A 219,175-nucleotide genomic window follows, 5' to 3' on the forward strand; every position below is an offset into this window, starting at 1 on the left:
TTTTTCAAACACAATATATACTTACAAAATTCTAAGTTTTGTAGTACTGTTAGTATTTCTAACAAGTAAATACAAACAAAACGAGTATACGACAGTCAGTCATATCCATAATAAATTCCAATATTTTTTAAGCACGATACCGTAAATACTTTAACGATTTAACTTAAAATTACATAATAGAGCATTAATTTTTGGGATATTTCAACACAATTACAAATAATCGTTAATTACTGCCAATTATCGCGTTAATTACATTTAAAATTAGATAAATTACCTAAAAGCAAACTCGTTAAAATCTTGGCAACTTTCACAGCTGATTTGGCGTTCCAAGCGTTGCTAGGTTACGCTCCATGCTCGAGTGATTTACCGCAACTTATTTACATTTACTGGGGAGTGTCAACTGAATATTTCTCCAAAGGCATTATTCAGAAATAAATTAAAATAAATTATATACCTACTTGAATGTTCAAGTTCTCATAAGTTTTTTAAATGGCTTAAAACCAAATAAATGCTTTTTCATGGAAACTTCTGCAATGCGCGTAGCCAATTGTAACCAAATGATGCCAGCTCATTAAGCAACACCACTCTGAGCAATACTGCTACCCAGAGAGTCGTATATGTTTATATACGGACTCTGCTGCTACCATTGTCGGCACAACCTTAACAACCCAAAGCCAATGGTCCAGCCATACAGATAAATTTGATGAAACCTGTCACTCTTCCTTTACCATCCCGCAAGCAACCCTACCATATGTATGCGCCACAGCTGCATACATCAATGTCATAAACTTTTGCAAATTGAAACGATTTGTATGTATTAGCAAGTACAAGGTGTATCAAACCAAATACCTGTAATCAAATACGAGGTTTTTCAAAGTAAACTTGGGTTGTAACCACTACGGTTGCCCCGCCACACTTGGATAAATGTCCTTTATTTCTTAACATTGAATACAGAGTAAGTAACAATAAGATTTTTATACAGAAGTATCAGTATAATCACTCTGTGGAACAAGTGTAGTACCCTGGTATTGGAACGCTTGTATCCATTTCTGAGGATAAATTACAAAGGTATTCAATATTTGTATTTTATATGGATGAGGTTCTACATCTATACCCATCTCATACTTGGGAATCAGGTCGGAGTTATTACCCCAACACCCAGAGTGCAGACCGTACTGAGGCAGTTTATAGAAACTTAATAATATAGATTCTATTCTATAGGGGTGAAGTCTTCAGTGAGGCACACCTGAGACCTGGGGTGTAGGTATATTACCCCAACACCCAGGGTGCTACCATCTAGACCCCCTTGAGGCAGTTTATAGAAACTTAATAATAAAGATTCTATTCTATAAGGGTGAGGTCTTTAGTGAGGCACACCTGAGACCTGGGATGTAGTTATATTACCCCAACACCCATGGTGCTACCATCTAGACCCCACTGAGGCAGTTTATAGAAACTTAATAAAAGAGATTCTATTCTATAAGGGTGAGGTCTTTAGTACGGCACACCTGAGACCTGGGATGTAGGTATATTACCCCAACACCCAGGGTGCTACCATCTAGACCCCCTTGAGGCAGTTTATAGAAACTTAATAATAAAGATTCTATTCTATAAGGGTGAGGTCTTTAGTGAGGCACACCTGAGACCTGGGATGTAGTTATATTACCCCAACACCCAGGGTGCTACCATCTAGAGCCAACTGAGGCAGATTACAGACACTCAATAATAGAGATTATATTCTATAAGGGTGATGGCTTTAGCGAGCTATGGAAATTAGGAATGATGCCAAAGTTGTCCAATCACCAAACTTAAATAAATGTTTGAATCGAGACAACAAATCCAACTCACCTGTTTTAAATTTCCCTCTTGTTTCCATAGAAACACGAACGCACCAATAGGAATGCATAGCATCGATGATGCGGCTAACAACCAGCCAATTGCATTCGCCCATGTAGGGTAAATGTATTCGCCCACTGATAATGGCTGCCATTGTGAACAATAGAAACAAAATATCGCCTGGAGGGAAATTGTTGTTTAATATTAGTTTCCCCAACCCAGTGGTCACTGATAGAGTGACTGAATTGTCAGCAGTACAGAAAAATAATCACCTACAAAGTTACATACATGATAACTTGTAAGTTGGCACGAGGTGTATAAAGCAAGAACACCCGTGTAATAAAGGCTGTCATTTTTCGGGCCATGCAAGGATTACCAGGTGTTTTGTTTCAGACACCTCTCAGCAGCATTTAACCTTGGGAATGTCTTCCAGGTCTTGTTTAAACTAGTTTACCGTGATAACAGTTGGGATGATGAAACGAAACGAAATCTCGAACAACTTCGGCAAACTGCGTCCAGTCATTGTTTTGACGTCACACGAGAATTTATTGGCGTTCCAAAACCAGCCGAGTGCGATGGATTCAAACAACGCCAGCCATAGTAATGTGATTGTGGATGCTCCGTAGTAATATACAAGCTCAAATATGCGAGGTCCGTACTGTGGAATATAATAATAGAGTCACGCTGGTTGTATGAACCACAATGAACTGGCCCTGGGTCAAGTATGGCCCAAATTCTAATCTCTTAACAAGAATTTTACACCTATTGATGCACTGGGTTCGAATCCAGGGTTGGAGAACCAGGGATCCTTGGTTCGAATCCAGGCCAGGGTTGGAGAACCAGGGATCCTGGATTCAAATCCAGGCCAAGATATAGTTTACCACACAAACCACTTACCGGTGTTAATAGAACCATAGTGATGCAACAAAACATAATCCCAACGATTATTGTCGTCAACGCACGGTATTTAGTTGATGATGTCATAATAGGGCATGCATCGCTAATACCGACGATGATCCCTTCAAATTCCGCAAACTGCATTGTGGGTAAAATAATCAATTTCATGCTTTAATATATGGATGAATGGGATTTGTCTATGCTGACAATTTTGTTATTATATGGCTGACAGTTAAGACAACTTTTAGCGACCACTTGGTTGGAGCAATTGCCGTTAAGTGTCTTGCCCAAGGACACATACATCTACAATGGTAGCATCCAGCTTAAGCTCACAACACATTGCAGATATAACGGATACCTCGTTATAAAATAAATATCAATATATACCATACACCTCATGCTCGCTGCCAACTTACAGCAGAATCCACAGCCACCAATATAAACATGAGGAAAAATAAAACCGACCAGAATTGTGGAAGAGGCATCAAAGATAATCCAACTGGATATATTTGGAACACCAACCCTGGACCTGCCATGAAAAACATTTGTTTATGTTAAAGTATAATAAGCCATCTCTGGCCTTAATGAGAATAAATGTAGCTTTATCCTTGCGTAGCCAGAAAACGACAGCCGTTATAACACCTGTGTTCTGTTTCATACACCTCGTGCCCGCTTACAAGTTACCACGTATGTAACTTACTTATCCTCACATGGCGGGGCAACGTCAGTCGTTATAACACGGGTGTTCTGTTTCATACACCTCGTGCCCGCTTACATGTAACTTTATGGGTGATTATTTAATGCATGCCCAACACAGTTAGTTTTGTCCTTATAAATACATTGTATTCTCACAACTATTCACTCACCGGATTGAATCAAATCTTCTACCTTGACACCCTGTGTGTGTGACAAGTGACCAAGTAACGAAAATGTTACAACCCCCATTAACAACGATGTTGCTGCCCCCAGTGGTACGACATAAATCGATTGTCTAAACACACAATTAATGGAATGGTCAGGCTATAATAACTGGAATAAAAAAGTTTTAAAAAAATCTGGGAAACTTAAGTTTTATCTTGAAAAAATCGTTAAAAAACAAACAAAGTTTTACTTTAACATTTATTTACACAGAATACATCATATTCTATGTGGGACTTGGCACCAGTATACACAACAATACCACATACGCACACTAAATATTCTTTTAATGGCTCATCTGGTATAAAAACGAAGTGTATTTCCAACTTTTCCTCCGGCGAGACCTTCAGGGAATGGATGGCCAACGAAAAGTTGGAAATACACCATGTGTTTCATACCAGATGTGCCGTTGAAATAATATTTACATTCTGCCTGCTACCATCATACACAACCACAATACTCACTTATAAAAATCATTACGAAACTTATTGTAAGATCCGAACGCGGTAAGGCCCGGGTAAGTGATGCCAAGGGTTAAGATGACTTGTGCGCTTGCTTCAACCCATACCTGGATAGAAAGTTATACTGTGTTTACCACTGAACCACAGAATTAGAATAATTAATATAAACACATGTCTTGCAATGAGATCAGGTTATGATTACAACCCATTACTGACCACTAGATTGGAGAAAAGTCTGCTATGTGACTCACCAAACATATGCAGCTCAAAATTTAAACATAAGATACATGCCCTTAAACAAAACTCTCATCTGTACTCAAAATTGATTATATTATCACTAACAAACCTGTGGGTTCAAAAGGTCGCCAAACTTTGGTACAAGAAACAATCGAACCCCCTCTCCAGCCCCATCGAGTGTTAAAGCACGTATGAGCAATGTTAGGAGCATGAGGTACGGAAACGTGGCGGTGACATAGACTACCTGTGGTGGGGGTGTTATGTGTGAGGTTTTAAGTGAGGTTACCCAACACCCAGGGTGCTACCATCCACTAAGGCAGATTATAGACACTCAATAATAGAGATTTCATTCTATAAGGGTGAAGTCTTCATTGAGACACACCTTAGACCTGGGATGTAGGTCTATTACCCCAACACCCAGGGTGCTACCATCTAGACCCCACTGAGGCAATTTATGGACACTCAATAATAGAGGTTTCATTCTATAAGGGTGATTGCTTCAGTGAGGCACACCTGGGATGTAGGTCTATTACCCCAACACTCAGGGTGCTATCATTTAGATCCCACTGAGTTGACTTATAGACACCAAGTAATAGATGGATTAGCATTACTGGTTAGGCCATTTATATTGCTTTATAAGATTTTCATGCGTTGAAGTAATGAGTTAACTCTGGCCCAAAGGTTGAACTTAAAATGCCATGGCATGCCTCACTGTCACTCACACAGAAAAAAATGATTGAGTTTGAATTACACTTTGAATATAATGATATAAAACACACACTGCCACCCCACAGACATTATTTCACCCACCTTTCCACTTGATCTGATCCCTTTAATAATGACGACAAACACAATAAAGTGAGCGACAACCACGCATACCAACATCGGCCAACTGAACGTGTATTCAAGGTCACCATTTTGGAAAACATAGTTTCTGTAAAGATGGCTTGTTTGTACTAGGTGTGTGGGTAAGCAGATATGAGTCTAATTTTAAACAATCATGACGGCTAAATATGTTATAATTTAAAGATTTATTAGGTAAATATTGGGACCCAAATTAGGGACCCTTGGTTTAAACTGATATGATTGGAAAATAAATGTTATGTAAAACAAAAATAATTGAGACCCAAAATTGGGACCCATAGCCATATAAAATAAACATTGAGTAAAACTAACCTCCAAAATTGAACCTGAGATAAGGAGCTTTGGGAATATGAAAAGTTGGTGCTTTGGTTGATTGACAGGTTGGTTTGTGGGTTGATTGACAGGTTGGTTTGCGGGTTGATTGACAAGTTGGTTTGTGGGTTGATTGACAGGTTGGTTTGTGGGTTGATTGACAGGTTGGTTTGCGGGTTGATTGACAAGTTGGTTTGTGGGTTGATTGACAAGTTGGTTTGCGGGTTGATTGACAGGTTAGTTTGTGGGTTGATTGACAGGTTGGTTGAACTAGATTGCGCAATACTGATACACGAGTTCGAATTCCAATGATGACCTATGTGTGGTGTAAGACGTAAATGCATGAAAGTAACTTATTTATCCTCGCATGGCACAGCAAGGACAGTCGTTATAACACAGGTGTTTTGTTTCAGGCACCTCGTGCCCACTTACGAGTTACTATGTATGTAACTTTGTGGGTGATTGTTATTCTGTATGGCTGAAAATTTGAACAACTCATTAGTGACCACTAGGTTGCAGCAATTTTCCGTTACGTGACCGTTTAAGGACAAATACGCCCACAATGGTATCAGCATAAAATAAAACCCGAGAAAATGTATTTGTTGAACAAACGTACCACAAGTTGCCCAAGGAAGATCGGAATTAAACGAATGTCCAAGGTAAAATAACGACCATGACATGACCATCATATAGGGCGGCATTGAAAAAAAACACATTATGATGGAGCCGAACCCAATGCCCTGTAATGCAAAATATTTACAATAGAAATTGATCAATTAGATAAAAATGTTTGGGTCATTTTGTAAACCTTCCCATAAAGTTGAAAAAACGATACGTCACTTGAAGAAAATGTAACAGGTAAGATGGGGTGTAACCTAAATTATATAAACACGTGTGAAAAGTGTTGCAACCAGTTCAAGGTTATTGTTTTGTTGACACTTTGTAAAACTGGCTGTCAAAAATACTGAAGTGTCGGTCAAATACAACGTAACTTATATAAACACCTGTGAAAAGTTTGCAACCAATTAAAGGTAAAAAAAATTAAAACAAAGTGTCAACAATTTTTTATAAAACCGCCTGTCTAAATACTGAAGTGTCAATCAAACAAAATTCACAGCAAATATTAATCTTGCTTTACCTTCATGATCGGGATTCTGTTCCAAGCGTTAATTTTCCCCGACCTTGTATATTGACCCATCCCTATCTCACCAACATACATTGGCAAACCAATGATCAACATTGAACCCAAGTAAGGAACCAGGAAGGCACCTGTGTATAACTTGCATATTTATATATACATGTATCTACATACTCATATATCTACACTATAAAGAAATCTATATGAAAAGGAGACTGACGATGTCATTTAGGCGAAATATATATTTTTTATACTTTTGGTTGGACTTTATTTCGTCTGTTACTTATTTTGTAACACATAATATTCATACAACAGAACAACAACACTTTAAATATTTAAACACCAAGTCACCACCCACCTCCTCCATTCCTGTAACAAACATAGGGAAACCTCCATAAGTTACCAAGTCCAATGACATAGCCAAGTAATGAGAGGAAAAACTCGACCTGGTTGCTCCATGTGGTTCTGTGGATTATTTACCTTGGTTTATGTGCATTATATTCTAATGGAGTTTGGGAGACTATAAATAGCTGAATGTAACTTATATGTGTGGTCGGGCAACGATAGTCGATATAATACGGGTGTGTTTCATACACCTCATGCCCGCTTACAAGTTACCATGTATCTAGGTTTGTGGGTGATTGTTTTTATGTATGGCTGACCCATAGTGACCACTGGGTAGGAATTATTAACTTTAAGTGTCTTGGCCATATAAACGCATACGCCTACAATGGTAGCAGCAACGAGCCTTAAACCAGCATACTCTGATCTAGAGACGACCACTCTAACCGTTAAAATACCAAGAGATGAACAATAACTTAAATAACAAACTAACTTTTCCGATCCTTTTACTTCCTTGTCCATTGTACAACAAGTGGAAAATATAATTACGAACGTTTGCTTGTTCTGCTCTAAATAATCTGTATTCATGGAAACATATTCAATGTCACGCAAAGACGTCGTAGCTATTTTTTAACTACGACGCACGTGAAGGCTAAATTACGACGCGCGTGAAGGCTAAACTACGACGCACGTGAAGGCTAAACTACGACGCACGTGAAGGCTAAACTACGACGCACGTGAAGGCTAAACTACGACGCACGTGAAGGCTAAACTACGACGCACGTGAAGGCTACACTACGACGCACGTGAAGGCTAAACTACGACGCACGTGAAGGCTAAACTACGACGCATGTGAAGGCTAAACTACGACGCACGTGAAGGCTAAACTACGACGCATGTGAAGGCTAAACTACGACGCACGTGAAGGCTAAACTACGACGCACGTGAAGCCTAAACTACGACGCACGTGAAGGCTAAACTACGACGCACGTGAAGGCTAAACTACGACGCATGTGAAGGCTAAACTACGACGCACGTGAAGGCTAAACTACGACGCATGTGAAGGCTAAACTACGACCCACGTGAAGGTTAAACTACGACGCACGTGAAGGCTAAACTACGACGCATGTGAAGGCTAAACTACGACGCACGTGAAGGCTAAACTACGACGCACGTGAAGGCTAAACTACGACGCATGTGAAGGCTAAACTAGATGATAGATTGACAGCTCGTATGTTGGCCAGTGAAGGGCTATTCCCTACCACAGGGACCTCATTGCTCATTTGTGGTCAGACGAGGTAATTATAAGATCGTATTCAAATCCAACTTCATAAACATAGCATTGTCATCTTACTTATGCCACAGTCAATCATATATTCAACTCGCCTGCGCGTCTCGGTAGTTAAGCATGTTAATTGGCAACACTGGCTCGATTGTGAAACACTATGTTAAAGTTAAATTACGCGACGAGTTGCTACACCCGTGGTATTGCGCTCTGCTGCGCGGCGTTGCTACGTAAAAGCAAAAAGATACATTCGTTTATTTACCAACAAAGTTATATAGTAGGGTGGGGGAAGATGAGACACCTTTTCATAATATTTTTTTCGTCCCATCTAGTAATAAACAAAGCACATTTACAGAATTATAAAACTGTATCCTCACGACTCCCATAAACCGTTGATAACGATTAGGATATTTAGATATTCTGTGCTAAAGGTGTCCCGTCTTACCCCACCCTACTACATAAGTTTCCACAAACACTTAACCAACCAGCCAATCCAAGCTATACTCGACATACAATCCGCTAACATTAATTATGATGTGGCCGCAGTTAACTGTCCGATGGGCGGAAACATGAAGATAGGAAATGAAACAAACCAGAAAACCAAAACAATATCAATCAAAAAATACGTTGGTGTCGTGTGCAAATCGTGATAATGAATAATGTGATGACGTCACAAAAGACAAAAAATAATGGCGGAAAACATAATTGCTAAGATGGTTCATGTTCTTATAATATTCTTTTTCATAAATTTATTAGAAAAAAAATGTTCACAGAATTATAATGAGTCGCTACTCCAAACGAGCGTTGTTAATTGTTGAAAACACGATTGGGAAATATGGGACATTATGGGTAATCATCTTACCCCACAGTATTATATATAAGTTCTGCGACGTGTACATAACGAAAGGACTGTCTTGAGGCAAATTTACCAACCTAAGAAAAGTCGTACACCCATTGCTATCTGTAATTTATGTCAGCGCATGCATTTAGGAGAGGTATAAGGAACAAACAAAGAAAAATATCAAACAACGACACCTAGCGTTAATAGTTAAGCGTTGTTCAGCGTAGATATTTCTTCGTTTTAAACGACGTTTACATTTTAGCTTAACTCGCCTCGGTGTAAAAAGAACAAACAAAGAAATATCTACGCTGACCTGCGCTTAACCATTAACGCTAGGTGTAGATATTAATTTATTTGTTGTTTCTTCTTCTTTTATTTTATAAAAATGAAAAGTGTTTAGATTTGTTTGAAGCGACACAGGTCGACCAAAGCCATTTAGCGCAGGAGAAAACTCTTTAGCTGGATGACAAATTCCACTCGTTTAGGGGTAAATATGCGAAAAAATCGTTTCATCATAAATTTTGTTTAAAACACGATCAGGATATTTGGTTATTATGTGCTAAAGTGTCCCGTCTTCCCCCACTTTACTAAACCACGGAATTAACAAAATAGAACGCGCATATCCAATGTCGGCAGGAAAGAGCTGATACACTCTGTTTCAATGCGAGGCGTTCCCGTTTACTGTTGAAGTTAATGGAATCCAGGGCGTTTATGTAGTTTTTAGACCTAATTAAATTTATAAGGAAAAACGATTTCTAAATATATATATATATTTCTAACAAACCGTTTGTTTGAACGTTTTTAATTAAATTTATTAAATAATTCAACTTTCTAAACAAGCGCTAAACTGTAAGCGTTTACTTATCAAATAACTAAACTGGCCTAATAAACTTAAATAAAGGTGGTGACGTTTTTAAAATAAACAGCTAAAACCTCCTAAAACTACTATGCGCCTATCTTTTACAATAGAGAGCAAGCGAAATGGGGACGGAGTTGGCGGTCACGTGAATAGAAAAAAAGAATATATCACGGTTTTGGGCAATTGCGCGTTCTGCTCTTTTTATTTCTGTGTTATATACATGTATGCAAATACTCTTCGTTTACTACCAAATGGAGCGATAAAGGTGAATGAAACCATAGTTCCTGGATTCTGAAAGAAGGTTGTTAATTGTTTAAAACCCGAAATATAAATCTAGGATTAAAGGGCTTACGGAACGCATTTACCTCACAGTATAATATTAATGCAGATAAGGCTTCACACGCTGACACACGTTACAAACCCACTTTTCCTAGAAATCCACATTTTGTACACGGAATACATCTATGTGAATTTCATCTTACATAATTCGCCGCTTTCGCGTAGCAGGACAACGTCAGTCGCGATAACGAGGGTGTAGCAACGCGTATTTAAACTTTGAAATAAGGACTTCAACATAGCGTTTCACAATCAAGCCAATATTGGCAATTTGCTGATGTTTATCTGCGAGGTGCGTTGAGTTCTCAATGCAACGTTTATGCAACAAGAGAAACAACATTGATCATATGGCCGGAAAGTGCGGTTTCCTGGCGCATCAAGCAATTACAATTTATCTCAAAAGCAGAATGAGAATGCTTACAGTTAGCAATGAATAGGACCATAGTAGGGTCAGGAAGATGGGACACCTTTTCATTGTATTTTCTCGGCCCATTTGGTAGTCAATAAAGAGCGTTTAAAGAATTATAAAACCGTATTCTCTCATAAACCGTTGGTAATTATTTAAAACACGATCAGGATATTTGGATATTAGGAGCTAAAGGTGTCCCATCTTCCCCACATTATTATCTATAATTACCTCGTATACAAATCTAACCACAAACGAGCAATGGGGTTTATGTGGTAGAGGAGTAGTTACATCCGTGCTGTCAATCATATTTCAACCGCAATCATATAAGGATAAGAGAAGGCGATCGGAGAAGTTTGGTTTTAAACGTCAGTCAAAGCTACAGCGTAATTACAGATCAAACAGTATTTGGTTTATAGTTTGTGTATACTGTGGTGGTACAGTGGCTAACGCGGCTGTATCAAGTTTCATGTGTCTAACACGGGTGTTCTGTTTCAGACACCTCGTTCCCGCTTACAAGTTACCGCGTATGTAACTTTATGGGTGATTGTTTTTCTGTACGGCTGACAATTTGGGAGATCCATAAATGATCACCAAGCTGGAGCAATTGCTTTTAAGTTTTATACATGGTAGCAGCAACGAGCCTCGTACCTAGTGTATATGTAAACCTCATGGTGCAAGCCATATACACATTACCAACTTAACATACAGACATAGGAACAATTATCATGAAACATTTGTTCCATGGCATTGGACGGTATGAGAAAAGGTTGATATTGTTGATTGCCTTATCAGCGGTTTGCAACCCGTTTGCAGTGTTGCAATCACTTGTTATACAATATATACCACCTTATCGATGTGACTTAGGAGGAACAGACTATCAAGTAAGAGGTTTACCAAATATGAAGCCAACATGTATGGTGTGCAACACCCGTGTATTAAACCCCTTGGTTTCCAATCCGAGGATAAACATGAAAGGATCCTGACTCGATAATAAGCATGAGGTGTATGAATACACCATGTGTGTCTGGTGTATAAGAAGACACCCATGTTATAACTCAACAGTTAGCATGAGGTGTATGAATACACCATGTGTGTCTGGTGTATAAGAAGACATCCATGTTATAACTGGACAGTGAGCATGAGGTGTATGAATACACCATGTGTGTCTGGTGTATAAGAAGACACCCATGTTATAACTAGACAGTGAGCATGAGGTGTATGAATACACCATGTGTGTCTGGTGTTTAAGAAGACATCCATGTTATAACCCGACAGTGAGCATGAGGTGCATGAATACACCATGTGTGTCTGGTGTATAAGAAGACACCCATGTTATAACTTGACAGTGAGCATGAGGTGTATGAATACACCATGTGTGTCTGGTGTATAAGAAGACACCCATGTTATAACTCAACAGTGAGCATGAGGTGTATGAATACACCATGTGTGTCTGGTGTATAAGAAGACACCCATGTTATAACTCGGCAGTGAGCATGAGGTGTATGAATACACCATGTGTGTCTGGTGTATAAGAAGACACCCATGTTACAACTCAACAGTGAGCATGAGGTGTATGAATACACCATGTGTGTCTGGTGTATAAGAAGACACCCATGTTATAACTCAACAGTGAACATGAGGTGTATGAATACACCATGTGTGTCTGGTGTATAAGAAGACACCCATGTTATAACTCAACAGTGAACATGAGGTGTATGAATACACCATGTGTGTCTGGTGTATAAGAAGACACCCATGTTATAACTCAACAGTGAGCATGAGGTGTATGAATACACCATGTGTGTCAGGTGTATAAGAAGACATCCATGTTATAACCCGACAGTGAGCATGAGGTGTATGAATACACCATGTGTGTCTGGTGTATAGAAAGACACCCATGTTATAACTTAACAGTGAGCATGAGGTGTATGAATACACCATGTGTGTCTGGTGTATAAGAAGACACCCATGTTATAACACGACAGTGAGCATGAGGTGTATGAATACACCATATGTGTCTGGTGTATAAGAAGACATCCATGTTATAACCCGACAGTGAGCATGAGTTGAATGAATACACCATGTGTGTCTGGTGTATAAGAAGACACTCATGTTATAACTCGACAGTGAGCATGAGGTGTATGAATACACCATGTGTGTCTGGTGTATAAGAAGACACTCATGTTATAACCCGACAGTGAGCATGAGGTGTATGAATACACCATATGTGTCTGGTGTATAAGAAGACATCCATGTTATAACCCGACAGTGAGCATGAGTTGAATGAATACACCATGTGTGTCTGGTGTATAAGAAGACACCCATGTTATAACTCGACAGTGAGCATGAGGTGTATGAATACACCATGTGTGTCTGGGTATAAGAAGACATCCATGTTATAACCCGACAGTGAGCATGAGTTGAATGAATACACCATGTGTGTCTGGTGTATAAGAAGACACTCATGTTATAACTCGACAGTGAGCATGAGGTGTATGAATACACCATGTGTGTCTGGTGTATAAGAAGACACTCATGTTATAACCCGACAGTGAGCATGAGGTGTATGAATACACCATATGTGTCTGGTGTATAAGAAGACACCCATGTTATAACTCAACAGTGAGCATGAGGTGCATAAATACACCATATGTGTCGGGTGTATAAGAAGACACCCATGTTATAACACGACAGTGAGCATGAGGTGTATGAATACACCATGTGTGTCTGGTGTATAAGAAGACACCCATGTTATAACACGACAGTGAGCATGAGGTGTATGAATACACCATATGTGTCTGGTGTATAAGAAGACATCCATGTTATAACCCGACAGTGAGCATGAGTTGAATGAATACACCAGGTGTGTCTGGTGTATAAGAAGACACTCATGTTATAACTCGACAGTGAGCATGAGGTGTATGAATACACCATGTGTGTCTGGTGTATAAGAAGACACTCATGTTATAACTCGACAGTGAGCATGAGGTGTATGAATACACCATGTGTGTCTGGTGTATAAGAAGACATCCATGTTATAACCCGACAGTGAGCATGAGTTGAATGAATACACCATGTGTGTCTGGTGTATAAGAAGACATCCATGTTATAACCCGACAGTGAGCATGAGGTGTATGAATACACCATATGTGTCTGGTGTATAAGAAGACACCCATGTTATAACTCAACAGTGAGCATGAGGTGCATAAATACACCATATGTGTCGGGTGTATAAGAAGACACCCATGTTATAACACGACAGTGAGCATGAGGTGTATGAATACACCATGTGTGTCTGGTGTATAAGAAGACACCCATGTTATAACACGACAGTGAGCATGAGGTGTATGAATACACCATATGTGTCTGGTGTATAAGAAGACATCCATGTTATAACCCGACAGTGAGCATGAGTTGAATGAATACACCATGTGTGTCTGGTGTATAAGAAGACACTCATGTTATAACTCGACAGTGAGCATGAGGTGTATGAATACACCATGTGTGTCTGGTGTATAAGAAGACACTCATGTTATAACTCGACAGTGAGCATGAGGTGTATGAATACACCATGTGTGTCTGGTGTATAAGAAGACATCCATGTTATAACCCGACAGTGAGCATGAGTTGAATGAATACACCATGTGTGTCTGGTGTATAAGAAGACATCCATGTTATAACCCGACAGTGAGCATGAGTTGAATGAATACACCATGTGTGTCTGGTGTATAAGAAGACACCCATGTTATAACTCGACAGTGAGCATGAGGTGTATGAATACACCATGTGTGTCTGGGTATAAGAAGACATCCATGTTATAACCCGACAGTGAGCATGAGTTGAATGAATACACCATGTGTGTCTGGTGTATAAGAAGACACTCATGTTATAACTCGACAGTGAGCATGAGGTGTATGAATACACCATGTGTGTCTGGTGTATAAGAAGACACCCATGTTATAACCCGACAGTGAGCATGAGGTGTATGAATACACCATATGTGTCGGGTGTATAAGAAGACACCCATGTTATAACTTGACAGTTAGCATGAGGTGTATGAATACACCATGTGTGTCTGGTGTATAAGAAGACACCCATGTTATAACTCAACAGTGAGCATGAGGTGTATGAATACACCACATGTGTCTGGTGTATAAGAAGACACCCATGTTATAACTCGACAGTGAGCATGAGGTGTATGAATACACCGTGTGTGTCTGGTGTATAAGAAGAAACCCATGTTATAACCCGACGGTGAGCATGAGGTGTAAAAACACAACATAATACAGTTAAACACACATATAACTTTTTACCTTAACTTGTTTTAAAGGCAAACTCTACAAAGATCTGGAGCAACTTTACAAGCAACATAAATGCCAGTGATGACCAATTGAAAAGTTCATGTACTTACCAAAATATATCTGGGAACACTGGTAAGTTGTGTTGAAATATTATTGCATTGTGTTTGAATAATGGTGATTGTTTGTCCACAGTGTCGTGTACGAAGTTTATATTTGAAGGTCCAGAGGTGTCTGCAGTGAGTGAGGTACGGGTTATATGGTGTGTGGGGACAATGTTACTTATTTATCCTCGCATGGTTGGGAGACGACAGTCGTTATAACACGAATGTTCTGTTTCATGCACCTCAGGCTCGCTTACAAGTTACCATGAATGTAATTTTGTGTGGGATTTTTTTATGTATGGCTGATTATTTGGACAACCTATCAGTGACCACTGGGTTGAAACAATTGCCATTGAATGTCTTCCCCAAGGACACATAAGCCCACTATGGTATCAGCAATGGGCCTCGAACCAGATACCTTATGGTTACAAAACTTACATTCCTACCATCGAGCCATGGCACCAGTTCATTGCTGATTTATATTCTATTCTATATGGATGTTACCCTACGGCAAGGCACTAAAGGATCTGGGACCCATCACCCAGGGTGCTACTTATAATAAGTTGGTTATCTACTAAGGAACCTACATTACAGTTCGGCTTGGTTTGTAGCAAGGCATGGATGAGACCAACTCTTGTCTCTGTTTATTTCATTGGGAAGATGGTGGGAGGTTTCTTTGGTGGGGTGTTGTCTGATAGGTAAAGTATATTACTTGTATATAATACTGGCGTGTTTTGGTTTATAAAATGGTCAAGTCTGGTGATGTGGCTGAGTGGTTAGGATTGCATCATAACTAAAGACCACCGGGTTTAAAGCTGTATTTATCCTTGGGTGAGACATTTAACAGACATTGCTCCAACCCAGTTGTCACTAATGGTTTGTGCTTGCAGTGATCTGAGTGTTGGGGCAATGAACCAACTTCCCCATAAATTTATAAACCCCAACAAGGACCCAACCCACATACTATAGAACTAAACAACAATACAACCTTAAATGGACTTAAACCAAGATTTAAATAAATGAAACCCTTCAGGTTTGGAAGAAAGAAAGTTTTTCTTATATTCACTGCTATACAATTCATTGCTGCAATGAGCATGAGCTTTTCTAACAGTGTCATAACGTACGCTGTGATGTTATTCATATCTGGATCCGGGAGCTTGGTGAACTTTATGGCAGCTGTGTTACTTGGTGAGTATGTGGTGTTATAATGCTTGCTCCAACCCAGTGGTCACTTATGGGTCCCACATAGCATAATGGTTGCAGCGCTTGCCAAGTAACTAACGGATACCTAGGTTTTATGTTGCTAACATTGTGGGCGTCTATGGGAGTCGTGAGGATACGGTTTTATAATTCTTTGAATGTTTTTTATTTACTGCCAAATGGGACAAGAAAATAGAATGAAAAGGTGTCCCATCTTCCCCCACCCTACTATATATAACTACAGATATTGTAGCAATTATTGTTAAGGAGATGAACAAATACTAATGAATACAAACCTCATCAGGTGTTGAAATGGTTCCTCCTCGATGTCGTTCTCTCATAGTTTTCCTCATGAACATTGGTTACTCATGCGGATACATGCTCACTGCATTGGTAGCTTTCCTGTTTAGAGATTGGAGATGGTACCTAAGGTTCACTGGACTCATTGGGGTTGTGTACCTTCCGTATTATTGGTAAGGTAGTTTATATTATTGTTGTAACCTGATGCAGTGGCTGAAAATTTCTCTAAACAGACAAAATGTTAGTATAATAAAGTAAACGTATTCACTAAAAGAACAATGTTTGTGTGGTTGTATTGCGGTAATGAGCCTTTTGGTTTGCCAAATATTCTGACATGCAGTAAGAGCTCCCCCCTATATAATGGGGTACATGGGTACGGTTTTAAATGGATAAGAAATTGTTTAGAACAAAACAAATTCATGTTGCTACTTCAAATGTAAATTGCTTCACTTTTGGAGCAAATGAGCAATGTCCGTTAAGTGCCCAAGGACACTAAGCCACTACGGCAGTCTAAAACATAGTCATCGTTTAAAAAAGTGCATTGTCATCCAGGCTACTTGATGAGTCGCCGTCATGGCTAAAGAGCAACGGGAAACATGATGATGCGGCAAAAATACTTCTGAAAATTTTGAAGATGAATAAAACGGCCACGAAGGATGAGGAAGAAGTTTTCCAAGCTAAGAGAGAGGATGAAACAAAAGGATGTCTGAAAACTTTTGGGGAACTGATTAAGAAACCGATTCTTATTGGGAGATACTTGATCATTATATGGGCATGGTAGGTGGGGTACTATGTATGGTAGTATAGTTATTCTAGTGTACATAGCAGAGATCCTACATTGAGGCATGCCATGAGACTTGTGATTTAGGCCACAGTTGGCCCTTGTAATTAAGTATCTTGCCCAAGAAATCATACGTGGATCAGTAACAAACCAAGCATTGAACGCAGTATCCTACAGTTATCCGAAGGACCATTGGCAGGTGTCCTTGGTCAACGCACTTCATAAATTGTTCCGAAACTTGTCCTGGGTGGGGCCCGACAAATGTTTTTTTATTTCTTTTAAATTTTCAATAAATTTGTTTTTTTCACAGGATTGTAGTGACGGTTGGTTACTATACGATCGCATTAAACACCAACAGCTTAAGCGGGGACCGCTTTCTAAACATGATGTTTGCTGGATTGATGGAATTATTGGCGTGTTGTATGTTTTATGTCGCTGTGGAGGCTTGGGGAAGACGGAACACGTACTCGGGCGTGATGGGGGTCACTGCTGCGTTGGTTGCTGCGAATCCACTGTGGATATCATGTAAGTTGTGTATGTTGGCTGGGGTGTTCATACACACTTGGGATGTTGGAATATTGGCACATTCACATAGGCAACAAATCTGGGGTGGCAGGGTAGCCAGGCTAACTGTGGATATTTGTGAGTCATGCTTTAGTTATGGATGAGGTCTAATAATATGAAAGAGACATAATAATAAAATAAAGGCAATATATTAGTGTGTTCTATATGGGTGGAATTTTTAGTGGAATATAGAGACCTGGGATGTCCTGCTTATGACTTATCCCACACTGGATTAATCAGTAAACATTACAACCAATAAGTTAGATTTGTTTCATTCATATGTTTGTTCACTGCGGGTCACAATTTAAAATAGGCAAGATCTTATAATTATAGTACACCTGGCAGCAACAACAGAAATATAAGATGATTAAACTGATTCCTGAGGTTATTCTAAACTTTATTTATATCCTAGGGAGTACAACAGTGGTGACCATCGCTACAATGTTGAGTAAACTTGGTTTGTCCCTTGCGTTCGGGGTGGTATATACTTACACAGGGGAGTTGTTTCCAACAGGCACTCGACACACAGTACTTGCTACAGCCTCATCTTTTGGTCGGGCTGGGACCGTTGTTGCACCGTTTATTATATTCGTGGGTGGGTTACTTAACATTAAACATACTTTGGTTGGTTTAGACTTTCATTAATTTTAAGAATTTGCAATAAGAGTCTTCCGCAATTGTTCTGTATTACAAAAGTATTCTATATGGGTGAGGTCCTACAATAATGCACAATATGGGACCTGGGATTTAAGGCAGAGTTGACCCATTATCTCAACATTGTATATGCACATTCTGTTTCTGTTCTATATGGAGGAGGCCACACAGTGTGGAACGCCATGAAGCCGCTATGCCAGAGTTGGCTTAGTCCATTTAAACAATTAGTCTTTATAAAATACATACAAACCCAGTGTTTCCAAATTAAATATACCCAACATACCCACCTTCCAAATCCAGGTGAATCCGGCAACACTGCCACAGCATCATACATAACAGCAGGGTTGATCGCGCTTTCCTCGGCCACTGTCATGTTGCTACCGGAAACCAAGACGAGGAAACTTCCACAAAATGTGGACGAAGCTGTTGAGATGAAAAGGTTTAGTTAATAATAACATCAAAGTAACAGTCGGTAATAGGATTAACTATCACACATGCAACTTTGTGGGTGGCGGGGCAACAACAGTCGTTACAACACAGGTGTTTTGTTTTATGCACCTCGTGCCCGCATACGAGTTACCATGTATGTAACTTTGTGGGCGATTGTCTAAATTTATGATGATAATTTAGACAACGCATTAGTGACCACTGGGTTGAAGCACATATACCTACAATGGTACCAACATTAGGCCTTTGTAATATACTGGACTTAGGAAATAATGTAACAATTCTTGATAATAACCTGATATACAATATTAATGCCTATAACGACAAACAATAAATTATAGTCCTTGAAATTGTTCTTGCTTTATAATTTTAATCTCTTTTGCAAAAATTAATATTTAAAAACTTTACAAAAGGTTTACCTGTTGCTGATTATATGTGTGGGGTATTTCAACCAATCACAGCTCTTGTATGATTCAAACCAACCAATCACAACTCTTGTATGATTCAAACCAACCAATCACAGCTCTTGTATGATTCAAACCAACCAATCACAGCTCTTGTATGATTCAAACCAACCAATCACACCCCTTCATTCTTTCCAACCAAGTGTTATGTTTATTCAAGATATTTATATTGTCCGTAATATTACTGTTTTTTTTTTATTTAAAAATATGATAAAGGGTATAGTGGTATAAACATTATAATGCACAACTTTACACCCATTTAATTGATGCAACTCTGGTGTAAAATCGAGGTTACATGACGTGCCTCGCTGTAGGACCTCACCCATATAGAATAGTGCATAGAGGCACAATTCATTTAAACCCGATGGCCCTCACTATAGAAAGGTAGCCATTGCATTATTACCAAATATAACAAGGGCTTGATTTGGAACTTGAAATTTTTTAAATATTTTTACCCAAGATTTATATTTTCCCCTTTTTATTATTCCATTATAATGCAGCATATGCTTGAATAGATTGCCACAATTGCTTTTGTGCGAGTTCCTAAAGTAACAATGCACCATTGTTGCATCACAGAAAGCCATTCCTTCCTTTTATTGTCCATAATATGCGGGATAAAAGCTTGTGTGATGTCATAAAGGTGCATTGTACTTTAGTTTCGAAGCTTTAATATATCCATGAACTTTTTACTTTTACTTGAGTGTACATTTAACTGGATTATGCGGTAAAAATACAACTTTATAAACAACTGCGTTAAAATTCAAGGTTATTGTTTTGCTACCTGACAAAAATATTAAAGTGTCGTTGGTGAAATACAACTTAACTTATATAAACACCTGTGAAAAGTGGTGCAAACAATTCAAAGTTATTGTTTTGTTGACACTTTGTAAAACTAGCTGTCAAAAATACTGAAGTGTCGGTCAAATACAACTTAACTTACTAATTCACTTTACTTTGATAAATAAATAGAACTTTATTTGGTGCTCAATGATCCCAAATAAATTCTGTTCTTAATCTTTACTGAACTAAAATATACTTTGGTTGTCCCTTGAGCCATTAAAACAAGTTTGATTTTACCCCAAAGTTTATTCTAATTCTGAGTAGAGAAACCAATAAACAAAGTTGATTAAAATGCAACTGGAATTGGCAGCGACTTTGGATATTCAAAAATGATTAGAAATTCACTTTGCAGCATATTCACTCATATTCATGCTGCATGTGTTATAAATCCTGATCCAATAACATGAAACAATGTGTATATAAAGGATGGCATATACTATAAGGCACTACTAACTACACAACACCAAAGCAAACATGATATAAACCAATATTGCACTAAAGTAAGCACTTTATGGTTGGTGATCAAACCTTACTATACAACATCATATTGAGACTTGATCGTCCTCATCAACATACATGAGAATATGAAGCCAATGATCTGTAAAATAAATAAGTTTGTTAGATTTACATTTAAAAGGTGTGTGTATTTTGACAAAACACTGAATGCAAACTACTCCAACCCAGTGGTTGCCATGCATTCAAATCCTAAAAAGCAATCACCCACAAAGTAACATGTGTGTTAACTTGTAACAGTCCTGAGCAGGCACGAGGTGTATGAAACAGAACACCTGTGTTATAACGACTGTCGTTGCCTCGCCATGCGAGGATAAATAAGTTACATACGGGGTAGCTTGTAAGCTGGCATGTGGTGTATGAAACGGAACACCCGTGTTATAACGACCATTTTACTCGCGAGGTTAAGCGGGTTATAACCAAACATGAAAAGCAAACACACGCCCACAAAGTGGCTTCCTTGTGAGAAGGAAACGAACGACCCACGTGTTTAAAGTTTCAATAATAGAGGAATAATTAACATAGGAGTTGTTGGAACCTTTCAACTTATTATATCATACAGCATGCAAAAATGAACCGAGTAATATTCGATTATTCGTACTAAAATAGTCTGCAATAATTCCGTTATAAGCATTAGGGAATCAACTAACTTAGTGGGATATTTAAATAGAAATATAATTATAAAATACTTTGGAATACAATTGGATATCTGAGTTAATTTGGTACAACCCGCCAATATTGCATTAAGGCTCATTATAATAGCTCCACGTAAAACTTGTTTAATAAACAAAATCAAAATAACGAATAACTAGAGTCAAGGAAATGGACGTTTTACGCGCCAACTTTACAAAACAGGATTGCAACATGGTTGCGCAATACACCACGTGGCATTGAATGATAATGGTGTCTGTGATGTAATAGTGACAATTATGTTGTTAAATGACAACAGTCACGGCAATACTAGCAAAACGAAACAGGTCTTTGTACAATATTCGTGATTCGCCCTCCAAGTCTTTTGAGTGGCTTGAATAATAGTGTTGTCGGGTGGAGAACAATATTATCTCAACGAAACATAATTATTGATAATATTTTAAAATCATCTAATGTAATAACCACCCCACCCCACCAATACAATAACCACCGCACCCCACCAATACAATAACCACCGCACCCCACCAATACATTAACCACCCCACCCCACCAATACAATAACCACCCCACCCCACCAATACATTAACCACCCCACCCCACCAATACAATAACCACCGCACCCCACCAATACATTAACCACCCCACCCCACTAATACAATAACCACCCCACCCCACCAATACATTAACCACCCCACCCCACCAATACAATAACCACCGCACCCCACCAATACAATAACCACCCCACCCCACCAATACAATAACCACCCCATCCCACCAATACATTAACCACCCCACCCCACCAATACAATAACCACCGCACCCCACCAATACAATAACCACCGCACCCCACCAATACATTAACCACCCAACAAACCTGTATAAATATAACAGCCAATCCTATCCCACCAACTGTGACGATATTCTTCTTGAAAGAAGCTTCAATGGTTGCCACACATCCCTGGTTGAATGTATTGAGATATTATGATGTAAAAATATACACCAACAAAATTTTGGAAAACTTATTTTCAAAAAAAAACAATTTTTAAATTTGGAACAAAATATGTCAAAGTATTTACTTTAATGAAAAAGGCGTTAAAATATAGACATGAAAAATGTTACATTATAATTTGCAATTAGGATAAAATATAACCTTCCAAGATGTATTAGTCGCTATATAACATGTATAACTACCTTGTTATTGAGAACTCTGTTACTTTTAATTCCACACTGAGGTATCATCTGTTTGCAACAACTGTCAGGGACGTAGTAGCTGGCTGTGGGATAAAAAAGATCTCTTACAGACACATATATATATATATGTATTGTTGTTGGCAGGAATACTGCGACTGTTTCAGACTTCTCTTTATAGAAGTGTAAAAATGGATCTATCGACATTTATTATTTGTGATCATAAACGACCGACATTTGACCGCTTTGGTTGTCGTTACCAGGGTTTGTTCTCACATATATCTTTATAAATTGAATGTTGAGTTTAATTACAAAGTTGTTTGGTGTGAAAAGCCATGCAAGTTGGTAGTTTGAATGTTTATGACATCATGGCAGGTCCAATGACTTCATCAGCCAAATAACACAACACACAACATAAGCAAACCGGATTTATTGAGGGGAATATTATGTTTGATTCTCGTTTGGTTTGCTTCTTGTTGAAACACAACGCTTCTACTCCAGTCCGATTCATTGGTTGATCCGCAACAATGGAACTAAGTGAAGGGGGGATTACTTATGTTAGGGCCTAGGGGTTAATATCGGGGGGTAATGGCTGTTGTATAAATAAAGGTATAATTATAATGTTTCAACTGCCGACTATATGCACAAAAGGTTATTGCTACCAAGTGAACTTTTATTTTATGGAGTAATGAAAAACAGATTACTGGAAAGAGAATAAGGTGTAGACATTTCTAGATTTGGTATAAAGCCAAACTAGCCTAGGGTCGCTGAGAAATTTCACACGACTGCAAAGCTAGACTGAATAATCAATGCAACATGCAAACCAATGAAACATAACTTGCTTGTGGCATTGATAAGTTACATACGTGGTAACTTGTAAGCGGGCACGTGGTGTATGAAACAGAACATCCGTGTTATAACGACTGTCGTTGCCCCGCCATGTGAGCATAAACAAGTTACATACGTGGTAACTTGTAAGCAGGCACGAAGTGTATGAAACAGAACACCCGTGTTATAACGACTGTTGTTGCTCCACCATGCAATAATAAACAAATTACAAAATCTTACAGTTTTCTGCACAAAGTTGAACGCCCCTTTAGTGCTGGTCTTGTATTCTTCAATTGATTTTGTGAACGATTTTTCCAAATACATCTTGATCTAAAATATAAGTTTCAATAAGTTTTCAGTTAACTTGTAAACAGAAAACAATTTTTCTTCTCCATTTAAAAACATATGTAGTCTTGCTTAGACGAAAGTAAACTGGCTACTTATATAAAATGTCTTATCCATAAACCATGAACACCCTCTCCATGGTATTTGCATTCATTGTGGTAAAATAAGCTATTAGGAGCTGCTTGCTTTTCACTTAAATATTGGGGGCCATATTTAAACAACAGTGGTTATCCATTGCATGGTATCTGCATTTAAATCTCACCTTCCCCCGAAGAACATAAGCGGAGATAGTGGCTCCAACCTCAAGGATGAAGATGAGGGCCATCAGGATCGCAAACTGAATATTAAGGCTTAATATTAAAAAGCATTCTCTATATATGTAGGTCTATCAGTATCAACCAACCACCCAAGCTTTAGATTGACACAACCTAGGTTTAGTAACCCACTTTCAAAACTGGTTTTACCCTGTTAGTTTTCAACTAAAATTTAGGTGTTATTTAAAGTCACCTAAAACTTAAATTGAAATTAAACTGATAATATTTAATGCGGTAATCAAAGTAAATGTTCCATCCTATGTGTGTGGTCCTGTCTTTTTAATAGGCAAGATTTGGATGTAATGAACAAAAGAAATTTAAAAAGATTTATGTTGGCCAATTCCCCCAAGGCAGACCAAAGGGCAAACTTGAAGAATATTTTGCAACAAATAAAGTTGACTTACAGTGGATACCATGCAGTAATTCTCCTTGTAGGCTCCACAGCAACCAAAGAATGCTGAGGAAATAAACACACACATAAATTATTGCTGAGTAATGAGTAATGTAATGTCATAATGAGAATTATGATTTCATAATCATAACAAACCAAAGGTTATATAGCAGTGGTTCCCAAAGTTTTTTTAGCGCGACCCAAATCAGAGTTTTATAAACATCTCACGACCCATAGGTAATCCTTTAGCTGGTGGCCACCTAAAATTTTGGGTTCAAAATGTTCAAATTAACTTTGAAAATGCGCGATAAACATGCTGCGGCAACGTAATTCGCTTGACTTGCGTATAAGGTTAACGATTTATTACGTCACAATAGTATTATGTTCTGTCACAATAGTGATGTATTACGTAAGTTAAGGGACGTTATAGACTTGTTTTCGTACTGTTTTATGGCAGTAAAAACCTTAAACCCCTAATTCCCAGCCAATAAACCCTAACGAATTATGTAATCTGTAACGTAGATCAAACGTAACAATACGCATTCTATGACGTAATAATCTAACCTCTGTTTAATTCATAACGGCTCGTGTGGAAAATACGGTTACGCAGCACGATTTCGCACATTTTCAAAGTTATTTATCGACACAAACGCCCGAGTTTTTTAAACCTTCAACTGTTTGTGTGGATCTTTCAATGTATTATTGAAAAAAAGGCTAAAATACGATGCATGTGCCTCTTTAACATTCAAGCCTGCTTTAAACCTCCTACATGCCCAATGATTACGTGTCAATCCCTATTATGACCAAATATTCGACGTGTGAATTGCTATTATGTCGTAATTAATTGCCAGGTTAAACAATCGCTATTATGATGCAATGAATCCACGTGTGAATGCCTACTATTTCGTAACAAACAGCCCACCTGGCTAAGAAAAACATGGTAAATATAAGGCTGAACTACAGCGCAAACCTAACCCGAACGCTTAAAAAGAAAAAAAATCGTTTTAATAAATTTGAATCATCACCTTGGCGCGACCCATTCTACAACCCTGTGCGACCCATGTTTGGGTCGCGACCCATACTTTGGGAACCGCTGTTATATAGGCTATTATATATATTATACATTTTTCAACTCACCATATATATAAAATAATTATTTTGGTAACATTTAATTCGAATGGTAATCAAAGGGGCATACCAATTAAAAACCTAAATTTGTATACCAATAAAGTGACGAAAAAAAGTAAACAGCTTCTGAAAGAAATCGAAATTTACCTGCTGGAGTAAATAAAATTCGATATGTGAAAATGCATGGGGTTTATCATAAAAAGTTTACTACTAAACAAAATTGTTTTCGAATTTGTTAGAAAACTTTGTGGGAAGTTTTAACAAAGGAAACTTCCATCAAGGAAGGAAAGAACAATCAAGATACTGTTAACAATGGGGTCTATTAAATACCGCGTTTCAAAAACAGATGCTGCAGAATTCATTCTACAGTTTGATTTACAATTGTAAATAATAAATACAATTTGGAGCAAAACTAGAGCCTTGCATAAAACATGCAGCCATTTCCAAAAGCATGTAAATCTTAAGTTTATATGATTTTAGAAATAGATATAGGTTGGTGGTAAGAGTGGGTCTTATTACTTGAATGCATTACCTTAACATTTAGTTTGTGTCTGAGGAACTAAAATGTACCACATTATTGCATGCAGCAAAATACAGAAATTTGAGCTTAACTCTGGTAATGGACACATTAAACAGAGGTGGCAAACCCTGGACACTCAAATATAAAAAGAATAAAATGCCATGATAAAACAAACCGCAAACTTACAAACAAAGAATATGAAGACCCCAATGCATATAAGTAGGATTGGAGCAGCAGATATTGCGCTTCCAGTAACTGTGACAAGACTTCTGTATTTGATTTCCACGGCTGCACCAACTCCAATCAAAGCCATCGCAAATATCTACAAGGTAGAATTAGAATAAATGAATTTTTATTCTCACGTGGCGGGCCACAACAGTCATTATAACACAAACGCTTTGTTTCATACATCTCGTGCCTGCTTACGAGTTACCACGTATGTAACTTATTTATCTTCGTATGGCGTGGCAACGACAGTCGTTATAACTAGGGATGCACATTACAGAATAATTAGGTATTCTAGGATATCCTAGAATACTTTAATTCGAATCTAGAATTTCGAATCTTTTTATATTTATAGGAAAAAAAATTTTACCCACAAAAGTCAGTTTATTGACCCTTTCATAACAGCCTTGTTGGATCTTGAGTTGTAAAATGATTAAAAATTGTACTATTGGGTAGTGTTTGCGTCATGAAACGTATAGCAGGCTATGAAAAGACGTTACGAAACGTTTACTCTCGAAAGTCCCACAAACACAAAAATATTTTTTTCAAAATTAATAACTTTCAAAAATTGTTAATATAGTATATGAGATGACGTGTAATGACGTCATTAAACAGAATACCGAATCCCGTAATTAGATTCGAATACAAAAGGATTCGAATCTCATGGATTCGAAATTCTGTAATGTGCATCCCTAGTTATAACACAGGTGTTCTGTTTCATACACCCCATGCCAAGTTACCATGTATGTAACATAGCCCAAATACTACACGATAAAAGGCCTTGTGGCAAATTTCATTTACTACTCAGATTGTCTTTATTTCCATTTTATATGGGTGAGGTTCTACAGTGAAGCATGTCAGGAGTCAGGATATCTGGGATTTAGGGCAGAGTTGGCCCATTACTTAAAGGCTGGAGCAATATTTTAATTAGTTTGTTGAAAAATAATTAGTTACTTACAAAGAAGACAAGATTGAAGGCAAACAAAGAATATTTCACAAACTTCATTCCACAATTCATATTGATCGTGGTTTGGTACTTGGGTTAAAAATTAAAAAATTAATAAAATAATTTTCAAAAGCTGTAAGAATTATAACTTAATTAAAGGTTAATTACTTGTGTGTAGATTTTAGAATTATTGTTGTAGTTGAATTAATTACTAATTAGCCAAGTTTTAATTAGAAATAATTAGAATTGATTACAACCACACAACATTATTAATACACAGATAGTATTAAAAACATTATAAATATGATTTGAGTGTGTTAAGAATTAAAAGTTTGCAAATGAATCTAAGAAATTAAAACAAATTATTCAAAAACGTTTTGATTTAAAATACAAAACCATTTAAATACAAAATACACATGAATTGCATGAATTACAAATTAGAGCAAAATACTACGAATTTTAACGCAATTACAGAAATAATTCAACAAATTATTCGTAAAGTTGAAAAATTACGATTCAAACCACGCAAAACTAAACAAACTTTTTTAAGAATTCCATTTTCGTGATATTTTCGGCTAAACAGGATTTCGTACAAATGACATTTATATACATATTGTTCTGTTTGCTTAAAACAAACCACTTTATTTGCTATCTTCGTATTTATTTAACTTTATTTGCTGTCGTATTTGCTATCTTCGTATTTATTTAACTTTATTTAATTTCCTTTATTTGCCATCGTATTTATTTTAACACAGCGCTTTAAAGTCGTATTTTCCTGACACTAAACTTACGTTAAAATCGCTAGTTTAGCAACAAAATCCGAGCTTAAATTCCTAAACGTTCTCATGGCATATTCAGGAAACAAATTTAATCTATCAAAAGCGAACAGGCCGGTATGATGACTCTGCTATCCTGTTATGACGTTTAAACGATCATGAGATCCATTATGACGTCATAAAACGTGATCCTAAAAGCGCGCTAACATAACAATGAAATAGACAACTTATAAAATTTATAACCTGGCACAAAAAGATATAAAATACCGGCAAAATCATACACAACGCATGGTCGCTGTCTTAGAAAACTATTACTGACAGTTACTTGGATTGTTCAACCGGATACAAAGTCTTAAACTTGCTCCATAGCGTCGTCTAGCGGATGTAAATTTCAGGAAAACAAGAAGCTGTACGGTGAGACAAGTTAAAGCGATTACAGACACTTAAGCAACAAAAAAAGAGGAGAATCCGGATATAATAATCTTGCCAATAGCAAGGACATTTCTCCACACGTTGGCATGTCTGTAAGGCCAGGCTTACACCCGCAATTAAAACTCAAATTACAAGTTCTTTGTAACGACTTAAATCCTTGCATGGCGGGGCAATGACAGTCGTTATACCACGGATGTTCTGTTTTATACACCTCGTGGCTGCTTACAAGTTACAACGTATGTAACTTTGTGGGTGATTGTTTTCTGTATGCCTGATAACTCGGACAACCCATTGGGTTAAAGCAATTGTTGATAACTGTCTTGCCCAAGAACGCATGCACCCACAATGATAGCCACATAAAGCCTCGAACTCGGTAACCTTTGGCTGAGACCACTGTAACCATTACGCTACCACAACTGTGGGCATAGGAGTGGCAACCATGGATAAGTCATTTAAGTTCCCACCCACGAGGATATAAATGACCAAACCAACCAAAAGTCATGTCTGCTTATCCACACACTGCAATAGCTTCAGCAACCCGACTGTGGGCATGGGAGTGGCAACCATGGATAAGTCACTCAAGTTCCTACCCACGAGGATATAAATGACCAAACCAACCAAAAGTCATGCCTGCTTATCCACACACTGCAATAGCTTCAGCAACCCGACTGTGGGCATGGGAGTGGCAACCATGGTTAAGTCACTCAAGTTCCCACCCCGAGGATATAAATGACCAAACCAACCAAAAGTCATGTCTGCTTATCCACACTGCAATAGCTTCAGCAGCTCGACTGTGGGCATGGGAGTGGCAACCATGGATAAGTCTCCCAAGTTCCCACCCACATGGAGTTAAATATCCACAGAAAACTCGTTCTCACGCATAACAATTTCATCACCATGACGTCGTTAAGTGTTGTTCAAATAAAACCACTGAACCGTGGAGAAGTGGACAATGAGATTCTTCGTTGTGCATGAATAAGTTTTACTTCAACTAAATTTACCGCATTAAGTTTTGACAAATTTACATTAAAACAGAGATAAATTAAATCTTAAAATAAATTTGCCCGGACCCCCCCTGTATTAACCGCCCCAGGTTTATGTGATTCTCGATAAAATATTCTGTTGTTGTTTACGCTTTTTCTTATCAAGTTATCAGTTTTAACGACTTCGTTATCACACGAAATAAATTAATAAAAACATGACCCTAAAAAATTAACAGATGTAAGATTGAACCTGTAAGAAGGAATTTTATATCTAAAGGAACCTTTTAATCGGAAATTTCATTAATTTCAAGATTCGTGCAACGTAATGTTCGACCACCCTGTTTGATTGACAGCCGAACATTTAAGCCACAGGTTTAGCGTAATCCCACCGCTATGCTCGTTAGAACTTCGGCTCTTACAAGTCTGTTTACCAAAAACAACATTCACGCACACGCAGGGTCATATTAGTAAATAACACGCAAAACAAAACGACCAAAACCGCAATTTTAAACTAAAAATTTAAATCAATTTTACGATTTTATCGCTCCGGTGAAAAAACCTGGGAATTTCCTTTTACCACAAAGGCGGTTGTTAGCAAACATGAGATAATGTGACGTCATAGTCGAGGCCATTATCTAAGCAAACATGCGGTTGCCAATGATTAGTGACCGGGTGGACACGCATGAATGAGTTGTGTTCTTAGCCGACACACAGGTGTCAACTTCCTTGCTTTTAAACGTTCATGCTTGTACGGTTGCCGTAAGTTGCAGGCATGCCTTGGTTCAGTGTTGCAGGGTTAGACTCAGGCAATGAGATGTATTAGAATAGTTCGCCTCGGTGTAAAAAGAACAAACAAAGAAATATCTACACCCGTTTGCATTACAGCGTATAGTTCGCCTCGGCGTTAATAAAATATTAAATGAATAAAAGGGTTCTAGATAATAGCTGTACATAAACTACCTCAGTGGGGTTTAGATGGTAGCACCCTGGGCGTTGGGGTAATAGACATACCAGGTAGCATGTACTATCAAAAAAAAATAAAAATTTAAACGAACGAAATACCTTCATGTCCATTAACACCATATCATGGTTATTATTATTGTTGTTTCGGTCGGTACTTGATCGATTCCCACTTCATCCACTAGAGAGGATCCTCTTGAAATAAAATGTTGAAATATGAACTTAACTAACAGTAGGAAGGTACTTCGTATATAAACGCATCGATCAAATGGACGTTAATACTGTTGTAGTGAATATGTTATACAAAGTATCTCTTTATATTTATTCGCGTACCGACGATTCGACCTCGTATATACAGATCGCCTTCATCAGGTTAAATGAAACTCGTATGCATGACAACGTTATGTATATGCCTAACTTTATAAATGCAAGGATAGGCAAGGAAAGCGCTGCAAACGAAGTTTACGCAAATCAACGCCAGGTTGTTTGTTTTAGAAAACAAGTGTAATATTCCTGGCACAGTAGTAACAGTTTTTTATATGTAGTGAATATGAGTCTGGTTTGATATTGAATTTGTGAATGAATGTAATTTATTTATCCTCGCATGCTGGGGTGGCAATAACAGTCTTTAGAACACGAGTGTTCTGTTTCACACACGTGCCCGTTTTACCACGTATGTAACTTTGTAGTTAGTTAGGTGTCAGTAAAGATTGTGGACGTAAATAATATTATAGCGAAAGATGTTTCAACAGCATTTGCATATACTTGTATTGACAAAAGTTCAGTGAAATTTTAAGCAGTGCTCTGATTGTAGAACCACCTTACCCCAACCTACTATACGCTGCAGATTAAAAGCCACGATTGCAGAGTGTTACAGCTAATTATGTTTGGGTTATATATGGCAAACAAACCGTACACAGTTGCGTTCGTAATGTACAGTTATAGCAGGTATATGCGGTTTAATGCAAAGCTTTTTAAACAACACAATACATTTAAGGTAATAGCAAACAAATAGTTCGTATGTATATTATACGCAGCTACAATGATTTAACGACTGTCGTCTGCCGTTTCCTGCCGCTGTTGTTATAAATGATGCGGTATCTGTTACAAAACGTAAAGGATTTTCGAGACGTGTGTTGTAAGAATTTATAATTAATGAAAGTAGCTTCACGTGTTGCGTAAAATTGTAAAAACATCAGTTGTTGTTAAAGGTGTTTAATGCTTTAAAATAGTATAGTAGAGTGGAGGAAGATGGGACACTGTTAGCACATATAGTAATATCGTGATCGTGTTCAAAACAATTAACAATGGAAGTCGTAAAGACACGGTTTTACTATTATATTTCTTTGTTTACTACTAAATGGGACGAAAAAATTAAATAAAAAGTGTCCCATCTTGCCCCATCCTACTACATAACAACCGTCTCTGAAACTGCTGTGGGCTTATGAAAAACTTTAACTAAGGAACTTATGAAAAATTCGGCGTGCGTAGAATTGTAAAATAATAAGTTTTATAAATCCACTGTGTTCAAGCGGATTTGAAAATGTGCCGTGAATTTAACAGTTTTAAAACTATACCCCGTTATATTAGACACTTATATACGCATTGTTACTTGAAAGTAATATATAGTAGGGTGGGGGAAGAGGGGACACCTTTTCATTCTATTTTCTCGTACATTTTGTTAGTAAACAAAGAACATTGAAAGAATTATAAAACGTGGTCGTCGCCACTTTCATAGACCGTTGTTAATTGTTTAAAACACAATCAGGATATTTATATATTTTGTGTTAAAGGTGTCCCATCTTCCCCAACCCCACTATATACAAATACGTAAATTACATTATATTGTTTTCATATTTGCAGAAAATAGGTTTAATAAACTTTTAAAATTTGATTTTACTCAAACGACTAAAAAGTCGGGAATTTCTCTTTTATCTTTGATTGTTACGTAATAGAGGTATCGCGATCAAAGACATCGCTGTGGGCAATTGTCTTTGAAATATGACAATTCCCGATCGAATTTCTCGCAAAACGAGGTAATTTTGTTATTTACCAATTGCAACATAAACACACTATTATCGTGTCTTGTTGTTTTTATGAGTGGAGGTTATTACGTGTGTGCGACAAAGAGGAAATTTAAATATTGTTTCTATATTTTAATGCAACACTTTTTAGGATACGATAATAAACGATTTTAATAGCACATTCGTTTAATTTGCAAATTATGTTTTGGGTGTTTGTTTTAGTTTATTGTTTTTATCCCACAGACGAAGACGACATGTCATCACTCCGTTGCCTAGCGACAGAGGATCCGAACAGGTGATTGGTTGATTATTTCGCGCGCAAAATAACTTTAAGATGATGAAAGCGGGGTCACGTGGGCCAAAGATTATACAATAATCCAGAAAACGTGATATTAATATCATTTTCCTCGTATTCAGAGTAGCTGTGATAATTATATTTTTTAGATATATAGTAGGGTATGAGAAGACGGAACACCTTTTTATTCTATTTTCTCGTCCCGTTTGGTAGAAAATAAAAAACATTTAAAGAATTAAAAAAACGTATCCTCACGACTTCCATATACCGTTGTTAATTGTTTAAAACACGATCAGAGTAGTTGGATATTATGTGACAAAAGTGTTCCATCTTCCCCCTCTTACTATATAATTGGCCCAAAAATGAAAAAGACGAAACAGTATAATACTTTGTTTGTTTGTACTACAGTAGACTGAATGTTGTAATATTTCAGAAAATAAGCGGGCACGAGGTATGTGAATCAAGACACCCGTGTCATGAATAGGGAAATATATTACTTATGGTAAACCATTTGTTAGATTTTGTTTGTTGCGTATTTCATGATTCATTCTCGTATTTATGTTTTCCATGACCAATGACACTGATAAACCTGTATGACGTGTTTTTACGTAACCGTTCTTCTACATATCCAAACGAATAGACTTGTACTTATAAAGTTAATCTTTATTATTAGACTTAAGTTTTAAGAACACAATAGATTTTTATTTTAAACCGGTTGCTGTTTACAGATCCACAGAAACGAGACAAGCAGACCGACTAGTGGTAAGTGTTTAACTTTATTTAAACCGCTAGAGTTCGCTAACATACAAAAAGACAAAAATTAATCACCCACAAATTTACATACGTGGTAACTCGTAAGCGGGCAAAAGATGTATGAAATAAAACACCTGTGTTATAACGACTGTTGTTACCCCGCCATGGGAGGATAAACAAGTTGCATTATATACACAGTTTTTAAGTTAAAAAACTGTAACCGCCAGACGGTGTAAGTGAGCATGTTTTACGTTACAGATGTAACAGACGTAGAGGAAAACGAAGCGACGAAAACTTGTATTTGTTTAAAGTAAGTCATGTATGAATCGTTTGGTTATTGTATATATGTACGTACTTGGTTAATATAGGGACTATGGGCCTGTAGTTGTTCATCGTACTGCGGCTATACTCGTAAAGTGGCTGCTAGGTGTGGTATGTGTCATTGGGCAAGACACTTAACAGCAACTACTCCAACCCATTGGTCACTGATGGGTTGTTTAAATTGTCAACCATACAGAAATACAATCACCAACAAAGTTGCATGCGTGGTAAGCGGTCACATGATATATGAAACAGACACCAATCTATAACCTGACAGTGAGCATGAGATGTAGTATGCGTGTTACACTCCAGAATTTCCTCTACGCGCGTTGATAAACAACGATTAATAACCTTTAAGTTCATATTGTATTAAGTTAAATATTGACCTCTGAAAGTGGTTGTTGCAAATTACCGTAAAGCAGCGTAAAGTCCCAACTTTATACCTATTTAATCGGGGAAGTTCCAAACAATTGTAAATATGTTACACTGATAACGTTAAGAGGAGAACAAACACGATGCGTGACAATTCAATTTATCAGTTTACAATGTGGTTGTGATGAGACAGCATGACAGCAAATTTATCGTCGGAGGGTGGCGCTAGATTCAACACAAAGAATAACCTAGTGACTTCACGTTGCGAATCACATAGTTGTTGCCGCATTGCAGTGTTTGTAGATATTTGAAACGAGCCCGTTATAATGTATTATGCATGGGTTTCACCCCAACATTGCATACATCTTTCCCACAGTCAAGTTGCTATATATATTCTTTTATAAGCGAGGTCCTGCCGTTAGACACACCTTAGGACTTGTTAGACCAGAGTTTCCCCGCCACCCATGATTGGCAGTCAAACTGTTTGTCTTTCAACAATCGAGAGTTATTCGATAAAGTAGGGGATAATGTGCAAATGTATACCAACAATCACCGTCAAGTAAACAACATAATTCAAATTATCATAATTTATGATATTTAAACTATAATTGTCGCTGTGCACGTGCACGCTATTGGTTTGCAAGATAATAATGTTTACTAAATGCAAATAGCAGACCCCTACAGTATAGCGTAAATAACCCTAGGGTCCAGGGTTCGAGTCCAGGGCAGGGTCAATATACGCATGGAAAATTATAGAAACTATTATAGCAATGTTACGTCACAAATGCATTGTTAAAACGGGGTTTTCCAAGTTCGCTTAAATAAGCCTTAGTGTTTGTTCATTATTTAAGCAATTATTATAAAATACCCTTTATTACGTCATTGTTTGTTAATAATCGAATTCGAATCAACAGCGAAAGTCGCGTGTGTTAACTTCTTTATTATTACGTCACAGATGATATACATTCAACAATTTTATTTCACTGTGACGTCACAATACTTTCTAGCGAACGCATATGACGTCACAATAGTACCATGAACTAGAATGGCGATGTCGATTATTTGATTGAGTACAGGTGTGCATTGTTACGTCACAATCGTTTAGATTCGACGATCCGTAAAGCGGAAAGTTACCAGTAGACTGCCCACGTCATCATACTATGACGTAACAGACGAAAACAAAGGACGTGCGACTCTTAGTTCCGCATTCCAAACGCGATCGACGCGATCTTGAAAGACGCGGAAAAATACAGAACTCGAGTAAAAATTACAAAAGTGACGTCATTACAACAACGAAAAAATTTCTAAATTAACAAAAAATGTTAGCTCCGACGTAATTACCCTTAAGTTTGGCGTCTAGAACTCTAGAACGTAACTTATGGATTGTTTGTAAGATCGGATTATTTGCGCAATGCTGCAAAAGCTATTATGCTGCACGTAATGTAAGGGGGTTCGCATTTACCTTGCATGCATTGAATGTATAGTACTGTGGGGTAAGATGGATGCCGTTAGCACATAATATCCCATACAGAACTGCGGGGAAGATGAATACCGTTAGCACATAATATCTGTTATATAGTACTGTGGGGTAAGATGGACACCGTTAGCACATAATATCCCATATTTCCTATAATTGTGTTTTTAACAACCAACCACGGTGTTTACAGTTTTAGAATACAGATATATAATTATGTAATTATTCTTTGATTACTACCAAAAAGGGGGGCGATAAAAAAAGAATGAATACATGTCCCATCTTCCCCCAGCCTAGAATACATGCGGGCAATACCCCAACTGAAAATTTCTGCAATATTTCTAATATCGGAGCGCCCTTATACGCACGCCATGGGGATTTTAGTTTGCGAAGTGGTGTGTTATGAAAGGATTTTAAAAACAATTTCTTAAAAACGAAAACCTGGTGATTTAACGCTTATTTTGGGATAGGGTACTTGAGGCATATCGTTGCAACAGGTACATAACAACATGATTATCCTGCAAACATTATTGGGGCTTTCCGCTCCGAAAATTGAGCTTTTAGCGATTTATGCGAAGTTGCTAGACGGTCTACTGAAGCGGAAACAATTTTAAAAAAATATTGAAGAAAAAATATTGCCAAAAAATATTCTATAAATTTATGGGTGTGTTTCGTCACAATACAAAACAGCGTTAGATAAAACAAACAAAGGCAGCTAAGATGATTCGGGAAGAGGAAAACATTTTAAACAAAAATCTAAAAATAACATTTTGAACAAAAATTTCACCAATTCATAATATTGACTTGCCAACAGACCACGTGTTTACATATCATTGTTACGTCATAAGGAGCATTTATGCCCTCCCATTGTTGCAGCGCGTGACGCTACAAGTGGAAAATTTTCCGAGGATTTTAAAACCTCGCGTTCGCATCGATAGACGGGGAATCCCCCACTTTGAAATATTTAGTTCAAGGCAGAATATTATAGAGGTGGTTCCCCGTGTATTTGTCACTAAACTTAGAACATCAGATTTTGAATATCTATTAATCTTCATGTGGTATGGGTTGGGGTAATATGGGACATGTTTTATTCTTCCATTTGGTAGTAAACAAAGAATAACCAAAAATTATAAAATCGTATCCTCACAAATCTAAAAAAGCGTTGTTAATTGTTTAAAACACGATTAGGAAATATGGAATATTTTGTGCCAAGCTAACAGTATTGCCTCACTTCTTCCGCCAGCAACTGGCATCATTAGTCTCTTGGTCAAACCGTATTTGGTCGGATTCCAACGGAGCGCTTCGATTGGTCACTTTTGACTTTAATAAAGGGGCGTGAAAGAGGCGTGTCGTTTTAAAGTTTGCCAGCAGCGGATATGTGTTTACCGTTGTTGAGAAAATAATAAGTGTAAACAAACGCTACTGTGACGTCACATGGCGCCTAAGGTGTTGTTGCACGTGGTATATTTTGAAATACCTGATTTGCATACAAAGGCGAGCATGGGCTCGTTTTAACTGTGTACTTGTGGTTACTTCTGGAATGTAGAATATACTGAAGTACAAATAATGTCAGTTGTTTCATGAAATCGTAAAGCATAAATGGAGTTAACGTGATTTGGGCCCAGGATCCATGGTTATTCAACCCTGGCCTGGATTCGAATGCAGGATCCCTGGTTCTCCAACCCTGGTCTGGATTTAAACCCAGGATCTCTGGTTCTCCAACCCTGGCCTGGATTCGAACCCATGATCTCTGGTTCTCCAACCCTGACCTGGATTCGAACCCATGATTCCTGGTTCTCCAACCCTGGCCTGGATTCGAACCCATGATCCCTGGTTCTCCAACCCTGGTCTGGATTTAAACCCATGATCCCTGGTTCTCCAACCCTGGCCTGGATTCGAACCCATGATCCCTGGTTCTCCAACCCTGGTCTGGATTTAAACCCATGATTTCTGGTTCTCCAACCCTGACCTGGATTCGAACGCAGGATCCCTGGTTTTCCAACCCTGGCCTATGTTTTGCTGCAATGACAAAGGAACAAATATACGATTGTTGCGCAAATCACGTGCTATTACGTCACAGAGGGGAATTGTAAACGTGACAATAAAAATTATCTTACATCTCGTAAAGATGTCGAAATACTTGAATCAGGACTAAAAAAAATATTAAAAAATGAAGACGGGGAAACATGATAAGGGAAATCCCCTTTTATTTTCTCTAAGTGACGTCACAAACCGAGCTGCTAAATCACAGCTAAATAATAAAGTCTCTTTTAACAGCGAAAGCTTATTAAATGTCTAATTTATTGCAATCTGGTGTGCTGAGCCGTTAAATAAAAGCGATTAAATTCCCCTTCCCACAATCACGTGCATAATGTTGTTTATGACGATACAAACAGAAATCGTGGCGTATAAGGTCAATTATTTGCAAACAAACGATAAAACAAGGGAAATTCCATGTTATGTGACTATAGGTATTGTTACGTACACAAATGTTCAAACCACGTGACTACAGTGTTGCAAAATGCAAGAAACATTTGAATACTTTTATATATTCGTAACTTTAATACTTTTTCAACAATTTAGTTTTCCTACAATGATGTTACCATTTGATTTGGTTGGGTCGCCTTACTACAGTGGTTCACCAATATTTTAACTGTTGTTAGAAAAGTAAATTATTGTATTGCATTTCTCTAAAAAGTTGTAAAATATAGCATTGAAAATAAGGACGGCAGAGCTTTGCTATTAATTCTTATATACTGCTTCTGCTTTGCTGCAAAACAGATTAATAAGCACTTTACAGATACTGGAAGAACAGTTTGTAAAGGCGTGTACGAGACTACCTCATTTACATTACGACATGTATACGACATATTGTGTTTCATGCAAGAAAAATAATATTTAAATGTTTTTCGTGTATTTGCCCCAACGTGAGTATATGGCCAATAAAACACGGGGTATATCCCTTCTTGCGGCTTGATTTAACATTGCCGCAATAGAGGAACCGAAACTACAGCGTCCCTTAACGTATGGTGTAATCTGTGTTGTTTTGCACGAGTTTAAATTCAGGTCGTTTGGTTGTTGTCGAAATATTGCCAAAAATAAGATATTGACATGTTTGAAACAGGAACTTAAAAATATAGGCGGGAAATCATGAAAGGGGATTCCCGGTTAATTTTCTCTATATGTTTAGCTTTACTTCCTTTAATGTGACGTCACAAAGCGAATTGTAAAATCACAGCTGGTTTAAATAGATAATGTTTGGCTTGCTATATACTAGGGTGGGGAAGATGGGACACCTTTTTAATCTATTTTCTTCTCCCATTTAGTAATAAACAAAGAACATTCAAAGAATTATAAAACCGTATCCTTACGAATCCCATATAGACCGTTGTTAATTGTTTAAAACACGATTAGGGTATTTAGATATTATGTGCTAAAGGTGTCCCGTCTTCCCCCACTCTACTATATATAGTAGGTTGGGGGAAGATGGTCATTGTTTTCTCTCTTTTATCTTTCATAGCATCACGGCCTACTAGAGATACGGCCTGATAATTCACATTTTACGTTTGAAATTAGAAGGCCTATTATACGTCACAAACACCAATATTTTCAATTGTTACGTCATGTATTTTGCTTAAAAAAGTAGCAGTAATGGGAAAAACGCATTAAAAAACATACGAATTTAGCAATGAGGTCAATTATTTACGGAAGTATAGCTACACGCAGCGTTAGAAGCGACCGAACAGCAAAATAACATTATAAATAAAGACCTGTAAACATAATAAAGGCGTAAACACAGTTTACAGCACCAAGACGGGATTAAACAAGAAAGAAATAAAACTTTCATTGAGAAACTCCTCCAATGCTGCTTGTGAGGGAAGGGTTATCCTCAAAGCATTGGATGTTTGATTTGGCAAACCATATAAGTGTCCAACCAACCAACAAAGAACGTTAAATCATTCACCTAATCATCATTTATATAAAAATGGCTGAATCACTTGGTTTTGAAGGGAATCTTGTTTTAGGATTGACCACTGTCCACCAAAGCATGTGTTAATAAGTTAAACTAAAGTTGGGGTAACTATAGAAGAGATGGTTGTAAGCAAATTGGCTTTAACGGAATAGTTGGAACTAGATTCAGGGTTTTTCGCTTTTCATGCTTTACCAAGTGAGCTTCATAATTATTCTCGTAAATTCCACCGTGTGGACCAAGCTGCCAGTCTGCCGTATATAAGCCACTTGGCCGTCAAGTCCGTTCGTCCAGGAGCCAAAAGAACGAAGGTTTCTTCAGACAGGACTGATAACAAGACCAATTTAAATATGCAGCGCACTTGTATACCATGGTGAACTGTAGTTGAATGTATATAATATAATTTGAATGAACTGTATCAGTAAGTAAGTTCAGACGCGAAAGTGTGTCACGTTGAAAATAAAACATCTATACATTGACAAATAATCATTGAACCTGCAAACCAAACGACGATTACTAAAACAATCTTGTTTACTAACGCAATGTGCGCTAGTTTAGTTTAGACACAATCACTGGTTTGAACACAAAAGTTGTTTCAGTAGCAAAATGGATATACAGAGCTATACTGGATATACTGTCTCGTAATTTTCTTCCACTGAGTGCGAATCCCAGTAATACGGGACTATGTAATATGTTCTAACCTAAAAGACTACCTGTAGATTATCTTACAGTTAATTTTAAACACTTTATTAATACAAAACAACCGTAATACTCTCTTTGCGACTAGTATACACCTTCTTTTTTAAATGAATATTCAAATTATACTGTATACTATGCTGATATGTTTACACCCAAACAATGGATAACAATGGGATAATAATGATGGCTGTGACGTATAATAGGCCTTCTAATTTCAAACGTAAAATGTTAATTATCAGGCCGTATCTCTAGTTGGCCGTGATAGCATAGATTTCGTTAATAGTTTTTTATATCAATAACTGGCATTATCAGTGTCTTATTCAAATATATATATATATATGTTATTACACGGTATGTATACACAGCTATTATAAACGTGAAAAACGTGCAACGCCACCAAGTGCTATGACCTTACAAATACCTATTTATGACGTAGTAAGTTAATTATTTCCAACTAATACAAAACAAGCGACATTCCAGATTACCAGACAATAGTTATTGTTAAGAACACATGTTTAAAATCAAACCACGTGACTGCAGTGCTGCCAAATGCATTTTTACTTCGGAAACATTTTGAACGGTTATTTTATTTGTATTTAAAACAATAATAGTTTTACTTTATGACTACAATCAACGAAAGGCATGTTTTATATATACAGTGTTTAGAATATTTGTTTTCGGAGCTTGGAGGGCTTGGACAATTTAGACCAGCAGTATTTATATAAAATCCCTTTGCCGAGGCACGAACAAATGCATAAGATTCGGCCGGTTCGCCCACTACAGTGGTCCACTAAGCATTATGCTGACTGTTATTGTAAAATTTAAACCGTTTTTAGTATGCCTATAAAAGTTGTGTGAAAAGTTTGCTATTAAGTTATTCTATGTTTTCGTTGCAAAATTGGTCAAAGTAGTTTGTTGTAGCGTGAACACATTGGCGTTTATAAGACCACAACATTTATCAATTGACTTTTATAAGACACTAGAGTTATATTAAAAGTTTCCAGGCAGGAAAATAATATTCAAATGTGTTTTATGTAACTTAAATTAACACGGGCGAGGCCAATAAAATACGCTTGTAAAAAGTCAATGAGCATTTTATAAGACATTTACTTTGATGACGGAAGTAAATGAAATGCGGGGACAAAGGAACCGAAACTATAACGTTTATTTACCTATTGGTGTCATGTATGTTTTGTGCACAAAAATACCATCTTAAGTTACTGTCGTTTTGTTATTTATATCCTCGTGGGTGGGAACTTGAGTGACTTCTCCATGGTTGTCACTCCCATGCCCACAGTCGAGCTGCTGAAGCTATTACAGTGTGTGGATAAGCGGACATGACAATAACACATCCCTTTGACTTGAACCCACAACCCTTCCCATGTAAAATTATGTTTGAAACCTTAGAACTGACACCTGGCACATGCAGACACTACGACTGGCATTTAAAAGACATGTCTGGTCTGGTTCTCGCGTATCTCGTGATTAGATCGATTATTCGAGATACCGGCTATTATGACGACATAACACCTACGCTTTGACGTCACAAGCGGAATTAATTACGTGTTAAAAAAACGTAAAATCATCAAAAGATCGCGATGTCTGTGTAAAAGATACAATTGTGATGCTACTATCAACATTGTTACGTCATAGTAGACTGGTTATGACGCACAATCAATGGAATCCGCGTTATCAAGGTAAATATTAAAACAGTTACCTCATAATGGTATGTGTAAAATAATTGTCGTTAAAATTTCAAATCGTTGTCGCGGTTATGGTGCAATACTCAAGAACCTGCCTTGTTACGTCACAATACTAATAGTCGCCGTAGCCTAGAGCGCGAAAAAACGACGTCGTTTGATTACCTAGTGGGGAATCCCCGCGGCTAAGAAAAGAAAAAAAAGGAAAGTTGTTAAAACGAGAATGCTTCTGTTGTGAGCGAACAATCGCGTTAATCGCGACCAGGAACAGCTGTTGTAGAACAATCAGCTTTCTAGAATCGAATTATCGAAGTTAGGCGTCTTTGTTATCGTATTGTGACGTAATGGTGGTTTATTGTTTAATAAACAATCGAGGTTGAAATTGTTATCGCGAGTTGTTGTATCTTGGTCGCAAGTGTTATTTAACAATGATACTTAGAATCGCTATTATGACGTCACAATAGTGCATGCGCGAAGGCTCGTCGCTACAGATTCTAAAATTCTCAAATTCTAAACCTGTTTATTTGCTTTTACTTTAAATTAAACTTTTTTATGAATTTTCAAGTCACGAATTTATATATTGGTTTACCCCACCCCACCAAAACAAGCGTAACCCCATGGGTTCAACCCATAAGTGGCGCCGGGGGTTATGAGAAAATCCCCTTTTTAACCCCAGGTTTGGTCTAGGGGTGAAAGCCAGGGTGGGCCGGCGACGATTTTTGTCCATTTTTAAAAATCCAAAACCTCGTGCCGCCTTGAGAGCATCGACAAATGTTTCAAGTATTTTAAGGTGCAGTGTTGCCAGATAAAAACTACAAAACAAATGATTTTACACAAATTATAAAATAAAAAATATTTAAAAAGACTTAAAACATTATTTTCTGATTATAAAACTTTTTTTTATTTGGCAACACTGCCCTGCTAATGGACTTGGGTTGGCCAGTTTCGGCTTGACAGGAAGTTTCGTCACAGTTCAGCATTGTTGTCGAATAGGGACCGAAAAGTCCACGAATTTGTGAAAACGTTTTCGCTCGAGATATAGCGATGTATATGGACCCCGTCATCTATGTTCGATTGATGGGGTTATAAACAACCAATCTCACCAAACACCCGCGATGGGGCGCGATGTTCGCGTCTTTCGCTTAAATTCAAGCTGTGTACGCAGAACCCTTGTAGAAAATTAGTTTGTTTTATTTTTGCGCCGTTGAAATCTAAGTTTGTGTTGATTTGCTTCGAACAAATACGATATTCGGTTACAATGGGTATTGTTACGCAGTAACTGTTTGTTACGTAGATTTGAATGACAATGGTCTCTGTGGAGCTATATGACATGTATAGCAATGACCTACGCGTGCCGTTACTACGCAACAATAGTAGTTATTGGAATAAGACAGTTGAACGTAGACAGCTGGCCACTCAGACAGGCACAACATCGGTCCCTATGCGGCGGCCGCTTTAAGCCACATATTGAATGGGATAACTAAGTAAAGCTCGAGTTTAAGCAGGCTGAACAGTTGTTGTATTTAATAATATAAATGTTATACAGAAGGGTGGGGGAAGATGGGACACCTTTACCTCTATTTTCTCGCCCCGTTTAGTAGTAAACAAAAAACATTCAAATAATTATAAAACTATATGCCCATGACTCCTATTGACCGTTGTTAAGTGTTTAAAACACGATCAGGTTATTTAGATATTATGTGCTAAAGGTGTCCCATCTTCCCCCACCCTACTATATTTCCGTACGCTTTAAAATTTCATAAAATATTATTTTAGTTTTAGTTATTGTAAAAAGCGTAGCGGTAATTAAAGTTGTGGTTTATGTTTATAGGGGAACTGAATGTAAACTAGGCCAGGCCTACAATAGTTGAAAAAATAGATTTTAGTTGGCAGATATCTAAATACGGCATATATTCGGGATCCTCGCGTTTTTGACGGTAGGATAATATTACAAATTTAAACAAAGGGTTTTAAATTAAACGTTAATTTAGAGTAAATTTGGTTAAAAAAAACTGTTTTTTTTAGTAATTGAAAGAAAAACGAATTGATTTCCGATGCGGGTGTGACGTCAGAATCGATATTTTACTAATTTCATTGTATGAGGAATAAATATTATTGTGACGTCACTGTATATATCAATTTTCAAACAAGCCGCTTTTGGTCGCGAGAATTCGAACCAAGAAATTCGATTCCTGATGCAAACATGAGAATATTGGTAATTCAATTCGTTTCCGCAATTTAAAAGAGAGAGAAAGGGAGAAGGAAAGAGAGAGAAAAGAGAAAAAGGGCGCATTAGGCATTACCTTTTAGCATTGCGTTGAATATTGCATGTAACCAGGTAAAGCTAAGGCTAATTATATGCGAGCAATTACTTCCATAGCAGCATGGTTGTGGGAATACGACGGCTACGTCATGGTTATGAATTATTTAGTGCGTGCCGCTTACTTTTCGAGTTAGCGGGCAATTTTAAGCGGAGTTTTAAGGTTATTGTTCAAGCATTGTTACGAACAAACAACATTGTGATGACAAAAGTCGGTTATTCTTACGACATATTCGTGTGTGTCGTCACAATGGATTCATGTGATTATAGCATTGTTGAAAAATATGTGGCATTGTGTGCGAATAAACGAGTGAATTATTATACGTAACAATAAAACTGTAATGGATGCATTAAACTTGGAGATAAACGCGATCCGCATTCAGGAATCAACACACCAAACAATAGAGAACAATAACAACAGGTGTATGGCATTGTTACGTTACAAACCATTGAGTATATCGAATAACAGAAAGCAACGCGAAACGTCTTTAACGCCTTATGTAGCGGGAGGGATCCGAGGTTCGCAATTTGTTGATTGGAATCGATATTTTAGCTTGTAGTGCAGCAGATGCATGTTTAACGCAAGCATATGTATTGTACATTAGGCATATGTCGTACAACTTAGGTGATGTACATTGTATAGAAAGTAACTTTACGTATATAAGAACAATAGAAGGTTGTGTATAAGTGTGTTTGATATTATTTGTAAGGTTATAACATTAAAAGATTGAAATTATGTTTTTATCGGTGAATTTTGTTATTAGGATTGATTGTAAAGCGATTTTACACATTGCATTATATGGAAGATATATTTACGCTACGTCATAGGGCTGTAAAAAGTGAAAATAACTTTTCGGGATTGTAACTCCTGGAAAATAGGGGGGTACTGCTGTATTTATAGTTAAGTTTGTGGAATATTTTACGAGTTTCGATTAGTTGAATGATATGCTGGTATGTTGTAGAGTAGGCAGTATTTGTGTTGCTTGCTATGGCTGAAAACCTAGGTTTCAACGCCAATTTTTAGTGTTTGCCCCTTATAAGACTAACTCGCATTTGGGTTTTTGTCGTAAGTTTTGTTTAATATGTAAAGTTATATAAAGTCAAACAGTGGTTTAAACGTGACTTTTAGTCACAGTAAAGATTTGTAGAAAGATGGTTGACTTGTGTTATTAGACAAAGATATGTAACTTTCTATATATCAACAGTTATGCGTTGTTTTCAAGTATATATAGTCAACCCATATGATTTAGGCCAATTGTAAAGTTTCCACAAAAAAGTTTGACTTGTTATATATCCACAGTTAAATATTGTAGTTGTTTTAATATTCTGTAGTCGGCAAAGTCGAAATAACAGAAATGTCTCGCGGAAGAATCGAAAGCGAATCTCACAAAGGTAGAATGAGGGGTCACCCTTCCAGGTCGCCTCCCCCGCCCTACGAGATATTGTACCCGGACCCATCCACAGACCAAGGAAACCAACGGTTGGCAGATTTCTGTCAAGTTTCCATTACAAGACGAAGAGCTTCGAGCCCTGGAGACTTAGGGCGAAGACGTCGCGATAGCGGCGACCGAAGGCGGCGGTTGCAAACCGATAGTGACGTCATAGTGGTGGACCAACGTAACATCCGGCGGATTCGAAAGAATGAGGAAAATATCGGGAAGTTTGGGAGAGTAGAGTTCTCTAACCTTGATGTTTTATGTGAGGGAAGATTGGCTGGGGAGGTCAAACCGGTGCCGAGTCAACATAAGGAACGGGGTAGAAGGAGCCAACCTCTTGAATATGCTTTGTGAGTATGGGGGGATATTAAACCTAATGCAGGTCTATGAGGTTGCATACGAGACGTTAGGAAGAGTTTGCACTTTAATTATCGAGGTTAAGTTTGGATTGTTTAGTTTTGTGAGTTTAAACACCACATAGCTGGCTAAATTCCGAAGTTGTTGCCCATTGGCCTAAACTTATTTTTGGGATATTCAGTTTCTCGAGTTGTAACATATTTTAACGGTTATATGAGGAGTAAATATGAAATTGTCGTCCTGGATTTACGAGTTTAATTCTGTTCCATAAACCTCGTACATTTATTTCTGTTCCATAAACCTCGGCTTCCAATATTCATATAACAACAATAAATGGTTGAACGAAAGCAACAAAATATTGATATTCTACCATCACATGCACTGTGTATGGAGAAACATATAAATTATTTACGCTTTTACGGGGAACGTGTACTAACCAACGTGTATGTCTGTTCTATATGGGTGGGAGTGTATAGCGAAACTTTGGATTTAGGCCAGAGTTGTCTCATTACCCCAACATTGTATATGCACATTCTATTCTATATGGGTGAGGTCCTACAGTGAGGCACGCCATGGGACCTGGGATTTAAACCAGAGTTGGTCCATTACCCCAACATTGTATATGCACATTCTATTCTATATGGGTGAGGTCCTACAGTGAGACATGCCATGGGACCTGGGATTTAAACCAGAGTTGGCTCATTACCCCAACATTGTATATGCACATTCTATTCTATATGGGTGAGGTCCTACAGTGAGGCAAGCCATGGGACCTGGGATTTAAACCAGAGTTGGCCTATTACCCCGCGTATGTTACAGTAACATAACATATGCTTTATCATATCAATACAAATTGATAAACTTATCTTTCTAAGTCAAATACATCAATTACCATTAAGTCACTATTAGATAAAGATAAAAGCCACTACATTAGCCGTGCATGATAAGTGCTTTATCTTCATGGGTTAAGTGCGGACGCCTCGTTTAAAACCACTGGCGACGCCTGAGAACTTACGTAGGCACCAAGGTTATCAAAAACGCTGCGCCAAGTCTATTCGATGTTCCATGGGGATTATAATATAATACACACGATGGATGTTTTAACAATTTTTATCAAAATTTTATCATTTATCAATAAAGTGACCACTAATAAAGTTACATAGCGAAACAACATATACCGTGGCACCCATGTTATCGTAAGCGCTATGCGCGGGTTCGGTGTTTTAACAATGTATTTTTACCAAACTTCTATCAATATTTTAAAATTAAGTTGCCACCATTGTTTTTACAATCATGGTCGCAGAGGTATTGTGATGTCACGGTTAATCCATTGTAGATTTGGATGAGAATTATTTCGTCACAATAAAACACGCGTCACAATGCCCAGGTACGATTTAAAGGACGCTAAACCAACACTGTACGATTGTGATGTAACAATGGAATTTAAATGACATCACAATAGGAATTGTGATGAACAGAAACAAAAATGTTTTAAATCAAATCCTTTATTCTTTAAATATAAAACAAACAAGGATGAAAACCAGACAAATATCTCCCGAAATTTATCGTCTTTGGTTTAAACCCTTGCAATTGTATTCGAAAAGATAAAAAAAATCACCCAAAAAATCTTTGGCATTTAAAAAAACATATAATGCTGGAAACTTGGGTTTAGCGGCCACGCTTGTATTTAAAACTTTTCTTTAAATGGTTTTTACCCGTAGTGTCTTTTTTACCACTCTATAATATTTGAATTAATTTAATCTTTGCAATCGTATTCGAAAAGATAAATAAGTTTACGCTGAGTTAGTAAGGGTCAATTTAAATTAAAAGCGATAAAAAACATTGTCTGTTTGTATTTTTATAAAACAAGTACAATGTACAACGTAACCCTGGCTTTTCACAATCGGATCGAAAATCGATTTATCAATTGTGACGTCACACCATATGTTGTTCTGTCGCGACCATGTGACGTCATCCTTCCGTTACAATATCGATTATTACGTGAACAATGGATAATGTTAATATAGAAGGGGTCGCTTTAATCTTTGATTAAGGAAACAATAATCCCGACAATGGGTTTAACAAACACCTTATGACGTCACAATCGTCTTTAATCGCTCGGCCGCTCCTGACTGTGACGTAATGAGTCCATAATGTGTCAATAGAGGTCGTTGCTACGTCACAATGCGGGTATAATACCTGATTAGTACATTGACAAGAAACAGCTGTCGATTAAGCGAACATAACTTTAACATTCGTTAAAATGCTAAGTGTTGTTGAACATAACGTAACGTAACGTAGCGTTGCACAACATAGCGTTATATCAAAGGTTTTCAAAATGTATATGAGGAGTAAATATGAAAATATGAAACACGCTTGAATACTCTGGTTACGTTCGCACGACGCAACAACTATTGAAATTTAACGCATGTAATTTTGTGGGTGATTGTTTTTCTGTATTGCCGACAATTTGGACAACCCATTAGTGACCAGTGGGTTGCAGCAATTGTGGTATCTTGCCAAAGGGGTAAAGAACACATGCGCCTACAATGGTGGCATCCGGATGGCTTGTAATAAGATATCCGTGTTATAAACTGGATTGTCGCCGCGAAATTTAAGTTCAGACGACGACAATTTATGGTCAATGTCAGGCCGGTTTGCAGTTGTGGAAATCCATCGCTGTCAAACACGATTCTCGTCAAAGTTTCCTGTTCTTTGTTAACGCATTGTTTCCCACGCGTTATGTCACTCCCATAAAAGTTTGACAAGGTCGTTTGTGACGTCATAGGAGTAAAGTTAAAATTGAATAAACCACAATTGGAAATTCGAGAAAGTATGGAATTGTTATTTATAATGGCATTGTGGACGTAACAATGGTGTTTTGGAAAAAGGCGCTAGGGAATTTGGTCTGGCCTCAAATTAAGGCCAGGGTTGGAGAACCAGGGATCTTGGATTCGAATCCAGGCCAGGGTTGGAGAACCGGGGATTTTGGGTTCGAATCCAGGTCAGGGTTGGAGAACCAGGGATCCTGGGTTCAAAAAAACTAACATACAACTAACGAAATCTCCTTTTTCAGCTTACCAAAACTTTCAAAAGAGCAAGCGCAAAGCGAATTACTGGAACACATCGAAGCACAATGCTGCTATAACAAGAAAGTCGCAAAACAATTGGATATTTGTGACGTCATAATGACAAGCGCGTGGCAGGTTAGTGTGACGTCATTATTTACTATTGCTCCGTGGCACCACAAGCGGCATGGGCAGTTAAACAAACTAATTCCATAATAGCTGTATTGTCTAGATACAAATAACTATACACATGGTATAAATACATTATATAACCGTATCCTCACGACTCTAAGAGCATTGTTAGTTGTTAAAACAGAAAAACACGCAAGGAAATGTAGGATATTGTGAGCTATAACCTAAAAGTATATCAAACAACTTATATAACTGTATGTGAACTCACTCACTTAAATTTAAAAACACATGAAAACTTTGTTTTTCATCCCAAGTTAAATGAGTGAATGGATGTAACTTATTTATCCTCGCATGACGGGGCAACAACTGTCGTTATAACACGGATGTTCTGTTTCATACACCTCATGCCCGCTTACAAGTTACCCTGTATGTAATTTATCCTCGCATGGCGGGGCAACGACAGTCGTTATAACACGGGTGTTTTGTATCATATGATTTATATCAACTTATTCCCACAGTATCGTTTGGAGACAGTTCGCGAAAGTCGTGTGGTTGTTGACGAGGAGGAACCGTATAACGGTAAGGGTTCGAATCCTACCCATGGTAGTCGGTGTTTAATGTCACGTATGGGTCTGGTTGCTACATTATATCTTGTATGGGTGAGGTCCTATAGTAGGCACGCAATGGGACCTGAGACTAAGGACAGAGTTTGCCCATTACCCCATAATACCCAGGGTATTGGTATTGCATGAAACATATTTCGTTTTTGTATAAATCAATGATCTAAAAGGTCGCTATCTCACTTGTTCTCGAAGAAATGGTTGGGTGATATTTTTTTGCAATTTGATTGGTATAGTGCTTATACTCGCGTCCTACAGAAATTGTTAGCGAGGCGTAACCGAGTGATTTGATTGGTTTAAAACGGGATGGCTGCGTACCAGTTTGTATTTTCAGATGCGTTGCCCATTTGTTTAGAACAATATTGTTTTAGCTTACATATAACATTATATATGAAAACAACTTTATATATATAGTAGGATGGGGTAAGATGGGACACCTTCGGCGCTCAATATCCGAATATTCTGATCGTGTTTTAAACAGTTAACAACGGTCTATGGGAGTCTTGAGCATATAGTTTTATTATTATTTGAAAGTTCCTTGTTTACTACCACATTGGACGAGAAAATTGAGTTCAAATGTGTCCCAACTTCCCCCACCCTACATTAATTGTATAACAATAACTTGGTCATACCCCATTACCCCTAAACTATATGCGACCATATATAGCAATCGACAGCGTGCATGAGGCAACTAACCTTGCTCTACCCTAGGTGAGAAAGTAGACGGCCCACGTAGAGGTCAAGCTCCGTTAAATAAATGGGATATTGACGTCACCGTGACGTCATCAAACACAGCGAAAAAGAGAATCCCACATACGTCAGAACGAAGAAGCTGCGTAAGGTAATAGTTGTTTATAATAACAGATTTAAAACTTTGAAAGTGATATACAATATATTTTGAAACTAAATAAAGGGACATCATGACTGAAACATGGGATGTAGGTATATTATCCCATCACAGCGAAACGTATACATAAGTTACCAATATAATGATATTAACATATATTACAGCTGCCAAGGCAATGGTACAACCACATGCGGGTATTGTACGGGCAACGGTAAACTACCATGTTATAACTGCCATGGAAGTGGCCACACTTCGGTTCACGAGACTTATTATGAGGTAAGTACAAGCTTCGTTTTGACATTTTTCCTCGAGTAATTTTTTCCATAGCGTGTTTTAACGACTGTTGTTTTGTTGCTAATTCCCTTCTCTTCTTAGTTTTGTGATATTTCTATATATACGGCTAGACTAAATACGGTTACTGTTGATAACAGTGTAGATATATGTAAATACCTCATGCCCGCAGTCGATGTATAGCATATGTGATATTTAATACACGGCAGATGGGTATACGGTATATATGGCAATACCAATATGGTGCGTTTTACAAGAAGAGCCATTTTCAAACAGATTAGAGACCTTTATCTAATTAATTGTGTTTATCATTACATTAGGCCTATACTATAACAACACATAAATATAACCCATATAACCTCACAGCACTCGGATAGTTTAAACCAACAACCACGCAGAGTTTCAAGGAGCGAGACTTGCCATGAATGCGGGGGTTCCGGTAATAAAATGTAAGTTGGATGACGTCATAAGGCTGTGACGTCATTTTCGTGACGTTACAGCCCGGTTACGTCAAGTTTTAACGTCTTGTAACTAGTTTTACGTCAAAGATATAGGTGACGTGTTCGTTTCCTTAGAACTCGGTTACAATATGTTCGTGACGTCATGGCTTGGTTACGTCATACTGATGACGTCATGAATCGATTAGGTCACGATTTTTGTTTTAAAGCGTTGTTTAATTGTTATAAGTGTGAACCTGCTGATTGTCGATATTTTGTTTTTAAGTGGTCTCACCGTCTCATGCGCCCCCTGGTTTGAGTAGTTGCGACCCTCGATTATTTTACTATTATTATTATTTTTAATGATGATCATCCACAGATGTTGCAACTGCCATGGACGAGGTCGGGGTAACTGTGGGAGGTGCGAGGGACGCGGGGAAGTCGTCGCGTATAAGGCTGTATACGTTAAACAGTGAGTATTTAATATTTGTTCATGTATATTTATACTTAGTATTTGAATTGTATAAGAAGCATCAGGCATGTCGGTTACATACTAAGCGTTCGGTACATTACATTGGGTTTATTACAATGTATTTTATCCGCGTGTACCTTTACCCATTCCATACCTATAGTTAGTGAAGCATAAGCAAGAGGTTGTTGCGATTCCATTTTAGGTAAAACTTAACGTATAACAGCAACGCTCCAATACCTGGCATAATTAGCTTAGCGAAATATCTCTTTAAGTATACACTATTAGTTGGACTGGACTTTTGTTTTCTGTATATGGTAGCTATTAACAGAGTTGTAACATTACCGTGCCACCCACAGCACTACACTGCGTGGCAACAAGACAACCAACACCAACAACCTCCCTTTGCAATTATTCCAACGTTGTGGAGGCGCCATTGTACACGAGGAAGCGGGAACCACACTTACCCCGCTATCCAGTGACACATGCCTTAATATTGAGATGCAAATCGCTTCCGAGGAATTATTGGCGAAACACACACCGGATGTTAGGCACAGGGAATCGACGGGACGAAACGACGAAAGAATTATCCTACAAGTGAGTCTCATGGACCATGTTTTTGAAAACGAAGACCGTTAATTGGTATATGTGCTGTTCGTATTGAAACTGAACAAAAAATATTTTTTGTTCCTAAGCTCACGTATAATTTACATAAAGTTCGATATGTGTTGTTACAAAATATAGTAGGATCGGGGAAGATGGGACACCTTTTTATTCTATTTTCTCTTCCAATTTGGTAGTAAACAAAGAACATACAAAGAATTATAAAACCGTATCCTCACGACTCCCATAGACTTTTGTTAATTGTTTAAAACACGATCAAGTTATTTAGATATTACAAATCAAAGATATTTGAATCTTACGAATTAAAGGTGTCCCATCTTCCCCACCCAACTATATTACAAAACGGTGCATGCCGCAAACAGATCCGGATGATTCAAGTCCGCTGTGAGCCATATACAGTGCCAGAACCCATATAGCATATAAATTCTCACTATTATAACCCTCCTACTTATTATTCCAGACCCACATTGTACGATTGCTCCCAATATATACTATACACTACACACACCGTGGTGATAAAGGAGCTTACTGGATCGTTGGAATGGACAAGAAGATGATCGTACACGCACCCGGATATCCCTCCAATACATGCGGGTGTAATATCATGTAACTCCTTCTACGGTAGCCTACCCCTCCATGCATATATGCAATGTGACGTCACATCTATGCTATATGACGTCACACCTATGCTACATGACGTCACATCTATGCTATACGACGTCACATCCATGCTATATAACGTCACAGAACCGTTATATGTTCACGTTTCGTGATTTATCACTGCGTGAAAACGCGACGCTCACAAAGTGAAAAAGACGTGTTATATAATGACGTCACAATATGAATACTACGTCATAGTGACGTGACAATGTGATCAAGATTCACAGCGAGAGATGACATCATAACAATGATCGTGACGTAACAATGCAATTCCGCTATCAGCGCGAATACGCAACAAACTATACAAAGATACGATGAAAGTGGACTGAACGTTTCCGTAGCAATCAACTGCATACGGTATATATATATGCTGCACTAGAGGTTTAAGGCTTTGGATATTTTGGGGCAAGTTCGGTGCTGTAAAACAAGCAATTATTCTTCCTGTTTTGCCGCAATAACTTTTCGCCTACGCTGTACTTATAAAGATATAGCACTTACACGACACAAGCGTTTTATTTCGTCACAGTCTTATTGTTTTTATCGCTTTATTTTCACAATTTGTTCCAAATCCTGCGCTTCAAATAAATACGAAACAAAACCTACTATGACATATGTTTTACTTCAAATAATGTTCATTATTTCGAACACAAGCACCTCAGTGACGTCATACACCATATGAAACCAATAGAAATGCAAAGTAAAATATGAATGGTGTATGATATGTAGTTATTATGTTAGTGTTAACTTATTATTATAACCATGGACGAACCAATGACGCCCCAAATATTCGATAGGCTGACGTCATGCGATCCTGGGTTGGCATGGGAACTGTGCAGGTAAAGTCAAAAGTTATATATATTACATATATGTAACAGTGTGGCTACATTATAGAACCTATTCGCTATTATGTTATCTAAATCTGCAGGTTTTAGGCCATTATCCCAAACTGCAAAGATTTGCAAATGTTGATGATTGACAGCTATAAATCCGGCTTAAATTTAACTTCGAAATATCTTGCAAAGTAACTTTCTTATATACACGCATATGTATTAACTTATACCAAAACTTTTTTTCTGGGGCGGACACGTTCTATGATATATATGACACACCTTGTGACAAAAACGTTTTTAAATAAATAAACTAAATAAGGGCTAGTTCTCATTTTGCGCCAATATAAACTTGCTTGCCTAACTTGGCTTTAATAAACCCCTTAAAACAATGTTATTTTACAATACATAAAAGGCGCATAAACTTGCTCCATAGCGACGTCTACCGGTCAGTAAAACTATTCTATTTTCATAGGAACTATGTAGGTTACCAGTTATTGGGCCACGAAGCGGTTACCGTTCCATTCCTAGACGAAGCTTATCACTTTGTACCGTTCGGTGTGGTTGTTAAGAAAAGTAAAAAATCGGTAAGTTTCATTACGTCACTACAAGTAACGTCACTATATGTATTTAATTAAAACTAAGTATAATAAGGACAATCAATAGGGGTATATTATACTGCATTCTGGGTTTAGAGGCCACGATTTTATTTGACATTTTTGCTCAAGCAGTTTTATCCGTAGTTTGTTTTAAAGTTCTTGGAAAATATCGGCCATTTTACATCCCGTTTAAAAAATACGTTATTTTTTATTCCCCCATTAACAATGGTCTTATATTACGTCACAGTCACACATGGGAGGCTCAGGAAAATCTTCTTACGCGATAATCGGTTCCTTGGCTAATGTTACAGCGCCACAAGTGGACAAAGCTCCTTTTAATCAAAGACCGGAAAAAGTCAACGATTACAACTTTAACCCAAAGTATTATGACGTAATGAAACGCTCTTGTTACGTAACAAGACTGCTACAACTACGTCATACCATGACGTCACCAAAATTGTAAAACATATTTAAATTTAATCAGTAGGTAAAACCTAAAACCCAGTTAGTTTTATTAATGACATCACGGAATTCATGACGTCATACGTACGTAGGTTCGTATATCGGATATCAGGAATGAAGGACGGAGTGAAAAAGGCGATTAAGATCAAAATAAGCGGCAGTGAATGTTATGACGTGTCACTAAGTATGGAGTTGGGAAGGTTGGTTTTGGACAAAAGATTACCGTCGCTAGATGGCGTGAAAAAGCTTTTCGTGATTTTTGAAGTTTTCTACGCGCAGTCAGTCAGCGTTAGTGTTACTATAGGTGAGAATGGCCAGTAAGCTTATGCAAAGGTAGATGTTTAATTATAACAGACAAAGCAAACCGAAGATAACAGAATTAATATCTCACGCTGAGAATATAAAGGTAGAAATATATTAAATAGCATTGATGTGTAGTAATAGCGGGGCGAGGAAATATGGTCTATGTTTTGTTTATAAAATAACGAAGGTCATTTAACCACAACTTCGCAAAGCAAACCAACAGAAAAAAGTCCATAAAAGGGAATATTTGTTTAGCTTTAACATATATGGAAAACTGACTGCAAACCAAACTGACTACTTTAAACTCGTTAAAACCGATGACAGGAGAGCACATACCAGGGCACAAGTATATGGATACAAACAACAGAAAGTTCACACACGACAGACGAATGCCCATCGGATTTAACGCACAGAAGTTTCCATTGATGTCAAACGGTTGTGTGGGGTTTGTGGAAAAGTCGTCGTTAGAGGGCCTCAGAGATGGCAGGTGGAAACGGTGAGCGTGTTCAACACAGACTGGGACGCAGCTATTCCGTATTTTAATCAATTCAATCGCTTTGTTACGTTGACAACGTATGAACGCATGATAGCACTATACAATCAAGTTGCATTTTCCCGAACCGAAACACGGGGTATTTTAGATGTTGGCAAACGGCAAGAGACAAATTAATAAGCGAATGCGACACAGCGGCGTACATTGGTGTTTCGTGTTTATAATAGAGCCAAGTTTTCTGTGGCAGACAACTTATAACCCATAGGTAACCACTGGGTTGAAGCAATTATTGTTAAGCGTCTTGCCCAGAGACACATACAAATATTGGTAGCAGCGACGAGCCTGGTATACCTTCTGGTTCAGGGGCGATCGCAGTAACCAAATACAAACTTACCTTATGTAAATCACCCTTCGAGCAAAATATTCCCACCGTTTAAACTGTTTGCCTTTTGGCTTTGCCAAATAAATAATTTGAACGAATCCCTGAAAAAAACTCCTGAAACGTAATAACCCATTGAGTCAAATATACATGGAGCGCCAAACCTATAAACCTTGCAGCGTACGACAAAATCTTCCATGTATTACCAGCACCTTACTACCAACCACACACAGTGCACAGATTTAAAGGAAGTTTACCCTAACATCTAGAACTTATTGACCAACTATAACAGTTCCTCATGTAAATGTTAAAATAAATCTAAAGTTCTCCTTTCTAAGTTACGTCATACTTGGATAAAACTTCCCAACTCGTTGATATTTAAATTCTGTATTTGCTTAATAAGTAAACAACGGTTGATTCGGGTTAAATGACCAGGATTTGTTATTGCGGGATTACGTCATACTTTGGCCTATAGCTTTCCCAGTTACTTCTGCTTCATATAGTAGGGTGGGGAAGATGGGACACCTTTGATACATAACATCCAAATATCCTGATCGATGTTTGACACAACTAACAACGGTATATGAAAGTCGTGAGGATACGATTTACAAGAAATCGTTGAATGTTTGTTTGCTACCAAATTGGAAGAGAAAATAGATTGAAATATTGTCTCACCTTTCCCCACCCTATACTATATTAAGTATATAGATAAACAAATCCAAAATTTCTACTCCTACTTATCAGAGCTAATTAACTTCTGCTTAATAAGCAAACAACGTCTAGTAGGTTGAGTAAGATACTCCATGTTTTCGTTCTCTTATATCGTACCATTTCCTCTTTCGGATTACGTCATAGTTCTGTCTAAAATGTCCCCGGGGTTATCAGCGCCAAATTACTTCTGTTTAACGAGTAAACAAACTATAAACTACAAGTCCGATAAAGACGCACATAGCACTGTATTTAACAGCAAACATTACAACCAATAAGTTAGATTTGATTTCCACGATTGTGGGGCTAACTATCCTTGCCTCTCTCCTAAACATATCATATTACCCAATCTACAACATAACACCCCTACATTTCAGTTCACCCCGCTTACGTAGCGACCCACTCCCTCGCGCCCCCTCTAACGCCGGCCCCTCACAATGGGGGTTGGGAAATCCCCTAGCTGCAAGAAGAAACCCACAAGATGTTTTACCCGGCGTACCAGGTAACTACGTCATCATTACGTCACTTTATAACCTTTTTCTGATTTACGACGCACTGACGTCACTATTACCTCATTGCGTAATGTTTACGTCATCGTTTTTTGATGTAATATTACCGATTCACAAAATCGGATAACCTATTCTGACATCACACTAACATTATGACGTCATTAACAGGCTCGCGACGTAACGACCCGTTGCCGCAACCACCGGATGATACATCATCGTCGTCAGGATGACGTCACCGAACAATGACGTCACAGAAATAATTCACTTAGTCGTAATATGTATTTGAAAACTTGCTCATGGCAAGAAATGAAATCTTTTCATATGACGCGTGATCTCGTGATAATATCACAAACACGTCATATTCACGAAAAATGTTCATGAAATGTTAAATGTGTCAAGCTTAGGTGTCAAGCAAACACAACTCCTTGCAGGAAATATTACAACCCCGTCCACATCCACTCTAAACAACATCACAATGTCTTAAACTCTAATTAGCAATTAATTTATCAATTAGATAACTGAAAAAAGTATCAGACACAGTTCAGTGCTCCTGCCTCTAGCCGTCGAGGATATGGGTTCGAGGCTCAACGCTGCTACCATTGTGGGCGAATGTGGCGTTTAGTAAGACATTAAACGGAATATATTCTTATGGTTTGTCCAAATAGTGAACCACACATTATAAAAAGAGAAAAATTTCCAAAAATGTGTTATAACAACTGCCGTTGCCCACCATACGTAAATAGTTATGTCGCATTAACTAATAATGAAATATTTACCATCAAAACATGTCGTCCAATCCTTCTTCTATGAACTGCTTATACATGGCCATAAACTTTGCCACAAAAGCTTCAATGTGGTAAATATGTTTCTGCCCAAGATGGCTCCGATGCTCACATTCAGCAGCCAGCTGACTTAACTCTGGTTTGAGACTTCCGTCACAGTTATGGATCAATTCCTTGTATAAACCCTGGTGGAATTTGACTTCTGTTGCATGTTATAAATAACTTTTATTTATCTCTTGGATTAGAGTAGCAAAGAAAAAGTAGTTAGAACGGAAAGGATAAAGTGGCAAAACAACTGTCATTAAGACGCGTCTACAGGTCAAGGCATTCTTAAACCTTGGTTGAAAGAAGCGTGGTTGCCCTACCTATGTTCCCTATCACTGGTTTATCCTTGTATGGATTAGTAGTACCATTCTCTATAGTTGGCACCCCCACAGTGAGACATACAATGGGACTTACGGTCCAAGCCAGAGTTGGCCCGTTATCTATAAATCCAACACTCACCCTCATAATAGCATCGGGTGGAATACACTTTGTCAATAATTCATAAACTCGGTTCCGTATTTCTAACAACCGACGAGGGCTTTGCTCCGATACAATCATGTTGGCTGTTTCTTTCAGATAAAGCTGTAAAAGTAAATTAAACAATATAATTGGAATGAATGTAAATCATATATCTTCAGGTGACGTGGCAATGACAGTCATTAACTTGGGTGTTCTGTTCCATACACCTCCTTGCTGCTTACGAGTTACCACTTATGAAACTTATTTCTCCTCTTGTGATTGGAAAACGACAGTCGTTAACACTGCCGTATACCACGTAAGCTACCAAAAACTTATTGTTAGCACATAATATCTACCTCAATCTAATAATACAAAGTATTATGTGACATATTTTAGGTTTGGGTGGATGTTCCAAATATATAACACATGATAAGATAATAGGCGATAAATCCATTTCACCTCCCAGTCAGGTTCCATAATAGTTTGATCGTCAGTCAAAGGAACATGTTGCACCCTGCATGTCTCACTCATCAATAGCGCTCGTCGTAAGTTTCGTTTCGAAGCAACCGCGATTCTGTGTGGGTGTAAAAGTTTTGAGGAATGTACTTTGGAACTGTGATATGTTATGTGAATTTGGCCCTGATATAGCACTCATATTGTTGGACGATTCTCGTTGCATTATAACAGAATACACCAAGTGCTACTAAATGTACAGCAAACAAAATCAAGTCCAACTAAATATGCACCAAAGATATATTTTACCAATAATTGGCATCATCGGTCTCCTAATCAAAAAGCATCTAAATAGAAAAGATTTTTCATAGTACTTGTGATTTGAAAATATAAAACAACTCTTGTGAGTATATTTCACAACAGAATACACAAATGCTACCGAGCCCACATCACACAAAATTGTTGGGGGCCAGGAGTGTTTAAAAAGCTAAAAGTATAAATTATACCCGACCAACCTCCTAGCAAGCTCCTGTGGTATCGGATGACCTTCCTTCTTCCCAACACTTGTCAATATTTTGATGACATCATCAATACTTGGTGCCGCGACACGAACGGCTAAACAACGACTTTGGATGGCTGGGATAACCTGGGTGGTTCCAATACAATTATAACCATTGTATATTAAATGTCTTATACGATACAGCGTTAACTTTTAATGCAATGTCAACTCCCACATATAAGTTATAACACACGAGGCATGTAATAGGTTTTAATGCATTTTTAATATAATGTCATTACCAAACCTTATATGCTTTAACACAGTATTGATATTAATGTCTGAAACAACTAACAACACAGTGACAGTGGTGTAGTCCTGTACACATGATAATTTAGTAGGTTTGTTGTCACATGTGGTGTATGAGATAATCCTGAACTTTTAATACAAAACTTTGTGGTGGGAAATGTAACCAGTCAATGAAGCTTCCCATAATTTATGCTTAGTAAACATGATAGACTGGACAAATCAATAAATTGAAATATTGTTTTTAGCAAATAAAGAACATATATACATATATTCTTACATTTAAAACACCCCCTTTACCTTGCTGGTTGAATTACAATACAATATAAGTCTGCACGTTGACATATACTTCTCCATGGTTCTTCTCAATGCATGCTGAGCATCTCTGGTTAGTCGATCAACCTCAGTGAGGACAATCACCTGGTGGTGGGAGCAAAAATGGTGGATTCAATATTGGAACAATATCTTGGATTGGAGAAGTACAACATATACCAGTTACTATGATACGCGTATTGTGGAGAATCAAGAAAGTTTTCCATAAAACAATCGCTAGGTTTGTGCCAAAAATGAGTTCTTGGAAACATTGTTAAAAAATAAATAAATGAAGAAGGGAGACAGAAACAAATGCAGCCACAGCATAATTAATTGACAGGATATTTGACAATTTATATTTATATTTATGCTCATAAAAAACAAGTATAAATACAAAAGTTAAAAACCTTGAATCGTTTTTGCGCTTTACTTTCAAGCTGGTGGGATTGGGCGACAGTTTTAATCAATTCTTGAACGACAACTCTGGAATATTAACAACATTATTTGGGGCATTATGAATAGGAGATTTTAAACTACATATGTTTCTAAATTTCTATCCCACTAAATAGAATACCCTGATTATGTCTAAATATTTTCGTACCATGTTGTAACGATCTCCCGCTAGTGGGGAATAATAAGTTACATTCATTCAAATAAGTCACTTAGATCCTAACAACTTTTTGTGTGCTGCAAAAATAAAGTGCATCACACAAAGCAGCCTCCTCCTACCTGTCATGCATTCCCGCGTCACTCGGTGTGACCTCAATATGATAATTACTCGACAAGGCAGCAATCTCAAGTTTCTTCTTAGAAGGAGTGACGAAGTTATGTTTCTCAATCCTCAGTTTTTCAACCCCGGATCCGTAAACCTCGCGCAACAAACACATGATGCGGGTCTTCTTGCCTGGGGTTGATATGTTGGATTAGTGGGAAATAAATGTGCGGTTGTCCAAATTAAAGGAAAAAATCATACAGAATGTAGAAAAGTGTGGTAACTCAGAAGCACAAGAAAAAAGTGTTGTGAAAAGTACGTGTCTGACCGCGCCACCAATCACATGAAAGACATAAAATGGGCGTTCCGGGTGTTGGGGTAAAGAGCCAAATCTGTCCTATATCCCAGGTCCTTGGCACGGATCTTACCCATAAAGAATAAAATGTCAATCAGCACTATTTATGTGTGTGAAATATCTATGGTTGCCAGCCAATAGGAGTTTGCATGGCAATTGCAGTGTGTGGATAACAGCGGGCATAATTTTTTATGTTACCAAGCCCATTTATTCACAAATTTTATTCTAAAAATATATTGCAGCACTACAACACTGAACAGCGTTACCACAGTATAACCAACCCAACGTACCAGCGCCAGGCGGTCCGTAAAATAAAAGATGCGGAAAATCTCCATTTTCCACCAATTTCTTTAAATTTTCGGCTTGTTCGAGATGGTAATCAAGCTTATTTAACGATTTTGGACGATATTTGTCAACCCACAAGCTCATTTTGTTAAGTTACAGCAAAAACAACAAACAAAAATGTTTCCGTTTTACAGTTTTTCCAAAAGTGAAAATCAGAAAAAAAAACATTTCGCGCCAGATCACAAATAGAAATCTGATTTATTTCTTGTTTATTGGGGACTTGTCTGATCAAAATTTAATTTAGTTACGATTTCTAGTACTGTTTGAAAAAAAAAGAAATTAAAATTTAAACAAATTGGTATAAAATATGTTAAAAAAATTCATTTTGTATTTTTCCGCTTATTTGTGCGTATACGCTTTAACGTAAACCACGTGTAGTTTTGTTGACAATTGTAGTTAAGTAAAAGAACGCTAAAGTTTTACGATTACGGAAAATTAAAAAAGGGAAAAGGTTTCTAGATTTAGATAATATATAAAGTTACCAGATAAACAGCTTTTGTAGACTAGTCCATGCCCTGTACCATTACAGCCTAAACCTTCTACTTTTCTGTTTAATCAAAGTATAAGTAACAATTTCGCCGTATATAAATTGTTAAATAGATATAGACCACACTTACATAACGTGCTCTTTTAATACACCTTAAACGTATCAATTAATCAATGTATAATGGTGCCATCAGTGGGTAACTTGTTTAAACCTATATAGCTATAACATATTAACAGTAAACTTATACCCTATAACGTTTGTTCTTTCTAAAAGGGGTTTGGGACATATTTGTATAATTTCTATAAAATGGGGATTAAAAACACGGAGATTGAAGTTGAGGAAAGCGACTCCCAAAGTGAGGACGAAGAAGTTCACAAGAAGTTGTTGCTAAGTATTGGAGTGGATTTGGACTCAGCGAAGACTGATCATGGGAAGCAAGAAAGAACAGAGGCAACCAAAGATATTTCCGTGTTTTCGATTTCTTCACAAACTGTCGAAAACTCGAGTTCTAAGATTCGTTTGAATGATTTAATGAAAGGGTTGAAAGAAACGGTGAATATAAATAATTTGAAAAAGAAAATAACTCGAGTTCAACACCCAGATAGGAGCCTGGATGCGCCGTTGTCAAAACCTGCGGCGGAGAGACTCCATCGTAAAGTTGAGTACGAGAAAAATAAGAAAGAGCTAAAAAAATGGGACGCTGTTGTACAGAAGAACAGGAAAGCGGAGCAACTTACATTCCCGTTGAATCAACAGCCATTAAGAATTGCTCAGGTCGATGAACATGTTGCGAGCACTAAAGCAAGTAATTTGACTCCATTGGAACAAGAGATTTATTCACTTTTGCATGGAAACAAGTTTGCTGAGAGACCGGATCATGATTTATCTGTTGCAGAGGAGGCAGCAATGGCTGCTATGAGCTTGGAGGATGCGAGAGAGAGAAGAGCAGAGCTGCAAAAGCATAGAGCGTTGATGTCGTATCACGAATCAAAGAATAAAAGGATCCACAAAATTAAGAGTAAGCAATATCACAGAATGTTGAAAAAGAAGAAGAAGAAAGAGATGACGGAGTTGGAAGTGGATGGTGGGGATGTAGAGAAGGGGGAAAGAATGAGAGCAGAGGAGAGAGCTTCATTAAGACATCGCACGGGAAGCAAATGGGCGCGGAACAGAGCGCTGATGGCAAAACATGATTCGAACACCAAGCACGAACTGCAGGAACAATTGAACAAACATCGAGAGTTGACGCAAAAAGTTCCCGAAGTTTTGGAGGATTTAGAAGAAAATGATGAGAAAGATGAAAGCTCAGATGATGAAGGATTTGAGGGGAGAACTTTTACTGTGAGTGAGGATAACCCTTGGTTGAGATCTGTTCCTGAGGAAGAGGGATCTAAGGATCAAACGGAGGATACTGGAGATGTTGGCAAGAATGTTCCCTTGGATGAAAAGAATGGCGGCGAAAATAAGTCCTTAGAAGATGAAACGGAAGGAGAAAAGGAGGTTGTTGAACATGTGTTGTTGAAAGAAGAGATTATTCCGCCCACCCTGTCAGAAGAAGAGGTTTTGAAACCCAGTCGTCGGATGTTGAGATCGTGGTTGATTGAGAAGAATACGTCGCCTGAGGCTTTCGAGATCCAGTTCCCTGTTAAAGATACGTTTAGTAAGTTCCAAAAAGCGTGCGTGCAACTTAAGGAAGAAGTCCTGGCTGCTGAAGAAGAGATATGCGAGAAAAAGGTGGAAGAGAGAGAGGAGGAAGACGAAGAAGGGAATGATGAAGGTTTGATTGAAACTATTGATGGTGTTGATGATAATGTGGAAGAAGTTGTAGCAAAAGTGAGGAAACTGGTTGAAAAATCTGAGGACAATGTGGGAAATGTGAAACGTGTTGAAGTTAGCGCGGAAAAGTCATTTAATGTTGCTGAAACTGATTTGTCCAAAACTGAAGCAACGTTTGTGGAAAACGCAGAAGATTTTGATGATCAAAAAATGACGATTCAGCAAGCTTTTGCTGATGATGATGTCATAGCTGATTTCACGGCAACCAAGCGAAAATTAATCGATGACGAGGCACCGAAAAAAGTTGATTTGTCACTGCCAGGATGGGGGGCCTGGGGGGGTGCAGGGGTTCAGCCAACCAGGAAAAGAAAAAGGAGGTTTAAACCGTTGCCTCCACGTAAGCCACGTAAAGATGGTGGTCTCGGGAGTGTAATAATCAACGAAAAACGTGACGTTCATATTTCAAAACATCAAGTCAACCAAGTTCCTCATCCGTTTACAAGCATGGAGCAATTTGAACGCACGATTACGAGGCCTATTGGTGGGACATGGAATACACCGCATACAGTGAAAGAAATGACCAAACCAAAAGTTGTGACACAGATCGGGGCCATAATTGATCCTATGAATAAATCAGAGGCATTTGAGGAATGCACAGACTCAAAATCAAAACTGAAATTTGTAAACGGGAAAAAAGATTCCCGAAAAAATAAGCGAAAACTGCAACGGAATGAAAATTTAATGAAACTAAAAAGTTAAATAAGTCAGCGTATAATTGTGAATAAAAACATTTTTTTCTATCAAATGGTTTGTTTAGTTTGTGAACTAAAATGCTTATTTACTTTTGGTGTCATGAGGGTGTTTTTTACAATAATAATTAAGATTTATTTCCTAAAACAAAATGTTGGCATATAAGTTTGAGATTGTTAAAACTCATTATTTGCATTTTGACTTCACACAAGACTTGCCAAAACTTTGTTTATTAGTGAAAGTTTCATGGGCTTATCTGAGATATAGACTATACAGATTGAGAAAAACTGGTGTACATTTGTATTGCTTTGCCAATTTACCATTTAAAGTCATGTGATAAATATGAAATATTACTGGTTATGATTCTTAGTTATTAATTTAAAAAAGCTTGAAATTGTGGGTTGGATTTTGGGTTCCGTTATTTTAGGAGCCAAACTTATTGGTTGTATTTACTTTTACACACATTCTTGTAAAACAAATCTTTTTTTGGTTGTAATGTTTACTGATTAATGCAGTGTAAAAAACCCAGAGTTGGCCTGTCCACCCTGCCACCCCAGGTTTAGAAACTAATAAACTATCACTCTGTTAATAACCGACCACTGCTGTTTTGTGTGAATATAACACCTGTGTTTTGATCCAAGTAGGTTTAATACATAGGCTGTGCAATTAAACCTTTATATTGTGATGAATGCCTCATGTCTGGATGCTTTGCTCGAATTGTAAGAAATTATAAAATCCTGAACCAATTCCAAAGTTGCGTCTTGTGTTCTACGAATAGGACGACCGAGCCAATCTTGTGTTGGAAACAAATTTTGGATTTAAAACGGTAAGTCTGTTGTAACGAACAATTATTTATGAATGAAACTTGTTCGCCCTTGCGTGGAAAGCAACGACAGCCGTTATAACACGGGTGTCCTGTTTTATACACCTTTTACCCGCTTACAAGTTACCACGTATGTAACTTATTTATCCTTGCATGGTGGGGCAACGACAGTGGTTATAACACGTGTGTTCTGTTTTATACGCCTCGTGCCCGCTTATGAGTTACCATGTATGTAACTTTGTGGGTGTTTCAACCCAGTGGTTGCTTGGTTTATAGGTTGTTTAAATTGTCAGCCACACAGAAAATTCCGTCAATCCATATTCAATGTACTACCAAACACAATAACAAGCATTTATTTTGTAGAGAACACTTTTTATCCCAAACTTTTGAAAGAATGAAAGTTCTCCGTGTTTCCCAATCTCCTGGCACCGATGTTGTCACTTTGTCTCTGGAGATCAATGGCAAGAATAGAAAAGTGAGTTTTATATCTTATCACCATTTATATCTTATCACAGACAAAAACTCTAGCGTAAAACCGCACCCATATAGATTCATGTACAATGTTGGAGTAATGGGCCAAGTCTGGCATAAATCCCAGGTGTCGTGGCAGGTAGTGCTGCATTAAGACTTGAGCATTTTCAAACCGAATTTCCATTACTGAGTATTTGCCTCAGTTTTTAAGAGCTTACTCATAATTAAACATGCTATGACCTGGAGTCACTATTGGGCCAACTCGCACACGGGGTCCCAGGTTTGCCCCACTGAAGACCTCACCGATATACAATACAATCTCTATTATTGAGTGTCTATAAACTGCCTCAGTGGGGTCTAGATGGTAGCACCCTGGGTGTTGGGGTAACTGGCCCACTCTGACTTACATCTCAGGTAGCATGTCTTGCATTAAGATCCCTACCCACATATAGAATAAAAACCTCAAACTTTCACACTAACCCCTCCAGCTCCACCGTCCCGCTGACGAAACGTTGGAGAAAACTTTCTGTCGCATTAGGGCGACGTTGCAAAGCTCCGATAAAAACAACAAGAAACGTAAACACGATGAGACGGGGGGATCCCCCATTGAGAAACTTGAGGTTAACGTTAAACTTTTGAACCTGGATGGTGACAAGGTAGGTGGTTAAGTATGGCAGTGTTTCCAAGTTTATTTCTCCAGTGTTTTCAAGTTTACTTCCCCAGTGTTTCCAAGTTTATTTTCCCAGTGTTTCCAAGTTTATTTCTCCATTGTTTCCAAGTTTATTTCCCCAGTGTTTCCAAGTTTATTTCCCCAGTGTTTCCAAGTTTATTTCCCCAGTGTTTCCAAGTTTATTTTCCCAGTGTTTCCAATTATATTTCCCCAGTGTTTCCAAGTTTATTTCCCCAGTGTTTCCAAGTTTATTTTCCCAGTGTTTCCAATTATATTTTCCCAGTGTTCTTTGGATGAGAAATGTAATGAAGTTTGGCAGAGGGCATCACTGCTGGAGATCCAGGAAGAGAAATATCGTGTGGTATACAACCCACCCACCGCAACCATGGTAAAGTTACCACCCTCGCCACTAGCCGGGATGACATTGTATCCATCTTTGCAGTTTGACTTCGCAAGCCACCAGTTTTCAAAGTAAGGATACATGATCAGTGCATGCAGTGGCGCAGCCAGAAAAAAATAAAGGGGGGGGGGGCTCAATCAAAAAATGTTATTTTTTAAAAATTTTTTTGGTTTAAAAGGGGGGGGGGGTCACGACTCCCGAACCCCCCCCCCCCCTGGCTGCGCCACTGAGTGTATGGTGCCATGGTGGTTGTTGATAATGACTAGGCAATAGGCAATTGAGGGTGAGTGTTAATTTAAAGCCATTTGCAGCCATTTTATTGTAACTGTCGTTGTCCAGTATGCGAGGATAAATAAATTACAAACTTACATTCATTCAAACGGAACATTAGTGTTATAGTGGGTGTTGTTGCACTGGCACATGCAAATAAATAAGTTGCATTCATTTATATAAGTGAATGCTATTGAGGGATTCCGTGCCCCACAGACATAGGTTGTGGCACCCTGGATGCCGGTGTAATGGGCCAACTCCTCTGATCTAAAAGATCCCGTTGCATGCCAGGCAGTAGAGTCTAGAACCTTACTCATATATAATGTAAATGAAACAATATGAGCATGTGTGCATTATGGTATAACACCTTACATACATTATGGTCCGAAGATTCACTTGGCTTAGAAGCTCATTGAATAAAAACAACATGAATGGGAAGAAAGGTTCGCCAACCAAGGATAATTGGGTCGTTGTTAGCAATGATAAAGTAAGTAACTGCATGGAGCATTGAACTCGATAGCCTTTGTCTATATTACCAATGTTATACCACTGAGCCACAGCGTCGGACTATGAGACAAAAAACAATCAGCCACAAACATACTTGGTAACTCGTAGGTGGGTGTATATAACAGAACACATAACAACTGAGGCTGCCCAACCACACATAAATAAACAAGTTGCAATCATGCAGTAATCTTTTACACAGCATCCAATTTGGGTTTTAATTAAAGATAGGCTTGACTAACTATTTGCAGAAAAACAAAAACAAAAACTTGGGTCAGGATTGGTCTAATACCCAAAACAATACACAATGTTGGAATTGGCTTTTTTAAATCACTCTGCAAGGATAAATAAACTTTATTACCCCCCCCCCCAGTTACACACCCCAAGTTTTGATGACGTTGGGCATAAGTTCAAGTTACAAGTTACCCCTGGTAGTGAGACCCACCCTGCCAACAATGATGATGTCATCAGTGATGATGTCATAATAGCAGAGGATGTATCAGGCCCTGTGTTACCAGCTAGAAGTAGCTACCTGTTCGATTGCCGCCATGTTCATACAACGAAAAAATGCAGCGGTGACACGTAAGTGGATTATGAACCTGAACTTTCCGTTTTAAATGAAATACAGATCCAACGACCCAACGAGAATACAGATTATCAAGTCAAATTATTAACCTAAAAAGGTCAAGAAAAAGTTCATTTTTTCGACCGAACACAAATGTTCTTCTTGTGACAAAGTTCCTGTAGTGAGGTATGACTTGAACCAAAGTTGGTTCATCAATCCTCAAGCATGTTACGTTTATGGTTGCATTAGTATATTGTTGTAACATCACAATTCGCTATGCTTGTTTATTTAAAGGTTCCGTATGGTTTGTTTCAACATACTTGCCGATTGTTACGCAACACAAGACTTTGCTCGTAAAGAATTGTTTCCTTATTGTCCTGATGACATCATAAAGATGGATTATCGAATACAACTCATTCAGAAAGAACTAGAAGGTAAATAATTATGTATTGTGATGTGCTTGCCTCATAACCTAAAGATACCAGGTTCGAGGCTTGACACTGCTACCATTGTGGGTGTATGTGTCTTTGGGCAAGACACTTAACGGCAATTGCTCCAAATCAGTGGTCACTAATGGATTGTCTAAATTGTCAGCCATACAGAAAAACGATCATACACAAAGGTACATAACATACGTGGTAACTTATTAGTAAGCACGAGGTGTTTGAAACAAAACACTTGTGTTATAACAACTGTCGTTGCCCCGCCATGCTAGGATAAACAATTCCCATTTATCTATGACATCGCAGGTTATCATGGAGATCTTATATGTTTACAAGAAGTGGACAGATTTGTGTTCGAGAACCACCTAGTGTCCTCGATGTCGCTACAAAACTTTGCGGGAGCGCTCGCAACCAAGAAACAGTGCAAGGAAGGGGTGGCCGTGTTTTATAACAGGGACAGATTCAAGTAAGTACTTTTAATGGAGTAGTTGGGCAACTCTGGCATAAATAGGACTTTATCTATGCAAAATAGAACGTGCATATACAGTGTTGGGGAAATTGGCATATGTCCCAAGTCCCACGGTGTGCCTCACTGTAGGACCTCACCAATATATAGTAGAATGTGCATATACGATGTTGGGGTAATGGGCCAACTCTGGTCTAAACCCCAGGTTCCATGGCGTGCCTTACTGTAGGACCTCACCCATATAGAATAGAATGTGCATATACAATGTTGTGGTAATGAGCCAACTCTGGTCTAAAGTCTAGGTAGCATGACGTGCCTCACTGTAGGACCTCACCTATATATAGTAGAATGTGCATATACAATGTTGGGGTAATGTACCAACTCTGGCTTAAATCTTTAGTCCTATGGCGTACCTCACTGTAACCTCACCCATATAGAATAGAACTGAAACCCACTTAGAATGTATGGCTGACAAAGATTAAAGTTCAATCTTGGTCACCAATCTAATTTATTACAGGTTAATATCTGTTGAAAACAAGATTCTACAAGAGTCTCTCACCACCGACGAAGTAAACAAGGATTTGTTGGAAAAAGTTTCAAGAAATCAAAGTTTGAAGTCTTCTGTCTTACAAAGAGGGTCGTGCGTTCTGGTAAGTTGGGTCTATCAGTTGTTCGTAGCACAGTGGTTTGAGGCTTGTCCATATCCGAGAGGTTATAGATTAAAGACTCCATGCTGCTACCATTACGGGCGTATGTGTCCTTTCTTAGACCATACACTTAAATTCAATGTGGTAACTATGGGTTGTCTAAATTGTTATTCGTACAGAAAGACAATCACCCACAAAAGGTGTATGTAATAGAATATCCATGCTTTATAATGACTGTTGTTGCGCCCCCTTAGGTAAAAAGTGGTTGAATTATAGCATCTGATATTTCTTTCCAACTTTAACTTCATATGCTCACCGAGTATTTATTTACATCTAAGATCTTTTCATTTACACATGACCATTATGACTAAATAATCAACTTTTTCCATCAACTACTGTTTAGCTTGCTGTCTTACAAAGTGTTGATGCTCCTCATCGCCACCTTGTGTTAGCTAATACTCATTTATTCTGGCACCCGAGGGCGCTAAACATCCGTCTTATTCAAGTAAGTGAAGATTACATATAAGATCTTCATAAAGTGGTTGTGGGCGCATGATAAGTCACCCAAACTTATAAAACAGGAGTGACATCATATGTTTAACTTTTACTGTTAAGTTTGTTGCATGCAAGAATTTCGCATCTCTCAATCGGGAACACAAGCTTCTATAATAATAATTTTGATCTACGTCACATTTGCTGTGAGGTAGTGACTTACCGCAAATAACAACAAAAGCAAAACACAATTTGTGACAGAGTCTAACAAGCGAAGCCAAAGTAAACAAGCGAAGCCAAAGTATGTTACCATAGATTTTACTAAACAGTCGAATATGTGACGTCGACAGAATAGACAACTATAACCAATTTCTTTTCAATAGCTCTAGCAGCGAAGGCATGAGATTGCAACTAACATGATGTTATATGATGTATAGTATTTATATATATGTATATGTGTGTATATGTGTGTGTGTGTTATTGGCTTGTTGTTGCCAGTTGTAATATGAATGTAAAAGACCTGGCAATTTTTTGTTTTTAGATTTTAACTGTTCTTCCCACCCAGATGGGAATTATTCTAAACCTGGTCAAGGAAAAGATGAAAACCACATCGGCATCGTTACCTGAAGGTGGCGTGGTGACTCCTATAATATGTGGAGATTTGAACAGCAAGCCTGCTAGTGGGTTATGTGATCTAATGCAAGACGGGAACATACCAACCAACCATGCAGATTGGTATTCAGGTAATGGAAAAATAGGTTAATTATTGTTGCATTGAAGTCATAGGCGCCACACCTGGGGTGGCAGGGTAGGCAGCCCAACCCTAGAATTTTTACACTGACTTAATCAGTAAACATTTTAAGTAAAGTAAGTAAGACTCCTTTTACAAAATTGTGTGTCTACTTATCACTATAATACTTGGTGTCTAAGACCTTGGCTCATATCTCCGCCTCTAGCGTGGCTCACCATAAGTTCAAAGTGCTTTTTAACATTTTTGTAAATTGTGTCCCGTTTTTAACAATTATTTTTGACTTAGGTTTCGGAATAACGACTGTGGTTGCCCCCCCCCCCCCCCCTCCGCCCCTCGTGGATAAATTAACTACATACGTGGATGTAACTTGTAAGCTGGCACGATGTGTATAAAACAGAACACCCGTGTTATAACGACTATCGTTGCCCCGCCATGCAAAATAAATACATTCATAGAAATCATGGTTTACAGGGGGTATCACGAACTATCACGGTGGTGATTGGTCATTGTCTCATGACATGAAGTTTGTGAGTGCTTGCGGGAAACCAACGTACACGAATTACGTCACAGGATTTTCGGATTGTCTCGATTATATTTATATTGATCCTCGGATGCTTGGTATTAAACAGGTAAGCTCGACTGTGGGCATGGGAGTGGCAACCATGGATAAGTCACTCAAGTTCCCACCCACGAGGATATAAATGACCAAACCAACCAAAAGTCATGTCTGCTTATCCACACACTGCAATAGCTTCAGCAACTTTACTGTGAGCATGGGAGTGGCAACCATGGATAAGTCACTCAAGTTCCCACCCACGAGGATATAAATGACCAAACCAACCAAAAGTCATGTCTGCTTATCCACACACTGTAATAGCCTCGGCAACTCGACTGTGGGCATGGGAGTGGTATATCAATAATACCAACTAAACACCTGAATAGAGATATTACAAAAACAACCTTACCTTAAATTTCCTCCACCCAGGTGGTTCCCCATCCACCCCATCACCTCGTCACAATGCACACTGCAATACCCTGTGTGACGTCACCATCGGACCACATTGCGCAGGTTGTTGACCTTGGTTGGACTTGACCTGGAGTAACCCTGGAAATAAAAAAATAATTAAATTGCATTGCAAACGACCAGTGTCTCATTGGGTGTTTCCCCTTTAAGGAATTATGTGTTTAATACCCTTTTAATTTCTACTTAGGCAAAATAAAACATTGCTTCATAAGTTTTGTGTTTGAATGAGAACAGGATAAGGCATACGGTGAATAAATGACAGCTTATTTATCCTCGCATAGCAGGGTAGCAGGACACAAGGTGTGTTAAACACCAATGTTGCAATGCATGTATCACAACGTTAATATTATTTATCTCTTAAAAAACAATAGCAAAGATCAAATTAGTTAAAACGACAGTTGTTAAAAATACGTTTGTGATATTTTGGGGTCATTTGGGATAAGCGTCAGAAAGTGCGGCCGCTAAACCGTGAGCATTAGTTGGAAAGTAGACTTGGTATCATATTAACAACTATGGCTGATAATTTGGACGACTCATTAGTAACCATTGGGTTGGAGCAATTGTCGTTGAGTGTCTTGCGCAAGGACACATACGCCCACAATGGTAGCAGCGTCAAGCTTCGAGCTCGGTATGTTTAGGTCTGTATGCGAGCGCTCCAACCCCAACGCCGGAAACACTAAAGAAGGATTAAACCTAAACAAACCAACACAGCTGTTTTTCAAGGTCGTATACGTGGTCGCGGTAAAGATACAATATTTAAAACACCCGTGTGCGTATGATCACGAATTAGAGAGAGTAAATTCTACAACGGCCTTGAGATTCGAATAATCAATGTTTATGACGTCACAGGGCCTTGGAAAGGCGCGACACGTGGATGGACAAGTCGATTGTTTGAACACAATCATGATTTGTCAACAAATCTTGGCGGGCGCGTAATTTCAAATTCACTCGTAAACCAAACGACTTGTAGACTAGTCATTAACGTTTAAAATAAACAACTGAAAATGAAATATTATCAAAAATATTAAGCCGATAAATCGTGGTCAGAATTGTAATAAAAGTGAATGAAAACGGGCACCATCTTACCCCAACCCGTAATATATATATGCAACACAGTGAATAGTACAGGTTTGCCGCTAAACTTGAGCACCGCGTCAAAGACCCCTTATAAATGTGCTTCTGCAGAATATATGCACGCGTAAGTTAAAATGAAACAGCCATGCAGGCAGTTCAAATTCCAACTCTTGATTCGTGATTTTAAAAAGTTGTTTTACAATATGATCACAATGTCGTATATAACTTAGTGGACGGTTGGTTACATATCTCGCCCTGACAAACCGTTAGTAAACAATGGGTTTAATTAGGTTGAAAAAACACACTAGTAAACGATACATCACGTTGAAAACCGCTGTTATAGAACGTTATCGTATCCGAAGACAACTATTGTCGGTTGGTCGAAGCTGTTTTACCGATCGGTACTTTCCCGTATTGACAATATAATGACGTCGTTTATGACATAATAATCGATTATGATCGTCAATAGAAAGTGTGCGAATCACTTTAACTATGCCGCTCGTAAATTCTAATGGCTGATAGCGTACGTCGCTTTACATATGACGTAATAGTGATAAGATAATCGATGGTTTATTACATCATAAACACCCCGATACATCGCTAAAGTAATGACTCTCCAGGAAGTAAAAAATGAAAATAGAAAATGAATAATTGTTACGTACGTGTTATGACGTAATTAGTGTGACGTGATCTTTAGAATATGTTTAAATTTATACATCCGCGGGCGTATCATATGTGGGGGGGTTTACAACATCCGTTATTTTGTTTGAACACATACCGTTAATAATGGGGAAAGCTAAAAACGGGGTTTTGCAATTGCCCCATGTGACGTCACAGGGCACATACGTCATATACTTTACAATTGATAATGTTTAAACTAAAACGATCTTTAGTGATGTCAGACAATTGTGTATTGTTATAAATGAATGAATGTAGCTTGCTTTATTCTCGCGTGGCCGGAAAACGAAAGTCGTTATAAAAACGTGTTCATAGACCTCGTGCCAGCTTACAAGTTACGACGCATGTTACTTTATGGGTGATTGTTTTTATGTATGGCTGATAATTTGGACAACCCATCAGTGACCACTGGGTTGGAGCAATTTCGGTTAGGTGTCTTGCCCAAGGACACATACGCCAACAACAGTAGCGGCATCAAGCCTCGAGCCTGGGACCAAAATAAAATAGAACCATTAATTGATGTATGAAATATGGGGTTGTATTTTTATGCAAATTAGGCTCGTTTCGGTGGCTACTATGCTCACGTGTTTTGGTTCCTTTTGACGTCACAAGAATTTATTATGATCAAATAATCACAGAACATGTGACCTTGAGTCAAATTTACGTAAATAGCAAACCGGGTGTGTAAATAGAAATCTTATAACACAAACACTGTATGACGTACCTTGTATCTATTTTAAGCAATTATTTATTTGCTTAATAATTTTTTTTACATGAGAAGTCGCGACACAAATACTAACGAAGCCACTTCTCTGGATATAAAACTGCTTTTAAGATTGCAACGCGAGATAATTTAAATGTAAATAAAAACAACGTTTTATTTATAACTATCTATAACATTTCCTATATATTTTGAAACCAATAAAAATAATCTCATTTGTGTAAAATAAGACGTTCGTGTTTGCAACTCGAGAGCAAGCATAAAGTGCTAGGTGTTCATATAATCAAACTTGTTCCACAATACGAAAGATCGAACCGCTTTAGTTGCAAGTTAGGGTATTTACCGTAGTGGAAAACCTTAGCATTTAACAGTTGGCAGCAAAGGCAAATAAATACAAATACAATCACACAAAAGCCCTCACATATAAACACAAAGATGCCTTATTTATATTGTAACTGTAGCTAATGCAAATAACAAGGATTATAAAACTCTTTCTTTTATTTCCATATTTAATAAATAATGAGAGATATAAAAGCAAAGAAAGATAAAAGACACGTCACACATGGTGATTGTTACGTTTTAGGTGTCAGTTACGTCACAAACAAAATCAAGCAAACTTGTGAAATAACGCTGCATTATTACGTCACAGTTAATTTATGACTGAATAAATACGGAACAATGTGCAAAATTTGAAAATAAATAAATACGTTTAGGCGGGAAGTTAGCTACACGTGTTTGTGGTGTGTATGAAAGTATTATATTTGTTGTAAAAATCGTCAAGGTAATTGGATAACTGCATTAGGAATTTATAATTGCGAACAATTTCTAATGAATGGCTGGGTAGAGTAGGGTTTGTACATACAGCGCAAGGCTCGAGTTCGCTCAAATCTTTAACGTCAATACTTAAACAGTAAGCGTTTTGCATCTGGAAAAAAAACACATAGAAAATCTGATTAGATATTTTGCATTTACGCTGTATTTGTATTACGTAAATTCTCTGCATTTGGTTAAATGAATAAAATTACATGTAAGTAAACCAAACTCTTTTGCATTTAACATTATAGGAATGGGAATTTTAAATGGTCTGTTTATACCGAGCTGAAATGCGATCCTAATTTAACCGTGTTGTCTGTATTTCGGTTACATTTGTGAATATAGACAATAGGGTTTATCGGCGTAACGGAACGGTTGGGGTGTTTGGCCATTACCAGGTATTAAACTCTGTACCATAATATACGTGGTAACTTGTAAACGGGCACGAGGTGTACGGAACAGAACACCTGTGTTATAACTTATAAAGTTTACCCGCAACGTAAGGAAATAAGTTGAATTTAACTAAAATTTATTGAAAGCTGATTGGATGATTCAAATTCAGTACAACTCGGTTGCCATAGTAACACTTACGTCAAGTTTAAAATCCTTCATAAACGTCGACAATAGACTGGTGACGTCAGTCAAGTCGTTGCCAATAGCCGGGAATTTCCCCGCACCGTAACCCTCAGGTCCAAACGCTTTTTGTAAATAGAAGTTAAAATCTTGCAAGCCGTTCATATTATCTGTGAACACGGTCGCCCATTCGCTGTTATCCTGCGTTAAATACTTGTTTAGTGGCCTATATATGATAGATGGTAGCACCCTGGGTGTTGGGGTAATAGACCTACATCCCAGGCCTCAGGTGTGCCTCACTGAAGACTTCAACCCTTATATAATATTATCTCTATTTATAAGTTTCTGCCTCTGCTGATGGTTATACTCTGCGGAATTCTTGTCTTATGAGCCAAACCAGTAGGTATTACACTTTAAAACAAATAACGGGTATTAATCTCAATTAGAACCTACCGTGTTTATAAGCGCAGTTGGTAGTTTAGCAAGTTCAAGACTCGTAGATTCCACCAGACAATCATCGATGTCTGTGCAATCCATATACGAACTGATCTATAAAGAACATACACTGATATAATCACATGTTGCAACATGCTGTGTTTCAATGGCAAGCCATTTGCTGAATATACATTGATTCAAATGTTGATAAAATAATACAAGACTTACAAAGGTAACAAGAGCCTGGTTAGTTGTAGATTTAATACTGCCAAGAATTTGTACAAGATCTTCTGCGCCTCGTGTGCTTCTTGTGACACCAGTCGGGCTACACGACGTCATAGTACTGTACGCAAACGTAATAATCAACGTAATGAAAAGATTCATCTCGGATTATATTGTTGTATTTTGCTTCTTGCTTGGTTGTACTGCTTCAGCTTGTGATATGGATGTCTTACCCCAACTCCAGGGGTATATATACCACAAATCTAAGCCATGTACTCGTTTGTATACACACCTACCCTTTTTTTGCTTGACCTGAAAAACAAAGGCGGCGACGCAACCATTACGCACTAAATCAAACATTGTTAAATACGTTCCGGTCACTAATGAAAAATCCCGTATAAAATAAACAAATACCTTTTCCATATTCGGTTCGTAGAATTTTGCAAAAATGTTTCTAGATAGATTTCTATTACAAATTGTAACTTGATTATGATGTATTGTTGCGTCAGAATTGTCTTCTTAGAGACAATTAATACCGGCGCTTTGTTACGTCACATATATAGTTGTGTTTAAACAAGTAGCAACCAGTTCAATCACGTGGTTTTGTGATAATCTTTAGAACAATGCGATCCCACTCACGTTAAACATGACGTAATAATAGCAAAGTGCGTCGACAAGTTTGCAGCGAAACTTGTATCTAAATAATATAAAGTACATAAAGTTCGCCAATGTATTATATCCCGGGTTATTTTAATGCTATATGTTTCGACATATTTAAATATGACGGGTATTTTGATCCGGGTACATACAGGAAGTGGTGAACCTATACTACCGATAATACGAGCCCAGTATTTAAATATAAACCTTCAAATACACAATCAATTTATATTCGGAGTCGCGATGGTTAATTTATCTTTCCGTTAAATTAAACTACGACAAAAAAGAAAGCGGAATATATTGTAATAAACATAAAATGACTCGGTCAGTTTAGTTTTTATTTATAACCGGATAAATTACGGACACTGAACGTTAGAATATCAATTGATATTTTCTCCATTTTTGTCCCAAATTTCCTCTTTACGCGGAAGCCAAGTTCTTTCATTCTCACATTCCGGATGTTTTATTCATTACGTAACAATACCGAGTATTACGTTTACTACACAACAATCGCAAGTTGAGTGTTTGTACTATTGGTACACTGCAGTTTGTTTTGTGACGTAATACATTCCCGGGGTTTTTAGGAAAGCGTGGGGAAATTAACGAAATGATTCGTAAGCATTTACAGGCAATGTTTAACCGATAAGTTTAAGACCTAGATTTGTACATACATAGTGTTTGTCATAATAGTGTCTGGAAATAGAATGGCATGCACCTCATGCTTGCTGGCGAGTTATAACACACGTGTCTTTTTAAACACCAGACACACACGGGGTTTGCAAGACAGTTACACAGCGCAGGTCATATCAAAATATTACCAACAACCCAATTTTGCAAAAAGTAATTAGATCTGTAAAGCCGGTTTATTGTTTGACCATCAGCTGAGTGTACTTTGGGCTAGGAGAAATGCCATACACAAAATAATCTGACATATGTGTGTAACTTTAAAATAACCCTGACTCGTGGTATGGCCACTATGTTTGCTTTAATGCGTCGATGTTACTTGTTTAAGGTCGCGTAGCCCAACGCGAGATTTAAGTTGTCCAGGATTAGAATTATTGGAAATGAAACTTTCTTCCTTCAGGGGTTTTGCAGTGACGCATTTTACGCAGAATATTACTTCGAGGAAAGTGCGATGACGTCATTGATAATCGTACCCTAATTTTGTCAGGTTCAATACACGGTTTAATTAATAACCTCGGCGTTGTGGATTTACATTCCATAGTAATGATTGGGTTTGATTGAACACGCATGGGCTTGTATCGTAACCTAAGGGTGCCGGGTTCGACACACGATGCCGCTACCATGGTTGGCGGGTGTGTTATTGGGTCAGACAATTAACGTCAGTTGCTTCAACCCAGTGGTCACTTATGGGTTGTCTAAAATATCACCTATTCTTAAAAAGCATTCACCTGCAAAATAGAACACCCGTTTTATAACGACTATTGTAGCCCCGCTATTATTTCTGATACGAACGTATAGCGCGACCATCAATAAACAGAACAATGATAAAAGTCTCGAAACTAAAAATAGGAAGTTAAGATTTTTTGTTATATTGGAAACGGTAGTCGTAATAAAGTAAATAACATCTTTATATATTCAGTGGCAGGGCAAGGGCAGTCGTTATAATACGGTATAGTTCTGTTTTTTTACACCTCGTGCCTGCTACCACGTATGTAACTTTGTGGGCAACTATATTATGTATAACCACTGGGTTGAAGCAACTGACGTTAATTGTCTGACCCAATAACACATCCGCCAACCATGGTAGCGGCATCGTGTGTCGAACCCGGCACCCTTAGGTTACGATACAAGCCCATGCGTGTTCAATCAACACACAGTCATCGGTTAAACATTGCCTGTAAATGCTTACGAATCAACTTGCAATTGTTGTGTAGTAAACGTAATACTCGGTATTGTTACGTAGTGAATAAAACATCCGGAATGTTGAAATGAAAGAACTTGGCTTCCGCGTAAAGAGGAAATTTGGGACAAAAATGGAGAAAATATCAATTGATATTCTAACGTTCAGTGTCCGTAATTTATCCGGTTATAAATAAAAACTAAACTGACCGAGTCATTTTATGTTTATTACAATATATTCCGCTTTCTTTTTTGTCGTAGTTTAATTTAACGGAAAGATAAATTAACCATCGCGACTCCGAATATAAATTGATTGTGTATTTGAAGGTTTATATTTAAATACTGGGCTCGTATTATCGGTAGTATAGGTTCACCACTTCCTGTATGTACCCGGATCAAAATACCCGTCATATTTAAATATGTCGAAACATATAGCATTAAAATAACCCGGGATATAATACATTGGCGAACTTTATGTACTTTATATTATTTAGATACAAGTTTCGCTGCAAACTTGTCGACGCACTTTGCTATTATTACGTCATGTTTAACGTGAGTGGGATCGCATTGTTCTAAAGATTATCACAAAACCACGTGACTAAACTCGCTGCTACTTGTTTAAACACAACTGTATATGTGACGTAACAAAGCGCTGGTATTAATTGTCTCTAAGAAGACAATTCTGACGCAACAATGCATCATAATCAAGTTACAATTTGTAATAGAAATATATATAAAAATTCTACGAACCGAATATGGAAAAGGTATTTGTTTATTTTATACGGGATTTTTCATTAGTGACCGGAACTTATTTAACAATGTTTGATTTAGTGCGTAATGGTTGCGTCTCCAGGTCAAGCAAAAAAGGGTAGGTGTGTATACAAACGAGTACATGGCTTAGATTTGTGGTATATATACCCCTGGAGTTGGGGTAAGACATCCATATCACAAGCTGAAGCAGTACAACCAAGCAAGAAGCAAAATACAACAATATAATCCGAGATGAATCTTTTCATTACGTTGATTATTACGTTTGCATACAGTACTATGACGTCGTGTAGCCCGACTGGTGTCACAAGAAGCACACGAGGCGCAGAAGATCTTGTACAAATTCTTGGCAGTATTAAATCTACAACTAACCAGGCTCTTGTTACCTTTGTAAGTCTTGTATTATTTTATCAACATTTGAATCAATGTATATTCAGCAAATGGCTTGCCATTGAAACACAGCATGTTGCAACATGTGATTATATCAGTGTATGTTCTTTATAGATCAGTTCGTATATGGATTGCACAAACATCGATGATTGTCTGGTGGAATCTACGAGTCTTGAACTTGCTAAACTACCAACTGCGCTTATAAACACGGTAGGTTCTAATTGAGATTAATACCCGTTATTTGTTTTAAAGTGTAATACCTACTGGTTTGGCTCATAAGACAAGAATTCCGCAGAGTATAACCATCAACAGAGGCAGAAACTTATAAATAGAGATAATATTATATAAGGGTTGAAGTCTTCAGTGAGGCACACCTGAGGCCTGGGATGTAGGTATATTACCCCAACACCCAGGGTGCTACCATCTATCATATATAGGCCACTAAACAAGTATTTAACGCAGGATAACAGCGAATGGGCGACCGTGTTCACAGATAATATGAACGGCTTGCAAGATTTTAACTTCTATTTACAAAAAGCGTTTGGACCTGAGGGTTACGGTGCGGGGAAATTCCCGGCTATTGGCAACGATTTGACTGACGTCACCAGTCTATTGTCGACGTTTATGGAGGATTTTAAACTTGACGTAAGTGTTACTATGGCAACCGAGTTGTACTGAATTTGAATCATCCAATCAGCTTTTAATAAATTATAGCTAAATTCAACTTATTTCCTTACGTTGCGGGTAAACTTTATAAGTTATAACACAGGTGTTCTGTCCCGTACACCTCGTGCCCGTTTACAAGTTACCACGTACATTATGGTACAGAGTTTAATACCTGGTAATGGCCAAACACCCCAACCGTTCCGTTACGCCGATAAACCCTATTGTCTATATTCACAAATGTAACCGAAATACAGACAACACGGTTAAATTAGGATCGCATTTCAGCTCGGTATAAACACTAAACAGACCAGTTGAAATTCCCATTCGTATAATGTTAAATGCAAAAGAGTTTGGTTTACTCACATGTAATTTTATTCATTTAACCAAATGCAGAGAATTTATGTAATACAAATACAGCGTAAATGCAAAATTTCTAATCAGATTTTCTATGTGTTTTTTTTCCAGATGCAAAACGCTTACTGTTTAAGTATTGACGTTAAAGATTTGAGCGAACTCGAGCCTTGCGCTGTATGTACAAACCCTACTCTACCCAGCCATTCATTAGAAATTGTTCGCAATTATAAATTCCTAATGCAGTTATCCAATTACCTTGACGATTTTTACAACAAATATAATACTTTCATACACACCACAAACACGTGTAGCTAACTTCCCGCCTAAACTTATTTATTTATTTTCAAATTTTGCACATTGTTCCGTATTTATTCAGTCATAAATTAACTGTGACGTAATAATGCAGCGTTATTTCACAAGTTTGCTTAATTTTGTTTGTGACGTAACTGACACCTAAAACGTAACAATCACCATGTGTGACGTGTCTTTTATCTTTCTTTGCTTTTATCTCTCATTATTTATTAAATATTGAAATAAAAGAAAGTGTTTTATAATCCTTGTTATTTGCATTAGCTACAGTTACAATATAAATAAGGCATCTTTGTGTTTATATGTGAGGGCTTTTGTGTGATTGTATTTGTATTTATTTGCCTTTGCTACCAACCGTTAAATGCTAAGGTTTTCCATCACGGGGAATACCCTAACTTGCAACCAAAGCGGTTCGCTCTTTCGTATTGTGGAACGAATTTGGCTCCTGTTATCTGTTCTAACTCAACTTTAAACATGAGATGTTTTAATACATCAATTGAGCATGGTGTATAATAAGACACCTATGTTATATATAACTCGACAATGAGCATGAGGTGTATGAATACGCCATGTGTGTCTGGTGTATAAGAAGACACCCATGTTATAACTCGACAGTGAGCATGAGGTGTATGGATACACCATGTGTGTCTGGTGTATAAGAAGACACCCATGTTATAACTCGACAGTGAGCATGAGGTGTATGAATACACCATGTGTGTCTGGTGTATAAGAAGACACCCATGTCATAACTCGACAGTGAGCATGAGGTGTATGAATACGCCATGTGTGTCTGGTGTATAAGAAGACACCCATGTTATAACTTAACAGTGAGCATGAGGTGTATGAATACACCATGTGTGTCTGGTGTATAAGAAGACACCCATGTTATACCTCGACAGTGAGCATGAGGTGTATGAATACACCATGTGTGCCTGGTTTATAATGACACTCATGTTATAAACTAACGTATCTACTGCTTGTTACAAAGGCGACAAACTAAATATTTCAACGCTGTCATGTAAGTCCTGATTGATTAATCGTTTATTGATTTCCGTTTGGTGGCACCAGCAGTTATTGATTGGACACATAATCAGTTAGAAGCAAATCTGATGGGGAATAAATATTTTCTTGTCGGAAATTAATTACGTTCACATAACAGCGCATTAGATTCATCTGAATTGCTCTGCCAAGACAGCAGTAATGTCAGAGGCCTTGGACAATTCCTTCAAAACAACAGTAGCGGATTATAACCGTGTAATCTATAATCTGTATGCATTATTAAAGCCATGGTTACCTGCAGCATTGTATGCAGTCTTTACAAGCCCACTTGGCTGCGGGTTGTCGGCTTAACATAGACTTACGAATGGTCATAATACTGAACGAGTGGTTTATCAGTTATTGCATCTTCAACGTAAATGGAAAACAGCGTTCTAACAGGTTCACATTACAGCATGCAGAAACGTTATGTGGTGTATGAGATAGAGTTATTAACCAGACGATCATAAGATTAATACGGGAGGGTCCGTGAACATAAATTAGGTAAAGAAAAATAAGTTTTACCTCATGCTTGGAAAAAGCTCTCCTAGTAAAACGTTTATTTACTGAACAATGTTTTGTTTGAACATAACTTTAACGATATCTTGTCGAAAGGCAGACGAAACGTTGCTACAACAAAGTTTTTATTTTTACTAGAAGAAAAGCGATCATCAAGTAATAAGTTACGTCTGGTAGCAATCATAGCAGTGTGAATAATATAATATAGAGAAATAATAAAGGACCAACAACGTAAGTCATAAAAACATAATATTTCGTAGATAATCTTAAGAACATGAAAATAAAGGGATTTTAGTGATCCAGGTTTAGTTCCACTTTTTTACGCCGTTTTTAGTAGTTGATACCGGTAGCGTGTTTTGACAAAGTCGTAAAGTTGTTAATTTCTTTCCCTTCGTTGTTTAAATTAATCCGATCCTAGCTATCGTATATTCGTAGAGATTGAGGTTTGTTGTTTTATATTTATTACGCGGTATGTACACTTGCCTTGATTATCCTTGACTTTACAAATTATTTTTTTAACAGGTTATAGGTTGTATTATTGTTCGTGTACAAAATGTCTGTGCTATCAAGCTCCTATAATTGGAGAATAAAAGCGTGGCTTCGGGCGTACGAAGGTGTTCTAATTGCACAGGACTCGGGTAAGGATTTGTAAACTTGAGTTCAGTTGTTAATTCATTATCTTTCCGGTGCTGTGATGGGTCGCATCGTAACCAAATTTACCGGGTTTACCATCAAATATTGTCGCGTGGCGGAGCAACGACAGTCGTTGTACCACGGGTGTTCTGTTTTATCACCGCACGCCCTTTTAAAAGCAACTACGTATGTAACTCTGAGGGTGATTTTTAGTATAACTAACAATTTGAACAACCCGTTGCATGAAGTACCACCGGGTTGGAGCAAATACTGTTATTTGTCTTTTTACATTTTCAGATAATGATAAAGAAAGAAAAGAAGAAATTGTTCTGAAAGCTGAAGACTTAAATGATAATGTAGGAGATTGTTTCACCTTAATATTTGTGTTACTAATAAATAATCGCATACCACATAAGTATTCTGTATCAAGCACTACAGCCGTAGTCATAATTTTGAAACAATGATTAAACATTTTGAGACCCGTCTAGTGTAATGAGACCCAATGACATTACACAGTAAGATGGTCCCTGTTCTCATTATTTTTTACATGTTTTTTTTAACTTATGTTTACCTAATATATGTTTTTATTTTAGGCCAAAAACCAACTTAAAAAAGAAAGAAGTTTTTTAATTTTTCCACCCAGGCAGCTTGTTCTTGGTCAGGTAATACTAACTTAATGTTGTAGGTTGGAGAAGTATGAGCATGCTCCTGGTGTATTGAAAAACAGCTATGTTATTACTCAACAGTGAGCACGAGGTGTATGAATACACCATGTGTGTCTGGTGTATAAGAAGACACCCATGTTATTACTCAACAGTGAGCACGAGGTGTATGAATACACCATGTGTGTCTGGTGTATAAGAAGACACCCATGTTATAACTCGACAGTGAGCATAAGGTGTATGAATACACCATGTGTGTCTGGTGTATAAAAGACACTTATGTTATAACTCGACAGTGAGCATAAGGTGTATGAATACACTATGTGTATCTGGTGTATAAGAAGACACCCATGTTATAACTCGACAGTGAGCATAAGGTGTATGAATACACCATGTGTGTCTGGTGTATAAAAGACACTTATGTTATAACTCGACAGTGAGCATAAGGTGTATGAATACACTATGTGTATCTGGTGTATAAGAAGACACGCATGTTATAAATCGACAGTGAGCATAAGGTGTATGAATACACTATGTGTATCTGGTGTATAAGAAGACACGCATGTTATAAATCGACAGTGAGCATGAGGTGTATGAATACACCATGTGTGTCTGGTGTATAAGAAGACACCCATGTTATAAATCGACAGTGAGCATAAGGTGTATGAATACACCATGTGCGTCTGGTGTATAAGAAAACACCCATGTTATAAATCGACAGTGAGATTAAGGTGTATGAATACACCATGTGTGTCTGGTGTATAAGAAGACACGCATGTTGTAAATCGACAGTGAGCATAAGGTGTATGAATACCCCATGTGTGTCTGGTGTATAAGAAGACACGCATGTTGTAAATCGACAGTGAGCATAAGGTGTATGAATACACCATGTGTGTCCAGTGTATAAGAAGACACGCATGTTATAAATCGACAGTGAGATTAAGGTGTATGAATACACCATGTGTGTCTGGTGTATAAGAAGACACGCATGTTGTAAATCGACAGTGAGCATAAGGTGTATGAATACCCCATGTGTGTCTGGTGTATAAGAAGACACCCATGTGTGTCTGGTGTATAAGAAGACACCCATGTTATAAATCGACAGTGAGCATAAGGTGTATGAATACACCATGTGTGTCTGTTGTATAAAATACACTTATGTTATAACCGAACAGTAAGCATTAGCATGCTATAATGTAGACTACAGCACTGTGCAAGCATTTTGTTCAAGAAGCCATATTGTATTGAATAATCCCACTCGAGATTACATGCGTGCTTTAATCTTAAGATTAAAACATTTCCAGGTATCTGCTTTGATCATGGCAATGCAAAACGAGATATTTCATATCAAACCAAGAAAACCAAAGAAAACAACCATTAATTCAAGACAAAGCTTTCGAATCAAGTCAAGCAATGAATGTGAAAACTTCACAGCTGACATGTTAATACAATGGCTTGAAGAGAATTTGGATATTAGCTCATTTGAAGGCAAGAATATGCTAAGTCCAAAATTTAAATTGTTACAACAGTGGGCGTTTGAAAACATAAGGCATATGAACACAGCATGTGTGTCTGGTGTATAAGAAGACACCCATGTTATAACTTGACAGTGAGCACGAGGTGTATGAATACATCATGTGTGTCTGGTGTATAAGAAGACACCTGTGTTATAACTCAACAGTGAGCATGAGGTGTATGAATACACCATGGGTGTCTGGTGTATAAGAAGACACTCATGTTACAACTCGACAGTGAGCATGAGGTGTATGAATACACAATGTGTGTCTGGTGTATAAGAAGACACCCATGTTACAACTCGACAGTGAGCATGAGGTGTATGAATACACCATGTGTGTCTGGTGTATAAGAAGACACCCATGTTATAACTTGACAGTGAGCATGAGTTGTATGAATACACCATGTGTGTCTGGTGTATAAGAAGACACCCATGTTATAACTTGACAGTGAGCATGAGTTGTATGAATACACCATGTGTGTCTGGTGTATAAGAAGACACCCATGTTATAACTTGACAGTGAGCATGAGGTGTATGAATACACCACGTGTGTCTGGTGTATAAGAAGACACCCAAGTTATAACTCGACAGTGAGCATGAGGTGTATGAATACACAATGTGTGTCTGGTGTATAAGAAGACACCCATGTTATAACTCGACAGTGAGCATGAGGTGTATGAATACACCATGTGTGTCTGGTGTATAAGAAGACACCTGTGTTATAACTCAACAGTGAGCATGAGGTGTATGAATACACCATGGGTGTCTGGTGTATAAGAAGACACTCATGTTACAACTCGACAGTGAGCATGAGGTGTATGAATACACAATGTGTGTCTGGTGTATAAGAAGACACCCATGTTATAACTCGACAGTGAGCATGAGGTGTATGAATACATCATGTGTGTCTGGTGTATAAGAAGACACCCATGTTATAACTCGACAATGAGCATGAGGTGTATGAATACACCATGTGTGTCTGGTGTATAAGAAGACACCCATGTTATAACTCGACAGTGAGCATGAGGTGTATGAATACACCATGTGTGTCTGGTGTTTAAGAAGACACCTGTGTTATAACTCGACAATGAGCATGAAGTGTAATAGTACATGATGGTCATAACACAACATCTTGTTAGTTTTACAAATGTATTGAATATTAATTGGAAGTAACCACAGAAGCTTCTCATCTTGCAACGCTCCTGTGCCGAATGGGGTTCGTGTATCCTTGTAAATATGATTGGAACGTAACAATAACATTGCCAACTGAAGACCCTAATCTACAATTTAGATTTCAGGTAACAATGTTTCATGTTGTACCTTACATAAGTTATTGCAGCCATTATATAAACAGAGATGTATTAAATATATAGTAACTGTGGCTCAGTGGTAGAAAGTGCTCATACAGTAATTAAAGGGTACGGGGTTCAGGGCAAGGTGTTGTGTGAACATATGTGGTCTGAGGCTTTTACAACAGTTTCCCAAATTGTCATTCATACAGAAAGAAATTGAAAACCAGCAAGTTAACTAAATCTCACAGAATTAAAACAGAAAGTATTTTATGTAAAATCATTCCCTATATACAGAATCCTTACTACTGGCCAACTGAGACACTGAGTGCATCGGATACTGATTATGGTAAGTTCAAGAAAAATGTTTTATTTTTAACGAATAAATATACTATTTTCATTTTTTCAGAAAATGAATCAGCTTTAAGCAACAATATTTTACAGAAATTTTTTTTTAACTATTATTTATTTTAAATATTTTATATTTTTATAGCCAGTCATCTTTTATCTCGTGAATCCGGTTGTCATGATGCACCACTTGATGAATATGAGATGGTTAGTATGAGCCGTACAGTGTATTTGTGTAAGAGAGTAATCGTTTAAACTCTAAGTTCTATTGATCCTAAACTAAATTTTGTGTGGCAATAAATTAAACCCAAATATTGAACCTACAGTCTCTTTCTTAGTAAGGTTCAACATTTTGACTCCTGATTACTTTGGTACCAAACTATTGCTGTGGGTAAACTTTTGCACCTTGACCAAAGGGAACTAGGTTCGAAGCTCGGTGCTGTTACAATTCTGTCACTTTAACCAATTCTGGTGTTTAAATTTATTTGTGTAGTAATATATTAGTTAAAAATATTCTATACAGAAATACTTGCAAGAACTGCGTCGTTTAATGTTGGGGAATTGGAATGTTATTCAATCTAAAGTACAGATTGCTGATAAGTAATTAAGTGTTTGTTTATGATATTAAGTCTATTCTATATGGGTGAGGTCCTACAGTGAGGCACGCCATGCTACCTGGGATTTAGACCAGGGTTGGCTCATTACCCCAACATTGTATATGCACATTCTATTCTATATGAGTGAGGTCCTACAGTGAGGCACGCCATGAGACCTGGGATTTAGACCAGGGTTGGCTCATTACCACAACATTGTATATGCACATTCTATTCTATATGGGTGAGGTCCTACAGTGAGGCACGCCATGCTACCTGGGATTTAGACCAGGGTTGGCTCATTACCCCAACATTGTATATGCACATTCTATTCTATATGAGTGAGGTCCTACAGTGAGGCTTGCCATGAGACCTGGGATTTAGACCAGGGTTGGCGCATTACCACAACATTGTATATGCACATTCTATTCTATATGGGTGAGGTCCTACAGTGAGCCACGCCATGGGACCTAGGATTTAGACCAGGGTTGGCGCATTACCACAACATTGTATATGCACATTCTATTCTATATGGGTGAGGTCCTACAGTGAGGCACGCCATGGGACCTGGGATTTAGGCCAGAGTTGGCCCATTACCCCAAGCTGGTTCTACTGTTACAACATATTAGTGACCACTGGGTTGGAGCAAGGTTTGTTAAGTGTCTTGCCCAAGGACACATTTGTATTTCCATCAGTTTTGTTTGATAATATTTATATAATTACAAACAATAAATATCTAAAACCAAAAATATTCTCTCTCCTAATCATTAGTTCCATTTCAGGCTATTAAGCCAGTGTAACCCAGGTGACAGGGAAATAAAGCGAAGGCAAGAATACGCATTCTGGAGGGTTAACAGACCTCTTACTAACCATAACTCAGATTCAAGGGTTCGACCAAAAGATTGGAATGTTATGGCAAGGGGGCTAAACAGATACTTCAGCTCATATGTTCAAGTTGCAGTTACAGGTAATATGTATTACGTAGTGGTTGGGGTACCAGGTTCAAAGCTTAACGCTGCTACTATTGTGGTCGTATGCATCTTTGGACAAGACATTTAACGACAATTGCTCCAACCCAGCGGTCACTAATGGGTTGTCTAAATTGTCAGTCTTCGCTGCCTTTTCAACAAACAATCACCCACAAAGTTACATCTGTGGTAACTCTTAGCGGGCACGAGGTATATAATGGCTGCCATTGCCCCGTCATGGGGCGATAATTATTAATCAGAACTTATACCAAGGTAGCCAAACAATAATTCCATTAATATAATACACTTTATTAAAACAGATGAGACCAAGTCAGCTAACCCAAGATCAATAACAGCGAGTTGTACCAGGTGGGTCCACGTCCTATCCACAATAAGATATTGTGTGTATTATGTAAGAGCTGCTTAGCAAATTTCAATGCAATAAATTACATCTGAAAGTTGAAAAGGAAAGAGAATGTGATCAAGCGCTTGTTGTAATGGATCATTAAGTCCTATACCCCTTACCCTGCTGTAGGACCTTATCCATATAGAATGTGTATACACAATGTAGGTGTAATAAACCCACTCTACCTAAATTCTCAGGCCCCTAAATAAATTACATTTATCCATTTACCTGCAAGTTTACATACATGTCATAAAATAAGTTACATTTTATCATTCTCGATACTCAACAGAATTATAAAGACTTGCACAGAATGGATGAACTTTGACCCACTGTGGCAAGAAGAAGAAGAGTATAAGAACCCGTGGCATTCGGATGCTGCAAAGAGAATGTGGCCGGAACCTTCAAACATGTCAGTATTTTATTCCATAATACTTAATTTGTCCAGTGTCACGCAAAGTGGTGGTGCTTAATTTGTCCAGTGTCACGCAAAGTGGTTAACGCGCCTGCCTGTAACCCAGAGGTAATGGGTTCAAGGCTCGTCACTGCTACCATTGTGGGCATATGTGTCCTTGAGCAAGACACTTAATGGCAATTGTTCCAACCCAGTGGCCACTAATAGGTTGTCCAAATTATTGCTATACATAAAAAATCTGAAAGTCCAAAAAATAATCACAAGTAACATACACAGTAACTCGTAAGCTGGCACGAGATGTATTAACACCTGTGTTACATCGACTGTGGATTTCTGGCCACGCGAGGATAAAGTATGTTACATTCATTCAATTCATTCGAAAATATTACAATTCTAATTTAATCACCTTTAGGCCGCTGTGTATTGGGGTAATGGGTCAACTTATACATGGTAACGCTTAAGGGGGCACAGGGTGTAAAAATACAAAACATCTGTATTCCGCCAAGCAAGGATAAATAAGTTACGAACATGGTAGTTTGGAAGCAAGCAGTAGATGTAATAAACGAAACAAACATGTTATAACGATTGTTGTTGCCTTGCCTGAATAAGTTACATTCAATGATCCAAATGTAACTTAACATTACAGCGCTGGAGAGCCATACAAACAAGAGGTTGTGAGTTGGGGTTTAAGCTTTGAAAAACTTATTGAGAGTAAGATTGGACGGGTTTATTTTCAAGAGCATTTAAAGAAAGAGTTCAGTGAAGAAAATCTTCTGTTTTACTTGCGATGTGCTTATTTGCATAGCGCACCATTAAGTGAGGTTGATGGATTGATCAAAGAGATATTCGAGTAAGTATCTCTGAGTTTCAAGCAGGGCTTCCCAAACTTAACTGCTATCTCCCCCTTTTAATCTATTAACATTTTCTGCAAACCTACACGATTAAGAGTATAATATTAAGATATGCAGTATTTTGTGTAAAATTAGTAAACTCTCTGCGATTATTACGCAGCCTCCAGTTTGGAAAGACTTAGTTTGTCTCTCAACAACTTAAATGCTGTTCCACTGAACTTACAATGTCCATGAGGTTAAATAAGTTACATTCATTCAATTAACTTTTAGGGTAAAGATATTGTTTTTATTGCTTTGCCAATCTTTTCTATATTATACAAATTGAACAAATGATAACATTTGGTTTCATTGCAGACAATACATTTCCCCAAACAGCGACACACCCATTAACATTGACACTCAGACTGCATTAAAAGTTTCCAAGCTAATAAAAACCAAACGCACAAGACACACATTTGACCCAGCATTGGATCATATATACAGTCTGATGAAAAAAGACTCTTACAAAAGATTCCTGGTTTCCTCAGTGTACAAAGCAGCGGTCAAGAATGCCAAACACCCAGTTAGTATAAAGTAAGTTTAATAAAATAAGTTCAAATTTTAAGAGAGTAAAAACACACTTGAATGCAATATAGGATGTGTAACAGTTAAGGTTTCTTCCTATTATAGAAGAGTTGTCATGTGACTGTTTATTTTAAATGCCCTTTTTCTAATTTCTGTTTTTATTTAGGAAAGAGAAGCCTGGTTTTGCAAGGTAAGTTGTGTTGCATGCTCACTGTCAAATTATAACAGTTGGTCTTATACACCAGACACACATGGTGTATTCGTACACCTCGTGCTCACTGTTGAGTTATCACATGGGTGTCTTCTTATACACCAGACACATGGTGTATTCATACACCTCATGCTCACTGTTGAACTACAACATGGTTGTCTTCTTATACACCAGACACACATGGTGTATTCATACACCTCATGCTCACTGTCAGATTATAACATGGGTGTCTTCTTATACACCAGACACACATGGTGTATTCATACACCTCATGCTCACTGTCAAGTTATAACATGGGTGTCTTCTTATACACCAGACACACATGGTGTATTCATACACCTCATGCTCACTGTCAAGTTATAACATGGGTGTCTTCTTATACACCAGACACACACGGTGTATTCATACACCTCATGCTCACTGTCGAGTTATAACATGGGTGTCTTCTTATACACCAGACACACATGGTGTATTCATACAACTCATGCTAACTGTCGAGTTATAACATGGGTGTCTTCTTATACACCAGACACACATGGTGTATTCATACACCTCATGCTCACTGTCAAGTTATAACATGGGTGTCTTCTTATACACCAGACACACATGGTGTATTCATACACCTCATGCTCACTGTTGAGTTATAACATGGGTGTCTTCTTATACACCAGACACATGGCGTATTCATACACCTCATGCTCACTGTCAAGTTGTAGTGTTCTTAACTAATATTTATAACATATGCGACTTTTATACCCAGAATTATCGTCAGAATGTGGAGAACTTCTCAATTCAACGCAGAAAAACAGAATTAACTCTTTCAGTGGTGGGGGATTACCTGTTGGTGGTAAACAACAGCTGACTTCGCTTTTTCTCGTTCCATATATTGCAGTTGCTTATTTCGTCATAATACATAATTGTTCCATTGTTCAATGCATACAAGCAGTGTTACGTAATACACGATGTTTACGTGTTAATCATTCGTATATAAACAACGCACAAAGATAGCTTTACACTGACGTCTAGCGGTTACAAAATATGACCCTAAATCCACAGACGTCACATAAGAGACAACACTAACAAAACTGACAGTTTATTAGTTTTTTTTATTTAGCTGGTGACCATGTCGAAATTTACTTTTTAAAAAGGGCGCGAATAAGCGCTGCGTCGGTTTATAAGGTCAATACATTATTTTAGTTTAGGCCGAGAACTACAACAGTACAAAAACAATAAACGCAAAAGTGTTTTACTGATCGAACGGTTTGGTTTTCGAATAGCACAGTACAATACACAATGTACACTGTTGAAATAAACGCTCACTATCTGCTTTATTAGAGAACTTTATAAACAATACTTCCTAAAAGTAGATTTAAAACTACACCGTTCTACTCTATCAAGTTTATATACACCATCATATACCATTATTACGCCACAAAACATCCTTACAAATTTTCTACATTCATATTTATGCCAAACATTAAATGTCAAACAGAACATTTACAAACCTTTAAATAATGCCGGAATATTATATACAACTAATGAAACACAAAACTTACGGTTTTGGAGTTCCGTCTTCATTGTTAAACGTCACAATCAGCAGTATGGCGTAACTCTATTGCCTGTTCTATAACAGTAAGTCAATATTACAATACATGTTGTAAAAAATAAATAGAAAAGCTGTAGTCGGTTTACTGCCGGTCATTTTCAATATAAATTACTGCTACTAGTACTTGTTTAAACTGCTGTTACCAGTACACCACCGCCTAATCATTAGAACGCGAGGCAAAATACGCTGATTACCGCGCTTTGCTTTGTACTATTTACAGAATGCATAGGTAGAGACACCGAATTTTAAGCTAAAAGCACAGTATTCGTTAAGAAAATGTTATACAAAACTTTCCCACGGTAAATTAATCTTTGAACTCACCGCTTTCTACATAACTAAACGTAACAATCAAGAAATTCTAAAAATACCGCAATGCGTAAAAAATGAATCAATCAGATTCCATGAAACAATTTAGAATAAACATCACAATACGGCATTGTGACGTCATGGAAAACTTTTGAAGCATTGTCCCGTACAATGATGACATCATAACTACACTCTTATGCATTGTACGAATTGTTGCAAACAACGGGTTGTTTTAAAACAATTGTTTACGTAAAAGAAATGAACTACTGCCAATTTAGGCAAACCATTTGTGACCACTGAGTTGGAGCAATTGCTGTTAAGTAGCTTGCGAGAACACACATACGCCCACAATGGTAGCAGCGTCAAGCCTTGAACCCACCTTTGGGTTACACACAGGCGCCCCCAACACTATGCCACAGCGCCGGATTTAGCGCAACAATGCATTAAACCCAACATACTACATACAGTTAACTCATTGTGACTAGTCACTAAATTTGAACAAAACGTCTTACTATGCAAATAGAAGTGTGGTTTGGTTTACATGCCAAATATGGCTTAAAAGTATCATGGCGGTAAGATGGAAACCATTAGCTAATTAGCACATAATAATATAGTAGGGGAAGATGGGACACCTTTCATTATATTTTCTTGTCCCATTTGGTAATAAGTAAATAACGTTCAAATAAACATAAAACCTTGTTCTTACCACTCCCATAGACCGTTGCTGATTGTTTAAAACACGACCAGGGTACTTGTATACTATGTACTAAAGGTGTCCCATCTTTCCCCACCACAGCACTATAAATCCCATGTTTCCTAATCGTGTTTTAAACAATTAACAACGCTTTTTTAGATTCCTATATAAAAGGATATGGTTATATAATGCTAGAAAATGATAAAAATAAAACCATCTTACCTCAACTTACTATGTTTAAGTTGTTTGGCAATGAGGAGCTCGGATCTTGGTAAAAGTTATCCTGTTACGAGTACCGCATAATCAATGTGATGTCGCTATAATTAACTAATAGGCTACGGGGCGATGAACTTGCGCAAAAGGTGACGACATCCACAGGAAGTGGCGAAACAAAGGGTTTTGTTACGTCATAAAAAGCACGTCCGACTTGTTGCTTTTTGTTGAATTACATTCAAGTGTTAATTAATTAAATAATAGCCGGGAAGCGACCTTGGCGAAAACAACAATAGGTGTTGAGCAAAACAGATGCTGTCGCTTAAAGTTATCAATGTACCACGTGTGTGATAACAGATTCCATAGAACTCTGCAGGAAGCTGTTAGCGACACGGGGGTTATCAAACATTAAGAAACTTTATCTCCGTAACAAACGATGTAATCGCCAACACAGGCGGGAAAGTGCGAGCTAAACAAAAAAGGTGGAATGGTTTAAATGTGGACAATATTTCTAAAATCATTATATGTTTTATTCTGCTTTCACTACTAATTCCTTCGAATACGATAGCGAAGATCGAATTACTTGAAAAGACAAAAGGAATAAACAGCAAATCAGCAATCGTTAATTATTTGATATTATTCATCATGAAGCTTTGGCAACTAAACTGTAATACTGACGTCATTGACACGTCAATGTTCCAAAGTGAAGCTTATTTGGAATACAGGAACCGGGTGTTTGACGAGTTGTTTAGCGATCAATTGAAACAACAGAGCCAACGAGTTGAGAGATGCCAGGAACGCAACAAGGAACTCGTTCAAGATGTTCGCAATGTTTTGCCGGGAGGTATTAATAAGAATACAACAGATCTACTGCACGGGGAAATCTCGGAACCTTCGCAGCAGAAAACGGAAGCAAAATATTTGTGCAAGAAACGAAGGGACTCGGCGTCCTCGCGGAGAGAAGACACGATAATATGTGAAGGTAATCTCAGAGAAATCGTTTCAAGCAGAAACTTGACTGATCTACGAGACCTTCTAAATATTTTAAAAGAAAAGAACGAAAAAACGAATCAAGAATTGGTGAAACTTTTATTCCAAAGAGAAGATTTAAAAAGCGAAAAAACTGACAAACTGATTGAAATTGAAAACATTAAAAATGCCATTGCGTTTGTTGGGCCGGAGAGTCGTATTTGATTAATGTGTTGTATTCGCAATTTAGTTCCAATAATAAATGTAAATTTTGATCGAAACGTAACCTACCATACATTCGGGTACGAGAAATATTTGTATCTATATCGCACATATGCGGAATACGTCACACGTTTTTGATACAGTGAGTATGAGGTGTATGAAACTACCGTGCATAGTTCGCAATAGGATCAATTGATTACAAATTTTAGTTGTTAAAAAAATGTCTAGACATGCAAAGAAAAATAGGCGGCTATTTCAAGACGACTGAGTCATATTTTTAAGAAGTAAAACGCTAATAAATGTACACACTATTGAGTTAGGTAGTACAGATCATATACCCGATATTTTAAAGTTTAGATACAGAAAATCATGACAGCCAAAGCCATTACCATAGTACTCTAAAACAATTTAGAGTACTATGCCATTACAATATTCTATAAGAGTGAGGATCTAATACAGCATAATTACAATTTCTCCAACACACCAAACCACATAAAGTAACCAGCATAAAACATGTGCAGTAAAGGGACGGCCTTAATTTGACAAACTCTTGCTATAAATACACCAACATAAATTAGAATGTAAGAAGATTACAGCTCACACAAGAAAATTACAAATGTCAGTAAAATAACAAGGCTCAAAAACAAATAATTATAAGTCTTTACACGACATGAAATTAAACGTTCGCAACTACATTTCAAATTGTTCTTAACTTTAGAAAATAAACATTAACATAATTACAAAAGTGTTTTCTTATGACTCTAAAAAGTGGGTAATTTTTTAAAACACGATTAGGAAACATGATATCCACTAGAGGGATCCATGTTACTGTACTAAAACATAAAAACTCTTTAAGGTACCATGTACAATAAATTGTTCTACAAATAATTTAATTAGGAATCAGAGTTTAGCAGGTTAACGTTTTCATATTTAGGGAGTCTTTAGCCTATTATATTTAAAGAATTAACAACGTTTTGAGTTTAAATGATTAATTGAAGCAGTAACTTAACCAAAGTTACATTTACTTTGCATAAGCTTCAACCTGGTAGGGTCTGTTTGGTTTAAAATATGAAATTGCTTTATCTGCGCCAACAAACTTATACCCGGCAATAAGCGCCCTGGTGGGAAGAATGGTGGACAGAATGTGAGCAATATACATGGTACCTGGAATGGCTACCATGTTTTGTTCAGTAAGAACAGCATTAATTATAATATCAGCACAATCTTGAGGCTTGATAGGTGGCAATATCCAGTCATATTTCACATGAACACCACTGTAATGGAATTGAAAGGTGTCACAATACAATACCTTCATAAGCACTATTCTATAAGGTTGAGGTTCTACAGTGAGGAACACCTGGACCTGGGACATAGGTCTATTACCCTGACAATCATGGTGCTACCATCTTCACTATCTATAAACCTTTAAAAACAGAGCTAAGTCATGTAGAAATCAAGCACTCACTTGAACATCCCAGTATGTATAAGGTAAGGGCAAACAAGTGTGGTTTTCACGCCATATTTCTCAGCATTCTGCAGATCCAGAAACAGAGAGTTATGAAGACCAACGGCTGCGTGTTTGCTAGAGCAATAATCAGGCATTCCAGGGGAAGCAAATAAACCTACATCAGCATGGGATGGAAGTGAATTATGTTGGTATTATTGACGTAATGACACCATCCATGTACTTGTATCGTTAATTAGCTACTTATTACTCATGTGTTTAGTCTGCTGTGTATAAGAATGTTACAACTTAAAAGTGAGCATAAGGTGTATGAATACACTGTGTGTTTCTGGGGTATAAGATAACACCCATGTTATAACTTGACAGTGAGCATGAGGTGTATGAAAACACCATGTGTGTCTGGTGTATAAGAAGACACCCATGTTATAAATCGACAATGAGCACGAGGTGTATGAATACACCATGTGTGTCTGGTGTATAAGAAGACACCCATGTTATAACTCGACAGTGAGCATGAGGTGTATGAATACACCACGTGTGTCTGGTGTATAAGAAGACACCCAAGTTATAACTCGACAGTGAGCACGAGGTGTATGAATACACCATGTGTGTCTGGTGTATAAGAAGAGACCCATGTTATAACTGGACAGTGAGTACGAGGTGTATAAATACACCATGTGTGTCTGGTGTATAAGAAGACACCCATGTTATAACTCAACAGTGAGCACGAGGTGTATGAATACACCGTGTGTGTCTGGTGTATAAAAAGACACCCATGTTATAACTGGACAGTGAGCATGAGGTGTATGAATACACCGTGTGTGTCTGGTGTATAAGAAGACACCCATGTTATAACTCGACGGTGAGCATGAGGTGTATGAATACACCATGTGTGTCTGGTGTATAAGAAGACAGCCATGTTACTTAACTTACTACTTTACTTTACAATCTATACAACCCACCTACAGTACTCGCTACATTAACAATATGTCCATGGTTTCTTTCCATCATGCTTGGTAGGAATTCACGTATAATCCAAATATGAGCCAACACATTTACTTTGTATGTGTTTTCTATCTCATGCTCAGTAAGGTCAAGCAACTGCTTACAATAAGCCACACCTACAGGAAACATAACATTGTTGTATTTTGTTTTAAATAATCTTAGGACAAAATTTCAAATTTTTTTTATTCATTACTAAATAACCTAAAGACAAATTAACATCTGCTATTTTATTCAACACTTTGCACTTCAATGAAAAACCAGAACAATGTATGTTGTATATATTATAGGGCGAGGTGTCAAAATCTGCTGTTAGCTAAGGGTATGAATAACCAAACTGTAATAAAACTTTTAATTTTAGTGCTGATATTTTAAATAAAAGAGCATAATGCTCTGCAAATTTCAAAGCAAAACACTAGCATTTGTACATAACATTTTACTTGTATAGATACCTGCGTTGTTGACTAATATGTTAACTTCTCCAAATTCTTGCTTTACTTTTGCAGCAGCTGCTTTGATCACATCCTTTTTAGAAACGTCACAAACTTCAGTGTAAACGTCCATCCCCAACTCACGAATCATAGCACTTGTTTCTTTTAGGCCTGGAATATGTGGTACAATTATGAATCAATTAATGTGACTTTTCTGTTTTCGCATGGCAGAGCAACGACAGTCTTTATAACACAGGTGTTCTGTTTCATACTTTAAGAAAATGTAACTTATTAATGTGTGGTTATTTTTTTGTATAGCTGACAATTTAAACAAAATGGCCCCAGGATTAAAATAATTGCTGTTAGCTGGTCTTGCCGAAGGACACATACACCCATTATGGGGGTAGCATCAAGCATGAAACTGGTATCCCCCTAGTAAAAAGTCAAGCGATCTAACCACTGTACCACAAGTGACCATCTCGAGGTTAAATCATATTCATACGAAATAGTTATTTACCAATCATATACCTTCTTTATCAAAATCCCACAAAACAACTTTCGCTCTTCGCTTAGCGAACTCTATCGCCATCAAGCGGCCGATTCCATTCCCAGCTCCGGTGATGAGGCAAACTTCACCCGAGACTGATTTGTGATCAACTGGTATCAGCCATCTAAGAAATAAGTAGAATATTGTCTAAGCTGGCACTGGGTGAGGTCCTACAGCGTGGCACACATGGGAACTGATATTTAAACCAGAGTTGGTTAATTACCCCAAAATACCCATAAAGGCACTATAGTTTTAGTGTCAAACATGGGGGAGGGGCAGGAATGCAGGCCAACTGTGAGAAATTCTACACTACTGTGCATTAATTAGTAAACATAATAACCAATAATTTAGAACTTTGTCTACAGTATACTGACTATAATTTTGCGTATAACATTGTATATGGTAACTCCGAGGAAGGCTACTTTATTTAATAAACACCTGACCTAATATTAGAGGCCATACAACAAATATACAAACCAACCTCACAAAACTGGTGAAAAATGAAGCCGTAAGTCCATACATTAATATAATCAGGTCCATGAAAAAGCTCATCTTAAAATAAATTGCTTGTTACTTAAAAGATAATTGCAAGCTAGCCACAACAGCTCTGTTGTACATAAAGCATTAGCATAATTATAATAACACAGATGTATTGTAGGTGAATTAAGCACTTAAAAAAGATTGCTCAAATAATTAAAGTAGAATGGTATAAGAAGTTTTTAATAAAAAAAGATATAAAAACATGAAATTCGGTTATTACATAGGTTTATATACGGACTCTAAATAGCACTATAGCAGCATTAGAAATACAGTGTTATAAATACTAAAATACATTTCAATCTAAACTAGATATAAACTAAATAAATCAGTTACTAGTTACCGATGTCATACATATTATATATTACTAAAGCAGCTTAACCAGCGCCGCCTTAGGTAATACTAACTATGTATCGAAGTTATATACGATTTATAACAAGCAAACATTCGAAACCACTATGTTTGTCATGGGTACAAAGGTTATTATGACGTAACAATCATATTGGAACTCATGTGTTCTGGAAATTACGACCATTGTATTCGGTTTGTTCAAATAACAATACTTCGCGTAATTTATAAATAAAGGAACAAAGAACAAAACAGAACGACTCAAGTTTCAAAAATTCTTCACTTGTGTTTTTGTTTATTATTACAATTGGGGCATTCCCAAAACTTTCATATAAAGAGAGCTGGGTAAATATTAAATCAGATTCCGTATATTAACATGTTTATATACTGACTCTGTATTAGATGTTTAGTTAAACTAATTTGCCCTTGCACGGTGTGAAATTGTGTCCTCTTACGCGTTATTATGTACGTAACTTTGTGAGTGACATGTTTTGTGATTTTGTAATGTGTATGACTGACAATTTAGACAAGCCATTAGAGGTCACTGGATTGGACAGTTGCTCTTGTGTCTTGGCCAAGGACACAATCGCTCAGCATAGAGCCTCGAACATGTAACCTCCGGGCTAGGTGCGCCAATCATGGTGTCTGAATGACCAAACTAACTAAAGACTTTGTCATTCGCATAACATTTCTTATTCTTTAAAGAGTTGAAAGAGTTCTTATCACACCTTTAAAAAAAAACTACATCTTAGGGCAAGAACTCATAATATTCTTTCATCTGCTGTTATTTTGTTCGATTATTAAACCTAAATAGGTGTAGTGTGTATCACTTGGCATGTCTTCATGTACCAAAATTGTTACGCCTACCATGGGTTAAGAAGCATCATGGTCACACAGACAATACATCATTGAATATTAATTATAATTGTTTCTTTTGTGAATACAGCGTTAAAATGAAAATAAAGTTATTAACTGCAGTACCTGGTAACATAAACATCATATAAAACATTCCAACATAATAGAGTTGGTATACAATGCAATATGCAAAAGCAATGTGTATCATAAACATCATTGTTCTGAGTGCAAAACATAAATAAGTAGAACCAAGATATAAATACGAGTAGCTAATTTACAGAGGGCTAAATTTACATATGAATAAAACCAGAGCTGGATTTGTAAGACCAAAGCGTGCACAACTAAAAGTTAAACTAACAAAACCATTAAAATAGGAGTTTGTAATGTCCCCAATTAACAAAAATTCCAGTAAACTTAAAGTATTTATCAAGCTTTTGGAATAGCGTTCTGGTGGGACTTGAAATCCAGCCCTAGATACAACACACATATACACAGGAAATATTTGGTAGAGATGCCATTTTTAACTATGATGGCTTGTGTTCAATACAATGTGTAGTACCATGATTATTTTGTGTATAGGGTTCAATAGAGAGACATTGTTAGTTAGTGCTTTCCAACAGTTATTTGCACCCAAACAAAAAATTAACTAATAGCAAAGCTTTGGCGATACAATTTCCGAAATAACAGTTGGTGAAAAATACAATAAATTGGTTCAACTTTTACAGTAACAGTCAAAAGGTTTTGTCCACTGCAGTAGGCGAGCCAACCAAATCAAATAGTGGTGTTGAGAAGCAATTACTTAAAGGTTATTTAATGTCAAGTTAACTTTTAAAAGGTTACTTTAGGTTACATTCAACCAAAGGCATTATTAACAATATTAAAACAAAATGTTCAACTTGGTCAAAACAACCAGGGCAGCTTATAAGCAGGCACTCTTAAGTGATGCATATGTGGAAAATAAATACAAAAGCACAAAATCTCAGCTAAAATCCCACAATGATTAGAAAGTTACCAAAACAGTCCAAAATTTATAAAAACACATTAAAAAATTAACTTTTTTAAACACAATTCCTGCAAGAAATAATGATACTACTAAATAATCCCATAATACTCAGTTTAGTAACTTAGGTTTTACAAAAAGTGAAACTTTATCACAACTGCATTAGTTTAAACAGAATAATTAAGGTAATTAGTTTAAACCAGGGTTCTCCAAACTGCATGCTTCACAATTAAAACCATTTCCAAAACATTTTTAGCATGTGTTGTATAAATAAAAATGAGAGGTAAAACAAAAATTGTTTCATTCTAGAGGATACGACTATCCTCCTTCCAGAGGATACGACTGGGTAAACAGTTTAAGCACCCCTGGTTTAAAAATAAAGCTTTGCTAACTAACTGTTAAAAGCCTAAGAAACAATGAATGTGTAAAAGATACTATTCTATATAGGTGAGGTCTAATAGCAAAGCATACCACAGGGTAAGACACTCATAAATAACTAGTACTGTGTAAAGGAGTCTGAAACTTAAGTGTATGTTCTAGTTTAGTCCACATTAAACTATAGTGCACCAATTCCAGTTAGCTTTTCCACAAGCCGACGCTGTTTCTTGTTCTTCCATTTCTATGACCGATGATGACCTATGCGTCACCACTAGGGGTTTCTGGGTGTTCAGATTTTCGCTCGTAACGACGGCAGCGTGTTTCATGTCGTTCATGGTTTCTATGACAACAACGGCAGGCGTGTCATCATTGTATGACGGAACTTTAACAGGACTTAACGGTATTTCCGCCACGCTCTCGTTAGCACCACTATGTGGTTCGTCAAGATTTTCTGTCAATTCATCATCTTTTTGTGCTGACTCATCTTCATTATTTTTCCCTTTTTCTGCTGACTCATTGTTGTTTGTAGCTTCTTCTATGACATCACCATTCCCATTCTCCAATGCTTTGTTCGCTATTTCCGGAAAATGCTGAGTCATAATTTAAATGTTAAATAATAATTTTGAAACACAAGAAAATGCAACAATCTATATCTATTGTTTCGTAACAATATACTTAATAACACCACAATCTCCTTGTATGACATCATAATCACAAGTTGTCAGATTAAAGACAAAAACATCTGGACTGGAATTTTATTTTGATTAATCCAAAGTGTTTGTGACAGAACAATAGCTGACTATGACATCATAATCTTAAGTAATCTGGATTAATTGGTAACAATGGATTAAAATATTGATTAGTGTAAGCACCCAATATTAATACAAGGACATCAATACAGAATATTTTTAAATATTTTGATCATTATTTTTCACACAATTACATTTGGAATTAAAAACCCAGTGGTTCCCAAACTTTTTACACTGAGGGGAAAAGTTTTAAATCGTTTACAGGCTAGCAACAAAAAAATTGTCATTAATAGAACAAATATATTTGTAATCATGTTGTTAAACAAAGTTATCATTGCATGGCATAATGCATGATTACAAAAATTAACTTGGCAGAATCGGAAATTATATTTTAGTCAATATTGCATTTTAAGCTGATAAATTATATTTTGTAAAAATGTTGATTTGTAAAATTTCGGCAAATGTTGACACAGACTTTGGTGGTTAAGTACCACTGCAATAAACAACATGGAAGAAAAGACAAAGAATATAAAACACAATGTTCTAGTATACAACTAATTATAATGAAATCAACATTTTAAAAATTACTGTTGTTTTGTAATTAATATGCTCATGACGTAATAATTGACAATTGTTGCAACTAATGTGATAAATAATTAATTCGATTGAAATGATTAGAGAATAAGAACAACTATGATGTAATAATGAAAATAATATCTGATGCTTTAGAATAAAATTTGATTTTAATTGTTTGTTATGACATCACAACCAACATAGTATGAAAACAATGGAATACAATACACCATATATTGCACCATAATAAAGTGATTATTTGGTCATAATCTTTTTCAAATCCCATTGAAATGTTCCTTGTTTCCAAGTCTTTGTATCTCCTATGACAATGGCGGCATAGAAACAAACGTGAATAATTAACAAATTTATGGTGGGATTCAAATTTGGTGCAGAACAAATAACAAGACAAACTTCATTTACATGCAATAGTGTTGCAAACAAAGGCCCAAACTTTATAATTTACAGAGGTGGCAGAGTAGCATGAAACATTTATTATTACCAACAGGTTCATTGTACCATGGCATACAACGCCTACACTTTTAATAAATACAGGGGTTGCAAGGAGGTTGAACTCGCAATCCTGTACTTGTAATGTTTAAATATATTAGGGTGGGGGTAAGATGGGACAACTTTTTGCTCTATTTGGTAGTAAATAAAGAATATTTCAAAGAATTATAAAACGTATCCTCAAGACTCCCATAAACAGTTGTTAGTTTTAAAAATTTGAAAACACGATCAGGATATTTGGATATTATGTGCTAAAGTTGTTTTGTCTCCCCCCACCCTGTGCTGAAGTTGTTTTGTCTCCCCCCACCTTACTATATTAAAATAGTGGAATAAATATAGGTTGGCCTGTCCACCCTACCACCCCAGGTTTGGTGCCTAGTCCCCTTTAGTATAAAATAATGCCAAAACCAAAAGCCCTGGTAGATTTCAATGTGACATTTACAATTTACAGCGGTCTGAAGCACTTGTGTAAAACAAACAACAAACAGCAGGCACAATACTTCACTTTAAACAAATTACACGAGCAAATGCTAAACATATGACTATTTTGTTTAAACTGTTCTATATTTCTATGGTTCTACAATAAGGTAATGCTAGAGTCTATATGGCTTAGTTAAGGTTCATTGCTAAAAGATCAGGAATTTAGACAAAATCCGCCCATTACCCCAACACCTAGGGTGCTACCACATGAACCTGACATTGTAGGCTGCCGCTTTCCCAAAGGTAGGCAACAAGGGGCTATGTCCTAACCAACTTATACCATTGTAAATTGCACCGAATGATATACATATTGACCATAATGTTCATGAAATGATATCATATGAAATAACATGCAAATGATGCATCATCAACTCATGATATGAAACAAACCACAAGACGTGATATCTTCATGTATCACATGACAAAACTAAGGGGAAATCCCTAATTCAATACCTTGAACAATCAACACAAATTTACAATACATAGAAATCTAATTGAATAATACAACGAGCATGAGATGCAAAAAGTTTCAAAAAATGCAAAACGGTAAAAAGTTAATTTCCATTGTTTTAACGGTTATAAGTGCTATTTTTAATATTGTCACAAAGTTAACATGATATTAATTTATATGAAGAAAGAAATAGAAAGAATTAGTTTGGTTAATATTAAGTTCACCTTTGGACAAGCATGAAGCAACATTAATTTAATTGTTTGATGCATAAGCTTAGTGATGCAGCCGGGTAAAAAGAGGAGAGCAATTGGCAAAAGTTAGGTTAAAAACTTTTTATTTTTTATTCCTTTAAAATGGTTATCAAATCTATTCCCAAAGTGCAACACAATGACCAATGGGTTGGTCTAATTGCCGCTTAGTGTCTTGCCCCAGGACATATACAACTATCTGTATCGAGGATTGAACCCGGTGTTTTGTGCTTGTGGTTACAGACACCTAACCAGTGAACTACAACGCGACAAAAAGGTGTAAGCCACTCCGTGCACCCCCCTAGCTGCACCACTGCATCACCTCATGATTGCTGATCACATGCATAATCACAAATCACGGTCACGATAAATAATTCATGAACTATTCAAATATTTACCTGCAGAAGAAATTCCTTTAGTTTTTTGTAAGCTGCCTCCAATATGTCATTGACTATTATGATGTCATAAACTCCCTTTTCTTTACCTTTATTGCGCAACAATAGACATTGTAAATAACAATAAAGCTATAAAACCAGCACAAGGCTAGTGCTTACTGTACAACCTAACCTATAATTCTACTCTGTATGGGTGAGGTCCAACGCCAAAGTACCTGGGATTTAGACCACAGTTGACGTCAAGCCTCCATCCACAATATTACTTTAATTAACACTAACTTAAGTAGATATAGCTACATTATTTTGAGCATAAAAATTAAAGAATATATTTCGGTTTAATGACATACCGGCACGGGCGCGCAGCTATTAAAACGTTAAACATTAACGCACAATTTATAAAGAAAGCTTTTAATCTATGATGTATCAAATGTTATTGGCCCCTAAAGATTTTGGTCTCTACAACACCACCAATGTAAAAAGAGAACGCTAACATTGACTTGGCAAAGCTAGCTGCAGCAACTTTGGTTCACCGGGTATAAACATTACTTTGATGCTGTACGAGATTAGGACCGAAAAGTCTTTCCTGCTGTATTTAAATACTAATCACTAAAACCACATATAAGCAAACTTACTGTATTGTAAAGCAGAAGCAGCGGTTGCCATTCTACGTTCGATGCTTTCAGCTGTTTCAGTTCCACGCTCGTTTAAACGATTTTGTAATGTCTGGAATATAAAACAGATATATTGGTGAAAGGCAGGGTTAGAATTCAAGGCCCAGGCAGGGTGGGTAAGTGTACTGTGATATTAATGTTAAAGGCATAGCTTTGAATTAATGTTAAATAAGACACTCAAGTTCCCACCCACAAGGATATAAGTGACCAAACCAACCAAAAGTCATGTCTGCTTATCCACACACTACAATAGCTTCAGGAACTCGACTGTGAGCATGGGAGTGGCATCCATAGATAAGTCACTCAAGTTCCCACCCACAAGGATATAAATGACCAAACCAACCAAAAGTCATGTCTGCTTATCCACACACTGCAATAGCTCCAGCAATCGACTGTGGACATGGGAGTGGCAACTAATGTGTCCTTACCTCCAGTGATGGTGGGGCAATGAAGACACACAGAGGATCCAGATCCGTCTTCTTGATGCTTTTCACTCCTTGTTCATCAATATCCAACAAACATATCTTGTTGTTCTTCAGGACATCTTGTACCGCTTGTTTGCTGTGGATTGTATGAAGATCAATATTAGGTACAACATTACCCGCTGGTGCAGCCATAATGAGAAAAGTTCCATTCTAATTGGGACTTTTTGGGAGTTTACTGTTGTTGTTTAGGTTAAGGTGTGCCCTCGAAATTTAGAAGGTGTTTTAGTGTGGCTTTGAGATTTATAACACTAAATAAATAACTAAAAACTGTGCCATTATATCACTTGAAGGAATATAACTTTTTTATCCTTAGTTGTTATTACACGAGTGTTCTGTTTCATGCACCTCATGCTCACTCACAAGTTACTGCGTACAGAACTTTGTGGGTGATTATAGAAAGTAGTATGAAATAACAAAACCACTGTTGTTACCTGGTCCCATACATGTTGTTAGAGAACTTTGCGTGTTCGATAAAGTTGCCACGATGGATTTCCTTCTCCATTTCCTCCACTGTAGTGAAATGATAATGTTTCCCACCAACTTCACCCGGCCGGGGTTGCCGTGTCGTATCTGTGGGTATGATGTCATTAAATATGATGCCATAAATATGGGGTCAATAATGTATGGCTCATGGGTGACATCATGAACTATTGTTGAAACTAAAACGGGGCTGATGATAAAGAGTGTGACATCACAAACAGCATGACATCATCAGGCAGAAAACGGCAACATCAAACAATGTGAATGATTTTTGGGCGAAATGTACATTTTATAGAAAAGAATTCAGTTGACTTTGTTGTCGGATAAATATTCCATAGCACTTGACCCTCAAAATCAACCATATACTACGCTGCTTTTGCAACTGGGTACAGTGTAATATACCAATATTGGCTTCCCTAATACAGAATTTGATTTTACCAGGATTTCGTCTGCCATATGGCAACTGGTTGGTAAAATTTGCGGCTCAGACAATACACAGTAGAATCACCAGGTAAATTATTGTATCGCTCTTTGGTGTTATGGTTCCACATGTAACGTGCTGTAGTGTATGTTCCACGCGCCAACTCGAGTTCGCTCGAGGCAGAGAAGGCGCCGTATTATTATTATTGTTGTTGTTGTTGTAACGCGCGTGTGCACTCCTGTGTGTGACGTGTTTGTCACAGGCTCGCCACGTTTCCTTCTCTCTTTTTGGGTGTGACAAGTTTTGTGGAGGTGAACGGCAATTGCAATATGGTTTGATCGCGTAAGGAGTTATGAATAAATATACGATACGCTACATTATATATATATGTGGAAATAAACTTACGCGAAACACTGAATCCAAACTCATTTGGGAATTCTTTGAACAGCAAACCCAACAAAGTACTTTTCCCACTCCCAGACGGCCCACTGAACACAACTGGTCTTAATGCCATGATTTTATTATTAATGTTTCAGGTGATTTAATAAAATTAAATGATTCTAAACACAAAATTAAAAATATATATAAAAACAATCAAATAGTGTTGATTTATAAATGTTACAGCGACTGTTAATCCTCACTAAGTAAGGAACGAACTGAACAAGCGTCGCAACCATAAAATTTGAACATATTACTACTGCAACCAAAACACTACATTATCATATTAGACCACGGATTCACTTTATAAAAGTTTATTAATTTCGTAATATAAAACTTTGTATTTAAAAAAATATTTGTAGGGTTATTAATATCCGCCATAAAATACATTCATATAGAACTTGGCACTAAATCTTTATCAAAAGCAAGGTACAAATATAACGCGACGCGTGACCTAGCGTCCTAGCCTATCGTACAAAGCGCTTATAACTCGTACGTGTCCACAATTTATAGCTTCAGTTTGATTGACAGTTATTGTTTTGTTTACTATATGCAGCCCTGACGAACCCAACAGACATGCAAGCATGCAAAACCAGACCATCTGCCAACGTAACTTTGGAAAATACGCGTTTTACTACGTCATCAAACGTTATATACAAATGACGTCACTGGGTTTTCACGCATGATTGATTCGCAGAAGAAATGTGATTAATTTGTGGGGAGCAAGAGAAATTAAAAAAATGTATTTTATCTTAACAGTGCAGTAAAATATTATAATTTTACTGTAAATGACTGTAGGGAACCGAGTAGTATATTCAACCAAATTTGAGTTTATAAATTAATCAGCTATCATGACACTTACCGACAACCACGTTCTGGACACAACCCCTTCTGCAAGGAAACATGCTGTAAAAATTCGTGACGTCACTTGAGATTTGTTAAACAAACTTTCTTAGAATTTGTGAATTTTATCTTTAAATTTATGAAAATAAAGTAAAATATTGTAATTATAACAAATGTGTGTTTCATTTTTACAAGAGTTAACGAATTTTAATGTAATTTAGGCGCTAGTAAATAATCCTCTTTTAACTTTATCTGTATGCTAACTCCAACTGTTAGAAGCTTTACAATTATTGTTACCAACCAGCAAATCTATTTTAGTTAATTAAAATTATTTACTCGTATTTTAGTAGCTTAAAATACAAGCTTGACTGTGATCATACATTATACTCATAGGAAAATACATAGAGACGAAGACACCTATGTTAAAGTAATTAATTTGATTGGCATTCCAGTGCAGTAGCAATATTTTTGTGTCGTTGTAAATATAAGAAGATGCCGCCCAAGAAAAACAAGGGAGCCAGCACCAAAACTGAACAAAAGAAAAAGGATAAGATTATAGAGGTTCGTGCCTTAACTCCTTAGTTTAATGTTTATGAGGTGAAGCTGCGGTGCTAGTAAAGAATCTCCCCCCCCCTCACCTTTTTTGCTAACCACTAACCCCTAGGTTGGGGGGTTAGTAGTTAGTGGTTAGTGTTTAGCAAATAAGGTGGGGGGGAAGATTCACTAGCACCGAAGTATTAAGTGGCTACATTATATGCCAACCTCTAATATGTTGCTTTTTGTCTCTTATTTTTTTGATGTCAGGTCACGAAAGTATTGTACAATAGCACTAAACATTTATGTCTTTTAAAACATATCAACCTACAAAGCTACATACTTGGTAACTTGTAAGTGGACACAAGGTGTATGAAACAGAATGCTCGTGCTGACAAGCAAAAGTAAATATAGAAGCTAAATTAATTTATTTATATTTTCAGGATAAAACTTTTGGATTAAAAAACAAGAAAGGGTCGAAACAACAAAAGTTTGTTAAACATGTCAATCAACAAGTTAAAGCAGGGGGCGACCCAAATGCAAGGAGGGTAGGTTGTTTTGTTTGCAAGTGTTAAAATTATATGACTCCTTGGTGTTGGGGGTAATATACCTACATCCCAGGTCTCAGCTGTGCCTTACTGAAGATCTCACTCTTATAGAATAGAATCTCTATTTTTGAGTGTTTATAAACTGCCTCAGTCGGGTCTAGATGGTAGCACCCTGGATGTTGGGGTAATATATCTACATTCCAGGTCTCAGGTTCGCCTCACTGAAGCAATCACCCTTATAGAATAGAATCTCTATTATTGACTTCATATTTTCTTCCTCAGATTGAACAACAAAGACTCGAAGAAAAGAAAAAGAAAGAAGAAGAAAAGAGAAAAAGGGAAGAAATGGACAGCTTGTTTAAACCTGTTGTTATTCAGAACAAAGTTGGAAAAGGTAAATAAAAACTTAAAAATGGGTTGCTGGGCCAAACTACTTAATTCTGCTTGGGAGCTAATTCATGTGGTACAAAATAAATTAATTTGCTGAATGTGTTCAGCATTCAACACATTCAGCAAATCCCCTTTGGCATAAAATATTTGGTGCTTAATATGGTACAGATTGAACCTTGCAAAAGTTTGTATAATTCTGCCACTGATTATTGTTTCTCATCCACAGGTGCCGACCCCAAGTCAGTGTTGTGTGCGTTCTTTAAACAAGGATTGTGCCATAAGGGAGACAGATGTAAGTTCTCCCATGATCTTGCTATAGAGAGGAAAGGAGAAAAAAGAAGTTTGTATTCCGATGTGAGAGAGGAAGATATGGCGAATGGTGGGTTGGCTGTGGTGTAGAAACTAACATGTAGTATATATAGAAGGTTGGAGTAAAAGGGTTTATGTTTTCATTCTCTTTTATCTTCTTGTTTATAATCGTATCCTCACGAATCTACATTAGCCTGGTTAATTGTTAACGATTAGGAAAATGGGATTTTATGTGCTAACAATATCAATCTAACTTCTGAACCCCACAGTATTATATATGTATAGTTAGATACGTTTTGACCAACTTTTTAAGTTGTAACCCGACTTAATATTTTGAGACAATGGTATTCGAATATTTATCCATGAAAAATTAAAGTTATCGTTTCAATATATTTTGACTAAATTGTACAAAATTTAATATTCAAGACACAATGGATAAATGGGACGAAGACAAACTGAAGGAGGTGGTTGAGAAGAAACATGGGGCTGGTAACAAACAGAAAACGAAAACTGACATTGTGAGTTTATTTACTATCATAACTAACTTGCTGTTTGTTCTAAATGACATGAATGCTGAAATATTGAGGCATTTTCTATAGAGGCCTAATTCATAAACACAGGGGAGGCAGGGATAGTTAGACACACAATCCTGTGAAACAAATCTAACTTATTGGTTGTAATGTTTACTGATTGTGGTTATTAAAATGATAAAGTCACCTAAAGATTGATGTTTGTGTTTCATTGAATCAATAATTTTATATTTAGGTTTGCAAACATTTTGTTCAAGCGATTGAAGAAAAGAAATACGGTTGGTTTTGGTCTTGTCCAAATGGGGGAACTAACTGTATGTATAGGTTCGTATATAATGCTGTTGCCACTAGTGTATATACATAGCAGAACATTTTTAAATATTTTCCTTTGTATACAATAAATACAACAAATATCCAAGATATGGGAAACAGCATAACAGTTGTGGGCTGTCCTGCACTTTAAGGACAAAAATAAATTAAAGGTAATTGGTTTAAAAGTGTATTTGTTTAACTGTCCCAATAGGTAGTAACTCATTATGTGTTGCAAAAAAACAGATTAGAGTTAGTTTAAAAATAAAGTTAGGAAACATAATAATTGTTTGTTGTGTTTTCCAGACATGCATTGCCTCCTGGCTTCGTGTTGAAAAGCGAGCAGAAGAAGATGGACGCTCAAGCTGAGCAAATATCTATTGAGGATCTTGTGGAAAAAGAACGAGCAGCACTGGGATCTAAAGTTACAAGGGTATGGAAACACTGAAAATGTATAGCTATAATTGCTTTTCTGATAGTAGCAAAAACAGTATTGCACCAGCGTTTAGTCTGGCGTGCAGCAAGCATTCATTAGGGTATTCATCATTACCACTGTCTCAGATGAAATGTTGGTGGAATCTCTTAATGTTTTTAAAGTCTGGTGTTAGGGGTTTGCATTATACCCCAAAAATACGGGCTCCATACTGATACTATTGTTGGCATATGTGTCCTTGGGAAAACGCTTAGAGCAATTGTACCAAATTATTGATCTTTTATATATTTTTAATGTGCAACACTGTTGAATATTGCTTAGGTAACACTGGAGACCTTCCTTGCTTGGAAGAAGAGAAAGAAGGAGGAAAAGATCAAGAAAATGAAAGCTAACAAGGATTCAAGGCAGCGAGATTTCAAGTCAGGGAAATGTCTTGGGGTGAGTTATATATATATATATATATAATAGTTGGGGTAAGATGGCACATGTTTAAATAGGCTGGGTTAAGACGGTCCACATTTAAGAAAGTAAGATGGGGTAATAAACCTTTACCCCAAATTCTATGGCATACTTCTCTTAACAAAACCTACAACCCCTCACCCCATACAGAATAGGAAATATAAGATAACTATATCTAAAAATAAAAAGGGCCTTACCTATGTAAGATATAATATAAGATATTTATGTGTCACAGGTGAGTGGTCGCGAAGTGTTTGAGTTCCAACCTGAGATGGTGGGTGCCGATGATGATGAGGCCGATGAAGTAACGTACGTAGAAATCATATATACAATATACATCATATAAACATAGATATGTTAAAGCTGTGGATATGATAAATTGAAATATATCAATGTCCACTGCCTTGGCACATGTGTGTATTGTGCCTCTAGCTTCGGGTTACAGTTTCAAGACTTTATGCTGCCACCATTGTTGGCATAGGTGTTTATCAGCGGGCATGAGGTGTATCAAACAGAACACCCATGGCCCATGTAATAACGACCGGGTGCCCCGCTACACGAGGGTAAATAGGATTTACTCCTATAATATGATGAGTCATCAGGTACGAGCATAGTGATGACGAGGCGGAAAAGGTTGAGATTCGAGGAATATCCGACGCCATGTTTGTTCCAGAGGAAGTCGATTCAAGCGGAACGCAAGCTTCGAACGAACGACTGAAGTCAATGAACCATGACGGTAAATATCTTTATTGTTTTCAATAACGTGTTATATGATATTTAAATTGGCGCTTTCGTTATAAAAGGATTTTTGACAGACAAAATGTTGGTAAAATAAAACTTATATACTAAGGAATCAATGTATATACTGTAGGTTGGGGTAAGATGGTGCATGGTTTTATTACCCTATGTTTAAGTTTCTCACAGATTCAGAGGATTCAAGCAGGCTGTGGCTATGTGGAAAACTTCAGAATTCATTTACTAAAATTTATCTTTGACAAAATTGATATTTTTACAGAAAATGACAAACTTTCTGAGGCGGCAGGTGGAGAGGTTGTAACTAATGGTGTCACGAAAGATGAGGTTGCCACAGATGTCCCTGTTGATGAAGACCTTTTCACGGAAGACTTGGATGATTTAGATGCTGAATTAGAAGGACTAGATGTTTAGTTTCATGTTTATTTTATGGGTGATTGACAGCTCTTGCTGGGTTTTTCAAAAACTTTTACTCTGCGTTCCGAAAAAAAATGCAATTTTCTGGTTGTTAGTCCTTATTTTACGTCTCACGAAGTTGTTTTAGGCTTTAAACATAATTTGCTTCCAATCTGTAAGTTCTCAGTTAATTCTATGATTTTGTGCATGCTGCTGAACTACTGAAAGCGTTCATGCCACAAGCCAACTAACTGCAGATGAATGGATGTTTTGTTCCAAGATACCGGGTGCTCAAATCTTGTTATTTATATCTTCCAATGTTAAATGCTGAAGGAAAGTTTTTCAATGGAATCGAAAGTGTTTTGTATTGTTTAGCTGCCGTGTTGGAAGGTAGCACTGCAGAAATGTGAATAGATCTTCTTTTACACCAGATATATCAAGTTACGACATAGATGCTTGCTTATGTGCCTCTTGTTCACTGTCAAGTTACACTATAGGTATTTTTGCATAGTTAACTAAACACATATGTTTAGGTATGTGTGGTTTTTGCAAAACCTTTTGCCCACGGTCTAGTTATGTAACGGGGTGTTATATCTGCATAAGTAACATGCTTTTAGAATCGCAACGTTACAGTATCCTAACAAGTGTTAATACAGTACTTATTTATTTGACCTTCATGAAAGGCTTGTGTAGGAACGAACATTAGATGATACTGTACTATCAGCAGAGACCAAACAAACATTTGTGTCATCAAAAACAGTGTTTATTACAAAACAAACGAAACAATTTCAAAAATCATTTTCCCGCGTCATTCTGTATTTACACAACGTTTTATGTTGTGTTGTTTAATTCGGGGACAATATTCAGGTAGTTGCATACGGGTGCGTGTTTGTGCGTCGACGCTGTATTTCTGTTAATTTAAGCCTAATCCCTGCTCTACCTTCGGATGTCGCTCATATAGAATAGAAACGGCAGTGAAATACAGAATAGCAGCAAAGTAACTTACGATATACCTGGATGTGGAGTACGTTCTCACTACATTTCAACGCATCAGTGGAAGACAGTTTGAAACATTGACGGATTACAAAGCAGTAAAGGTACAGTAGGAAACAGAAAGTAACTTAGAGCACCACAAACGCATAAGAGGAGACTTGACACGAAAAGAAAATGTTTAAACAATGCTGTCTGGCTATGAAGAGGTGTCTATTGGTTGGTTTGGTCATTTATATCCTTGTGGGTGGGAACATGAGTGACTTATCCATGGTTTCCACTCCCATGCCCACAATCGAGTTGCTAAAGCTATTGCAGTGTGTGAATAAGGAAAAGCAAACATGACTTTTGGTTGGTTTGGTCATTTATATCGTCGTGGATGGGAACTTGTTTAGCGTCTACGCTTGAAGTGATTCAGGTTAAAGAAACAAATAAAGTAAAATTAATGCGAAGTATCGACAACCCCACTGTCCCTGTAACTTGGCTTTTGTTCATCATCATGACTCGACAATAAACCATTGTGCTTTAATAAAGACGTAGTTGTGTCGTCACTATCTTTCGTTTGTTGCGTAGTTTCTGATGGTTCCTCCTCCACAAAGTTCGTTCGCTCTGTTTCAAGAAATACATCATCCTTTGATGACGTTATAGGTTCAGTAACGTCACGACTGTGCCTCTCGTTTGTTTCGTCATCACTTTTTGCGACGTCTGAGTTGCAGCGACGACCAGGGCGTGGGCTTTTGTCAAAAGATTCAAGTTTTAGGTCACCGTCCGGTGTTGTGTTTTTAATTCCCAAGAAAGGCAGACTTTGTCCAAGTTTTGAAACTTCCAAAGTTTGTGCCTGGATTTTGTTTAACGCTGGACTGCGGACTTCTCCTGTTACAGTGTTACTTCTCTCTCGTGAGCAGGTTTCGAACCCAGTAGCCTCGGTACTCGGGGAAGCGAGCCTACCGAGGTTATTTGGCCGCTGTAGGCACTCATGACTATCAAATGAACGAATGCCGCTGCTGGATGAAGGCTCACGCCGTACAACCGCACGGTGGCGGTCGTGGAACACGACTTTTTCAACAGGACTGCATGGCAAACCCTATGGACAAAAAAACATCTTTTTAACATTTCCCACAACGAGAATTAATTAGCGCTACATTATTATGTCATACTTGTATTTAGGGTTACGTTATACTTTTTACGCCGCTTTAACGACTGTTGGTTTTTTTCCCTTCTCTTCGTTGTTTTAATTTGTTTAATCTCCACAATCGTATTCGAAGAGATTAATCAAACTTGTATTATAATACAGATTAGAGGTAAACTCGCAGGAAACCGCCATTTCCTTTGTTACCGATTGTGACGTAGCGTGTATCTGGAACGTTTCAAGCTACGTCATGTTTTTTCCCTTGTTTAAAATCGACCCCGCGATGACGTATGTGTTGAAAAAAATCGATTAAAACCAAATGTTTATCAGAGTAAGAGATTTGAACGATTGCTTAAAAGCTTTTCGAAACATAAACACATTCGATCTTAAAGATTGCCCGCCTTACCACAATCAAGTTACTAAGTTTAGCCCAGCAGTGGTACACAACATTGTTATTCTAAAAAGCGTTCGAAAACGTTACTGGACATATTCATATAAACGTATTTGGATATCGCCCCAGAATTTGTATCAGACTGGGATAAGATGGTTTAAGTTTTCATTCTCATTTTTCGTCCTATTTGATCTCAATTAATTGCATTGCACAAGCAAATCAAATTTATTATGCCATCCACTTACGTAATCAATGACGTCATCGTCGCTTGCTCTTCGATTTCTTCTAGCAGACCGAACGGAAGAATCTCCACCACGACGGGAAACCCCCGGACTCGCAACCGACCCCTGTTGACTACTACGTGCACGTTTACTACTTCGCTTGCTGCCTTGACGACCTGGAAGAAATGACATCACGTATTAAAACAAGTGTCCATGTTAGGATCTCATATATCTAAATGTGTATGTTTAGCTGCCAAGCTACGGTTGTATCAGAGACCCCCTGTAAAGCAGGTTTTACCCGTAGCGTGTTTACTACGGTGGTTTTGTTTTAATTATAATTTACGGTGGTTTTGTTTTAATTATAATTTGATCTTTGTAATCGTAACCGAAGCAATAATCTTGGGTTAAATCCTAAATTAGTGGTTTAAAAAGTGCGGTTTACAATGCGGTCACACAGTCGTTTGTTCGAACACAATGGACAGCAGATAAACATATTACGTCACAAACCACGTTTCTTACGTAACCTAACAATAGCTCTTATTACGTTTTGCATAAAAGGGGTCTGTCACAGATGTGAGAGATACCAAATGATACTGATGTTAAATGATAGGAGATTCGGGTTCAAGGCTCGACGCTGCTACCATTTTGTTTGCGCATTAACTTATAAGAATTGGGCACGAGATGTAGAAAACAGAACGCCCAAAATGTGATATAGCGAGTGTCATTGCCCCGCCATGTGAGTATGTATAAATAAGTTACATTGATTGATTCACTTACTTGATATTCTTCGTCTGAATTCAGCAAATGCACCACGTGATGCAAAACTATCTGATGACGTTTCAAACTCTGCTGTTTTCATGTTTCGAATCATCGCCTGTGATTGGACAGTTTGAGAATTACGATTATGGCGTAATCGGAAACAATAAGTTCGAAATTGTTTTTTTTTTATAAGATAGTCGATTAATATTCCTTCGTAAAACCGCTACAGTACGGATTACAATAAACCGCTTTATTGGAACAGTAGAGCTGCAATCGCGGGCGGTATAAACCAAGTAGGAACACACATGATGTTTCATACGCCCCATGCTTACTGTTGTGTGGTTACAGTTTCTTTTTACAAAGTTACATACGTGGTATGAGGTATATATGAAACAGAACAGCCGTGTTATAACAACTGTTGTTTAGAATTACTAAGTTACATTCATTCAAGATATCTTAGACATGCACTATATTTCTAATAACGAGTCCTTAACTTACCAGCAATTCTTGTCGATATCTGACATTAGTAGCAACATACACGACCGGGTTAAGCATGGGTTGTAGGAAAGCAAGTCCAAATGTAAGCCAGGTGAACCAAGTTGATGACTTCACACCGGTTGATGCTTCGGCTAGAACTCGAATCTGTACGAACACATGTGCGCACGTGAATATAAACGCTGTTATTTATACAATACAATATGTACATTCTATTCTTTAGGTGAAACCCTACAGTGAGGCATAGCATGGGACTGGAATTTAGGCCAGAGTTGCCCCATTACTTCAACATATGGTAACTTCACACGATTGCGGACGTGCGTATGAAACAGTTACAACGTTTTGCGAAGGACGTTTATACTTGTTGGTGGTTCGATTTTATCGATATCGCCAATTGTGTGTATTGAGAAAAGCTATTTTATCAATGCATATATGCGTGCGTTTACCCCGTTTGTGGGGTAGCAGTAACGTTTATCTTTTAGCAACGTAAATTGGTTTAACGGCACGCCACGTTAGTATTTGTTTACTTAAAACACACACACATATATATTACAGATGCATATACCAGTTTGATACGTAAGAAGTTATCTTATAGTCCAGAAGGTCTGGTCTTACAATTCCTTTATAAACATGTGCCTTATACTTACCACGTATGGTAGATAGCAGATAATGAATATACAACAAACGGCCATTGTTGTAATCGTCGCGTTTCGCGTTCGTCCCGTTCGCCGTTTTCTGTTTGTTTGTGATTGATGCTGTAACAATAAAAGGAAAAATAAAATATGTCAAATATGTTTAAAAAATGACATTCTATTCTATATGGATGAGGTCCTTGTCAGGATTAAGGCCAGATTTGGCTCATTACCCCGACTACTTATGTACGTATAGGTATAAATAAGTTTAAATTATTTATCCTCGAGTGGCAGAGCAACGACAGTCGTTATGACACGGGTGTTCTGTTTCATATTCCTTTGTTTAAATTTTGAACACAATTAACTATTGCGTCGCACCGCGGTTCTGTATAGTTTTTCTATTATTACGTCACAGCAAAGTCGCCCCCAACGCGAAGCCGCTGAACTTTTAATGTGCACCAGTTTGTCGTACAAGCAATTATGTTGGTACAAATGCGGTTTTGTGACGTCACTGAGAGCTTTGTACGTCAAAATGAAATCTGCATTGCGTCACAATGGCTTGTGTGTACAGAGAATTGATTTTGTTTCAAACAATGTTCCTAATTATGACGAATAATTGGAACTGTTTCAAAACAATGACACAAGTTTAAATAAAAATAAATGTTTGCAGTTTGGTTTTGCAAGCTCCATTTTATCTGCAGTGATCGGACGACCCAAGGACGTTTTAAATGCCAAGTATATTGTCCGTACGGTCACAGGAAATATTGGGAATTGTTGATTTTGATTCTACTTTGTCCCAGGAATCAGATTGGAACGGGTTGTGGGTTTAAACTTCGGTTTTGAGAAAAAAAACTTGTAAATCGTGCGCTTATGGCAATACTTCTCAATCTATTTAAACTCGCGTATTTTGTTTCATTTTATTTAAAGGCTTCGTAATCCCACTCCATGAAAAACTACAGCGCAAGCGCCTTAAATTCGTGATTTCTTTAACTTTAATTACTTTGAATAGTAGGTAATGTCTATTTATTTATGGCGGGGGCGTCTATTGAAAAGTGATTAGTAGGCTGAGGGTATTTATTATGTAAAGTACTATAAATAAAAAAAATAAAATAAACTGACCAACCTTTTTGTCGAAATTCATTCGACATAATTTCAATTGAAACGTCACAGTACACGCTGCCATAAACAAGAGAGCGCAGAGAAATATCGAATGAACGACCAACGCGTATATTTGGTCGATGCGATCGTCTGCAACAATATTTAAACATTAGTTTTGGGGCAATGAGCTAATTCTGACATAAATTCAAGGTTTCAAGCCGACCCTTGTCGTAGGGCTCGAGCCTACATATTAGAATAAGGTGTAACCAAAGAGAACGGTAACAAAATACGTTTTTGTTTTATTGGTTTAGACTTTATATGACGTCACAATTACCATTATTCGTATCAAGCAAGCACATCCTTCGTCCTCTGACCACGTGATACTCTCCAACACCAAATATGGGCAAGATGGTCGTACACAAAACGAAGCCACACGCAGCCGGGAGAAGGACTTTTAACATCTGGATCGTAAAATAGGGGGGTTGTAACATTTGATGTGGTGGCACCTTGGCAACTTGCCACGGGAAATCGACAGGCGCCAAGAGGATCTTGTAAAACGGGTAATCGAAATTGGAAGTCGGGAAGGAACATATCGCGTTAAAAGATGGTTGTCAATTATAATGCGGGGTCGATGTTCTGATGATGTCGCTACCAGAAGAGATATATTTAAAAATCACAAAGACTATGTCAGGGGATCCAGTTTAGTCTTACATTATTTTTTGTTTAAAACCGATATTCTGGCGCAGCAGAATTTAAATCGTTCAATTATTCATCAAACACATTATGATAAAACGAACCAATTCCGGTACGAAACAATCGGATCTCATTACGTCACAATATAAAACAATAACACACCGCGTGAGACGCCAATCCTTGCGATTTACAAGCAATGCTTCTATAAAAAGCGACGATAAATCGTCCAGGAAGAACCGACAAGTTTCTGCTTCGTTGCAACAAGTTTATGGAACAAATATAAAACTAAAGGAGTTTCGTGGGAGACGTGGAATGTTTGGAACCAGCGTGATCCTTGTGTTTCATATCGTGTGAATTTGACCGAATATGAGGGAAACGATGGTGTATATATGTATGAGGTTTTACGCTTTAAAAATTGCTTGAATAAAATGAATGGTAATTATCAAGGTTATATCATGTAGTTTGTTGTGTGTATGCTGATTTCACACACCAGTGGTTGTGTACGTTTATGTAAGGATACTTATTGGTTATTTCATGAAATATTCTTTATTTACTACTAAATGGGACGGTAAAGTGAATGAAAAATTGACCATCCTACCCCGGCCAACTATATGTATGTCACCTCTGCCTTATAACATAACGAGCTCTTAACAAAGAACAACGAAAATCGCGACTTCTAGAAAATCCCGTTGTTCAAACACTTTGCTGCATTAGTGACGTCATAATGGTATGGCAAGTGACATTACAAAGCATTTACACGAAACAAACACCTGCGCCGTGGTAGCGACCGCAGAAATATCGCGGTTTGAGGAGAAAGAATGTCGAACCAACCAAAGGGTAAAATCGAACGAAATTTTGGTAAAAAATCCGACCTGGCAATTATAAGCATATAATTATATTAATACCGAAAAACTTTAGCGACCTAATTTTTACTGTTTTATTATTTTAAACATCCTTTTGTAAGCGCACAATACGATGTAAAGCGATGTTTGTGGCGCCTAAAGTATTAAACTTTTTTTATTTCAATGTTTCGTCGCCAATCCGGAAACGAAATATTAAATAGCACTTAATCTAAACTGATTTAACTTTAAAATAACAAGGGTTTAATTTATATCGGCCATAAATTTAGCTGGAACTATAAATAGAATTAACCTCGTGTATATATAATGGCGGGTTTTCAATCTGGATGAATTAAAGCGATTGTCGCGTTGGGTCGTCTGTTACGTAGACAAACGCGAGTCATCAAAAGCGGCACGAGACAATTATCAATTAGGGTACTTTATGACGTCACATACCGTCAATCCAAGATGGCTTCTGTACTTGAATGGTTGGTACAACGCGATGACGCGATCGAACGCCATCAGTATTGTGATGAGCGGAGACACGAGAAGCAGAAACAAAGCCAAGAAACCCATGATCCTGCATGATACCATACCACCTGCCCAGTTGCAATCCGGCGTGGCGAATATTGGCATCAACAGCAAAAGAACCGCCTGTGACGTCATAGAATGATGTGTGAATAATGGTTAGGGTTTGTGGGGTAATAATACTTCGATAAACCATAAATGAATGTAACTTCGCATGGCGGGGCAACTTCAGTTGTTATAACACGGGTGTTCTGTTTTATACACCTTGTGCTCGCTTTTAAGTTACCACGTATGTAACTTTGCATGTGATCACAATGCAATTTAAATATGGGGTACTGTATTCTGACACACTATACGTTACTGCGAGTTATTGAAACGATTCGAACTCATGTTTCAACCAAAGCAAGAACCACACCCACGTGACTCGCATGCGCGCCTGTCAAGTTAATGAAAAATCGGTTCAAAAAGTCAAACCCCGAACCCTACTTTGCCCGAAACCAATAATTGATAGTAATTTCAATAAACATTACAATAACATAAGGTGCGCCCGTCCTGTGGTGGGTAAGGCCTATAACCAATACATCAAACGCCCTTTATGCTTAACAAGTGTCTCTCAGCCTTTTTGCTGCAACCAAAATATATTTTAAAGAACTTGTTTCACATTTTACACAACTTTTTATAAGCTGCAACAAAATAATTTAACTTTTACAATAACATTCAAAAGGGTTAGTGAAGCACTGTAGTAGGCGACCCAACCAAATCAAATGGTTATCCAGTGGTTGAGAAGCATTTTTAGCTAAGGTTTCAAACTATGATGTATACGTTAATATGATGTGTATGTACTCGTATGAACTGTAGTTACCAGGAAAGGAAATTACAGCTCATTAGTTTGATTGACAGTTTTCTACAAAACGTAACATGATTAGCATGCATGGTTAAACATAAAAAAGCAAAAATACTGGGAAAACGCTAAAAAATACCCGCTAAATTTTGATGGCAAAAATGTGAAAAACGACACAACAGTAATAGTAAGCTCTGCATAGTTTGTTTACACTATCAGTAAAGATTTGCTTTAATGTACCAACTCCGTACTAAATCTCAGGTCTCATGGCACTCACTGCCCCAAACCATAGCGTTACCATTCTATATGGAAGAGGTCCTACAGGGGGCTGTCATATAGCACAGGACCTGAGATTTGGGGCAGAGTTGTCCTATTACCCCAACATTGTGTATGCATATTATATTCTATATGGGTGAGGTTCTACAGTGAGGCATGCCATGGGACCTGGGAATTAGGCCAAATTTGGCTCATTATCCAAACATTGTATATGTACATTCTATTCTATATGGGCGAGGTCCTACAGTAAGGCGCGCCACAGTGCCTGGGATTTAGGTTAGATTTGATCTAATAACCCAATTATAACTTTACCTGTATTAAATCAGTGATGTTTAGAAACCTTATGCACAAATACACTGGGTTGCTTCGCCCTCTTACTGTCACAAGGGGAACTCTGAACAAAACGAACGAAGCCGCCAAGTTGAGTAGAATAGTAAGCGCCAGGAACAAAGCCAAAGTTGTGTTCAATATATTCCATTTACATTGCCCAATATATGGGTTAGTGTTGTTTGGTAGGTGGGTGGTGAAGTTGAAGTTAGGGGTGGTGGGGTTATCCGGTATTCGTAACGACATTGTTAATATCTACGTTTATCTGTAAGGAAGGGAATACGTTATATTAATAAGTCTTAAAGTAAAAGGAAAAGTGCAGAATTAAGCATCTAATAGTAAAAAATACACACCATAGAAGTTTTAGCGACATGTCACTTATATGGGATATTATGTGCTAACGATATCCATCTTACCCAACAGTACTATATGCAACGCAAAACAGCGGCAAACCAACATAATATTACTCATATATCGCTGTATTATTACTCTGTTAATATTTTCACCGCATTTATCAACAAAACGATAATTTAGTTTCAATCGAACATTTAACGTCAACAACGTTCGCTGCATTCGATTAAACGCAGCATTTGACGCGAAACCTTTTCGGGTTTTTCTCATCGTGCAAACCAGTGTTACACAGGTGGATGAAGTTACTTTATGCTGTAACTGTATACGTGCGGCAAAAGTCAACAAACCATAAACTTAAGTATATTGTACACAAGTTCAGTACAGAACAAGTTTACATGCGGTAAAAGCCGGCAGTTTTACCATGACCGTACACTATTATAATCATACCAACATTGTAATATGGCCGTCAAACTGCTGCATTTCTTTAAAACAATCAAAAGCTAATTACCACATGCAGTAAACACCCGTACCGGCATATATTGAATGCAAATACGCTTGTTTTTATAACGCTACACTCTTACATTACGTTGCTTGTATGGCTTACAAATCCATTTCGTTACTGACACACGAATTTTTTGCTATTAAATTGAAACAATCTATGCTTATGGTTTGTATTCGACATTCATATATAAGATACTACGCCATGCAGCCAGGCTTGCATGCGATAATACCGCGATCATAATCGACGCGTTTTAACTCTCTCGTCTATACAGCAAACCGTCACATTATATTGAATGCAAATTCAAAACAAACTGTTAAATTCAAACTAAAACATAACAGAAACAGATCCTATGTTCGATGAAAGCGGCCATTTATATTCCCCATACAACAGTTGTTACTAAATCATTCTAAAACTTTTTCCACTCGCGTACCATCTACATTCCATACAAAGGCCTCATACAACTTGTTAATAACTACAGAACAGAGCACAAAAAACGTGATTTTTCATTTACTGTTAGCTTGTTTGTTTGTAAACTTTAAATTGCAAATTAAACGCAACAACTTGTTATAAGTTTTAAATGCAAAACAAAAATATCCATCGAAAATCATTTAATAAACAGAATCGAATATACTGACATAACCCCACAGTTCCACATAATACTTTGAAGTCAACTTTCGCTTCAAACAACCAACTTCTCTCTGCACTGCAGGGGCGAATATAATCAAAGCAATGTCTGCGCCAACATGGCTAAGTAAGAGCCGCGTTTTTCCCACGCCGCGTTTTGAACCGGTCGTGAAAAAGCCGACGGTTCAACCTTGACAGTGAGTTTAAAGTAACATTGAAAGTGATAACCGTATAATAATCGGCGTTTTACATATTTATACCAAATGTAAAACGCATTTATATTTCTGTGTTCCATTCTACACTGGTTAAGACCCTCTATACACTGTGACTGCTGGCATAAGATTTAAATCGTAGTTGGTCCACACACAAAGTTAAGCTTACCCAAGTACAATCATCATATCCATCAACACAGTGTATCAACCCCCCTTATACACCAGCCATGTTATATAGCAATGTTTAATCGTAATCACCGCGTATTCAACACCATCGATAAACTGAAGAACCTCTTTCAACAAGATTCGATCTTTGGAACTCACCCAACTCAGGTCGTCTGATTCTCACACATTTTAAATGCGCCGTCTGGACTATATACGACCTCCCATCTACTTGGACCTTATAATTGCATTACCACAAACCCGAAGCTGTAAAAGCTCTCTATATAGCAGAAAATAATAAAAGTAAATTTGTTTTGGGAATTTGGTTCAAAAAAACGCTAAAATATTGGCTTGTTTATAATTTTACCCCAAAACGACAGCTACACGACGAAGCAAACAGGGTAGTTTACGAATGTTTTTAGAAAAATCGCTTAAAATGTGGGGATAATTTTAAAGTTAAATAAATAAAAATTTACGAAAATTAACATTTTCGTTCTAATTTGGGCTCAAACTAAAACTACTAAAGCAAACAGAATATTTTTTGAGTGAATTTACAAAAATCGCTTAAAACTTTTAAACAATTCATTATTTAAATAAACAAAGCGCAAATAACCGATTTATTCTAATTTCTGTCCGAAATAACCATCCACACGTCACGAGAGAGGCTGTACCGTTGAGTTGGAATATTGTTAGAAATTTTACACAACCGCAACTTGGGATGGATTCGTCTCCTTGCGATGATTCACTTCTTGTACAAACTTCACTCGTTTGTCTGCTTCTAAATTAGAAACTGGATTCCAGATTTCTGACTTTAGCTCTTATAGTGACGCAACAGAAGAAAGCTTTTATTCCGTCATTGAAGTCACTGTGACGTAACAGACCTGGGAAATTCGGCACAGATGTCGCTGATAAAGCGTCGAAGATAAACATGTTTTCGGAAATCGTTTTGTTTTATGGAACTCTAGAATCACCGACAATGCTGGAACAATCACATAACATAAAGTATTATGCATCTCTTCGAAAACGATGGCGGAGATCAAATTAATTAAAACAACGACGAGAAGGGAATTAGCGGCAAAACGACAATCGTTAACAACACGTTTCAGGTAAAACTACCGAAGAAAATCATTAAATAAAAGCGCGGCTGCTGAGTTTAAAAACTGTTCTAAACAAACCGACCTCAAAGCTGGAAAACATTATGTCTGAAAATCTCAAGTTCGAGACTTGAACACAAAGTTGTATTGGTCAGACTGCGTATACTCGGAAACAGTTGGTATTTCCCATGCGAATAGTGGGCCATGGAACAACGTTCTATTCGTGTAAAGCAAATTTGCCAATTGTGGCTTGTCTCAATACACGTCTACAGAAGCCCTGTTGCTACAAACTCTTGAACCTTATGGTCACAACTGAACAGAAACATCATTTGCACGCATATCTAGTTATTGGGCTGAACACAGGATACCGATGTCTCTGTTTGTCAATTCAATTTCGGTGTTTTAGCCGCAAACTGCGCGATGCTATTTCGGGCGCAAGCTTATGAATTTAAAGGGACAAGGGATTTTTTGGGGTGTCAGTCACTCTTTATATACGCTACAGGGAAACCTTAATTAAGCAAAAAGTGAAATAAAAGCTCGACTGCAATCTTAACTTTATGAATGTACAGCAATTAAATACGCACACATGCTTTTACCACACGGCCTGCTGAAGATATTTTTAGTAGGCCATGCTTATATACAACGACTGTACTTATTCCAGCAACTGAAAACTATAGTAACTTATTTTATCGCTTTTGAATTGCCGAAATACCAATACTTTTAAATCTGTTACAATCCTATTTTATTATAAAGTAAAAATATAACTAACTACTAAATCTAAACTACAATTCATATAATTCTGCAACCATTATGACGTAACGTAAGACCATTGTTTTGTTCCACGGCTGGCATTGTTTTAACAATCGTTACATTATTCGCTCATACAGAAGCTTGCCTTACAATCCGGAAACGTTTGTCGTTTGCTTCCTTTCGTCCTTAATTAACCGAAGCATTTATTGCAGCAGATGTTGTGTTACCTTTGCAAGGTGTAGCTGTAGGGTGCCTCAACCCAAACCAACGCTTGTACCTATGTTTCATCATTATATTCGAAAAGGATGTAACTTATTTATCCTCACATGGCGGGCAAACACATTCGTTATAACAAGGGTGTTCTGTTTCATACGCATCGGCCCCACTTATACGAGTTACGACGCATGTAACTTGGTGGGTGATTGTTTTTCTGTATTGCTGATAATTTAGACAACCCATTAGTAACCACTGGGTTGAAGTAATTGCCGTTAAGTGTCTTGCACAAGCACACATATGCCTATCAGTGGTAGCAGCGGCGGTCTGTTTTATTATAAGCTAAAGTCGAGCGCTGTAAACTAAAGTCAGGTTTAAGGGTTATGTCGTACTAGGCCAAGGCTTTGGATTTATGCCAAAGGTGTCTTCTTACTCACAACACGTAAATTCGATACAAATTATGCGAACTTGCAAAAATTAAAAAGCTGTTATATAACTTTATTTGAATAACAGAAATTTACTTATCGATTACAAAAACCTAACAATATTTACAATCATACATACGTGTATTTTATTCTATGTTTCTGCATTCATTCATACACACACGTCTAAGTGTTACTAATATAACTCAAACTGATCTTCCGTCATAAAAATAAACCTTTAGATTTAACGAAAAACAAACATTACCGCACAACTGCTGTGTATGCCCACATACACTGTAACTGTTTACACCAGATTTCACCGTTTTATAAGAATGGCGCAAGCGTCATATGCTCTTATTTACTGCCTGGCTACTTAGCATGTGGTGTAGCCCACGCTTCTACATACGCGCGTGGCGAAATGCAATAAGATATTGCGGAAATCAGTTTCACGTGAGCTTTTGTTTTCTCCTTATGAGAGGCCAAAGCATATTTAGTGCAACCCATGTTTTGCTGCAACGTAACAATAGAGTACTGATGCAACAGTGGATGAAGAATTAGGGGCTTGTGACGTCATAAACGTTGCAACAATCTCATGATCTCAGGTAAATAAATCACAGAAATCGAGACTAATGTGCAATAGAGGAACATGTATTACACAACGCCCTTAGTTCTAAACCGTTTCCACTCGAGTATAATTTTCGCACATTTCACACAGACACCATACATACGATCATCATATAGTGGAGTGGGGTAAGATGGGACAAGTTTATCCCTTTTCGATCGGCAACCGTATCCCGTCTTACCCCACAGCACTATATGTTTGTTTTTATTCATTACCGCTATTATTATGGACCAGGATATTATATTTACATGTTATTTAATACAAACAGTACTGTGTGCGTTGGTGTTCGAAACTAATGACTCATCCGGGTGATATATGTTAATTAAATTTGAATATAGTATACACTGTGGGGTAAGATGGACACAATATCCCATATTGCCCGATCGTGTTTATAACAATTAACAACACTATTTTAGAATCGTTGGAACACGGTTACTTAATTTGAAAATAATCTTTGCTTTCCAAATGGGAACATGGACCATCTTGCCCCAACCTACCATTTTATAAACCAATCAGATACAATTAAAGCGCTTCGGTTGTAAAAATGCAGAAGAAGGAATATACAGGCACTGCAAATATCAGAAAATAAAATTATAAAAACAAAGTAACCGTTTCGCAACTCTGTCTTGTTTCGAAGTCTTTTTGTTACATTTGTTTTTTAGAAAGTGATTTTTATAGAATACTGTTTTTCGTTGAGTCATTCTAACTCCCACCTGGAGATGCTGGTCACAATAACCGGCATAGTTCGTAAACAAGTCACATTGTGACCTGTGTGTGGCATCCTGTTTATCATATTAGGCGATAAAATTAAAAGTTGGAACAATTTTTCAATGACCAGGTCAAATAGAATGCACTTTCTCTTTACAGTCGACAAAATAACCTAAAATAGACCTAAATATTATATTAATAGAAGCTATCGCTGTTGTTTTGGTTTGCAGTGGTTTACTTTTGAGATTGCTGCTAACCTAACTCAGTGTGATTTTCATGCTTTTGTTATACGACAATAACTAATTTATAGAATATACTGGTAACTCAGATTCGCAGAATTTATTCAGCTATTTCCAAACTGGGATATTTCCAGCTTTTAACAGAAATTCGCTTTAGGTATCTTCCGGAAATTATTGATGCTATCCTGGGATAAATTAATTGCAGGTTTAACTGTGAAGGGCAATTGCCAATTTGATTAACAACGATAGCATCTGGATTGCTACGTGCATTATTCATTGCACGTGTCAAGTAGTGTATTGGTAATCTTCTAAAAATAGTAAAATACACAAAAAATCAGGGTCAACTGTTGGGGTAAATGGATTTTATCGCAAACACAAAAACTTTTTGAAAAATAGGAGAAAGGAGTTTTTGGATTACTGTAGTTAAATGTTGTCACGTATTTTTGATCTGTTTGTATAACGGATTCATCTTTGCGTGGCGGGAAACGATTGTCCCTGTGACACGGGAGTTCTGTTTTACAAAACAAATGGTAGCTTTTTAGTTACCCCTTATTTAACTTTATGTGGGATAATTTGGTGTACCGCTGGTAGCAGCGTCGAGCCTCGAACCCTTCCCCTCTTCACTGGAGCGGGCATGATTACCAGACGCCGAAGCGGTCGGACTTCTGATCTTATACTAAGAATATTTCTTTAAATAATGATAAAATCTTTGTAGTTTGCTGAGAATAATTGTTGGATTTTTGTTCTTTTATTTGAACTTTTTTCAATATACCCGCCGTCCTCCTATCCGATTTAGTCATTTATGATTTTGTCGCCAGGGCAGCAAGTTCCCGTTTTAAAACTTTCGATCTTTATAAATTTGGTGTCGATTTTTTATTGCAAAATGTTGTCAAGGGCATGTTTCAGGCAGTTTTCCGCTTCAATTCGACGAATGTCGAGTACAAATATCGTGGAAACCAACATTGATAGCGGAACTGGCTTCGCAACCGTAACTTTATCGCAACCACCAGTAAACAGTTTGGATAAAAATTTACTTACTGCAATTACGGACAGATTTAAAAAACTTAGCGATGATTCTTCGGTTACTGGGGCCATTTTAACTTCCAAATTCGATGGTAAAGTATTTTCTGCTGGCTTAAATATCGTTGATATGTTCCAAAAGTCGGACGACCATCTCGGCGAGTTTTGGGGTATGGTGCAGGAGTGGTATCTTACTATACAAGGGTTTCCTAAACCCTTGGTATCCGCCATTAATGGGCACGCACCTACCGGCGGTTGTGCAATGGCTTTAATGTCAGATTACCGTGTGATGGTTGAAGGGAAAACAATTGGATTAAATGAGACATTGTTGGGGATTGTTGCCCCTTTTTTCTTCGCTGATTTAATGATTGCTGCTGTTGGTAGAAGACATGCTGAATTTGCACTAAATAATGGCTACCTGTACACCTCAGATGAGGCATTAAAGATTGGCTTAGTTGATGAAGTTGTAAACCTTGACCAAGTTGTTCCAACTGCATTGAAAATTCTTACTAAGATGACCAAAACACCTCAACCCGCTTACCAAGTTTGTAAGAATTTCCTTCGTAAAGAAACAATGGACACATTGCGCAATGATCGAGCTGGTGACATTGCTCATTTTGTTGGTTTTGTTCAACAACCTAACGTTCAAAAAGCGATTGGAGGTTATTTGCAAGCTTTGAAACAAAGGAAGAAATAATCCAAACACAAGCTACATTAAACAAAGTTCTTTAAATTGCAATTAATTTTGTGTTCAATTGAAATGAACATGTTGGTATGGTTCGTTGTTACAATCATGTAGTCATGTTGTGTGAGTGTGATGGCTTTAAATAAACAATTAAAGGGTCAATACAATACATGTTTAAAAGAAATAAATTTACATTGCATATTTAGAGTTTAGCTGATGTACAAATACATAAAATGAGCCTTTGTGTAGGTGCTAGTGAAGAAACACATAAGCTGTAATGCTGTATACCTCTATCAAAACTTTAGCATTATCGGAACTATATTCCAAACATGTTGCCTGTATCGTTACAGAAGGTTCTTTTCTATCACTTATGATCTACATATTTCATAATTGTTTAAAACCCATAATAATATTGAATGATTTTATTTTGTTGATGTTTCTTTGATTCTAATTTTGTTTCCACATCCAGGTTGTTAGGAATAATGGGAGATCGTTTTAGAAATAATCCTTCAACTTCAACAAGCTCTTCTTCCTCTTCAGGAGAAGACAGTCCCTCAACAGAAGACTCCCCAGGATGCAGTGGGCTAGGCAAAGCAGTGAAACGAAAAATGGACGAAGTCGTTCAACCACTAGATATGTACAGCTCGGTGGCGAATAAGATGATGAGAAAGATGGGATATCAGCCGGGTACGGGGTTGGGGAGGGAAAAGCAGGGAAGGGTGGATATTGTGCCCGCATCGGAGCAGCGAGGGAGGAGGGGGTTGGGGTTGAAGATTAAAGCTTTGAACAAGGATGTTGTGATCGATTGGGAGGATGAGAAACCTCCAAGTGCGGAAGAAGTTGTGGATTGGTTTCCTCCATATGATGGTGGGATGCCTGAGAAAGGAGAGATGGAAGCATGGGCAGATGTTGGGAAGAAGAAGTTGGTTATTGATGACGAGACTTTGTTCTGCGATAATGGGGTGTTAAAGACGGTGTTGGAGTGTAAGTCGATATTCGATGATTTAGAAGGACAGGAGATGCGGAAAGCAAGGATGAGGTCGAACCCGTATGAAACTATACGTGGAGGGATATTCCTTAATAGAGCTGCGATGAAAATGGCTAACATGGATTCGATATTGGATTTCATGTTCACACAGCCAAAGTGTTTGGGGAATAATGAAATTTTATATTTTGCTGATGTCTGTGCTGGACCTGGTGGGTTTTCGGAGTATATTTTATGGAAGAAAAAGTGGAGAGCTAAGGGATTTGGATTTACATTGAAGGGACCGAATGACTTCAAACTTGGCGATTTCTTTGCAGCGAATTCCGAGTTTTTTGAGCCCCATTATGGTGTGAATGGAATAGATGGGAATGGAGATATAATGAACACAAGTAATTTGGAGGAATTCCAAGACTTTGTTTTGACCAACACAAACGAAAAAGGCGTTCATTTTGTAATGGCTGACGGAGGCTTTTCAGTAGAGGGTCAGGAAAACATTCAAGAGATTCTGACAAAACAACTTTTGATGTGCCAGATTGTGTGTGCGTTGTCCATACTACGTGTGGGTGGGAACTTTGTGTTGAAAACATTTGATCTTTTCACCCCTTTTTCAAATGGGTTAATTTACTTGCTTAGAATTGCGTTTGAAAACGTGGCCATCTATAAACCAGTGACAAGTCGGCCAGCAAACTCAGAAAGGTACGCAGTCTGCCAAGGTTATCGGGATGAAGACCGACAATTGTTCAACTACTTGATTGAAATTAACGATCAAATGAATGAATTCAAAAAGTCTAGCGTCAATCAAGATGTAAAAGCTGTTGTGCCATTGGAGATACTGACTGGTGATCAGGAGTTCTTTAATTACATGAAGACATCAAATGAAAGCATTGCAAAAGAACAATGTAAAGGCCTTGCAAAGATTCACGCCTTTACCAAGGACCGTTCATTAAGAGAAACCAAACAAGCGCAAGTTAGATTGGAATGTTTAAAGAAATGGCAAGTCCCAGATAGAGTTAGATCTGCACCACAGAAAACTGATGTCTCTTCGTTGTTTTATAAACTTACCGGCCTAAAAGAGCCGCATGCTAATAGTGAGAGCAAAATGTTAACAAGTGATAACTTGTTGAGTTCCATCAGAGGTGTGTTTAACTACAAGTGCTATGTGTCCTCTGTGAACAGCAGTATACTTGTAAGTATGGGAGGCTCTTATATCTTCCTTTGGAACAAGAACAACAGGAGATGGTTGAACCTGACTCAGCTTAAATGTTTAATTCCTCGTGATACAATTCTTGAAGTTGAAATTGCTCAAGAATTGAAAGGAGAATCAAAAGGCCAACATAGAGTGACAACAATTCATATTGTGGACGCTCTCTTCTTGGCTGGTGATGATATGAGAGCTTTAAACTACGCAGAGAGAATGCAGAGTGCTGCAATATTTGCTGAAGCAATTCGTAAACCGAGTTGTAAACATCTGAACCTTGTGAGAACTAAAGAAATCTTCAGGTTAGAAGATGCTGGGAAGATATTTACCCAACTTAAGCTCAAAACAGTCAAGGGTGGTGGTTCAATACCTCGCCCATGTTATGAGATCACTAACAGTGATTTATGTTTTGTGCCTCGTGGAATTGTGTTTGTTCGTACATCTCAGGACCCATGGTCCATGGAATACAGTCGCTCACAAAACCGTAAATATTTCTTCAACATGCGAACAAACGAGTCTGTGTTCGAATGCCCCCCAGACTTCAACGCACCTTATGACATTTGCTCCACTTCACGCCTAATATGGGAATGGAGGGACGGGGTCAAAGTTCACCCTGATCAACAGCATCATCGTGTGGAAAATATTTCAACCGACCACCTTTTAAACTTCGTTCGTTCAAAACTTCCGCATTAAGTTTCATTTCTTCAAATGTTAATTTTATGAAGTTTTGCCAAGTTCCTATTCATAGTTTTATTATGCAAATGGTATGTCAAATCACTTATGTATGCGTAGTAGTGTGGATTGGTTGTGTCGATCATAGTTTCTGTTTTCTAAATTAGAAATGTGTGTACTTATAATGACTTGCGAAGCATGCGTTGTTAACATTACTTTTGTAACTCTGTTCATTGTTTCAAACATTTGAATAACTACACAGTTGGATTCTTTAGATTCTTTGGTACTGTTTGTGGTGCAACAAATTTCAAAAACTTATTATAATTATACAGTTTTATACAATACATGCTGTAACTGTTCCTAAATTATTGCTAATTAATGTTTTACTGAACACTTGGCCCTGGGTCGACAAAAGTTTGTGTTTCATTCACCCTGTAATGATAAGTTGTACATCTAATGCCGTAATAATATTTGATCCAAGGCCATTGAAACTATAAATAGATGTCCCAAGGCATCATGTATCATTTATGCAGTTTAGAAATTATAATTTTGGATGTTTCTATACTTTTCCGATCTTGATTTTGAGTTGTTTAATTTTGTTAATTATTTTCATCTGTGTTTAGAACCCAATATTGGTCTAATTTACAGTTTATCGTACCAATATTAATGGTGTATACACACTATACATGTCTTTCATGCTAAATATGTGATTGCTATTTTCTTTTAAAGGTTAAACTTTCACAAAATGTCGGATAAGAAATTGTCAAATATTGTTTTAGTTAAACACCTTCCACCAGAGTTGAGCTTGAAAGAAAAACAAGATTTGTTGAAATGTTTTGGAGCAAACGATGTCAGAGTCATGTCAAGCAAGGGGCAGCTACGTAATGCTGCGTTTGCGACATTTTCAGACACAAAACATGCTAGTGGTGCAATAAAAAGACTCCACCAGTTGGAAGTGCTTGGTTATGTATTGTCAGCAGAACATGCGAGAACTTGCCACAAACTACAAGCCATGGATGAAGTAGAAACATCTGTAACATCAAAACCCAGTGTTGCCAGTGAAAAAGAATACGCAAAACCAATAAAGAAATGTGCACACTGTAAAAGGCTGCCACCTATTGCCCCACATTTTGGAATCGAATATTACACAAACCCTAAATTGAAATATAAATACCCCGAACCTAATGCAGATATTCTGCTTAATATATGCGGGGCCTTGCTTACTACGCCCAAGCTCTACACACAAGTCTTGCACCTAATGAATAAAATGAACCTCTTTCCTCCCTTCACAACTGCAATGATCCCACCGATTTTGCAGGAAAAGTTTTCCGGAATTCCTAGAGACCAAACCAAAGTTTCTTTTGATGCACAGTTGGACAAACATGATCCGTGTGATATGTCAGAATCAGAATCTGAGATCGAGAGTGAAGAGAACGGGAAGGAATTAGATATTCCACCACCAGAGCGAGTAAGAAAATCAAAGAAGAGGAAATTACCGAACCAAGTTCTTTCTACATCTCCTAAGCGGAAGTTATCAATGTTAAAGACCGTCCTCTCAAACCAGGATAACATTGACAAAGTGTTACTACCGAAATCTACAGCCTTTCCTGAAGAAAGTGAAGTGTCAGGTGTTCGTAAAACAATCTCAATGAAAGTACCTTTGAAAATAAAAGTTTTAATTGACGAAACAAACACAGAAAGTTCTTCTGAAGGTTTCGGGAAAATAATTCCTTCTAAAAATGAAGCACAAGAAGGTAATAAAGTGGAGGGGGTTGAAACTAATGTTGTGTTTGATTTCATCACTGAAAAACAACTCGAAGATGGGAGATTAAGCTCCAAACAAAGATCTGATAATTCCTTGTTTAAGGGTTATAAACTAGGGGAGCCGTCATGCAGGCTTTATGTTAAAAACCTTCCGAAAAAAGCGACGGACAAAGACATGAAGTTTATTTTCGGGGCTTTTGTTGATTTTTCCAACGAAGACGAAGCCAAGATGTTTGATGTTCGAGTTATGACGCAGGGTAGGATGAAGGGACAAGCCTTCATCGGGATGCCAAGTGTGGATTCTGCAACTAAAGCTTTGCAAGCAACTAATGGATATACCTTGATTGGGAAACCAATGATAGTAATGTATGCGAGGTCCAATAAGCCAAAGAAAGAAAATTGACAATTATACTGAATATGTTAAATTCAGCTTGCTACGTAATTACGATTTGTTTTATATTGGGGTAATGGGTCAATTCTGGCTTACATCTCAAGCCCCTTACATGACATGTAACCTCACCCATACAAAGTTATACAATTGTTAACACAATAGCGAACAGTTGACCTATTACACTCTGAGAATTGAGTGTTTATTTACTACACATGCATACAAAAGTTATTGTAGTTACTCCCTTTTTAATTCTTAGGTAACTATACACTGTTAAAATGAACCTAATTATTCAACCTTAACTCCAGGTTTAGTTATATTTTGAACCAAAATGTCATTAACTGCCACTTCTAATGAAATGTATCATCTTAATCTGGAACCTCAGAAGAAAAATGTATTTGTTACTCAACTAAATGATCGCCCAGAGGAAGGTAACTGCTGAAATACGTATATTATCTTTGCTTTATTATAATATAGCTGATGAAACTGCAGTTAATTTTAAAGCTATTGCAATGTGTATGACTTCATGGAACAATAGTAAGCAAGCCTGCAATTAGCCCAGATTGAAAAGTTCGAGGCACATTACTGCTATCATTGTTGGCATATGTATTCTTGGGCAAGGCGCCCATTAATGGCTCAAGTATTGTCTAAATGCCCCATGGAAGAAAGTTCACTTTAATGTTCATTGATTGTACTGTTCATATAATAATGCAGTGCAGATAATTCCATGGTTAGCCTGCTCAACTTGCTAACCCTGTTTGGCGCTTATGAAATGTTGCAATAAAATCCTGTGTTTTCAACAGATGATGACATTCGTCGATTCCCAGTTGTTCAGGAGACCGCGGACCAACTTGTGGAGAATGGAATCAACACGTTGCAGAAGACGTCATTGCTGAGGAAAGCTGTGGAGATGGAAGTGGTGGATAAGGAGCTGGCGGAGAAACGGGAGGAGTTTCGAATCAGGATGGAGAAGAATAAAAACAAGGAGGATCTTTTGAGGAAGAGGCAGGAGAAGATCAAGGAGAGAGTGGCGAAGTTTGATAAATTCCTGAAAGATAATGACGCAAAGAGATCAAGAGCTTTGAGGAAATACCAGATCGAGGTTAAAGATAATAAATTGAAGACAAAGCAGCTTCAAGATTATTTGAGGGAGTTGGAATTTGCTCGGAAGAATAAAGAAGATTTGGTGAAGAAACTGCAGAGTCATAAGAAGTTTGAAGATTATATGATGCAGGTTATCGATGCTTTGCCGGAGAATTACCTGGAGATGACGGGTGAAAATATGATCCACAGCGTTATACAGCGATATGAAGGATTGTCTGCAACGCACCAAGCGCTTATCACAAAGAACCTTCGTCTTGCTGAAGAAATGGAGGAGGGCAATCGTGAGTTGGAGCAAATGAAGCAAGAACGAGAAGAACAGAGGTTGCTTATTAACAGCCAGATGGCAGAGTTACAGAAATATCAAGAGAAACTGACTCAAAGGGTTCAGAGGCTTGAGCAGAAAGCAGGGGATACAACTACCATACGTAGGGCACAACTTGGTGAGTTAGGAAGGATCACCATGGCGATTGATAATCTATCTGATGCTTGTCATACACGTAACTATCCACCATTAAATGAGATGTCTTACTTGTTTAAGCTTACTATGATCAACCAACACTTCCATGAGAGATTAAGAGTTCAGAAACTTGTCCAGAAACTAAAGGAATCAAAACAAGTTCCAGTCAAACAAGAAGTTCGGAAAACTTCTCCGAAAAAACACCAGAAAACGTCTGAGCCACAACAACAGGATATTCGAAAACGAGGTAAATTGGCCACAAGGGGATTCCTGGAGCAACTGACGACCATTAACGAGAAAAGTGAAATCTAAAAGTTTTTGTATTTTGTACAACTATAGGTGCCAAACCAGGGTTGGTAGGTTTACCCTGAAAATGTCAACACTACATTAATCAGTAAACATTACAACCAATAAGATTTGTTTTACAGGAATGCATGTCTAATTGCTCCTGCCTCCCCTGTGGTTTAAAAGTATGACCGTCTCTGGGTACAACACATGTGAAAAGATATAGGTTATTTTTGATATTATCATGTTTCTACACTGTTATTGTCTAAAGCATTTCGCTTTATGACATCACACTGTAATTTATTCTTTATTTTGTAGAAAAATATTATATTCTTGTTTCAAAAGTTTAGTTTTTAAAATATTTTAAATAAAAGTTTCATTGGTGCACTGCTGTGTTGTTTTTCAGTGAAAGTTAGCTACACAATTTGAAAAAGCATGTTTTTATGAATGTCTACTAATCTTATATTGATTGCATTTAACAAAATGCCTACCTACAGGTAATGTTTTAGTGTCAGAAGAACACACAAAAAAGTTTTTATAAGTGTTTTATAAAACTGGTGTACCAATATCTTGAACAAAAGCAGGGTTAAGACGGTTTAAAATAGAATATGGCAATTTACGCTCCTAGGTTTTCAGAAAAAATAGTTTGTATAATGCTTCGTCATTGTTACTTTCCCGCCAATTCTCAATGACGTCATTAAGATGAGTCAGCATTTTTGGTCGAGCAAATTTCAGCAAAATAGCGATTTTTTTCTTATTTTATCACCAAACATTAAAGTACACAGTAACTTCTTTTCACAATTGGTAGTTATTCAAATATTTTATATTTTTCTTTGCACAATAGTAGCTTACACGTCTTGAATAAAGCAGTACACGCGGGTTTAACGAAAGTTGTCGAATTTCTCGAAGTTTGCAATTGGAGCAGTTGACGAAAGTTAGCACAAATTTCACAATTTAGTTATTATTAAACTTTATTACAAACTGCAGTACAGTGTCTCATATTTAAATAAACGCCGTATATTATAACAAGTTAAAAGTCCCCAAGGTGATTTCTTTAGTTTAGCAATATAATTAGTTTAAATAGATGAAGTTAATTGTGACCCTTTTAAGTATTCCCTACAGATTTTGTACCTAACCAAATATAGGCTTATACTATGGAGCCTCCTGCTGTAACTAACCCCCCAGCAAACCCCACACCCCCAAGCAACCCCCCAGGCACCCCCCAACCCCCACCTAACCCAGAGAAACCCATGGCCACCCCAGCCACACCTGTGGAAAAAGAAGACGACGACTCAAATGCTGATGATACGGAGAGTTTGGATTCGAACAGCAGCAGAAAAGTAAGTGGCATTCAGTAACTAATACAAAAGTTATACTGGTATGTTGTGGTTAGGTGCTTGCATTGTAACTGAAGGATACACCTGGTTCCATTCTTGATACTGATATGTGGTTGTGTCCTTGGTCAAGGCACTTATGGTTATGGATATTGTTCCAATCACTAATAGTTTGGTCTAAATCCGAGGTGCCATGCCTTTGACCTCACTCACATTAAAGTAAAACAGAAAGTTTAGCACTCATGCTATTGTCTTTGGGGTTTCCCTCAACAACACCCAAGGATAAATAATTTACATTTATTCAACTTGTGCTTCCCATTAACAGGATATATCCCCGCGTAGCAGCAGAGGTGGTACCTCACGTAGCGTAACGTTACAAACTCTTGTACAAGAAGGAGTGTTAGAGCCAGGGAATGGAGTGTTATCCATTGATTACCTGGTGTGTGTTTAGTTGATTTGTTTTTATTTAACAATAAGTTATATAATTTGTGTTTGCTTGTTATTGTCACAAATCGCAAAAAAGATTGCATCTTATAAATAGTATATATATATTTATTTTTTCTGATATTATAACAAACAAGATACAATAATGAAGATTGGTAAAATAATAAAATAATTTCTGGCGTAAATCAACCACTGCTACCGAAAATGCCGCCCGTCTTGGTAACATATAAACTAAAAACAAAGTTCTAGATATTCTATTAAATAGGTGTCATACAGGTCTTAAATTTTGGCCAGAGTTGGCCCATTATCCAAATAAAACCTAGTTAAATTTCCTACTAAATTTTACTTATCTAACTTTCCCAGAGTCATAAATACCTTGGTGACTTGCTACCTAATGGAAAGATCTTATGGGACAATGTTCAATTTCCTTCCCCCAGTACTTGGGCAACTCATATTAAGAAGAAGATTAATCCATCAAAGAAATCGGGCTGTGGGTGGAACTCTGTTAAGTATAAGGTGAAGCATAGTTGTCAAACATAGGGAACCTCATTGATTAATGTGGTGAATGCAATATACTTTGGCTCTGCTTGTTTGTATAGACACCTAACAGCAGGGTAAAAAATGTTAAAATGTAGTTGCCCTCATAGTCATAAAATACAGGGAACCTCATTGTATGTTAACTCTATTTTGAAGTGTTCTTAAACTTGATATAGTAAGCTGGGGTACCGGGTAAATAGGTTCATGTTTTTATACAATTGTATCAGCCCCATTTGGTAGTAAACAAAGAATATTTACAGAATTTTATACCCATAAGCTCAGGACTCTAAACTAGCGTTGTTAATTGTTAAAAATACAGAAAATATGTAATATTATTTGCTAACTGCTAACAGTACCCATCTTTCCTTACGCAACCATATTCACCAACAATAATATCACACAGGGCAAGAAACTTGACAAATTGAAAGCAAATTGGTTTCGTAAAAATGCTGGAGTCGTTCCCACTCATTCACCCGCTGCTGTGAGTCGTTGTTTCATTGATATCTTGTTTATTGGTGGTTATGGTTGTTATATTCAATATGGGTTAGGTCCTTCAGCAGGGTTTGCCATGGGACCTGGAATAGATAAGTTGACCCATATCCCCAACAACCAGGGTATTACAACCCATTAGTGACCACTGGTCAAATCATGTCTGTTGAGTGTCTGCCGAAAAACACATATAACTTTAAAAGTAGCAGCACGAGCTTTAAACCCTGCGGTTGCACTTCAAGTACCTACATACAGATACCATGTATATATACACTATTCATATTTCTTATGTTTAAAAATCAGATAAAGATATATTTTATTTTTAGAATTTTGATGAGGAGCTTATGGCCCAGTGTAACGCAAATACTTTGTTGCTTGATAATAAGATGGTACGGGAAAGACAATCCATGAAATATGCAGAGTTGAAACATCAGACTACTATGTGAGTATGTGATCACTGATGAGTTATAACATAATTGTCCTCACTATGTCATAATTATAACATGTATATATATTCTCTGTTCTATATTTAACATTCTTACAGCAGAGCAAGCCATAGGACCTGAGTTTTATGCAGAGTTGGTGCATCACCCCAACACCCAGGGGGGTAAACCTATGAGTGACCACTAGGTTGGAGTAACCACCCCTAGAAACTTCTATCTTTAACACCAGATAGCAGCCAGCACAATTTAAACAATCTTTCCCACAGTGACCCAAACACGCTGATCGAGTTTGAAAACTTTAATGAAACGAACCCCCAACCTTTCTCTATTGTTGTGTCGTCATCTGTCCTTCTATTGATTGACTTCCATTGTCATTTATCAACTAGCGAGGTTGTGGGTTACCTTGGGGGGCAGTGGGACCCAAACAAACGATGTAAGTTGATAAGGCATGATACACTTAGGTCCCAAACAATCAGTAAACATTAGCATTAAACAGTGAACAGTGTTGTGTATGAATAATTGTAAGAAGATTTATAAATGGTACATACATGCCATACTTGTCTGTATATGGATTGTTTTTTACAACCAAATGATAACATAGCAACTTCTTACAATTATTTCACCAGGTTTGTTCATCATCCAAGCATTTCCATGCAAATGTAAACTATGTGACCAAGATAATGCAATGGTTGTTGAACAAGAGGTAAGTGATATGTTACTTTTATGTGTGCATGTGTTTTGTGCCATATATATATTATGTTTTTTAGCAGTGACCCTCAACCTAATCTATATTGGTGAGATATCTTTGTTAGAGACCGAGGATTAAGGTTGGGCCCATTACCCCAACACCCATGGTGCTTTTATGATATGTTAATCTAAACGGAATTTATTTACTAATTTTCTTTTCTTTTAATTAATTTGATTTTTGCTACTTTGTTTAAAGACATCAATTAAACTTACGTGCTGTTCTCACTGAAGCATATTTTCCAGATTAGCTTAAATCCCCTTCCCTTCGTTTCAATTAATTTTATCGTCCTAATCCAAATTCACCAGATCAGTCAAAACATGATGCGACGAAACCTCACCCGTGTAGGATGGTATCATTCCCACCCCACCAGCCAATCAGAACCAACCATTCGTGACATAGATGTCCAGCATGAAATGCAAGCAATGGTGGCAGCAACGCATCCAGCCATTGGACTCATATGTTGTAAGTTGCTATGTTTGTTCAACACACTGTGTTGTATCTGTTTCATTAGATGGGAAATATTGTAAGATTGGATCTTTGTGGGCTGCTGCTATCTGGATCCCAGGTTAAGGATTTGTACTGAAACAGTTAATAGACACGGAATCTCAATTTAATAATAAAGATTCTATATGGGTGAGGACGTGAGGTCATTGTTATCTGACATATGGTTTGGCCAGGCTTGTCTCATTACCCTATTAGTGACCACTGGGTTGGAGCAATGCCAGTTCAAATTTTTTCCCAAAGACACTCACCTATCAGTGTCGTTATCCAACCTGGTATCAATAACAAGCGAACCAACATGATTTCTCACCCAAGACAGTTTCCATAATCTATTTCCAACAATGACATTCAAACCAATTATTCCAGCTCCGTTTGACGTACGAGACGCAACTCGCACCGAGTCAGTATACAGCGCGTTCTGGGTGTCGCCCCCACCAGAAGTGAGCGAGGGGGAGGTATGGTACGGGATGCCTATGAGGCTGGTTTATAATGAGATGCAGGATCATGCAATACAACAAGATCTACTTGCCGAGATGGTGAGTGGTTTGTGGTTTATAATAAATTAATAAACAAACATTGTTATCTTTACAATAATTATATTTTCACTTTTCACATTTGTTAGGTTATTTTACTTCATGCTGAAAATGAGTCTTCCTGATTCAGTTTGTTTTTCTGTAATATGCCGACCATTGATAGTAAGCATATAAAGTTGGGTAATGATTGTATTTTCACCTGACTTGAGATATATGAACACCCATGTTATAACGACTGTCGTTTTCAACCCCACGAGGATAAAGCAATTTACATCTATTCACTGATTTTGTATGAAAGTTAGAACTCTTTTGGAGTACTTCTCTAACTAATATTAATACATGAATATAACTGCATAGTGACAGTGTGGCGCAGTGGTTAAGTTTCTTGCGTTGAAACCAGAGAATATTGGTTACGATGCTTGAGACTGTGTTCCTCTCGACTTATTTGTTGTACTTTATATATTTCTTGTTTCTATTCCAGAGAATGTTGGTTGATTTCCATAAAACTCAACCAGACCTGATTGGGTTTGGTAAATTATGGAAAGGCACGATGACTTATCTTGATAAAATAAAGGTAAACACCCATCTATGTCATCTATGTAACTTACTCAAAGGTTATTTTCATAGGGTAGAAATGATGTAACCGCTGTTTGGTTATGTGTTCAGTATTGTGACAATAATATGCATTTAACCTGTTTATGGTTAATATAAAAAGTCTCTTATGTTCAATTCAGTATTCATTCCAAGAATATGCAGTATTGTCTCAATTAGGGTGGCAAAATAATGTTATACTAATATTTACTTATTTTTTCAGGCTTATTTATATATATAAAGATTGTATCACATCTTTCATACTTTTGATGTCAATAATTAAAACAAAGTCTTTATTTTTAGCTTTCCATGACGCGAAAGTTACCAAAAGATCGATCGGGAAGTCAACTTGTTCATTTTGTTCACGAACTTTTAATGAATTCAACAACGGTCAACACTGGTTGATTAAGCAACACTGGTTGATTGCACAACACTGAATGATGTGATTGCGCAACACTGCTAATGTAATTGTGCAACACTGGTTTGTGCGATTGTGCAACACTGCTCATCTTTCTAACATTGAAACAGCAGCTTTCCACAGCCTTGATCCAAGAGACAATATATTGGTTCTTATTAGTGATAACAAAATGAAATTTTCATTATGTTTTACATCAACGTGTAGTAATCATAGTTTCAATCAATATTTTTATGAAATTGTATTAATATGAGTTTTTTTGCTGTTGTGTTTTGTTTCTGCCGTTTTATTATGTCTGCTTTTTCTTTGCTCTTTATTTCCCATATTTGTATCTGTGGTTGTCCCAATAAATCTCCCATAACTTTGTCAGTCATGTAAAGGTACACGACATCGGTCAAAATCACAACAAACATACTCTTTTAATAAAATGATTGTAATATTGGTAACTGAATAAGTTTGGATTGCAACAGAAAATAGATTGTACAACATGTTAAAGTTTGTTACACCCCATCGTATATTCCAACTTTGCTGTTTTTAGATTTTACCTGGTAACACTGAAAGTAAACAATGTGCTGTTATTTTGCCAGAATGTTGGTATTTTTAGTTCCTCTTTTTAATTTGCATAACTTACACGTTTTAACTGTTGTGGAGAGTGAAGGTATACAATTTAAATGGAAATAATAGATTCGTTGACTGTTTATCGATTCTGATAAAATATGCAATACGTTAGAGGTTAACACCCGTGTTATAACGTTTGTCGTTTCCCGCTACGTCAAGTTAAAAAGTTATGTTTATATATCCGGCGCCGTGGCGTAGTGGTTAGCGCGCTTGCCTGTAACCATTAGGTAATTGGTTCAAGGCTCGTCGCTGCTACCATTGTGGGCGTATGTGTCCTTGGGCAAGACACTTAACGACAATTGCTTCAACCCAGTGGTCACTAATGGGTTGTCCAAACTATCAGCCATACATAAAAAAATAAAATAAATCCCCCAAAAAAATAATTACCCACAAAGTAACATACATGGTAACTCGTAAGCTGGCAAGAGGTGTTAAACCCGTGTTATAACGACTGTCATTTTCCGGCCACGCGAGAATAAAGTAAGTTACATTCATTCATTCATATTTTTAGCACAAGGTCATCCAAATTTGTTTGTGCGAAAGTTGTCACTGTGAGAACAAACATGGAGGTCGCTTCAATGAAAAACAACCCGTTTTCGTTACTTTTTCCAACGGTGGAAGAAGCGTTGGAATTTTCCCAACTTAATCAAAATGAAAATGAAGAGGTAAAAATGGTTTATATTTCACCCATAGCTTGTTTTTAACGACTGTCCTTTATTGTTGATTCCTTTCCCTTTGTTGTTTTAATAGTATGATCTTTACCACCGTTTTCAGAATGATAAATATAAATTTATGTTGTGTTACTTGGTGGCAGTTATATTTTTAGTATGACAACTATGTGTGTTGTAACTTTATGTTTGTAAATGAAAGACAATTTGGCTACCCATTAGTGATCACTGGGTTGGAGTAATTACCATTAAAGACACATAACACGCTCACAATGGTAGCACAGTCATCAAATCCATTGTTGTGATGCAGGAGCTTTACCCACCAATCCATAACACGCATGTTGTCGTGTGTAACTTAATCTTAATTGCATTATATTTATAGGAACAAATGCTCACTGACACTTCCCATTCACTCGATGTTTTGGAAAGAATCTTTCTCTTTTCAAACCAACATAGAGATGGTAAATATTTCAACTTTGTTTCTATATTTGGTATTTAAATCAATAAGATGGTCATTATATTTCTGATGTGTGTCTAGTGTATAAGAAAGTTGCCATAGGATTCCCATTTATCGGGTTCAAGACAAATTTCATGGGGATTGGTGACGTTTACATCATATTGATCTTTTCCTCAGATTCTGAACTGAACTGCCTTGTTATAATGGAAGGGGATGAAGCAGGGGAACTCCCCGATCTACCGTATTATGAAAACGTATGTATATGTTTTGTTTATTAATTGAGGTGTGTCTATTTTGTGTTGTATGGGTGTCAAGGCACGCCATGGGACCTGGGATGGGCCAAAGTTGGCCCCCTGGGTGTCGGGGTAACAGGCAACTCTGGCCTACATCCCATGGCGTTCCAAGCTGTAGGACCTCACTTATGCAGAATAGAAGTTATGACTTTTACACTTTGCTCACTAAATAACAGCATTGTTACATCACAGATGTTATTCTCACGCCTCATATTAGACGAAGTAGAAAACATTGTGTCGGTTCGTAACATATCAAAAACCAGTCAAGCGTATCAAGATGCAACGGAATTGAATCCGGTTTCGTATTTATTCGCTTCTTACCAGAGATTGGCAGCAGAGGTGGGTGGTGGTTTAACCTTAGAAAATATTATTACAGTAAAAATGTCAATTTAATTTTACCATTTTTTTTGAAAATCAAAGTCTTCCCACTATACGTATCATCACTTTACGTCATGATGTTATTTGTTTTTTAATTGATGTAATATAACCAATTTACCCGCTACTATGCATAGCCTGCCCCGATTTTATACATAGGGTGTCATAATCTATTTCAAGACATGCATGTATACCTATGTTAGGAGTAAGGAGGTTAGGCACCTATAAATGTATTAGACCAGTTCTCTTTAACCGGTGTACAAGGTGCACCAAAATATGCCATGGGTGCATGAGTTCGCCGCAACAGGGTTGAAGAGCACTGTATTAGAGAATCAGTGAATTACCTGGTATATATGATGTAAATCACCCCTTACCCTCCACAGAAACCCACTTCCCCCCCACAACTGCTACCAACCCTCCACAAATGTCATCAACTCATCGTACGTACCCTCGTCACATCTATTCTTACCCCAGAGATATTTGAAGGCAAAGATATCACAGAGAAACGATTGATTCTTGGAATAATGAACCAGCTACAACAAGAACAACTCTACAATAATATTTATAAACAAAGTAAATTATTTTGTTTTTTTGATTGCTTTACAAATTGTCATTGTTTGGCTAAAGTTATTCCATTAAAGTTGGGCTACATACCTACATTACCACCCAATGAATGCTTGTTGCTTATGGAATCAAAATTATTTGTATTTTTCCACAGAATCAAACATCGTTGAATGTTTAAAAGACGTTGTGTTTCAACTGAAGTCTGAAGGGACAGATATACAAAGATTGTTTGACCCGATGTTTAGGAAGATTGTTCGATTAATAACTCAAGAGGAGGTGAGTGAGATACCATTGCTGTGTGTAAAATACTTGCTTATAAAAACCATTGCTTTGTGTTTTATTCATAATCTTACACTTCAAGTTTACCTACAACTGATTTTTTAATTTTAAGATTATTTGACATTGTTAAAATGCAGTTACACTCATCAAACATAAGAAACCTCATTGATTAATGTGGTGAATGCAATATACTTTGGCTCTGCTTGTTTGTATAGACACCTAACAACAGGGTAAAATCTGGTGCTACAACATGATATCACCCCTGTTCCAAAAATATGCAAGTCAGTTAAAAATAAAAAAACAAACAACGGCTTTGTATATATATATTCTTTTAAAACAAATTTTACATTAAATAAATTTTCCCAACATTACAGTCTACCATTGCCGAGCCCGACCTTATGCACACCGTCGGTGTCCTTGCCTCACTTTCCACCATCAGTGAATTTGCCAACATCATTCTTACTTACAAAGGCATACCACACAATCCACTTACACCTACAAGCTTGTTAACTATTCTAGGACTGTTGTTTCGTGAGTATTGTGTGGTATTTATTTAGTAGTGTGGTTTACTAGTGGGCACTAGACCAGGGGTTGGCAACCTTTTTTTATTGCCTGAGCCAAATCACAAATTTATATCAACTTCAGTTATAATGATACCATGTTATCGGAAGGCATATACAAAGACAAACGCGCTTGTGTGCAATCGAACTGATAACATGTCTGTGTGATGGTGAACAGACTGGACTAGAGAGAGATACTATAAAAACAAAAGCAACTCCTCGCTGGAGCTTATAAACAATATACTGTTCATAACGGGTTATGTGTAAAGGAATTTACGAAACAGTGCGCGGGCCGGTCAAAATGAGCTCGCGGGCCTTAGGTTACCTTTACACTAGACTGTTTACTATGCAGTGAAAGCAGGGATAGTTAAACACACCCTTGTGAAACAAATCTAACTTATTGGTTGTAATGTTTACTATTAAATGCACTGCAAACAATATCCACCCCAGGTTTTGCGTCTATGCATATAATAGATAACAGCAACTTGGGTGTTGGTGTAATATACCTACATCCCAGGTCATAGGCGCCGCACATTTATCAAAACAGGGGAGGCAGGAATAGTTACATACGCATTAATATCAAACAAATGTAACTTTTCGGTTGTATTTTTACGAGTTAACGTCATGCAGAAAATTTTAGGGGGGGCCTGCCTACCTTGCCACCCCAGGTTTGGCCCCCAGGTGTCTGTAGTGTCCCACAATAAGGCATTGACACATTAAACTTACAACCCACCCACCCCAGGTAAATCATCCTTGGTAACTGACCCCAACAAACCAACTCATCCATTCTTCAATGAAATATCTACATTACAACAAAGTGGAGTGGAGAGGGAAGAAGAAAGACTTCAAATGGTTGGTTGGTAGTTAGTAACATAAGCATGAGGTATATGTTGTGTTGTTATATCTCGCATGTTACTCACATACCCATAGGCAGTGGCGCAGCTAGAAAAAAATAAGGGAAGAGGGGTTTAATCAAAAAAAAAAATTTTTTTTTGAATTTAAAAAAAATTTTTTTTTTTGGTTTACAAGGGGGGAGTCACGACCCCAGAAACCCCCCTGGCTGTTGCACTTCCCATAGGCACCAAACCTGGGGTGGCAAGGTAGGCCCTGGAAATTCCTGTGCTGCATTAATCAGTAAACAATGCAATCAAATTGTTTTACAGGATTTTGTGTCTAACTATCCCTGCCTCCCCAGCTTTTTAAATAGTTAGTTGCCTATGTACGTTTTATATTTACTCTTTACCACCTCCTAGTGCATGGATAAGTTCCACTCCCATCTCCACGTTTTGTTCCGGAATATTCTCCGTCACCCAAGTTGTAGAACCAAGTTATTGTCGTGGATCAATGATTTGATGACGCAACACGCTTGTGAGTAACAATCAACATTATCAACAACTTTCTGCATGTGTTTATTTTAACAATAATCATTTAATAAACCATTCTGTTTTATATGGGAGAGACTTGGCCCATTACCCAAAATTTTGCTTAAAATTCCCGTCTTGGTCAATTTCTGGCACAAATCTAAGTTGTCTTAGCTGTCCCTACTGTAGAAGCTCCCCCATAAAGATTACCCCAACCAACACTTGCACGAAGTGATATTCTATCTTGATAAGGTTCTGCAAACGCTAATTCAGCCAAGCCCGTTCCCTTGGCTGTGGTTTCGCTAGGTAGTAGATAGTGAGAGCGGGAATCTCGTTAATCCATTCATGCGCGTCACTAATTAGATGACGAGGCATTTGGCTACCTTAAGAGTCATACTCACGCCGTTTGCAAACTTGATATTTAGATCACAATTACCCCTAACCCCCTCCTGCCACACCAACATAGATATCTTGTAGTTTGCGCAAAATTATGGACACACGAGCGAGCTGACCCCTCTAAAAGTATGTTCACAACTGACGGGATTTTCATCAATTTATCGTCAGTGTTGGTGCGTCTGTCGCTTCCATTTTGTGCGGACTCATCAGGTTCGTTCATTCTTTATTGAGTTTTTGTTTCTATGTTTTGACGTTCTTTTCTTGTTGCTTTTATCAGGGTAAATGAAATCCAAAAGCGTTATAACTTGGACGTGAATGTTTAAAACTCATATTGGTATATGCTTGTGCTCTGCCATTACGCAACTATTGTTTTTATAAATTGTTGTGGTCAGTTATAGTTAGGATTTAGCTCTTCCACCAATATGTTACTTAACCGCCATTGGATGTGCTGTACCAAAGCCTTTATTAGGATAAATAACACCCAAAGCTAGCAAAATGGAATGTGAATTACATTAGGCTAGTACTGTTATAAATTGTCAGTAGACTTGTAATAAATAGCCATATAAAGTAGTTTATAAATGTTTTGCTTGTTTTTTAATAAATACCATGATGTCACAGTAACCATTATGACTTTACAATCCACAGAAAATGCAAAGTCGTCGAATAAGTTTCTTAAAATTGATCCGACGTATTGTGCGGCCACAGGTTGCGAGGATAGAGTGGAGAGAGACGTTCATTTAGGAGGTTTATATGATTTCTATGTTAATGCCAATGTTTGTTAATCTTATTTTATTACGAGTTACCAACTATGTAACTTTGTAGTTAATTGTTTATTTCTGCATAATTGTAACTTATTTTATTCTCACCTTGGAGGGGCAACTTTAGACGTTATAACACGAGTGTTCTGTTTCACGTACACTATAAGAAAATTGTGACATTATGTGCTAAATATTGCCTTAAAACATATGATGTCGCCCCAGTTTTAATAGTCTACGTTGTCATGCCGCCTTATGTACACCCTGCCTATGCCCAGTGACGCAGCCAGGGGGGCTTAGGGTGTCGCCACCCCCCTTTTAAACCCAAAAAAGGAAAATTGAAAAAAAATTATTTTTGAAATTTTTTTTGATTAAAACCCCCCTTATTTTTTTCTGGCTGCGTATGCCCATTCCCATGCACCCTATCTATGCCCATGATATGCCATTACATAACTACCATAATAAATGCTGCCACTGTAGGCGCATGTGTTCTTGGGCAAGACACTTAACAAATCCAACTCAGTGGTCACAATTGGGTTGTCTAATAAGTATACAGTAAAAAATTCAAAATATGAGCTTATGTAACCCCAAACACCCCCAGGCCTCCATAAAGAGACGTGCTTTCTCTCATTACCCGAAGTAGACCCGCCAACATTACAATTATCGGGAACTTATAATTTTATCTCGGAATGTTTCTTCGCGGCTCACCGATCATTCTGTCTCGGACTTCACGGGTTGGTATATTATTTCTATGTTTATGGTTAAATGTTGTTTATACTTGTGGGAGGGGGCGAGGCAATATTAGTCGTTACAAAACAGCATCTGAAATATAAGGCCAACGTAACGTAGCTTACAAATACACACATTACAGAATTCTTTGATTATGTCCAATAACGTTAATGCTACTAACTATTATGATATCATATATTTGTATATCAGAATTAATTGGCCAACTCTGGCTTAAACCGTAGCTCCTATGGCATGCCTCACCCATATAGAATAGAATGTGCATATACAATGTTGGGGAAATGAACCAACTCTGGCCTAAACCCCAGGTTCCATGGCATGTCTCACTGTAGGACCTCACCCATATATAGTAGAATGTGCATATACTATGTTGGGGTAATGGACCACTCTGGTCTAAATTTCAGGTTTCATGAAGTGGCACACTGTAGGACCTCACTCATATAGAATAGAAATAATCAACACAGATATAATATCATTCTAAATAGCACAGCATATCCCACCCATTACACAGGTTATTGGTGAAACTTTACAAACTTAACCAAATGTTGAGTAAAATGAGGGAGGTTTACTTGGACAGTTTGGCGTCTGGGATTGAAGGGGAATCGGAAGTTAAACAAGTATTTGAGAAAGGTAATGGATAACACCAAATCAAGTTTTTTGATCTGTTAAAAATTTTAACATTATTATATAGTAGGTTGGGGTAAAACGGTTTTATATGTTGTGGGCTGTCATAATGGGTTTTACGCAGCATATGTGTGTGTGTGTGTGTTACAGACTTGTCAATTACAAAAAACGAACGAAACCCTATATAGAACAAGGCCCCACAATACCTTGTAATATTACCATGTTGTCCCACCCATCCACAGCCTTAGCAAACCTCCTATCCACCAAAGCAACAATCTACAATCCAACTTTTGTGAATAACTGCACGAGGTTCTTTGCAACCACAGCGCAATTCCTTACACAGGTATTTACAAACAAATAACGAATTTCAGGAGCGAGTGCTAGTAAACATGTAACAAACAAAAAATCAAGGCCAATGAATAGTGTTGCATAAGATACATATTTTTCGCCTAAAAAGACATCATAAGTCTGTGCAAATAAAGCAATAAAATGATAAGCCGAGGAACCTCAATGTTTTTTTCTTTTTTAGCAATTACCATTACGTGTCTTGCCCAAAGACAAATGTCCACAATGGTAGCTGTTTATTTCACCCCCATTCATGCTTGTACATAGGTAGCACTGACAGAAGACCGCACGAAACTGTGTGAGTTCAAACTTCCCCTGTCAGAAACACCTCCAACACCATTGTATTACATTCCTGGTAAGTTAGATTGGTGGGCAAACTGTGTTTTATGATAAATGTTTACTTTTGACTTCTCTGGCATAAAAACTAGGGCTGTGGAAAAATTACCGGTTAACCGCAAACGAAAAGTTCAAGTCGTTAGCCGAACCATGACGTCATGGGGCGTAAAGAGTATCATTATAGTAGGGTGGGGGAAGACAGGACACTTTGAGCACATAATATCCAAATATTCTGATCGAGTTTTAAGCAATTAACAGCGGTCAATGAGAGTCGTGAAAATACGGTTTATTAATTATTTTAACGGTTGAACAAAAAATGGGAAAATTCACAGCCCTAATAAAAACATAATTATTTTGTTATTCAACTTGGGTTTGACACCACAACAGGTATGGCAGATGAAGCATTCAAATAAAGTGAGGAACAGAAAGAGAGCAATACTAATTTATGCCTGCTAGTAGAAGTACCAGAATAATATATTATAACTTTTATTATTTTATTTATAAGTAACAGAATTCTATGTTTTATTGAAGAAAATAATATAGTATAAATATTTAATAGTATTTCCATATTTGCCAAATATATTTTAACATTGAAATATTTTCAGAATTTCTCGTCCAAAATTTGATTGATTTCCTGATTTATCTGAACCGAGAAAACCCCGAACAAATGGAGGATTCGCAAAAATTTATTCCAACTTTTATTTCTTTGATTGCTGTCTACATGGGGAACAAGTCGAGGTAAAAATATCTGGCAACACTTTTAAACCAGTAGTAACTGTTTGAAAAATTATAAATAGTAACACACCGTTATTTTTGGTTCATTTTGTATGGTTAAAGTCTCTGTAAACCTGGAATTCGGCTCATTACCCCAACACCCTGGTACGTCCGAAAGTGAAGTGCTCGGGATAGTGAATTCCTTTATTCATGTTCACACAAGAGCTCCAACCCAGTTCCCATTCTGTCCCAAAAATATAAGGTTACTTGCAGTTAAATGGCCCAGTCTTACGTATTTTAAACAATACTGACATTTTGGAATACACAATCCCATTATGACATCACAGAATGCAGAACCCTCATCTCCGAGCCACGTTTAGTCAAGCGTTGGAAGGTTTGTTGCCGTTAGAAACTGAGCAATCAACCGCGACAGTTGAACGACGAAAACAAAGTTTCTCCGAGTTCGAACATTCGAAATATCTTACTACGTGCGTCATTCATCTGTTTATTGATGTCGAGTTCACAGGTTTGTACCTCGTGCCCGCTGTCAAGCTATAACATGGATGTCTTCTTATACACCAGACACACATGGTGTATTCATGTCAAGTTATAACATAGGTGTCTTCTTATACACCAGACACACATGGTGTATTTATACACCTCATGCCCGCTGTCGAGTTATAACATTGGTGTCTTCTTATACACCAGACACACGTGATGTATTCGTACACCTCGTGCTCACTGTCGAGTTATAACATTGGTGTCTTCTTATACACCAGACACACGTGATGTATTCATACACCTCATGCTTACTGTCAAGTTAGTACACTTTGATGTATATGCTTGGCCCTCGGGGTGGGAGACCAAGGAGTTAATTCACGGGTCTTACACACCATACATGGTGGCTTACACCTCCTGCTTATAAACTTCACCACCACATTCATTATCGCGTTTTTCACTTTAATCCACCCAGATGACCGCGATCGTTTCGAGGAGAAATTCAACAATCGTCGACCTCTTTACCCAATATTAAGATTTCTATGGAACGATGAACGCGGGGAAGGGAAGGAGGCAATTCGGGTGGGTTTATAGAAATAATATATATTGTATATATTACTGTGGAGAAGAATGGTTAGCGCCTAAAATTCCGATTTTATAATCAATCAGATTTTTAACAATTGCGTTTTGTTATAGTTGTTATGATATGGTTATATAATTTTGTGAATACGCTTTTCTACAAAGTTTGAAACATGATCATCTTGTCCCAATTGGCGTCGTGGCTCAGTGGTTTATGCGCTTGCGTCGTAAGCAAAGGGTACCCGGTTGGATGCTCATCGGCGGTACTAACACTGATCGGTGTATGTGTCCTTGGCCAAGACACCTAACGGACATTGCTCCAACCCAATGTCCATTATAACCAGGGCTGGATACCAGAATGCAGTCTCAATAATGGGACAAAAATAATGGGCCAGATCTGGCCCAATCCCAGGTCCTTGAAAGGGACCTTGCACCCAAAAATAGAATCACTCACATATATCACAACCCTACATAACAGGAACTCGCAATCAAAGCTGTGTCCAACATAGAGTCGGCTAAACCTCCATTGTTATTGACGTTCGTCAATCTGTTTCTCAACGATTCCATTTATTTCATGGATGAAGCAATGAATGTGAGTAATAGAGGTTATTATTACATCATAATGGTGATTATGTGGTGTATAACCAGGGCTGAATACCAGAATGCAGTCTCAATAAAAGTGTTTCAAGTTTTTTTCATAGTACATGATAACATATAGCAGTGTCGGATTCTTAAAGCTCGATAAATATTTTAAATTTACTGAACAGCATTTTGTAGTTGAGAGATTTAAAACCTTGGTTGCAACAAATTTAATTACTTTGTTATGTGAATAACTTTTGAAAGCAGTGGTCTGACAAATCTTTTCTGTGTAAAACTGAAATTCAAAGCACAAAAAGCACAAATATTACCGTATACACATTTTAGTTTTATGGTCCCAGGAAGCCACACACGGGATCATATGGTTGGTTAACTAATATTGTACATACGTTAGTACATGGGGAAGATAAAGATTGAGGAGCAAGAGAGAGATGAGGGAGAGTGGGAGCAACTTCCTCCTGAGGAGAAAAAAGAGAAAGGGAAGATTCTTGAGCAATATGTGGCAACTGCTAGGTGGGGTTGTGTGTATGTTGTCCTTTTATAATACTGGGAATATGCTTAGCATATGTGAATGCTATACCAGTCTTCTAACCTTGGCTGAGTTGTCAAGGGAAGATCTCATATCCATCACTATTAAACCCCTTGTGGCCTACCTTTGGGGAAGCGACAGACTTCAGCATCTGGTGAGGTTCATATGGTAGCATCCTGGGTGTTGGGGTAATGGGCCAACTATGTATTAAATGTTATGTACTTTGCCATGCTGTTGGGCCTCACCCATATAGAAAAAAACACTGAGGATGGTGCATCATCTTAACCATCCTCAGTGTTAGATTAGACAAGAGTCAGTGTTACAAGTACCAAGCTGGTCTTTATATAACACTCACTCTTGTCTCATCTAACACTGAGGATGGTGCAGTTTCAGTTAATCAACTTTAACCATCCTCAGTGTTACAATACACGACTATTAATACCAACAAACACAATATAACAAACAGATTCTACAACGTTATGTCGGCCGAAACAATCGAAGCTTTATCTTACTTAAGCAAAATGGAGGAAGTCCAAGAATTGCTGTGTCATAGTTTGTTGGTCGATCGAATTGCAAATATGCTGAATCATATTTTATTGGTAAATTTCAAAATAATATTACATTTCCTACGAATCTCTCTCTTTTTGTTTTTGTTACATTTTTTTTAGCACTATATAACCGTATCTCCACGACAATAAAACAATCTTGGTAATTGTTAAAAACTTAAAATGCGAGAACATTTTGTAAAAATTTTAGGCATATTTTACAAATATTACCTTAAACAATTATCCTTATTACCACATGTATTGTAATTGTTGATGATAATCTTTATTATTCATTAATTATGACATCATCATGACATCAGCACTTGGTTGGATCGAGACAAAACATGTTGAAAGTCAAAGATTTCAGTCACTGTGCGTTCAAACCAGCATTGTTGGTGGAAGGAGTTTGTAGGATATATTCACAACTACAGTGAGTGTTTAATATGATGCTGTTGCTTGCTATCAAATTGCTATTGTGGTAAAATTGCTATTGTGGTAAAATGATAAGTTTATTTTACCAGCGTCTGCAAATTATCGAGACATTATCAGGGTTTGTTATTAAGTGTCTTGTCCAAGAACACATACGACATTCACCTACAATGATGTTATAAATAAATAAAAATCACCACCAGATGTGTGACACGACAAGCGATCATGGCTTCATGTTGCCAAGAACGCATTCCAATTAATTTTAGTCTTATACCAAAAACACCCCACAACCTATTAAATATGATGCCCCAATTAAGTGATAAAGTTCAATATTATGACCCTAGACACCAAGGCTTTCTGTTTGCAGTAAAGTTATAGTGTTTAACAGCATAGCTATTTTACCCATCAGACACGGCGACACTTTCTGCATCGCTGTCGCACAAGATGGACGTTCCTACCAACCTGATCTTTTCCCAAGAGCGTTCCGTGTCCTTAGGAAGATAAATAGTTTGGAACTCAGTTTGAAAATCCATAATTTATCTTTAAGGATTGCTGTGAGTATAACAGTATTATATAAAGGGTATGATTTACTTTGGTTCTGGTGAATTTAAAAACATTTGTTTTTGGCACTTTTTTCAAAAGCTGCAAAACTTTACTGGAGTTCTTGTATTAGAACTTTTAAAATCCTGTTTATAGAAGCTGTTTGATTTTTTATTTAAATGAAATTTAACTTTTGTTACTTTGTTATAAATATAAGCATGCAAAACATAAGTTTAAATATCCATGGTAAACGTCGCTATGATCTAACGCTTATATTGTTTTGGATGATTCACGTTGCAGCAAAACAGAATACATGCTTCTAAATATGCAGCAAACCAAAAACTGAGTGGTGTAATAAAGATGTTTACGAGTTGTGTGTAAAGGCGTATATGTTTTGCCCAAAATGTCGTCACCTGTTATAATATTTAAACTCTTGTTGCCAGGAGCTTGGTAACAAAGAGCAAACGGAGGAAGAACTCTTCCAGGATGCTCCCGATGAATTCTTTGATCCAATCATGGGAACTTTGATGCGAGATCCCGTCATCTTACCTTCATCTAAGAAGACGGTGGATCGGTCAACCATTGCAAGGCATTTGCTCAGGTTTGTTAATGATTATAACCAGTGGATACTGGGTTCAAGGCTCGATGCTGCTACCAATGTCTGTTTGTTTGTTCTCGGGCAAGACACTTAATATCAATTGCCTTTATGAGTTGTCTAAAACAACAATCACCCACAAAGTTACATACGTGGTAACTTGTAAACAGGCACGAGGTGTATGAAACAGAACACACGTATTATAACGACTGGTGTTGCCCCGCCATGCAAGGATAAATAAGTTACATACGTGGTAACTCGTAAACGGGCATGAGGTGTATGAAACAGAACACCCGTATTATAGCGACTGTTGTTGCCCTGCCATGCGAGGATAAATAAGTTACATACGTGGTAACTCGTAAGCGGCACGAGGTGTATGAAACAGAACACCTGTATTATAACGACTGTTGTTGCCCCACCATGTGAGGATAAGTAAGTTACATTTATTCATCCCATGTCCTCTAGCATACCTAACTGTAGCACCTCACCCATGTATAAGCATACTGACCCACTCACCCTTAAACACAGTGACCCCACCGACCCATACAATCGAAGCCCTCTCACGATGGAACAACTGGAACCAGATCTTCAACTTAAACAAAAGATAGAAGATTGGGAGAAAAATAAATAACGGCCTCGCAAAAGGGGATCCAATATTTTTAAAGTTTTTAATTTATATTTAAACGTATTTTCATTGTATTGTGCATGGTTAAGAACCTGCTGTAATTGCTTTATCGTATTAATCTTCCCATGTTTCCAACAACAATACCACTTAGTTAGTACTTTTGCAATATTGTATAATAGGTTATTAACTGCCATAGTTGGAACATCCTAGTCTATCCTACATGTGTGAGATCCTACATTGAGGCATGCCATGGGACATACAATATAGGCCAGAGTTTGCCAGTAGTTCGTTGAACAACTTTTTGTTTATCATGTAATATGCATAAAAGTAGTTTATACTGTTCTTATATATATTCTGCTTCATGCGTTAGATTTTCATTGGTATTTTAGTGTGTGTGGATACTTTGTCTTGTTCTATTCTCCTGACACATAAACAGGCAATAGTGTATGTTACATTAGATCCCTAATTCCTCTCTAAGTATTTCTCAATAATTTTTTCTGATACCACAGTATTAAACATACATACGTAACTAGGCCATTTTGCTCCAAAATATGAACATTGTTTCTTACAATAGTTGTGATTATAGCCAGCAAAATGTTTAAAAGTTTGTAAAAACAGTCAAAAGTATTTCCAGACTACTAATAGGTTTACCAACAATATTATATGGTGATTTGTTATGGATTAAATCTTGGAAAATCTAAACTTCTCTTGATATACTTTTTACTTTCTATGCATTCTCTCCTACAGAAAAATGTATAAATTTTATGTGGTGCGCTAAACTTGTTGTTGTGCCAATTTGACTTAGAATGAAGTATGAGGTGTATGAATACACCATGTGTGTCTGGTGTATAAGAAGACACCAATGTTATAACTCGACAGCGGGCATGAGGTGTATGAATACACCATGTGTGTCTGGTGTATAAGAAGACACCTATGTTATACCTCGACAGTGAGCATGAGGTGTATGAATACACCATGTGTGTCTGGTGTATAAGATGACACCCATGTTATAACTCGACAGTAAGCATAAGGTGTATGAATACACCATGTGTGTCTGGTGTATAAGATGACACCCATGTTATAACTTGACAGTGAGCATGAGGTGTATGAATACGCCATGTGTGTCTGGTGTATAAGAAGACACCCATGTTATAACTTGACAGTGAGCATGAGGTGTATGAATACACCATGTGTGTCTGGTGTATAAGAAGACACCCATGTTATAACTTGACAGTGAGCATGAGGTGTATGAATACACCATGTGTGTCTGGTGTATAAGAAGACACCCATGTTATAACTTGACAGTGAGCATGAGGTGTATGAATACACCATGTGTGTCTGGTGTATAAGAAGACACCCATGTTATAACTTGACAGTGAGCATGAGGTGTATGAATACGCCATGTGTGTCTGGTGTATAAGAAGACACCCATGTTATAACTTGACAGTGAGCATGAGGTGTATGAATACACCATGTGTGTCTGGTGTATAAGAAGACACCCATGTTATAACTTGACAGTGAGCATGAGGTGTATGAATACGCCATGTGTGTCTGGTGTATAAGAAGACACCCATGTTATAACTTGACAGTGAGCATGAGGTGTATGAATACACCATGTGTGTCTGGTGTATAAGAAGACACCCATGTTATAACTTGACAGTGAGCATGAGGTGTATGAATACACCATGTGTGTCTGGTGTATAAGAAGACACCCATGTTATAACTTGACAGTGAGCATGAGGTGTATGAATACACCATGTGTGTCTGGTGTATAAGAAGACACCCATGTTATAACTTGACAGTGAGCATGAGGTGTATGAATACACCATGTGTGTCTGGTGTATAAGAAGACACCCATGTTATAACTTGACAGTGAGCATGAGGTGTATGAATACACCATGTGTGTCTGGTGTATAAGAAGACACCCATGTTATAACTTGACAGTGAGCATGAGGTGTATGAATACACCATGTGTGTCTGGTGTATAAGAAGACACCCATGTTATAACTTGACAGTGAGCATGAGGTGTATGAATACACCATGTGTGTCTGGTGTATAAGAAGACACCCATGTTATAACTTGACAGTGAGCATGAGGTGTATGAATACACCATGTGTGTCTGGTGTATAAGAAGACACCCATGTTATAACTTGACAGTGAGCATGGGGTGTATGAATACACCATGTGTGTCTGGTGTATAAGAAAACACCCATGTTATAACTTGACAGTGAGTATGAGGTGTATGAATACACCATGTGTGTCTGGTGTATAAGAAGACACCCATGTTATAACTTGACAGTGACCACACGGTATGCCACTATGCCAGTCTGTTAATAAACAAGTGGTTTCTTTAATCCGAAAGCGCGCAAGAAGCGAGACGTTTATCCCCCGAGGCGATATTGGTCTGCTCAGTAACATTCAGTTGCAGAAACCCGTTTAGTTGAAAACATGTTAAGAATACAGTTGTGCCAATTGCAGACTCTTTAGAGTTAACCTGTAAAATGTTATGTTGTTAACCAGACCACTTTTATTTAAAGAGACGTTTAAGTAAACTTGTAAACGTTTCTTGGCGCAGTCAGAAGGTTCATCCTTTTACACAGCAGCTAAATACTCCTTGTAGAGCCAATAATATCTAGGTAATTAGCGTGTTTCGAGTTAAAATCAGTTATGAAAAAGTAGCTTGAATAATAAACCGCCAAATATTTGAACATTTTCCAGAATGTAATGACAATCACGGTTGTTACGTCACTGGCGGAAGTACCATGATGAGTACTACAAAACAAACGGTGCTTTTAGGCTTTGGGCTTTTTGTCGTTTCTTTTTTAACTATTTTGTCGCGTCGCCACGATTTTTGGAAAATTAGCAATCAAAGGATGTACCTACCCCACGCCGACAGACACCGTGTGCCCCATTATCGCACACACGTGCAAAATATAGAACAAAATTCGATAAAAGAAGAGCCGAAGTGGATGACAATTATTCGAGAGCAGCAAGCAACTAAGAAAAGATTTAGAGCGACCATGAAACTTAATACGAGTGAAATTTGGACGAACAACAAACCAACAAAAGGTATCGTTAAACGTTAAAACACGGGTGTTCATACACTTCGTGTCCACATGTAATCTAAATTTAATGTGCTCTTCTTTTCAGATTGTAACGATACACGTTTTTTGAATAAATTACTTATTAACAAACCTGGAAAGTTTAACCGTCGGGTGGCACTAGCGAGTTTCCCTGGGTCAGGCAACACTTGGTTACGTCATCTTTTCCACGTGACCACGGGAATTTGGACAGGAAGTGTTTACTTTGACGCGAAACTCTATTCGGGGGGTTTTCCTGGAGAAGTTAGGTAAATAAACTAACACCTAAATCTATTCTGTATAGGTAAGGTCCATCTCTGCGGAGGAGCTAGTGTTTAGGTCAGAGTTGGCACATTACCCCAACACCCAGAGTGTTTTATAGACATCCGAATGGAACGTATACTCGGAGACGTTGATGTGGTCAATGCGGCTTCTGAAACAAACATCTCATGCTCAGTGTCGTGTTGCGAGTGTATTTTATCAGAAAATAAGGATAGGGTTATATAGTTTTGTAAATATTCTTTGTTTATTACCAAATGGGACGAAAAGAAATGAAAAACATGAAATCTCATTTCAACTATATTACATATCTTTTTATTTCAGCGACTGCCGCGATCCGTCTGTTTTTGCTGTAAAAGTTCACGACGCAATGCATTCTGACGTCATGGAGTGTTATTTTGACGATATAATCCTCGTATTAAGGAATCCCTACAACTCTATTATGTCGGAATTTAACCGCCGCAAGGGAGCGTCCCATGTAGCAGTCGCTGACGAAAAAGAATTTCTAACATCAGGTGTCAAATTTGTTTGGCCTGGATTCGAACTCAGGATCCCTGGTTCTCGAACCCAGAATCCCTGGTTCTCCATCCCTGGCCTGGATTCAAACCCAGGATCCCTGGTTCTCCAACCCAGGCCTTGATTCAAACCCAGGAACCCTGGTTCTCCAACCCTGGCCTGGATTCGAACCCAGAATCCCTGGTTCTCCAACCCTGGCCTGGATTCAAACCCAGGATCCCTGGTTCTCCAACCCTGGCCTGGATTCGTACCTAGGATCCCTGGTTCTCCAACCCAGGCCTGGATTCGTATCTAGGGTCCCTGGTTCTTTAACTCTATACCCTGGTTTCAAACATGTGTTTTATAATAATCTCATACCTATCGTATAGTATAATATTTACATTTACTACACGAATATACTTGGTATTAAACCTATTAGTTTATTCCAGACTGGGAAAGATACGCCAAGATGAAAATAAATTCATTTAACGCCGTTTTACAACGTTGGTTGGAACTTTGCAGTCAAAAGTCATCCAAGCATCGATGTCATATAACTGCATACCAGGACTTAGTTCAAAACACAACAGCCGAGATGGCCAAGATATTAAAACATTTAGGACTCCCATCACATCGTTTAAGGTGCTTGGATATACCGGGGTTCAAAGACGGTCCTTTTCATCGCAAAGGAACGAAGACAACGAATAAGACGAACCGTACACAACCCTTGTGTCTTTTAACACAAGGCACGCAAGATCTTTTAAGTCGCGTGGTCGCAAACGGGAAAGAAAAACTGTTGCGCGGAGGGAGGGAGTTTGCAAAGGAATTGGAGTACCAGATGCCGACGTGTTAATTGTTTAAGAAATGTAGTGAAGATTGGCGATTACTCCAAGCCAGTGGCCAGTAATGGTTAGTCCAAATCGACAATAAACAATCACCCAAAGCGTAAAGTTACATACGTGGTATCTCGTAAGCGGGCATGGAGTGTATGAAACAGAACACCCGTGTGTACCGTCACCGTTCCTTGCGGTTGTGCAATTACAACTTGCCTCGATTCGATTGAAAGTCGTAATTCCAAAGCGACGACTTCATGTTTAATAAAAACAACTATGGCTTTGTTGGTTTTAATTGTGGTGGTACCGAATGTCTAAGTATTTATAAAAATGAAAATGGCACACTCTGTATTTGGCTTTAAAGTATGGTGGTCGTACATGTATGTTAAAAACTTCGCCGTTGCGGAGAAATACGACATACATTTGTCCCCATTTTATATTAATGTTATAAGATTTCTGTGGCGATACCTTTAAATCGGGAATCCACCGTTTCGGTGCTTTCCCGTTTTAGGGTTTATAGAAAAGATAGGTTTGAAAACTTTTTGAGACGCTGTTAAAACATAGCAGGTGATCTAAGAACATTATGTGTATTGTGAAACATATAGGCACTTTTATTTTTAAGATTTGGTAACTTGTTTTAAGACGCTGTTAAAACATAGCAGGTAATCTACGAATAGTAGGTCACACTCACAGTAAGTGTACAGTGCAAGATATAAGCATAATATTTTACTAGGTGCAATTAAACACTTGTTTAATTCTTTAACCATTTTTTACTTAAATCGAATATTATCACCATTTAACTTATGGGTTGTAGGTTTTTCAGCCACGCTTTTATTTCAATCAAGTAGTTTTTTTTAACTTTTTTTTATACCAATCAGATAAATCTCACCATGTATTAGAAATTAAATATTTAGAATTCATTCATCCTCACGTGAGAGGACAACAACAGTTGTACAACACAAGCGTCCTGTTTCATACACCGTGCCTGCTTACAAGTTAATACATACTTTGGTTGGTACTCGATTGTTTCTCTGTATGGCTGACAATTTGAACAACCTATTAGTGACCATTGGGTTGGAGATATTAGCGTTAGGTATCTTGCCCAAGGACATACAATGTGTCTTGAATTTTTATAGGAATATCTTAAAAGTAAGCATAAAAAACAAAACCACCATGCAAGGATAATCTTCTCAAATTTAATCTCTTTGACAGCAAAGGACAGTGAAATAAACGCAGATATTTCCAAAGTGCTTCTAACATAGGTGGGTGGTTTAACACATGGTGAATGAAGTTTTTACAATGATGAACGAATAAAAATGTAAATGACTACATAGCATGCCAGGGGTATGCCGTCATTTTGTTTACAATAGTTTTGATAATGAAATAATTGCGCTATAATTTGCCTCATGCAGGCAATTAGTTAAAGTGTTAAACAATTAACCAAATCTGTATAAAAATATTAGGATTTCTTAATGGGGTCTGGAAATGCTGGTTTTGCAAAGTGGTTTTTAACATTTCTTCACCAGTGCATGGGAGCGCCTTACATATGAAAGATATTGTCATAAAGTGCCATATTCTGCAGAATGTGTGAATGGCATGTTTTGTATCGCTATCATAGATGTAAATGGAAGGTAAATGCAAATGTAAATAGGTGAATGAAATCTTATGTTGCTCTGAACATAGTTTGAATGAATGAATGAAATTTGGCAAATTTTGAAAAAAAGCGAATGAATTAAAAACGAGAACATGCTAAATTAACATATCATCAATCTCTCCTTTGAGTTTAAAGTTCATCTTTTATTCTCAGACGTTCGAACCATAATCTTTCATTCTGTGGATCATGATGTCTAGAAGTTGAGAATTTCAAGAGAGCATCTTTGGCATTGCTTTCCACCATTTGTGGAGTTATAAGGGAGAGACCGCTCGGGTTCAGTTTTGATAGAATCTGGAGGAAACAAATAAAGTAAGTAAACCATATACTAAGTCTGCTAAGTGGAGATATATAGTAGGTAAGAGTAATATCCAGTAATTCTTGTTTATTCCTGTTAATCCTCCAAGAAAACAAAGAAAATTTACAGAATTATAACCGTATCCTCACGACTCTAAAAAATGTTGTTGATTGTTTAAAACAGAATCAGGAAATATGGGATATTCTGTGCCAGCGGTATCTATTTTACCCCACAGTACTTTATACTTATCGAATATGAGACTGATGATGTTAGTTTTTGGCGAAAAATACATATTTGGTACACCATTAGTTAACTTATATTTTTGAGGTTAGGTTCTTAAATACAAGGTGCCCTACTATGTTATTGAACAAAATCCAATTTACCTCTAAAGCAACTTTGTTTGTTCCACCAAGATGGGACGTGTATAAAGACACAAAACTCTTGGGTTCAAATCCGGATGCTTTCTGATCAAGCAGGGTGCTCCATACATCTCTATATGGGGGAACAATTATATATTTAATGTTCTGAAGGGGTGATTAGTTTCGTGGCCTGACAGGCTTGGTGAAATATACAGTAAAACAATTGCCGGATTTCACCTTTATAAAACACCTGGCAGCAACAACATGTACCTTCTTAGAACATTATTAGTTAAACTTAATATTTTTTGTGCGAACAGATTTTTAGAATATTTTTGTTTTTGTAATCAGCCAAATAGAATTCAGCATGTTGCATTGACTGTGACAACCAGGTCCTTTTAAAAGATAAATATCAACATTGTTGTAGCATCATAATACCCCCTCCCAGTTTAAGAACCCCTGTATTCAAATCTGCAATCAAACATTACTCTGCAACATGCTAAACATACTAACTTCACTTTCTCAACATCAAGGTAGCTGTATTCGTAAGTCTCTGTGTTTGAAACATCTTCTGGGTCCAAAATGCGAATCAAACGTTTCATTTCTTCGTTGGACAACGATTTGACCCTTGACCCCCTGACCTTATCGGTCCCATTAAGCATGGCTAAGCGAAACTGTGCAATTGGGTTTGTGGGTTAAAATATTTATTTATTTTTATTTAAACTTAGTCTTTATTGTGTGAACCTACAACCTTTCACATTGTAAGAGCTGGGGTTTAGGCCAGAGCTGGTCCATTACCCCAACATTGTATTTGCACATTCTATTCTATATGGCGTGGTCCTACAGTGAGGCATGCCATGGGACCTGGAATTTAGACCAGAGTTGGTCCATTACCCTGACATTGTATATGCACATTCTACTTTATATGGCGTGGTCCTACAGTGAGGCATGCCATGGACCTGGGATTTAGGCCAAAGTTGGTCCATTTCCCTGACATTGTATATGCACATTCTATTCTATATGGCGTGGTCCTACAGTGAGGCATGCCATGGGACCTGGGGTTTAGGCCAGAGTTGGCCCATTACCCCAACATTGTATATGCGCATTCTATTCTATATGGCGTGGTCCTACAGTGAGGCATGCCATGGACCTGGGATTTAGGCCAGAGTTGGTCTATTACCCCAACATTGTATATGCGCATTCTATTCTATATGGCGTGGTCCTACAGTGAGGCATGCCATGGACCTGGGGTTTAGGCCAGAGTTGGTCTATTACCCCAACATTGTATATGCGCATTCTATTCTATATGGCGTGGTCCTACAGTGAGGCATGCCATGGGACCTGGGATTTAGGTCAGAGTTGGTCCATTACCCCAACATTGTATATGCGCATTCTATTCTATATGGATGAGGTTCTACAGTGAGGCACATCATGTAAACTGGAATTTAGACTGTTGGTCTATTAAAGTTGGCACATTACCCCAACATTGTATGTGCACATTGCCACTGTTACCTCAGTGCGTGCTCTGTCATGATTATAATTTGTTCCTTTCCTTTCTCGTCCGATCATTGTCTTACAAAACTCATCAATGTCTATGACATCATTATCGTCAACAAAGGTTAGGAGAACGGCCCTGTGATGTCATAATAGGGGATTGTTTACTCATAATGGGGCACTGTTATGTCATAAACTAGTCCAACAGGGAGAAAAGGTCTACTGACTCCATGGGAGCATGCATGCTTTTAACCCATAGGTTATAGGTTCAAGGCTTGACGCTGCTACCATTGTGGATGTAGGTGTACTGGGGCAAGACACTTAACAAAAAAATTGGTCAATATTGGGTTGTCTAAATTGTCAGCCATGCCGGAAATCAATCACCCACAAAGTTACTTACTTCATAACATGGATGTCCATGCTGCCTTGTGGTATCGTATCATTTTTGCCACTAAACCTCCATAAAACATCGACCTCGGACATCGGGGTGAAATCAAACTGTTTGTTGCAATCGCTCCAGTCAAGGGGAATCGCTTTCAAACTCCTGCTGAACCAGATGGACACAGCTGTGTTGTATTCACCATTCACTCGAACCTGGTGCCAGTAACCTGGGGGCGGAGGGAGTTAATGCTTAATTTGGGGGGGGGTATTGCATTGGAGTTATAAAGGAAAATATTGAACAAATAACTTAAGCGTAAGTCAATGTTAAACTGGGCTTAACCTAATATTGGTTGAAGAAAAAAACTTTTTTGAATAAATTGCATGATGATAAAATGATAAAAGTAAACATTGAGAAAATAACTTTGAAGAAATTTATGTCTAAACTTTAATGTTTAAAGGGACTTGATGTGTTCATTGTAGAATGGTGTTTGTTGTTCAGTGGTAACACATTGTTAAATTACTATTAATATGAATTAAAGCTTAAATTTGGGTGGTAATTGCATAGGGGGGTTATAAAGGTGGATAATAATCAAAACTTGTGTTTGTTTCTTGCTGTGGTAGGAAAATTAGAAATGCTTGCATGAAAATAAAAGGCGAGATATACAGTCAATAGAGTATGGTTTAATATATAGGTGGCAACAATGGATAAGTATCTGCTTATCCACACATTTTAGTAGCTCTACTGCGAGCATGAGTTACACATCCCTAACTCACATCGTTACCTCCAGGCATGTAGATGCAATCCCCTCCATTCAAAGTCACTTTTCCATATTTAATCTTCGCAACATCCGGATGTTGTTTGAGGTCCACTGCATCAACGTTGACTTCCGAGAATCCTCCAAACTCACTGTTTGAGCTATGGTGTTGGTACACGTAGTCTTGCTGAAGGGGGTTGAGGGGATTGTTAATAACTTATTTATCGTCGCAAAATGATCCCAACTAAATTATATAGTGTCAACTTATATATTCTGGGACAACGACAGTCTTTATAACACGGGTGTTATGTTTCATACACCACATGCCAGCTTACAAGTTACTACCTATGTAACTTATTTATCCTCGCATGGCAGGGCAAAGACAGTCGTTATAACACGGGTGTTATGTTTCATACAACTCATGCCCACTTACAAGTTACTACCTATGTAACTTATTTATCCTCGCATGGCAGGGCAAAGACAGTTGGTATAACGCGGGTGTTCTGTTTCATACAACTCATGCCCACTTACAAGTTAACATGTATGTAACTTTGTGGGTGATTGTTTTTCTATGTGGCTGATAATTTGGACAACCCATTGGTGACCACTGAGTTGGAGCAATTGCTGTTAAGTGTCTTGCGCAAAGCCTAAGGTTCACATGTTCTCACAGCAAAGCAGGCTCGAGGTTTAGATCAAAGTTGGCATATTGCCCCTTCAATTACAAGGAAACATAGCCATAAAAGAGTGAAATTAACCCACAATTACAAACAATCATCTTTAATAATCCTCACGTATTTATTATCTACAGTGATCCAATCTTTGGTGCCGTTAAAAACACAATGAATGTTTGCGAATGGATCTCTGTGTAGAAGAGTCTTTCCTCCGGCTGCAGTTATGAAGAGATGGACCTCCTGTGAGGGTGGGTGGTTATGTTAAAGTTTAATAAATATATCAATATAATTTGTTTATCCTTGTGTGGTGGGGCAAAGAAAGTCGTTATAACATGGATGTTCTGTTTTATACACCTCATGCCTGCTTACCAGTTACCATGTATGTAATTTATTTATCCTTACATGGCAGGGCAACAACAGTAGTCATATTACGTTGCTTATATTAAGTGACCAATGGTTGCCACTCCAATGCCCACAGTCGAGTTGCCAAAGCTATTGCAGTGTGTGGATAAGCAGACATGACTTTTGGTTGGTTTGGTCATTTATATCCTCGTAGGTGGGAACTTGAGTGACTTATCCATGGTTGCCACTGACATGCCCACCATTGGTAAATATTATTACAACCCTAACCTGTACTCCTTTGGCAAAATGTCCACATCTTAAACAAGGTGGAATGGCCACATCTTTCTCCATGGGTTCTGGTATCTGTGATATAACATAACCATCTATTGTGTTATAGTTTTGAATGAAATGTTTCATCGTGTCACGTCCAACCCCGATCTCAGTTGCCGGCATCGTACTATCGCCTTCAAACCTTGAAACATAGAAATAGTAAATAAGTTTATTCTATGTGTTTGATGTCCAATAGCACGCAATGAGATTTAGTCCAAGCGTTACTAATCTCAGCAAACTTAAACCAACTAGAATTAGGTTTAGATAGTACCACATGGGGAGTTGTGTCACTACTTTCCCTATTTATGTGGTAAAATAAGCTATGTTGATCACTAACCCTATAACCACAACAACAGCCCCACCCACCTTGCTTCCAGCCTCACCACCATGTCCCCGTATGTGCTTTCTAAATACTGTGGTGTCCATAGTTCCGCGGCTTTTGAATGAAAAGCCGCTCCACGGAAAACAACTGGTTGTCGCGGCTTCACATAGTTGTTATAGAAGTCACGTGGTTGGGGAACTGGGGGTTTAAAGGTTAATGTAGTTCGATGTGCAATGTTAGCTAAGGTTTGGCAACTTAACCCAAGATTCTGGTTTCTTGGTAGTTTTAATGCAAACATATATTGGCCCCACCCTAAGACAGTTGGTTAGCGCGCCTGCCTCTAACCCAGAGGTAATGGGTTCAAGGCTCGTGGCTGCAACCATTGTGGGTGTATGTGTCTTTGGAAGAGACACTTAACGACAATTGCTCCAACCCAGTGGTCAATAATAGGTTGTCCAAATTATCAGCCATACATGAAAAAATAATAATTACCCACAAAGTAGCATACTTGGTAACTCGTAAGCTGGCACGAGGTGTATGAAACAAAACACCCGTGTTGTAACGAGTGTCATTTTCCAGCCACGTGAGGATTAACCCAGTTACAATCATTCTTAATATGGAATACACAATTGTCTGACATCACAAAAAACGATTCTAGTTTTAAACCGAACGGAATAAAAATGAAGACAACAATTCCATGAATAAACATGATTATTTGTGAGCACATTATGTAACAATACAATAGACAAAGCACAAATAAAATACAAAGCATATAAAACCTTAGTACTCTTACCAACACTTATTTCCGGTATAACTTCACTTGGATCAGCATGAGAGCCAAGAATCTCTAAATGGCCACGTAGTTTACAATTACTTGTAGTTACAAGACATAACACCGCAATAACCACCAAACACCCCATGTCTGTACGTGGCAATCTCTTAGAAAGAAATTGTAATTATTTGTAAATTCAATTTCGTATAAAACTAAAACATTTTTGTATTTTTATTCAACCTAAAATCGGATTCTAAAGCTATGTTCTAAACAATACCGTTCTGAAACTTAATCAAAACTAGCACATGTACCACAGTTAAATTCAACCAAAAGTCATGTCTGCTTATCCACACACTGTAATAGCTTTAACAACTCGACTGTGGGCATGGGAGTGGCAACCATGGATAAGTCACTCAAGTTCCCACCTATGAGGATATAAATGACCAAACCAACCAAAATTCATGTCTGCTTATCCACACACTGTAATAGCTTTAACAACTCGACTGTGGGCATGGGAGTGGCAACCATGAATAAGTCACTCAAGTTCCCACCCACAAGGATATAAATGACCAAACCAACCAAAAGTCATGTCTGCTTATCCACACACTGCAATAGCTTTAACAACTCGACTGTGGGCATGGGAGTGGCAACCATGAATAGGTCACTCAAGTTCCCACCCACAAGGATATAAATGACCAAACCAACCAAAAGTCATGTCTGCTTATCCACACACTGTAATAGCTTTAACAACTCGACTGTGGGCATGGGAGTGGCAACCATAAATAAACTATAATACAAAACAGTTCTGCTTTTTATTTCCTAGAATCGCGTACACTTTAACTCTCAGTCTAACTATACTTAAAAGTAACTTAAGTTCCCACTCGATCCAGATGCTTTCATGTAACGTGAGATAAACAGGAAGCTATCGGGACTTCCCTCTTCCTATGTAGCAGCTTAAGCCTATACACATTGAAGCCAGCTATACATGCAAGTAATACAGCATGAAATACATAAACTCTCAAACAGGTATTTACACACTTTTTATTAAGTCTAACTAGAAAATAATAAAAAGAAATAGTTGTTGTTGTCTGCTAGGTGTAGCGACCATGCTTCTTTCTTCCAATTAAATGTAATTATATTTCACCCGAAGCATGTTTTAATGACTGTCGAAATATGTTTTTCATTTTAACTATTCCTTATTCTTCACTACCATAATCACAACTACAAAAACACTTCTTATATACCTTTAATATATGTCTGGTATTTCACTATGTTGTTTTATGCAAAAGTTTTATAATGGGCCAATTAGTTACTTGAACTTATAGTTTAGATAGTAAAGCAACAATCTCACAATCTCATCCATACACTGGGGTCTTATACCTTTTTTCTTTCTTCTACTAAACGTTACTAATTATCTTCGCTTGTAGAATAACCAACTTGACCCCACTAAGCTATTTACAATATGGATTCCTGCTCAAGTCTAAAGTACAAGAGCAGTTCCTCCTATAATCTCTCGTCCAGATGATAAAATATTATACCTAATATTTCTAACTGTAATAAATTCTAGCGCTCTCAAAGTTATACAATCTTTGTGTAATGAAAAACAGTCAGGATCCCGTGCTATGAAATGTGTAACAGGCAAAAATCAAGTTAAACAAATATATAATATAAGAGAGAGATATTTTAACTATTACCTTCTTAAACTAAACTTGCAATACTAGAGCAGTATCTTATAATCTATTGCCCAGATAGTAAAGCCAGACTATGCAAACAAAGTCTGGTATTTTAAATGTTGGAGCAAATAAGTAAACATTGATTTTAAAACCACTTCCTCTCCCTAAGATTGAACAGATATCATATATTCTTGAAATCTCCTGTAAAGATATGGTGACAGAAATGCACTGTTATGTTTTATGAACCTTTTTAGTTTAGTTGGTAATCTGCTTTAATTACTTATTTGCAACCCACTGTGATTTGTTCTTACAGGGTTAAACAGCCTTTTTTTTTTATTGTTTTCAAAGAGATAAACTAAAAATTGGATTATCATTTAAAAATTGGATTATCATTTAACTTGTAATATCCTATAAACCTGGCAAAATCCACTTCTGGTACAATATTGAAATATGAGCCCATGCAAATTAGCATCCAAACCAAATGTGTGTCAAATATCTGTATGATAAAAATATATATTTGCAGACCTATTGGAGGTGAAAACTGTCAATTTTGATTCTTTTACGACTTCAAAATGGAAATTGATCAGACAATGTAAAACTTATCCTTGCCTTTTATACATGCTATAATGTTATAAACCCATTTATTTGTAACATTAATTTATTTATTCTAGTGTTTTAGCTAGGAATAAAGTCATATCCTAACAATGTCTTGCAGAATAACAGACAAAACAATGTTGCAAAAAATTTACAGGTTTTTACGGAATAATCATTTTATGCAGTGTGTTCTTTATTTTCTTACACTTTTTATTACAATGTTTGTGTTTGTCTTTTGTTTGATAATTTATAAGTTTCTCGAATCATACGATGTAAGTGTCTTGTTTCATGTGCACCACAAATGCTGTTAAAAGTGTAAATAAATGTAGGAATGTAAAATGAATGAATATAACTTACTTTATCCTCTCGCACCACAGTCGTTATCACACGGGTTTAACACCTCGTGTCAACTTACGAGTTACCATGTATGTTACTTTGTGGGTAATTATTAAGGGGGGATTTTTTTTATATTTTTATATATGGCTGATAATTTGGACAACCCATTAGTGACCACTGGGTTGGAACAATTGCCATTAAGTGTCTTCCCCAAGGACACATACGCCCACAATGGTAGCGGCGACGAGCCTTGAACCCATTACCTCTGGGTTTCAGGCAGGCGCGCTAACCACTATGCCACGGCGCCGGTCGAAAATCAATTAATAACAATTATGTTCTGTATCACTTGGAAGCCGTATATGTAACTTAGATGGTCGTACTGTATGTTTTAAATAGACAGTAAAATTAAGTTCTAACAGACAACAAAACGTTTTAAATCTGTAAGTATTGCGAATAATGTAACAGCCGTTTACGTGACGTCACTCCCATATTTGGGCAAAGTAAGTGACGTAATCGGGTATTCCCCTACAGCAAGAGACGAATCGCGAACCGAGAACAGAGTTCCAGTTCCTCTTTTCATTATTATGTTAGGAACTATAAACATAAGAACGCGGTATGTGTATAGTACATAAAAGACCAAGTATTTGATTCAGGTGTATGTAAGCGTACGTACGTTGATTTGTTAGTAACGGACACCCTAGTAACGAGTAATTCGCGACAGTGGTTAAGATGTTTTAATCTTTAGTTCGCTGAATAATGTGTATTACCTTTATTTTGATAATGTTAGTTTTAATGTCAGTTTTAATTCAGCATTTGATAAAACATGTGTCTTAATTTCTAGTTATATTTTATGCCAACTTTTCTTTAATTTAGACAATAAAGTATTAATTTAATGTCTTGTTTTGTTAACTGTTCTTTTCATTTAGTGCAACTAAAGTGACAAAATAAAGTGAATTCTTTTCTTACTGAATAAATCTGTAATGTTATAATGGCGTCTGCAAATGCAAAAACTTTCCCAACTGTTATTGTAACGGGACTGCCAGTGAATGACCATGTTGAAAAGTCGTTAAGGAATTGTATTGACCAAACAATTGGCCCAACTAATGTTGTAAAGATCGAACAGCTAGGGGGAAGTTATGTGGTTGCTGTTACTGATAATAAATGTAAGTTGTGATGTTTTATACAGTGATACTAGTAGTTTGAACTCGACTGTGGGCATGGGAGTGGCAACCATGGATAAGTCACTCTAGTTCCCACCCATGAGGATATAAATGACCAAACCAACCAAAAGTCATGTCTGCTTATCCACACGCTGTAATAGCTTCAGCAACTCGACTGTGGGCATGGGAGTGGCAACAATGGATAAGCCACTCAAGTTTCCACCCACGAGGATATAAATGACCAAACCGCATGTTCTAATTTTATAACAAATTAAATATTATTCATATTTTAGATTGCTATGCTTTGCGAGGGGCAGATCTTGTTGTGTCTTACCGTGGCAAGAAATATGTACCGAATGTCAAACCCGGACAAAGAATGAGAAATCCCTCACTTAATGACCAAGATGTGTCAGAGTAAGTTTTATGTTAGAAGCAATTGACGTATTTCTTCATTGTGGACAAATGTGTGTTTAGGCAATACACTTAACAGCCACTGTTTAAGCCCAGTTGCCCCTTATTGGTTGTATAGATTATCATCCACAAAATAACGATCACCCACAAAGTTACATACATAGTAGCTTGTAAGAGAAAGAGAGCATAAGATTATGAATGTAACTTTATCCTCGCGTGGCCGAAAAACAGCAGTCGTTATAACAAGGGTGTTCATACACCTCGTGCCAGCTTACAAGTTACCATGTTACTTTGTGGGTGATTATTATTTTTTTCTGGATTTTCATTTTTTGTTATGTGTGGCTGATAATCTGGACAACCTATTAGTGACCAATGGGTTGGAGCAATTGTCGTTAAGTGTCTTCCCCAAGGACACATACGCCCACAATGATAGCAACGACGAGCCTTGAACCCATTACCTCTGGGTTAGAGACAGGCGCGCTAAACAACTGTGCTACGGTGCCGGACAATTTTAACATTCCATTGTCTTGTGTTCACACAGGTTCAAACAAAGAACAAGATACAGCAGTGGAGGGAATAAGTTTGCATTTGACTCAATACCCACAGCAGTTTTGATATATGTCCATAAGTCTAAAGTACATATTGCTCAAATGAAACGAGCTTTACAAGAATATGGAGATGCAAATGTTATTAAAGAAGGGAAAGTTGTTAAAGTGGAAGTTACTTGTCATCAGGTGGAAATTTTATCTATTGAAGGAATGTAATTTACTTTATCCTCACAGGTGTTATGTTTCATACACCTCATGTCTGCTTTGGAGTTTTCTTGTTTGTAACTTTGTGGGCGATTGTTTTTATTGTATTACTGGCAATTTAAACATTAGTGACAAGAACCATTATCTGCTTAATGTCCTGAAGGCACATACAGCTATCAGTATCGAGCATTGAACCCAGTACCTTTCGGTAACAATGCAAGCAACCAACCACTGAGCCACGTTAACGACTAAATCTTGAATTTAAATTACAGCCATGTTCATATAATGAAGTAGAGGAAGCAGTGGACGAGTTCTTTGACCAATTTTCGGATGAAAATGAGAAATTTCCCATAAATGACTTAAAACAGGCATTGCAAAAGCAGCCTCAAATATTTGAAGCGAGTCCAAGTGACAAATCCAGTCATCTCAAATATTTTGTTGATACTGGATATGTGAGGATTACTGGGTTGTCCGGTGCTGTTCAGCATAGAATGAAACAGATTAAGAAAGCAATGAAAGGAAGGGAAGCTGAGATACGTTCATCAACACAAAGTCCTTCATCAACAAAACAACAGCATGGGTGAGTAATTGTATTGCAAGAATATATCTCGCTTGTGGATCTCATGTGGCAGGCAGTCGTTATAACACGGGTGTTCTGTTTCATACACCCCATGCCCACTTTCATGTTACCACGTATGTAACTTATTTATCCTCGCATGGCGGGCAACAACAGTCGTTATAACATGAGTGTTCTGTTTTATACACCTCGTGCTCACTAACGAGTAATCACATATGTAACTTTGCGAGTATGATAACTGCCAAATTGTCCGCCATACATCAAAACAATATTAAAGAAATCAATCATTCACTTAGTCACATTCTGGTAACTTGTAAGCTCATTCAAACCAAGAAATATAAGTATAATATATAATGTTACTTAAGATGGCAATAGGCTATTCAGTTCATATTCTGTTTTACATTTCAGACTTCTCGAGTTTAAATACGACCAAGAGAAATCCATCATTCAGTTTGTAAGGAAAGAAAAGCGTTTTCTGAATGATTTAAACTTGCTTATGAATCAAAATATGGCAACTGTTGAATCAATCAAGGATGACAAAGCTGTTTACTTTCTTGTGCGATCCAAAGGCAACCCAACAAAACAGGTACAATCGGTATAAATGTAACTCATTTATTCTCGCATAGGGCAGCAGGACAGCGGTAACAAACCACCAATTATAACATTGGTGTTCTATTTCACACACCTCATGTCTGCTTAGGATTTACCCCGTAAGTAACTTTGAGGGTGATTGTTTTTGCATGGCCAACAATTTTGACAACACAGAAGGACCAGCGGGTTAGAACAATTGTCGCTAATTGTCTTGCTGAAAGATTGATGCGCCCACTGTAGCAGCGCCTAGCCCTGAACCCAGTATCCTCTGGTTCGAAGTGTTATGACTGTTGCCTTCACAAGTGTTATAAACTAACACTATACATATATCCTATACAGCAAAGAAAGGATGGAAAATTTGAAGGAAATCTACGCCAAATTCTGGACAAATTTTTCTCTAATTTCCTCACAGTAAAAAAAGTTTTTGATGTTGAGATTTTAAAACAACAAAAAAAATTAAATCGACCGTTTTTCGATCAAAAAACCCCAGGACTTTTTGTTCAAGTTTATGAAGATACTGGAACAGTTATCGCAACTGGACTAAAACAAGTTGTTATGGATTTCATTCAAGGGTTAAATGCTGTTATGCCTGCCAATTCGCAAAGGTATGCGATTAGAATATTCTTATTTACTAGTTTTTGTTCAGTGTTTTCAAAACTCTTTCCTCAATGTTCCCTTTTATTCCAATGCCCCCTACTTTTTTCACCTATGTTTTTCTACTTTTTTATACCAGTGTTGCCCCACTGTTTGCTACCGGTGACTCAAAATGTATTTACACCAGTGTTCCCCATGTATTTTCTTGTTCAAAAAGAGTAAAAAATCATTAGTTTCAGTGTTGTCCAACCCCAAAGTGTTCCCGAACATAACAGTTCGTTTGACTTTAACGTGAAAGACAAGCAAGTTCTTAGGTTTGTGGGGTATTCTTCAAAATATAAAGAAGAACTGGAGAGCTTAAGTGATGATGGTTACAAAGTGAAAGTCGTTATTAAGGAATCAAAGATCACCATTAAAGTTACACCACTTGAAGAGGTAAGCTACATCATATTCGTACACATTATGCTCACTTATGCATAAAACCGTCAGACACACATGTTGTATTCATATACCTCATGCTTACTGTCAGTCTATAACAAATCTATACATTACAGGAGGCAGAAAACCAGGCAAATGTAGAACTTACGGAGTTCTTTAGCCATTTCTCATCCAAAGTTGTCAAGTAAGGCAAAGTCAAAATTACTAAGATTGTTGGGTGAATTTTCTTTTGTATGGCTGACAATTTGGACAACCCATTAGTGAGCAGTGGGTTGTAGCAATTGCCGTTATGTGTCTTGCCACATACTTGTTGCTACCAACACTGACGCCTACAAGGGTAACAGCATTGAGCTTCGAACCCGTATTCCTTGGTCAAAAGGCAAGCATTCTAACCATTGTGGTATTACACCATGTTTAGCAAACAATTAATTTTTTTTACTATTTGATTTGACCATATACACAGACATCATCTTAATGTTCTTTAGACTTGAAAAAGACAAAGTAAAATCTATTAAAGCTCGACTTCCGGCCATCCTTCAATACGAGAGAGGCGGTGACGTTTATATGCAGGAGCGTGAAAATAATAACAAGATAGATATCACATTATCTGGAATTAAGGAAGAAGTGGAGATGAAAGTTAAACAAATAAATAAAGCTGCAGATTTTGAAACGAAGACAGAAAGATTCCCACATTTTGTTTACAGGTAAGCTTCTACATGTGTGACCTATTGCGAGTAATCTGCCAATTTTATATATTTTAACTTTTGACAATTTGCGAATAAACCTTTTATTTTATCTTCAGTTTAACTTTTTGGTATTTTCAGCTAAAACATTTGAATATTAAAACAAATACCAGTTGTTATATTTGTGTTAAAAGTTTTGTATTGCATGTACATCATTGACTTTTAATGTGTTATACAAGGGAACATTATGAGCATTGCATGTTTTACCACCTGCAGAGCGATCATAGCATGCGGTTTATATGAAGATGTTCAACGTTTGTGTGGAGATGTTGAAATAAGCCTACAAGATCCAATATCTTCACTTGAGTATTGTGGGCCTTCCCATAAAGTTGAAGAAGCGACATGTCACTTGAAGAGAATGGTGCAGGTAAGAGTGGGGTGTAATCTAATATAAACACCTGTGAAAAGTGATGCAACCAATTCAAGGTTATTGTTTTGTTGACACTTTGTAAAACTGGCTGTCAAAAATACTGAAGTGTCAGTCAAATACAACTTAACTTATATGAACACCTGTGAAAAGTGTACAACCAATTCAAGGTTATTATCTTGTTGGCACTTTGTAAAACTTCTTTTCGAAAATACTTAAGTGTCGGTACAATATAATTTATTGCAACCAATTCAAAGTCATTATTTTGCTGGCCATTGTAAAACTAGTTGTCAAACATACTGAAGCAAAATTGTTCATGTTTTAACTCATGTTTTTTTACAAATCCACAATCTTTAGAACCTCCATGAAGAAACACCCGAGTTTTCCACAGAAATCAAATCATTCCTTGCTGGTGTTCTTCAACTGGAAGATTCAAATCTTGAAGAAAACTTGTTACAATTATTACAAAGTGATCTTAAAGGTTTGACTTCTACATTAACTAACAAATGTAATAAAACTCCTCTGGAAAATGCAGTCCACAATCTGATGCAACTCCCTGTGTTAGTACACAGATGATTGCTTAGAATGCTTTATTTTTTATATTATGTCTAGCTGCAGCTGCAACAGTTTATATGAAAAGTTCGATTGGTTATATACAGCACTATGGAACAATAGTTAATAGTAAGCATGTCTGACACCAGCCCGGAGGTTATAGGTTTGAGGCGTGACTTCTTGCAAACAACCATTAACAGAAATTGCTCCAACTCAGTGGTGACTGAGGAATATATATTCTCCACAGCCACATTTTCTCTTCCCGATGGCGAGCTTCACATTATTGCCAAGTCACAATCTATCTTCAATCAGTATTGTGATGTCATTAAGGACAAGATAGTGACTTGCGAGTTAGTGGATCAAAATTTGGAGAAGTTGCAACAAATGAAAGAAATTCAACACTTTGGAAAATTGAGAATTAACGGAAAGTTACTGTTGGTCATCTTTAAAAAGGTTCGTTTGTGTTTGGTGTATAAGAAGACAACCATGTTATAACTTGACAGTGAGCATGAGGTGTATGAATACACCATGTGTGTCTGGTGTATAAGAAGACACCCATGTTATAACTTGACAGTGAGCATGAGGTGTATGAATACACCATGTGTGTCTGGTGTATAAGAAGACACCCATGTTATAACTTGACAGTGAGCATGAGGTGTATGAATACTCCATGTGTGTCTGGTGTATAAGAAGACACCCATGTTATAACTTGACAGTGAGCATTAGGTGAATGAAAACACCATGGTCCATGTGTAATGTACTACACTTTTACAATGTGGCTTGTAGGAATCTATTACAGCTATATTGCTTTAACAGGAATATGTGCAAATTACCGGCGAAAAATCTTTGGTTTTGGCATGGAAGAGCAAAATTGAGTCTGATCTTGCCCAACTGCAGCAATGTTCACACGAAATCATGCTCACAAAACATGCACGTGATTTTGTAATGAATGTTTGGGATAGTTCCATGAAAAGCAAAGTTGTGATTCAAGAAATAAGAGATCAGATTCAAGTGAAAGGGATGGTTGATGATGTCACATTGGGTGGGTAGTTTGTATTGTTTAGTTTTTTATATCGTAGTAGGTGGGAACTTAAGTGACTTATCCATGGTTGCCACTCCCATGCCCACAGTCAAGTTGCTGAAGCTATTGCAGTGTGTGGATAAGCAGAAATGACTTTTGTTTAAAAGCAAATTGACTTTTTTTTTAACAGTGGTCAAGCGAATGAAATTATTAGAAAAACAAATTAAAATAAAAACCAAAGTTTATAAAAAGCACGGTTGTGTTCATTACTTCCAAAGTCCCAATGCAAAGACAATGCTGAAATCGGTTGGGGCAAAAGCTAAAGTTGGAATATCTTGGATCAAATGTTCGGCCACAGTTCAAGTTCAACCACAAGTAGGCATTGTTGAGCCTTTAATTTTATTTTTATGAATTATTTTGTAAATTTCATCGTAATTGGTGCAATAATTATTTGGTTGTTAGTTTTATGATTTTGTTTTGAGTGATATGTTTTAAGTAAGTTTAAGGCTATCTGAAATAGTGTATGTCAAGACAAGACACACGATAACCTGTTTTTATAACTAAACTTTGTCTCATTAACATTTATAGGTTAGTTCCATTCAAAAGTTTGGCGGTATTGAGGTTGCTGCAATGTCTGGTGACATCACAAAGCATGTTTGTGACATGGTAGTGAATAGTGCTCCAACTAACTACGAGTTAAATAAAGGTAATTTCAATAATCTGAACATGATGTAACGTATTTAGTTTATTTCTTTGAATATAGTAGTAAAGATTAAATTATTTTAAGCAACAAAGAGAAAGGAATTAGCAACAAAGTGATTGTCGTTCACGCTAGAAGTAAAATCTAGTTTAGGAAAATTGGACAAGACGCTTCACTATAAAACTAAAAACTAAATAATCTATGAAACAGAAGTGTAACAAATACTTCCAACTATAGGAGAATTATCCAGGGCAATAATAGCAGCAGGGGGACAACAGGTTGCCCAGGAATGCCTTAACCCGATAGTTTCGTCCAAGAACTACCGAGTGACATCTGGTGGTCAACTACCATGCAAATACATCTGTCACTTGGTGGTGCCATCTCACCAACCAGATCTTGAACTTGCAGTTTTCAAAATTTTGAGAAGAGGGCATAAGCTTGGAGTGTCTTCAGTTGCTTTTCCAAGCCTTGGCACTGGTTGGTTTGACAGTGAGCATGAGGTGTATGAATGCACCATGTGTGTCTGGTGTATAAGAAAACACCCATGTTATAACTTGACAGTGAGCATGAGGTGTATGAATACACCATGTGTGTCTGGTGTATAAGAAGACACCCATGTTATAACTTGACAGTGAGCATGAGGTGTATGAATACACCATGTGTGTCTGGTGTATAAGAAGACACCCATGTTATAACTCGACAGTGAGCATGAGGTGTATGAATACACCATGTGTGTCTGGTGTATAAGAAAACACCCATGTTATAACTTGACGGTGAGCATAAAATGTATGAATACACCATGTGTGTCTGGTGTATAAGAAGACACCCATGTTATAACTTGACAGTGAGCATGAGGTGTATGAATACACCATGTGTGTCTGGTGTATAAGAAGACACCCATGTTATAGCTTGACAGTGAGCATGAGGTGTATGAATACACCATGTGTGTCTGGTGTATAAGAAGACACCCATGTTATAACTCGACAGTGAGCATGAGGTGTATGAATACACCATGTGTGTCTGGTGTATAAGAAAACACCCATGTTATAACTTGACAGTGAGCATGAGGTGTATGAAGACACCATGTGTGTCTGGTGTATAAGAAGACACCCATGTTATAGCTTGACAGTGAGCATGAGGTGTATGAATACACCATATGTGTCTGGTGTATAAGAAGACACCCATGTTATAACTCGACAGTGAGCATGAGGTGTATGAATACACCATGTGTGTCTGGTGTATAAGAAGACACCCATGTTGTAACTCGACAGTTAGCATGAGTTGTATGAATACACCATGTGTGTCTGGTGTATAAGAAGACACCCATGTTGTAACTCGACAGTTAGCATGAGTTGTATGAATACACCATGTGTGTCTGGTGTATAAGAAGACACCCATGTAATAACTCGACAGTGAGCATGAGTTATAAACAGGTGGAAGAGGGTTACCACCAGACATGGTAGTGACAAGCATAGTTGAAGGAATCCTTAAGTTCTCAACAAACTATCCATCTACAAGTATTGGAAAAGTTGGCTTGGTTCATTTCAACCAAAATGAAGTTCCGCTAAGTTTGTCAATCATCGAGTCAAAAGTCTCAAGTATGTTTCTTGTATTTTAGGCGCGTTTTTAAAAGTAGAAACTGAGTTTTTGTTTGACTAAAATTGCATTATATTATAACACATTGTATTCACTTGAGTTACCGCTCATTTTTGCTGACAATTTAGACAACTCGTTATTGACCACTGGGTCTGTGAAATTACGAATAAGTGTCTTAATAATTTTGTATTAGATTTTATTGCAGTTGTTCTTAGTCTGTCCATTAAGTCTTCAACATTACTTTACAGACAATCCTGTTGCGGAAATTGTAGAGTTTATTGAAGTCAAGATTACTGGGGAAACTAATGAAAATATTCGCGTGGTGAGTTTGTGGCAAATACCTCATATCCTACTAAGGACTATTAACGTTGTTTAAATTAAATGCTGCGTTGCTGGAGGATACCAGGTTCAAACCTCGAAGCTGCCACTATTGTGGATTTAAGTTTTCTTGGGCAAGACACAAGCAGCAATTGCTTCAACCCAGCAGTTAATAATGTGTTGTATGAGTAGTTAGCAATACAAAAAACAATCACTCACAAAGTTACATACGTGGTAACTGGTAGCGGGCGTGAGGTGAATGAAACAGATCACCCTTGTTACGACTGTCATTGCCACTCCATGCAAGCATGAATAAGTTATATTTATTCAGGCTGCCATGTATACCACGCACAAAGTTTTAAGCAAAACTCATGTTTTATTCAATCTTACAATACCATTATTACTTGCAGGGTGAAGCAAGGTTGGATAAGCTGCTTGAAGGCAAAATAACAACAGAACAATTACATCAAAATGATCTCAACCAATTGTCACATCTTGAATTGAATGAAATCAATTCTTTTGCTGAAAAGATACCAGATGTTAAAATTACTGTTCAAGTTGCCAAGTTTGTGCTTTAAGTAGATTAGTGCAACTTTATTTAAACTAATTATTGCTGTGAATCAAATAAACACATCATGTGTGTCTTGGTCTATACAACACTCATGTTTTAATTTGAGAGTGGTGTGTAAGAGTTAGTGTTTTACCTCCTTATTCAATTTATTCAATTCCCTAAACTATTTTTATTTTAACAGACAAACCATTGACATTGAAGGCACGAGTGAAAAAGTCAAAGATGTGAAGATGGAAGTTGTAGGTTACTTGAAATCATTGGAGACTGCCACCATATCGTACAAACTATTCCAATGGCAATATTGTGACAATACTGGAAAGTGGAATAATTATCCAAAGATGGCGTCGTATAAGATTGAACAAGGAGCTCAGGTTAGTTGGTCATAACATTGTGAGACTTAAAATGTATTTAAGCCATAATTGAGTATTGAGATTGTAAATAAATTGTGAATGAAAGTAAGAAATTTATTTCGCCTCTTCGGCCACGATAACGAAGAACAAGAGAATTGACAAAAGCGAAAAGATGGGTAGAACCAGTAAAACAACAGTTGTTAAAGCACGCTGATTGTGAAATAAGAAAGAAATAATGCTTTAGATAAAATGCATGACCGTTACACCCTACAGACGATACAATGTAATATAACATTAACAACCTCTTACAAATTTCAAGCTAAGTGAATGTAATGCAGTTTTAAAGCAAGTGTAAAAATGTAAGTTAAACTGGGCGTTGTTAACCAAATATTTTATCACTGAAAGGGGTCAGTGTTGAGCGTTCCAACCAAAGCTGGCACACATTTCGTCAATAAACAAAACAAAATGTTTCAAATGAATTCAACAGTTGGAAAGATAAGAAAAATGTCAACAGGTTTGTGTAAGTTTTATTTTACATTTTACCATAAGGCTGAAAACTATTACGTCGTATATATGATTCACTAATGTTTGCGTTAAATCAGAAAATCCTTGTTTAATGAAAACTTGGTAAAAAGGTATGCTAGAGAAAAATATAAATAAACTTATCCAATTCCAGACCACAAGGATTTTCCAGAACACTGGGCTCCAATGGGAGGGGAAAGTTTGTTGAAAGCAAAACTTAATGATGAAAGTGACGAATATAAAAGAATATGCAAGTTGTTCCATGCAAGTAGTAATGGTGGGATGATTGTGCAGGTAAGCTTCATGTAACATGAACATCCAGGGCGCTACAAGTTATTGGTGACCTCTGGTTTGAAGCAATTACTTTAAGTGGCTTGCCCAAGGACACACATGTCCACAGCTGGGGCAGTATTGCACCTGGAATCTTTCAGTTACTATGCAATCACCTAACTACTGAGCAATGACCCCAGATATATAAATAGGCTACATGTATATAAATAAGTGAATGAAATACATGGGTGAAAATGCTGTATCAATTTTTTGATAAAAACTTTATTAAAATGTATGTTTTAACATCCTTAGATTGACAGAATACAAAAACCCGTTCTTTACCGCCAATATGCAGCCATGCGTGAAGAGGTACGGAGTCATGTGACTGCTGACCACCTAGTGGAAAGAGAGTTGTTCCACGGGACGACATTAGATGTTTACGAGCAAATATTGAACACAGGTTTCAATAGAAGTTACGCTGGAAAGAATGGTAAGACTTTGTATGGTCTGCTTTTCCGCGCATTGTAGAAATTTTTATGGGAAAAACAGTTGTAGAAATGAAGACGTTACAAACAATTTCTAAAATCTTGTAAAGTTGTCAATAATGGGTTGTCTGAATTCTAAATTGTCTACCATAATGTAAAATCACACACAATGTGTTAACTTTCAAGCAGGAAGAGGTGTCTGAAATAGAACATTTGTGGTGTTGTGTCATTGCCCCGCTACGGGAGAATAAAAAGATACCAATAAATTATACTGTATTTGATTTCAGGCACAATGCTTGGAAATGGCGTTTACTTTTCCACCACCTCAAGTTACTCTGATAGATATGCAAAGCAAACCCCACTGACTGGGCGAAAAAGTTTAACAAAAATAATGTTCGTTGCGTCTGTGTTGACTGGAGAATATACCAAAGGTAATCGTGACCTTAAAGAGCCACCAAATAAACCTGGTACAAGTCACACATATGATAGCGTTGTTGATAATGTTGCCAACCCAACTATGTTTGCTGTGTTCAAAGATGCAAGTGTCTACCCTTCCTATCTTATTAGTTATTTATAAGAAACAAAAATATATACACCGTAGTAGCAACTGGAAGCAGTATTATGTGTTGACATATTTAAGATGAAGTAATATTCGATATGTAATATTTCTTGCATGCTACAAAAGAGTTTAACTCTTAAAAAAATATGGTTAAAAACAAAAAAACAAGACAAAAAAGAACAAATTTTAATCTGATGTAGCAGTAGGTGAAAATGATTTATTTTTGTATGTAGTAATTCTGTAGCATAGCTCTCACTATTTCTTTTGAATTTTCATATGAAATAAAAATTTAAAAAGTTTTATACAACTTTATTTTTTAATTGTTTTTCTTATTTAAGTTCAATTTACAAGTTCAATTATTTTCTTTTTTTAGCTTATATTATTTTCTTCCTTACTCTTGTCCATATAGACCGAATTCAGTTTCAAATAACATATTTACAATATGTATGTCTGTGATTTAAAACCTTCATGCATTTGACTTTTTATTTTTAGATGCTAACTATATCTAGCAATATTTTGTATGTAGCTTAATTGTTAACATTTGTGTTGTATACTTGTGTAGCTGTTGCAATGAAAATTAGAAATCCAATTATGACATTTTATTGTTTTGCTGACATATTAACTGACGCAATTATATTAACTGACGCTTTAAAACCGAGATTACAGAACAATATTCATTAAAAATAGAATAGTTTGTGTGTAACTGTGATTGCAAGTTGCAACTATATGTCTTGTTTTAATTTAGGCATTTTGATAAACGGAAAATTAAAAAAGGCCGTTGAAAGTTCAAAAAGTGAATTATGTAAATTTTAAAAATATTGTATTTTGTAAATTAACTGTTAATTTGTAATGTTTATAAGTTGAACATACATTCGAATTATTCCTTTATAAAGGCACTGGTTTGATATTGTGATATTATTCTTCAATGTTGCTTTTAATTCATAAATACTTTATGTATTTACAGTTTCTACTGCTTTTATTATGCTATACAACATGTTTATAACTATGGGTACTTTTAAATACATATCTATTGCAGCAGCTTAGATTTAAAATCACTTACTGTATTGCCTTTGGTCAACATGCTGTAATTGTTACAATAGTTTGTAGGTATTGATAATATGTATCATGTATATAATACAAATGCAAATAAACTTACAAAGTAATTGTAAATCCAAAGGATATTGTCATTTAGTCTCTTGTATAAAAATCAGAGTTTTCTATATAAATATTTATATATTTCAATATGTAAAACAACTGGCGTCAATACTTAAATAGTATACCACCAGGAGGGTACTTTCAGGGTGTTTAACATGGGACGGCTATGTAGGACAACCGCTAGGCGCTGGGAATGTAACCAGACGGTAGTCGGTTCGAGTCTCAATACTGTCGTGGATGTGCTGGGCGGCAAGTAGCTGAATCATATGTAATGTAGCCATACATAAGTTACTGCATACGTTATTACTGGTGTGCGAGCCCAAGGTGCAAGGGTTGCCATAGGAGAATAAATGAATATCAACCATTGATTAAAACTCACTTACACATCATGCTTGCAGCAATAGCAGTGCCAACTAATATGTGCAATCACGAGATGTGTGGATCAGTGTAATTGATCCTAGTGTGGCAACTACTGTCGTTTTAACACGAAACTACGTGGATTGCCCATGAGCATGAACACATAGGCCTCACTGTAGCTGCAGTGTGAACTCGGTGTGAGCTACAGGCAGTCGCGCTAACCACTGCCGACATCACGAGGTATAATGGTTACAGGCTGTGTAATAATTGGTCATCAAGAATAAGTATACAGTCAGTGACAGAGTAATCCAGACAGTATAAATTGTGCGGAATGTGCGAAGATGATAAAATGTATTGAAGTTGACAATAAAATGTTAAAAACATCTACACTATGGATAGAGTACAGCGAGGCAGTGCGTATAAGATACAAAGTATTAGAACTTACCCTATATGCAAAAACAAACATGTTTTAGAAGTTCATTTCTTATTTCCAACTCAGCTTAAAACTTTGCTACCTTTAAGAAACCAAATTTTACATCCGTCAGTGGGCGCTAAAGTTTAGCGTAGTTTCTCAATGTGACGTCATTGGCATTTTGTTCCAGAATGCGATTATTTCGCTTGACCAATCAGCGGTGACGATGTTCCTTGTTCCCGATCGGAATTTCGAGAACGCCCTTTGCCACACATTTGGTAAGTGATGCATTTAACTATGTTGTGCATATATGCAAGGTACGGATACAGCTGTTGTAAAGCGTCTATATAACATGAGCGGCATCAATGCATTTTAAACATCCCTGACACATGTGGCAAGTAAGGAGTAAAACTTTATGCGCAAAATGTGTATAAAGTTGGAACTCATAAATTAGCGACATAGTATAACACCCAAACTTTTCAATGATAATCATAAACGAAATACACTGATAACCTGTTTCCAACGCTAGTGTGGATATTTCTGTTTAAATTGCGATTCCTGAACGCGCTTCCTTTCACACTTCACACTAACTTTTAGCAAAACACGTAAAACCAAAGTAAAAAGATTTTAACTTTAACCTATTTTACACGACCATACCCTTTGCGAGCTTAAAATATAACTACAATCATCGTCTATACATTTAAAAGTCTTCGCAACGTTTTACTATCTACAAGTAGTATAAAAACCTTTCTACAGCGAGCATAAGGTATACGAAACCCTAATATTTATATAATTACTATAAGGCTAGCAAACCAGATTTAAATATTGTTATTTATATTCAAATTATGTATTGTTTGTAGTAGAATTATTTATTGTTACGTTATAAAAAACATTAAAAACGAAATAAAAGCACTGTTCGTTAAACAATGACGAGAAAACAGCAAAAATTAAATATTTTATAAATAAATGTAAAACTATATTTCCTGCCAAATTATTTGTTATAATCGCCAAAGCAGAAGCATTTTTTCAAAATTTGTTTTTTTCGTGTAATTCATTTATTTGGGTCGGGTTAAGGAATCTCACCACCCAGGTTGCCCCTGCCTTCCAACAATGTCATGCTTCGTTGCGCTTTACTGACGTTGGATCGCCCAGTGTTGCCGGGTAAATTTCTTGGTGGTTTCGCATGTCTCTTCTTTACATCGGAATCCGAGCTTTTTGCGGCATTCCCTAGACTTGCGCTTATCGCGTGTTGGAATGTCGGGGCCGCTGTAGCTGTACAGCCTTTGGCTGGTGTTTAAACAAACTAGAATTTAAGTTTTGTCCCAGCAATTTTTTTTTAGTGTATCAATAAAATAAGATAAAGAGACCGACTTTTATTATACCCGGTTCCAATAAAGCTTCAGAAATAAAAAAAAAAAAACAGACGCACCCTTAAATTTATTCATTTCTATTTGGCATTTGCATAATTCGTATATAAACATATATGTATATATATATTTAGCAATTATATCCGGACTCTGGTTATTTGTATTCCAGCATAAAATATCGTGAACTGGCACAAAGGTCGCGTCAGTAGCGGCATAGATAATACCATCGCGTCAACTAACTTTGTATTCTGATATTAGAATATGACAGATGCGAACAATTTATGAATCGCGTTGTGTCTCTCGCGTTTGGTTTGTGACGTAACAATTGAAAACAATGCGCGGAAATCTCTATCATCGATGTGCGCGATGTGTGAAGTTATGAGAAATATATTGCGCAACACTGCAATTCCTATGCTTCAGTTTTTGGATTCCTGCTTGGGGTTCGTTGTTCTATCGTGTGTACACCAGTGTTGCACAATAAAAAATGGTCAAAATTACGGTTTACAATTAAAAATTTCAGAACTAAAAAAGTTATCTAGAATCCAGATGTGTTTATGGCGTAAAGCAATACTCTCTGTGACGTCATATTACCAGGTGTTTAGAATATTTTAAATCGATTCTAAAATAATCGGTATTCAAATCGCGTTATGCCCATTGTTGCGTCATAATGGTTTAATTCTAGTATTGCATCGGGATATTTAACGCGTGACGAAATGGACTTTACCTTTGTCGCGTATTATAGCGGTCCATTGAGGGGGGAAACTACGTAACAATGCACCGGGTTCCATATGACGCATCGCTACCTGTTCACACGTTGGATAACCGACCCAAATCGCCGTATGATTGTCTATTGTTCTAGTACAGCATAGAGCAGTGATGACCGAGCAAAAAAAATAATTTTGAAAAATTTAAAAATTTGAAAAGGGGCCAGTTTTCAATGTTGCTTTAAAAATAAATAAAGTTCCGGTTTTGTTTTATTTTTTAACTGGAAACACTGTTTTTTGCTTCCCATATAGACTGTGTTGGGAAGCGCAGTCGGTCTATCGTTGTTCCTGCGCTTAGTTCGTTCGATTCTCAAATATCAAGTTTCTGGAATACATGGCTGACACTGCGTTCAATTGGTCTCGTGAAGTATGGCAGAATACGTCATACGAAGCTGATGACGTAACCTATGACGAAAGAGGTAATGACGTGTTCTAAGTTAATGTATCAAGCACTATGTATACTTAACTTTGGTTTGAGGTGTTTAGATTTGTTTACTAATTATCCTAATTATCGCGTAATATCCTAATTAGTATCGTGCATAACAAGTATGTGTGGATTCAAATTCCATTCCTTATCTTGTTTGCTTTTGATAAGCTCCTACTGTTTGGAAATGTTGACACATCGACACATTGTGCTTTAATTAACTGTGTGCGTTTCCACTATGTGCATCCCAGTGTTGCCAGATATATTTCTGCAGTGTTTCCAAATCATAAAAGTTTAAACGCGAATGACTAAGACAATTAACCTGTAACTGTAATGTTTGCGAGAAAAACTAGTTCGGCTTTAGGTCTGGCATCACTGTAGTTTTCGATCTGGAAACACCGCAAGTCCATGCAAAAGTTCATCGTTCTTGAAAAACGAAAATTGTCGAAACCTTTGTTTGAGAATAAAGCTCCATGGATATGATAGCGATAACGCGCAAGGCACCAATTGTTACGCAAACAATCAACTGTTGGTTCCATTGCTGACGCATGCTTTCCTAAGTGACGTCACAGACGTTTAATTAACTCTATTATTCTTCCGTAATCATCTTTAAGACTTTGACAAAAACCTCGAAACAGGATCGCGCCTTTCACCACAGCTAGTGTCTAGGTATCGTGACGTCACAATCTTCATTAACGCAATCAAAAGATATAAAACATTTCTGCCGCAATTCGGGCCCGAGTCCATGGTCATGGAAAATTACTGAATCTGTATAATGCACAGATTATGTTTTTCCATCAAGATAGTTTTCTTATTCAAAATGTATTTGACGCTTTATCCAATGTGGTCAGAATCCAAATGCGAGACGCGCCATTGGAACTAAGGTTTAGACAATACGAGTTTGTCCAAGCTAAATCAATGATCAAATAACAGATTTTGATACCCGTATTCTCACGACACCTAAAGGGCATTGCTAATTGTTAAAACACGATTAGGAAATATGGGACATTATGTGCTAACGGTATCCGTCTTGCCCCGTATTCCGTCAGATTTATTGCGCCCACAATAAATGAACTCCATTGTTGCCCCCGAATTTATCGTCACTTAAAATCTCAACCATTAGCGTTAACGTGTCATTGCGTTGTGTCATAATAAACCAATCAGAGGCCCGTAAATTGGTCACGTGGGCCGAACACTTCTGCGAACTAACCTCGCGTCGTCTTCCCTACGTAATAAAGACTTTATTGTGTCGTCACAGGGGATTCGAAGTAAACCGCTCGCGTAATTTGACAAACGAGTTAAACACAACTTTTCAGTGTTTCCCGGTACAGTGTTGCGCTACATAAATTATTTCTATATTTCTTAAACTATGGATTATTGAATCAGACCAACAATGACCCCTCCATGACCTTTCATATCCCAATACTTGTTTGTGATCAAACAATCATTTAATGTCTAACATTGTTTCCCCCTGGCGTGTGAAATAAAAGTTAAAACGTCACAATTGCCCATTCGGGAATAACTTGTGATGTCATAATAAGAATAATAGAACTACCACCAACTACCAAAGAAGGCAGTTGATTAAAAATACCGAATTATGGTCCAAAAATGAGAAAAGTCCTTGCGAAAATTTCCGAAGTTAGATTCCAAATTTAAAACACGTGTTAAATTGGTCTTCTTGTTCTAATTCAATCCACCGTCGCCCGCGGCTACAACTTTATCATCGCCGGTTCATTTTCGCTCTGGGTTTTTGAGATTTGGGTTTTTATATCCCAAGAATTGCTTCGCGGAAAATCGGCGGATTTTTCAAAAGTTTTATAAATCTGTTTAAATGGAATTAAAACCCGAAGTGATTATTACGTAACAAACAGAAGAAGATTAGCGCTTCAAGCAACTGCGGGGACGTTTCGGAGATTTTAATATTTTTTTCGTTTCTTCTGTGAAAACTGAACACAATTTTTAGTTTCGTTTTCGGGCGAATGAGTTTGTCATTTGGTTTAGTGTTTCCAGACATATTTTAAACTTTCCATAGATAATGAAACAATCAGTATGTGTTTTTTATTGTGCAACACATTGGAATGTAACTTACCCGGTTCGATTTGTAGTTTTCCCGATTGTCCCTGCGTCACTTGTAGCCGTGGGCGTTTATGGCAACACATAATTGCCCGACGCACTCTTCCTTATGATTTATACCCAAGTTTTAGCCAGTGATGCCAGACTCTTTTTATTTCAGTGTTGACCAAAATTTAGAACAAAAAATGTGTTTTTTATATTCGGAAAGTTTTTGAAATCGTAACGATTTTTTTCATCTGGCAACACTGCCAACGTCATGACCCCGGGCGACTGCGAAACTGAGAATGGAAATCTGCATCGGTGTAATTTTGACAATTTACGCTTCAGTGACGTCAATATTTCGTCATGTGACAAGTGTGACGTCATTGGCAATGTTCTTGCAACTTGATTGTGACGTGATAGCCGTCATAATAGCTGCCATTGTTACGTGCGTGTGATTGTTGCGAGTTGCAAGCGATGCAGGTGGGTCAGGAGAAAGAAAGAGAAAGGAAAGGGCGAGGAGCAATAAAGAAACAAAGAGAAGGCGAAGAGAAGTGAGTGAGAGAAAAAGTTGCCGACATTCCTTCGGCTCCTGTCGGGAACGAAACGCATTTGATAAAAGACCATTGTACAACATGGGAGTGGTAGGTCAGGTTGTCTGATTAGGGTATTCCCCTTGTAGATTAATGACGTAGGCCAGGGTCAAATTCAAAAGTTTTAGAATAAAAAAGCGTTTGGCGCGAATTTTAGGCGTTTTTGAATTTTCCTTAATTTTGTAGCTCGCCAAACCTGTTTGCAATTCATTATGACGTGTTGGATGTGTCTGTGATCGCACAAATGATGGCTGTGACGTCAGAATGAGAACAATGGCTATATTTTAATCGACAATGCTCGCTGTTATCGATTTTTAGTTATTTATGAACGGGTGCAACTTACCTGGTGTTTATGATGTCATAAACCTGCCACCTCGTTAAAACAATGATGGTTTATGACGTCACAAGGTCAATGGTCCCCTAAGGAAACCAGCAGATCATCGTTGGCAGCCACCAGCGATTGTTACGTAGTTCCAGCCGCTTTGTTTACGCGTCGACGGTTCGAGATCCTTAGTTTTTCCTTCAATCCCGTTTATGACGTAACAGTGAGCCCGGGGGCGCGCCACAATGGACAACGCCCGTCTTGCATTTCCAAAATGCATTTACCAGCTTGGGATATTGTTGGAGAGGTGTTTAATTTATCCAGAGTTAAAAAGTTTGGTTGTTGCCGGTTTCTGCAGGATTTCGTGCAGTATGTTCAGCTTGTGTTCCTGTCAGGTTTATAATTTTGTTTGCAGTGATGCCGAATAAAAAAATATTTTTAAATGTTTAAGTTACGCATTTTGCAAATTTTAAAGTTGTATAAAAATAGATGAAAAACTGTTCGGTCATCACTGGCAATTTCCCACCCGGAAACACTGACAGGGTCCCATCTCCAAAGCATGCACTACCAATGCTGTCACGCCATACGAGACAGTGGGTGCACGATATATAGTTTAATACCAGATCGTGTCCAGTCGGCATGAGGTAGCCACACTCCGCGGCTTTAACTAAATCTTCCCATTTTCCCAAACCCTGGGTATCAGTTTAAAAACGCACGGTTCAGTGACGTGACAAACGATTCCTTGTTTCCTACTTCCGGTATCAGTATTCTTCTGTGACGTAGGAAGTCGTGACGTCAGCAGAACTGCAGCTTTTTGCAACAGTCGTAAACTGCAGCAGACGTAGAGTTTATTATTGGAATGATAGTTTTTGTGTGTTTACAGTTCACTGTGCGAGTCATAGAAGCGTTTTTGGTGATCCAGGCGCAGTTTATTCAACGAGGCCTATTAAATTAGTCACCGCTTAAAATGCTACGCACGGAAATAACCTGCATAACAAATTTTTGAAAAATGCATTTTAATTTGTGTCGTCATAATGCGATATGTTTACAAATGAATCGCTCCTGTTTACGTAACAAGCAGACAATTACATTGTATGATGCTGTAGGTTATGATGGCATAATGCCGAATCGCACAGGCAGTGTTGCGCAATAATAGTAACAGTTGATTAATATTAATTCATGCTTGGTTTGCTTAAATTTTCGAAACTTTATATTTTTATTTATTTTTAATAGTTTGTTTTAAAAAAAATAATACCTGGAAACACTGTAGCTGCGCGTGCGTATTTATCCATAATTAATAAAAACAGACAACAAAAAATGCCACAAAACGCAGGATTAACGTTATTTCCTTCCGTTGCCAAATTGGAGGCTTTTGTGCAGTGTCTGGTTTGTGAGGCATGCTATGTGTTATGGGTTGTGATAACTCATCATGCAGATCATGCATTTTCGTGGAAAGCAAGAAAATGGAAGCTCTGTCGTGCGCTCTCTCATGGAACTGTCGACTAACTTTAATTGCAGTAGGTGGGCGGCAGCACTGGTTGGTGGTGCAGGCAGTGTGGTGTACGGTTAGGTGTTCGTTGTTCTGTATATTAGCTTAGGTTTTGTTAGAGATTTTCAGCGACTTGTTCATTCACAGTATGACGTAAATATATTTGTAACTTCGAGTGCGGTAACGAAGGTTAAATTAATTAAAACAGCGAAAGTGGGGTATTTAGTATCAATAGGACAGTAGTTAAAACACGCTGTCGGTAAAAATACCCGAGGGAAAGATCTTAGCCCAAACAAAGAGAATTAGGTTGATATATTTCATTGTACCGCATACTGTACTTAAGGTCTGGTGATGTTTATAGCTTTCCAAGACGTTGTTTTCATAACATTTCATGTTTCTGGCAGTTAAGTAGAGGTGTTATGATATTACAGGGATTATTATGATGCCAGCTGCCAGTATGGAAGTTACACTCTCCCAACATACGTCATCCCAACATACGTCACCGCAACCATCGCCCAATTCTTCATGGATGGAAAAACAAGCTAGTGACGTCACAACACAAAACGGTGGGTAGCTTATGACGAAACAATACGTGTTATGCGTCATATGGATGAAAGCGACCGACGTGATTATCGCGACTCCCAGATTTTGATAAATATTTGAAACACAGCTGATGACGTCATTGATCGAAGCGTCGCGTCAAGTACGTCATCACCCTCGCGTCCAGATTCGGGAATGGCGATTGTCCTCAGCGAGAAAGACGACAGTGTGACGTCACCAAGACAAAATGCCGAAACTCCAGCAGTGTTGCCAGCAGCTTTTAAATCAAGTAGCCCTTCACAGTCATCTGCCGGTAAGTGCAACACTGACAGTTTTAAAAAAAACAATTAAAGTATGACTGGTTTTGTAGCTTGTCAATAATTAGTTTTATTTGATAAGATTCTGGTATCGTGTCGTCATCAGGACAAGACGAAAGCCCTACGTCATCATCGTCCTTAACGACGTCATCATCTCGAAAAGATGGTAAATCTATAATGTCATGAACTTTATAACATAGCAAATGCTTCTATGTAAGAAACGAAAAGATATACGCGTGTACTGTGATGTCATGAAGAGCCTGAGTGGTTTGTGTTCGGTTGGTCGCGGTGGGCACGAATTTAGTCGGAAATTTGGCGTCAATTTCCAATGAGTTCGGTTTCAAAACAAGTTTTTCCCCGGAACAAAGTTTAGCCCAGTCCCCTTAGTGCTTAGATAGCCCTCACTTACTGTATTGTATATGTCACCTTAACCACGGCTTTTAAACAGTTTTGCAGGACCAAAGCACTGATCGTTTCGCTTTTGTATTTTACTTTGGCTTTCGTTTTCGTGTCTGAAAAGACAGAATAATGCCATTTATTCATTCATTTAAACCATAATTTACGTCTAACGTTTATAAATAACAGTATGTCAATTTCCTATAAACACGTTTATAAATAACATTTATGTATATAGGGATTTCCATAGTCTATCTTTTGTGGCTGTTTAACATACTAGAACCACTTGTCACGAACTTGCTTTTACGTTCGAGCCATAGACTCGTTCATTTTATATAGTATAGGGTAGAGGAAGATGCTGGGACACCTTCTCCTTCTATTTTTTTCGTTCAAATAGGTAGTACAAAGAAAATTCAAAGAATTATAAAACCGTATCCTCATGAATAAAACACGATCATGATATGTGATTATTTTTTGCTAAAGGTGTCCCGTTTCCCCCCCACCTACTATATATCACTAAAACGTATGAAATTAAAATGTGGCAAAAATCTTGCTTGGAAAGATTTTCTTGTCTATGATTAAGATTTACATTCCAGTATTTATAGTGGTTGGTCTGTGGGAAATGTATTAAATGCAGCAACTGTATATAAACTATAAACCCCTTGTTTACACAGATAGTAATAAAAATCTTTTTGGAAGTAGCTTTTTTCTCTCTATCCTATCATGACGACCGTGGTTTAATTGCTTATTCTCTTCTCTTCGTTGTTTTAACTAATCTCTTCTTTGCTACCGCATTTGAAGATATACATAGTTTGATGTCACATATGTTTTATGAAGCTTTCCCAATACTATACTTGCAAGTTAGACCTAAACACTTGATTGCATTCGCAGCATCGAACAACGACAGTATCAACAAAGCTCAAGCACAAAGAAACTTGAACCTTATAGCTTGTGAAGAATGTGGTCTCATATGCGCTGGCCAAAGTCATTACCAAGTTCACATTAGATCCCACACCGGTGAGAATTGAAGCTTTCATGTGGTCTGGTTTACACACTAAGTAAAAATAGGACAAAAATCATTATAAGCGATATACGGATCGTCATAATTTCTCAACAACAAATGTAAAGTGCGTTTGGTAAATGATGCTGGCCCCTCCTAACAAAGCAATTGCAAGTATATTTGGTAAAGTTAAACTTTTTGTGAGAGCACAAATCTTTAATAAGCCACAGAAAAAAACAACATCAAAGATTAAACATGAATGAAAATACGGGCATTAGATTATATATATGGGTAAAATCCTCTGGCAAGGCACGCAATGAGATCTTGGATTTACGCCAAAGTTGGCCTATTACCCCCAAACTATGGGATATAGCTACAAGTCCTACAACATCGTTAAAACACGCCCTTCTGAATACGCAACCATGTGCATATACAAACTATAACTATATATCACGAAACCGTTTGAATTAATGGCTGTCGTGTCAATAAAACATTTAATTCTTAGCTTTCCAAAAACCATTTGGTTATATATAGTCGCGTCTTTTTATAAATAATGTTATTAACGAGCTGTGAGCAGACGACTTAACAGGGAATATGAGACTCGTGGTGTCTTGTTGTAGATAATACTATTGACATGAAATATTCTCTTTTTCAATACGAAAACGAATATCAAATTAGTTAAAGAGAGTGGAATTAGCGGGAAAACGATGGTCGTTAAAACACGCTGCAGGAAAAGCTGCTTGAGGAAAAATGTAATTAGTAGGGTGGGGGAAGACGGGATACGTTGAGCACATAATATTCAAAAAAATCCTGATCGTGTTTAATTCATTGAATGTTATTTTGTTTACTACCTAATGGGACGAGAAAATCGAATAAAAAGCTGCCCCCCCTTCCTAGTATACATAACAGTGCAGACCTAGAAGTGTTTGATTAAACATATCTACTGGTAAACGGATGTAATGTCTGTTCTCAAATTATCAACAAACTGAACCGGCTGCCGTTATTGGAGAAATACAAACATATGTTCGAAACCTAAACATAAAGATATTCAGGCACGCCTTCTTTATAATAACTGTTCCCACGGGTGTGTAATACTGGAGTGGTTATTCAAATTGCGACACAGAATAAGTAAATTTATTCACACGGTAGCCTGGTCGTGCATATACTCATAACTGGATGGTCCTATTATATTTATAACCCCACACGTTATGCTTCATACATATTTGAAATTACACCATACTACGTATAGACTACCATTGTCTTAACATGTAGTGGGTATTTCAACCTTGTCCCAAATATATATAGGTCCACAAAGAGACCTCTGCTCGTGGCCTTGTTTTCAGGGGGCGATTGCTGCGAAGAGATGAATACAATAACAAACATAAACACCAAATACAGATTATTTTATTGTGTTTTTTGAAAGGGTCACGAACCTTAAGTTTAAGAAACACTGGGTTATGGAATATTTTCTTTTTGCATTTTGTAAACTTGATTTCCCCCAGGAGAACGCCCATTTAAATGCACTGTATGCGGAGTTGCGTTTACACAGAAGGGAAATCTGAGGCGACATTATAAGATCCACTCTGAAGAGAAGCCGTTTCAATGCCCCGTGTGTTCGTACAGATGCAGACGGCGAGATGCATTAAATGGACATATGAGAATACATTCAGGTACTTTGAGTTACTTCTTATATGAAAACTACACTTATCGTACTGTGGAGTATAAGATGGATACCTTCAGCACATAATATCCAATATTTCCCAAACGTGTTTTTAACAATTAACAGTTTTAACAATAAAAAACAAAGAGTTCGACTCTACCTTATGACCAAGATACAAAACAACTATACTGCATGTAAATTTCACCCGTTTTCCAGGTGGTATACTTGAGCAACTTATTTAGGTTTGCTAAAATAAAAAAATACCAATAAATTAAATGAAAACATGATTTTGAACTTAGAACTCAGTAGATTTTGTTATCTGATACGAAATTCAGTATGGAATTAAATAAAAGACGTGAGTAACATCTGATTGAATTGTTGGTTAAGAAAACATTCTAAAGAAATTATAAACTATTGGTTAGGAAAACACTATAAACAAATTTACAAATTAGTTATTAAAGGGCACCCACAAATCTCCTAAACAAAGCGACAATTTAAATCCTAAAGAAAACAAAGAGTTTGTGCTGCAAAGCAAAACCAAAACAATTCGTGTCTCCAGTAGTTAACCAACTGCTCCCGAATTTCCGACGAAACTTTTCGGTTCGACTTTTCTAAGTAATTCCGCTGCACTGTGGCGCTAAAATACTTACATGTGTGACGTAATGATGCGCTTTGTTTAGGAACAATTGGTTTAAATCTTTAGTTAAACACGTGCAAAAACAATTCCCGCTAAAATTTTGTTTAAATTAACCAACTGTAAACGAGTAATTGTTACATCACCGATATAATTGTTTCGTAACTTTTAACATAAACTTTACTGGTTAGTAATTACAGTTTCTTTATGTACAGTAGTTTTTAGGGTAAAATCCTCCATGTTTTCATTTTCTTTTATCTTTCCATTTAGTTAAACAAATAATATTTACCTAAGTATATAACTCTATCCTCGCGACTCTAAAAGAGTGTTGTTAATTGTTTCAACATGATTATGAAGTATGGAATACTACGTGCCAAAGAGATCCGAATACAGTTATACCTTTAACTTAAAAATGGGTAAACCAATTGATTTAACACTTTCTGTGTATACCAACAAATACAAATCCTACTATCCGTAATAAAACAACTCTGGAAATTGCAACCAGATTATACAATATAATCTCATGATCTTGTTTTATGACTCATATCATATGTTTAATATTAAACTCTACAGATATTCGACCGTATAGATGTGTTTACTGTGCACGTAGTTACAAATCCAGGCAATCTCTCAAGGAGCACGAATATCAATGCGTTTACAAGAACGACCCTATTGTACAAGGTAATATGATACCAGGTTCGAATCCCACTTGATACCTTTTCATATTATTACAAAATATTTATTTATAGTACTGTGGAGTAAGATGGATACCGTTAACACATAATATCCCATATTTCCAATCGTGTTTTAACAGTTAACAAAGCTCTTATAAAGTCATGAGGATACGGTTTTATATATTTCTGTAAATATAGAATCTTTGTATGCTACCAAACATAAAACTAATAAAAACATAAACCAGCTTTCCCCAACCTACTGAGATTGCTTTTTTACCATGTTGGTAAAACGATTTAGAATGTTCTGTTTATAAATCTTACCTTCCAACTCTATCTTAAATTAAAACCGATGAGCTCAAATTCAACTTGTTGCATTTATTTCAGCTCGACAGCTGACGTCATCACCAGCAAAAGGAAGTTTCGGTGACAAGCGTTTGTCTCCACTTACTACGTCACAAACCTCAAGCTCCCCTATATCTATGACGTCATCAAACCTCCCCATTATGCAATCACAAGTTTTGAACCCGCTCTTGACGTCATCGAGTCCAAACTCCACTAGCAGCGGGAAACGGAAGGCGTCGAACCCGCAGAAGTTCACTCGACTCTCCGATCACCAACAACAGGTTATCCCTTCGTTGGCCAATGCTTTGCAATACATGCCCACCTTGTTAACTACGATGATGCAGCAACACATGAACGACACGGCAACTGCCGAGGTAAAACTATATACATATTATATGTAGGCGGCATTCTACTGGAATGTTAGTCTCTTACCCAGGGTGTTACCATATAGACTCGATTTTAGACTTCTAAATCTAGACCCCACGGAAATATTTATAGGCATATTTTTCTACCCAACACCCATGACCAATTTTGTTCCCCCTTGCCAACTAAACCCCTCTCACATATAGCGCGCATGTCTGTGATTACATCAGATTACTTCGGTGCACTACCTACATCATCAGGAGTGACGTAATGAACCCCAACATATTCAATGCTCGCCAACTTTAAACCAACCTCGTTATTTCCCCAGCAACAAAGACAACAAGACGAAGCGCTCGATTTCTCTGCGAAGCGAAAAAGCGGTTTGCAGAATACGAACGGAGGTAAGTGTGACGTAACAGAAGCGCTTTGTGAGCTTTTGTTGGTGTTTTGTTTCGTAACATTCATATGTTTGCATCTGCCCTGCATCCAAGTTTTGTTTTGTTTTGTAATAAAGCTTGCATCGATGACGTCAGCAGCAGTCCTCTCTCGCTCACCACCAAGCGACAGAAGTTTGACAGCGAGTTTGCAATGACGTCATCGTCTTTATTAAACGGTGATGACGTAATCGGTGACGTAGCACAAGGAGATAGGTTCACACCTATTGAAGCTGCTCAAAGTACGAATAAGTATTGTGACTTCAAAGGTTCATTATCGCGTCTTTGTTACGTAGATATCTTGTATATTACGTATAAATGTCTATTTTTTGCAAGTCTTGGTTGATTTGGTGCCTCTGCTTGCGTTTTGGTTTGCTGCATTATTAGAAAAGTGTGATAATTGCAACCAGATGTATAAATGATGACGTCATAACCTGCAACGTCACCTTTAGATACGGATAGTTACCAGGACAACGTGTTACGTCATCCCCGCGCTACAACAGAGAGGCTTTCGGGCAGCGCGAGAAGGAAACGACCAAAATATTTGAACGAGAAGATTGAACAAAACATGCAGGGACATGAGGTAGGTCCCTGGTTCTGGGTTCGATTTCCACACGTGGTATATACTTGGGCAAACGGTCAACTCTGGCCTAAATCTCAGATCCCCTGGTACGGCTTTCCATGGGACCGCGCAGCCTTAACCATAATATATTATCACAACGCTGAGGCTTTAAAACGTGGTATGCTGGTATTCATCTTACCTCACAATACTATTTTGTTGCAAAGGAAACTTAAAACTCAATTTGTTTTTCCTCAGTCTTCCTTTCCCTCGAAATATGACGTCAGTCCTACGATGAACTCTCTTGACCTCTCCGGGCAAAGCAAAAACGACGATATGACGTCATTCAAGAGTGACGTCAGAAGCACATCACCGTTCGCGCACGTCAGATCCGGTGACGCATCACGCAGCGGACTCCGTGTCTTCTCTTCCTTAGGAGATGATAGCGAAATTGAAGAATTGAAGACTTACATCTGCTCACATTGTCGATGCATCTTCCTGGATCACGTGATGTTCGCCATCCATGTCGGTTGCCATGGTTTCAGGGACCCACTCGAGTGTAACGTATGTGGCCACCTAGCGGCCGACCGTTACCAGTTCCAGTCCCATCTCGCAAGAGGAGAGCACAATCTGGGTGGAAAGGTTAATGACGTCACTGGAGAGAAATCTGACTACGTCACTGATGACATCACAAACGAAACTTCTACTTATCAACAATCGAGCACTTACGTAACGAAGTCTGCCGCTTTTAGATAATTTCAAACAACTTTTAAGTTTAGGTAATGACGTTACCCTATGACGTCACTCAATGACGCCACCCTATGGCGTGACGTGACGTCACAATAACCTTCGCACATCAAAGACTCACAATTTGTAACATCGTAACCAGAGTCTCCACGACCTTGTGTTTATTTTCACCTATTAACCGCTAGCGCTTATTTTAGTTTTGCACTATATGTACCTGGTACGTTATCCGGCCAAAAGTTGCGATTTTTGAGCGATGTTAGTTTCTACCGTTTGCTCCTGACTTTGGTATGCTCTTCGTCGCCCACGTGCGGATCCTCTGCACTACCTCGGCCCTTTACCTCGTGACCCTTGTGTGACCTCTGCTGCCTTAAATCTTTGTACATTCCCACCAGTTTCAAATAGTTTGATGTACAGATACAATAGTACACGCGTGTTCGATACACTTTTATTTCTTTCACTTAATTTAATCTTCATTTGGCCATGTCGACGCTCAATCTTTTCCAAACCTGCTAACTCAACTGCAGTTATCATTTAAAATGTCGAGTAAGATTAATTAATATTCCTGAAGCTTATAGGACCTCAATCATGCAGTTAAACTTCTATATAAAGCATTCACTCATTCTGTGCTTGTACAATCCTTATTAATGTGCAATCGCTTTATTTTGTTGCAATTTATTGTCGCCTGTCCATGGTACGCCAGGCCTAATTCTTGCTATACTCAATTTATTCGGTGTATTACATATTACCTAATATTTATTTCGCTTTGACATACTTGCCTTACAATTAACAAGACGAAAACTTATAATTGCTTCTTTGTTTTACCTGTGGGAGTTTTGGGTATTTATACTAGAGCCGTAGCATAAGAGCGTCTTCTAACCAGCAAGCATAAGCTCGATCAAAGAGATTAAAACCATCTCTTTGGCTCGAGGCTCGATGCTGCTACCATTGTCGGCGTATGTATCCTTGCACACGATTTTGCCTGACAGTTTTCAAACACATTAAAAAATTAGAACTCCCGAACAAGTCACCCACAAAGTTCCACACGTGGTAACTCGTTAAGCGGGCACGAGGTGTATGACAGAACACCCGGGTTATAACGACTTATGTTGCCCCATCCACGTTGGCCCCGCCATGCGAGAACAAATAAGACACATTCTTTTACATTTATTCTGAGATAGATCAGTGAAGGAGGACATTTTTATAGCAGGGATTTTACTCTATAGGGCTGTTCTATTTGGTTGTTAATTATTCGGTAACCCATTTAAGCAGAGACTTTCAGTTGTGGGTTACGGAATATTTTTACGTGTAAGGTTTTTAAAATATACCGAAGTAATAACTAGAAAAAATGTTCCCGAGATTCGCAAGAAGTAGATTTCCTGCGATAATTGTTTCTATGACGTCACAACACGAACGCGAGAGGTCGATAGAGCATCGGTAATAAAGTTACTTATGTTTGAGTTAAAAGTTTGAAGGTTCACGCTGTATAGATAGTTCTTGGATATTTTATAACATTTCTACGGGGTGAAATAAACGTTGTTGTATTTTTTGTATTTACTTTTATAATATAGTTTGGCGCCCTGTTTAGAACGTTTTAGAGTGTTTAGAAAGGATACTGTTCGAAGCTCAATGCTGCTAAGTGCTAACACTGTGGCCTTTGAAGGCTTATATGTAGTTAGACAAGAGGATGCCTTGCTAAGGCAAAACCAGTAGTATGTCTTTGGTTAATTGTCATTTTTGCCCACAGAACTAGATGATACTATGATAGTAACTGTTAATGGCCATCTGCCGAATAAATATATGGCTTAAGTCTTAAATGTCAGTATATCAAGGTTAGGTAACAATGTTTAAAAGTCCATCAACAAAATGTCATCTTGTGTTATTAATATTGACGATAATGGATTAAACTTTGGCGCAATGAAGCTGTACGAGGATGCCATATGTGAAGGTGGTAATGGGACATTATTATCCGTACATAACAGGTCAAAAAAATGTGACTTTTTGAGCACAATACGAATACGAAGCTTAAATGGTGGAGATATCGATGTTTTAAGGGAACTGTGTACGGAATGGTTCCCAATAAAATACCCGGTAACTTGGTATGAATCTATAACTTACGACGACAGGTTTTTCTCAATTGCTGCGACGTTAAACGGTCAAATTATCGCAATTTTGATTGCGGAAATTAAACCAAGATGGCAACTGCCCAAAGAAGATTCTGATATGTTGGCATCAGTTCATTCCCCTGACTCTAAAGTTGCGTATATACTGAGTCTTGGGGTACAAAGGGATTTCCGCAGAAGAGGTGTCGCGTCATATATTTTGCATCATTTCCTACTGCAAGTTGCAAGCAAGCACACTGGTCTTCTTGGAGTAAAAGCTGTTTATCTTCATGTGCTTTGCACCAATGTAACTGCAATTAAGTTTTATGAGCGACATAATTTTCAACTGTTGCATTATCTACCTGCGTACTATGTTATAAACATGGAGCCTAAGGATGGATATTCATACGTGCTTTACATGAACGGTGGCAAACCACCTAGAGCCTGTTGCGATTGTTTGTATCTAATCTCAAACTTGTTTCAAAATTTAACCCAGTGCAAATTCACAAAGCTATTTTTCAACAGCTTAAATAACGTTTTTTCACGATTTGTAATATGGCCCAAACTACCAAGCATTATTACAAGACAAAGACAATGCCATAACTTATAACACTAAATCCCAAACTAGTGTAGTTATTAAAACTTGCTCAAAAAACATGGCTGAATTTTAATTAGAAATCCCCAATTCAGTAGCTTAATAAATATTTAAAGTTTATTGGAACAATGTTCGGGTACTTGCAAGACACTTAAAATAAGATTGCAATAAATTTAATGGCTCTGTTATTTTAACTTTTAGTTGCGGAAGCTCTGGTCTTACAAACCCAACCGTCTGGTTTTGTTACTTAATACAGTTGAACTAGATTAAGACTTGTGTATGTTTTGTAATTTATTATGTAAGTTCCATAATTTCTTTGGAACTCTATCTAATTTAGTATTTCTTGAATTTCTGTTTAATATTTTTGTAAACAAACATGTTGTAACATTGATTCGAGTAGGCAATGGTAAAAAGATGTAACTATACCTCTAAAAAACTTGAATAATTAACACATGATAACAATTGTTTTGTTTACCACCATCCTAAGTATAACATAAATGTAAACTTCGTAAATTCTATTGTGCATTCAATGTTCAATGAAACTGTTAGTTGTATTATCTTCTGTCATAAGCGCCGAACTTTTCCAAATGCAGGGAAGGCAGGGATAGTTATACACATATTTGAAAAAAATCCTACCCCGCCACCCCAGGTTTGGCGTCGATGTCCTCTGCATGTTTTAAGTGGAACAATGTTAGTTTATTTGTATTGATTGTGTTAACTGTTAAGCTTAAGTGCATGTGTCTTTTTGTAGAACTAATTTTTCTGTCTTTGGTACAAGTATTCTGTAATAACAATGTGTTTGTAAAACTTAGTTTACAAGACCCAAATGGGACTGTCTCTTCAATTCTGTTATTCACACACTGGTTCAAATTTGATCGTTTAAACTCACAGAGATTGACGCGCACTGTGATGTTTATGTTTGCTGTGATGTCATTTTACTTTTTATGTGTTTAAGCAATCATGTTATGTTTCAATAGATACAACATGAAACAATGGTTTGTTAAGTGGTTAGAAGACAACAGGGGTTTGGTTGTCGTTCTGTTTTGTCTTCCCGCGAGTTTCATTTTCGATGTCTGCCTTCGATTTCGGAACTGGGTTATAAGATATCTATTTTCTGCACCCCACCAGCATAATGAACGAGTACGAACTATCCAGGCCGCAGTTCGTAAATGGAATGATCTTCCAACTGAGAATAGAAGACCAATGTGCACCTCGCGACCAAACTGGTTAAGCTTATCCACCACATTCTTCCAAAAGAAGGATTGCCACCAAATCACGGTTTCTTTGTTTGATATTCTCAACTTAGATGAAGAATATATGATAGTAAAAGTTGAGCCGATGGTGTCAGTTCGTGATGTCACTGATTACCTCATCTCGCGAGGTTACGCTCTAGCGGTTACGCTTGAAATTGGTGACGCAACTTGTGGGGGGTTGGCCATGGCTGTTGGGATGACTACGTACTCACATAAAGTTGGATTATACCAAGAAGCTGTGGTGTCATACGATGTGGTTACCGCTGATGGTAGTTTAATACACGTCGAACGAGACAATGAGCATGAGGACTTATTCTCTTGCCTACCATGGTCTCATGGGACCTTAGGCTTCTTGGTAGCTTTAGAGCTAAAAATTATCAAAGTAAAGCCTTACATACACCTGCAATATATCCCTGTAAAAGGGAAAAAGAATTATTGCGATAAAATGAGGTTGTTGTCCGGTGCGTTGGATAAATTGGCAACAACTCCTGATTATCTTGAAGCGACCGTCTTTTCAAAAGATGAAGCAGTGATCATGGTCGGGAATTTCTCGGATGCCGATAAACCAGGGGAGATGGGAAAGGTTAATAATGTGGCAAGGTGGGTGGTTTTATGTAAGACGTAATTAGTAATGGACTGATGGTATGTGGCAATGAGGTGTATAAAACAAAACACTTGGTTGTGACTACTGTTGTTGCCTTAAAAATAAATAATAAATGTGTTGTCCCTTTTTTCCCAACATTTTTCTTTATGTAGTCTTAACATTGATGCTGTACATTGGTTGTAATGTTTACTGATTAATGCAATGCGAAATTCCTTGGTTGTCCTGACCACCTTACCACCCTAGGTGTGGCGCCTATGGCTATCCTAGCACGACACATGAATAACCCTCTCTACACGATAGATGGTATAAACCATGGTTCTACAAACATGTTGAGACATTCCTACGTACCGGTGGGGGTGATGAATACATCCCATTGCAACAATACCTCTTACGTCACAACCGGGCCATATTCTGGGTGGTGGAAGCAATGATTCCATTCGGAAACCATCCCATATTTCGTGCTCTACTGGGTTGGCTTTGTCCCCCCAAACCTGCTTTCCTTAAGTTCACAACAACCCCAGGTGTTCGAGCCATGACGTTCACAAGACAGGTATGTATGGATATTTGCCAAACCATGGATGGCCGACCAGGACTACCTTGGAATTTTCTGAACTGCATTAAACAGTAAATAGTAGGACCTATAAGTTATTTCATAGAAATGCGTGTAAACATTCATGCCTCACTGGTATTTTATAAGTTTGGTACTTGTATGTATTCATTAAATCCTTGGTGATATTGCTTGGTCAATATGATATTGCTTGGTCAATATGATATTGCTTAATGCTGCTAGATGTTGGTGTAAGTCTGAAATGGACATCTTTTGCAAATTTTTATTTGTAATCCTAAAGAATCAACATTTCGGCTGCAATGCATGATAGTGGGGGAACGCGGTTGAGTGAAGACCATTTTCCAGAAGATCTTGCAGTTTGTAGACAAACAGACATGATGTTTTTTTCCAGGTGTTTCAAGACATTGTTCTTCCAATGACTGTCCTGGAGAAATCCATTGATATCGCTGAAGATTTGTTCGACACTTACCCCATACTAATATACCCATGTCGTATATACGACCATGGTGTGAATAGGGGGCAACTAAGGCCACCACGGGAGGACCAGATGTGTCCAGGGGCAAATTACGGGATGTTTTATGACCTGGGTGTTTATGGAGTGCCTGGGAAGGTGAAGAGAAAGGAGAGGTGGGTGATGTGATGTCATAATCAGGTTTATTTAGTGCATGATATGCCACAGTGTTTAGAGGTGTATAACACTATGAATGTAGCATATGTGTCTGGTGTATAGCATTCTGTGATACATAGACTGTGCATAAGGTATAAGAAGACACCCGTGTATGGAATGGAAAACCTGTGTTATAAAGAATGTTGTTCTCTCACCATGCTAGGATAAATAAGTTACATGCGTAGTCACTTGTAAGCGAACACCAGGTGTATGAAACAGAACATCCATGTAATAATGACTGTCATTTCCCTGCCATGCAAGCATAAATAAGTTGCATTTATTTAATTATCCAGATATGATTCAGTGAAAGCCATGAGATCAATGGAATCATTCATTCGTCAACATGGTGGATATTCATTTTTATACGCTGATATTTTCATGACCAAAGAAGAATTTCATGAAATGTTTGATTTGACTTTATATGAACAATGTAGGGTGAAATATGGGGCAGTAGGTGCTTTCCCTCATCTCTATGATAAAGTTAAACCTGAAATTAATGTTTTTGAAGTCGGCAGGACATGGGCTGAGACCAATTAAGTTAATGGACCTGTTATATACGATGGGATGTCCTACAGGGAGGCAGAGCATTAATATTTATTATTTATCCATCATAATGATGGCTTGTGTTTTTGTATTTGCTTTCTTATATACATATATGATGATTTATTCAATAAATGTTTTCAATGTTAGTAGTTGAAAAGCCATATAAATTGAGTAAAATAGTAAACAAATTCCACTAAGGGAATAAATTGTTTATTGGTTAAGTTTTAATTGTGAGACCAACCCATTTTTGACATGTATATTTTACTTTCACTTTATCATTTAAGGTGCTATAACTACTTTGAATTGTATCATGTTTTATAACATTCAGTTTTTATTGAAAACTTTAAATTGTGTGCTATGACAATAGGTCCTTTACTTAATTGACGCACACCTGAAATTTGAAATGTGATTTTGAATTGCAAAATTTTAATTTATTGTTTCACTGTGTGACTTCTATGCAATCAAGAATGTTGTAATGAATGTTTATGATGCATTGAATATTAACATTGTGTGTTATACAGGGTAATAATAAAAGTGTGTTTACTTATTTCTGAAAGAGACAGTGATTATGAGGTGTGAAGTGGTTGCTAATACATCTGCTGCCATAGATAAGACATATGCTACAACCGTATGTTAAATAGCTTGTGCAGTTTGATCTAGACATAAGTTCAGTTATTAAAAATAACATAGACTCCCCAATCAGTTACAGTTTTTCCTGATTGGCGGTTGCTATTTCTATGTCAATTGCTAAAACAGATACGTGCAAGTTTTACAACAAAGCTTTTTAGAGTTAGTAATGTCTTAATCATTTAAATGTAAGTCTTAAAATTAATTTAACTGTTATAAAGGCATTTATTAAAAATGTTACTGTTATTTTTAACCTAATTATTTGTTATTAGCAGCCCCCTTCCTCGTTTTTTTACAAAGTTAAAATGTTTGAAAATCTAGATGTCATTTGTTTTAATGGTTAACAGACAATATAGATAATATTCAAGTCCCCATAATTGAAGATGTGGTGATGTTTTGGTAATTATTATACGGTAAGTTCCTCTAAATTAATTACAAATAGTTTATTCGTAGTCATTATGTGTTAACTGCATTAAACTTACTTCAAGGATTTTTGTTAGTAAACAAAATGGCGCCTTCATATTACGTAAGCTTGGCACAATTGTATTACTTAAAACTCAAATTAAAACCATTTATTCGGGTAAACGTGCCTTGCCCAAGGACACACAAGCCGACAATGGTGCCAGTAAATGGAGTTTTATCAAAATAAACCGGCTTACTATAAATAAATTGCAGTAAATATTTTTAAACATTGTTTTTCTGTATGGCTGACAGTTTGAACAACCCATTAGTGGCAAAAATTATATTCCTCAGGTATTTACAGAAGCGTGAATGAAGACAGCAATGTACGGAAGAAGTGTCTCGCAGATTGACGGGTAATATAATATTAACAAGAACCTCTGAGTCTGGGTATCTTAACTCTTTCTATTGTAATGGCACGTTTCCACACTTGATTGGAAAGTTTAATTTTTACAACTTTTTTTGCGAATTTTCACCCAAAAAAATTTTTTTTTTCTAAATTTTTGTACTACTGCTTTATTTATTATGGAAATACTGATTACCAATCATTGGCAAAATACCATGTTAAAATGGAAGCCCACATTTAGGCACGAAAAGAAATCCTACAACTAATTTTTCCAGCCAAGTTCGTTCTATGTTTTGTGTGTATGATGCCCAAGTATATAAGTTCATATTTTTATATTTTTATAGGTACCGAGAGCAAGCCACTAAGCCATCAGTTCACCAGGTGAGTAATAATAACTAGCTACAATTGTAGAAATGAACCCAAACCTAAAAGCTTCTGACTGAACACCACCTTTTATTATAAGTTTAGTGCTTAGGTAAAAAGCATCTACCACTGTTTGCCGTTACAGCTTGGCGCTTAACAAACACAATTTTTTTTAGGAATTCAGCACATCCTTAGCGTCAAGCTTTGAAATTGTTTTATAGACGGCACTGTTTAACAGCTTTAACACAGCATCGTTAAATGCCGCATGTGTTTTGATGTGACAATATAATTGTTTTTGATATAACAGCACAACAACAATCGACATTCTGTTCCGTCAAAAGACCGAGATCGAAGAAAAAATGAAATGACGCACTCGAAACAAAAACATCTTCAAGCAAATAAAGGTTTAAGATATTATACACTATATACATGTTTTATATTGTATACAATTAGGGATGCACATTACATATTTTTTAATCCGTGAGATTCGAATCCTTTTGTATTCGAATCTAATTATGGGAATCAGTATTCTGTTTAATGACGTAATCACACGTCATCTCATAAACCATAATAACAATTTTTGAAACTTAATAAATATTTTTGTGTTTGTGGGACTTTCGAGAGTAAACGTTTCGCAACGTCTTTTCATAGCCTGCTATACGTTTTGTGACGCAAAAACTACCCAATAGTATTCATGATCCAACAAGGCTATTATGAAAGAGTCTATAAACTGACTTATGTGGGTAGAATTATTTTTTCCTATAAATATAAAAAAGATTGGAAATTCTAGATTCGGAATTCTAGATTCGAAGAAAAGTATTCTAGGATATCCTAGAATACCTAATTATTCTGTAATGTGCATCCCTATATACAAGATAGGCATACTGATGTAGTATATACTCATTATGGCTATGCTTTTAAATTGATGAGAGGCTTTTCATGCGCTGTTATTTTTTATTGGAAACATTGTCTTTATGTAAGGTTGGTCCAAGTTTTGGATGTATAAACCAGTCCTCAACTTATCTATGTTTATAGTATTTGATTCTTACCCAAAGCTGTGTTTACAATTGATACTTCAACCCTGAGTGCCAAAGTTATTATATAGCATTGTGTATGATTGTGTGATAAGAACTAAGTTTTAATTTACAAGATCAATATGATGTAGCATGTTTATGCTACCAGGCATAATATGAAATTACTCTTCTGGTAAAAACATGAACTTTTATTAAACAGTGTTTTGTCTGCCATCTGGCAAATCTGGCAAGATGTCATTATTGCTTTACATATTATTTATTTTACATATTAAACCAGCGTTTTGCTATGTAGGCATCATCAGTGTGAAAGTGTTTTACATAATTACAAGCATAACAATATAGTTGTTTAACATTTAAAACTCCACAGTCACTGCAAACCACACCAACAAGACCAACAGCACCAAACATCAAAAGGTGGGTCTCATATTATGCAGTAAATATAAAAAGATATACAAATCCAACCAATTCATTATTTAGTTAAAGTTCACCCGTTGGTACAAAAAATGTCAATCATATTTTGCGGTTTATTTTGTAAATTATGTAAAGTCTGTTGAACTTTAAGTCTGGTGCCAAAGGTATTTCTTCGTAAAGTAATCATTTTACTTGTTTCTGTTCGAGCTGAAGTATTGGCCAGCCACAGCTTTAATATATGTTTTATTGTGCACCATATAAGGGTGTTTTATTATTATTTTGATTCACAACCATAATAAACTTTGACACCAGGGTGCCTTAAGGAGTTGTGGAAGCTGGTCGGAACATGTGAGTTCTTCCGGGAAGATATATTACTACAACAGTAAGAATGAAGTATCACAATGGGAGAAACCAAAGGATTGGAATGACAGGTAAATACATTTTGTTGCTGCAAGGCATAATGTTTCTTTTATAAACTATATCCTATTATGTATATTAAAATAAATCTTTAAATAACTGATACCTAAAAGTTATGGCCATAACACTGGCAAAATCTACATACCATCATCAATTGTTTTTACCAGTATTTTGCTTGCTTCGTAGTATCTTGTTCTGGTGTGTTTCTCTATGTTCATCTAATTATATATTTAACCCTGATCAATCTTTCAGCAAAGTTGTTGATTTACGAAGTCATGACAAATCGAAATCATCACAAAGAGGTTAGTGATGTCACAATTGCTTACTATTAATATTATCAAGGTTTCAATGTAGAAATACATATTTACAAACATTCAATATATTTATAGGATATATGGATTATTAAATCCGACATTATTTATATTAAACCAGTGTTTCTCAACCTTTCATGCTTTGTGGCCTCTGTTCAGTCCCAACACTCATGGTCACGGCTCATGCTTCCCAAATTAACCCAGATTTTAACACATTCACGTCTGCTATTTTATTTTCCACTTTGAAGCAATTTTACCAGTTCGGAAACTGTAATTGTTCTAACATTTATGTATGTTGGTTTATTCACCGCATTTTGCTTTATAAAAACCTCAATTCTTCGATCTTATCTAAATGCTCACTGTGCTCTAGTGTCTCCTAGTGTATAAACCAAAGTTACCCAACATGAAGTAGCGAACACGCAATCTCTTCATTAGAACATCTATGTTCGTCCCCTAGCCCGTGTTATGTCAAATGAGCTATAATATTCTCGTATCTTTGTTCGATCTGGCCTCGTATCTCGTATCTTTGTTCGATCTGGCCTTTACATTCCTTTTTTTATTGCACAAGTAGCATCAAGTGGGGGGAATCCACTTGTAAATCGTTCAACCTCGAAACCGGGTTCATCGGATGTAGAATACCGGGGTTCCCGTAGCAACCAGGATCGGGATTATCGGAATAAATCTGATCGCGATTATCGTGATGTGGATTACCGGGACAACCAAGCGAAGGATGTGAGGAGAGTTACAAGTGTTGATAAAGATTATAGGTGGGTGGGACAGCATGTAGGCATTGCAGGGCATATTTAAGTGCATTAATTGGCATTTATTGACCTTTTTGGGTAAATTCACTAATTGTTCTAATTGTAAATTGACTAAACAATAATATACTCTAAGTAACATGTTAATAACTATATATTGCACCATGTTAAATTTATTAATAAAATTATGTTGTGTTAGCCTGGATTGTATGTCTAATTACCACTGCTTCCTGCATTTTTATGGTTTCTATACCAACTCTAAAATAGATCTCAGACTTTCAGCTCCCAGGTTATGCCAGCCATAAACTCCCCAGCCCCTCGCGACGTATTTATAAAAGTTGATGGGAATTTCCCCAAAGGACATTTACAAACTTTGCTTTTTCAAAACTTCCGTATATTGGTATATACCACTTGTTTAACCCCCACCTCACCCCAGACCCCGTGACCACACCACCACCAGCACTGGTAGCAATGGTCACCCCCTCACCCATGGTAAGGATAGCTACATACCTTCAACTGGGGAATTCTATGATTACTCAACGTGGGGTGGCCGCACCTCCAACACGCCCCTTGTTAATGGGGTCAGCTCGACAGAGAACACGCAGTCCTCACAGCAGTCACAAGATGGGGATAAAGGTAATTATTTTAAAGTGCTTCCGAGGAAACGTATTAAATAAAATGCTTGCTAAACACACAAGGCAATACTGGCTTTTTTAATTGTGTTTCAAAAAGGGAAAGAGACCACTAACTTATGAATAATGATGATGTTTTGCGATATGGCAGACGCACATCAGTCTTTTATGGTCACAAAAATTTATAAAAGATCTCCTTCATAATTCTATTTCATGAATAATTTTAACATTGGCCTGATATATATATTTTTTACCAATTAGTAAGTACAATTATATTATTTCTATGATAGCAACCACAGTAACCGTCGAAACCTCGGAATCGAAGCCGGAAGAAGAATCAGCGACGTCAGCGTTCGTACGAACACTTTCCAATGTTCTAACTCAAGCTTCAAATAAATCAACAGATGCTGAAGGAAATCTGAAAAATGGTGGGTTAACCAGAAGTGTATAATATTAGTTATATTCTAATTCTATATTGGTGAGGGTTTATGCCATATTTTGCCCATTACATCAACACTCAACACTCAGACTGCTTCTATCTATATAGCCTATATAATGGGTCGTCTGTAAGCTATCATAAATATATGCAATCACTATACTGTAAGGCATGTTTAGAGTTTCTCTTCACTTTATACACCACTTGCTCATTGTTGAGAAGACACCATATTTCGACCCATGTATTGATTTAATAATTCTTTATATTTCCAGCGTTGCAACTTTTGTTAAACGCTGCTTCGAAAAGCCAAACAGAAACCACAGGTAAGCAAATGTGTGTCGGAATAATTTCAAGTTTTCAATGTGGTTTACGAATTAGGCTTCTGTATAATTCATATGGACTGTTGGGTAAAACTGTTCCCTATTCTTGCTTGGCCACTTTGTTACGCCCATTTATGTTGAGTGAGTGCTGCTGTCACTAAACCACACCTTTATCACAGAACCTGAGAATGGCACCCATGAATCAACCACGGAAACCAACACCACCGACCCACCTCCCAATAAACGCCCTCGTGTCTCATCTGACGATACAAAGTATGTGGATGGTATAGTTTAACATTTAAAAGTAACAACTTTTGCTACATATTTGTAAAATGTTGGATGATATGCATAAATTTACATGGCATGCCTCATTTTAGGACCTTAAAATAGAGATATATCCTTTTTAAGTTGAGTGTCTAATTATTGCTACATCCTGTCTGCTTAAAACTAAACTTGATCAATGAACGAATGAAGATACGACCCTTTTATTGTAGAAAAGATACCGGGGAACCCCCTGAAGTGATACCCACCTTCCCACACCTGGAGGAGTTACAAAAAGTGTTCGATCCAAACTTAACGACGCACGCTCAAGGATGGTCCACGGAACCTGCAGAGAAACAGGTTTGTGAATGTTCGCATGTATGTGATTTAATGCTTGTAAAGGTTATTATGAAAGCAAATAGTATGTGTGTAACTAGAGGCTCCAGGTTTTGAGTTTGTGCTTTTTTCTTTGCACAAAAATCAAATCTTTCAATGACTTTCCTGGTATGAAACAAAAAAAATCATGGCAGACAAAACAGAGTGAAATATACTTGTTATTGGATTAATTTATATTAGCCCTGGTCCCAACAATACATTGATGCATCTAAATAACCACCCGACCCTCTCAGTGCAATCGGTTAACGGAGGATTACCACAAGTTTATCGCTGATCACATGACCAACCTTAACGCCCAGATGACCACAGCGAGGTCAAAAGTTCGGGCTTCGGAAATTTTATCAACACTACAAGAACAAAGGTACTTGTGTTACTTGTCTATAAATGTGATATATATGGTAGGGTGGGGAAAGAGGGGACACTGTTAGCACATAGAACACAAATATCCTGGTCTTGTTTTAAACAATTACCAAGGATCAATGGGAGTCGTGGTGAATTGGTTTCATAATTCTTTGAATTTACTTTGTTTTCTACTAAATAGGACGAGAAAATAAAATGAATAGGTGTCCCATCTTCCCCTACCCTGCTATACTTAATTATGGCTATGTTGCGTGTGTGTAAGTATTGTATAATTACCTGGTTCCGCCATCTATACCTGGAGTTTCAACCTTTTGGCACTATGGGACCAATGTTTTATACATTAATGTATTTATACCTGTACTGTGTGTACGTTATACTGTGTGGTACACGTCAGACCTGGGATGTCAGTCTATTACTCCAACACCCAGCGTGTTACCATCTAGACCCACTAAGGCGGTTTATATACACTCAATAATAGAGATTCTATTATATAAGGGTGAGGTCTTCAGTGAGGCACACCTGAGACATGGGGTGTAGGTATATTACCCCAACACCCAGGGTGCTACCATCTAGACCCACTAAGGCAGTTTATATACACTCGATAATAGAGATTCTATTCTATAAGGGTGAGGTCTTCAGTGAGGCACACCTGAGACCTGGGATGTAGATATATTACCCCAACACCCAGGGTGCTACCATATAATTCTAGACCCCACTGCGCCAGTTTATTGTTATGTCATGATATTTTATTTGTTTCACCAGAATCTTATACCTTCGTCAACAAATCAGTGATTTAGAGAAAAATTCCACCACGACGACTCCATTCACTTGAAGTGTGATGTCATAGTAACATGATGATGTCATAATGATATCATACATTTTAAAGAATCAAGCTTCATGATGTCATAGTCGGTTCTCTGATATCACAGTTAAACTGCGCAGGAGGTTCCAGGTGTTCTAGCGCCTCTAGTGATGAGATTAGCTATGCACGGACGGTTCCAAAGAATTGCGTTTGTTCTTGTGTTATGACGTAACAATCATACAAATACACAGCGGGTTCAATTACAACATATACAATGTAGGCTTGCCTTTACAAAAAGGGAACCATTTTAATAAATTAACTTAGTTTGTAGGGCCATTGTTGGCCTTATGTGCACTGTTGTTATTGTTGTCGTTATTTTGTTTAAAATCAATTGAAGTTTAATTTACTTGCCACCCATGAGGTGCTTTCCCTAATTTGGAACTGCATTCCAATAAATGTATTTATGAAAAATGGTTGGGGGATTCCCCATTTGATAAAGGATTTTGTTCAGGCAGTAGTCAGTTGTCTTAAAGATGCATAGGGCCCCATATTTACCACAGTTTCGATGACAAACCTGGCCAGTGGACGGGGCAGTCCTGGGTTGGCAGCCAATCAGTTAACATTAGGAACCAATAATTTTTTTTCTTGGGATTGTGTGTCTAACTATCCCTGCTTCCTTTGCATTTTATGACAAAATTTCTGTCGTCTTCAGGAAAGTTTTATGACATAGTCAACAGTAAATTGGAGTTGTGTAACAGTGACAGAATACAGTTGTGCAACACTGCCATAATACAGTTGTGCAACACTGATATAATACAGTTGTGCAACACTGACATAATACAGTTGTGCAACACTGATATAATACAGTTGTGCAACACTGCCATAATACAGTTGTGCAACACTGATATAATACAGTTGTGCAACACTGCCATAATACAGTTGTGCAACACTGATATAATACAGTTGTGCAACACTGCCATAATACAGTTGTGCAACACTGATATAATACAGTTGTGCAACACTGCCATAATACAGTTGTGCAACACTGATATAATACAGTTGTGCAACACTGCCATAATACAGTTATTTTAACACAGTGCAAGACAGAGAGGAAAAGGTTAAGTGTGAAAGTTAACCTTATTGGTGCTCACAGCAGAAGAAAAACAAGAAATATTTACATTCTGTAATGTAGTTACGGTGCTGTAAGATGACGTGGGCGTTTTAGCGACGTCATCATCGTTTGGATGACGTCATTACAAGACAAACTTGCTTTGGAAGTTTTAAGCAGCAGAAGCAGCGACTGTTTTGATGACGTTAGTGTTACGTTGTATAGTTTGATGACGTCACTCCATTCTAAGTCTCTCCCCGCTCCTTCCTTCAAACGAAATCAACCAATCAGAACCGAGAGTTTCACTCATCCGTTCATCCATGAGTGACCAGCCATCCGGAACGTTTGACCAACAGAGGCGGTAGAGAGCAACTGCGCGTCGTATCACGTGATCTCGTTCGTTCTCTTGATTGGCTGGGATCGGAAGAATCTTATTTTGAAGAAACATCCGGAATCCGTCAGGGACGCTAGAGAGCATGGGCTTCGTTCCTTTTCGACCAAATTTCGGGGAGTTTTTCCAAGCGAGTTCCGACATTTTGGATTTTCCTACTGAGTTACAAAATCTACGAAAGGTAAGTTTGTTTTAGAATCTCACTCACGCTGAGTAGAAATGTTATTTCGCAAATATTTTACCAATAGGTGTATAGTTTTTAATTTGGCCAACCAAGTAGTGTCCACTGGGTTAAAAGAGTTTCCATGACTGTCTTGCCCAAGAACACAAACACCCACAGTTATAGTTTTACTACGTTGTCTCTACTCCCGTCTAGCGGTCGCTGTCACATCAAAAAACGACTTCATTCGGTAAATAAGGCAGTGAAATACTTTGCTCCTATATAATGTACGTGGTAACTGGTCAAAGGGCACGAGGTGTATGAAACAGAACACTCATGATATAACGACTGTCGTTGCTCCGCCATGCGAGGGTAAATAAGATGCATTCATTCAGTAATTACATAAATATCTGCACATCATACTGTTAGCATGCGCTTTACTATAATCATGCTATAATACAACGTCTAAGATTCCGTCCTTACTATTTGGTAATCGTGTTGGTCGCCTTGCTTGTTTAAAATGATTGTTATTCCACAATCGTCATTGTTTTATATCTTTCTATGACGTAATAATTGAAAGGTGATACCAATTGATGGAGTGACAACGCGTCACAAACCTGTTTACTTGGAACATTGTGACGTGTGTATCAGGGTTTGTTACATGACAGTGCGCAAATTATACAAAGAAATAGTAGGTTAGGGTTGGACGGTTGATTTGTCATTTTCATTTCTTGTCCCACTTGGTGGTAAACAACGAATCTTTACGAAGTTCTACAACCGTATCGTCACGTTCGACTCTAAAAGGGTTTTTGAAACGTATCCATCTTACCCCACAGTATTATATATTATTGCAAAACAAAGTTAAAAACTGCAACACATGTTGCTAAGCAAGACCGCGTATAAATGCACCAATGTGCACGTAGAAGTGATTGTGAATGCATATTCACTATAAAGTGAGATTCGACTTATGGTTACAAAACATATGCGTTTACGTCACATGGCACATTTGAAGACTTTTACACAAAGTATTTGCCGAAACTTCTTCATCAATTTTCGTTAGTAAAAGTTTGCTGCACATTTGAGGTATAATTTAACAACTAAATATATAAATCTTAACGATTGCAAAATAAAAACAAAATACTGCAGAATGTGAGTAGAACTAAATTCTTCTAAAATCTTTCCAAATGTTAAATCTCCGAACCGCTAGCAGGCGCTAAAATCGAACGTTTTCTCCGGTTCGGTTTTCGAATTCTGTCATCCAATTATCCCCCATTGTGACGCACATCCGCTCGTCTAGAAGTTCCCATCCGTTCGGAACATCTCTCCAGCAGAGGCGCCAAAGTGCGAGTGCCCTCCTAATCACGTGATCTCGTTCAATGATGTCATAACGAGATACTTCTTTAATTTTACTTTGAAGAAAAATTTTGAATCCGTTCGGCACTGACGTCATTGCAGGCCGCGACGGTTTGTTCGCGAACGCTGGGGATCGCGACCACGCTAACTCCGACATCTGTGACGTAATAATGAACGAAAACGTAACAATAGACTTCTAATATCCAGTGATTTTAACGAAAATTTCTTTTTTTGAGCTTCTGTAAACCATGAATTATTTTTGTAAAGTGAATACATGAG

The 219,175-nt window shown here is 37.4% G+C and overlaps 28 protein-coding genes across 50 annotated transcripts; 20 read left to right on the plus strand and 8 right to left on the minus strand.

Moving 5' to 3' along the window:
- Positions 1 to 798: 798 nt before the first annotated feature.
- Positions 799 to 16,772, minus strand: LOC149730529 (sodium- and chloride-dependent GABA transporter 2-like). 3 transcript variants are annotated; one of them, XM_089884408.1, is made up of 16 exons: positions 16,634 to 16,670; positions 15,725 to 15,828; positions 15,147 to 15,267; positions 7,022 to 7,128; positions 6,664 to 6,794; positions 6,142 to 6,265; positions 5,526 to 5,841; positions 5,160 to 5,283; positions 4,459 to 4,593; positions 4,116 to 4,219; positions 3,600 to 3,724; positions 3,150 to 3,262; positions 2,734 to 2,871; positions 2,291 to 2,494; positions 1,849 to 2,016; positions 799 to 1,049 (listed from the first exon to the last, which is right to left on the minus strand). In XM_089884408.1, exons 5-16 carry the CDS (start codon positions 6,763 to 6,765, stop codon positions 975 to 977), a joined length of 1,728 nt encoding a protein of 575 aa, XP_089740534.1. In that variant the 5' UTR covers positions 6,766 to 6,794; positions 7,022 to 7,128; positions 15,147 to 15,267; positions 15,725 to 15,828; positions 16,634 to 16,670; the 3' UTR covers positions 799 to 974. The 3 variants fall into 3 exon arrangements, with proteins under 3 accessions (XP_089740534.1, XP_089740535.1, XP_089740533.1); XM_089884409.1 differs by lacking the exon at positions 15,725 to 15,828 and having other exon boundaries at positions 16,634 to 16,772; XM_089884407.1 differs by lacking the exons at positions 15,147 to 15,267; positions 15,725 to 15,828; positions 16,634 to 16,670 and adding an exon at positions 7,499 to 9,363.
- On the plus strand, positions 10,549 to 20,306 carry LOC149730530 (organic cation transporter protein-like). The gene is made up of 11 exons (XM_089884411.1): positions 10,549 to 11,616; positions 15,066 to 15,168; positions 15,229 to 15,281; positions 15,732 to 15,835; positions 16,171 to 16,325; positions 16,642 to 16,810; positions 17,190 to 17,414; positions 17,729 to 17,943; positions 18,395 to 18,577; positions 18,937 to 19,075; positions 19,497 to 20,306. Exons 1-11 carry the CDS (start codon positions 11,461 to 11,463, stop codon positions 19,510 to 19,512), a joined length of 1,518 nt encoding a protein of 505 aa, XP_089740537.1. The 5' UTR covers positions 10,549 to 11,460; the 3' UTR covers positions 19,513 to 20,306.
- Positions 20,307 to 20,613: 307 nt separating this feature from the next.
- On the minus strand, positions 20,614 to 27,594 carry LOC149730531 (CD63 antigen-like). Its single transcript, XM_089884429.1, has 9 exons — positions 27,449 to 27,594; positions 26,452 to 26,587; positions 24,631 to 24,683; positions 24,175 to 24,249; positions 23,808 to 23,897; positions 23,164 to 23,272; positions 22,743 to 22,825; positions 22,426 to 22,509; positions 20,614 to 20,985 (listed from the first exon to the last, which is right to left on the minus strand). Exons 1-9 carry the CDS (start codon positions 27,506 to 27,508, stop codon positions 20,920 to 20,922), a joined length of 756 nt encoding a protein of 251 aa, XP_089740555.1. The 5' UTR covers positions 27,509 to 27,594; the 3' UTR covers positions 20,614 to 20,919.
- Positions 27,570 to 62,169, minus strand: LOC149730532 (replication factor C subunit 3-like). 2 transcript variants are annotated; one of them, XR_016385666.1, is made up of 10 exons: positions 61,947 to 62,169; positions 61,319 to 61,493; positions 60,997 to 61,072; positions 60,578 to 60,697; positions 59,991 to 60,121; positions 59,482 to 59,596; positions 59,023 to 59,145; positions 58,513 to 58,703; positions 50,825 to 50,960; positions 27,570 to 30,782 (listed from the first exon to the last, which is right to left on the minus strand). XR_016385666.1 is itself a non-coding variant. In XM_089884423.1 (9 exons), the coding sequence occupies exons 1-8, from the start codon at positions 62,083 to 62,085 to the stop codon at positions 58,515 to 58,517; spliced, it is 1,068 nt and encodes a 355-aa protein (XP_089740549.1). In that variant the 5' UTR covers positions 62,086 to 62,168; the 3' UTR covers positions 57,997 to 58,196; positions 58,513 to 58,514. The 2 variants fall into 2 exon arrangements, 1 of the variants encoding a protein (XP_089740549.1); XM_089884423.1 differs by lacking the exons at positions 27,570 to 30,782; positions 50,825 to 50,960 and adding an exon at positions 57,997 to 58,196 and having other exon boundaries at positions 61,947 to 62,168.
- Positions 32,446 to 54,059, plus strand: LOC149730533 (protein SSUH2 homolog). 3 transcript variants are annotated; one of them, XM_089884414.1, is made up of 12 exons: positions 32,446 to 32,623; positions 32,855 to 32,906; positions 33,635 to 33,668; positions 33,918 to 33,969; positions 49,385 to 49,514; positions 50,027 to 50,087; positions 50,840 to 50,969; positions 51,140 to 51,251; positions 51,633 to 51,715; positions 52,083 to 52,175; positions 52,532 to 52,769; positions 53,257 to 54,059. In XM_089884414.1, the coding sequence occupies exons 1-12, from the start codon at positions 32,589 to 32,591 to the stop codon at positions 53,404 to 53,406; spliced, it is 1,170 nt and encodes a 389-aa protein (XP_089740540.1). In that variant the 5' UTR covers positions 32,446 to 32,588; the 3' UTR covers positions 53,407 to 54,059. The 3 variants fall into 3 exon arrangements, with proteins under 3 accessions (XP_089740540.1, XP_089740539.1, XP_089740541.1); XM_089884413.1 differs by lacking the exons at positions 32,446 to 32,623; positions 32,855 to 32,906; positions 33,635 to 33,668; positions 33,918 to 33,969 and adding an exon at positions 45,780 to 46,301; XM_089884415.1 differs by lacking the exons at positions 32,446 to 32,623; positions 32,855 to 32,906; positions 33,635 to 33,668; positions 33,918 to 33,969 and adding an exon at positions 47,051 to 49,312.
- Positions 54,155 to 58,524, plus strand: LOC149730534 (uncharacterized protein C11orf42-like). Its single transcript, XM_089884425.1, has 7 exons — positions 54,155 to 54,292; positions 54,759 to 54,870; positions 55,130 to 55,263; positions 55,437 to 55,648; positions 55,972 to 56,143; positions 57,605 to 57,729; positions 57,905 to 58,524. Exons 1-7 carry the CDS (start codon positions 54,216 to 54,218, stop codon positions 57,964 to 57,966), a joined length of 894 nt encoding a protein of 297 aa, XP_089740551.1. The 5' UTR covers positions 54,155 to 54,215; the 3' UTR covers positions 57,967 to 58,524.
- Positions 62,170 to 62,605: 436 nt separating the features above from the next.
- On the plus strand, positions 62,606 to 65,658 carry LOC149730535 (U3 small nucleolar RNA-associated protein 14 homolog A-like). Its single transcript, XM_089884405.1, has one exon. It carries the CDS (start codon positions 62,795 to 62,797, stop codon positions 65,021 to 65,023), a length of 2,229 nt encoding a protein of 742 aa, XP_089740531.1. The 5' UTR covers positions 62,606 to 62,794; the 3' UTR covers positions 65,024 to 65,658.
- A 46-nt stretch (positions 65,659 to 65,704) lies between these two features.
- LOC149730536 (2',5'-phosphodiesterase 12-like) lies at positions 65,705 to 72,751 on the plus strand. The gene is made up of 13 exons (XM_089884410.1): positions 65,705 to 65,840; positions 66,201 to 66,312; positions 66,797 to 66,964; positions 67,262 to 67,449; positions 68,039 to 68,135; positions 68,526 to 68,734; positions 69,012 to 69,151; positions 69,467 to 69,626; positions 70,144 to 70,276; positions 70,677 to 70,778; positions 71,331 to 71,508; positions 71,988 to 72,145; positions 72,502 to 72,751. The coding sequence occupies exons 1-13, from the start codon at positions 65,710 to 65,712 to the stop codon at positions 72,607 to 72,609; spliced, it is 1,884 nt and encodes a 627-aa protein (XP_089740536.1). The 5' UTR covers positions 65,705 to 65,709; the 3' UTR covers positions 72,610 to 72,751.
- A 2,593-nt stretch (positions 72,752 to 75,344) lies between these two features.
- On the minus strand, positions 75,345 to 77,488 carry LOC149730537 (uncharacterized). Its single transcript, XM_089885305.1, has 4 exons — positions 77,063 to 77,488; positions 76,853 to 76,948; positions 76,418 to 76,600; positions 75,345 to 75,938 (listed from the first exon to the last, which is right to left on the minus strand). Exons 1-4 carry the CDS (start codon positions 77,216 to 77,218, stop codon positions 75,735 to 75,737), a joined length of 639 nt encoding a protein of 212 aa, XP_089741431.1. The 5' UTR covers positions 77,219 to 77,488; the 3' UTR covers positions 75,345 to 75,734.
- A 2,782-nt stretch (positions 77,489 to 80,270) lies between these two features.
- On the plus strand, positions 80,271 to 82,287 carry LOC149730538 (uncharacterized). Its single transcript, XM_089885298.1, has 4 exons — positions 80,271 to 80,734; positions 80,849 to 80,944; positions 81,197 to 81,379; positions 81,866 to 82,287. Exons 1-4 carry the CDS (start codon positions 80,579 to 80,581, stop codon positions 82,067 to 82,069), a joined length of 639 nt encoding a protein of 212 aa, XP_089741424.1. The 5' UTR covers positions 80,271 to 80,578; the 3' UTR covers positions 82,070 to 82,287.
- Positions 82,288 to 84,123: 1,836 nt separating this feature from the next.
- On the plus strand, positions 84,124 to 92,991 carry LOC149730539 (regulator of G protein signaling 6-like). Of its 2 annotated transcripts, none has more exons than XM_089885292.1 (15): positions 84,124 to 84,255; positions 84,548 to 84,606; positions 84,844 to 84,912; positions 86,217 to 86,400; positions 87,608 to 87,726; positions 88,015 to 88,066; positions 88,211 to 88,272; positions 88,589 to 88,665; positions 89,441 to 89,625; positions 89,947 to 89,995; positions 90,322 to 90,441; positions 91,091 to 91,294; positions 91,650 to 91,868; positions 92,026 to 92,049; positions 92,831 to 92,991. In XM_089885292.1, exons 1-15 carry the CDS (start codon positions 84,171 to 84,173, stop codon positions 92,883 to 92,885), a joined length of 1,563 nt encoding a protein of 520 aa, XP_089741418.1. In that variant the 5' UTR covers positions 84,124 to 84,170; the 3' UTR covers positions 92,886 to 92,991. The 2 variants fall into 2 exon arrangements, with proteins under 2 accessions (XP_089741418.1, XP_089741419.1); XM_089885293.1 differs by lacking the exon at positions 84,124 to 84,255 and adding an exon at positions 84,299 to 84,436.
- A 2,968-nt stretch (positions 92,992 to 95,959) lies between these two features.
- On the minus strand, positions 95,960 to 108,694 carry LOC149730540 (guanylate kinase-like). Of its 2 annotated transcripts, XM_089885294.1 has the most exons (11): positions 108,509 to 108,694; positions 107,634 to 107,772; positions 107,146 to 107,278; positions 106,679 to 106,769; positions 106,050 to 106,135; positions 100,007 to 100,077; positions 99,507 to 99,649; positions 99,000 to 99,149; positions 98,508 to 98,666; positions 97,546 to 97,702; positions 95,960 to 97,354 (listed from the first exon to the last, which is right to left on the minus strand). In XM_089885294.1, exons 1-11 carry the CDS (start codon positions 108,615 to 108,617, stop codon positions 97,102 to 97,104), a joined length of 1,491 nt encoding a protein of 496 aa, XP_089741420.1. In that variant the 5' UTR covers positions 108,618 to 108,694; the 3' UTR covers positions 95,960 to 97,101. The 2 variants fall into 2 exon arrangements, with proteins under 2 accessions (XP_089741420.1, XP_089741421.1); XM_089885295.1 differs by lacking the exons at positions 95,960 to 97,354; positions 97,546 to 97,702; positions 98,508 to 98,666; ... (1 more) ...; positions 99,507 to 99,649; positions 100,007 to 100,077 and adding an exon at positions 101,316 to 103,233 and having other exon boundaries at positions 108,509 to 108,689.
- A 1,046-nt stretch (positions 108,695 to 109,740) lies between these two features.
- On the plus strand, positions 109,741 to 114,716 carry LOC149730541 (zinc finger CCCH domain-containing protein 15-like). The gene is made up of 11 exons (XM_089885296.1): positions 109,741 to 109,945; positions 110,362 to 110,466; positions 110,749 to 110,860; positions 111,083 to 111,235; positions 111,592 to 111,683; positions 111,931 to 112,019; positions 112,311 to 112,437; positions 112,759 to 112,875; positions 113,132 to 113,205; positions 113,499 to 113,632; positions 113,912 to 114,716. The coding sequence occupies exons 1-11, from the start codon at positions 109,877 to 109,879 to the stop codon at positions 114,061 to 114,063; spliced, it is 1,224 nt and encodes a 407-aa protein (XP_089741422.1). The 5' UTR covers positions 109,741 to 109,876; the 3' UTR covers positions 114,064 to 114,716.
- A 70-nt stretch (positions 114,717 to 114,786) lies between these two features.
- Positions 114,787 to 128,101, minus strand: LOC149730542 (uncharacterized). Its single transcript, XM_089885291.1, has 10 exons — positions 125,278 to 128,101; positions 123,250 to 123,529; positions 121,749 to 121,946; positions 120,095 to 120,221; positions 119,786 to 119,910; positions 118,678 to 118,785; positions 118,034 to 118,177; positions 117,554 to 117,650; positions 116,801 to 116,952; positions 114,787 to 116,119 (listed from the first exon to the last, which is right to left on the minus strand). The coding sequence occupies exons 2-10, from the start codon at positions 123,508 to 123,510 to the stop codon at positions 115,478 to 115,480; spliced, it is 1,854 nt and encodes a 617-aa protein (XP_089741417.1). The 5' UTR covers positions 123,511 to 123,529; positions 125,278 to 128,101; the 3' UTR covers positions 114,787 to 115,477.
- A 1,846-nt stretch (positions 128,102 to 129,947) lies between these two features.
- On the plus strand, positions 129,948 to 131,337 carry LOC149730543 (enoyl-CoA delta isomerase 1, mitochondrial-like). The gene has a single exon (XM_089884677.1). The coding sequence runs from the start codon at positions 129,966 to 129,968 to the stop codon at positions 130,878 to 130,880; it is 915 nt and encodes a 304-aa protein (XP_089740803.1). The 5' UTR covers positions 129,948 to 129,965; the 3' UTR covers positions 130,881 to 131,337.
- A 13-nt stretch (positions 131,338 to 131,350) lies between these two features.
- Positions 131,351 to 134,452, plus strand: LOC149730544 (cap-specific mRNA (nucleoside-2'-O-)-methyltransferase 1-like). The gene has a single exon (XM_089884644.1). It carries the CDS (start codon positions 131,351 to 131,353, stop codon positions 133,742 to 133,744), a length of 2,394 nt encoding a protein of 797 aa, XP_089740770.1. The 3' UTR covers positions 133,745 to 134,452.
- Positions 134,453 to 134,463: 11 nt separating this feature from the next.
- LOC149730545 (RNA-binding region-containing protein 3-like) lies at positions 134,464 to 136,183 on the plus strand. The gene has a single exon (XM_089884671.1). The coding sequence runs from the start codon at positions 134,469 to 134,471 to the stop codon at positions 135,888 to 135,890; it is 1,422 nt and encodes a 473-aa protein (XP_089740797.1). The 5' UTR covers positions 134,464 to 134,468; the 3' UTR covers positions 135,891 to 136,183.
- On the plus strand, positions 136,166 to 138,108 carry LOC149730546 (coiled-coil domain-containing protein 42 homolog). Its single transcript, XM_089884675.1, has 2 exons — positions 136,166 to 136,306; positions 136,679 to 138,108. The coding sequence occupies exons 1-2, from the start codon at positions 136,207 to 136,209 to the stop codon at positions 137,746 to 137,748; spliced, it is 1,170 nt and encodes a 389-aa protein (XP_089740801.1). The 5' UTR covers positions 136,166 to 136,206; the 3' UTR covers positions 137,749 to 138,108.
- Positions 138,109 to 138,782: 674 nt separating this feature from the next.
- Positions 138,783 to 144,122, plus strand: LOC149730547 (MPN domain-containing protein-like). The gene is made up of 11 exons (XM_089884672.1): positions 138,783 to 139,061; positions 139,381 to 139,494; positions 139,863 to 140,015; positions 140,440 to 140,517; positions 140,852 to 140,967; positions 141,235 to 141,401; positions 141,595 to 141,671; positions 142,022 to 142,178; positions 142,584 to 142,753; positions 143,232 to 143,324; positions 143,645 to 144,122. The coding sequence occupies exons 1-11, from the start codon at positions 138,876 to 138,878 to the stop codon at positions 143,744 to 143,746; spliced, it is 1,413 nt and encodes a 470-aa protein (XP_089740798.1). The 5' UTR covers positions 138,783 to 138,875; the 3' UTR covers positions 143,747 to 144,122.
- A 150-nt stretch (positions 144,123 to 144,272) lies between these two features.
- Positions 144,273 to 158,487, plus strand: LOC149730548 (ubiquitin conjugation factor E4 A-like). The gene is made up of 26 exons (XM_089884643.1): positions 144,273 to 144,414; positions 144,886 to 145,039; positions 145,425 to 145,503; positions 145,677 to 145,753; positions 145,985 to 146,131; positions 146,551 to 146,740; positions 146,886 to 147,007; positions 147,385 to 147,541; positions 148,313 to 148,422; positions 148,824 to 148,938; positions 149,409 to 149,537; positions 149,973 to 150,071; positions 150,684 to 150,816; positions 151,341 to 151,459; positions 151,696 to 151,796; positions 152,066 to 152,153; positions 152,740 to 152,872; positions 153,196 to 153,374; positions 153,822 to 153,928; positions 154,404 to 154,517; positions 154,917 to 155,035; positions 155,518 to 155,650; positions 155,917 to 156,026; positions 156,435 to 156,579; positions 157,009 to 157,166; positions 157,689 to 158,487. Exons 2-26 carry the CDS (start codon positions 144,938 to 144,940, stop codon positions 157,789 to 157,791), a joined length of 3,069 nt encoding a protein of 1,022 aa, XP_089740769.1. The 5' UTR covers positions 144,273 to 144,414; positions 144,886 to 144,937; the 3' UTR covers positions 157,792 to 158,487.
- Positions 158,488 to 160,228: 1,741 nt separating this feature from the next.
- On the plus strand, positions 160,229 to 162,764 carry LOC149730549 (sialate:O-sulfotransferase 2-like). The gene is made up of 5 exons (XM_089884676.1): positions 160,229 to 160,421; positions 160,504 to 160,854; positions 160,936 to 161,134; positions 161,469 to 161,659; positions 162,089 to 162,764. The coding sequence occupies exons 2-5, from the start codon at positions 160,548 to 160,550 to the stop codon at positions 162,487 to 162,489; spliced, it is 1,098 nt and encodes a 365-aa protein (XP_089740802.1). The 5' UTR covers positions 160,229 to 160,421; positions 160,504 to 160,547; the 3' UTR covers positions 162,490 to 162,764.
- Positions 162,765 to 163,651: 887 nt separating this feature from the next.
- Positions 163,652 to 171,557, minus strand: LOC149730550 (bifunctional peptidase and (3S)-lysyl hydroxylase JMJD7-like). 3 transcript variants are annotated; one of them, XM_089884669.1, is made up of 11 exons: positions 171,536 to 171,557; positions 169,863 to 170,007; positions 169,114 to 169,267; positions 168,706 to 168,889; positions 168,196 to 168,315; positions 167,432 to 167,591; positions 166,669 to 166,876; positions 166,287 to 166,407; positions 165,288 to 165,448; positions 164,802 to 164,910; positions 163,652 to 164,414 (listed from the first exon to the last, which is right to left on the minus strand). In XM_089884669.1, exons 2-11 carry the CDS (start codon positions 169,987 to 169,989, stop codon positions 164,253 to 164,255), a joined length of 1,506 nt encoding a protein of 501 aa, XP_089740795.1. In that variant the 5' UTR covers positions 169,990 to 170,007; positions 171,536 to 171,557; the 3' UTR covers positions 163,652 to 164,252. The 3 variants fall into 3 exon arrangements, with proteins under 3 accessions (XP_089740795.1, XP_089740794.1, XP_089740796.1); XM_089884668.1 differs by lacking the exon at positions 171,536 to 171,557 and having other exon boundaries at positions 169,863 to 170,212; XM_089884670.1 differs by lacking the exons at positions 165,288 to 165,448; positions 166,287 to 166,407; positions 171,536 to 171,557 and having other exon boundaries at positions 169,863 to 170,232.
- A 1,784-nt stretch (positions 171,558 to 173,341) lies between these two features.
- Positions 173,342 to 186,198, plus strand: LOC149730551 (uncharacterized). Of its 4 annotated transcripts, none has more exons than XM_089884641.1 (24): positions 173,342 to 173,607; positions 173,898 to 174,018; positions 174,557 to 174,749; positions 175,040 to 175,347; positions 175,753 to 175,930; positions 176,275 to 176,540; positions 176,769 to 176,964; positions 177,084 to 177,151; positions 177,453 to 177,671; positions 177,927 to 178,077; positions 178,435 to 178,558; positions 178,877 to 179,082; positions 179,446 to 179,671; positions 179,841 to 180,025; positions 180,239 to 180,356; positions 180,588 to 180,827; positions 181,784 to 181,948; positions 182,195 to 182,268; positions 182,675 to 182,829; positions 183,017 to 183,206; positions 183,591 to 183,699; positions 183,862 to 184,001; positions 184,290 to 184,467; positions 184,750 to 186,198. In XM_089884641.1, the coding sequence occupies exons 1-24, from the start codon at positions 173,433 to 173,435 to the stop codon at positions 185,037 to 185,039; spliced, it is 4,275 nt and encodes a 1,424-aa protein (XP_089740767.1). In that variant the 5' UTR covers positions 173,342 to 173,432; the 3' UTR covers positions 185,040 to 186,198. The 4 variants fall into 4 exon arrangements, with proteins under 4 accessions (XP_089740767.1, XP_089740764.1, XP_089740766.1 ...); XM_089884638.1 differs by having other exon boundaries at positions 173,346 to 173,607; positions 176,763 to 176,964; positions 183,591 to 183,705; XM_089884640.1 differs by having other exon boundaries at positions 173,346 to 173,607; positions 183,591 to 183,705.
- A 3,138-nt stretch (positions 186,199 to 189,336) lies between these two features.
- On the plus strand, positions 189,337 to 202,427 carry LOC149730552 (ikaros family zinc finger protein-like). 10 transcript variants are annotated; one of them, XM_089884653.1, is made up of 12 exons: positions 189,337 to 189,495; positions 194,388 to 194,522; positions 194,627 to 194,809; positions 194,896 to 194,979; positions 196,101 to 196,226; positions 197,712 to 197,879; positions 199,077 to 199,199; positions 199,562 to 199,893; positions 200,211 to 200,283; positions 200,397 to 200,558; positions 200,769 to 200,899; positions 201,134 to 202,427. In XM_089884653.1, the coding sequence occupies exons 1-12, from the start codon at positions 189,411 to 189,413 to the stop codon at positions 201,629 to 201,631; spliced, it is 2,100 nt and encodes a 699-aa protein (XP_089740779.1). In that variant the 5' UTR covers positions 189,337 to 189,410; the 3' UTR covers positions 201,632 to 202,427. The 10 variants fall into 10 exon arrangements, with proteins under 10 accessions (XP_089740779.1, XP_089740780.1, XP_089740782.1 ...); XM_089884654.1 differs by having other exon boundaries at positions 189,338 to 189,495; positions 199,077 to 199,184; XM_089884649.1 differs by lacking the exon at positions 189,337 to 189,495 and adding an exon at positions 192,059 to 193,988 and having other exon boundaries at positions 197,715 to 197,879.
- A 1,058-nt stretch (positions 202,428 to 203,485) lies between these two features.
- On the plus strand, positions 203,486 to 205,294 carry LOC149730553 (N-alpha-acetyltransferase 60-like). The gene has a single exon (XM_089884679.1). It carries the CDS (start codon positions 203,486 to 203,488, stop codon positions 204,329 to 204,331), a length of 846 nt encoding a protein of 281 aa, XP_089740805.1. The 3' UTR covers positions 204,332 to 205,294.
- On the plus strand, positions 205,277 to 208,498 carry LOC149730554 (delta(24)-sterol reductase-like). The gene is made up of 4 exons (XM_089884661.1): positions 205,277 to 206,169; positions 206,474 to 206,723; positions 207,133 to 207,368; positions 207,702 to 208,498. The coding sequence occupies exons 1-4, from the start codon at positions 205,277 to 205,279 to the stop codon at positions 207,943 to 207,945; spliced, it is 1,623 nt and encodes a 540-aa protein (XP_089740787.1). The 3' UTR covers positions 207,946 to 208,498.
- A 344-nt stretch (positions 208,499 to 208,842) lies between these two features.
- On the plus strand, positions 208,843 to 216,355 carry LOC149730555 (uncharacterized). 2 transcript variants are annotated; one of them, XM_089884673.1, is made up of 15 exons: positions 208,843 to 208,991; positions 209,332 to 209,393; positions 209,728 to 209,764; positions 210,054 to 210,150; positions 211,148 to 211,194; positions 211,504 to 211,622; positions 211,861 to 211,910; positions 212,488 to 212,686; positions 213,114 to 213,313; positions 213,600 to 213,737; positions 214,018 to 214,068; positions 214,245 to 214,338; positions 214,560 to 214,686; positions 214,956 to 215,083; positions 215,845 to 216,355. In XM_089884673.1, the coding sequence occupies exons 2-15, from the start codon at positions 209,350 to 209,352 to the stop codon at positions 215,912 to 215,914; spliced, it is 1,401 nt and encodes a 466-aa protein (XP_089740799.1). In that variant the 5' UTR covers positions 208,843 to 208,991; positions 209,332 to 209,349; the 3' UTR covers positions 215,915 to 216,355. The 2 variants fall into 2 exon arrangements, with proteins under 2 accessions (XP_089740799.1, XP_089740800.1); XM_089884674.1 differs by having other exon boundaries at positions 208,845 to 208,991; positions 212,491 to 212,686.
- Positions 216,356 to 216,580: 225 nt separating this feature from the next.
- Positions 216,581 to 218,008, minus strand: LOC149730556 (uncharacterized). The gene is made up of 2 exons (XM_089884680.1): positions 217,626 to 218,008; positions 216,581 to 217,555 (listed from the first exon to the last, which is right to left on the minus strand). The coding sequence occupies exon 2, from the start codon at positions 217,525 to 217,527 to the stop codon at positions 217,228 to 217,230; it is 300 nt and encodes a 99-aa protein (XP_089740806.1). The 5' UTR covers positions 217,528 to 217,555; positions 217,626 to 218,008; the 3' UTR covers positions 216,581 to 217,227.
- Positions 218,009 to 219,175: the final 1,167 nt, after the last annotated feature.

Source organism: Ciona robusta, chromosome 9 (assembly GCF_009617815.1).
Source record: "Ciona robusta chromosome 9, ASM961781v2".
Classification (NCBI taxonomy): Eukaryota; Metazoa; Chordata; class Ascidiacea; order Phlebobranchia; family Cionidae; genus Ciona; species Ciona robusta.

Coding starts and splice junctions, on each gene's coding strand:
- LOC149730529 (XM_089884407.1), bottom strand. CDS start 7,593: ATGAATACAGATTATTTAGAGCAGAACAAGCAAACGTTCGTAATTATA. Junction 5,842..6,141: donor TCTTCCTTGGGCAACTTGTG/GTACGTTTGTTC, acceptor CACCACACATAG/GTCATCATTGGAATTCGAAC. Junction 2,495..2,733: donor CTATGGTTCTATTAACACCG/GTAAGTGGTTTG, acceptor TATATTCCACAG/TACGGACCTCGCATATTTGA.
- LOC149730530 (XM_089884411.1), top strand. CDS start 11,461: ATGAAACATTTGTTCCATGGCATTGGACGGTATGAGAAAAGGTTGATA. Junction 15,282..15,731: donor AGGTGTCTGCAGTGAGTGAG/GTACGGGTTATA, acceptor CCTACATTACAG/TTCGGCTTGGTTTGTAGCAA. Junction 17,415..17,728: donor TTGATCATTATATGGGCATG/GTAGGTGGGGTA, acceptor TTTTTTTCACAG/GATTGTAGTGACGGTTGGTT.
- LOC149730531 (XM_089884429.1), bottom strand. CDS start 27,508: ATGAATTGTGGAATGAAGTTTGTGAAATATTCTTTGTTTGCCTTCAAT. Junction 24,684..26,451: donor GGTCTTCATATTCTTTGTTT/GTAAGTTTGCGG, acceptor TTATTTCCTCAG/CATTCTTTGGTTGCTGTGGA. Junction 22,826..23,163: donor TATTCCCCTCAATAAATCCG/GTTTGCTTATGT, acceptor TTTATCCCACAG/CCAGCTACTACGTCCCTGAC.
- LOC149730533 (XM_089884413.1), top strand. CDS start 45,871: ATGTCTCGCGGAAGAATCGAAAGCGAATCTCACAAAGGTAGAATGAGG. Junction 51,252..51,632: donor TTCACGAGACTTATTATGAG/GTAAGTACAAGC, acceptor ATAACCTCACAG/CACTCGGATAGTTTAAACCA. Junction 51,716..52,082: donor GGGGGTTCCGGTAATAAAAT/GTAAGTTGGATG, acceptor GATCATCCACAG/ATGTTGCAACTGCCATGGAC.
- LOC149730534 (XM_089884425.1), top strand. CDS start 54,216: ATGGACGAACCAATGACGCCCCAAATATTCGATAGGCTGACGTCATGC. Junction 54,871..55,129: donor TTAAGAAAAGTAAAAAATCG/GTAAGTTTCATT, acceptor ATTACGTCACAG/TCACACATGGGAGGCTCAGG. Junction 56,144..57,604: donor AGAGATGGCAGGTGGAAACG/GTGAGCGTGTTC, acceptor CCTACATTTCAG/TTCACCCCGCTTACGTAGCG.
- LOC149730532 (XM_089884423.1), bottom strand. CDS start 62,085: ATGAGCTTGTGGGTTGACAAATATCGTCCAAAATCGTTAAATAAGCTT. Junction 60,698..60,996: donor AAGCGCAAAAACGATTCAAG/GTTTTTAACTTT, acceptor TCCCACCACCAG/GTGATTGTCCTCACTGAGGT. Junction 60,122..60,577: donor ATTGTAATTCAACCAGCAAG/GTAAAGGGGGTG, acceptor GGAACCACCCAG/GTTATCCCAGCCATCCAAAG.
- LOC149730535 (XM_089884405.1), top strand. CDS start 62,795: ATGGGGATTAAAAACACGGAGATTGAAGTTGAGGAAAGCGACTCCCAA.
- LOC149730536 (XM_089884410.1), top strand. CDS start 65,710: ATGTCTGGATGCTTTGCTCGAATTGTAAGAAATTATAAAATCCTGAAC. Junction 65,841..66,200: donor CAAATTTTGGATTTAAAACG/GTAAGTCTGTTG, acceptor TTTATTTTGTAG/AGAACACTTTTTATCCCAAA. Junction 67,450..68,038: donor GCAAGCCACCAGTTTTCAAA/GTAAGGATACAT, acceptor TATGGTCCGAAG/ATTCACTTGGCTTAGAAGCT.
- LOC149730537 (XM_089885305.1), bottom strand. CDS start 77,218: ATGAATCTTTTCATTACGTTGATTATTACGTTTGCGTACAGTACTATG. Junction 76,949..77,062: donor ACCAGGCTCTTGTTACCTTT/GTAAGTCTTGTA, acceptor TGTTCTTTATAG/ATCAGTTCGTATATGGATTG. Junction 75,939..76,417: donor TGAAGGATTTTAAACTTGAC/GTAAGTGTTACT, acceptor TTTTTTTTCCAG/ATGCAAAACGCTTACTGTTT.
- LOC149730538 (XM_089885298.1), top strand. CDS start 80,579: ATGAATCTTTTCATTACGTTGATTATTACGTTTGCATACAGTACTATG. Junction 80,735..80,848: donor ACCAGGCTCTTGTTACCTTT/GTAAGTCTTGTA, acceptor TGTTCTTTATAG/ATCAGTTCGTATATGGATTG. Junction 80,945..81,196: donor CAACTGCGCTTATAAACACG/GTAGGTTCTAAT, acceptor TATTTAACGCAG/GATAACAGCGAATGGGCGAC.
- LOC149730539 (XM_089885292.1), top strand. CDS start 84,171: ATGTCTGTGCTATCAAGCTCCTATAATTGGAGAATAAAAGCGTGGCTT. Junction 88,273..88,588: donor CACTTGATGAATATGAGATG/GTTAGTATGAGC, acceptor TATTCTATACAG/AAATACTTGCAAGAACTGCG. Junction 92,050..92,830: donor GAGAAGCCTGGTTTTGCAAG/GTAAGTTGTGTT, acceptor TTTTATACCCAG/AATTATCGTCAGAATGTGGA.
- LOC149730540 (XM_089885294.1), bottom strand. CDS start 108,617: ATGGCATTAAGACCAGTTGTGTTCAGTGGGCCGTCTGGGAGTGGGAAA. Junction 107,773..108,508: donor GTTTGGATTCAGTGTTTCGC/GTAAGTTTATTT, acceptor TCATACCCACAG/ATACGACACGGCAACCCCGG. Junction 98,667..98,999: donor CATATTAGTCAACAACGCAG/GTATCTATACAA, acceptor TGTTTCCTGTAG/GTGTGGCTTATTGTAAGCAG.
- LOC149730541 (XM_089885296.1), top strand. CDS start 109,877: ATGCCGCCCAAGAAAAACAAGGGAGCCAGCACCAAAACTGAACAAAAG. Junction 110,467..110,748: donor GCGACCCAAATGCAAGGAGG/GTAGGTTGTTTT, acceptor TTTCTTCCTCAG/ATTGAACAACAAAGACTCGA. Junction 111,684..111,930: donor AGAAAACGAAAACTGACATT/GTGAGTTTATTT, acceptor TTTTATATTTAG/GTTTGCAAACATTTTGTTCA.
- LOC149730542 (XM_089885291.1), bottom strand. CDS start 123,510: ATGTCGTTACGAATACCGGATAACCCCACCACCCCTAACTTCAACTTC. Junction 117,651..118,033: donor GATATCGACAAGAATTGCTG/GTAAGTTAAGGA, acceptor GTCCAATCACAG/GCGATGATTCGAAACATGAA. Junction 116,120..116,800: donor ACGATGACGTCATTGATTAC/GTAAGTGGATGG, acceptor TTTTGTCCATAG/GGTTTGCCATGCAGTCCTGT.
- LOC149730543 (XM_089884677.1), top strand. CDS start 129,966: ATGATTTTGTCGCCAGGGCAGCAAGTTCCCGTTTTAAAACTTTCGATC.
- LOC149730544 (XM_089884644.1), top strand. CDS start 131,351: ATGGGAGATCGTTTTAGAAATAATCCTTCAACTTCAACAAGCTCTTCT.
- LOC149730545 (XM_089884671.1), top strand. CDS start 134,469: ATGTCGGATAAGAAATTGTCAAATATTGTTTTAGTTAAACACCTTCCA.
- LOC149730546 (XM_089884675.1), top strand. CDS start 136,207: ATGTCATTAACTGCCACTTCTAATGAAATGTATCATCTTAATCTGGAA. Junction 136,307..136,678: donor AAATGATCGCCCAGAGGAAG/GTAACTGCTGAA, acceptor TGTTTTCAACAG/ATGATGACATTCGTCGATTC.
- LOC149730547 (XM_089884672.1), top strand. CDS start 138,876: ATGGAGCCTCCTGCTGTAACTAACCCCCCAGCAAACCCCACACCCCCA. Junction 140,016..140,439: donor GGAACTCTGTTAAGTATAAG/GTGAAGCATAGT, acceptor AATATCACACAG/GGCAAGAAACTTGACAAATT. Junction 143,325..143,644: donor CTTATCTTGATAAAATAAAG/GTAAACACCCAT, acceptor CTTTATTTTTAG/CTTTCCATGACGCGAAAGTT.
- LOC149730548 (XM_089884643.1), top strand. CDS start 144,938: ATGGAGGTCGCTTCAATGAAAAACAACCCGTTTTCGTTACTTTTTCCA. Junction 148,423..148,823: donor AAGAAGAAAGACTTCAAATG/GTTGGTTGGTAG, acceptor ACCACCTCCTAG/TGCATGGATAAGTTCCACTC. Junction 152,154..152,739: donor ACCATTGTATTACATTCCTG/GTAAGTTAGATT, acceptor AAATATTTTCAG/AATTTCTCGTCCAAAATTTG.
- LOC149730549 (XM_089884676.1), top strand. CDS start 160,548: ATGATGAGTACTACAAAACAAACGGTGCTTTTAGGCTTTGGGCTTTTT. Junction 160,855..160,935: donor GAACAACAAACCAACAAAAG/GTATCGTTAAAC, acceptor TCTTCTTTTCAG/ATTGTAACGATACACGTTTT. Junction 161,660..162,088: donor AAAAGAATTTCTAACATCAG/GTGTCAAATTTG, acceptor AGTTTATTCCAG/ACTGGGAAAGATACGCCAAG.
- LOC149730550 (XM_089884669.1), bottom strand. CDS start 169,989: ATGGGGTGTTTGGTGGTTATTGCGGTGTTATGTCTTGTAACTACAAGT. Junction 168,890..169,113: donor GTGGTGAGGCTGGAAGCAAG/GTGGGTGGGGCT, acceptor CTATGTTTCAAG/GTTTGAAGGCGATAGTACGA. Junction 166,877..167,431: donor TTGCATCTACATGCCTGGAG/GTAACGATGTGA, acceptor CTCCGCCCCCAG/GTTACTGGCACCAGGTTCGA.
- LOC149730551 (XM_089884638.1), top strand. CDS start 173,433: ATGGCGTCTGCAAATGCAAAAACTTTCCCAACTGTTATTGTAACGGGA. Junction 175,348..175,752: donor TCAACAAAACAACAGCATGG/GTGAGTAATTGT, acceptor TTTACATTTCAG/ACTTCTCGAGTTTAAATACG. Junction 184,468..184,749: donor AAGTTACGCTGGAAAGAATG/GTAAGACTTTGT, acceptor ATTTGATTTCAG/GCACAATGCTTGGAAATGGC.
- LOC149730552 (XM_089884649.1), top strand. CDS start 193,865: ATGCTATGTGTTATGGGTTGTGATAACTCATCATGCAGATCATGCATT. Junction 196,227..197,714: donor TCACATTAGATCCCACACCG/GTGAGAATTGAA, acceptor TTCCCCCAGGAG/AACGCCCATTTAAATGCACT. Junction 197,880..199,076: donor ACATATGAGAATACATTCAG/GTACTTTGAGTT, acceptor TAAACTCTACAG/ATATTCGACCGTATAGATGT.
- LOC149730553 (XM_089884679.1), top strand. CDS start 203,486: ATGTCATCTTGTGTTATTAATATTGACGATAATGGATTAAACTTTGGC.
- LOC149730554 (XM_089884661.1), top strand. CDS start 205,277: ATGTTATGTTTCAATAGATACAACATGAAACAATGGTTTGTTAAGTGG. Junction 206,724..207,132: donor CCATGACGTTCACAAGACAG/GTATGTATGGAT, acceptor GTTTTTTTCCAG/GTGTTTCAAGACATTGTTCT. Junction 207,369..207,701: donor AAGGTGAAGAGAAAGGAGAG/GTGGGTGATGTG, acceptor TTAATTATCCAG/ATATGATTCAGTGAAAGCCA.
- LOC149730555 (XM_089884673.1), top strand. CDS start 209,350: ATGAAGACAGCAATGTACGGAAGAAGTGTCTCGCAGATTGACGG. Junction 211,623..211,860: donor CCAAAGGATTGGAATGACAG/GTAAATACATTT, acceptor TCAATCTTTCAG/CAAAGTTGTTGATTTACGAA. Junction 211,911..212,487: donor ATCGAAATCATCACAAAGAG/GTTAGTGATGTC, acceptor TTATTGCACAAG/TAGCATCAAGTGGGGGGAAT.
- LOC149730556 (XM_089884680.1), bottom strand. CDS start 217,527: ATGTCGGAACTCGCTTGGAAAAACTCCCCGAAATTTGGTCGAAAAGGA.